The sequence below is a fragment of the Haliotis rubra genome, unplaced genomic scaffold (genome assembly GCF_003918875.1).
Source record: "Haliotis rubra isolate DU_JTF1 unplaced genomic scaffold, ASM391887v1 Scf170, whole genome shotgun sequence".
NCBI lineage: Eukaryota > Metazoa > Mollusca > Gastropoda > Lepetellida > Haliotidae > Haliotis > Haliotis rubra.
In genome coordinates this window covers 925,787-1,171,062 of record NW_025765670.1, presented here as the reverse complement: position 1 = coordinate 1,171,062, position 245,276 = coordinate 925,787, and the positions used below count along the sequence as shown (strand labels likewise).

Below are 245,276 nucleotides of genomic sequence, written 5' to 3'. Positions count from 1 at the left end.
GGTATTGACTTTTAACTCTCAAGTGTTGACTGCTACTATTTAATTTTAGATACGGATCTCTGGATTGGCGGCACTGATATACAAGAAGGGGAAGGTACTTGTGGGCAGAGAACTCTTCAATTCAAAGGGTTTTGGTAGGATACCAATCAACCTCGTGACGAAGTGGTACAAGACTGCCTCTTTATATACAGCACCGCTAGTCATTCTGTGAACAAATGGCACGATGGCGACTGTTCCTGGGCTATTAGTTATGTGTGTCAGCTGCCAGTTAGAGCCAACTCGATGCTGATTGTTTATACACAGAGGGATTCAGTTTAAGACTCTGTGCCTGGTGTACGAGTCACACCATGGTCAAGTTCCATCATACCTGCCCAGTCTGCTCCAACACTACAAACCAGCAAGATCACTTCGCTCACAAGTCAAGTGTCGTCTTACAGTTCAAATTTCAAGTTAGCAACATTTGGTGGAAAATCTTTCCCAAAATTGTGGAATGAACTGCCCTCTAACGTGACCCATCATTTGATTCATGAAGACCCATGTTTTCAGACTTATGATACTTAATTTGTATGGGCTTTGAGCGTGCACTTGGTGTATGGAATTTAGCACTATAGAAGTAAAAATCGTTATTACGATTATGTTTTACAGATTAAAGATAGTATGCAGTATTATTAAAAGAAGTATGACGTTTTGTGTTTTATTTATTATTATTATTCAGGTAGAAGTTGTACAGAACATTCACTGTATAAGGCTGTTACATCGTGTCATAAGTTATTGTTTCGAGAACTCTGTATCACCAGCTCAGTGGGGTAGGAACTCATTAAACCGATTCCAAAGGATAAAAGTAACGCCTCTGACCTATTTTAGTATAGATCTATATGCTTGTGTTTTAAATATGAGACTTAGAAAATGGTTTTAAAACTGAGCTCATTGCAGAGGAGGAGAACGGTTTCCGTGTGGATAGAAACTGTATTGATCACCTGTATACACTTTGTAATGTCATAAATAACAGGAAATCAACTTGTCTATTCAACCTTTGAATGTTTGTGGACATAAGAAAGGCATTTGACACCGTTGATCGTAATTGCCTGTGGTAGAAACTTATGACTATGGGAGTGTATGGTAAAGCACTGAAAGCAGTGCAGAAATTATATGACGATGTGAACTGTGCTGTTGTGTTAAATGACCACACCACGGACTATTTCCCAGTATCCCAAGGTATGAGACAAGGCTGGAAACTGTCCCCAACGCTGTTTTCTGTGTATATAAATGACTTGACAAATGAGATAAATAAACTGCAATGTGGTGTACCCACTGATGCTGAAATCTTATGTAGTCTATTGTATGCTGATGACATTGCCTTTATAGAGCCTGATGAACAGTTTCTCCACCGGATGCTACATATCTTAAATATTTGGTGTAAAAATGGCGCCTCACTGTAAATCATGAGAAAACTAAAATCATTCATTTTAAAAAAAAAACATCTGCTCTTAAATCATGTCTTGGTTTTACTTGTTGCGATAACACAATTGTTTATGATACATTTTACCGTTATTTGGGGACCGCCTCCGTGGTCGGCTCGGAGTCAGTATAATGTGTCTGAGTGGGGTATTCATGCTTCACTGCGGCATGGTATCACAGAGGGCTGGCACTATAAAACCAGCATAAGTCTGGGCTAGTACAAGCAGCCGCACATACACATACACACGCATGCACGTCGTCATATGAGCGAAATATTCTCGAGCACGACGTTAAACCCAATTCCACCACCACCACCACCGTTATTTGGGCTTGTGGATATGCAAATGGATATGCATCTTACTGTAAAGGAGTTGTGTATATCCGCCAGTAAATCTTTATTTGCATTGTACACTAAGTTTATTTACGCTGGGGGTATGTCTTATGATGTTTTTACAAAGTTTTATAATTCACTTGTTGAACCTTTACTGTTTGATGGTGCGAGTATTTGGGGTATAAATAAGTCTAAGGAAGTACAAGTAGTTCAAAACAAGGAATGTAGAATGTTTCTTGGCATTGGTAAGAATGCAGCAGTAAATGCAATAAGAGGGGTTATTGGTGGGTGCTCTGTAGATGTTTCACAAAAGGACGAATGTTTTCGTTATATTTTTGGACTTAAATCTATGCGTAGCAGACGCATAAAAAAAGGATACACTTATGGGCGATGCAAAAAACCGAATCTCATTAGATTTTAGAGTGTTTAAGTTGTTATCTCAATATAACTGTGAATGTTGAATTTATAATGACTGGGGTTCGAAACGTTGTATTAATTGTGTATGGGGAAAAGAATCTTTATGGAATGATGCTGGAAAAGTTAATGGTAATAAATTATGCACCTATCGTTTGTATAGACACACCCTCTGTTGAAAATTATGTTAAAAATTTTATGTTTAGAGATCATCGTCGTATCTCATCCTAATTTAGATGTGGTATTTTACGGTTGTTCATTGAAACAGGCACCACCATGCCAAGCCACCTGTTCCCCTTTACAAAGGCATTGTAAATATTGTTTAATAAATGATAATGATTTCCATGTACATATATTTAAAGATAAAATGTTATTGTGCGTGTGACACTTTAATCAAAATATAATACTACTACTGCATTCATACATATATTTATATATTAATTCACCTGTTCACCCACGTGTGTTATTTATCGGTTAAACGATTTTATATCATATATAGATTATTCTTTTCATTCTAAATATTCTCAAAAATATTAGAACTTACACATTTGCACTAGGGCGTAGCTGTTTATTAATTAGTGATGATAATTCATATATAATACATTAACTCGCCTATTCACACAAGTGCAAACGTTTTTATATCATCGATCAATCAGTTTTCTATATTATTATTTTCCTGTCTTGACCTTTTGAAATTCTGCGGTGTTACATTACTTACATAAAAACATGGTGGCTTTTGAATGTTTTACAAGTTCCAGTGTAGAGAAAATAAAGGTTTTGAAATCGTAATGTTCTTGTTTCTAGTTATTAACTTGTCCCTAGTGTATCTTTTTCACAATATTTAAACCATTATCTCTCGGAATCACCAGTTTCCAGTGGTTTCTCAGACACTATACGTGTTATATTTGATAAATAATGCGTCTATAACGACATGAAGTTGCGTCAGTTATCTAAAGTGGCAGAACTGGCAGATTTTTCCACTGATTTTCATACAAACGATGGAAAAACATGTGTTTTGGATCCTTTCACTCATAAAAAACGACACAATTATTGGAATCCATGTTTATTTTATGATGATAATTGTTCATCTAAACGACAAACTCTGATTTTCATACAAAATCATATCTGTACAAGTATGGCCCTGGAATGGTTAATGTTGAATTTATTGGTGAATGTGAACAATCAAAATGTCATTATGCGTGTCTTACACCATCCAAGGTCAATACCAAGACTTTAGTGTAACCTCCACGTGACTGTATGACAGTCAGCATACTCGTCATCATACCCCCTGTCAGCCTTCTGTCTACGCAATTCCTTGTGTAAAGCAGCTTCCATTTGTACATAAAATATTAATTACGAACGATTAGAAGAAAGTCTGCATCAGACAGGCAGATTCTACATATGCAAAATATTTATGTGTACCCAATGTCTTTACGAAAAATTATAAACAGAGGCAATTTCGATAATAATATTTTGAAGTCTAGATTCATCTCTCTCAGCAGAAACCAGTTAATAATTCGAGAAAAAAGAGAGGTGCGCCATGCAGTTGTTGGCTGCATCTGTCAACATAATCAGTGTTTATTGTGAAAAATTCGAGGCTGACAAACAGCCAGTAGTTCAGGAAGGTAAGCTACAGTCCTGATGTATTGATTAGATAATGGCTGAAGAACAATAAAAGTACATCACTTACTAACTGTTGGGATACCTGTTGAAATACAGTGGGCATGCATGCCCCAAATAACTTCTTATATGTCATAATTATACTAGATTTCAAACAGAATCCTTGGTATTCAAACTCTTGACAAAACATGTCTGTCTAGTATCTCATTTGCTGATTTCTGTTTCTCTGGTATTCACATTATTTCATTTATAAAATATTAACTCATTGTTATTGAGTGTACGTTTCTGGCCAGTGTCATCGCTGCACACCATTGAGTTCATGTAGTGCCTTACCTTCCATGCACCAACCAGATGTCTTGTAGAAACCCATACAGGAACAACTGATCCAGAAACAAGATATTGTAAACATTCGAGGCTGCCTTGATCTGGCTGACAAACAGCCAGTAGTTCAAGAACGTAAGCTGCAGTTCTCATATATTGATTAGATAATTGTTTAAAAGCAGTATAAGTTTATCACTGACTCACTATCCAAACGCTCTCCTTGGCATTCAAATCCTACAGAATGAACATGTGCAGTGTTTACTTCATTGCAAACATACTGACTTTAAAAACTTGCATGAAATATTAACTCACTGCAATTGAGTGCACGTTTCCCGTCAGTATTATCATTAGTTCATTTAGAGAGTGACTTTCTATGCATCAGTCAGACGTCATTTTGTATGATATGGAGAAACACATTTGTTTAGATATTTAGATATTTAGTTAGTTACTTCACTAACTTACCAGTTCTCATCAATGATATTTACAGGTTTACAGATTGTGTTGGCACTACAGGGTTATTTTAAATCCTCTCTACCACAAGGTTTAGTGGTTAAATCGCGAAATGAATGCATCACCAAGTGCTACATCAACGACACTTGTTACTCTGCATTTTATCGGACCTCCTCCAAGACGTGTTACCTGTCAGATGCAGTTTACACCGAGGATGGCCTCCAGGTTTCAGCTGACATGCAGTATCTTGTGTGGAAACGAGGTACCTTTTTCATTACTTTTTGTAAAAATTCTTTCCAAATAAGCTTGTACAGTTTGTAGCACGATGCTCCTGCAAATAATCGAATTCTGGCCATGGCAAACGATTCATATTGTTGGTTACGATGCTAAACATAAATGACTGATGATTCTGTAACGTTGTCAACGCCTTTCAACGTTTTCATTGAATGAGTTACACTGGGTTAACAGTATTCCACATATATCACAGCGTGTTTGCTTTCTGAGGGAAGAAAATCCAAATTGATTCAGGTTGAAGCTGAGATGTTACCCACTTTGGTGGAACCCACAAGCACGTGCATGATGCTGTGAAATCTACAAACACAATAAAACAAAGGAAGACGCTGGTTATTACTGGCATCTAAGCATTAAACCCTTATCGAATCGTGCTGATATATTTGCTAACAACAGACACGAGTGTGGTATTCTCGGTTCACAGAACTTTGTGAGAATTCTTAGCAGCGTTCGAAATTAACGTCGGTCCTCAGGCCCAAAGCCGACTGAAAACCACTGGGACCCACAGGTTTTGTTTTCTGCTTATGGCCAACAGCGATTTCATTCCCAATAGCTAAGAGAATTATTTTTTCAGCAAATATCATTCAGTAATTTCTAGTTTTCTAAATTAAACTCTTCAACTCGGTTTGTTAGTTGTCACAGTTTTTGTTTGCTGGGAATTACATATATTGTAGCTAAAATATAGGGCTTACACATTCTGATCAGGACCCACAACCTTTTATGGTTCTGGGTCCTTAGAATTCTGCAGATTTTCAGGGTTAAGGGCAAAACACTGGCTCTAAGATACATCATTGTTGACAAATGACCTAGCTCTATATGTATATATGTTCAGATGGCTGTGGCAATGGGTACAGCTGGAATCGGACACTTGATCTGTGCTATAAGGTCCACACAGACTCACCCAAGTCATGGACGGATGCAGAAAATGCATGTATTCAGGATGGCGGACATCTTCTTAAAGTTGACAACCTCGAAACAAATCTACTGATGAACCACTTTGCTTTGAAAAAGAATGAATTCTACCCATCAGAATCAGTCCATCTGACCAAATACCATATCTTTTGTGTGTTAAAGCTCGTTGAGGGATTGTCAGTCGTTCGTGTTAAAGTGTTATGGGTTTTCTCAAAAAGGTATTGATTTTTAACTCTCAAGTGTTGACTGCTACTATTTTATTTTTAGATACGCATCTCTGGATTGGCGGCACTGATATACAAGAAGAGGGAAGGTGGTTGTGGGCAGACAACTCTTCGATTCAAAGGTTTTGGTGGGGTACCAATGAACCTAGTCACAAGGTACAAGACTGTCTCCTTTATATACAACTTCGCTAGTCATTCTGTGAACAAGTGGCACGATGACGTCTGTTCCCTGGCTAGAAGTTATGTGTGTCAGCTGCCTGTGGAGCCAATTCGATGCTGATTGTTTATACACAGAGAGATTCAGTTTAAGACTCTGTGCCTGGTGTACGAGTCACACCATGGTGTCCTACCATGTTTGCAATGTTGTTAATGTGTGTAATTGCCTGTGGTAGAAACTTATGTCTATGGGAGTATATGGTTACCTACTGAAAGCAGTGCAGAAATTATATGACGATGTGAACTGTGCTGTTGTGTTAAATGACCACATTACTGGTTATTTCCAGTATCCCAGGGTGTGGGACAAGGCTGGAAACTGTCCCCAAAGCTGTTCTCTGTGTATATAAATGACTTGGCAAAGGAGATAAACAAGCTGCAATGTGGTGTACCCATTGATGCTGAAATCTTATATAGTCTATTGTATACTGATGACATTGACTTTATAACGCCTTATGAACAGTTTTTCAAATGTTTTAAATATTTGGTGTAAAAAAATTGCGTCTCACTTGGAACATGATAAAACTAAAAATGGCGTCTCACTGTAAACATGATCAAACTAAAATCATTCATTTTAGAAAAACATCTGTTGTTAAATCATGTCTTGGTTTTACTTGTGGTGATAACACAATTGTTTCTGATACATTTTACCGTTATTTGGGCTTGTGTTTGGACGAGCATATGGTTATGCATCTTACAGCAAAAGAGTTGTGTAAATCCGCCAGTAGAGGTTTATCTGCATTGTACACTAAGTTTATTTACACTGGGGTATGTCTTATGATGTTTTTACAAAGTTGTATAATTCACTTGTTGAACCTGTATTGTTTTATGGTGCGAGTATTTGGGGTATAAATAAGTCTAAGGAAGCACAAATAGTTCAAAACAAGGCATGTAGAATGTTTCTTGGCATTGGTAAGAATGCAGCAGTAAATGCAATAAGAGGGGATATGGGTTGGTGCTCTCTAGATGCTTCACAAAATGTCGAATGTTTTCCTTGTATTTTTGGACTTAAATCTATGCGTAGCAGCCGCATATAAAATGGATTCCCTTATGGGCAAAAAGAGAATCTCCTTAGATTTTAGAGTGTTTATGTTGTTATCTCAATATAACTGTGAATGTTTACTTTATAATGACTGGGGTTCTAAACGTTGTATTAATTATGTAAAGGAAAAAGACAGGATGTTGATTATTGGCATGAATCTTTATGGAATGATGCTGGAAAAGGTCATGGTAATAAATTGTGCAGCTATCGTTTGTATAAAGACACACCCTCTGCTGAAACTTATGTTAAAAATGTTATGTTTGGAGATCATCGTCGTATTCTATCCTAATTTAGATGTGGTATTTTACCCTTGTTCTTTGAAACCGGCAGATATGCCAAGCCACCTATTCCCCTTTACAAAGGCATTGTAAATATTGTTTAATAAATGATAATGATTCCCATGTACATATATTTAAAGATGACTTTCATTTTTAAATGAATTGTAATTTTTATGAGGATTTACGTTTTATCCTATTTGAAGCTGCTTTTAAATGTAGCCATCTATTGTATAACTTAAATGATACCGACAAGTTTATATTTCTTATCAAAGAAAACAAAATTGCAAAATATTTTAGCCTCTTCACTTCTAGCTATGTTTAAAAGACGGGAAATGTCATTGACATGATTTATGTACATTATATATTCATATCTATTACCGTATATATGTATTACCAGTTGTGGCTCGACGCACGGTATGTTGTTAGTGTCTCATAAGCCAGTTTGTGGCTCGACGCCGACGGTTTTCCCCACATGGGCACAATGTGTTACTGTTGAAAATATTGCTGGATATTGCTCTGTAAAATGTCAGTCAGTCAGACTTGTGCGTGTGACACTTTAATCAAAATATACTGCTACTGCTACATTCATATATATATATTCATATATTAATTCACCTGTTCACCCACGTGTGTTATTTATTGGCTAAACGATTTTATATCATCTATAGATTATTCTTTTCATTCTGAAATATTAGAACTTACACATTTGCACTAGAGCGAGTCTGTTTATTAATTAGTGATGATACTTCATATATAATACATTAACGCGCCTATTCACACACATGCAAACGTTTTTATATTATCAATCAATTTGTTTTCTATTGGCCTTTGGAAATTCTGCTGTTTAACATTGCTTACATCCATACATGGTAGCTGTTCAATGTTTTACAAATTCCAGTGTAGAGAAAATAAAGATATTGAATCGTCATGTTCTTGTTTCACGTTATATATGTTATATTATATAAATAATGCTTCTATAACGACCTAAAGTTATCTTTGTTGACAGTACACGTGTAGAATATTCGATATGTTCAGGTACTACCTTTCCTTGTTCAGATGCATACTTGCCCACAATCCTAAAGTGGCAGAAAAAAGAGTATGGGTATCCTCCTGCTGATAAGAGAGTTCATGTTGCCCAGGAACATATACACAAAGAACTTAATTAAGCACCCCCGTGTATTTTAGCAATGATAGGTTTTCAACACGTACATAAAACTTCTCGTGTTCACCACGATGGGAAAACATGAATGTTTCTGACCCTTATGATCCTTTGGCTCATAAAAAGTGACAAAATGATTGGAATCTATGTTCATTTTATGATGATAATTGCTCTTCTTTAAAACAAACACTGATTTTCATACAATTCGAGAAACAAGCGAAGTGTGAGATGCAGTTGTTGGATGCATCTGTCAACATAATCAGTGTTTATTGTGAAAGATTCGAGACTGTGTGTGGCTGACAAACAGCCAGTAGTTCAGGAACGTAAGCTGCAGTCCTGATGTATTAATTAGATAATGGTTGAAGAACAATAAAAGTTCATCACTTACTAACTGTTGGAATACCTGTTGAAGGAAAGTGGGCATGCACGCCTCAAGTAACTTCTTATTTGTCATAATTATATTAGATTTCAGTATCCTTGACATCCAAATTCTGAGGATTACTTGACAAAACAACTCTGCCTAGTATCTCATTTGCTGACAAACAGCCAGTAGTTCAGGAACGTAAGCTACAGTCCTCATGTATTGATTAGATAATGGTTGAAGGACAATAAAAGTTCATCACTTACTAACTGTTGGGATACCTGTTGAAATACAGTGGGCATGCATACCCCAAGTAACTTCTTATATCATAATTATATTAGATCTCAAACACTATCCTTGGCATTCTGTAGATTACTTGACAAACCATGTCTGCCTTGTGTCTCATTTAGTGATATCTGTTTGTCTGGTATTCATTTTAAAAGCGTTTATAAAATATTAACTCATTGTTATTGAGATTACGTATCTGTTCAGTTCATTGAGTTCATGTAGTGAGTGACCTTTCATGCACCAACCAGATTTAGAAGATAAAGCTACTCTGTTTTCAATTTTGCGGTCCTTTATCGTTGATTTAAGACCGCTAAATGTAATTTAAAAAACCGAACGCGTTAGAGTAGCTTTATCTTCATTCTAGCACGACTGATAAGCGTTTTAAGACCGAACTTTTTGGCGCGCAAGAAGACAAGGCGCGAAAGGGGCCTTTTTCCTGGAAATCACTTGGAATCGTCCCGTTGAGGGACAGGTTGTGTAATGAACAAAATACGACATTTTCAACAACATAAATGCTTTATTTCAGGATCCAGTATGCTTGTATTTGTAACAAGTAGCATACATAAATAAAAAGCAATACAGTTTATACAGTGAGCAAGTACAATTATTTGTTTTTTGTCAAGAGAATTATTGAGTAGGGGGGGGGCCTACTGTATGACAATCGACTCGTCCAAATTCAACCCGTGAACTCGCTAAGTTTAGTCGCCGCTAACTTTATTCACGGACATAATTGTTGATAACCACCCTACTATTCCCAATTTGAAAAAGACCTGACATGCCACGTTTTATGTGGGATACATGGACAGTGGAAGTGGAAAGACTGGGCATTATGGCCGGGACGGAAGCGGTCAGGTAAGGACGTGTGGGCCGACGTGTGTTGTCGACGTCAACACACGTAGATCTGCACCCGGTTTGAATATACTTTTGCGCTGCTGGCGGATTTTCCAGCTTCGTAGTTTCTTTACTGGGATTAGGGTAAAAAAATTCTTCTTCAAACCATTCGCTTTTTACTTCAAAAACACCAACGATGCTGCCGAGATAGAAATTGCCGATGTCCAACACGTTGTTTACAAACAATAGGGTCAACGAGTTCGTTGTATTCATACGCGGTGAATTGGTCACTTTAATTAGCGGTTTTGATGAGCTCTCAGCCAATCAGAATCGTGTATCACACAATGTCGTGCTAGAATTCTTGTTGAAACACATACAGAAATAACTGATCCAGAAACAGGATAAGTGGTTATTATGAAAAATTCGAGGCTGCATCTGGCTGACAAACGTAAGCTACAGTCCTGATATACTGAGTAGACAATTGTTGAAGAGCAATTAAAGTTCATCACTGTACAAACGCTCTCCTTGAAATTCAAATTCTACAGAATGACCTTGTCGTGGCGCACTTACCGACTTTAAAAGCTCGGATGAAATATTTACTCACTTTAATTGACTGCACGTTTCTCGTATTATCACTAGTTCCTTTAGAGAGTGACCTTCTATGCGTCAGTCAGATGTCCTATTGTAGGACATACAGTAACACATTTGTTGAGATACTTAGTTACTTCACTAACTTACCAGTTCTCATCAATGATGTTTACAGGTTTACAGATTGTGTTGGCACTACAGGGTTATTTTAAATCCTCTCTACCACAAGGTTTAGTGGTTAAATCGCGAAATGAATGCATCACCAAGTGCTACATCAACGACACTTGTTACTCTGCATTTTATCGGACCTCCTCCAAGACGTGTTACCTGTTAGATGCAGTTTGCACCGAGGATGGCCTCCAGGTTTCAGCTGACATGCAGTATCTTGTGTGGAAACGAGGTACCTTTTTCATTTCTTTTTGTAAAAAAATCTTTCCAAATAAGGTTGTACAGGTTTTTAACTCGATGTTCCTGTAAATGATCCAATTCTGGCAAACGATTGATGTCGCTGGTTATGATGCTAAACATAAATGACTGAATGGTTCTGTAATGAATTGTCATTGCCTCTGTTTTCATTGAATAAGTTACACTGGGTTAACAGTGGCGGTCCGATCGATGATTGGTAACAGTAACTAAACAACCAAGCAATTGATCATGTTTTCTCACAATCGAACACAAACAATTTTGGAACACTTATTTGCATTAACAATATTTTTCACAAGGTTGGTTTTGTCTGTCATTAAATTACATTTCCTAAGCACTACAAGTTCGTTCCTAGTGATGATTGAAGTTATCTTAAACGCTCTAGGAAAGATTTTATGTTCCTAACATACTAGTCATCCTTCAAAGATGTTAAATTTGCAAAGGCATTTTGTACAATTTGCAGAAAAACCAGAAGAACTACATATTTTCCTATTGTTTTTTTTTGTTTTGTTTTTGTGTGTGTGTGTGTGTGCGTGCGTGCGTGCGTGCATTAACAACCATAACAGGACCATTGGATAAATGACACTAACCAATTATTTTCGATGATTAATCGGTTGTAATGAAGCAATCATCAATTATGAGATTTTAACCAATTCCCAACACTAGTTAACAATATTTCATATATATCACAGTGCGTCTCCTTTCTGAGGGACGAAAGTCCAAATTGATTCAGGTTCAGAAGTTAAGATGATACCCACTTTGGTGGAACCCACAAACACTGGTATGATGCGAAGAAACCTAGACACACAATAAAACAAATATAAGACACTGGTTATTACTGGCATCTGAGCTTTAAGCCCTTATCGAATCATGCTGACACTTTGCCTAACAACAGATACGAGTGCTGTATTCTCTGTTCACAGTTGTGAGAATTCTTAGCACCGTTCGAAGGTAAGGTCGGTCCTTGGGCCCGAAGCCGACTGAAAATCCACTCAGACACATAGGTTTTCTTTTCTGTAGGTCCTTATGGCCGACATCGTTTTCATCCTCAATAACTAAGAGTATTATTTTTCAGCAAATATCAGTAATTTCTAGTTTCCTAAATTAAACTCTTCAACTCAGTTTGTTAGTTGTCACAGATTTGTTTGCTGGGAATTACTTATATTGTAGCTAAACATAGGGCCTACACATTCTGATCAGGACCCACAACCTTTTATGGTTCTCGGACCTAAGGGCCAGCAGCTTTTCAGGGTTAAGGGCAAACACTGGCTCTAAGATACATCATTGTTGATAAATGACCTAGCTCTATATGTATAAATTTTCAGATGGCTGTGGCAATGGGTACAGCTGGAATCGGACACTTGATCTGTGCTATAAGGTCTACACAGACTCACCCAAGTCATGGACGGATGCAGAAAACGCATGTATTCAAGATGGCGGACATCTTCTTAAAGTTGACAACCTCGAAACAAATCTACTGATGAACCACTTTGCTTTGAAAAAGAGTAAGTGCATTTTTATGTTTATAGTAAATGAAAGCAACAAAATCTTCCTCGTTCACAAGAATCCTCTGCTAAACCTTACGGTGCATATCAAAATGAGGAATTGCGTGGGTTAACGTTCTCGTCACTGAAGTGACAAATTAAGAAATGCCCTCCACATGTCTACAGGGGCGGTGGGGTAGCGTAGTGGGTAAAGCGTCTGCTCATCACGCCGAAGACCCGGGTCCGATTCCCACATGGGTACAATGTGTGAAGCCCCTTTATGGTGTCCTTCAACGTGGTATTGCTGGAATACTGCTAAAAGCGGCGTAAAAATAAACTTAATCACACTCACTCACCACATGTCTACCATAAAACCTTTTGAATGGTTTACTGAATCCTTGAATGCTGAAATCTTGATAAAATACAAGTGGTAAAATGCTTTTTAAAACCTTCCCAGAAAATGCAAGCTTGATTGTACTCAAAAGTTGACAACCGTAACGCAGCTCCCAAAATCTTCTTTCAAAGTGTCATTTACAAATCGCTTGTCAGTAACCTTAAAGCGAATAGTTTGTTGGTTGGTTTGTTGTTTAACGCCACACTTAACGCCAGCTATATGACGGCGGTCTGTAAATAAATGGATAGGACAATCCAGTCATCAACAGCATGAGCATTGTTCTACGTAATTGGGATGCAATAACATGTGTCAACCAAGTCAACGAGCCTTACGACAAGCATGGGGCACTAAAGATAAATCCCTACCTGGGTGGGAAATGTGTGCTACAATCTGATTATTTGAGAAACGACTGGAAGAAGTGAACTACTTTTTTGTGAGTCTCAAATTGTCAGTACGACTGTACTTCTGAAAATAAAAGATATGCCCTTATACGATTTACGTATATGGTCTGGAAGTATCCCAAAGCTGAGACTTACATCATTAAACCGGAAATTTATTTAACATTTGTATCACTTATAACAGTATTTGTGGCGGTGTGTGGTCCTGTGCGTAGTGTTCAGGCCACGAATCACTTGAAGTTAAGCAGCGTCGGGCTTGGAGAGTCCGTGGATGGGTGACCGTGTTTGGCAGCATGACTCCTGAGCATTTGTAGGACTTCAGCCCTGCCCCACAACGAAGCACCTGTGATGCATGTGGTCTCACCTTAGGAAAGTGAGTTTGTTCAAAATTGCCTCAGTTCACCCAGCAGAAAATGGGTACCTGGTTGGGTAAAGTCATGTAACCTTCTAGCGCCTAACAGGCAGCTTGGGCTATCCGGCGTCATAATAATGGTCATACTCTGATTACAGCGTCCAGTGAGCAACTAATCAGATGGATACTAGGCGCTATATAAATGTTTTACAGATTAAGATAAAAATGCAGCAGAGAGAGTTCGGATGATGCTGGCACAGTCAGGCTGGTAAGGCTCATTATCAGCTCAGGGCCCTTGCCCCTTCTACACGCAGCCCAGACAGCGAATGGGACTTCTCACAGGAAATGCTGCCTGGTCGAACCCACCAAGAACTTTGAGAGTCTGACGACTGTGTACTTGAGATGCAAGCGACACATTTCAAAGACGAGGTCCGCATATTGAGCATGCTTTTCCTGAATCTTGCCAGTCACGTTGCTGTCAAAAGGGTTAGAAAATTCAAAAACATTAATAAATTAATTGGATTTATGAAATAGGACAAGATCAGGTTTGTTGGCAGGAATTCTTCTGTATTTGGGCATATTCCAAAGAAGTTTGAATGCATCAGTTTCCATGACGCCCTGGACATGTACAGAATCAAAGCCACAGGCATGGCGAAGACAGTAGTGAAAACAACGAGCCTTGACATTATGTCTTTTACGATATGCTGTTTGTGCCAAAGAAGGGCATCCACTGACAAGGTGTTGGACAGTCTGTGTAAATTCATTGCAAAGTCGACATTTCATGTTGATATTTTCTTTAAGAATCAAGTTAAGGAGATTGCAAGTGGGAAGTGACTGGTCTTGGGAAGCCGTAAGTTTCACATTTGAGACAGCCCACTTCATCCAGGTGAAGGAGTCAGTTGGGTTGCTATTCTGTTGCACACACTGCATGTACACACAATGCAATGGCTTCTCAGAAAGCTTCTCCACAAATGACCAACTCTTTGCAGACTTGGTGAAGGACTTCACCTGGTTTACTCCCATCGCTGTACCGTCCAGCAGTACATCGCCATCAACAAAATCAACCTCAAATTTCAGATTTGAATTGATTGGCATATAGAAACGATTAAGACACGAACGAGGGTGGTGGGTTTTGTTACCAGACATGATTCTTCTGGTCAGGCGGTCAAGACTCTGGAGGTCTTGTTTCATCCAATCAGCTATTCCAAAGGAATAGGAAAGGACTGGCACAGCAAAAGTATTGGCGGCTTTGACCTTGTTTCAAACATTTAGCTCTGTGCTCTAGATTTTCTTTAAGCGAGCTTTATACTCGGCCCGAAGTTTTTCTTGAACCTGGGCATTCTGGAGCTTGTCTCGAACTTGCATTCCAAGATAGGTGTGGGCCTGATCTTCCACAAGATTCTCCATATTCAAATGAAGATTATTACATTTGTCAAGATTTTATATTGAGCATTCAAACGTGTGACAGAGCTGAAGTTTTGAGGATCAGTCAAGTCTCCTTTTTGGGGAAGGAGCATTGTGCAACCTTTGCAGAACCATGGAGGAACATCACCCGTGTCCACAAGAGAATTGAAATAGTGAAGTAATGGTGTTTGAACACGGGGAACAGCCGGTTTGGAATGCTATCAGGCCCTGGAGTTGTGTTAGATTTGGACCTTTTGATAACATTTTTCAAGCAATCTGGTGAGATTTAACAGACAAACAACCCAGTTATTTTCTCATGCATTGCATGATCGTAATCACGGACCCATGAAGCCTCTAGGTTACAGTCGCCGGGTACAGACCACAACTGTTTCCAAAACCTTTCATTGGCATCCATGGGAGACCATTTGTCATGTTCACCGCCACCGTTTGTTTTGAGTTGCCTGTAAAATATTTTTCATTATTTCGAAAGAGTTTATTTTGTTTTATAAATTTGTTCTTCTTTTCCCATCTTTTCTTCTTTTTTTCTGTCCGAACTTTTAATTTTGCTCTAAGGGAATCAACAATTTGGAGAAGTACCTTTTCTTTTGTTGTCTTGTATTGTAATTTAAATTTTCTCAAAATTGACTTTTGCCTTTTAGACATGGGGTTCCCTGACGATCTTATTTTAAGGCACATCTCTATCCAGGAAATGTTTCTTCTAGTTTCATAAAGTTTTACAAGAAAATGTTTTTTCTTTGTTCTTTTGTTATTATCGTTAGATGTTTTTTTCGAAACTGTGTGAAGTTCCTCCTAAGTTCGAGCGGCAGGATAGACACAACAATTCACTTCATGTAATGTACAGTCCGCAGAAAGGTTTCGAGAAATAGTTTTAAGATGTAAATCAATTTCATTGAAAAGACACGTTTAGTTCTTTAATTGGCCTCCGTTTCTCTAAAGGTAAATCGCAAATTTCCTGACAGGCTCCAGTTGTGGCTTCAGCTGTCTCACAGCACATGTGAATTTCAAGTTGCCGGAATTGGTCTCGCAGATTTTGCTCTGTCAGGTACGCATACATTGGCATGGCATTGTCCACATGCAGCTTAAGCGCCTTGCCATTGATGCGTCAATCTTCAGGCAATCCTGTCACTGTCGCACACTCAAGTAGTGTGGATTTTCGATAGTTTGACCAAGATAGTCTTTGTCGTGTTCTGTGCCTTCCCCTGGGGCAAGTCCCATCTCCAGTATGGTTGGTATTATTACCGGAATCATTTATTATGACAATGACCACCATCCAAACCTGTAGAAAGGATTCTACCCATCAGAATACCATATCTGTGTGTTATAGCTCGTTGAGGGCTTCTAAGTCTTGTGTGTACTCGAAAGGTATTGACTTTGAACTCTCAAGTGTTGATTGCTATTATTTAATTTTAGATAAGCATCTCTGGATCGGCGGCACTGATATACAAGAAGAGGGAAGGTACTTGCGGGCAGACAACTCTTCAATTCAAAGGTTTTGGTGGGATACAAGTCAACCTTATCACAAAGGGGGATCTACCTGCCTCCTTATACACAGCCTTGCTAGTCATTCTGTGAACAAATGGCACGACTGTTCCTGGGCTACGAGTTATGTGTGTCAGCTGCCAATGGAGCCAACACGATGCTGATTGTTTATACACAGAGGGATTCAGTTTAAGACTCTGTACCTGGTGTACGAGTCACACCATGGTCAAGCTCCATCATACCTGCCCAGTCTGCTCCAACACTACAAACCAGCAAGATCACTTCGCTCACAAGCCAAGTGTCGACTTGCAGTTCCAAATTTCAAGCTAGCAACATTTGGTGGAAAATCTTTCCCCAAATTGTGAAATGAACTGCCCTCTAACGTGACCCATCATTTGATTCATTAAGACCCATGTTTTCAGACTTATGATACTTAATTTGTGTGGGCTTTGAGCATGCACTTGGTGTATGGAATTTAGCGCTATAGAAGTACACATCGTTATTACTATTATGTTTTACAGATTTAAGATAGTATGCAGTATTATTAAAAGAAGTATGACGTTTTTGTGTTTTCATTTTTTATTGAAAATTGAAAGAAATCTTTATATTTTTTATTGATTATTGATATTACAATTGATGTGTGTATATGTATGTATATCGATAAATATATATTTAAAGCAGCAAAAGAAACGCCAGTTTGGAATTTTCCTTCGCAGAAACAGATAACGGATAAATGAATGTTATGATTGCATGTTTTTGACAACATCTCCAACTTTTTACTTTTTATTGATTATTGATATTACATTTGATTTATGTATATATATGGATGTACAGATTATATTATTACAAATTATTGCTGTTTAACCATCTCTCATTTCCGAAACAGTTTGTGTGAATATAGATTGGTTCTTTGACGACGAATAGAATTTGAAAGCACATGGTCCTACCATGTTTGAAATGAGGTAAATATGTGCAGAGAAAAACAAATATATTGATTTTCTCCGATCCAATCAACAGCCGTGTATCATGCGAACTTGTTTTAATTTTCAAAGGTCTGAAATTTTGTTATACTCTTGAAATCCAGGTAGAAGTATTCTTCAGGTGTTGGATAAGCACCAGTTTCGTTCACGTTTTGATCAAATCGGAAACTGTTCAGATGAAAATCAAATGCATGAAATCAGCTGAGTGGTTCATTCAGTTAAAATTATTAAAACGGAAACGGGTTTTCCAGTACTAGTTTATCTGTTCATAATCTGGTGGGTTGACCAGTTTTATTTATTGGCTAAACGATTTTGTATTATCTATAAATTTCATTATTGAACATTTTGAAGAATATTAGAACTTACACTGTTGCACCAGAGTGCAGCTGTTCTTTAATCTGTGATGATGATTCATATATAATACATTAACTCGCCTATTCACACACGTGCAAAAGTTTTACATTGTCAATTAATTACTTTTCTTTTTGAGGATCCACAAATTTAAGAAAGATGGTCAAGGTAACAATGTAATTGCTGACACTACTATTGATGGTATAAAAGTGACTGTAGCTAACGTTTATGGACTTAACAGGGATAAATCCACATTTTACTAAACCTGATTTGATAACATCGATGACTTCGAAAATGAATATCAGTAATAATACGTGGGGACTGAAACCTGGTTCTAAATCTTGAGAACTATAAATTCACCAATAACCCTAAAGCCCGTAAAGAAGTACTTGACAATATTGAGAATCATGACTTAGTGGACATTTGGAGAGAAGGTAACCGTTCTTCCAAGAAATTTACTTTGTGTAAGAAAAAACCCAGACAACAATCAACTATGAATTCTAGTTTCTATAGATATTGCAAACCTTACTGTATGCTCCAACATTCTTCCAGGATACAAATCTGACCATTCAGCTATTACCATTCAGAATTACCCTCGTATAACACTTATCATAAAAAGAATTCAAATATAGATACACAAGGACTTGACTCCAGAATTAAGGTAAAGGGGGACAATATAAGAAATATAAGGCACTTGGTGAAGAGCTTTTATCCTCTCTGTAAGCTTATAAACTAAACTTGGAAAGTATGAAAGAAACCCAGATTAAAGGGAAAAAAATTAGAACTAGGACCCAATGACATGAAGAAGGTGACAAATCAACAATGTACTTTTGCCATCTTGAGAATCGACACTATACCACTAAATTGATTAATGCGCTTATTAAAGACAATGGGGAAGAAACTATAGATGGCAGTGAAATACTTGTAGATCTGAAAACTTACTATAAAAACTTCTGGCGACTTAAATATCGAAAATAGAAAGACTCTGAACTCTTATATAGTTCCTACAATTGATAAGCAGTTTAATGAAGAACTGGAGAAACAATTTCACCTTTAAAAAATAGCCTTTGCATTTAAATCAATGAAAAACAATAAAAGCTCAGGCTTGGATGGATTTCCTATAGATTTTTTCAAGCTCTTTTAGAAAGAACTAAACATATGGGGTTTCAGATATATTAACGCTGTTTATGAAACAAAATTGCTACCCATAACAATGAACAGAGGTGTTATTACATGTATCCCCAAACCTAATAAAAATAGGAATTTCTTAAAAACTGGAGACCTATTTCTCTTCATTCGGTTTATAGAATAATCAGTACTTGTTTAACTATCAGAATAAAGAAGTCTCTCCCTCATCTTATTCACACGAATCAAACTGGTTTCATACCATGTAGATGTATCAGTGATAACATTAGATTGCTATATGATATTATGTTTGAACTAAAGGAGCTTAATAAATGTGGAATGTTACTCCTTATAGACTTTGAAAAAGCCTTTGACCCTGTCTCTAAGGACTTTATTATGCATGTTTTGGAAAAAATAGATTTGGGATCAAACTTTAGAAGATGGATCTCAATCTTGACCAACAATGCTAGTTCTTACATTGTACAGAATGGACATATGTCTTCATCTTTCATAAATGAACAAGGCTGCAGACAAGGTGATCAAATATCCCCCTATCTGTTTTTATTTGTGGCAGAAATTCTAGGCAACATGATCCGACAAAATAAAGACATTCTAGCACGACATTGTGTACAACAGCGAATGGAAACAATTAATAGAATTCTAGCTTCCTAGAAGCATAGACCATTAACCTTAATCGGAAAAGTAACCGTACTTAAGACATACCATAGTGCACATTTTTCCTCTCTTTTATTAAGGACCTAAACAGAACTTTTTACAAGTTTTTATGGAATGGAAAACCAGATAAGATAAAGAGAAATATATATGGTTAGAAAATATGCAGAGTATTTGCCCTTAAGGCTTTTATTCAAGCTCTGAAGTTATCACATTTAAGACGATGTACATGTATTCACAGTCCTAATTTCAAAAATCCATGTTATTTTCCTATAGAAGAAATATTCACTTTGGGTGCCAACATTGATGCTTATATTCACTGTAAGAACCTTTACTGGCAAAGTGTTTTGAAGGCTTGGGCAAATTATGTAAATAAAGAAAAAGAAATTCCCCTTAATATTAATGACAGTTTGTCCCAACCCCTCTGCTTCAATCATCATTTAAGAGATAAAACATTTTTTATTAAACATTGGCACAGTAAACGAATTCATTTTGTAACAGACATACGTGGCACAAATATTTTATTGACGTTTCGTGAACTGAAGAATATTTATGATATTTACAGTTGTCATAAAGTACTTGGTTGCATTCCCTCTAGTTGGAAACAATGTATTCATGAACAATTATGAATCGAGAATTCAAACATGGGGATTAGTAATAAGTTACTTGACATTCTTAAACCTGGTATGGGTTCTAGATACTACTATGATAACATTATTGCTTGTGATGAGTTTCCGCCTGTGTGTGATAAATGGGTTGAACACTTCAATTTGGTATTTCCAACCTGGAAAGATATTTTTCTTCAGTTTAGGTATTGCACAAAGGATGTAAACTACATGTATTAGAATTCCGTATAGTCTACACTAAGAAAGAACTAAAACATATGAAATAAGTGAATGAGGATATTTGCTCCTTCTCTAAAACTGACAAGGAAAGCATATGTCATGTTTACCTAGAATGTGAACTGAAAAGAATTCTGGTTGAATGTGGAATCATACCTGAATCTTCATGAAGAAATTAAAGTCGGCACTTGTGCTATTCTTTTTTTGTTTCCCAGCCAAATTTAAGTTAATTACCCATTTAATCTTGATTTGTAAAAGACGTGTATTCTTAAGTAGCCTTAAAAGGACAACTCTTTCAGTTCATATAGTGATTAAAATCTTCAAACAGATATATTTTATTGAAAGGTTTCCCGCAAGAACAATAAAGAGGCTATGTTTGAAAAAAATGGTCTCCACTGTCTGATGTTTTTAATAAGTCTCACGACTTCTCGCTTTTCATAATTAATATATCTATATTGTGCTTGGTGTTTATATGCACTGGGTGTCCATTCACTAACAATTTGTAACTTTATCTTGGCATGGTATGTCATTTACATTTCATGACTTCTGAGTCCATTACTTGAACATGCTGTAACATCAACTTTGCAGTATTAATTTCCATCTTTAATAGGGGAAGCTTCATCAATCCCAATCTGAGCCTGCTAGTCAGGCTTATTGTGTTAATACCAGATTTATAATTGTCTCTCAATCGAGAAGCATTGCTTATACTACCTGTAACCAATTTCTCATCTATGTCTACATCCACCTTCGCTTGGTATCCATGTAACCTGATTTTCCTGGAATAAAAAAAATAGTTTTCTATTTTATTATTTTCCTGACTTGCCCTTTTGAAATTCTGCGGTGTTACATTACTTACATCAATACATGGTGGCTTTTCAATGTTTTACAAATTTCAGTGTAGAGAAAATAAAGATATTGAAATCGTCATGTTCGTGCTTCACGTTATTAAGTGGCACTTCATGTATCCTATTCAAAACATTATGTCTCGGAATCAACAGTTTCCACTGGTTTCTCCGACATGGTACATGTTAGATTTCATAAATAATGCGTCTATAATGACATGAAGTTGCGTCAGTTATCTAAAGTGGCAGAAGTGACAGAGTTTTCCACTGATTTTCATACAAACGATGGAAAAACATGTGTTTTGGATCCTTTCACTCATAAAAAACGACAAAATTATTGGAATCAATATTTATTTTATGATGATAATTGCTCATCTAAAAAACAAACTCTGATTTTCATACAAAATCATATCTGTACACGTATGGCCCTGGAAAGTTTAATGTTGAATTTATTGGTGAATGTGAACATTCAAAATGTCATTATGCGTGTCTTTGTTGTCAGTACACGTGCATAATATCCGGTGAATTCTGGTACTAACTTCCCTGTACTGATGCATACTTGCCTGCCATCCTAAAGTGGCAGAAAACAGAGTATGGGTATCCTCCTGCTGATAAGAGAGTTCATGGTGCCCAGGAACATATACACAAAGAACTTAGTTAAGCACCCCCGTGTATTTTAGCAATGATAGGTTTTAAATACGTACATAAAACTTCTCGTGGTAAACACGATGGAAAAACATGAGTGTTTCTGACCCTTGTGATCCTTTGACTCATAAAAAACGGCAAAATTAATGGAATCCATGTTGATTTTATGATGATAATTGCTCATCTTAAATACAAACACTGGTATGTTTAATGTTGAATTTATTGGTGAATGTGAACAATCAAAATGTCCTTATGCGGTGTCTTACACGGTTCAAGGTCAATACTAAATGTAACCTCCATGTGACTGTATGACAGCCAGCCCTCCCTTCCTCATAACCCCTGTCAGCCTCCTGATCCTCTGAAGGGACAGTCTACGCAATTTTCAGTGATAATGTCTAATGACTGTTTCACTCAGTGGTTATGTCTAATTACTGAAATTTTCAGTAGACATAATCACTGAAATGAACCAGGGAAAATTATACTTATTTACTGGAAGCATATTCTTGGGTATAACTCCTTGTGTGTATATTGTAGAGTGAACCCTTATACGAAATAATACTGTAACACAGAAGAACCATGTTCATTAGAAACGTAAATAATGGTCAATTGCATATTAGGAGTCTTTGATGATCACAGACTGAGTCATTTGCGCAGAGAGACTGTTGAACAATACATATATCACTTTGGTCACGGAAACATTTTCCATTTACGACACATTGTTTTAAACAAAGCGACTTAAACTTGTTTCCAGAGGCTTTAACGCATTCGGGACACACCAAGGGTAGGGGACAATTCTGCCTCGTGTTAACTACGGTATATAGACGGACAGACAGATGTTTTTCATTAAAGTTTCACATGGCAGTTACAACAGGTATAGTCAAGGCATACAAACTAGTCATATAAAAAACTGTCATCCAGCGAGTACTGGCTTATGAGGCACTAAACATTTAAAACTTATGAAATATGAAAAAGCATATTAGAAAATAGCGTATTAAATTAACAATAGAAATAAAAACTTAGTTAGAATACACAACCACTGTGTTAAAAAGGTATAGCATATAAATTATATAAGAGCATTATGTACATAATATGATACATTAAATTGTGCTTAAAATATTTTAGAAAGTACATAAAAGTTTAAGTAGGCGCATGTAGATTGCGTCTTAAAAACATTTTTGTTATATTATTGACTAACATGTGTACAAAATAAATATTTTCAAAATCAGTTAATTTAATTAACAAAGTATTTTTATCATTTATAGCAATAGCATACCTGGGTGCCGTTGTACAAAGCGATCGTAGCGCTAAGATGATCGCAACTACCATGCCATAACATAGACTTACGACTGGCGTAGCACTAAGGTTGCTTTGTACAACGGCACCTGGCCTCCATTATATACAGACGTACACCAGGTTATTGCGAGTCATTCCCCCCAAAACAACGTAAATATTGTGCAAATTGGTTTGATGTTCGTTTCTAAGTCACAATCAAATTTTGTATTTTGTTTTGTTGTTTTAAAAAAAAACAACCTAGGCATAGGTTTACTTTGTTTTAAACGTCAGTTTAGTTTCAATGTCGCTGACTATGATGTGGAGCTACCTTCAATTACTCACATGCCCCGTCTGTTTATCAGACATATATACATGGAGCGACCGATCTCTGAGACACATTGCTGGCTAGAAACATCAGTGTAATTTTACACCGACCTATGATGTACAAACAACCCATGAATTCTTATATTCAAAACCCATTTTGGCAATCGAACCCAGGTCTGTGATACAAGCGGACACTTTAACCACTAGGCAACTTGGCATCCATCCTAGTTGACATACATACATCGGCATCTTGAGTGAGTGAGTGAGTTTAGCTATACGCCGCTTTTAGCAATATTCTAACAATACCATGGCGGGGGACACCAGAAATGGGCTTCACACATTGTACCCGTGTTGGGAATCGAACCCGGGTCTTCGGCGTGACGAGCGAACACATTAACCACTAGGCTACCCCACCGCCCACATCGACATCTGGAACATGCATTTCGCTTTCTGTAAAGGACGACGGAACGATATCAGCTGAGCCTTGGGCAGGCTTGGCAACAATACCTTTATGGCCTGGTTTCGTCATCCCAGCTGTGTTTTATAATCACTAATTACTTGTTTATACTCCAGTAGATGTTATTTCACTGCAGTTTGCCTGTGTGTTTTACTGTATATTGGCAATGTCTACAAAGCAGCTGGCAGATGAGGGCTTCAGTGTAAACACATTTATGTACAATCTGTCACGAAGATCGTGAATATGATCCCCAGTCTTTCTAGAACATGCCGCGGTCGTGTCGCCATTTGGAGGCATAGCATTATGTGTTCAAGGGCTGCCGAAAAGGTGGTAAATCTTCCAGTTCTGATCGATAATTACAGAAGTTATGATACGTTCAAACATTGCATAATTTATGAGTATAATTACACAATAATGACAAATATATATAGTTATGTTAAATTCGTATTAAAGCCCCAGTCACATGGCCACAACTCACGTGTGTATTCATACTTACATAAGTACATTTACTTACAGTGGTATGTGAACGCATGTGCTTACGTGAGTGAATATGCTCCTGGATTAAATGGACATAAGTAAAAGTATATTTGCCACACCTAAGGAGTTTAAGTAAAACATAATTATATAAGTATAAATCCTCCTGGAGCATATTGGTCATGTGAACAGGTTTTAAGTTTGCTTATGTAAGCACTTTTTATTCATGATACTAGAAAATCATTAGAGCAATTCTAAATGCACAAGACCATGCATTTCACGGAATATAGATAAGCACCGATTATAAACACATGAACAAAACTGCTTCAAAATTATGACATCTGCAAAAATATTCCTTTACACCCAAACAGCTCTCTCGTGAATTTGAGCTTCTTCATCAGTTGCAGTCTCCATGCTAGGCGAACTTTGCATATGTTATGCAGGGTGACGTAGGTAGTGATGGTGATAATGGAACATTCACCGTCAACATCCAGACGGTTTGGTAGACATCGATATCGTCCTTTCAAGCAAACAATGTATTCTCAGTGGTCAATCATGTGTGACTCAGTCTACAATTGAAGTGCTTGTGCCTCTGAACGGTTGGCATTGTTCATATATACCTAAAGAAGCCGTGGCTTCAAAGGGCATGCTACATCAAGCAAAATCACAAATGGCAGTCAGTGATGACGTACTAGTGTCACATGCTACTTGCAGAGTGAGTGAGTCATGTTTTACGCCGCCTTTAGCAATGTTTCTGCAATATCTCGGCTGGGGACACCAGAAATGGGCTTCACAAACTGTACCCATGTGGGGAATCGAACCAGCTGTATAGCGGCGGTCTGTAAATAATCGAGTCTGGACCAGACAATCCAGTTATCAACAGCATGACCATCGATCTACGCAACTGAGATAAGATGACATGTGTCAGCCAAGGCAGCGAGCCTGACCACCCGACCCCGTTAATCGCCTCTTACTACAAGCATGGGTTACTGAAGAACAATTCTAACCCGGATCTTCAGGTGTTGTAAAGGCACTTCCTGACATTGCCAACTTCTTATTATTTCTTCAAAACAAATTAAATACATAAATGAAGGTTTATAATTATGAAATTGGTGTGATAATCATATATATTGATAATCATTAGTGAATATACAAATTCATACCCTTGACACAGCATTATGACAAATACACCTCCCGAATATAATCGTTATACCCTACATCTATACAACAAATACATTATATCCATTGAAGAGATAAAATCAGTATGACAGACATGAAAGTGTAACATTTTGTTTGTGCACAAGTATTTGTAAATCGTTTTGAGCTCACCTTTAGAATAGATACATTAACCAACCCTTGTCATGTTAAACCTCTATCGATTGACGTCGACAATATTTAAGTTAAGACGTCGGTTCTAACGTAACGTCATTTCGACCCTAAGAGAGTCGAATGACATTAACAGTGCCGTCCCGATGACGAAAACATTATACATTATGGTTCTTTTGTTTGTTTGTTGTTCAAAGGGGGAGTGTACACGAATAAATCACGTTTATTCTTATGTGTGTGAGTGAGTGAGTTTAGTTTTACGTCGCACTCAGCAATATCCCAGCTATATGGCGGCGGTCTGTAAATAATCGAGTCTAGACCAGACAATCCAGCGATCAACAGCATGAGCATCGATCTGCGCAATGGGGAACCGATGACATGTGTCAACCAAGTCAGCGAAACTGACTCGATTCCGTTAGTCGGCTTTTACGACAAGCATAGTCGCCTTTTATGGCAAGCACATGGGTTGCTGAAGACCTATTCTACCCCGGATCTTCACGGGTATATTCTTATGTGAAACAAAATGACAGTTTGCAGTCAAGGGTAGCAGAACCCGGGGACGTTGAGCATGCAAGTGAGCTGCAGAGAAGCGATTCCTAATTGTCTGACCCGTAACTCGAACACCAGCAGACCGATACAGATTTGCTGCAATTTGATTGGCCTTTACAGCTCGATTTCTTCAAGCCTGGTTCCGAATGAAACGATACTGTACTCTTGTTGTTGACCTTGGAAGACCTGAACGAGGTCGATCGTCAACATATAGGGTTTGCTGATATCTGGTCCAAGGTCTGCTAATGGTCTGTGAAATGAGTGAGTGAGTTTAGTTTTACACCGCATTCAGCAATATTCCAGCTATATGGTGGCGGTCTGTAAATAATGGAGTCTGCACCAGACAATCCAGTGATCAACAGAATGAGCATCGATCTGCGCAATTGGGAACCGATGACATGTGTCAACCACGTCAGCGAGTCTGACCACCCGATCCCGTTAGTCGCCTCTTACAACAAGCATAGTCGCCTTTTATGGCTAGCATGAGTTCCTGAAGACCTATTCTACCCCGGATCTTCACGGGTCTCGAAACTTTGAAGATATTGGCCACTACACGCTGGGTAGTGTCTGTTTACAGCATGACAATTGCACGTAAACGTTCATCACGTTGAATACGCCGCACTGTAAATTCAAACAAGAAAATCCCCGACTAATGTCAAAATTAATGGTCTACACTGATTTATCAACCTTCTGGAAAGCCGTCAAAATCAACAATGACACACCATGCACGTGCTATGGGGCAAAATATTTATGTGAACTCAATGCCTTTACGAAATATTATACACAGAGGCTATTTCGATAATAATACTTCGAAGTTCAGATTCATCTCTCTCAGCAGAAACCCGTAAATAATTGGAAAAAAAGAGAAGCGTGACATGAAGTTGTTGGCTGCATCTGTCAACATAATCAGTGTTTTCTGTGAAACGTTCGAGACTGTGTCTGGCTGACAAACAGCCAGTAGTTCAGGAACGTAAGCTCCTGTCCTCATGTGTTGATTAGATAATGGTTGAAGAACAATAAAAGTTCATCACTTACTAACTGTTGGGATACCTGTTGAAATACAGTGGGCATGCATGCCCCAAGTAACTTCTCATATGTCATGAATATATTAGATTTCAAACAGAATCCTTGGCATTCAAATTCTGCAGATTACTTGACAAAACATGTCTGTCCTGTGTCTTAATTGCTGGTTTCTGTTTGCCTGGTATTCACTTTAAAAAGCATATATAAAATATTAACTCATTGTCATTGAGAGTACGTTTCTGGCCAGTGTCATCGCTGCACACCATTGAGTTCTTGGAAGTGCCTTACCTTCCGTGCACCAACCAGATGTCTTGTAGAAACCCATACAGAAACAACTGATCCAGAAACAAGATATTGTAAACATTCGAGGCTGCCTCGATCTGGCTGACAAACAGCCAGTAGTTCAAGAACGTAAGCTGCAGTTCTCATATATTGATTAGATAATTGTTTCAAAGCAGTATAAGTTCATTACTGACTCACTATCCAAACGCTCTCCTTGGCATTTGAGTGCACGTTTCCCGTCAGTATTATCACTAGTTCATTTAGAGAGTGACTTTCTATGCATCAGTCAGACGTCATTTTGTATGATATGGAGAAACACATTTGTTTAGATATTTAGATATTTAGTTAGTTACTTCACCAACTTACCAGTTCTCATCAATGATGTTTACAGGTTTACAGATCGTGTTGGCACTACAGGGTTATTTTAAATCCTCTCTACCACAAGGTTTAGTGATTAAATCGCGAAATGAATGCATCACCAAGTGCTACATCAACGACACTTGTTACTCTGCATTTTATCGGACCTCCTCCAAGACGTGTTACCTGTCAGATGCAGTTTACACCGAGGATGGCCTCCAGGTTTCAGCTGACATGCAGTATCTTGTGTGGAAACGAGGTACCTTTTTCATTTCATTTTGTAAAAATTCTTTCCAAATAAGCTTGTACAGTTTGTAGCACGATGCTCCTGCAAATAATCGAATTCTGGCCATGGCAAACGATTCATATTGTTGGTTACGATGCTAAACATAAATGACTGATGATTCTGTAACGTTGTCAACGCCTTTCAACGTTTTCATTGAATGAGTTACACTGGGTTAACAGTATTCCACATATATCACAGCGTGTTTGCTTTCTGAGGGAAGAAAATCCAAATTGATTCAGGTTGAAGCTGAGATGTTACCCACTTTGGTGGAACCCACAAGCACGTGCATGATGCTGTGAAATCTACAAACACAATAAAACAAAGGAAGACGCTGGTTATTTCTGGCATCTGAGCATTAAACCCTTATCGAATCGTGCTGATATATTTGCTAACAACAGACACGAGTGTGGTATTCTCTGTTCACAGAACTTTGTGAGAATTCTTAGCAGCGTTCGAAATTAACGTCGGTCCTCAGGCCCAAAGCCGACTGAAAATTCACTGGGACCCACAGGTTTTGTTTTCTGCTTATTGCCAACAGCGATTTCATTCCCAATAGCTAAGAGAATTATTTTTCAGCAAATATCATTCAGTAATTTCTAGTTTTCTAAATTAAACTCTTCAACTCGGTTTGTTAGTTGTCACAGTTTTTGTTTGCTGGGAATTACATATATTGTAGCTAAAATATGGGGCATACATTATTTTGATCAGGACCCACAACCTTTTATGGTTCTGGGTCCTTAGGGCCTGCAGATTTTCAGGGTTAAGGGCAAACACTGGCTCTAAGATACATCATTGTTGACAAATGACCTAGCTCTATATGTATATATGTTCAGATGGCTGTGGCAATGGGTACAGCTGGAATCGGACACTTGATCTGTGCTATAAGGTCCACGCAGACTCACCCAAGTCATGGACGGATGCAGAAAATGCATGTATTCAGGATGGCGGACATCTTCTTAAAGTTGACAACCTCGAAACAAATCTACTGATGAACCACTTTGCTTTGAAAAGAGTAAGTGCATTTTTATGTTTATAGTAAATGAAAGCAACAAAATCTTCCTCGATCACAAGAATCCTCTGCTAAACCATACGGTGCATATCAAAATGAGGAATTGCATGGGTTATCATTTTTGTCACTGAATCGACAAATTAAGAAATGCCCTCCACATGTCTACAGGGGCGGTGGGGTAGCGTAGTGGGTAAAGCGTCTGCTCATCACGCCGAAGACCCGGGTCCGATTCCCACATGGGTACAATGTGTGAAGCCCATTTCTGGTGTCCTCAACGTGATATTAATGGAATACTGCTGAAAGCGGCGTAAAAATAAACTCACACTCACCACATGTATACCACAAACTCTTTTGAAAGGTTTACTGAGATCTTGAATGTTGAAATTTTCATAAAACACGAGTGGTACAATGCTTCTTTAAAACCTTCCCAGAAAGTGCAAGCAACGATTGTACTCAAAAGTTGAGAACCGTAACGCAGCTCTCGAATCCGTTCTTACCAAGTGTCATTTACAAATCATTTGTCAGTAACCTTAAAGCGAATGGTTTGTTGGTTGGTTTGTTGTTTAACGCCACACTCAACAATATTCCAGCTATATGAACGCGGTCTGTAAATAAATGGACCGGAAAATCCAGTGAACAACAGTATGAGCATTGATCTACGTAATTGGGATGCGATGACATGTGTCAACCAAGTCAGCGAGCCTTACCATCCGATCCCGTTAGTCGCCTCTTACGACAAGCAGTGAGTGAAGACCAATTCTTACCGGGATCTTCATGGGTCTTAAAGCGAATGGCAAATGTGTGCTACAATCTGATTATTTGTGAAGCGCCCGTGACTAGTTAACCCCTTTTTGTCAATCCCATATTAAGGAAAAGCGGTCAGTTTCGGCTCCGCTGAATGGATAATACATAACTTAAATATTTATAAGAACAAAGAACATTCAGTTAAAATGGAAAAGATTAAAATATACCTCTCATGCAATATATCACGACGTGATGAAATTCCAGCTTGAGGTCAATGCACCCCCAGAATGACGTCATATCTGTCTCACAACCGTTACAGTTCACATAGAACGGCTGAAAATTAAAGATTTCCCCTTATGCGCTTTTTACATTCTCAGTTTGAAAGTATCCCAAAACACTTACATCATTTAATCAGAAATTTATTTAACATTTGTATCACGTTCGACAGTATTTCAGTGTACCGTCAGAGGCATCAAAACGTGATATTAACCGTTTGCTAGTGCACACATGACTTCCAAAAACCTTTAAATTCAATCTAAAAACATACATATTTAACACAGCCTTTCAAAAAAAATTCTTAATGGCATTATATTTTGAGCATGCTTAGGCATGGATATATGTGCGGTACAAATATGCTGTAATTATGTATTTTTAAAGAATAAGATGAAAATGCAGCAGAGAGGGTTCGGGTGACCCTGGCAAAGTCGGGCTGGTAAGGCTCATCATCACCTCAGGACCCTTGCCCCCTCTACACGCAGCCCAGACAGCGAATGGGACTTCTCCCAGGAAACGCTCCCTGGTCGAACCCACCAAGAACTTTCCGGAGAATATGTAGACACCCCAACACTGCAGCCTTCTGCATTACCCAGAGTGTCAGAAGGGCTGTACTCCCGGTGGAGAGCCCGGTCACTCTCCTGATCTGCGCTAAGAGATCAGGAGGTACCAAACCAAGGGCACCGAGAACAATGAGGAGCCTGACGACAGTGTACTTGGGATGCAAGCGAGACATTTCAAAGGCGAGGTCTGCATATTTAGCATTCTTTTCCTGAATCTTGCCAATCCCATTGCTGTCAAAAGGGACAGAAAATTCAATGATATAAATAAGTTCATTGGCTTTATCAAAAAGGGCAAGATCAGGTTTGGTCGCTGGAATTCTTCTCAAGCTGTATATGTGCATATTCCACAGAAACGTGAAAGCATCATTTTCCATGACGCCCTGGACATGTTCAGCGTCGTACCATGGTTGGACCTCAGAGTCAAAGCCACAGACATGGCGAAGACGGTAGCAAAAGCAACAACCATGCCATCATGTCGTTTAAGATATGGTGTTTGTGCCAAGGATGAGCATCCTCTGACAAGGTGTTGGACAGACTCTGAAATTCATTGCACAATCGACATTCATGCAAATAGTTTCTTTAAGAATCACATTTTGGTGATTGTGAGTGGGAAGTGACAGGTCTTGAGCAGCAAAATAAAGCCCTCAATTTCACATTTAAGACCAGCCGACTTCATCCAGATGAAGGAGTCGTTTGGATTACTGTTCTGTTCCACACACTGCAAGTGTATTGTTATAATGACCACCTTCCAACGCTATAGAATGAATTCTACCCATCAGAATCAGTCCATCTGACCAAATACCATATCTTTGTGTGTTAAAGCTCGTTGAGGGATTGTCAGTCGTTCGTGTTAAAGTGTTATGGGTTTTCTCAAAAGGTATTGATTTTTAACTCTCAAGTGTTGACTGCTACTATTTAATTTTAGATACGCATCTCTGGATTGGCGGCACTGATATACAAGAAGAGGGAAGGTGGTTGTGGGCAGACAACTCTTCGATTCAAAGGTTTTGGTGGGGTACCAATGAACCTAGTCACAAGGTACAAGACTGTCTCCTTATAAACAACTTCGCTAGTCATTCTGTGAACAAGTGGCACGATGACGACTGTTCCTTGGCTAGAAGTTATGTGTGTCAGCTGCCTCTGGAGCCAACTCGATGCTGATTGTTTATACACAGAGGGATTCAGTTTAAGACTCTGTGCCTGGTGTACGAGTCACACCATGGTGTCCTACCATGTTTGCAATGTTGTTAATGTGTGTAATTGCCTGTGGTAGAAACTTATGTCTATGGGAGTATATGGTTAACTACTGAAAGCAGTGCAGAAATTATATGACGATGTGAACTGTGCTGTTGTGTTAAATGACCACATTACTGGTTATTTCCCAGTATCCCAGGGTGTGGGACAAGGCTGGAAACTGTCCCCAAAGCTGTTCTCTGTGTATATAAATGACTTGGCAAAGGAGATAAACAAGCTGCAATGTGGTGTACCCATTGATGCTGAAATCTTATATAGTCTATTGTATACTGATGACATTGACTTTATAACGCCTTATGAACAGTTTTTCAAAGGATGCTACATGTTTTAAATATTTGGTGTAAAAAATTGCGTCTCACTTGGAACATGATAAAACTAAAATGGTGTCTCACTGTAAACATGATCAAACTAAAATCATTCATTTTAGAAAAACATCTGTTGTTAAATCATGTCTTGGTTTTACTTGTGGTGATAACACAATTGTTTCTGATACATTTTACCGTTATTTGGGCTTGTGTGTTTGGACGAGCATATGGTTATGCATCTTACAGCAAAAGAGTTGTGTAAATCCGCCAGTAGAGGTTTATCTGCATTGTACACTAAGTTTATTTACACTGGGGGTATGTCATATGATGTTTTACAAAGTTGTATAATTCACTTCTTGAACCTGTATTGTTTTATGGTGCGAGTATTTGGGGTATAAATAAGTCTAAGGAAGCACAAATAGTTCAAAACAAGGCATGTAGAATGTTTCTTGGCATTGGTAAGAATGCAGCAGTAAATGCAATAAGAGGGGGTATCGGTTGGTGCTCTCTAGATGCTTCACAAAATGTCGAATGTTTTCGTTGTATTTTTAGACTTAAATCTATGCGTAGCAGCCGCATATAAAATGGATTCCCTTATGGGCAAAAACGAGAATCTCCTTAGATTTTAGAGTGTTTATGTTGTTATCTCAATATAACTGTGAATGTTTACTTTATAATAACTGGGATTCTAAACGTAGTATTAATTATGTAAAGGAAAAAGACAGGATGTTGATTATTGGCATGAATCTTTATGGAATGATGCTGGAAAAGGTCATGGTAATAAATTGTGCAGCTATCGTTTGTATAAAGACACACCCTCTGCTGAAACTTATGTTAAAAATGTTATGTTTGGAGATCATCGTCGTATTCTATCCTAATTTAGATGGTGTATTTTACCCTTGTTCTTTGAAACCGGCAGATGTGCCAAGCCACCTGTTCCCTTTACAAAGGCATTGTAAATATTGTTAAATAAATGATAATGATTCCGATGTACATATATTTAAAGATGACTTTCATTTTTGAAATGAATTGGAATTTTATGAGGATTTACGTTTTATCCTATTTGAAGCTGCTTTTAAATGTAACCATCTATTGTATAACTTAAATGATACCGACAAGTTTATATTTCTTATGAAAGAAAACAAAATTGCAAAATATTTTAGCCTCTTCACTTCTAACTATGTTTAAAAGACGGAAATGTCATTGACATGATTTATGTACATTTTATATTCATATATCTATTACCGTATATATGTTGTTAGTGTCTCATAAGCAAGTTTGTTGCTCGACGCTCGTTTTTTACTATTGAATAATGTATTGTCTGTTCAATGTTCTTGTGCCTGTGACACTTTAATCACAATATATTACTACTATATTCATATATATTATATTACTTCACCTGTTCACCCACGTGGGTTATTTATTGGTTAAACAAAGTTATATTATCTATTATTTTTTCTGTTCATTCTAAAATATTCCTCAGAATATTAGAACTTACACATTTGCACTATAGCGTAGCTGTTATTAATTAGTGATGATACTTCACATCTAATACATTTACTCGCATATTCACACACGTGCAAACGTTTTTATATCATCAATCAATCAGTTTTCTATATTATTATTTTCCTGACTTGACCTTTGAAATTCTGCGGTGTTACACTACTTACATCAATACATGGTGGCTTTTAATGTTTTACAAATTTCAGTGTAGAGAAAATAAAGATATTGAAATCGTCATGTTCGTGCTTCACGTTATTAAGTGGCACTTCATGTATCCTATTCAAAAGATTATGTCTCGGAATCAACAGTTTCCACTTGTTTCTCCGACATTGTACATGCTAGATTTCATAAATAATGCGTCTATAATGACATGAAGTTGCGTCAGTTATCTAAAGTGGCAGACGTGACAGAGTTTTCCACTGATTTTCATACAAACGATGGAAAACATGTGTTTTGGATCCTTTCACTCATAAAAACGACACAATTATTGAATCAATATTTATTTTATGATGATAATTGCTCATCTAAAAAACAAACTCTGATTTTCATACAAAATCATATCTGTACACGTATGGCCCTGGAATGTTTAATGTTGAATTTATTGGTGAATGTGAACATTCAAAATGTCATTATGCGTGTCTTTGTTGTCAGTACACGTGCAGAATATCCGGTGAATTCTGGTACTAACTTCCCCTGTACTGATGCATACTTGCCTGCCATCCTAAAGTGGCAGAAAACAGAGTATGGGTATCCTCCTGCTGATAAGAGAGTTCATGGTGCCCAGGAACATATACACAAAGAACTTAATTAAGCACCCCCGTGTATTTTTGCAAAGATAGGTTTTAAATACGTACATAAAACTTCTCGTGGTAAACACGATGGAAAAACATGAGTGTTTCTGACCCTTGTGATCCTTTGACTCATACAAAACGGCAAAATTAATGGAATCCATGTTGATTTTATGATGATAATTGCTCATCTTAAATACAAACACTGGTATGTTTAATGTTGAATTTATTGGTGAATGTGAACATTCAAAATGTCCTTATGCGGTGTCTTACACGGTTCAAGGTCAATACTAAATGTAACCTCCATGTGACTGTATGACAGCCAGCCCTCCCCTCCCTTCCTCATAGCCCCTGTCAGCCTCCTGATCCTCTGAAGGGGCAGTCTACGCAATTCCCCGTATAAAGCAGCTCCAATTGGGCCAGGTTCTGTACAGGAGGATCCCTTTGTTGCACACGACGACCAATCATGTCCCAGATATGCTCCAAAGGGTTAAGATCGGGGCTCATTCAATTGTGAGATATGCCAGGGAGTGCAAAACTAAGTTCTTTGCGTATATATGTTACTGGAAGCAAGTATAATCAGTGGTTATGTATAATCACTGAAATTTTCAGTGATTATAATCTAATGCCTGTTTCACTCAGTGGTTATGTCTAATTACTGAAATTTTCAGTAGACATAATCACTGAAATGAACCAGGGAAAATTATACTTATTTACTGAAAGCATATTCTTGGGTATAACTCCTTGTGTGTATTTTGTAGAGTGAACCCTTTACGAAATAATACTGTAACACAGAAGAACCATGTAAATAATGGTCAATTGCATATTAAGAGTCTTTGATGATCACAGACTGAATCATTTGCTTAGAGAGACTGTTGAAATATACATAGATCATTTTGGTCACGGAAACATTTTCCATTTACGACACATTGTTTTAAACAAAGCGACTTAAACTTGTTTCCAGAGGCTTTAACGCATTCGGGAAACACCAAGGGTAGGGGACAATTCTGCCTCGTGTTAACTACGGTATATAGACGGACAGACAGATGTTTTTCATTAAAGTTTCACAGGGCAGTTACAACAGGTATAGTCAAGGCATACAAACTAGTCATATAAAACTGTCATCCAGCCAGTACTGGCTTATGAGGCACTAAAAACATTTAAAACTTATGAAATATGAAAAAGCATATTACAAAATAGCGTATTAAATTAACCATAGAAATAAAAACTTAGTTAGAATACACAACCACTGTGTTAAAAAGGTATAGCATATACATTATATACTAGCCACATAAAGAAACTGTGCACACAGAAAATGCCTTCATAATTGGAATACAACACAGCAAAGACGAAATGATGTAGACACGTTATAAGCTGAAGTATCTGACCACAAGAAAATGTCAAAAGAACATGAACAATATCATTAACGATGACGTCAGAAGTTCAAAATCGAGTAGGGGGTCACACGACGAAGTCACAAAGTCAATAACGGGTATGACCACCGTGTGCGTGAAGCACAGCAGTGCATCGAAGACGCATAGAGGCTAGCAAATGAGCATTGAAGGACTGGGGAATGGTCTGGGACGTGGTCACCGCTGTCTGGAACCTGTATCTGAGATGAGTCACCCGAATCCATCTGTCCTGTCTTGGCGTCGTTACGTCGGGAACGCCCAGAACGTGGGTGGTCGGCGACGTCATTATTGTTTCGATAACGCCTTACCCATGCAGATATCGTGTTACGATGGCATTGGAAATGTGCTGCCACCTGTTGTTGGCTCATTCCTGCTCGAACCATTTCAATGGCTTCATGGCGTTGAGCAGATGTTAATCTTGGCATGATGTGCATGTGACTTCTCATGTGAATTGGTGAACGTTTGAATGACCAAAGATCAAGCTTTCGACAGTGACAGCAATTTCAGAGTTTCACATGTTGTGTGCATCTGTACGGGCTGCACGTGCAGTAACACATTGCAAGGCCTTAGGCCACCGTCAATGACGTCACGTCGCCTGGCACGTGCATGAGCGTTTGATTGTCTCCAATACTTGCTATGTTCACAAATGTATTTATGTATAAATACGCTGTGTGCCTATATTTATATTTTCTGTGTGCACAGTTTCTTTTTATGTGGCCAGTATATAAGAGCATTACATAATATGATACATTAAATTGTGCTTAAAATATTTTAGAAAGTACATAAAGTTTAGGTAGGCGCATGTAGATTGCGTCTTAAAACATTGTTGTTATATTATTGACTAACATGTGTACAAAATAAATATTTTCAAAATTCGTTAATTTAATTAACAAAGTATTTTTATCATTTATAGCAATATCATACCTGGGTGCCGTTGTACAAAGCGATCGTAGCGCTAAGATTATCGCAACTACCATACCATAACATAGACTTACGACTGGCGTAGCACTAAGGTTGCTTTGTACAACGGCACCTGGCCTCCATTATATACAGACGTACACCAGGTTATTGCGAGTCATTCCCCCCAAAACAACGTAAATATTGTGCAAGTTGTTTGGATGTTCGTTTCTAAGTCACAATCAAATTTTTTTTTTTTTTGTTGTTTTTAAAAAACAACTAAGCATAGGTTTACTTTGTTTTAAACGTCAGTTTGGTTTCAATGTCGCTGACTATGATGTGGAGCTACCTTCAATTACTCACATGCCCCGTCTGTTTATCAGACATATATACATGGAGCGACCGATCTCTGAGACACATTGCTGGCTAGAAACATCAGTGTAATTTTACACCGACGTATGATGTACAAACAACCCATGAATTCTTATATTCAAAACCCATTTTGGCAATCGAACCCAGGTCTGTGATACAAGCGGACACTTTAACAACAAGGCAACTTGGCATCCATCCTAGTTGACATACATCGGCATCTTGAGTGAGTTTAGTTATACGCCGCTTTTAACAATATTCCAACAATACCAGGGCAGGGGACACCAGAAATGGGCTTCACACATTGTACCCGTGTTGGGAATCGAACCCGGGTCTTCGGCGTGACGAGCGAACACATTAACCACTAGGCTACCCCACCGCCCACATCGACATCTGGAACATGCATTTCGCTTTCTGTAAAGGACGACGGAACGATATCAAGTGAGCCTTGGGCGGGCTTGGCAACAATACCTTTCTGGCCTGGTTTCGTCATCCCAGCTGTGTTTTATAATCACTAATTACTTGTTGATATTCCAGTAGATGTTATTTCACTGCAGTTTGCCTGTGTGTTTTACTGTATATTGGCAATGTCTACAAAGGAGCTGGCAGATGAGGGCTTCAGTGTAAACACATTTATGTACAATCTGTCACGAAGATCGTGAATATGATCCCCAGTCTTTCTAGAACATGCCGCGGTCGTGTCGCAATTTGGAGGCATAGCATTATGTGTTCAAGGGCTGCCGAAAAGGTGGTAAATCTTCCAGTTCTGATCGATAATTACAGAAGTTATGATACGTTCAAACATTGCATAATTCATGAGTATAATTACACAATAATGACGAATATATATATAAGTATGTTAAATTCGTATTAAAGCCCCAGTCACATGGCCACAACTCACGTGTGTATTCATACTTACATAAGTACATTTACTTACAGTGGTATGTGAACGTGCTTACGTGAGTGAATATGCTCCTGGATTAAATGGACATAAGTAAAAGTATATTTGCCACACCTAAGGAGTTCAAGTAAAACATAATTATATAAGTATAAATGCTCCTGAAGCATATTGGTCATGTGAACAGGTTTTAAGTTTGCTTATGTAAGCACTTTTATTCATGATACTAGAAAATCATTAGAGCAATTCCAAATGCACAAGACAATGCATTTCACGGAATATAGATAAGCACCGATTATAAACACATGAACAAAACTGCTTCAAAATTATTTTCCAAAGATTATGACATCTGCAAAATATTCCTTTACACCCAAACAGCTCTCTCGTGAACTTGAGCTTCTTCATCAGTTGCAGTCTCCATGCTAGGCGAACTTTGCATATGTTATGCAGGGTGACGTAGGTAGTGATGGTGATAATGGAACATTCACCGTCAACATCCAGACGGTTTGGTAGACATCGATATCGTCCTTTCAAGCAAACAATGTATTCTCAGTGGTCAATCATGTGTGACTCAGTCTATAATTGAAGTGCTTGTGTGCCTCTGAACGGTTGGCACTGTTCATATATACCTAAAGAAGCCGTGGCTTCAAAGGGCATGCTACATCAAGCAAAATCACAAATGGCAGTCAGTGATGACGTACTAGTGTCACATGCTACTTGCAGAGTGAGTGAGTCAAGTTTTACACCGCTTTTAGCGATGTTTCTGCAATATCTCGGCTGGGGACACTAGAAATGGGCTTCACAAATTGTACCCATGTGGGGAATCGAACCAGCTATATGGCGGCGGTCTGTAAATAATCGAGTCTGGACCAGACAATCCAGTTATCAACAGCATGAACATCGATCTACGCAACTGTGATAAGATGACATGTGTCAACCAAGTCAGCGAGCCCGACCACCCGATCCCGTTAGTCGCCTCTTACTACAAGCATGGGTTACTGAAGAACAATTCTAACCCGGATCTTCAGGTGTTGTAAAGGCACTTCCTGACATTGCCAACTTCTTATCATTTTTTAAAAACAAATTACATACATAAATGAAGGTTTATAATTATGAAATTGGTGTGATAATCATATATATTGATAATCATTAATAAATATACAAATTCATACCCTTGACACAGCATTATGACAAATACACCCGAATATAATCGTTTTACCCTACATCTATACAACACATACATTATATCCATTGAAGGGAATCAGGAGAATGACAAGCACGTATATACACTCATAAAACTGCAGAAACTGGAATTACTGAATCAAAACGAATGTCAACCAAAACGAGGATAATAACTGATGAAAACGAAAGCCTCGTGTTACGTCTGAGCAACTACACCATCTGGTACATTCCCAACATGGACACGACATGCTTGTGGACATCTGTCAATATCTATGCGTATTTACCAGGAGGTATATCCGTATATAGGTCACATGCTATGTCAGTGAAATAGGTCATCAGCCTGAAGCTATGGAGGACGTGTTGATTGGATAAACAAAGTAATAAATATGAATAACAAGCACAAACCGAGGTCATATCCCATTACACGAACTTCATAACTGTTACTCAGTTTCTTTTTGGCTGGAAAAATTAAATTGTTTTTCCGGCACGTAGGCACCAGCAACAACAACAAAACCATCAAGGTCTGTCTCACAGTCCCTGAACCACTTTATTTTCCTTTTCACCAAGCCCTTACTGCAATTCTTAAGTCCTAAGGTACGCAGGTCTAGATTTCCTCGGGTTCTGGAATTAATCTCCCTTGTCACTTGGGCTGCTTTTCAATTTTAAAGGAATAATTTGATTGTATCAAAATTTTTCGTGTTTGTGTTTGTGTGTGTGCGTGCGCGTGTGTGTGCGCGCGCGTGTGTGTGCGCGCGCGCGTGCGTGCGTGTGCGTGCGTGCGCGTGTGTGTTTTCATACTAAACGTTAATCTAGGGTGATGTAAGTTTTGGGTTGGTTTTTATATGTATTTTTTATGGTTTTGTTTTTATAAATCTTTTTTATTTAATTTCAAGCCACAAATTCACCCTAAATGCATACTATGGGCGGTTTGATAGCCAAATGGTTAAAGCTTATCTCTGGTGACGCCGAGGACATATAGGCTCAACTCCCGACATGGATACAATTTGTGACGCCCATTTCTGTTTTCCAACCGCCGTAATATTGCTGGAATATTCCTAAAAGAGGCATAAAACCATATTCATTCCCTCATTTACACTAGCGTCTTAGGTCTGTACTCAGGACCAATCAATTAGGTTTAGTTATGCGCGGAGACATTTTGACGGCTTGAAATAATTGACAGTGTACAAATGCATTTCACCCAGAAAATACCGATTATTGTTGACAAACTCTAAATGTATGACAGGAGACGCAAAATAGGCTGACGTTGACTGGGAGAATGACGAATCAACGACAGTTTGTTTTTGCACCGCAGTAATAACATTTCGGGTATGCGGCTATAAAATACTCACACCATCGCGTGATCCAGACCTACACTTTACAGGTCTATCTGTTTACAAACGGCAAAGTTGAAGATATGTGATACGCGTAAAAATGTGCGTGAATAACAATTGACGTACCATTGCCCATTGTCATTCGTGAACTCTCGTATGGCGTGAGGATGACGTCACATCACGCGAGCACGTTTTATGGAAGAAACTTGTACCAGATTTCTGGGCAAATAAACGTACAGGGTGGTTAATTTCGTTTTATTTTGATTTGCTTGTACAGTGCTGCCTTGGAACTTGGCTCCTGAAGTCAACATGGAACAAACAGTCAGCATCCATGTTCTTATGTCAATAGTAATTTTAAAAAAGGGTTACTAAGTTAATATAGATTTAACGTCTCAATATAATTTGATGATATTAGATATTAGGTAATAATTTAGAATGTACCCTGTCAAAGAAAATCAGCTGCAACATCCACTGATAAACATGATGAAATGCTGACAAATAATGCCTTCTTATATGCATGTACAAATGTACAACTTGTGATATGTAGACTGTAGAGAGTGAGTTTAGTTTTACGCAGCACTCAGCAATATTCCAGCTATACGGCGGCGGTCTGTAAATAATCGAATTTGGACCAGACAATCCAGTGCTCAACAACATGAGCATCGATATGTAAATATAGAGTTTTTCAGTTCCAAATCAATAGCCCGATACCCGATCCTGTTAGTCGCCTCTTACGACAAGCATGGGTTACTGAAGATCAATATTCTAACCTGGACCTTCACGGGTAGTGATATGTAAATATAGAGTTTTTCAGTTCCAGCCCAATACGCAATACTGACTCTCTACTTCTACACCATCTCTCTCTCTCTCTCTCTCTCTTCTCACTCACTCCCACCACCCCACCTCCACACTCTCTTCACCTCAATATATATATGTACATAGGTGTATATGTTTTGTCCATTTACACATGCAGCTGTGTTTGATTACATCATGTTTGCCATACATACATACTGGTATGTACACAGGTGGAGGAGCCATCGGATAGCTGTGGTTTATCGCCTTACATGTCAGCATAAAAAAGTGTCGTTGTCTGTGAAGTTAATGTTGAAATACTGACACGGAAGCGAGTTCGAATCTACTCTGGGACTTCCGGGTTTTGTACATGACCCCATTATCGTACGAGCCACCTGAATAGTTCGTGTTGCGCGATATCTTGGCTTGTGTTGATGACATTGTATCACGAGCTGGAAGTTGATGACAATATCAGTCAGAGCGCGTTGATTACAATACTAGTCAGGGTGTGTTGATGACAATATCAGTCAGATTGTGTTCATGACAATATCGGTCAGATTGTGTTGATGCCAATATCTGTCAGATTGTGTTGATGACTATATCTGTCAGATTGTGTTGATGACAATATCTGTCAGATTGTGTTGGTGACAATATCAGTCGGATGGTGTTGATGACAATATCAGTCAGATTGTGTTGATGACAATATCTGTCAGGGCGCGTTGGTGACAATAGCTGTCAGATTGTGTAGATGACAATATCAGTCAGAATGTGCTGATGACAATATCAGTCAGGTTGTGTTCATGACAATATCTGTGAGATTGTGCTGATGACAATATCAGTCAGAGCATGTTGATGACAATATCAGTCAGGTTTAGGCTCGATTATTTACAAATCTCTTTTAGAACAGCAGAACTTTAATTTCGTGCGGCGTTAAACAACAAGCTGGCAAAATGTTTAATCGGCATTCTCGAAGTTAGTGATATCACGAAGCATACGACTTTATGGATAACAAATTCTTTTGTATTGCATATAACGACCTTTCGATACAAGAAGTCGTTATCCATAAATTCGTTAAAAACAAATTGTTTCAAAAATGTCCTTTGCGTTACTTTCCAAAAACAAATCACGCGCACGCACACACACAGACACACACACACGCACGCATGCACGCGCGCGCACACTGGGTGCAGTTATCAGTGTATTTGCTTATGACATATGCAAGTTCTCAAACAACGATATCTATCCACGGTATGCATAGATTTCGTTTATGTGTTTATGTTTACCCATTCGGACACAAACAGTTTACACATTACCAGTAAATGGTCTCTCTTCTGAACGGATAAATTATGCGGTTGAATGGGCAATGTATGGCATTGTATAGAACGGGTTGGCCCAGTCGACCATGACGACGTATAGTTGGTGCCAGGAGATTTGTGTACGGGCATCTGTACAAAGGAAGCATGTAATACACAAGTGTGTGGATATATTGTGTACGGGGTCCTGTGTACGCATGTCACAGTGTTCAGTAAACATTCTATTGTATCCAATTCAAAGATGGTATTTATAGAAATGAACACAAACTGGGTTTGTATTTTGTGTTTGATTTGGTACATTGGTCCTATGTATGTATACACTTTACCGCGCTCTAGGACCCATGGGGTAGCCTAGTGGTTAAAGCGTTCGCTCGTCACGCCGAAGACCCGGGTTTGATTCCCCACATAGGTACAATGTGTTAAGACTACCAGAAATCGGCTTTACACATTGTACCCATGTGGTGAATCAAACCCGGGTCTCCGGAGAATGCTTTAAACCACTGGGCTACCCCACAGCCTCGGGGGACACGGTTTTCTAAAAGAAGCTTTAAGAATCTGCTTCTCCCATATACTAAAAATCACTTCATAAAGTAAGGTGTAATAAAGAAAGTATTTTTGTGAGTGAATCCATGTTTTGCTTTTGTCAGAAATATCACCATGACATATTGTGGCCTTCGGAGGAACACAGCATTTCCTCACTCATTCAACAGAAACTAATAGAAGCGCCAGTATATACCTCAAGACCAGTGCTGAACAACCTGCTTGCCAACTCACCGTGGGCTTGACGCAGCTTATCGTCCACGCAGGTGTTTGACAAGTGATGGACAGGTGATATAGATTAGACCGGCTGAACTACACAACACGTGCAAGTGGAGCACGCCCGTTTAATCTATACCTGCATTAGACGAAACCGATATCACGAGTGCACCATATTATATCCACTGGGCTGTCAATCAAATGAGTTTGTGATGCTGTTCTCGTGTCCAAACATGACCGCTCTGTTTAGCGTGGGCAAAACGAAATTCATGTACATACTGTCATATATCGCCAGATATTCTCATCGATCCTCGGTAACGGACTTATCGTGTATTTTTTTGGGGTTTTTACGGTAACAGCATAAGGAATAATTGTGTGTCTGTGTGTTTCAACTGCAAGTCTTTATGAAGTCTATGAAAGGCATTTAGAAGTTGGACGAACATTAATACATAACACGTTTTATGGATAACAACTTATTTTCTTTATTCTTTACACGACGTTTCAGAGGTAATTCTTGCTCCTTCAATCACCTGATGAAGGAGCAAGACTTAGCTCTGAAACGTCGTGTAAAGAATACAAAAGAAGTTTTTATCCATAAAACCTGTCATGTATTCATGAAGGTCTTTAATTATTGCATCTAAATTTAGAGCCAATCCCCATAAAAAATATCTATAATGCACCATTAATATTAACAAAAATACGTCACACATATGCATTTACATATGAAATAATGCATGTTTACAAACTAAACAGATCATGTAAAGTCTCCTTAGCAGAAACTCAATATTAATTAACAAAGTTGCACACACCTATTAAAATACACTGTTTCCATGACAATGGATCTCTGACTAATACTTCAGCACTTTATCTACGTCACAACGTACGACTTTGTGTTTGTTATATGATCACCCAGTTCCACTAATCATTCTCAGCGCAAGTCTATGTTAAACCAAGGGAGTTGTGTTCACCTTAACGCTATGATCGCTTTGTAGAACGGTGCCAGTACATCAGGAAACCTGCAGCTTGCTCTTGTTCCATCGTTTCACTTGGCACCTTGGGATCCATCTTTATCAACACAGCACCTTTGCATTATTTCCAAAAGATGAGTGGATGTCCGGAATACTGAAAATATAGGAGCCGTACTTGAATTATTTCCAGGTGCACAGTAGCTATGTAACTATGTATATACTCAACAGTATTCCACCTGTATGAAGAGCGGTAGGGTAGCCTAGTGGTTAAGTTTTCGCTCGTCACGCTGAAGACTCGGGTTCGATTCCCCACATAGGTACAATGTGTGAAGTCCATTTCTTGTGTTCCCCGCCGTGATATTGTTGGAATATTCCTAAAAGCGGAGTAAAACTGAACTCACTCACTCACTCCACCTGTATGCCGGCGACATTTGGGCAACTGACAGTGGACCAGACATTCCAGTGATTGATATCGTGAACAACGATCAACGATGTTCAGGTAATATGACGCAACATCAACCTAGTCAGAGAGTCTGACCACTTGATCCATTATTCCCGTGTAGATCAGAGTTAGAACTGGTCTTCAGCAGCTCATGCTTGTCGTGAAAAGTGACAGTTTCAGTTCACATATACTATTTACTTCATAACTGTCGACAAACCATTAATATCTGACCCCTGCAGATCTGGGTCAGAATTGGTCTTCAGTAACCCATGCTTGTCGTAAGAGGCGGGTGGTCAGACTTGCTGACTTGGTTGACACATGTCATCGCTTCCCAATTATAGAGATCGATGCTCATTGTGTCAATCACTGGATTGTCTGGTCCAGACGCAATTATTTACAGACCGCCGCCATATAACTGGCACTGTGCCGCAAGCGTTGCACACACAACTTCCTAGAAATACGAACGGACAGAAAAGTCACGAAATTTCACTTGAATAACAGCTATAACGCTCAATGTGTTAATTTATAATTGTAATGCAAGAAAAACCACACGCACTTTCAGAAACAAATTAAGAAGTGCCAAACTTAATTTGAATTTGAACATCTGGTGCAGTGTTTCAAAATGACATGCACGAACACAGACTCTCTGTGGCTTGTCTCCACTTGTAAATGTGTGCATGTGTATCGATCTTTGTCTCCTCTAACTGCCATCCCAAACAGCATGCTCCAAGCGTGTTTTATTGAAAAAATAATAAGGACATATTTGAAATATCTTTACTGTACTCGACTTGTAATGTCACTTTAAAAACAAAAACTTAATTGTTCAAGTCAGCAAATAGGACCGAGTATACATATAGTATCAGAAATGGTATACGTCCTGATGAAAAGAACGAATTTTCAAACTAACATTTTATCTGACATAGTAAATAAGTGACACGTAAACGTATATACTGTCGAGACGGGTTATTTTGCATTTGAAATAAAGATGTTTAAAATTCCTACCTGGTTTAAATCTATTCATAAATTCCAAATCCTTTCTAATATTTTTTTTAACAGACAGGTGTGGCGAGTACTGAAGACATAGAATAACGGAGTCCTATTTTATATGACTACTCACTACAGGAAGTGTTTTATTTCTTTTCTACACTGACGTGTTAAAATGACCCGAATTTGAAAGCACGATGATTCACCCCATACCTTTGCTACCTGAGTGGTAGACTGACAGGTTCCCCTATTCTTACCTGCCTGCGATGCTACTTGTCGCACAACTAGCCAACATTTGTAATGGTCAATTGCAAATATCACCGTTGTAATGAAGGTATTAAACGTAAATTATCATTTTGGGATATACTATTACACAGTTGATGTATTACAAAATTAGTTATGCCTAAACCCACTAAGAGTATTTATTAGTTGAATGGGGGAATGGAACTAGTTTTAGGACAGTAGTGACAAAGTTTGTGTTGGACTTCCGGAGTGTTTACCCCAGCGTGTTTGGGACTAGGGATAATCAGATAAATAATTACAATTTTGTTGCATTGATTTGCCTCCTATTACAACTTGGTGCATGACTGCCACTCGCAGGAGGTATTATCAGCGTGCTTTTCTAGGGGTAAGCTGGCATAACAGCGGTTGATGCGCAAGTAGCGAGGAAGCGAGACAACGTGACCCCTGACCTAAGTTTGGCTGTCACATCGGCTGATCGGAAGATGGCTGACTTCGGGAACTACCTGTAATAAAGTGTCAATATGACTGAAAATTCGGAAGATACTGTCTGGGTAGGACCCAGGTCAATGGAGGAATTACAGGAATTGATTGCCGAAAAGGATAATATTATCAGTCATCAGTGTGGCAAGATAGAAAGTTTGCAAGCCGAACTGACTCAAGTGAAAGAAGAACGAGACCAATTGCTGAGAAAATTATCCGTAGTAAACAGCCCTGAGGATGCCACACCAGGGGAGGACGGGTAGGTTTTACTGTTAGATAACATTTCTTTTGATATTGACTCCATTGTGTGTCATAGGTTCAGGCGCCTGACCTGAATCTAAGTGTATTTGACTGTCAAGTGTTTGACAGACCACAGCTAATCGTGTATGTTCGTGTTAACGTCAGCTTGCTTTAGTATGAACCACGAATGACAACATTCTGATTGATCTCATGTGTGCGTAAATGCCAGTCCCAGTAACACCTAATGTCAACTTTGGTGAACAATTCCTTTGATACATGCACGTGTTTCATTTACTAAATGCCACAGTATTTAATTATACTTAATGGTTATTGTTTGGAAAACTCGCAGAGAAGGGACGCCTGGGTTTGTTTTGAAAACAAAAATGACCTCTTACTAGTCTAAGCTATCTAAAAAATATGCATCTAAAGTAACAACACTACCAGCATATCCATTTGTCTTCTCATATATTAATGCAAGCTATAACACTGGATGTTAGGTAACGTCAAAGATATCTCTGTGTTTTGCCATATAACAACTAAGATTGTTTTTAAGGTACATACTGTATTTCATTTACTTTCAGCAAACTTTATTGTCTAACTATTTAGTAAAAACAAATGATACAATGATATGTCTCGAGCTGAAATATGTGTATCATTTGCATATACTTCTGTAAACCAACCCAAGTTAATTTTGTTCACAATTATTAAATTTATATTATTAAAAACATCAGCTTGTTTTAAATCATAACATATTCTTTTGAGATTGTATCTATTGTGAACTGCTTTTGTTCTTTTGTTTGAATCCAGTTAACAAACATGACCGAGGTCTCTGTAAATTTGATTTTTCCAAGTTCAGTGCATTGTTCCAGAATCCAGACAAAAACAGTGTCTTGGACACACAAATAGAGACGATGTCAGCTGAGCAAAACAACTGGAATACACATTATGTGATAGTGAATCTCCCTTGTTGGTAGCTTATCTGGGTGTGTGTAGGAGATAATGAACTGTCCATTACCTGTCATAATAGCTGTGATAATCTAATTACTGCTGATTAGCATCACATGTTAATCACAGCGTAGACAAATACTCAAGTTTCCAATAACATGGCTGACTAGTCACAACAAATATTCTTTGTTTTTAATCTTACTGTTATCTGATAATGTTCTGAGTAATAGTTTTGAACGCTTCTTTTTGTGGTGGGCATCAGATGGGATGGAGAGGTTATGTAATGGAGTTATCATAAGACTTGACAGATTTGAGTAATTTGTGTTTCTTAAACAATATCGCTGTTGATGTACATTTTCTTTTTACATCAGGTTTATTAATGGCATTTAGAAGTGATACACTTAGAGAGAGAGTTTTTATGGATGTCAACTTCTTTATTATGAGGAACACATTTCTGAGTATTGCCTTACTCCTTCATCAGGTGAATGAATGGTATGAGGAAGAGAGCATATATATGTACATGTATTGTTTTAACAGTTTGAAGTTCACAAAATGGCTATTGATTTCCTGTCTTGGGATGAACTGCTACAAATATACTCAGGGTCGAAATAACTTGAATATTGCTAGTGTACTCCAGTACAGTGGCACATGTAAAATCACTTGCCCTAATCATTTTTCCACTATACTGGACGATTTTCTTGTTGATTTTTTAAATAAACAACATAATTGACATTGGAAAGTCAACTGGACACCGGTACAGTGTGATATACAAATTTGCTTGCCCAACAGAAAAAGACACTGGACTGGGGCATCGGGCAATGGGTTATTTCTACCCCTGATACCGTATCATCATCATAGTGGTTTTTAGTTTGGATTTACAACAAATTGATAACCTTCTTTTTAAATTAGGTTTGAGTGTATGATTTGATGCTTACAGACCTTTATAGTCAGAGTTGAACAATTTTTTAAAGAGATCAGATATATAGTTGTTGGCTGATGCGTCAGCTGGTGTTGACCCCTTTGTCCCAAAGTGTGAGTGGTCACTTTGTGGCTATGTTTGCTTGTTTATTCAGGGCACACTGTCCAGTGTTTGGTCAGCCTGTCTACTCTAAATTGACTTGTACAATAGTAAACATCGAAGGATGGCATCACTTTCTCGTGTACCTAAAGGCATTTAGGCATGCTCCATTTGTTTCGAAACAATTAGACTTGGCTATAAATAATGTGCCTGTTTAAATGTGACAGCTCTGTTTATAATTAGTTGTAAAAATAATCAAGCCTTGCTTTGAGGTGTTTGTTCAGCAGTTTTGGAGCAGTTACTGAAAAAGATGATTAAGCGGAACAAATTTTATGGATTGACAACTTCTTTAGTGCAGTAGATGCAAGGTTTTGGTGTTGACACTAACACTGTTATCAAGCAAATGATACACAACATATGCACAAGGAGACTATATTAGTGTTGGGAATTGGTTAAAATCTCATAATTGATGATTGCTTCATTACAACCGATCAATGATCAAAAATAATTGGTTAGCGTCATTTATGAATTTTTCCTACCAATTTTGTTAATGCACAAAAACATAAAGAAAAAGCATGTAGTTCTTTGGGGGTTTTTGGGGCAAATTTCACATCGTGAAAGGATGACTAGTATGTTAGGAACATAAATTCTTGGGGTCTTTGGGATAAATTCAATCAGGACTTGGAATGAGCTTGTAGTGCTCATGAAATGTAACTGACAAAACCAGCCTTGTGAAAAATATTGTTCCAGAATTGTTTGTGTTCGATTATGAGAAAACATGATCGATTGCTTGGTCGTTTAGTCACTGCGACCAATCTTCGATTATTTCAATTAATCGGACCACCACTAGACTATATACATGAAGGATATTTGAGTTTATACATTTGCAAAGATTGATGAACAATATGGTGACATTACTGATAAAAGTACAGATAATTGACTGTATTACTTCTAGAGACAGTATTATGCTGCTGTAGTTTCAGCTGAAACACGTTATTAAATACATGTATATGCTTGTCATGAATATATTCAAAATATTATCCTGAATTGTTTAAAAATATTATCAATATGACTGCTGTTTATGGAAATACATAATTTGACTGAATGATTTTAACCAGGTTTGTAACAGATGTTGAACAACTACTTGATCAATGCATCAAGAAATGTGCTGAAAATATGTTGTCAGGGAACAGTGTATGGGTATTCTAGTCGAGATTTCTGACAGTATTATAATGCCAGCCCACAGAGTTGGTGAGTGAGCGTGTGAATGAATGAGTTTAGTTTTATGCCGCTTTTAGCATTATTCCAGCAATATCACGGCAGGGGACACCAGAAATGTACATTGTACCCATGTGGGGATTCAAACCCAGGTCTTGGGCGTGACGGTGAACGCATTAACTACAAGGCTATACCATCCCCCTAGCCCACCAAGCTACCATGTATACTGATTTAGTGCTGAGCCAACCAGTCCTTGTTTTACAACATATATATTTTTAAAGCTGACCTCAGGGGTGGTGGGGTAGCCTAGTGGTTAAAGCATTTGCTCGTCATGCCATAGATCTGGGTTCAATTTCCAACATGTGATATTGCTCGAATTTTGCTAAAACTTCGTAAAACTAAACTCACTCACTCACTAATGCTCACCTCCATATTGTAAATTATTTTGGTATGAAAGGAGGGATCAACCTTCAACTCTCTGGACAAATGCTCTGTCCACTGCACCATTGAGTTTTCAGTTAAAGAAATAAGTTGGAGCCATTGTGGACACTGTACATTTGGTTTCATTTCCTTGTGTCAGTATCATTAAAATATTTGGCTTACCAAGAATGTAAGGGTTTTTTTTAAATCCAGCATGGCATTTGAACGTACCATTGTTCCACATGAATGTTGTATGACTTAGTCTGAAAATCATGTCAGATAACTGTTTCCATGCCAACCCATCTACATTCGGAAACAGCAATTTTTTATTTTTCAAGATTACCCTTTAACATGTTTACAAATGCAGAGGGAAAATAAACCTACACCGGGACTTACTCAGCAAGGGAAACTAACTACACCCAGATGCTCAATAATTAAATGATCTAATTTGGACTTTAAAAATATTGTGTTGTTGTGCGGGAGCTGCTAAGGAACTGGGAACCGAATCAATAGAATGTTCTAATGAACCAGTTTCAGCCATCGCTGTCGTACTGAAACAACACGATGACAGTTTGGGGCTGATGTACAACTAATGTGCATTATTTATCACATTGTATTTCTGAAGTAAACACGGCTGAAGTTGAAGTGTACAGGGGTGATCAATCTTGGCAGTTGTTGCAGGATACAGAGCCGATTGGTCTTTGGCACTGTGTTTCCATAGCCCGCTGGCTATGACCAAAGCGCCCAGCATCTGTGTCCACCTTTGGTCAGGTCAGCAAATTCCAGTGTTAGTGATCATGGCGAAAGGTCAAAGGGAGGACACTGCTTGTTGATGTCTGCATGGTTTGGAAATAGTTCATCTCAGTTTTGAAAGGTGGAAATCAAGAAATGTTTCTTCAAAGCTTCATGCAGATGGAGTTAATCCTTTTTAGGTTAGCATAAAGGGCTGAAGATGAAGATGAGATTTGTAGAAATAGTTCCTCACTGCAGAATATGCTTTGTCAGCATTTCATCATGTTTATCCGTGGATGTAGCAGCTGGTTTTCTTTGAAAGGGGTTATTCAAAATTTTACTTTATTTCCAAGCCGTTACGCATAAATTTAGAAGTGGAATCCTGTGAAAAATGCCTTGTTGCAAGGTTTTACAGGTATAACACGTTTATATTCCCAGCGTTAAACCCCAAGAATCTGAAAATGCGACGAAAATCAAATCTGAAGAGCTTTAGAGCTTGTAGGGGCAAATTTAAAAGCTTACCACAAACGTGCTATATTATAACTATATTATGAACAGATATACTGATAAATAGATATACGGATATACTGGTAAGAGTATTATCATGTTCATTGAAACTTGCTGCACTATCACTGCTAACACGGTAACATATTGGTAACTTGTTTCGACAAAATGAAAATAGATCTGACGTACATGTATGTTTGTTACACTCTGTAAACCAGGAAACAAAAAAAGCATGTGTCACTCTGTCAGTCAACTAAAATTATGAACTCACTTACTAGATATACCAACATTTGTTGCTTATACAGAGAGAGTATTTTATTTACATGTCACATGTCACTGAGTGAATCAGACATTATACATAATCACTGAAAATTTCAGGGATTATACGTCATACCTGGTTTTACATATTTATTGTAACATATATAAGAAGGCACTATTTGTAGGATGTCAATAACAGGTACAACCTATTTGACCTATGAGATACGGTACATTTAAAAAAATTCATTAAAACGACATATTTGCTAAGGTTAGAAACATATGACCTAGTTTGACTCCATGTTGCCACAAGTTAATTAATGCCTTTGCAGAGCATCCTCACATTCTGAACATAATTTATTTGTAAGGGATACTTCTCCAATACTTTCAAAATGAATTGATATCTTCCTGCTTTTAAAGTATACTTCTGAAAATGACAAAAATATTGCATTGCCTGCAGTATGTTTATCTGTAATTCCTTCAACTTGATTTTTTTTTATTACATTATACAAGCATATGAGTTGTTGGTTTGTTGTTTAACACCCGACTCAGCAATATTCCAGCCATGTGGCTGCAGTCTGTATATAATTGACTCTGGACCAGACAATCCAGTGATCAACAGCATGAACATCGATCTACGCAATGGGATATTCAGACAAGTGTGAACCAAGTCAGCGAGTCTGACCACCGGATACAGTTAGTTGCCTCTTACGACAAGCATGGGTTGCCAAATACCAATTCTAACCCAGATCTTCACGGGTCAAATATGAATGGTTTCTACACCATTAAGAAGTACATAGTATATGAAATGAAACTATAAGCGGACTGTTCGTTCTCTATCCCTGTTGCTAGGTAACACACACTGATGCTATTCTCGGTCACAATAGAAACATATAATACCTCTGCAGTGACAAATGATTATTAAGTGTCTACATTTGCCACAAAATCTGCTTATAATGGAAATATATCTGATGAGGGAATCTATTTGTAGGCTCTGCCGGACAGGTTGTTAGTGTTACGAAGACAAATGTACAAGGCTTGAGCATCCCCTGACCGTAATCTGTCAAAACCTCATTTGTCTCCTCAACTGAGCTTGTTTCTGCATGAGGACGTGCTCAAATTGACAATTTTGGTGTTAATTGCTGCTTGTTCATACAGTGTGCTTAATATGTTGTTAATGTGGACTTCATAAATCAGAATATTCAACAGAAATGCTAAATTGAATTTATGTTTCACTGAGTTTAATATGTGTAGGTCAGACATGTCTTTCGGGTTTCTTTTCTTATTCAGAATGTATTATTTTTAATGTAGAATTAATGATCAGGTATGCTATGCTTCTGAATGAAAGAATGTCATTACCATGTTTATTCTTTGACTAAATTGGACAAAATCTAAAACCCATTGTGCATATGTTCTCAAGTTTTACAATCAGGAACTGAATGACCTATTAAACAGGCAATTATTGTAAAGAAGAGGAACTTATTGAGGTGTATGATCTGATCACACAGACTTCTCCTCCAAACACCCATTCATCAAACCTTAACATCCTCAACAGACCTTCATCCTCTGTTTTGAAAGCTTGACACACTGTTGACAGAAGACAGGACATTATCTGCAGACATCACCCTTTGGTTTAAAAAGCTTCCATTTGATACTCTGGGTCTTTTTTACAACCCCTCACTATAACACACTAAATGGGAGACAAAGATTTGAATGTTGGACTTTTTATCGTTATATCTACATAAATGGGTGATGAGAGTACAGTTGTGATTATTAACAATTATTAGTTCAATAATAAGGTCAAAGGGTACAGAAGCGTGTTATAGAGAGGGGGTACTTGTTGATGTCTGTTCTCAGATAAGGATCAATAGGTTCTGTCTGGGTGTTGTAGGGTCACTGGTGTCTCTGCTCTGGTTCCCTAGTCAGGAGCAAACAGGGCCCCAGTGTTGATGTCCACACTGTGGGGACTGGCCACTCACACCAAGCTGTGGGTATCAGTTCGTTCCAAACATTGAAATCATAACACACAACGGATGCAAATGATCTCATGAGGTTGTATTTCAAGTGGCCATTCAGGAGTCCAGAGTTAACCTTTAACAATTGTTGGCTGGTCTAGCAATCAACCTTTAGAACTTTAACTTACACTGTATCCACTGCACACATTAATAATTGACCTTCTAACGCTACCCAGTGATAGACTGATGTTCAGTCTGAAAATATGCAATTTCAGTATATTCTGATATAAATTATTTATTTTTGTACATTTTAACAAAGGATGGCATCATCGCAATAAATAATACCTGTCACCATGTTTACAATTATGAACAGCACACCAAATTATGTAACATATGCATTCTTATAATTTGTTTCGTTAATCTTTAGAATATGCTCTAAATGTTACCTGTTTGTATGCATTTCTACCAAATTGCCTCTGTTCCGTAATGGAGTGGGTTGGGTTTTTAACATGTCTTATCTCTGATGAATCAATTACCTAATTTTGAAAAAAGGTTAAACCTGGAATTAGCTTGGACTAGCACAAGAAGACACTCAATCATATGTACATACACACGTGCACACACACATGCATCCATCTTTCATAACGGAAGATACTTTTTATGATTATGACAGAGCAGGTGGGTTGATTATGTTTGTTGTTTAACTGCGCTGAGAATTCCATCTATGTGATGGTGATCAGATAAATGGTTAAGTCTGGACCAGACACTCCAGTGACTGACATCATGCGCAACTATCTATGCAGCTGGGATAGAGTCACATCCAGCAACCAAGTCAGCGAGTCTGACCACCAGATCTAGACTATATATAAGTCTCTGAATATATATAATTTTGATAGTAACAAATAAACCCATTTAGATTGAAAAGGAGCCCCAGTGAGTTGGGAGTTTCAGACCTGAGGAAGGAAATCTAGACTTGCTTCAATTGGAGCTTTAGCATTGCAGAAAGGGCAGGCAGAAGGGAAAATAGTTCAATTCAGGGACCGTGAGACAGACTACACCAGATTCTGTTAGTAAGTTGTCCTGTGTGGGTCATGCTTTCAAACCGGAGCAGGAACTCCTGCATTATTTATTTGTACAGGGAAACTAACACTATCACTCATCAAACATTAGCTTAACCTGGTAACATATGACCCCCTCTAGGATAACCCTGCAGGGCCTGACTTACCCTAACGCTCAGTCTCTGAATGTATATAATTTTGATAGTCACATATAGTTCGATTTAAATTGAAAAGCAGCCACAGTGGGAATTCAGAAGCTCAGGAAATCTAGACTTGCTCCATTTAGAGGGCTTTAGCATTTGAAGGAAGGGTTGGGCAGAGGTGAAAATATTGATGTTCAGGGTCTGTTAGACATACTAGGCCTGTGCTCCTCAGAACCGATCGTGACCAGCTGTAATATTAATGATCTTGCTTACCCTCAGCGTGACAGAGATAACTACAAGATGGATCCACTGCATGGATCAATTATTAATCAACTATTGTTGTATTGATGGATCTGCTAATCACGCCAGCTGAACATCAATACAAATATATATGAAGAGTAGGGTTATTGTGTCACGTATATATGTTGTTTATGTCAATAACACCACTGTCTATTGGACTTATGCTTAGTCTCTGAATATATAATTTTGATTGTAACAAATAAATAGGGCTGCTCAATATGACCGGTTTACCGGTATTTACCGGTTCAGACATGAAAACGATACGTATTGCGATACGCTGATCGAAAACCAGAGCCCAAGGCAGACCAGAGACCCTGAACCTGGGGAAATCTAGACTTGCTTCATTTAGGGCTTTAGCATTGCAGGGAGGGCTAGGCTGCAGAAAAAATAATATGGTTCAGGGACTATGTACCTTGAGACAGCTTCTCCGTGACACTGATGCTGCCTGAAATCTTTAAGAACAATCTGTCTTAATATTTGTTGACAAAATGTCATTGAATGTGTGATAAAATTATGTCAGCTGAGTGATGTACATGTCTATCACAGATTACATTAGTCTGTCATACAGACCATAGAACAAATATTTAAAAAAGCCCATGCGAGTCTGTAATAATACAAGCTTTACACTGTTGCTGCACCATGGACATCCATCATCAGCACTACCATCAGATTTTCACTTGTCCTCAGTATAATTAGTAGCCTCAGGCTTGCAGACTAGCATTGACTTCAAAGGCTATTGGTCTATGTTAGTCATCCTAAAAAAAAAATTTGTACGGCTGGTGATTTGTCAGAGCATTTTACTGAATATTAAGACAATTTACAGGAATTACAATATTACCAATTATCCAATAAGCAAAGAATTAATGTGTTACGGTCTTCTTTCCCCACAATGGCTTGATTATTGGGCAGACATATCTCTCGGAAGAGATGCTTTGAATTTCTTTCAGAGTAAATTCAGCTGAACACTCAGCTGTCAAACAGTTGGTGATAACAGACGGAAGTGATGAGAAATGGTAGTCAATAAATAAGCAACTAACTGGGACATTGACGTGGGAATTATCACCTGTCTGCTAATGACGTACCTGTCAATGGTAGCATTGTTCTCATCCTGGTGTTGTCAATTATGTTTAATTGATGTGTTGTTGATTGGCTGATTACCTGGAGGTATTTCAGCTCTCAGATAATTATTGCTGGGATTTGCGATAACGAATGAACGTTGGAATGTCAGTTATTTCAAATATGCACTTCCTTATGTGTTGTGCTTTTGTAATATATGCAGGGCTACAGACAAGGGGTGTACAGGCGTAATGTACGCCTCAAAATCAATTAAGTACGACATAAAATAAGATTTCAAGCATATCGTGTATGCACATAAATACCTTTGTACGTCTAACATTTAATTTCCGTGCATACCGTGCAAATGGAAATCTATTTCGGATAAATACTTGTCAAGTTTCTTTTGCGAAACACGATTTGACACATGAGGAAACCCCGACAGTAGGAATCACTTGCGTTGCCATGCAATGATATGCGTCACTATTTTTCGATTGGCTAAAAACTACACTGTTCCTATTTATATCCAGTTCGATTCCCCACATGGATCCCCGCCCGTGACAATTTGCTAAAAGCGGCGTAAAACCAAACTCAGTCAGTCAGTATATCCAGTCGGACCTGACATTTCGTGCATCACACGGTCGCTCAGTTATTTCTCACGCGTCTTCAAATACAAATACATGGTTGGAAATAGTGATCGATGAATCGTCCAGACAAACCACATCACCAATTCACTCGCTCACACAAAAACATGTCAGTACTCCTTCAAAATTCTCAGTACACCTCCACTTGCAATATGATGTGTAAGTACACTCACACCCCCAAAAGTTATCTGGAGCCCTGATATGTATTGGATATATGTATTGTTGTCTGTCTGATACTAGGAGCAGTGGGAAAGCATCATAGTTAAAGCGTTTGCTTGTCACGCCTGGTGGCTGAAGCCGCGGTGGCTGAGCGGTCTAGGCGTCTGACTTTGTGTGCTGGCGATTAGGTGCCTGACTCTGAGGGTGTGGGTTCGAATCCCGGATGGGACTCAACCCAACAAAAGTACTAGAATCTGTACTTTACTAAGAAAGTGTAATCCCAAATATGACATATGTAACATTTGACCACTTTCTAAATGGCATTGTATATTTCATGCCTGGGTTTGATTCCCAAACATGGGTACAATTTGTGAAGCCCATTTCTGGTGTGCCCTGCATGATATTGATGGAATATTGCTAAAAGCAGCTTAAACCATGCTCACACACTCACTCACACCTGTGTCCCATAGGCAGTATGGCCTTATATTGTATACTGTTAAAGAATATTTAATTATTCATACTTGTGTTTTACACTTTGATGTATGATATTCTTTTCTAACTGATGATTAGGGATGGAAGCTTTCCTCTTTAGATAATGGGTTGATATAAAGAACAACCTTCAAGAAACATACATTTTGATTGTTTGAAGTACTGATTTAACTGTTTTGAACTGGAACATATTTCCACTAAGGGGACACAAAGAATGAGCTACATATTGTACCAACTTAGGAATCAAACTCTGTGGCATGATAAGCAGACACTTGACCTACAAGGCTAACCCACTGCTCCTGTTCATTCAAGTTTCAGTATTTATGACATGCTCTCTATTTACTTAGATATTTACTCAACATGGATGACTTGACAAAATTTCAATTTTATGCTGACTAATCAACTTTCAGTTACCTTGTTTGTGAATGGCTGACTAGACATTTTAGGCCAACTAGATTGACTTTCGTTTTTATGTCAATTTGAACAGTGTTTCAGTCATACCATAGTGTGTTAGATTTACTTTGGATGAAGTCATTAAGTACATACTTGCATCACATGGTGGTATATATAGACTAATATTCCTTAAGCTACTTTAATGGTGGCCAAGGTGAAGATGTACTCTTTGCTGTGTTAAGTTGCCTCCCTTGGGCCCACAAGGAACCAGGGATTTGGTTTCGAATTGTGGTGCATTGAATTACGTTTCTGGTTTGTCTGCACTGTTGTTAATGTTTGAGACCTTCATGACTTGGGGCTATCCTCCCACGTAATGCTGATATACCGCGATATAACTCGATACGTAAGAGGTGACTAATGGGATTGCGTAGTCAGGCTCACTGACTTGGTTGACATGTGTAATCGTATCCCAGTTGCGTAGGTCGATGCTCTTGCTCTTGATCACTGGATTGTCTGGTCCAGAGTCAATTATTTACAGTCATCATATAGCTGGAATATTATGGAGTGCAGCGTAAGAATCTCACTCACTCACTCACTCACTAACTGGAATACTGTTCAGAGTAGCCGCAAAAACCAACTAACTCTCTTCTCAACATTTCATTTTAAAATTATCATACACAGTTTTGGTTCACACCGGTGTTGACTAGGGTGTACCGAGTGTTGACGACCGCTCTTGAGGTATCTACTATTAATAGTACATTTTATAATCATTTGATAACCTCATGTTAATTTGGGGAAGTATGTTAATAATTTGATGTGTGGTGTTTTAATGGAAGTCCTTGTGTGCCTAGGAATGTTTTGGTTTCTGTCCGTAGAAGTAGAATCTAGGGACAACCTGACCCTTCTCCCACTATCATCAGCATGATTAGTGTGGCAAGAATCCTGAAGCTTTAATCATTTACATCAATGCCATATTCCAGTTGATTTTACAAGTAATAACCTTTCCTACTGTCAGTGAGTTGTAACCTCATACATTTTCTGTTTTCACTTTTGATGGTTTTGTCTTTGAAAATGGATGAACTTTGTCAAAGGTTTTGTGGTAATTATTTATTAAAATGGAAGAAAATAATTTCATGCTCTTAAATTACAGAAGTCCTTTGAAAAGACCCAGAGAGGTCAAGATGACATTAATCTGAGTATGTGACGGCACATCTTTTCTTTCGTTAATATTTCATTGATCATGTTGATATAATATCTATTGATTTTAGCTCAGAATGTATTAGCTCTCCTCTTTTCATCTTTTATGAGACTAAATTCTTAGAAGTCATTTAGTGCAACTAAGAAGGCAGAACTAAAGGATGATGCAATATTTCATAATCAATGAATTGATTATTTTTAGAATGTCATTCAGGAAAGAGGAAATACGTGACTCGCATGGTATGGGGCATGTTAGATATAGGAGAGTGATAACACCAAGTACATGACTTCCTGACTTTAGAATATCCCAACCTCTGATTTCTTTCAACAAGAAATTAACAATAACATTATAAATTTGATTCTGATTCCACAGTTTTTTCTGTTCTAAGGTTGCAAATTTTTACATAACCCATCCTTGTGACCAGCAATGAAAATGTGATTTTGAAAAAAAGTATTTTTGTTTACGATCTGTAAAATTGTGGCTTTAGGTTGAAGTTGTTGGCAAATCAAAATCAGTAGGTATAATGTAATTTGAACTCTCTACATTTAAAAAAGAATTAAAGCTATTACAAAAACTAAATATTCTAGTTATTTGTTCTTGTGTTCTCTATTGTGTATATTTGACTTTTTTACTTTCTGGTAAAAGAAGAGCTGTACACTTATGTCAGAAGTCCATATCTTGCCATGGTCTTGACATTGTAATTAAGGACCTTTGTATAGTTGAGACTCTGTGTGTGTTTAGCATAGCTGTTAAAACTGCTGGATTAAGACACATCATGAAATTTGAATTAGCAGACAAACAAAGTGGGTTTTCAAGTACTTGAAAGCTTGCAAGTGTTGTCATTTGGCTTGAGCTTCTCTAGGTAAATCTTTAGTTGAGATTTAGAGATGAAGAATCAAGGAAGATGGATCTGTTCATTAAAGGGTGGTGTCGTTAAGGATACCAAAGAATTGTGTTAAATACTACACATGGTAGCAGTGTGGGAAGACCATGCACTCTCACGGCAATTTCATTGAAATGAGATCTGATGGTCTGAGACAGTACCGAGGTGGTGCGGTAAATAACTTGTTAAAACATTTACATCAAAGATCTGGCTTCAATCCTCTTCTTCGGTTCTATGTGTGAAGCCGGTTTATGTAGTCCCTTGCCATGAGACTACTGGAAAACCACTCACTCACTCTCTTAACAACAGACCAAAATATTATCGTATTTAAAGATTTGATTTTAATTATATTGCTAGTTTTTTGGAATAGGGCTAAAACCCCATCACTCACCTCACTCAATCACCAGATTTGCTAAACGGCTTTACAGGGCTCAATTTAAGAGATGTTAACCTACTTGCACCAGGTGCAACCGAAGATAAAATCCTAGTTGCACCAGCCAAATTCCAGTTGTACTGCTTTTATTGCAATATGTAATGTAAGAAATATGCTATTGAATTATTTAGATATTTTATTCAGATGTTTTACTTAAAAATTGAGTTGCCCCTGGTTCAAGTTAGACTAATAACTAGGTTGAATTTCGTAATATTGGGTTGCACCAGTGCAAGTAACAAAGCACTAAATCAAGCCCTGCTTTACAACTGACCAAAAAAGTATAAAAAGGTCATTGACCCTATTTGTATGCATCTGATTGGTGAGAATATTTCCTGATTCCATTACATGATATAATAAATTAGGATTATGACAGGTCTTTGTGAGTCCCATGTTGAAGTGAATAAGATTGAAGTAAAGTGGATGTGTAATTTGGTTAGAATCTTTGTTAATGTCAGGGAATATTTTGAATGCATGAGCTTTTTGTTATGGTAATTTAAAGAATTAAGATTTCGATGCCCTGAGAGCCTGTGTCATTCATTCATTGTCATATGAACAATAGCATTGCAGGAAGCTAAGGACCTCGGGCAATGCAATTATGACAATGAAATGAAATATTTGTATTTAATTAAGACAATGATGGGCACTTTCGATAGAGTTTGACAGCAATTTATAAAAAGTGACAGCTTAAAAATAAATTGAAATGAAATTTGAAATGTTTCATTTCAGCATTTTATTGCATGTTTATTTTTCACAGAGACAATGTTTTTAAAATTTTGAATCATTTGGCAACATCAAAATTTTGAAAAATATTTTAGCGTTAAACATGTAAAAAGAATATTTGATAATTCTGTAATCTTGTGCCATTGGATAAAGTGAAATGCATCAAGATATATAAATAATACCTAAGGTATAAGTGCTATGGCACTTCAAGGGCACATTTGTTCGAATGTTTATTGCCACGCAGACTGTATGTAATCGAGTCCATTCAAGAGGTGTAAAATCACTACCAGTTTGGCATCATCGGAGATATGGCATATTACATAAAGAGTTCTCTCCCTTGGACTGGCCCAACCTGCTCAACCATGTATGATTGCGTATGACCTAAGTTTGACAACAGGGTTGTGACATTATGAATAATACAACCCCTAATTTGCAAATAAATGATTATTACAGAGGAACAAATTCAGCTGTTGCTTACTGCAAATTTTCAGTCTTGCACAGTTGAACAGCCAGATGTTGCTGTTGATCCTCTATGACTCAACCTAAGAAAAATAAATGAACATTAGATAGGCATTAAACTTTTGTTGCATTTCATTGTTACACATAACATCGGGTAACAAACATTTCAAGGACCTTTAGTGGTTGCATGTACCAGGAAATATGTTAGAGGTCAGTTGTTGAAGAAATAACCACTGCTGTGTTGATAGCCTATTTAAATTTTTTAATGCAATAATTATTTCATTGATTTAGGAGCTACACAGTGTAAGCCTCATTGTTGCCTCAAGCTTGTGTAATTGCATAAATTATGTAAAAGAAATTTCGGTTAAGGAATTTTTTAATGATGTTGTTCATATTCTGTGAATTCTCAAATCTATCTTGCCGTTGGTTTATGTATGGAAAATGTTCTGTTTATAAAGTCCACTTAGTTTTACCTTCAAAATGACAAGTGAAGCCTGTTTTACTCAGTCAAGTGTCAAGTAAATTTGCAATACGTCATCCTGGGACTTAGTGAAGCTTACACTGTCTTGAGTTAGCACCCAAGTTCATGTTGCCAGCATGTTAGAAGTAGAAAGGTTACATGACCCTCACTGAGGAAATTTTACTGGCAACACTGAGACAAGGATTGGCTGGTATTATGTGTGTGTTATGTGCATGCTGACATCTACACCAGTGTCATTCTCTTACCAGAGTTCAATGTGACTATCATCCTAACCTTAGTGCCTCTGCCACAGGCAGCTGCCATGCGACGATTCATCACATCACATCTTACACAGCCCTCAAGATATTGCATATTATTTCGGGGCAGTTGGGTAGCTTGTGGTTAAAGCGTTTGCTCATCACGCCGAGGACCCGGGTTCGATTCCCCACATGGGCACAATGTGTGAAGCCCATTTATGGTGTCCCCCTCTGTGATATTGCTGGAATATTGCTAGAAAGCAGCGTAAAACCCAACTCACTCACTCACATATTATTTCATCTGTTTCAATTCTGAGAATTCTCAACATCTAGATAATATATGTGAAAGAATTGGTTAACTTTTAAGTAACTAAGTTTGGCTAGACAGAAATGACGGTTCAGTGTTATTGACAGTGATGAAACTAATATTGTATAGTAATTTATTGTACAAAGATGCAATCACCTTGAAAAGAACACATATAATTGATATGATATTTGCATATTTTGTACACAGACATATAGCAGATATAACATGCAGATAATACTGTATAAACGACTAACATTGTATGGAAAATCTGAACAAAAATATATTAAAAAATAAAAATAAAATCCGCCCAGCATAACCATTTTAAAAAAAAATAAGTGATGAGAAACAAGATATTTATTTTATGTGGCCTTAGCACTGCTTCCTGACACTGCCATCTTGTGATACACCAACTGTTTAAATAATGATTGGAGTGGTGTGGGGGTAGATTTAGGGCTGGATAAAAAGATTGATAATCAGAAATATTGTCGATAGGAAAACATATTCATGATTATCGGTATGAAAACTGTGCGATGTGATGTCTCAGTGAATGATTGTCGGTATCTATCAAAAGCCAATCCTAGTTACATTAGACTTGACTTTTCATTACAGAAATATAGGTATGTTATATCAGATATTACATCTGCAAAATAGAACGTGAAGTCCAAACAGCTCAGGACAATATTTAATTTCGGAGTCTAGGCTTGCCGAATCATTCTGAAATGGAAATGGATTTGTGTTTTAATTTATACTCTTGGGGTCAAACGAGGGTTAAAGTAGTTAATACCCTGACAACTATAAGCAACTCAGGTAACTAAAACTGCTTCCTGGTGATAAACCTCATGTTAACATCATAACTGAAAGAGTTCCCAGGTTAAGATACTACAACAAAGACCCTTTAGTACCCGAGGACCCTTTTAATGACCAAACTTTGACTCATACAACAAAAGTAACACGTTCCAATTGAAAGTGGTTCTTAAAAGTCTATCATAATGACGAGGGGTGGTGTTTTTTCCCATCCAACTAACTGTCAACCTCTGAAGCTAGAGATGTAGGTGAAGAAGCATGTGGTGTTTCTTTGTCGTGGTAATTGTGGCAACTTGCCCTTAAGGAACGTTAAGGAAGATTTGTATCATATAACCAATAATTGGTATAAGTGTCAAGCCCTGAGCTGTGACATTTATGAGACAAATTACAGCTCACAGCAGACCCAAGGGCATGGGCAACACAGAGTTATGTCCCCTTACTGTGCCATTATTCTAAAAACATGAATTTGGTTTTTGGAAGAGCATTGAGACAAAGAAATATTTTCTTTTGATATTTTCTTCTCCATTTTAGAACATTAATCATTTTATTCTGAAAAAGACTGACCAATACTTGCAGACTTGACTATGATGACATCGTTTGTGGGCAAAACTAAACCAATATTCCCTGTCACGGTGTAGTGCTTTTGTGTCAGCTGCACGTATGTAGGATTCATCCATGCGTTATGTCTGCAACCTGCATTACTTCTGGCCTACATGATTGCAAGTCGTGATCAAGCTGTTGTATTGAATCCAGTCAAACCTTGTTAATCCAGATGGCCGTGAAACTGGACTACATCCAGGACTGACAAATAGTCATGGAATAAGTAAGGGGTGGTGGCGTGGCCAAGTAGTAAAAGTATTCTCTTGTCACGCCGAAGGCCCAGGTTCAATTCCTCACAATGTGTGAAGCCCATTTCCAGTGTACCCTGCCATGATATGGCTGGAATATTGCTAAAAGCGGCGAAAAACCCAACTCACTCACTGAATGGAATTTGTCATTTTATCGTGTTTCTACACAAGGAAACATCAGTTCCACTGACCTTCTATATTATTGACTTCTTTGTTTCACTGCAAAACTAATGTCACAGTGACATGTATGTGTGATAGTTAATTCATGGTTGGTGATACTGATGGATTTTGCATTAAAACAATCTCTGGTATTAAAACAGTACCATGTTTAAGAAATACAGTTCACTATATCACCATGTATAGTGTAATAAAGCATACTTTCGCCCTGAACTGTTATAGTTAAAGCACAAGGACGCTTGCGTCGGAGTGCTTTAACGTTATAATAGTTCAAGTTTCTTTTAACACAGTTGCATTGAGGCTATTCACTATTATTATAAATCCTTACTTGATGTAATGAAAGTAGTAATGTGAATTTTGAGAGTGAAAAATCTTCTTCTGAGATCACCAAATTATTATGTTTTTCAGGTGTAATAGTTTTAGTTCAACCATGTTAATTGCTACAATTCCATTCCAATGTATTTTTCTGTTTGTTTTGGACCAAACTGTATCTAGATTTATGGATTGATTTGTGTCTTTTTGTGGGTTGCTTTTCATATATGTATCTTGACACAAAGACAAAGGTGACTACTCAACACCCAGGAAGATAACTGCATATTGAGTTCATGCGAGTACATTATTATGTTTTGTGTGTGTGACTGTAGAGAAATATAATCATAATTGTTGAACTTAAATACCTCACACCCAAGCATGTTTAGAATAGAATGGCAATATGTTTTTCCTATTTATACATTTTGGGTCTCAAAAAGGTATTTAAAGAATAGATGGGTAAATATTTGGATGTAATTTTTTACGCATTAATTTTGACGTGAATAGTGAAACGTTTATGAGTTTCAACGCTGACACTTTTGGATGTTTACCTGCCAAACAGACTCTAAAATGACAAATTATTTTTGGTAATGGAGTAAGTTAATGGCCTGTTTGCCTAATATAGTCTAAATATGTTTGAATAGTTTCTCTCAGTGTTTGCCAATCATTTAGTGTGTGTGCCCACTTTAATTAAATGTTTGTGAGGCCTTTCAGGACATACAACAGTGAGGGGTGTGTCATTACACTGAGATAAAGAGGCCCTCTTGGGGAGCTGACGGACCAACAGGTTAAGGCAGCAATAATAGTTGCAAAGTTGTACTCAGCAATAATAGTTGCAAAGTTGTACTCAGCAATAATAGTTACAAAGTTGAAGGCAGCAATAATAGTTACAAAGTTGTAGTTAGACCTGTCTCTCAGTCCCTGAACCACACTATTTTCTCATCCACCCAGCCTATTCTGCAATGTTAAAGCCCTAAATGAAGCAAATCTAGATTTCTTCAGGTACGACAAGCATAGTCGCCTTTTGTGGCAAGCAGGGGTTGCTGAAGACCTATTCTACCCCGGATCTTCACGGGTCCTTGCCTCTTACATGGGCTTAGTATTCAGTACAGCCTTGGAGTGAGGCTAGGGTTAGTCACCACGAGAAAACAATATTGCTGTGCATTGTTTTGTGTGATATTGAAAGGGAAGTGATTTGGAGTTTGTTCGTGTGTGTCCAACAATTCAGAATAAGGTCACTGTTGTGTCCATGTCTCACCAATATTTGTATGGCTGTGTCATAGACAGATATACTGTGCGTCATCAGTTGTTGAGACAAGAACACACAGTAAAATGACTTAGGAATATAAGTGTTGTAGAGTTTTCTTTATTGGATCAGGTGGTCAGGCTCACTGACATGGTTGACACATGTCATCAGTTCCCAGTTGCGCAGGTCGATGCTCATACTGTTGATCACTGGATTGTCTGGTCCAGACTCGATTTTTTACAGACCGCCGCCATATAGCTGGAATATTGCTGAGTGCTGCGTAAAACTAAACTCACTCACATATATCTCGTCAGATCATATATTTTCGGATGGCAGTGCTTACCTGGGCTGTCAAGATAGGTGTTGCGTCACATAGATATTGCAAATTGTTTAATGATGGCTTGTGTTAGGGATAAAGTTATCTTTTATAAGTATAAGGGACATGTTTTCAATCGTTCAATTGACTATAAAGACAACAACACATGTTCTGATAAACTGAAGATATAATTCTTATTATATACAATTCATAGGAATAATGAATATTTTGTCCTTTTATGAAACAAGTGGATACAATATCTTTGAATAATGCTCATTTCAACTTGAACTTGTAATAAAGGCATACATGATTCAGTTCCCTTGCAATATCAGATACTACTTGTGTGACAACACATCCAAACTGTCAGTCTCTTTCAGCCGCATAATGTACATTATCCCTGTGAAAAGGTGAGTAGCATATATCATGGAATTATGACATCTCCACTGACCATGAAAACTTGTATTTTCAAGTGTTTTGTTTTCCAGCTCAATTACATTTTTTGAGAGAGTCAAAGAGGCAACAAAGAAAACTGTAATGGCTCAGTATTTGTTTTGGTGTGGAATAGATTTCATTATGCTTATGTGGAACACTAACAGGGATCAGGTGGTTAGTGTATGTAGTCATGCTAATGACAACCGGGATGGCCAGCTCAAATTTGTCTATTTACACGAATAACGTGTCAAAACAGGAAGTACCATGAAAAATGCTACATTTTGCAAATCACTGATATTATTGACTGGTCGACTGGTCCTAATTTGTATTTGACTTAGTGCACTACTTTCCAGAATTTTCTGTCAAAATAATGGATGAACTTCAAATTGAATTTGCCAAATTTCGACATTCTGTTTGAAGGATGAGGAAGCACTGCTGACGAAATTATCCAGAAGATGTCACACCGTAAGCGTAGTGCTGACCGTAATTAATTAAGTAGAAGTTCTCGTTTCTTGGTAGAGTTGATAGTACAGTGATTGATCAGCATCACTGGTGTCCGGGGGAGTTGAATCTGAGGGGACCAAGTCATTAGCTGCTGCTGTTAGTTTATACAGTAGTCAATACAATTGTCAGGCAGGACTCAATAAGGTGGCACTGTTGGTGAAGACAGTTTACCATGGTAAATATGGTCAAGGTGCTAAGAAAGGGAGGGAAGGTTGGTAAAGGTTGAATATAAGATTAAATTTACATGCTACATTCTGTTTCAATTCTTTTGAAATGTGATGTGGTCGATACGTCTTGCGCGATGAGGTGGAAATGATTACCGTATTCACTGCAATAAATGCCGTTTTCCCCTTGGAATTTGAAAATGGGGAGCTGGTTAAATAAACTCCCAGTGAGTTAAACTCCTTGTCAGATATACAGGACAGACTTAATTCAAGTGTCAAAGTAACTGAAGGTTTTTTGATGATAGTCACAATACACACCTTTTACGTAACAATGCTGTATTTTCTGTAAAATGATGTGTAATATACACAAACAGTTAAAATTAAATAGATTAAATAGGCTTACAAAACATTACTAACAGATTGGTATGGAAGTTGGTCAGGAGCCATTGATAAATGGAGGAAGACATTTATTGAAGTGAATACTGTATAACATGTAGATCCAAAAATAGAATTAGAAGAAATTGAGTCGCGTATATAATACAATTGTACGTGGTTCTTTAGTTTCTAGACTGTGAATCAGTTACTTCCACGTCACATCACGTTAAAATGGAAATCCAGGCCAATATGGACAAAACTGAACAGTATCTTTTCTGAAACCAGATCAAAGACTGAACTTGAAAATATGTAGCTAAGATATTATAAGGGCATCATGTTTTTTGTATGTGTTTGACGTAGCTACCAAATTCTGAACATGGGTCGGTCGGTCAGTCGGTCGGAGAAGAAAAAAAGCACAAAAAAAACAAAGACATGAAAATGCTGCCCTAATATGCATTATCAAGGAACTTAATTGCAAATAATACCTTTTGGTTTTAGGCAATTTGCATGTGGGCTGAGATGTTATATCCTAGTTGGTAAGGGTGATCAAGGCGTGGGACCATTGGGTGTCTATGCAAGTTGGATTCAAGTCATTCAAAGCCAGCTTTGTCTGCAGACTTAAGTTTTATGAAGTGTATCAGTCTCAACATTTATTGTGTGACCGTCTGGGATACTGAGCACAAATTACAATGTCTGGGTCTAGGATGAAAATGGCATCAGACTGGAAGAATCCAGTGACTATGTAAGTATTAACAGTACAATTTGAGTTAAAGTACAGGGTCCGTTCTCTGGCAGGTTGACCTGTGGTAATTGGTATTTTGATTTGTGTGGCTATAACACTGGAACAACTTGTTTATATAGTAACTAGTGGTGGTCCGATTAATTGAAATAATCGAAGATTGGTCGCAGTGACTAAACGACCAAGCAATCGATCATGTTTTCTCATAATCGAACACAAACAATTCTGGAGCACTTTTAGCATTAACAATATTTTTCACAAGGTTGGTTTTGTCAGTTACATTTCATGATTGAATTTATCTTAAGACATCAGGAAATTTATGTTCTTAACATACAATGTCATCCTTTCAAGATGTGAAAATTGCCCCCAATACCCCCAAAGAACTACATGCTTTTTTCTTTATGTTTTTGTGCATTAACAAAAATAACAAGGAAAATTTCATAAATGACGCTAACCAATTATTTTTGATGATTGATCAGTTGTAATGAAGCAATCATCAATTATGAGATTTTAACCAATTCCCAACACTAATAGTAAGGCATGAATGGTGAAGAACATTCCACTAGGACTTACTGTTTCTCGGTGTTGAATTGTAACCAAGAAGATCTGGTTTAGAATTGGCTTTCAGCAACCCATACTTGTCGTAAGAGGTTATACATGGGAATGTGTGGCCAGGTTGACACATGGCATCATATCCCAATTGCTTAGATCGATGTCCTGCTGTTAATCACTGGATTGTCTGGTCCAGACTTGATTATTTACAGACCGCTGTTAAAAAGCTGGAATATTGCTGAGTTTGGCTTCAAACAAACAACACTCTTGAATGACCCTATTTCGTTTTTATATTTATGTTTTGGTAATGAATTTTAAATATATGAATACCAGCCCACCACTCAGAATTGCAAATGTATGTCATTGTTCGCTTGAACAAAGCTATCTTAGCGCCATCCACAAAGCTATCTTACCGTTAAGACAATCATAACTGCCTTGTAATATTATTGACTCAGGACAGTTGTAGATCTAACATTGCTTTATTGAGAATTACTTATCTGTTTACCTCATAAATTCGTCATTTTCCCTTCCATCAAGCACCTATTCTCTGAACTTATACCCTTCAAAGTGTTACAGATTTGTCAAATGTTCTCTCAGACATTCCAGTGTTATATAACATGTGACATTTATGGCCATCTATACCAAATGACCATTATCTCTTAGTGGTACAGGGGCAATAAACTGGCAACACCTGATGTCACTGTTTACTGTCTTACTGTTATGACAACAAACATCATGGTTGAATAGCTGCCTAATCCACCATCTCATGTCTACATGAGAATTGGTGTACTTACTGGAGCAGTAGATTAAAATGTCAAAACCTACCAGCTTATCTTATTACTGATTTTCATTTGTTGTTTTAAACTTTTAATGTCTGCTTTGATCAAAGTATTATGTGATTTAGAACAAATAAAAAAAAATGTTGTGGTTCTGATTACACCTCTTTAAAATTTAGGGTAGGTAGGTAGGAATTTAATTTTTTTTCACATATTTTATTTTAGAAGGAAAGTACAAACTAATAACACATGTATCAATGTGTAATTATTTATTGAATCAAGCTTACGGCCAACATATCAACTTTCTCTATCAGAATGACAGATATCTGTCAGCACCGGGAAAAAACAATGGTATCTTAAAGCTTAATTTATTCAGTCCGCTTAGTAAAAATAGCGTCGGCACCAGAATTCAAGGGTTGGTCGGGTAATCAGAACCACAACCTTTTTTAGGCCCTATGCAAAAACCCCAGTCTCGTGATAATTTTTCTGTCATTTTACATGAATATATCATGGGATCCCAGTTCCATAGGTCGATGCTCATGATTTCAATCACTAGATTGTCTTTTCCAAACTACACTGTTTGTAGGCAGCCATCATACTATTGGAATAATCACAAGCACTCCTTTTAGCAGCAAACAATCATATATTTATGAATTCAATGATAAGCTCTAATTTTTCAATACTTTCGCATGTGCATGTTACCATGGTTACATTGAACAACATTTACCTTGAAGACTATGGCGCCATCGGTTTGTTAACATATTGCTACCACTTAGTCATAAATATTACATGTTAATGCATCTCAGTTGGGTTGACTTCCTTCTTGCTGTTCTCAGAATGTCACTTGGCACATATATAATTAAGGAAATAAACACCTTGAAACTTCACATTATGGATTAATTAATGATGTAAGTCATCCTGTAAGTTCCAAGGTCATGCATCGTTCATTCCAGAGTTGCAGAAAATCAATAATCCCTTGTTACACAATGATTATTCTTTGAATTATACATGTTTAAACTCAGTGGCTGAATTACAAGTTAACACCCAGCTGTGCGATATGGATGTCCCAAATCATCATCGTCGAGGGCATCCTTAACTATTACTATATATACATTATAGATGATCGTTACATCACACTGCCTCCACAGGTATCATAAGCTGATGGGGGGGCATCTCAAACATTTGGATTCGCTGAGACTGCTCGATACAATTATCACGACGTCTTATGTCGTGATAAAGAATGTTTATGAAAAATGATGTTTGGAAGTTAAATGCCATGGATGTTTAGTTTGGTTCAGACTTGAATATTTTTATATTAAATATGGTTGTTGAGATGTCCCCTTTTACAAGGACCACCTGTGTTCTATTCCCACCTAATCTGCTCAGGTGAAAAAAGATATTTTCACCTTTTCAGCTCAGGTGAATAGAGGAAGAATATTGTATGACAACCATCATCATGTGTTGTTCACAGGGGACCATCAGGAAACATCCATATTTTCAACTTTCTGAAATCTGGGATTTTCAACAAAACAATATTAATTTAAAATTTTCAGGAAGTTATAATTTTTGCAATAAAATTGTATTTTTTCTGTATTTATTACAGGAAGAAAATTTCGAAAAATGGTTTTGTGTACTTCACATTCAATCAGTGTTGAAATGTAACCCTTCTCATTAGCGACTTTTGAACCCATCGTTTAAAACTAATCATTTGAAACTAATGCTTTCATTTGTTTGAAGTCCTGAGTTCCTGTTATCTTTATTCTACTCAGTTAGTGTCCGTGGTAACAGTTTCCTCAATTATTTCCTTTCCCTTTTCAGATATTTATTGGATGAACAATGATATCAATTTTGTATTAAAAACAGTTTAGATTTCATTACATTTGCAATGCAGAATCAGTTTCGATAGAATAAACAAAATGGTTATAATAAATTGATGAGAGCACAAAAATGTCATGTGATTCGTCTGTCTACGTTTGTATCAGTAGCTCGTTTGGACCAGAGGAATGGAGACGTTAGCTTAGTATAGGTAAGTGAGTAATTTTTTAAGGTCTTCTTGGTACGAAATGTCATAGACGTTCCATTTATATTAACATACTACCTGTGAAGGTCCAGGTTAGAATATTGGCCTTCAGTAACCCATGCTTGTCGTAAGACTAAGAGGCGACTAACGGGATCGGGTGGTCAGGCTTGCTGACTGGGTTGACACATGTATCCCAATTGCGCAGATCGATGCTCATGTTGTTGATAACTGGATTGTCTGGTCCAGATTCGATTATTTACAGACCACCGCCATATAGCTGGAATATTGCTGAGTGCAGCGTAAAACTAAACTCACTCACTCACTCATATGAACATACAGGGGAATAGGGGTAGCCTAATGGTTGAAGCGTCCGCTGAAGACACGGGTTCGATTTTCCACATGGGTACAAAGTGTGAAGCCCATTTCTGGTGTCCCCTGCCATGATATTGCAGGAATATTGCTAAAAGCGGCCTAAAATCGTACTCATTTTGAACTATAATGAAGGTTTTGTGAGCAGAGATCCACTTCAGGAAGTGATCGTATCTCTATAACTGCCATACTTTTACAAGCAGTTATAATATTCATTGAGAATTATTGCTTGTGAAGGCCTCAGTGACAAGGACAAAATAAAAATGTATCAAACAATGTATATATGTACACCCTGAAAACATAGGAAGACTGAAACTGTATAAGCTGTTTCGCTGGTCAAACAAGGATCTTTAGACTGAATATATATAATTATAATGGAAACAATCACACTTTTAAATTGAAATGGAGCCTAGGTGAGCTCAGTGATGAAGCTGAGGAAATCTAGACTTGCTTCATGAAGAATTTTTGCATTGGAGAATGGGTTGGGTGGAAGGTAAAATAATGTGGTTCAAGCCAGCTTGTCTGACCACCTGATCCTGTTAGTTGCCAGTTATGACAAGCATGGTTTGAAAGCAATTTTTGATATTCCCAATCTGTGATTCCAATAAGAATAAGACCATAAAATATTTTATTTTGATAAGAACTTAAAATGCACTTACTCTTTTAATTCAGAGGGGCGGTGGGGTAGCCTAGTGGTTAAAGCGTTAAACTCGTCACGCCCGATGACCCGGTTCGATCCCCATGAGTACAATGTGTGAAGCCCATTTCCCTTGTCCCCGCCCGGATATTGCTGGAATATTGCTAAAAGCGGCGTAAAACCATACTCACTCACTCACTCACTTTTAATTCAGAAAGTATTGATGAGCAGCTATTGTATACACCTGATGCCATATGTTAACAAATTCCAAAAATTGATTCATAAATATTCTGCGGATAAATTTTCAAAGGCAGCAATATAGGACATTTAAGGTTGAAGTTCTGGATACCCTGCTGAGTTAAAGATGATACATCAGGAATTATTAATATATTGATTTGCAGATTGGTATGTATAGGCCTGAACTCCGTGAACTTCTAGCGTCTAATGTTCGTTCTCAGTTGACCCCAGCCTGCACTTGTGATGTTACACAGAGGATGGGATAGTATTGTATGGAAACAGATAACATGGTCATATGCTGTGCTTTCCCGATTGATTGCATGCCTGTTTGCTGGAAATCAATCGTGATATGTGATTGATTATTTTCTAAACGATTCTGAAAAATTACTTTGCAGGGTTTATACAGTATAGTGAGTGTGGAAGAATATGGTTATTGCTTTTAACAAATTTCGGGCCAAATCATGGTAGTTGGCACCAGAAATGGGCTTCATAAATTGTACCCATGGAGAGAATCAAACCTGGTCTTCTGTGTGATGATCAAGCGCTTTAACCACTAAGTTCCCCTATCACCCTATTATACAGTGGGGCAGTGGGGTAGCCTAGTGGTTAAAGCGTTCACTGATAATGCCAAAGACCTGGGTTTGATTCCCAACATGGGTACAATGTGTGGAGCCCATTTCTGGTGTCCCCCACCGTGATATTGCTGGAATATTGCTTAAAGTGGCGTAATACCATACTCACTCCCATTTTACAGTAATGGTAAAGTGTGACAAGATTTGTTTTGAAGAGTGATGCTCTGCAATTTGTCAGAAAAGTAAAAAAAACACTTTAAAAACAGTATCAAGTAGATGGTTTAATATGACAGATAACTATTATTCAAAAGTTTAATTATTTCATTAATGACTTATATCAGGATCAGTACACAGAAATACATTTTTGGAAGTTATTTTTTGTTCTCATTCATGATCAGTAATTAAACATTGTTAAAGAGTATTAATCTAATTTTCAAACTTTTCAAACTGAAGATCTGTCTTGAACTAAACCAATTCCTAACACATGTAATACGAGAGAATTCAAAATAAAGTATGAGTTATGTGAAACATTCTGAGAGTGACATACCTCCCACAATGATATGGAATGATGTTACAAATACCTAGCTGTTGGTAGTCTTTGTGATGGCTAGTTCATATTGTCGGACAAGGTATTTTGTAAACAAGTAGGTGCCAGTGGTATGTGTGATTGTGAAGACCCTGTACAGTCAATATCCCATACCTTTGATTAGCTGTCTGTGTGCATGGAGAGTTCACTCACTGACAATTGTCCACTTCATGTGATTTGTAGGTCCACCACCTCCATTGTTACACTATTAGATTCCTAAAGGGATTAAATCAAACTCGTGTATCGTGGCCTTTTATCTTTTATTTTGGCAAATATCTTATCAAAGTCCAGTATATATACAATCACCGTGGCAACATGCTACGGCATGTCGGGCTTGTCATTGTGTGGTAATGCTGTTTGTCGCCACTTTGGATCCCCGTTGACCATTTAAACACCTGCCCCCGTCCTTTATGAGCCTTGGACTACAAATCTTTTGTGACAGAGCACGGGCCTTCAAAAGGACAGATACCTGTAATTATGTTTACTACAGTTCCAATGAAGCATCTACCCTATGAATGATATTGAATATCTCACAGCTGAACAACAAACAGTGTTGCCTGTACTGGTTAACGGTCACAGTGGTTGAGTTTGATATTAACTGTATATCAAATAAACGATCACAACCCTTGTTTGTAAATCTACATTTCTTTGGGCAGTTTCATTAAATATTCCATTCCTTCACCCCACAGATTGGCTCGTGCCATAAGATACCTCCCATCGCTCCCAGTATTAATGAGCAGTCCATTATGAATCCAGGGGGAGCAGGTTGTAAAACCTTGCCTGGATTAAAACTTTAAAAAATAGACACTAATTACAAATGGCAATTAATCCTGATAAGGCTAATTGCTGGCTGAGAATGCAAATATGGTCGTATATCCTTTACGCTAATGAGAGATTATTGAAAGGGGGGATGGAAGCAGTGAAGCAGGTCATCCAAGCTGGTTCATTGTGTTTATGTATGTACGACTGTGTAGCGTAACACATCTGCCCCTATAGTTGGCTCTGGTGGCCAGACGGACAGACCCTCTGGACCTTGGTGGACGGTGCATCACTTTCCCGCTCTAACACAATTGGATTATTTGGTTGACAACTGTAGAATATGTGCCTGGTGTTCTCGTGAACAGCCGTGGGATTTTTCTTGGGATTGACAAAGATGTACATCTGTATTATTGGGTAAGTAGTGTTTGTTATCGTGTTGCAGCACCTCGAGGCTGAACCACATGTTCCCAGGTAGAGATGGGGATAGCAGAGAGGGTGCCCTTGTGTACCCACCCTTGTATAGGGAATGTCATCGCGTTTTAATGTATGTTAATATTTCGTCACATGAATCGTTGTTGTCACATCATGGTCGTCATGTTGTGTTTCAGATAGAAACAACAGTGGTATTGATTTTGGGCCGCATAGATATTTTGTTCGAAACAATTGCATATAAGAGTTGTATGTCAGGAGATACAGGCTTTTTGTGCACACAGATGTATGTTTCATCGGAGACCATGGTTTCACTTTATTGTACTAAACAATTAAAAATTTCTTTTTATAGAATGTCTATTGTGGTACGCTTAATTAAAAATCTGTGTTGTCCGTACCTTACTGAAATGAGAAAAAAAGGTTTTTTAATGGTATATATTCTAACGGGTTCTACCCAGTATATAAAATAGTTCGCATATGTTTGAAACCTGTATAATTTTATGATGATGATGATGATGATGATGATGGTATTTGAAATTTTAATGATAGAGCTATGCCTTTCATTCTATTTGTCAAACACTGAGGGTACTTACTATACTATTTGTCATCATCATCATCATCATCATCATCATCAAGGAATTTAAAATGTCATACATTAAGGTAAAGGTATTTAAAGGGTATAGGTGCTAGTCCGACCATCAAATTGATATCATGTGAGGCTATTAAGGAACATGGCATTTATCTTGAACCATCTCTGCCGGTAGCAGTTCCTGGAGTAGGACTAATCCAGCTTGATATGGCTACAGTTAATGGTAGTTAGCACAGGGCGGGCTACCTGCTTGGCACTAGCTGATAGTGCAGTAAGTGTCAGGATGAGAGATGGGGCAAGTTACGGGATGTTAATTGCTGTCAAGTGGAACAGTTGATGGCAGGCACATTCAGGCGGCCTCACTCCAGAAATTGACATATGTCGACTTAAGATTTTAAATTTAGAAGTGCATTAGGTAGGCCACTAATTCAATAAGTACCAGTATTCCAGGACTGGTTGGGACCTAATTAAGTTACTGTAGATTATTTTAGAATGGCTGTTTCGTACGACTAGATATATTCAGAAAGTAATTATAAAAAAAAATCAATAAAATGTTTCCAAATTCTATTATTGTTCAATATTCTTGAAAAGATTATTGAAATTACTTTTAAGAAAAAAAAGAAAGAAGTTCTTCTGCCTGATGCGAATAGAATTTAATATTATGAGCTTGTAATAAAATGGAGGTATTTTCTACTGAAGTGTAACCCAATGGACGTGTGAAGGAAAAAAAAGTAATGAATTGTCAACGGGGAGTGTATTTTATGTTTTTGAATTTGTTGAATGTTGGTTAATTCCCTTGAGAAGGAGTTGTTTTTTGACGGAATGGAACAAGTGAGTGACACTTACTTGGATGTGTGGAGCACGTGGAAGCATGTAATTACTGCATGTTGTCCCAGAGATGAAGACACAAGACAAGGGTGGCAGTTACAGCAGATTCTCGACAACTAAAATTGGAACTGACTTCATTGCTACCCAAGTAGCATCAGTTGTGTACAAGGCAAAGCTAACCTATTACCCATCCCTGTATCCATCAATGATGCCTTGTTCGCCTTTCTTGTCCAACATTAAAGGAATTAATGTTGTTTCAGCATCCTTTGAACATTGCATTAAGAAATAACTAATAACTGCCAGATGCTTTGTCATTTGGCTCAAGTACATGAAATAAGAATTTTTTAAATGAATTATTCTTGAAAGTGTTTTCGCCATGATAACTAATATCTGCAAGCTGCTTTGCGATTTGGTTCATGTACATGAAATAAGAATTTTTAAATGGATTATTCTTGAGAGTGTTTTCGCCATGATACAAACACAATTTATGAAAGTGTGTTTTACAGTATGGGTTTGCTGATATTGGTTTGAGGTTGATCGTGGTCTGAGTTATAGCTGGGCATCTGGTTCATGTTATGTTATTGCTGGGATTGCCAATCCACACAGTGTCAAGCAGATCACAGGGGAATTCAGCATGTGATCTGTGACAAACTTACATAGTTTGGGCCTTTACAGCATATTGGATATTCTGTTGATTTATCACTCGAAGTCAACCTGGAATTGTTCGGTACTGTGTAATCTGGGATCAATAGTTCTTGATACAGAAACTTGCAAGATGGATGATCTTTTATTCATATTACTGGATGAAAAAATCTGAGTGATTGAAACGATACCAAGCCTTGCTCATTTAGTTTTACACGAAGCAAGCGTCTGGTTTGGATCTGTTTCAGTTCATTCTCAGCTTCATGATGGGTTTGGGTGGTTGTTGTGTTGGTGAACTTTCTCAGTTCTACTTTAAAATGCAACGTCATTATTTGAGATCACCTGTATATATTGGTGGCAAAACATTCACAGAAATTCTGTACACCACTAACTTGAATTGATGCTTGAGTCTTGCGCATACCTTCATGGCTTCTTATATGAACAGGGGTAGTGGTTATCCTAGTGGTTAAAGCATTCGCTCATCACGCCGAAGACCCAGGTTCGATTCCCCACATGGGTACAATGTGTGAAGCCCATTTCTGGTGTCCTCCGCCGTGATACTGCTGGAATATTGCTAAAATATTGCTAAAAGTGGCATAAAACCAAATTCTTCTCACTGACTTCTCTTATATGAACAAATGTAAACAGACAAGCATTAAGGAAGTCATACAAGCATCATTAATTAAGGTGAGGTGAAATTGGGTTTTACGTCGTGCTTGAGATTTCGCTCATATGACGACTTGCATGCATGTGTATGTGTATGTGCAGCTGCTTGTACTAGCCCAGACTTAAGCTGGTTTTATAGTGCTAGCCCACTGAGATACCATGCCGCAGTGAAGCGTGAATACCCCACTCAGACACATTATACTGACTCCGAGCCAACCAGTCCTTGTTGTACCCATTTATGCCGAGCGCCAGGCAGGGACCAACAAGTACCATATTTTAACGTCTTTTGGTATGACGCGGTTGGGGATCAAACCCGCGACCCTCCGCTCTCCGGGCGGACGCTCTAACCACTACACCACGGAGGCGGTCTCATTAATTAAGTCTTTGGGTGATGTGATAATTGTATGGATCATACATACTGTTGTGTCATTTTGTGGCAGATACAAACCTGATGAAGATGGAAGGAAACAATGCAACAGTGTACATAAAGTTGTCATACAACAAATCATTGACCTTCAAAGAGTTACATCGATCCCACACCCAACAGCTTCAAACAATATTTCATGTTATATTCATACCATGTACCAAACAAGATTTAAAATCATCTATCCATTATTAAGTCCTTATAGAATATAAGTTTATCTTGTTTAATGTTAGAAATTGAGAGCAACTGTTAGGGTTTGCACAATAGTATTTGAATATACAGATTCTTAAAGTTTTTACGTAGCGCTATGCCAACAGCACCTTGGCTTTCATTCAATATTTCAAACACTGAGCATACTTTTCTGTATTTTTTGTATTATATTTACGACCTCTGATGTAATTATAAAGTTGTGCTTGGTCCTGAGGGTGTTGTGGTACAAGAAGCTTCTATCCCTGGACACAAAGAAGTGATTCTCAATGGTTGGTGTCCACATGGCCTACAGCAGGTGCTTGTGTTGACATCAGCTGTCAGTACTGGATTCCTATCTCTTCAACATCACCACACCTGCCCAGCCCGGCACATCAACTAAACATCAGCCACAAGGATCTCCAGCCCCTTGACCAGAAAGAAGATTTGATGTGACCACACACTATGACCAGATAAAAAATCAAGGGATTAGACCTAAGTTGTCTCTCATACAGACCCTGAACTATCATCCAAAAGGATCTCCAGCCCCTTGACCAGAAGATTTGATGTGACCACACACTATGACCAGATAAAAAAATCAAGGGATTAGACCTAAGTTGTCTCTCATACAGACCCTCAAACAAAAATATAAAAGAACACCCAGGCAAATCTATAGTTCTTACACATGCTAGATTTATTCATTTCTGAAAATGAAGCGATTCTCATTTCCATTATATATTAACCAGCACCTGAACCAAAATAATTTCAGAAACTAGATGTAGTCAGGACCAAAGTTTGTTTGCTGCCATCCAGAAGGGTAAGATGGTAATGACGTTTGCAAAGTATGGGGACACAGTCAGTGTAGAGGCTAAATCAGAAACCACGTACCAGTATTCGGACTCTGGACAAATATATGTCTTAGCTTTCTTGTCACTTCTGCCCACCAGTCTAGAGTACATGGAAAGGACCAATATTGTCTGAAACCTAAATTTTTTTTAGATTTAGATTCTCGGCAGAATGAAGACTTTGAATCCATGGTTTCCCAGTCCATTTACACTCAACTCTGAATAAATGTCTGAACTCTGAAAAGATGTCTGAACTCTGAATATATGTCTGAACTCTGAAAAAATGTCTGAACTCTGAAAAGGTGTCTAAGAACATGGTAGGACTGATAAGAAATCACAGCAGAATGAACATTCTGAATCCATGGATTCCGAACCCATCCCCAATGAACTCTGTAAAGATGTCCGAGCACAAGGTCAGACTGATAAGACATGCCTGCCTGACCAGCTCGTTGACCATCTCCGGACATACCTTCCCATCATTAATATGTCATCAACACTGTTAGACACAGACTAACATTGAGACTGTAGATTCCACAGCATTTGACATGTTAGAACAACAAGAAGACCCAAGCCCAGCTGTTGGTAATGGATGAATTATGGTTTTTCTGGCATGTTAGTACGTTTACAGATACATCACTGGATGGTGCAATAACAGATGCCAGTAGAATGCTACTGGGAAATGAATTACTGATCGATAGGCCAGTTACAAACTAGTTAATTAGGAAATTCGACTTTAGTGGATAAACATTAGTCACCTTTGTTGTAATGTTTTGACACTGTTTGGATCAGTAATAAGCCCCTTGAGCTTTACAGGTATTATCTACTTAATTAGTACCATATGCAGTCTGTGAGATGAGCCACTGGTCCCTTGATAGTCCCTGAACCATTTTATTTTCCCTTGTGCCTAGCCCTTCCTGCAATGCTAAAGCCCTAAAGATAAGATATTTATTGCATAGCGTTCCATGAGGGAACAGTGGCAATATTCTATAAATTACAAATATAAACATAGCAGATACAAAGATATAGAAATACAGATACATTTCACATATAAATAATAATAATAATGTACATTATAACAATTTCACAAACCATATATAGTATATTATGACATGGAAACAATATGAGGTACTCCTCTAATACACAAAATGGTAATGCTATCATAAATGAAGCAATATTTCTTCAAGTTTAGGATCTCTCATCTCACAGGGGCTCCTTTTCAATTTAAAATGAATTGCTTCTGAAAACATATATATATTCTGTCTGGTCCCCAGCCCGTGTCCAGTTGAAGTCTGTTTGGTCTAATAAGCTCAGCTAACAACAGTCCGTAGAGTAACTGAACAATCTACTGACAATGAATGGAAGAGACATTTTCAGGCTGGTAGTGTCAGATGTTTTTGGCACGGATGCACATGCCAAGTTGTTTCTCGTTAATTTGAGTTGTTTTTTTTCTATTTTCTCAAATTTGATTTGTGTCCGGACACAGCCTGCATGAAATTCTTGACAGGTATTCAACATGGGAAACTTTGATTAAAATGTCATCAGTTAAAGTTTAACATTTTGTTTAATTTTTCAATCATTCAAATAGATTTTCCCCTTTCAAAAAAGACCATTTCTGATAATTTGATTGCAATGTGTCAGGTGTTTCCTTTGAAGTTCAGCATCCTTCAGCCATGAAAAACTTTCAAAACCCCTTTAGATTTATCTTTGTTTCCATTCATGTGACATTTCCTTTTAGGGAGGTATTATTGTAATTTGAAGACTGGTTTAAACGAGGAACTTGTTATCCCTACACATCACCAAGTGTTTAAGAAAAGAATTCTTGTCAATCCCATAATAGGCCTAAAGCTGAGGAGATTTTAAGCAGGAGGACCTTTCCATTCGTAGCTATTGTCAACTGGTCTCTTGGCTTGACAGAAAAATTAGGATTATCTGAAAAGGTCCTCAAACGCTTTGATTGTTGTCGTTCAAGAATGTCATGTCAACATTTGGGCCTCTGTGTTTCAGCTACCTTTTCAGCAAGTACAACCACAACTCTCTACCCTTTTGTAGACAGTTTTTCTTTTGCTTTTGTAAACTGTCAATCAAAGTTCAAAGATGGTTAAACTGAATTATTTTTAAAAAGTAATCTATTATTTAGTTGTAATTCAAAACAACCAATATATTTTAAATACAAACCCCAACACTAACTCCAGCAGTATGACCAGTCAGTCAGTTTGAGGAGAGCTTGAATGATGATTGCTGTTTAATGCAGCGTTCAGCAATTTTCTGGCCATATGATGGTGGTCTGTAAATGAGTCTGGACTAGACAATCCAGTAATTGACATTATGAACATTGAACTAATCAGTCGGATACAATGAAATACATCAACCAAATCAGCGAGTCTAACCACCCAATCCACAATTCTAACTCAGATCAGCGAGTCTAACCACCCAATCCAGTTAGTCAGCTTACGAAATGAGTGTTGGTGAAGACCAATTCTGACCCAGATCATCACAGGTTGCTTAAATGGTGGTAGACTAAAGCTTAGTCTCTGAATATATATAATTTTGATAGTAACAAATAAACCCATTTAAATTGAAAAGGAGCGCCAGTCAAATGGGAAGTTCAGAACCTGAGGGAATCTAGACTTGCTTCATTTAGGGCTTTAGAATTCCAGAGAGGTCAAGGCAGTAGGGAAAATAATGTGGTTCAGGGACTGTGAGACAGACTAAGATGGTGGCTTAAAGTGACAAAACAAATGATTTTGAAGCAACTTTTCTTGTCTAACTTGAAATGTTCAGCCTACTTTGACAAGTGTTTCCTGTCATGAGCAGTGTCCATCAGTGACAAGGGATCTGTCCATGTGACATGTGTCCACTGTGGCCAGAGCTTGACCATGTGGGAAGATCCCCCTTTCAGAATACACATGGTCTGGATTACTGCCACTTAAAATATCAACCTGTACGGACAGGTGTCTGAGAAACACAGACCTACACATGGTATATATATCAGGAAACTTAGATACACATTATAGATGACAACTTGTTTATTATTCTGTAGGTTTCATGCATGGGATGGTTTGTGAGACAGAATGGGCACCATGGTTGTTGTAAACAAGGGGGACCTGACATTTAGAATAGCATACAGCCTATGAAATCTTTGATTACTTGGCCAACAAGACACACTTCTCTGTGTAGAAAGAAAGAACACATAGATTTTTTCAGTGACGTCAAACCTGTGTTTTATTACATCTAAAGTATGTACCGTCAGTCACTGACCAACACTATCGGGATGATTCTGTGTTTTGATTGCTCATGACATCAACCACTGGTTTGCTTGGACATAGGCACCAAGGACACTCATGTACGTACACATACTTACACACAACCACCCATCCACACTCACAACCATGCACCCAACACCTCACTTCACTCCACCCTTTACTTCAGCATCAAGGAGAAATGTATTTTTTTTAAACTTATGACAATCAAATCAATTAAATCAAATATTTATTGTGCAAACGTTCCATACAGAAACAGTGACAATATTCTATAAACTACATAAACAAGATATATAATGAATCACATATATATGATGAGCAACAAAACATATTATAATACAAATGTGTATAATAATAATAATAATGGCCTAGGACAATCATAATATATTTAATCCATGGTTATGTTTGTCCCACAGAGAGCAACGTCCCTTTAAATCCAGCAGCCAAGATCCTGATATTTCTTCGTAAGGTGACCCAACAATGGCTCACTAACCTGTAGACAGAGTAGCCTTAGAAACGGATGCAACATCCATTAGGTCTGCAATATGATTCCCTTTCCATCAACTTCTAAGATACCAATATGAAATGCTATATATTCTATTCCAACGAGGTTCTAGGCTGTAATTTGATGGTCATACATATTATATCCTATTAACAGTGTAGTAACTTCAGAAAGTTCTCAGTCAAAATGACGTATTGTTGTCACTTTGAAAACAATCTGAAAAAGTTGGCAGAATTAATGAGTGAATATTGTTTTATGCCACTTTTCAATATCATGTTGGGGTACACAAGAAATGGGCTTCACACATTGGTTGGTGAATCAAACCCAGGACTTCGGCATGATGAGAGAACACTTTAACCACCAGGCTACACCACCGTCCAAGCATGAAGAATGATTTTGGATGATAAATATGATCTAACCCTTTCTCTCTTTTTCCTTGCAAGTTGTCATAAATTAGCAACGTCACAGCACCTTACGACAAGCACTCTTCTACCTACAAATTAATAATGTGCTGTCAGATGTACTTACAGGCGTACAAAGAAACCCTTTTAGTGGAAGTAATAATATATTTAACTCTTCGATCATTTGTCCATGGGTTATGGCAAAAAGACATATGGCTTTCATAAACCTTTGCCATCCTTTAGAAACGTTCCATAAGCTGAAGCTAATGAGATTAGGGTCAAGTTCTTAAAATGGAGTTAACCTTCTTATAGGTTGGGTTAAATTTGGCTATATATGGACATTGTATGTGATACTTTGATAAACAATTGTTCATTCCTGCAAAACATTCACCAACCATTGCTTGTAAGATGTGATAATCGCAATCTGGTGGCCAGACTCGCTGACTTGGTTCACACATGTCATCGCGTATCCCAGTTGCATAGGTTGATGCAAAAATGCAGCCATGTTAACTTCTAGAATCAACGCTTTTGTACAAATTCTGGTCGACATGTCACAACCTGTTCAACGACTGATTCATTTTGTATTGTCATTGTTACATGCTCTAAAAAAACTAAACTACACTTGTAACATATGTTATATTTGGGATTACACTTTCTTAGTAAAGTACAGATTCTAGTACTTTTTGGGTTGAGTCCCATCTGGGATTCGAACCCACACCCTCAGAGTCAGGCACCTAATCGCCAGCACACGAAGTCAGACGCCTAGACCGCTCAGCCACCGCGGCTTCCACAAAATGGAAGTCGGACAACTGGTAGTCTAGACTGTGGACTTTGTGTACCCCCCTAAACTTCACTTGTTCTCTACCCCGCATGTTGGAGCCTATGTGTAATTGTAAAAATAGTTAAAATGTATAAACAAATTATGCTGATCACTGAATTGTATGGTCCAGACTTGATTATTTACTTTTATTTGACCGCCATAAAATGATTATTTAACTGCCATATAACTGGAATATTGCTAAATGCGACATTAAACAACAAAGAAACCTTCAAAACATATGTTTCTACCACTTTTAGATATATATTCAGTGTTGAGCAAAAAGGCTCTACTAATACAACATGTTGGATAGATTGATCGTGTGACCAATGTTCTGTCCTGAAATGTCATGTGCTATATGTAGGCGTTTGTACAGGATCCAAGTAGGCCACCAATCAGTATTGTGAAATCTTCCTTTCAACACAAACCAACAAACACACCTTGACATTTGGGATGTCTGGTAATGAATGTTGTATACCAGTTCCAGTTATTATCTATACTCACCTGCCAGTTTTTCATTGATTCAAAATGCACCGTGTCACTGAAAGCATTTCTCTGTAGGGGATAATGGCTTTTGGGATAAGTCCCAGAAAAGTCTCCGATAATTCCCCAATTAATTTGCCAGTGATCAGCAGTGTGCTCTTTCCACAGGTGGCACTTTGATCAATGCTTTAGAATGTCTACATATCTGTATCGAATATGAAATGAATAAAAAATCCCCATTATCTAATAAATTTACAGGAGTATAAGAATATGTATAAGTTTCAGTAACCATACTGTGTAAAAGCCTTGTGTTTTGCTGAATTTTACATTTTATATATATATATATATATATACACATACTCTGCAGCAGTCATTGAATAATGCTTATGAGATGAGAAAATTTTAGTATGTAATAAATTCCTTAAAAAGAGGGGCTGTGGGGTAGCCTAGTGGTTAAAGTGTTGGCTCGTCACGCCGAAGACCCGGGTTCGAATCCCTACATGGGTACAATGTGTGAAGCCCATTTCTGGTGTTCCCCGCCGTGATGTTGCTGGAATATTGCTAAAAGCGGTGTAAAACCAAACTCAGTCAGTCAGTCCTTAAAAAGAAATGCATATTTGTTTATAAAAGAAAACAACCCAGTAGACTGTAAGTAATGGCTTGAGAAACAAATGGATAACTCAAATTGAAATACTTGATGAGAATGATTTCTTGACACAAACAATTATCTGGTGCAGCACTGTGGAATGGCTTATCTCTCATGGAAGTCTTGAATGCTTAATGTCATTGAAGTGTCACTGGTAATATCTCAACCCCGATTACCTATCTCGTATGTCCATCAGCAGAGATAAGACACCTTCATGGCAACAAGCTATGCAAGAGTTTAAATCACAGTCAGAGCATATGCCAACCACCTAAAGCCTGGTATTTAAGAGAAAATGTCCCAATATTTCAGCAGGTGGTTGTGCAACAACTGAAGTGCTTGTGTGTTAGTAGATTCAGTCTGTTCCCAGCAGTAATTAGCTGTGAAGCTCCAAGGTGGCATCTGCTGTGGAAGCCATGGCGTGGATATTGCATTAACCAAGCTCAAAGTGGTAATCGCCTATTGGTTATCATCAAGGGACTTCTTGGCAAAACAGGTGCTGGGCTTGAGCTGAGATTTCAAATTGACCAAAAATGTTAAACATCAGCTTTCAAATTGACCGTTTAACCTTTGATGTGGTGTGTCTGGGTGGATTTGGAGATTAAAAAACAGGACTGCTGGAACCGACTCAAAGGAAAAGAAAAATATTCAGTGTCATGCTACCAGTGTTTTTCCAGTGAATCGGAAGACTCCGGGAATTCATTTGGGGGTTATATGATGGCTGGCACTGTCTGTAAATATCTCCTGAACTCGCGAGACTGGGAATGGTAGAAAGATCGGTCAACACACAGAGATAGCATTCCAATTTTTTGGCCAAATTGCCTGTCAGTCGAGACGGGTGATGTCCTTTTGCTCTATTGGTCTGTCCGTGTCTCTTGGGATTTTGTTCTCGCACTAAAAGTGGTAGTCATAATATTATTTCACCAGGAACGCATGGGGACGTTAAGTGTGGTAGTCTATTGGAATGTGATTGCTCAAGTTAAAGAAAAAAAATGTTTTTGACATTGTTTTTTTTTCACATGTCAGGATATTTTTACAGAGGTGAAAAATTGAGGAGGCAGAGGTTAAAAATGTAACACAAATAATATTCTCAATCTAAAATAAAATTGTTTTAACACCTATCATATATCTCATTAAGAGTAATACCCGTGAAGGTCTGGGTTAGAATGTGCCTTCAGAAACCCATGCTTGTCGTAAGAGGCGACTAATGGGATCGGGTGGTCAGGTTTGCTGACCTGGTTGACATATGTCATCGTTTCCCCATTACGCAGATTGATGCTCATGCTGTTGATCACTGAATTGTCTGGTCCAGACTCGATTATTTACAGACCGCCGCCATATAGCTAGAATATTGCTGAGTGCAGCGTATAACTAAACTCACTCACTCATTAAGAGTGAAATATTTTTAAAAATACCAACCCCTTGCAATGATAAAAAATTAAGCATGAAAACCTAAGGTTCTTTGTAATATATATACGTTAATAAGCAGTTTCCCCTAGATTTAAATGCTGTCAGAACCAACCTCAAAGATCCCAGGACACCCTTAAGTTCTAATGCTGCTGTAGGATAGAAATTGATGCAATTTTACCAATTCCATTGAACCAGCCAGACATTTGGTCCTTGACCCTTCCTCAAGTTGAAGCTGAAAACAGACCATTAGACTTTGAAGATTCAAGTAAATAAACTGGTGCCTTCTTGTAAATAACTGTGCAAAAGCCACAGTTCAGAAAAGCTCATTTCGTTTAGCTTTGTCTATAGCTGATCTGTATGCATGGGCAACACTACATGGGTAGAAAGAGAATTTAAGACATATATTCGGCCTATCCTTGTCAGTAGACCGGTTGACTTGTCTGCCCAGACAGGGCTGATAGAGATTTATTTATTATGTTAACCCTGAGAGAGACTTCAAACATTCACATCATTGCCAGACAATTGCTTTCATCAGTGTGTAGGGAAACAGTATAGGCTAAAATGAAAGTGTATGATCAGGAACGATTAAGGTAGGATGTCGGAAGAATTAGGAAGGAATTTTGTCACATGCCTTCTTTGTGTTGCTGATGTTTTACTTTTAGAACCTTATTTGGTGTCATCCTGACTTGGAAAAAAACATCTGAATAAATTAAGTCCCTTTGTATTTCCAATGTTTTAATTTCAAAACCTTGTTTCGTGTAATGTTGACTTGGCAAAAACATTTAAGTGAAATAAGTCCCTTCTTTGTGTTTCTGATGTTTTAATTTCAAAACCTTATTTCATGTCATCCTGACTTGGAAAAACATTAAATGACATGAGTCGTTGTCAAAGGTTCATTGTCTGTTCTGGACATTTGTTTGGTAATCAGGAATGTTATTGTTGAGAACAACCTCAGTGGGCTGAGCACAAACAAGCTACATTGGGAGGAATTTGTCTTGATAGGACAAACTATGAATATTAATATTATACACTACATTCATCCTATATTAAATGACTGAAGATTTCAGCCGTAACACTTTGTTCGGCTTAATGGTTTTCTAAAGAACATTCAAGGACGTTTATACATTTGTGTATCCTATGTTAAATGATTCTGAAGACTGTTGTTCAGCCTTAACACTGTGTTGGACTTAATGACTGTACAAAACACATTCAAGAACATTTATCAAGAACAATAAGCTAGTAAAGTCAGAACAGGAGAACAGGTGGCAAGGCAGGCCTATGCTTGAAACCTGTCATCTTGGGACTGTTGTGTCTTCCAGTGTCACTAAAGACATGCTTGAGAAAAGATAGGCAGTTAGCAGTAGAATGAGATTATATGTTTTATAAGGGTCAGTGATTGCGAACAGTTCATTGATCATATAAAGCCTAACTGATATTTTGATAACAATCTGAGATATATATTGCAGATGTATATTTAGATAATTATTGTCAGAAAGCATCCAGAATGCTGTTATCTGAGAAAAGTGGTTCTCTTTCAAGCAAAGAAATAGGACTATATTGAAAAGACAGCTTACAATCTTCGAGAACAGTTTGAAGAAATGTTCTCTTGTTGCACTTGAAGCAATACATTCAGCCAAAAAATATTTAAAGCTGTGAAAAATATCAGTCGAAGATCAGTCTTCGGTGATTAGAACTGATTCATAGTTTATTTCGCTCTTCAAAATAGAAATTAAATTATTTTTTGTTAAGTTCTAGCTTTGTAATTGAGTGTTTTGCCAAGTCCTATCAATTGTTCAGTGATTTCACTGTTTCAAGGCCACTAATAGGACACTAGCAACCAGAGCCTAGGTTAAAGACTAAATTGGATTGCAGCATCGAGTGCTTCTTTGATACGGCAAATATGTTTCTTTCCTTAATGAAATGTTTGAATTAAATGCCTGTGGATTTCATTATTTACACAATTGCCAGCTTTATCGGCCATTGTTGATCAGCGACACCCAAACCGGTCATTACGCAACGGTAGTGGGAGTCAGATCCTAAAATAACCTCTTTCAGATGGGATACATTTAATTCATCCCATCCTCCTTCAGATGCCCAAATTACGGGATAGTGGCTTTAAGAAACCCATTCCCAGCCACTTATTACAAACCCTTTACCTAAGTGACAGTTTTTAATCCAAGTGGGGTCATGGTCCTTTGATCCAACAGTAATTTCTTGTTGATGAAGCTGGAGTAGATTGAGGACCACTTGTTCTGTAATTACTATATTTGAAAATCTGGAATTAACTGTGACAAAACTTCATTCTTTACTCTTACCTTTTCATAAAATTGTCAGTTGGTTTCCGTAGGAGCTTTCTAAATTAGAAAGATCATTTACTTTTCATTCTTTCCAAAGCCGTATCAAATCCCTACCAAGGATCTGTCAATGGTCATCTATTTGGCTGAATACATTTAATGATCTTTTTATCTTGTATGACCCTTTGGGTGACCACTGATCCTTTCTATTGGTATCTTTGGATTGTTGGATGAGACAAGTCTCATCACACAAGTGATGGGGAACATGGAGCTGTCAAGTCTGACACCTTTTGAAAGGCCAGGATATCCTGGGTGGACATCATTAGGAGATGGACAGGGGTCTGGTGCTGACCACTGTCCTTCTCAGGACTACTGCGACATTGATATAGAAATCCATCTAGCTTGGGTCATCGTTTCTAATTAGGATCTGTATGGTCTTTTGTTTGTTAAGGGAAGAGGCTAAGCTTCTTTGTGCTTGGATTTTGTAAATTGACTCCATTAGTGATTTGGGTATTGACAGGTCTGGTTTGCTTCAGGGTGGAGAGTTTTGGGGAGAATGGGTGGACATGTTGTAGAAAGGGTGCATTGTTACAGTAGTGTAGTGGCAATGAGGTAGCTTAGTGGTTAAAGTGTTTGCCTGTCACACCAAAGACCTGGGTTCGATTCCCACATGGGTGCAGTGTGTGAAGCCCATTTCTGGTGTCTCCTGCAGTGATATTGCTGGAATATTGCTAAAAGTGGCGTAAAACTAAACTCCCTCACTACAGTAGTGTGTCAGACCAATGAAAGACAGGCAGTGAAGAGAATAGAGAAGAGGAGTTAGATATTGTTGCATCTGTTTGCTAATGGAGGAGGGTACCTTCATTTTGTGAATTGTTGTATCTGAAGGGTTCCTGAACAAACCTGTAATTGTGACGTCTTTGATAACATGCTCAACAATAGTTGCATGCAACATGGAATGTTTTCAGGAATATAAAAATTGCCAGAAGCTGTGATTTATTAAACTGTGCATGGTAATCAGGGAAACGTTATTCTTTATCTCGCTCAGGATTTGAATTAAGGACAGTTTGAATAATGACAGTCAAATGGGCAGTGAACATTAATAATTGACAATCTTCCAGCAGGACATATCATTTTCCCATGAATTATGTCCCTTGAGGTCATACAATCTGTTTAAGGATTTCCGTTTTTTATGCCCAGTACTCGTGCTTTCAGCAAAATACCCTTCAGCAATATTGGCATTTTGAGGCCACTCCTCTGAAAAGAGTAATAGAAATATAGAGGTCAAGCAAATTCAAAATGAGAAAAAAGTATGATTTCCAGAAATGTTGAAATTTCTCTTTGAAAGTAACAAGCACCATGCTGAGGTGAGAGAACTTCAAAGCATCCCCTTCCAGCCATCTCAATTGATGCGAAAAACCTTTATCAGATTCGATTACGGAGACTGGCTAATTGCATTCAATATATGCTTTGATGTGATGTTGACAATAGTGTGGTAACATCAGACCTGGGGGTCAAGCCGACATGCTGATTTACTTCCAGTCACAACATGTGTAATTGGGATAAACTAGATATTAATATTGCATATGTCATAGGTGAGACCGGTGAATGTTAGATAAGCATTCAGTGGTTGAGGGTTTCTCTTGGGATGCCCATGTTTTTGTTAAGTTTTCAACTAGTTCGAGATAATTTGTGTTACTGTTTTTGTGGGTTGTTGATGACCAAAATAAGAAATGTTTGCTTGTTGATTGGTGAAAGAGTTTTTGTTTGATCGCCATTCTAATAATAAATAATAAATAAGTCCATTTGTATAGCGCCCTATATCCAATCACCAAGTGGTTGCTCATGGCGCTAGAAAACAGTGTAAGAATCTACACCGAAATGCCGCTCTATGCAATCAACAAGAAGTTGTTATCCATAAAGTTGTAAGCTTTAATAGTGAAAGATTTTGTCATGTGTGTTAAACTGGAAGAGTTAAGCAAGTATTTGAAGTTAATGCTTTGTCCAAAAATCTTGCAAGTGTGGTCTGTTTTAAAAAAAGGCTTGTTAATGTATATTAACTGTTAATTCTAAAATATTTTGGGTATATCGAACCAATTATTCTTTAAGTACTGTTTGATTTAAAAGACTTGAGCAAACATTGTTCAATCTGCATAGTTTTAAAACCTTGGTTGTCCATGATTTGAATTTTTTTTAAATATGAACATGGATCCTTTCCAAATATTCTAATTTAATAGTTTCATGTTCAAAGAATCTTTTGCTTTTTATAATATAAGATATAAGAATAATCAGTTTTGAAGACATTACGCCTCTCCAGTCTCCTATGCGTAACCTTCCTATGACATTTGATTCCCCTTCAGACCTTGTTGAAACATTATAAGCATGATATGAAGACATCTTTGCATAGCAATGAATTTTATTTTCATTTTGTCTTCAAGAACTCATTATGACTGGAACTGCTGAATATTAATAAAATCATCAAAGATTCTCAAACTTTTATGATATGCTTTATTCGTGAGAAAGGTCTTCTTCAAAGTTTACAGCTTGTGAGAATATGAGCGGAAGTTTTGATAATGACTGCTTTGATGTGAGTATATGTCGTGCCTTGTGCATCAGCGAGGCTCACCTTTGTCGTATATGACAATATATCAATGATAGAGCATGGTGTCCATTCTGTGAAGGTCATTACTGAACATTGTCAGACAAGCTCCCACAAACTACAACCCTTCATGCCTAATTTCACTTGTTGAGTATGATTGGCTGTTTGACTTTCTCATGGCTAATACGCTGTTGTGATGAGCCTAGATTTGGGAAACTGTTGGTCCGGATAATTAGACAGAGTGGACTCTCACATTTAGTGGCCATGGGGATTTGGGTTGATATTTATATTGTTTGTTTGGTGGTACATATTATTAAGCTTGGCATTCCACGGACATTGAGGGCTCAGGATTTCAGGCTTTATGTTGTGTTGGATGAGGGATAATAATTTGGTGGTACTATTCATAAAATCTTTCATCCAATAGTGTCTTTCACAGGAGATGTCAACTTGGGTTTGATCAAATGATGTCTCTTAGGCGATATAGCGTCACAAATTGTGTCATCATTCTTTTGCAGACCATTGTAACGTCATCGATTACCGTGATCTCTTGCTTTGCAGACCATTGTAACGTCATCGGTTGTCGTGATCTCTTGCTTTGCAGAACATTGTAACGTCATTGGTTACCGTGATCTCTTGCTTTGCAGAACATTGTAACGTCATCGTTTACCGTGATCTCTTGCATTGCAGAACATTGTAACGTCATCTGTTACCAGTGATCTCTTGCTTTGCAGAACATTGTAACGTCATCGGTTACCCGTGATCTCTTGCTTTGCAGAACATTGTAACGTCATTGGTTACCGTGATCTCTTGCTTTGCAGAACATTGTAACGTCATTGGTTACCGTGATCTCTTGCTTTGCAGACCATTGTAACGTCATCGGTTGTCGTGATCTCTTGCTTTGCAGACCATTGTAACGTCATCGTTGCATCTCTTTGCAGACCATTGGAACGTCATTAGTTACCATGACGTCTGATTCAAACAAAATGTTACAATTATTGCTGTGGCTGAAATTGGTTTGAAACCTTTTAAACTCTAGACATTGTTTACCTACTAAAGACAGTGGGAAGAGTGATTTTGGGTGACAGAATAACTTTGATATCATGTATTTTAGTGCAATATGTCTTTTGGATAACATGAGTGAGTTTTGGGATGGTTTTGTCTCTATTTGAGTTCAATCAATGTGCAGAACACAAGAATGAGCATAACGTGTAGCAATATGAAGATTTGAACACTGTAATTCAGTGCAACTAACCAGCACTGTCACCACTGGACTACTTCAGCCACACTGACTGTCATTATATAGTCTTGCTAAAATTATTTGCACACTTAAATCCACATGATTTCCACAAATCTTCATTAATTATTCTTTCACAATGGTATAGGTGCCCCAGTAACAGAAACCACCGCAATTGTCTGTGCAGTGTTGCATCTCTTGGGCATCCCAGTGACCTTGAAAAACGTGTCGATCTTTAATCTGTAAAATTTGACAGGAAAAGTTGTGATAACATTATAAGTTCTGTTGATATTATTTACGTGTTAAAAAAAAAGTCATCAGAAGCACCACAGTTTAAGTGCGGAGTTGTGTCCCTTAGGCACGCCAAAAACTTTGAAATTATGTGGACTGTAATCTTTGGATTTGGCAAGAAACCTTTGCGATACTGTTACTTGTTTTGTTGATGCTTACTTAGATCATTCCAAACGTCAGCTCCATGTATTTTCTCAATAAATTTAATCAAGCAACTATATTTTTGAAAATCGAAAAATTGTGCCCTGATTATCTATTTCTGACATGCTATCTACATCAGCGTTCTTGATGACCCGTAAGACTAGACAAAAGATGGTATGTTTCAATGGTCAGTGACCCAGTCTGTTTGATGATATGTTTGATGTATGTCTTTCCTCTGGGAATATCTACATCCAGTTGTTGCCATGTATGTCAAGTGACAGGGAGTCACTGGTTCCACAGTCAATACCACAGCTCAGTGTTACACCTGCAGTAACACTGGTGTTTGTAAAGACTGGTCTGGGTCAATATTGTACAGGGATGTCAAGTGTGGGTGGGGTGTATGGTGGAGATGCTGTCTTGAGAATAGTTTACTGTGGGAATTACTTTTTGCGTTTTTGGTTGGCAGTCGGGTAGCGTAGTGGTTAAAGCATTTGCTTATCATGCCGAGGATCCGGGTTTGATTCCCCACATGGGTACGTGTGAAGCCCATTTCTGGTGTCCCTAGCTGTGATATTGCTGGAATATAGATTAAATGGCATAAAACAAAACTGATTCACTCATTCTTGCATGTTAGTATGTAAAGGTTTGTTTGGTACAGGTTTTATTATTTACAGTTTGCTGTGATGTGCAGGGATGAGAAATTTCCGCGGTTCTGCGGAATTCTGGGAATTTCATAAGGCCAAGGATCATTTTTGTGAATCGTCTAAATCCGATAGATGCTAAACCCCGGCTAGTTTTCAGAGTTTTTCTCAAAACTTCATTCTCATCCCTGGATGTGACTGGAATATTGCAAACTAGGGGAGGTAGGGTAGCCTTGTGGTTAAAGTGTTTACTCATCACAAAGAAAACACTGATTCCCCACAAAATGTATGAAACCGTTTTCTGGTGTTCCATTGCTGGAATACTGGTGGAATATTGCTGAGAGCAGTATTTAACAACACTCACTCCATAAGCTGAGAGCTTCAAGAATTGAGTTCAACGAGTTGAGTCAGTGCAGTTTATTGGTAAACATCAATTTGTTGTGATTTCTGGTTGACAATTAGTTCTTAGCAGCCTTTAGGAAGACTAAACCAATGCTTGTCATATGAGATGACTAATGGGAGACCCAAAATGAAACATACAACTTTATCGATGAGAACTTCTTATTCATTGCATTGAACGACATTTCGAATGCCGATCAAGCAATTAATGGGAGACCATAGTAAGAAATAGGGTCATGGGGCATTGCATGTCATGACATCCAGATGGCGTATACCGCTAATATTTTCAGTCACTAGTTTTGTCTGGTTTCGGCTCAATGACGTACAGGTCGCTATCGTATAGCTGCATTAAATAACCGACACACACACTGAAACTGATCATTGTACTTTCCTAACAACAACTCTCATTGTCCTGACTTGAAGTACATGTGTACTAATGTTGTAATGAAGGCTTGTTGACATACTACACTGCTATTTACACTTGTGAGGTAACACTAGCAACAGGCTTCGTTGTCACATGGAGCCACTACGCTGCTCTGGGTTAACTTGCCCTCGACTCACTGTGGAATGTTTCTGATGCTTTCACTGTAATACTTTGTGTTTTTTTAATCCAATAACAACATTAGTTGTCCACAAGTAGGTTTCTGTGTACAGATGATTTGAATCTGGAGACTAGTTATGTTTGTTGATCAGTCTGGATGACTTTACAATTTTCTTTGTGGGTTTGTGATTGAAACAAAAATTAAAAATCCAGGTCTCAAATTTTTCATATTTGTTCTGAATTTGTGACTCAAATGCAAAAATACTATTTCTTCCTTAATTACTATGAATAATGTGCCAATGTATGAAAAAAATCACAAGGACTAAATTTTCTAAGATCCTGGTAAAGAGGGGTTTATATTATAGGCTGACACAGTCTGATACGTAGTGTAAACTTGTCTAGTTTATTGTCTGGTATGAAGTCTGTAGAGCTGCATCTGTCCAATCAAGAGCCCCAGTTCGTAGTCTTGGTAGGTGTGGAAATAGGATATCGAGCGATAAAATCCAGGCCTAAAGTGTCCCAGCCAGAAAACTGTAACATAATACTAATTGTAATTTAGTGTCTCGACCAGAAAATTCTGACAAAATGCTTGATTTAGGAAAGTTGCGACTCTGCATGTCTTTGAACAGCCGACATAGTTATGATCAATAATAGCTGAAGAGTAGATGTGAAATTTGGAACATATGGAGGATATTTTAGAGTCTTGGTATTTTCATGTTCTGAATTTCAAACTTTTACGTTTAGCCTGTTTGGTGTCTTCATGGTGAAGACCTGAGTAGAATTGGTCATCATAACCCATGCTTGCCATAAGAGATGACTTACTAGATCGGGTGGTAAGACTCGCTGATTTAGTTGACCCATGTCATCGTATCCCAGTTGTGTAGATTGATGATCATCGTGTCAGTCACTAGATTGTCTGATCCAGACTTGATTGTTTACAGACTGCTGTGGTATGGCTGCAGTATTTATGAGGGTGGCGTTAAGCACATTCCTGGATTCATATAGAGGTAGAAACATATTATTGGACAGCAGGCTTTGCTTTCAATTGTAATGGTAGTGTTCAACTTTCGATCCGTGGCTGAGTTGCTATAGATAATGGGGCCCTAATGTTTGTGTATCTCAAACCAAGGTCAAAAGGGCAGACAGGATTAATGATGTGATTAAATTGTCTCGTGGAACGAAAAAAATATTGACTTTTTATGATTGCAGTGTCTGTTTCTTCGCTGGAACAGTTCACTTAATGAACATAAAACACGCATTGATGGCTACGGATTCGGAGCAGACGGACAAACTTAATGACGTCAATAATATTCTCTAAAGACCCTCGTTAGTAAAGACTGGTGATTAGTTTGGAGGTTCCATCTTTTGATATGGATGTAATAATGGCATGATCTCATTCCTATATACAAATAGTTTGCCTTTCCAAGAAGATTGTTTGCCATGAGATCAGCCCTCTCCCTTGATAGGCAGACAGATTTTTCTTTTCCAACAAGATCAAGTATTTATCTCCCATCAAGTTTCAACTTGTGAATACTGATGTATGGAGAATCTCTTGTCTGCCAGTTCAATCAGCCATTTGTAAATTTGTCCATTTTCTATGCATTCCAGAGATGTAACATTATAGCTTTGTAGTCTGTAATTACAATGCATTTTGTCAAATATGACTCATATCGATCTGGTTTCAAGATACTCTTCAGTTTCATGGCTCTGATGGTGATAAAATTGTTGTAAAAAAAAGTTAAGTTTGCAGAAAGTACTAAAAGGGCATACTAGAGTATTATCTTTGAGAAAATCAATAGAACAATAAACTTGGAGTACCAGTTGTATTGATATACATGATATGATAAGGCATGTTTACTTGAAATGTGATGAAGTGGAGTTGCTGCATTTTCAGAGATGTGATGCATTACACTTTACTAGGGCTAGGACGGGTACTCGAATCCGGATCGGGTACAGCTGGAATCGAGTCCTGTTTCTAGGACCGCCGTGATGTTGCTGGAATATTGCTAAAAGCGGCTTAAAACCAAAGTCAGTCAGTGTTTCTAGGAATCGAATACCCGGAAAAGGGAGAGAAATCTGTAATGACAAGGGCAGACAATAACTTGACTGTTTCATTATTGACGTAGCACACATTTGCATCATTGGCATTGTCCGATAAATGCAGATTATTATTAACGATTGTATATATCTGAGCATGAGCAGTGAGGAGTCGAGTTACAGTAACAGCGGCAATGGTGTTACTCTCTATATTGGTTAAACAGACGTAAAATAAATAGCCTATGTTCAGTTTCAGTGTCTTATTGACATCATTTCAAGTTTTTCTATAAAAATTTCTGTCAACTAGTGATTGGCTATTCAGAAAGTTGACAGAAGCGCGTTATTCCTTACATTTCCGTGTACTCGATTCCGATTCGGGTAAGTACATGCGGGTACTCGATTCCATTTTTTCCTACCCGTCCCAGCCCTATAGTTTACCTCTCTATGGGGAATCTGAAATAGTCCAAGACTATAAATTAGTTTCTGAAATGAACGTATTTCACAGAAAAAAATTGTTAAATTAAAATGAAATACAATAAAAAGGAGCCCAGAGACTTTCTCCAATTTCAGAAACTGTGTTAATCTATACTTGCCACACATTCTAGACTTGCATGGGTATATTTGTTTCAGGGTCTGTATGACAGACTGGATAGGTCCCTGTGGTGGTCTTAGAGGTGACTTAATGGATCAGAGGATAAGACTTGAGGGCTTGTGTGTCTTTTTGCCTTGACTGTGTGGAATATCCGGGGTAGAAAAGGTCTTCAGCAACCCATGCTTGCCACAAAAGGCGACTATGCTTGTTGTTATAGGCGACTAACGGGATCGGGTGGTCAGGCTCGCTGACTTGATGTTATTGTATCCCAAATGCGCAGTACTATGCTCATGCTGTTGATCACTGGATTGTCTGGTCCAGACTTGATTATTTACAGACCGCCGCCATATAGCTTGAATATTGCTGAGTGCAGCGTAAAACTAAACTCACTCACTCACTCATAATATCAGTCACTGATTTGTTTCATGCAGTCTCGATTATTCAGAGAACGTCACTATATAAGTTAATGTGATGGCAGTACTCATCCATAGTAAAGATCTATGAGTGAACTTGAACATTTAATGCCACAACCTATATTGCATGCCATTTCACCTCACCTCATTTCGCCCTCATGGGTTGGGGAAGGGGTGTCCAAATCATCTTAGCTGCCACAATTTGCTATGCAGAGTTGTGTCCCTTTAATAATGCTGGAAACTTTTGATCATGTGTTTGAATCCTAGTTCACTAAGATTATGTTTCTAGGAGTATAAACAAAAGTCTGAAACTGTCAACATCCCTGTGTCTGTAAGCTGATTATACTGTGAGCTGGAATACTGTTCAAAGTGGCAACTCACTCACTCACTCACTCTATCCTGTACTAAATCAGCCTTGAGCATGTTGCTGGTAGGAATACCAATGTGGCTATACCCAGTGTTGTCATGTGTTGTACTTAATGTCTCCTGGCAGGCGTCCCACAACCACCTCAACATGAGGTCATCAGATGATGGTCAGATATATTTGTGATCTTCTCTTGGCCTTTCAACACTTCTTTAGACCGCTGGTCAGCCCATACACAGAGTTTACCTACCAATGTACCTCTAATCCAGTCAGCACGGACAAGAGTGACCAGTGTAAACTGTCACTACCAGCTTGTCCGCCATTTTTGTTGACATGAACTGAAATTGTATTCGCCATCCACTGTGACCAAAAACAGTTCATAGAACAAACATCGCACTTGCGTTTAGACATGTCCGAAGAAAAATGTGTCAATTCGTTGTTAATCTACCAACCGAGCCAGGAGTCAGGTGTCGCAAGCCCGGATCTTCCAGTACCTGTAATGATGGGACGGAGGTAACGAGTCTCACCTGTCGGATACCTGCCTGGGCATAATTTCGAAGGATCGACTCAACAGGTGGAGTTGGATTTCCGTGTGAGACGGTCGTCTTATTGTCTATCATCACAATACACTATCAGCTGTGTCGGTCGGGATAGATATATGTTTTGTGTGAATCCCCATATGTCCGGAGTGATTCCTACCTGTACGTTACACTGACAGTTTTAATACTTGAAGGTCTAGTTCCATGCCAGCTGCAACGTGAGCTGAAATTTAATCTGTTGGTGTGTCGGGCAGTGTCACACAGGATTTGATACAGGCAGCTCACATTTTGTGAATTTGAGAATTTTCTCGACTTCTGGTTCTGACACCAGTGATTTATGTGGATATTGTTGTACATAATTACTGGTGACGATGTGTGGTTAATTAATCATGGGCTGCTGTGAAGTATTCATGAGTTTGTTCCGTTTTCTGTGGATGTCTGGAGACCATAAACATCCATGTGCGCAGACATTCTACCCACCGAGATGTCAGGCTATATGGTAAGCATTACCCACAACACAGCATCTTCCCTGTGTCTAGTCACTGTGCTCACATGACGTAGTCAAGATCATATTCCATTCTGATATGATATGACAGTCTGATCCTCAAGGATTTGCATGAAAGGAAGTTTATGTATTGCTGTGGATGTTATGAATTTTTTCTTCAAATTAAATGGGCACAGAAAGCAATGTTATTTTGGGGATAAAACTTTAAACACTAACACTACATATTCTAGTACTAAATGGGGTTTTGCATGGAGCCTCATCTAGGATTGGGGCCCACATTTACTAAGTCAACCAACTCGGCTGCACGGCTTCCACTTTCTTTGGTGGTGAAAGTGTGGTTTAAATCTTGGATGGCACCAAACCCCGAAACAGCTAAAATATTATATTTTTGTAAAGAAACTGTTATTTAACATTTGTCACGTATGACCGCTTTCTTCAAGGCATTGTGTATTCACATATAACAAAATGTGGAATATAACCGATTTCAAAGCCCCAGCGTTGTTATGCTCATGATGACTGCCTGTTGGAATCAAATAATACATAAAATGTGTAAATTAATCGCAACACAGTATCCCATTTATTATTATGAAGTTGCCATACATGGTTGTTCCTGGTCCCATGATGTCGGCATGCCCTACTGAGCCACCCACAGCTTCTGCAGTCCAATCTCTGTGGTTTGTGAGATTAACTGTCCGCAATCATAGAATCATTCACATATCTAGCTCATTCACAGTTTGATGGGGTGAAATTGATGGAAAAAAAGTGTAGAAGGAAGTATTGTAAAGCCATTTTGCAGGGGTTTTTTTCTTCAACAAATTGAATGTTTTTCAGTACTGTTGACAAACCTTTGGTCATAGAGACATATTTTATCAACTCCGATAGCAAAGTGGTTAAGTGATGAACATGTAAAAGATGCCAGTTCAATTACCCACATGGGTACTATGTGAGAAGCCCTTTCTTATGATATTAACTGAGTGATATTCATGTAGTTCTATTGCAAATATGCCAACAATGTCTCTGCATTAATTCTGTTAAAGCACATATTCCGAGAATACAATACATTGAAGTAAGCAAGACGAGGAGGCTGACTTCTAATTTTTCCTCTAAGTATTTGAGGGGTGGTGGGGTAGCCTAATGGTTAAAACGTCCGCTCATCCCATTGAAAACACGGGTTCAATTCCCCACATGGGTACAATGTGTGAAGCCCAGTTCTGGTGTCCCCCACCATGATATTGCTGGAATGTTGCTAAAAGTGGTATAAAACCATGCTCGCTTGCTCACTCACTCACTCATAGCCCAGTTCTGGTGTCCCCCACCGTGATATTGCTGGAATATTGCTAAAAGTGGTATAAAACCATGCGCGGTCTCTCACTCACTCACTGACTCATTCACTCACTTACTCAACTCAAAGTATTTGAATTGCCTTGGTTGTAGAAAACTTGTGGCTGGTGTTGACTTTTGTTTGTCAATATTTTATCAACCTCAATTTAATTGCATTGTAATCAGACAATGATCTGTTTGGAAAGAAATCATAATGTTTTGTCCACTCAGATCATTTGCATGATGTTAGATTTGGAAGTGATTTGATAATCATTTGATGATTATATATTGCAAATAGTCTGCAGGTGTGTTTATTTCAGTGCGACCAGGAGTTCTAGATTGATTCAGTGTATGTTCAGGGCGACTTACATCACAGAGGCTTGTGTTTACAACCAGAAAGGCCTGTATGACGACTGTGTCCACAAGAGAGGGTCTTTGATCCTCTATGATACATCCTGGTCGTGCTTACTGTACTCAAATGTTACATCAACCTTCTTGTCATCACAGGGATGGTGAGGTAGCCAAGTTGTTAAAGCGTTCGCTTGTCACACTGAAAACCTGGGTTCTGCTCCCTTCATGGGTACAATGTGTGAAGCCCTTTTCTTGCGTCCCTCGCCATGATATCGCGAGAATACACACTTGAAACCTTGGTTCTGCTCCCTTCATGGGTACTATGTGTGAAGCCCTTTTCTTGCATCCCTCGCCATGATATCGCTGGAACACACACTTGAAACCTTGGTTCTGCTCCCTTCATGGGTACTATGTGTGAAGCCCTTTTCTTGCGTCCCTCGCCATGATATCGCTGGAATACACACTTGAAACCTTGGTTCTGCTCCCTTCATGGGTACTATGTGTGAAGCCCTTTTCTTGCGTCCCTCGCCATGATATCGCTGGAATATTGTTAAAAGTGGTTTAAAATCCCACTTACTTCTCTGATCTGATCACAACAGGTCCTGTGTCAAGAATAGAAGTAGCTGTTCAAAGGCGCCTTAACGACCCAAATCACTGCCTCATTCACTCATGCATATATTTTAGTTTTAAGCATCATTTGTTATGGAGATGGTTCAAACTGACCCTTTCTGAGATTTTCATACATCCAAAACATGTACCTTTATCTTCAATCAGATTGGAGGGTTTTGGAGCAAATACTGCGGGATGACTCCTGGGTTTTTTTTCATTTTATCTCTTTCTGTAAATTAATTGTCAATACAGTGGATACCATCCAATTTAAATATTTGTGGAAAAGTCCTTAAATGGATGATGTTGATTAGTGGCAGGGGACAGGGGTGTCAACTGAATGGCCACCAATGTTCCCCTTGGGAAAGGCAGATCTGGCTGACGTCATGGATTGCAATGCCTGATAGGTACACTGGCATGATCACTGAAGCTTGGATCCATGTCTTGTCTGTTCTGTGTTCTAATTAAAGGGGTCCTTAGAGTTTGCTGTGGTGTTTGAGCTTTAAGATCCCTTATATCTAAACCTTTCAGCATTCGCAATGATAAGGACACCATCACTATCATTCTTAATTTGGAACACTGAACTGATATGCTCATTTGAGGATTCCGATAGTGGGGATGAAATGCTAATTGTTGACATGACTATTCATCCTTCTTTTGGTAGTTTTGGCTGCTGGGAGACAAACACATTTGAAGCTCATTGCAAAAATATTCCTTTTTAGTTGTTTACTTTCTTCTTTTACTAGAAAAACTTTGTGGGGTTTGGGGTTAGAATTGACCTTCAACAACCACAATTAGTTGTGGTCTGGTGGTCAGTGACTTGGTGATAGAGTGTCATCACATCCTGGAGCTGTGGCTCATTGTTCATGATATCGATCACTCACCAGGATTGTCTTGTCCAGACTGTATTTACAGGTCACAGTCATACAGCTAATATATTGTTGAGTGCAGTGTTAAACATGCTAACATGCTCACAGACTTTATGTAATTTATTTGGTAGACTACTTTTGTAATATGTGTATTATATGCATGAAATCCTCAGTGTAAGTTATTAATATTTGTATGTGTCATAATGAAAAATATGTTTCAGACCAAATCAGATCGATAAATTCAAGAACCAAATTTTCAAATATTATGAAAGTGAATTTTTACCAGTTGGTCTGTCCAACCTTGTTATTGGACACAGGTGGCCCAGCTGTTATTAATTTTCCGCTAAATCGTTTGTTGCATCTTGTGGCAGGATTCTTCGATCGTTGCGATGATGCTTGGTTTATCAGCACTGAACATGTTTTCATTTGTTGGCATGACGATATGACTGAAAACCTGAAATCAGCTAAACCACAACCTCAGGGCTGCTCTGAGAAACGAACCTAACAGGATATATATTCTTACTCCAGTACGTTAACATAGACTAGCCAGGCTTGTTAAATGAACATTGATTTGCTTAACAGGGCCTGAACGAGTATGTTCAAAAGGAACACAACTTTGGTCTTGTGATGTACAGTCACACGTCTTCATAGGCTCACACATGCGCACCAAAAGAGTCCCTTTCTTTGTAGTGTTGCATCCTGGGTAATACCACTGTCCCTGAGGTCATCTCAACTTGACCAGTTAGAACCACAGGACCAAACCAATGACTGTTCCCCAGATGGTTTCCCCTGGAAGGGTGTAAGAGATAGCGCTGATCCAGGTGTTAACGCCATGTTTTGTCAGCGTATATCCTTGATCTCACTGCGGCAGGTGTGCTGGTTCTGGTGTTCCAGGAATTAACCAACTCGTGGCAGACGACATTGGGATTACATGCGTCTGTTGTGTCACGGACCACATTTGTTGCTTGTGACCAGACAGTTGAATTGTCTAAGTGACATTTGATCTTTGTCAGTCAATTTATGATGCATTTGTATAACTGTTGCTTGTGTGTTCGATCATTTCTGATCCGTAAAACTCTCAAGGCATTGTTAGGTTTACTTATGAAATATAAAGATGTGGTGGTAACGTATTTGGTGAAACATCAGTCTTTCATTGTATATATATACAATGTGTGAAGCCCATTTCTGGTGTCCCCCGCCGTGATGTTGCTGGAATATTGCTAAAAGCGGCGTAAAACCAAACTCGGTCATTATATATAGTTTTGATAGAAATAAATTTCTTTTAAATTGAAAATGAGTTCCAGTGAGATGGGAGATACAGAACATGAGGAATTCTAGACTTACACCATTTATGGCTTTAGCATTCCAGAGAGGGCTGTGTGGAAATGGAAAAAAGGCGGTTCAAGGACTGTGAGGCTTACTACAGAAACATGAGTCCAAGTTTTCACTTGGGTACATTACATGAAGTCCAATTTTTATCATATGTTGCACACTGTGATAATATGGGAAATCACTCCCCTCAGTCTGTCTCAGACCTTTGAGAATAAAGTATTAATGGGATCATACATAAGTCTCAAATGATTGGGCAAGTCTAGACTGACTCAACCTAAATTAAGAATTGGTGTTGGCTTCTTTTGGATTTTTTCAAATGTTATTTTTGATAAAATAGTATTATTTCTGGGATTAAATGTCAGACTAATCTCACTCATAAGAACACAATGAAGACATAGATGATGGTGTCTCTCTGTTTGACCTGTTTGTTGGACAAACATATCAATATTTAACTCTTTTTAACAAATACTTAAACTATATTAATAGTATATATGTAGTTTTATAATTATGGAAATATTTTTTCAGTACATAACTTTTCTGCATCTTTTATGCAAATTGTAACCAAACAAAACGTAAGTCGAGTTAACATTATCTGCCCACACTACAGCCTATTTTCTGACAAAAAGTAATGATCAACAAGGAAAACAAAATCCCACCATTCCCCAAGCATTAGGTGAAATTAGAAATAGTACTTGTGACATTTGGCATTAAGTTTCCTAAGAACCTTTGTTCAAGGAGAACGGGACATTGCGTAACACAACCATCTTGTAATATGATACTGCTGAAACGCATCATCATTTGTCCTTGCCCAAGTGTAATTTAATAGTTATGTTTTCTAAAGGTCAGTAGAAGGAAGATAGCATATGCTGGGAATATTTTATATCCTGTCTTAATCACCTTTTTATGTTTTTCTTGGTGAAGGTGACTTTGGATGGGAAGTTTCAGTTTATTGCTGTCTCGAGCTTGTCATGAATACGGAAACTTTGTGATATATATTTTAGGTGAACGTTGTGGTTCTTCACGTCACTCCATATTGCCATGATGTCTTAGAAACTGACGTGTGGCTCTGAATATTCGGATGTATATAGCTGTCGTTACAACTACAAAAAATAAAAAGAATTGTTAGTGTTAAGTGTATATTTGATAATGTATACTGTTTTCTTGGTGTGAATGCCTGTTTGTTTCCTGGTATGTGAATACTCTTATTGTTGTACAATGATGCTCATTATGTCAATCACTGCTGGGACTGCTGGGATCTGTTAAGATCCGGGTTAGAATTGGTCTTCAATAATCCATGCTTGTCGTAATAGACGACCAACGAGACTGGATGGTCTGGCTTGCTGACTTGGTTGACACATGTCATTGTATCCCAATCATGTAGATTGATGCTCATGATGTTGATCATTGGATTGTCTGGTCCAGACTTGATTATTTACAGATCCCTGCCATATAGCTGGAATATTGCTGAGTGTGGCATTAAACAAGCAAACAAACAAACATGTGAATCCCTGTTTTAAAGTTTCATGCTGACATGTGTGAATTTTGGTGGATAATAAGCTAAATATTTTCCAGGTGTAAATGGTCCGTAAGAGAAATGAAGATTTTTATAGAACTGTTCTGTTGTTATGTTTAGTCTCCCGATTGTGGTATTAAGTTTTAGGATTCCAGTTTTATCTTCTGATTGTATATAGTGTTCAGATTTGAGAATATAGGTAGAAAGGTTCATTGTTGGCTCGTCTGTATTCAGAATGTCACTGTTTGAGTTTAATGATATTGGACACGACAGTTTTATGAGCATGGTGTGAGTGTGTGGAATGAAGGACTGCTCAGCTGTTCCTGATCAGGTCACAGAGTCACAGCTTATCACAGCTTATCACAGCTTCATCTAAGGAAGGATATATGCAACAAATGCAGGAAAGGAAGGTTAAGTGACGATCAAGGTTTTGTCAATTAAACCAAGCTGACACTTGGTGATTTGTCCTTGTGGGTGATAGGTGAAAAACATGTCAGCTTATATCATAAGCTGGATATTTCAGTGCGATGACTCAGATAGATAATATGACGCATTGTCTACTCTTACTGATATTGTCTGAGTTAGTGAGTTACAGTTGTAATATTGCATTGGTGTTATTTTGGACATATAACCGTGAGACCAAGTTTATACATGTTCAATACAATGTTTTATTTCAGAGCAAATTGTTATACATCTTCTAGTAACATTTTATACAACTGCTTAAAACATGGGTAAAAAGCCACCAGCTACCAAAGCTAGGCCACGTTGGAGGGATCATGGGGACTTGTATACGACAATACGCAAAAAAACAAAACAATTAAAAAAGATTTTTTAAAATTTCCTTTAAAATATTAGTGTTTGATTTTGCCTATAAACTTTTTGAACATATTTATGAATCTTTTATGAAAATGCGACATGATTTTAGATACCTGTCCGATATCTTTATTGCTCTACAATGAGAACCACCCGTGAATGTCCGGGTTAGAATATTGATCTTCAGCAACCCATGCTTGTCGTAAGAGGCGACTAACGGGATCGGGTGGTCAGGCTCGCTGACTTGGTTGACACACGTTATCAATTACCAATTGTGCAGATCGATGCTCATGCTGTTGATCACTGGATTGTCTGGTCCAGACTCGATTATTTACAGACCACCGCCATATGGCTGGAATATTGCTGAGTGCGGCGTACAACTAAACTCACTCACTCACTAAACTCACTCACTCACAATGAGAACTTCAAATTTTGCCGTGTGATAGTGACACATGTTGAGGACTGAGATGTTGTTGATTCTCCAGACAGGTACATGGTTCCCAAATGGAAATGTAGAGTGGGCCGATGCATATCAGGTTTTATCAGTGACAAGGATTAATGTCATGTTGACACATTTTGAAAGTAAGTGGTGAGGAAGGTACCATCTTGCTGTTAAATGATGTTCCGCTGTTAAACCTAATCCCATCCCTCCCCTTGCTGGTCTTCTTTCCCAAATGATATAAATCTTATATCGCCTACCTTGGAGAAGACATAATGTTAATCTTCACTTGATAAGGAAATCTTATAATGGATGACATAGTCCCGACAGAGTTATCTACCTTGATACCTCCAGCAATGGATTTAGAAGTGATGTTTACTTTCTGTTGTAATAGGTGAATGTGATGTCATTGCATACCTACAAATCATACAAAAGTGTGTGTTAGGTTCACTGGGGAATCAGTAGGAGGCCTGAGTAATGACACAATTATCTCCCTTGAGAACTCTTCTGGAGCCAGACTGGGTAGCAGGGAACGTTAATTGTGTCTCGTATCTTGAAACTGAAGAAATATGTTATCAAGGAGATATTGTATGCTCTTATAGCACATGTGCATCTGATGCCTAGAGCTCTAAGTTGTTAGGAATACAATCCAGTTTCATTATACAATGAAGTCTTCAGAAAAAGATTCTGGAAACTTTCCAGGATTGACTTTTTTCAAGTCACAGTAGAAGACATCTTTACGTGACTGAACAGTTGTCTGTCACTTCGGTAAATCACGTGATCTCAACTCCATCATTAAGATGTTTCTTGTTAAAGATACTGAATTCTGATAAAGTACGGTACTTCCTCATCTAGCGTTAAGAGAAATTTGAGCGACACAGGATTAACTTTTTCCGGCATTAAAATGTTATTAAAATCCTTATCCTTTTTAACTGTCTTAGCAAAAGATGAGCCAGAAAAATAGAAGATTGTTACAGGCATTGATTTATTGATGACATAACTCCCAGCTATATATGGTATTCCTGCGAATGTTTTATTGAGCGGATGACGCAATTAACATGTTCTCCCTCCCTTCAGCAATCATGCCTTTTTCTAGGTTGTAACTCAAAATCAATTTAATATTTCAGCATATTTCACTCATGTTGACCTAGTGCTGATTTGGTGCCGTCAGCTGAAAGCTGTTAATTCTTATTTTTATTTTTGTTATTTCCATGGAAACAAGTAGATCTGAGAAGCAATTGAAATTGAGTTTGTTTTTCAAGTTTATCTCAAGCATGTTCAGCCTGTTTATTGGACATGGAACCAGGAAGATGTATCATCTCTTGATTTTGCTCTTGTTAATTTTACAAAAGTTTTTGAAGGTTCTTTTGATAGTTTTTTCAATTTTTTTGACAAACAAATTGAACTAAATGTTTTAAGAGAGCAATATGAAAGTATGGATTGTGTTTTTGAGACAGTTTCAGCTCTGTGTTTGAAAATGAAGAGAAGAAAATATAATTACCTCTCATTTTGGGGATAATCTGAGGTTTCTGCCTCAAGGAACCATAGAAAGCTCTCAGGAAAATAGTACACGAAAGACAGCCATACACAGATATTGATTGGTTGTGGAGAGAAATTGATGATATTTCAGCAACAAAAAATAAACCTGCTGACATTTCCAAACTAGAAAAATATTTGAGTCTAAAGTTGGTGGAAATGGGTATTCCTGGGAGGGAATATTGACACTTTTCTCATCGGGTGTCGGTGGATTACGCCATTACACAAGCTGGCACGAACAGTAATCTGCTCTTATACACATATTGAATAAAACTAATGTTTGGAGAAAAGGTTGTTCCATGCAAAAAGAGATTTAACAGTGTGGAATAAATCAAATATTCACATCAGTAATATTACATGCACTGGCATAAACCCTGGATGGTGAAAGGCTAGAAACGGTAGGAGAGCTATTACAGGATTTCATGACTGAAATCGGAGGATGTTGCTCGGGGCGGTCTATTTTGGTGTAACAAGTCAATATTGAAAGCTGGGCTCAGAGTAATTCAGCCACCAGGCGGTGAGCTTATGAAAGTTACGTATTCTTAGATGCGCAGAAAGTTTGATGGACCTTTTAATGTCTATTGGAAATTGATTGAACTCTCCTAAATATGTTATTGTAATCAAGGTTATGTAAGCTTAAGAGAAATGGTAATGGCTTCGTTTGCTTGGGTACTCTTATCAAACTTTTTGTATTTTGATTTCCACACTGGATGGGCCATTGAAATATTTCCCCTGTTTAAACTAGAATAATATGCTTACTTTTTTAAAGTTCTTTATATCATATTCTTATATTGTTATGCTTATATGCTGATCGATTCGAAGCTGTTGCTGTCAAATCAATATATTATGAAATTCCAATAAACAGTCAGTTTAATATTTCTGATGTTGATTATTCACAGAGGTCAATACTTTTGTTGGTTTCATTAAAGTGGATTGAACAGCTTAGACTTGTTTCACTTACATACATCATGAGCAATGTAGTGGGTAGCCAAGTGGGATACATTAGTGTTTTCTCGTCATGCTAAAGATAAAGGTTCAATTCCCCACATGGGTACAATATATTGCTAAAATTTATGTAAAAAATTATTTACTTTCTCATTTACATGAACAATAAATGTACACACATGACGTGTTGGATCTGTTGTTTTTTGCCAACTAATTACAGAATTGAACAATATTGCAGTTTGGGGGTGCTCAACTGAAACACTACCTTAGCCCGATGGTTGTTGACTTGGTGAGCTAAATAAGAACAAGCTTCATGGTATGACTGAGAAACCCATAAGTCTTCCTTCTTATAGCTAGCAGTGGGGTAGCCTCAGTCAGTGGTTAAAGCGAACAAGCTTCTTGGTCACTGAGAAACCCAAGGACCTTCTTATAGCGTTCGATTCCCCACATGGGTACAATGTGTGAAACCCATTTCTGGTGTCCCCGCCCAGTGATATTGCTGGAATATTGCTAAACTCACTCGCTCTCACTCTTCCTACTATATTCAGATTCTTCTCATGGTGACTTCAAGTGCTGTCATATTCTAAGATGACACTGGTAATTGCACTTAAAATAAGTGGTGGGATTATTTGAGCCACTTTGTTGAGGAGATGCCAAGAATGGACTTCAAACATTGCCCACATACAGAATCGGGGTGGCGGGGTAGCCTTGTGGTTAAAACCTTCACTTGTCATGCCAAATATCTGGGTTCTTGTCTCCCCTGCTGTGATGTTGCTGGAATGATGCTAAAAGCAGTATAAAACAAAATTCAATCACTTAATTTAGTTTCTGTGAAGAGGTTGCACTGGCTACAATTGCAGTAAAGGCAGTGTGTCACTTTAGCTATTTATCCAAAGCACACTAAATTCTGTGCTGGTTTGTTCAGGTTGATATAATACAACTAAAATCATTGATATAATACAACTAGAATCTACTAGAAATCACGTCGGGTGACAGCTTAGAACAAGCTGAATCAGAATTTTGATTGACTGTCAGGATAATGATAACAGAAGTACAACTGAATACAGCAGGAGATTAACCCGGGTTGTAGAAGATGTGAATCTGGGTGACTCCCAGGGTATCGGCTGTCCAGTAAGAGGTTCCATCATTATAGGGTCATACCGACAGTTTACCTAGGGTAATGCTGGCACACACAGCCTGTAACCTACCCTTCTGACAGACACAGCTTATACCATTAGCCCTGTAGACAAGACATGGATACTTGTATGGGCAATAATAGGGGTGGATTCTTGCTGTGTTGGCATTTCTTAAACAACAGGATTCATGTCCGTGAGCTGCTTGCTTAGGGTTCCAGCAGTGGTAAGCTGACATGTATCTTGTCAAAATATGGTTTAAGTGTGGTGGAGTTGTCTCCCTTAGACTACAGGCAACATGCTTCCAGCTTGCAAGATGTTAAGTAAGCACTGCCTTGCATTCTTGTCAATATGATGTTTGTATGAATTTCAGTGGTTCAAGAAGCTTTTGTTACTCTACGTTATCAGTTTGTGGACAAATGTCATGAGTTGTTGACCGTATGAATCTATTTCTTGCAGGATCTTACAGATTTGTGGGTCACTGACTATGTCAGGTTTTGTTGTCAGAGAATAATATATGATTGGAAAATAGTGTGCAAATTTATGGTACATATTTGTGACTTTTACATTTGAAATTGACTTTGTGAGGACATATAGGTTGCTGATGGTCTGTATGTAAAGGGAAATAACTCTGTCTTTCAAGTCAATTCTAAACTTCAGTTCTCCAATCAAAGAATATAACTCAAACTGAAAATCCTGTGATATGTTTAGGATTACCTTGACAAATACTGGTTTATTGAATAAATTAATCATGTTTCTCATATTATTTTAACTTGATTATGTTAAAGGTGATATTTTATTTTATTTTGGGTCAATAATTCTTACAATTAGTGACAAATTTTATGGATATTTTATAATATGTGCAATGTTTCAATACAGATTCTTGTACTATTGTCAAATACAGTAAAGGAAGTTATTATCCATACAATTTTCGTAATTGTACTTTTCAACTTCCAAAATGCCACTCAAAAATCCCTCAGTTATTAATTCATTATTTTCTTTTTCAACACTGCATGCAGCAGTGTTCTTGTTAGTTGATGATTTCCTGTAACTAATCCAGTTTGGACCAGACAATGCAGTGATTGGTATTGTAAACAGGGATTGATCCCTTGGGTCATGAGTAGGACTGTAATGATGGATTGCACTTGTTGAGTATCCAATAGCAATTAATTGATGGTAGAAGCAAAAAATATCGATGCATCGATAGTATGTGTGACTATCGATAGTTTAGTAATTGACTTCCGTTGATAAAGCGCAGCGCAAAATACAGGATGTTTGGGTACAGACTTGCAGCCTCATTGAGTTTGGACTGTTTACTTGATCTGGGTTTCATGTTTCTTGTCAGTTATTAAAAGAGACTGAAACTACTTATACTTGTTTTAATTTCATATAAACTGTACATTCATTAGGAAAATGACTTCAAATGAGACAATTCAAGGAGAAAAACATGATTGCAATAGTATTGAAATAGTTGGTCACAACAGTATGTTGCAATAGACTGTTGCTATGGCAATAGTTGTTTCCCCCCTTGATAGTCACCCATGGTTACGAGTAGGCACAGTGAACAGGAGACTGACCAGTGGACAAATTGTGTTGCCCTAACAACCAGGATAGGTCACTGGGACAAATTGAAACCTGACACCCCACAGCATTTATTTTATTCTTTACATAGATTACTGGCTGTAAATGTACCTGAAAGTTTTGTTTTTAATTGCCAAATTTGTCTTATACCAGAATCATATCTTTTAGGATAAAGACACTTTGTCATTAAAATCGTTCTTCCTGTTTATGTATCAGGTTCTTAGTACTGAGGAATATCTCAAGCACTTTGGCCGCCATATAGCTGGAATATTGCTGAGTGCGGCGTAAAACTAAATTCACTCACTCAAGCACCATGGAATTTTAAATGAAATTCAGTTTCAGTTTAGGTGAGCCCTTTGTATGATTTATGAATAATGATGCGAATTGTGTTTCGGTTTTTCAAAAGGAAAAGGAAACAGGCGGAATAGCTTTAGCCAAGGTTAACTAAAGGACACAGCTGTAAGAACTATGAGGACGAGGAAGTACCAATGTCTGCACAACTAGTTTACCATGTTCAGGACGTAGAAACATGACACATAGTCACTGGCCGGTCGTTATGGGATTGTCCCATCGTTCTATCTTCAGGGGGGGCGGTGGGGTAGCCTAGTGGTTAAAGCGTTGGCTCGTCACGCCGAAGACCCGGGTTCGATTCCCCACATGGGCACAATGTGTTAAGCCCATTTCTGGTGTCCCCCGCCGTGATATTGCTGGAATATTGCTAAAAGCGGCGTAAAACTAAACTCAGTCAGTCAGTCAGTCTATCTTCAGGGGCTGTGGGGTAGCCTAGTGGTTGTTATAGAGATTGCTGGTCACACTGGAGTCCCGAGTTTGATTCCCACATTTCTAATGTCCCATGCTGTGATATTAGTGGAATATTGGTGGAAGTGGTGTAATCAGTCAGTTCTATACCCGTGAAGGTCCGGGTTAGAATATTGATCTTCATTAACCCATGTTTGTCGTAAGAGGCGACTAACACGATCGGGTGGTCAGGCTCGCTGACTTGGTTGACACATGTCATTGGTTCCCAATTGCGCAGATCGATGCTCATGCTGCTGATCACTGGATTGTCTTGTCCAGACTCGATTATTTACAGACCGCCACCATATATCTGGAATATTGCTGAGTGCAGCGTAAAACTAAACTCACTCACTCACTCAGTTCTATGTATAGGGCTGATTACTGCTCCACAGTGACATAAGGCCTGTAGATCAATATGCATACTGTGATAACATGGAGAGTCTATTAAGCTGATGCAGGGGGTTGTCACTGAGCACTGTTGTCATCTCAAACACCCTGCTTTCATCAGCCTTGTTAGCACTATTCGCAAATGAGGGTGTCCTGAGGTATTTGGGGGAACCTACTAATCTGTATTGTTTTAACTTTACGGCTATGACATGGCTTCTTTGACATTAAAACACCACTAAGCATGTTTTTTCTTTTTGTTTAACAACACACTGAACAATATGGCGGCAATTTGTAAATAATTGAGTATGCACCAGATAATCCAGTGATTGACGTCATGAGCATCAATATATGAAGTTGGGATACATTGACGTGTGAATGAAGTCAGCGGGCCTGCCCACCCGATCCTGTTAATCGACCCTTACGAGAAGCATGGATTGCTGAAGACCCATTCTAACCAGATCGTCATGGGTGCTAAGCATGTAATTATTGCTTGAAATATACTTTTGGTAAATTAGTTCAATATACTTTACATAAAAAAAGACCAAGCCTATTAATTTCGCTACTATGCTTAGTAGTGGTATTGATTTGAAAGTGTAATTGTATTTCAGAAAGCAATTACCTTCGGTGAATTTTCAAAACAATTTTTTCGTGATATTTTCCACAAAAGCAGTGAAAGGAACTAATTTCAGATAAGGTATCACACTTGATAACAGTTTTGATTTGAATGAAATTATACTTGTTTTTTTTGTTAAGTATTTAAAAAAATATAATTCCAGTATCAAGTTAAGCAGGTATGACAATTAAGCAGTCAGCTGGTGACCTCCCACCCTGTCCTAACTGATAAAGGGAGACCGATTAGAACGGAGAGATAAAAACAGAGAGAACATGAACAAGTTCACGATCCTGCTCGCTCGCTACAATCAGTAGGTGTCACTCATGAATACGTCATATTGCACAGGGACACCGATGAGGTGCATTCACTAGCTGTAACCCATAAAACTATCCTCCGAGTCCAGCAGCTTGTTGTGGAAACCTAGACAAAGCCTACTGCCAGGGTGGGGTCCACTCCGTCCTATTACGTCTTTGTCTCAGTGGACTTGGACCCTTATCATAGACAAGAAAGGATACTGGTTGAGTTACAACTATGGCAGATTTATTCTGGAGTCCCGGACTGCTGGGAAAAAGGTAGGACGGAAATATCAAAGTTGGAAAAGGAATGATCACATAATTAGTGGTTTGGGTGGCAAGATTGATGTGTTGCCATGGTTACCTGCCTTCAATAAAAGCCTGTCAAGGTATAAGATTGAAGAGATTAATTGATTGGTAATTTCGTCCTTGTCTAATTTTGAGATCAGTTAAAACGTAACTGTTAATGGTAGTGAACAGGGTCTGTAAATATTGTTTTAAATATGTTTCATGTTCTACAGATTGGAAATGGCTGAAATATCACATTCATACAAAATGGAAAGGATGACTCATAATTTCATTAATGTTATGTTCTGTCAGACTTGAAAAGAAATGACACAGCAATATTCTTTGTGTGTGAAACCTGGAGCCTAGTTTTGTTTTATTTTTCCAAAACATCTAATATTTATAATGTAAACATATATAACTGGATGAAATATGAATGATTAATTTTAATGCTTCATACATGTGTTTGCTTGTCGGAGTTTTACAAGTCTTTATACATTCTGATTGCTAATCACAACACATTTATACGGAGTCAGAATTAAGTGGCAAAGTCAGAGAGAACAGGGTCATGATAACCTGAAGGTTTAGCTGAAAGATTTATAGGACCATCTCAGAAGTTTGTCGTTGGATACTGGGGCGATTTTAGGGGTCGGGTAGTGGATGGGTTTAATGGTCATACGAGTTGCCACCTATCAAAATCAACTGGAGAGTATTCAAATATTAAAAAAACTAATCTGACAATATCTTCATTTGTATTCTCTTGCCAAATTTCCTCTAGTTGGGGTGTTAGTGTATCACTAGTGTTTAGTCTGTCCTGTGCAGTCTGTTTATTTATATGTACATGGGGATATATATATATAGAGAGAGACAGAGAGAGTGTTGGGTACAAACATAAAACATAAACATGCACGAATTGTGAGAATGACTCATAGACAGAGAGAGAGAAAGAGAGAGAGGAAGTGGTGCAGTCCGCATGCATATACAAAGAGAGAAAAAAAAAGAGAGGAGAGAGCTGTGCAGGCCTCATATATATATATATCGAGAGAGAGAGAGAGAGAGAGAAGGTGATGTTCAAATATCTGTACTACACTATGCAGGTGTCCTCTACGGTATATACTACAAGTACCCATGTTCTATATCTGTACACAGTAAGCCTGTACAGTGTCTTGGGTCTGTACTATGTTACTAACCCAGCTGATAAGTTTATCACAGTGTGGCCTGTGGAACATATGGTGCGGCAGCCACATCACAAGGGTAAACAGTACATATCAGGGCCATAAATTACATGTGTCAACTCTTATAAGAATGAATGGGCTGGTGATTTCAACGGTATTCAACATGAAAAACATCTTCTGTGCCATTCAGATAGGAAACTAAATTTTGTTTTCTTAGGAAAGGATTTTGAACAAAAGGCTCTACAGCTTGGTTGGATTTAAATGACAAATTACCTTCTTTAGCTTTTCATGGACAAGTTTATTACATAAAGATTTTTAAAAATCATTTTAACTGCCTATCCTTAATAATTATATACCCAACACATGTATGGTAATGCTGAGTGGGCTTGTCAACTTCAAAGTGACGACACATGAAATGTATAGTCTTATATTGAAATCAGGATGTTTGAGGCTTACTGAGGTTTTTATAAAGAATTTGTAAAAGATTACTTCTTGCTGAAGAATAATGGCGGGCATAATTCAGTTTGATTTTCGTGATGGCCGGTAGGAAGGAGCTGCCATGTTGTGTGTGGTCAGCCACAGTGATAGAATAACATGGACCTCCATTAAACAGGGAGCGTGACAGTTCAGATACCAGATGATAAATCTTGGAAGTGAAGAGATAATTCCTGAAATAGACAAGCTGAATGAGCAGCTTCCTTGATATCATCTTCAGGTCAATAGTAGTAAAACTTTTCCAATGTCCCTACTTCATGCTTGCCAGCTGTTCCTAATGGACGCCCTACGTGACCTGCAGACGTCACCTTATGTCAGGTCAGGTCAGGTCGGGTCGGATCGGGTCAAAGGAGACCGTTACTGTGGTGTAGTAGATAAATCGGCTGCCAGGAGAATAGAGTCATCGGTTCAATTCCCTAGCTGGGTCATACCAAAAGAGGTTAAGAGATGGTACTTATTGTTTACCTGCCTGCCTGATGCTCAGCATTAAAGGGGTTAAATGATGATGATAGTGGTTGTTGTCTGTGAGTGGGTTAGCTGTGTCTGCCAGGGGTATCCATGTACCAGAAGGGTACAAACAACCACACACACACCATGGTTAGACATGGCTACCAACCCTTTAGTCTGAAACTGATGAAAATCTAAACTAACTGTAATCTAGACTTGCCACAAACTATAGACTTGCATGGGCTGAATTGAGTATATTTGTTTCAGGGTCTGCATGACTGACTAGTTTAAACCTTTCTGTTTGTTTTATCCCCAAATGTACTTTTTTTTACATAAACCACTGATCAAAAAGTGCTGCTGTCAGTATTGTATGAACAAAGGTTCTGGCACATTGCTCTATGAGTAAATTATCTTGAACGCGACATGAGACCAGTGGTCACCTCAGATCAAAAGTCACAGGCGATGGTGGACGGTTATCTCTCTATTACAACATGTGGGTGACCTCACTGACCTGCTGAGAAATCAGGTGAAATAGGATGTAAGTTTCCTGTATTAATATATGACAAAAATATTTATTTACTACATACAAATATGTATTAATAATTTCTTTAATAATTTAGATTGGCAATTTCTCATGTTTTGTTGGTATTATGGGTAGAAGTCTGTGAGAAGATTGATTGATTGATTGATTGATTGATTGATTGATTGATAGCATTATCTTAGGAGATTATTCAAGATCTAGATTCTATGTCAGTGAAGGTTCCAATCAAGTCCCGGAGAACAGAAGGTCGCGGGTTCGATCCCCAGCTGCGTCATACCAATAGACTTTAAAATATGGTACTTGTTGGTCCCTGCCTGGTGCTCGGCATTAATGGGTACAATAAGGACTGGTCGGCTCGGAGTCAGTATAATGTGTCTGAGTGGGGTATTCATGCTTAACTGCGGCATGGTATCTCAGTGGGCTAGCACTATAAAACCAGCTTAAGTCTGGGCTAGTACAAGCAGCCACACAAACGCATACACACACATGCACGTCGTCATATGAGCGAAATATTCTCAAGTACGACGTTAAACCCCATTTCACCTCACGTCACCCAATCAAGCCAGTTGATGGGTAAGAAGATTCCAGATCATTGCACCTATATAGTGAAGTACATGCATGTGTGACACTTTGTTTCTGAAAAGTTATAATTTTGATTGCGACAAACAACTACCCTTAAATCGAAGAGGCGCTCCAGTGCAAGACAGTGGAAGATACAGAGCCAGTGGAAAATCTGTGTGTTAACATCTTTTGGTTTGTTACAACCAGAAAATTAAACCACTCACCATGTCCTGACTCTCTGAAAATGGTTGTGTAACCCTGTACTTAGCAATATTCCAGCTATGTGATGCTGGTATGTACATAATCGAGTCTGGACCAGACAATCCACTGACATGTGCATCCAATACTGGATTGGGATATGATTACATGGATGAACTAAGTCAGCGAGCCTGACCATCTGATCCTGTTCGTTGTCTTTTACGACAAGCATGAAGACCGACTCTAACCCGAATCTTCACGGTCAAATTTATCTGAGTCTTCTACTTGAATACCCATAGTGATTAAAGAGGTGAAATCCCGAGAGTCACAGGAGCTATGACTTCATTTGACCTATGGCATGAAACCCGAGTCTCCTAATTACCAAACGTTTGCATTTGCATTTCCAAGGATGCATAATTGTCATAATCTTTGGCGGTAATTGTGAATTATGAATACAACTGGTCCTAATCATATTCATCGTCAGTGATGAGTCGAGGATGTCTCTCGTCAGCTGATCCTGCACGGAAATGAAGTCGGCACTTACATGTTTGCTTGCCGATGTTAGACTGCAGGGCAGGGGTTAGTCACAACTCACTGCTCAATATGGGAGGTTTTATGAAATGATGGTGTGTTGAGAGCCAGATTATGCCTCTCCTTATTGTACAGGTTGAACCTTGCTTCAATGAAATGTTTTAGATTTGGAAAAATATGTGAAAGGGGTTCAATAAAGTCTTTTAATTGCTTGATGGCATTTGGAATGAAATATGGCTCTGGGCATTCATCTTCAGCTTGATTTCCAGTCAATGTCTCAAACCTGGATCATTTTGGGTATTCATCCCACATGAAGCTGGCATGTTGTGATAGAATTGGAATACTGTTAAAAACTGTGATGAGCACAGGGGGCGGTGGGGTAGCCTAGTGGGTAAAGCGTTTGCTTGTCACTGCAAAGACCCGGGTTCGATTCCTCAAATGAGTACAATGTGTGATGCCATTTCTGGTGTCCCCTGATGTGATATTGCTGGAATAATGCTAAAAGCGGCGTTAAACCAAACTCACTCGCTCACTCACTGTGATGAGAACAACTAAAGTTAACTATGTTTTAGTTTGTATTCTTCTGACGAAATATTGTTAGTTTTATGCTTCATAAAGTTTTACTGTTTTATCCCATTATAATGTTGTGATCAGCTGATTATGGGTTCAAATCCATGATTTATCTTGATTTTTATCCTTAGTTTGTTAAAAAGTGTGACTTATTTTTTTCAAAGTGGATTCAGTTCCATGTAAAGATAAATATGAAAACTAGATACACAAAATATATATGAAGAAGGATAAATAATTATGTAGAAGTATAGTGCAAAAATCAACAATGCTAATATTGGTAAATAATAAATCAGTAAGAGCAGAATCCTTTAATGCTAAGCTGATGCTGGTGTCTTTTTCGGTCATAGTCTAGTCCTTGCTTGAAAGTGAGATGTTTTTTCATAATTACGCTAAACCATTATTAGTAGACTGGTCAAGATAACACTTCCTGTTTATTAAACGTGGTAAATGTGTGAATAGCCTTACTGAAACCAGCTAAGGCGGCATTGTTTGGGACCTAGTGCCTCTTCCAAGTGAAATGCCCATCTGTAATGAGGGTATAAAAAGTCACTTGACATTGAGCCTATCTTCCTTGTCAAACAGACTGTTACTGACGTCACATTGCATCATAAACCCTCCTTTAAGAGGGTTCAAGCGCTCCTCATTGTCACGTGCATCAGTGGTGGTGATCTGCTTGTTTCAGTGTCCTCCTTCCTGTACATCATTAAGGCTGTGATTTCACATCATCACGTTACTCTCACTGATTAAACTGATATAGAAACCACAATTTTAACATATGAAACACGCAGGTGACCTGAAGAAACAGTGAGTGAGCAAGTTTAGTTTTCCAGCTATATGGTGCCTGTCTGTAAATAATCAAGTGTGGACCTTACAATCCAGTGATCAACAGCATGAGCATCGATCTACTCAATTGGGATCCTGTTAGTTGCCTCTTATGACAAGCATGGCTTACTGAATATCAATTCTAACCCAGATCTTCACAGGTATCCTGATAGAACAGGATATCATATTTTGTAATATATTTCGCAAAATAATCATGAAATGAATAAACAAGGTGTGGAATGGGGAGATAATTAGAAAAATTGCTGATCTGTGATAAGATTCTGTGTACTATATTTACTGAAAACATTTTATTCTTTCATGACAACAGTAATAAATCGTCGTACTTGTTTTAACGTAATTACATTTGCTATATGTTTGTGTATTAAGCAAAGTGTGTAGATTGAGAAGTAATTACACAGAGTAGGCAGGCCATCAAACATTGATAAAACATATACTTTCGCTAATCAAGTTATGACAAAGTTAGTGTTGGAACAAGCTGCATTAAGTGAAGGACTAGAACTAGCAGCTGCTAGTTATGAAGCACTTGGAGGAACACAATGTTAGATTGGATGGTTGTCAATAGGAGCTTTATTGCTGCCAGTGTCTTGATGGAATAGATGGTGAGAATTTTAGTCTTCTTTCTGATGGGCATTATATATGTGGATCTGTCTCTGGGTCCAAATTGGATTATTGTGGTATGTTCGTGTGTGTTGTTAAAACAACATTAGAAAGCATTAGCTCTTGAAGAAATAGATTGAGCAGACGGGCAAAAGATGTGGTATATCATGGCTGACTGAGTGCCACACAAAATGTCCTGAAGATAGTTTTTAAATTTTGGTGATGGCTTAAACAAATGGCCTATCGAAATTTTCATTGAACATGATGAAAATATCTTTATGGCATTTGTCCCCAGCCATAAGGACTTACTTTCATTGCTTAATATTTAAACCATCATTCAGTGATTGCTACTCTTTTAATGAAACCTTTATTTATTTAAGTTCAAACCATGACATTGAATTCTTTTGAAATCTTGAAATGTTTTCTGTGTTTATTGGAGATTTGTATGTCATGTGTATGTCATGAAAGATGGGGTAGCCCAGTGGATAAAGTGTTTGCTTGTCACACCGAAGGCCAGGGTTTGATTCCCCACATGGGTACAATGAAGCCCACTTCTGGTGTTCCCTCTGTGATAATGCTATAATATTGCTAAAAGCAGTGTAAAACCAAACTCACTCCCTCATGAAAACAGAAATTGGGACAGTGTAATTTTCCATTGATGAGGGTAATAAGATGAGGTCACTGATGGTCACTGTACAGAAATGTGAATCATGAAGGTATCTGTTGATGTTGATCTGACCTGGAATTACCGGCCATTGTTTACCTGCAATCCAACGTAATACGATAAACCAGATCGTATCCGACACCATATAACACAGGTAGAAGGTAAAGACAAAAGGCAGGAGTGTCCGAGGGTCAACACCATTGGTCATCTCAGGACAGCCAGGTGACATTTTAATGTACTTGCCCTGAATAGTGGATGTTGCTTTTGAGGCTCTTCCTTGTGGAGGGCTGGTGTTGAAGTGTTCAGGCTTATCAGGTAGGTGTGATGGGAGGGTTTGAAGGGATGGGAAGGAGGGTTTGAGGGCATGGGTAGGGGGAGCAGGGTGCAGTGAACGAGTGCATACCTATTGTATTCCGGTGTCTCTCATCGCAGCCACATGTTCAAACAAACAGCTTGTTACTTGAGGATAAATCTTTAACTTTGTAATAGAGTGGAATATATTATGGGATTGAAGTGAGCCACTCGGTTTGTTTGCCGGTCATTGAGTGCATTTCCCTTGAGTAGACTTTCGCTTTCAACATATGTGCATTGATTTTCAATATTGGTATTGTTACTGTGTGAATAAGAATTGGGATTAAGTTCAATATGGTTCCAGAAACGTGATAGTTTGATGATGTGCTTGATGAGCGGGAGAGAGAGTTACGTCTGCTTTGTATTCCAGTTACAACTCAGCGCCGTCTGCTTAATGTGGGAGGAAAGCCCAAAGTATCCAGGTCTCAGATGTTTTCAAATTGATGAAATGTATTGATTATGCGGTTCAAGCGTTTGCTCGTCACACCGAAAATCCGGGTTCGATTCCCCATATGGTACAATGTGTGAAGCCTACTTCTGGTGTCCCTGTCATATTTCTGGAATATTGCTAAAGCGGTTTAAAACCATACTCACTTATACAGAAGAAACACTAGCATGACATCGTCTGATTTCATTCACTTCAAGCAATGATCCTGTCGTAACAGGCATATTTCAAGACTTACATAAGTTCTGTCAAGACTTTGCCAATAACAATCCATTACATGGTCCTGTTGTTAAAAACAAAAAGACAAAGCCTGTCTGTCCTCTGTGATCCACTGTTAACTGGGGTAGTCTGAAAGACTCCAGGAAATGTCTACAGAAGCTTTGAAGTCTTTGTTTGTGACACAGTATATACATAAAATGTTTGTCGTAGTTTTACAGCTTGTTGTTTGTGATGCACGTCAGCTGGGTGGGATGGTACGTCAATATGTCCGTCTGCATCCAGTCAGCTGTTTCCACAGAGCAGACGTCAATGCTTCTTTTCATTGTGGTAATTACAAGCGAACATGTGATATGCACCATAACATTCATGTGGTTTTGATTTCTCTTAGGTTTCAGTTTTCTCTTATGAGTTATATATGTCAGTTTGGAAGAAACATTTTCATTTTCCTGTGTTGTTGAGACTGCAGAAATACGAAGATGCTTGAGATTTGTCTGATGTTTCGGCAGTAATTCCATTGATGTGTCATTACAATGGGTCGGATTGTTTTGAGACGAGAAACTCAGATTTGACAATAGATTAATCCCAAGTAAGAAATCAACAGGAGAGGAGAGGCACTGTTGTTGCGTGGCACGTTGTGAGGGTAGCGGCCTCAGGTGCGGAGCGTTGTACCTGTCTGAGGGGAATACTGACGACCCCTGCACCCTTTGATCTCACCTGTTTACATGAGAATGTAAGTTGCTGGTCAGTTCTTTCCTTTGAAGTGTGGTCAAGAGCTTGTGGCCAGTAGAGTAGCTGAGACCTTTTTGACACATCCTGAGAAGTTCAGTGACAGAAGTGTTTGCTGAGTCTTTTGTCCAGAACTTAGATAAGGTTATGAAACTTAGATGATGTTTTAGTTCTGAGCTAGGGCTTTTGAGATTACACAGGGTTTAATATTAAGCATGAAAATCATACTGTTCTCGTCAAAATCCTTATCTTGAGAGTTAAAGATTTAGGTGGTCCCTAGGTTCAAATAGTGTAGATGTAAATCTCAGTACTTTGACCTACACTTAATTTTGAACACTTCAAACTTAAATTTTGTTTATTATATCCTTTTAAGATATTTTTTTATATGATATCGTTTTAAGATAACGGGGATGGTTTTGTTTTTTTGTTGTTTTTGACTAAACGTTGATCAGATCCCATCAATGTTTTTTTGTTCTCTGTGCACACTTGTGTTTGTTTGTTGTTTAACACCACAGTCAGCTATCTGATGGCAGTCTGTAGATCCCAGTCAATCTGTCAATCAGTTGACCACCCAATAGCATCAATGTCTCCTGTTTGGTGCAGTAAATACACAAGCCTGCCCATCCAAGACTAGTGAAAAGTATATACCACAGAAGTATAATCCACTTATACCACAAGTTCAAAATGAATCAGGGACTTTGACTGTGTGATGTTTAACATCACATCGGCAGTATTTGAGCTAAACTGTCATCCTGCAAATATCACAGACCGGACCAGACAAACCAGTGATTGATTTTACTTGCAGCATCCCATTTTGTTGAGCATGATGTTACTCTACTCTCAGTGTTTTCTAGAGATGATTAAGAGAGATGAAATACTGTCAGATAGTATCATATTCTTTTTGAGGTCTTCGACAAATACCTTGGGTATTTTTTTAATGTTTTTTCGTATAATACAGTGGTCAAGTAGTGAGTGAGTGAGTTCAGTTTTACACAGCTTCTAGCAATATTCCAGCAATATCACAGCGGGTTACACCAGAAATGGGCTTCACATATTGTACCCATGTGGGGAATCGAACCCGAGTCTTCCAAGAGACAAGCGAACGCTTTAACCACTAGGCTACCCCACCGCCCCCCCAGGCCAAGTAGACAAGTAGCAGCTGTTTTGTTGTTGGTCCACCACACAGTCAGACATTCATGAGCTTGTTTAACCCCCCAATCATGATTGACATGTTGGCCTACAATCCCTTGTAGAATCTGAATGTCACATGTAATGTAAAAATTGCAGCACATTAGGTTTCCATCGTCACTTAGATGCCTCTGGAAAGTTTGTTTGGAAGTTTTAAAATGTCTATATATGGACGAAACATTTTGAATTATTTCCATGTAGTGAGTCATCGGTTAAATGTACACGTGACATTGTTGTATGTCAATCTGTCATCTATAAGTGACATGGTTGTCATTTTCGGCTTATCAGCCGATGTTAGCCAGGTCACTAAACCATATTTACTCTATAAAGAAACGGCATTATTAATAAAAAATATGTTATAACCTTATAGCAGCTTTATATAATTCCACACTTTAACTGAATCGGCATTAAACCGTTGGTGATTTTTGTTGTTGTGTTATTCTGCGCTCAGCATTATTCCAGCTATATGGCGGCGGTCTGACCATTGTTTAGTCAGTATGTCTCATATTAAAGTTTTAGTGGTGTGCATTAGTGAGTTACTTTTTAAACTTGGCAAATGCATAATTCTCTTCAAAAGATTAATCTTTCATATAGTCCTTTATTTGCTTGTTAAATTGAAAATATTTAGAGAATTTTCTCAAAAAGGAAACTCTTATTTATTCATGAGTCCCTATAACAGTGTTAATCAAACAGGAATTTTTCCAAATCCAAGGTGAGAAAAAGTTGTTTGAACGCTACCTGCAATATTTGCATATTCCTGCTTGGCACTGTTTCGTCAGAGTGTTGTGGAGAGTTTGTGGTTCACTCTTTAATGAAGATATCTGTCAGTCAACACAGTAAAAACATTTGACGTGGTGAAGGCGTTCGCTCATCACGCCAAAGATCCGGGTTTGATTCCCCACATGGGTACAATGTGTGAAGCCCATTTCTGGTGACCCCTGATATTGCTGGAATATTGCTAAAAGCGGCATAAAACTAAACTCACTCACTCATCACAGTATCAATCACTAGATAGTGTGGTCCAGATGTGATTATGTACAGGCACATGTCATGTGCCTGAAATATTGCTTAGTGCAATGTTAAATATGAAAGTTTGTAACCCTTACATTGACAGTGATCTAACCGAAATACCAATAAAGTAACATTGGACGGTTGTCCCGAATTGTAAAGCTGATAGTTACAACTGTAAATATGAACAAGCGTGTTTTGATCCGTGACATGGTTTACAGAACCAGTTCTTGTTTCATCAGCTCTAGAGATCAAATAGCGCCCACATGTTGATCAACAACTTGCAGTTTCTAAATTATGTTCCATAAATGTTAACTTCTTTTAGATTCTTTGATCCAGTTACATAAACACCAGGTCGTGAAGTCCTCCTACTTGTAGTTCACAAAAGCAACATAAAATCTTTCAGCTCATATTGATTTCACTGGAGACAGCCAGACTGTTTAGAACAGAGACAAATTGTTGCACTTTAGAAAACCTTATTTTAATACAAAGTCGAACAATATTACGTTAATAATGATAATCGATATCTGAAGTTCTATTATTGACAGATGTTGCCGATACCTTGAATGTATATGCCTCTGTATAACGCGCATATGACATTTGGAATTTAGGTCATTGTTTTATTAAAACCTGATGTGTCGTCATATTATTTTTCATTTTAAATGATTTCTTGTTCATGGCAATTGTTCCTTAGGAAATGGCTCTCTGTTATGTGGATTCGCTGAAGTCGCAGTATAATGAAGTTTTGGACATGTCTTAGAAAAATCGTGCTGATTCAATGTGGGCAGTGTATGTGGGTGATGCAAGTGGGAAAATACGTCTTCAAGTCTCCTACACTGGGCTCACATATTGAAAACAGGCGTAATAGAATGCTTTGGAAACGGTGGAGAAAAATTTGAAGGACTTTGGACTCGTAACGTTTTGAACTACAATTGTGTTTTTAAGACAAAACTATTTCAGACAAATGCCACCATCTGTCTGTGGATATTTGCTTATTGGCAGTTTTGCTGACACAGGTTGTTTAAGTGTGACTCTGGATTCGAGGTACTGCGAGTGATATGACTTAAACCTCTGATCTGTTAATGAACCAAGCTGTTTTTGCATCTACATCTGAAGATTGTTGCAGTCTACTATTCTTCAAAATAGCAAGGTTTAAGAAACGGTAAGAATTTTTTTCTTTTAATTACATTCAAACTTTAACACAATCAGTGTCAAATTAAAAAGTATTTTTTTTCTGAAATGTTGCACCTTCCGTGAAAATTTTACAAAAAGAATTCTCCATAATTCTTTTTTAGGCAGTTGGGCGTTAATATCCATATGTTCCCATATTTCCCACCTTAAATTTCCTTTCTTAAATTTCCTTGCCTTATAACTTGCGTTTTAATTGGTCAATACTGCAAAAGTTAAAAATGTGCGTGGGTTAGGACATTGAGTATTGAGAAAGTGGCATGGCGCTTGTTAAGAGAGTTCCTGTTGTTTTGCGATGGAGCTATTACGTGGCCCAACTCATGCCCTCTCAGCTTGCCCCAACTCCACAGCAAACAGCACCTCGATGATATCATAGGAAGTGACTGGCAGTTACCGCCAAATGTTCAAAAATGCCATTATTTCAAATAGTTGGAAGCTCTTGTTGAGCGTAGGTACAAACTCATGTTCTGGAGAGATAGACATTGCACTGATGTTGTGTGTTTGATGTGTTGATTGTAAGGGATGAATTGTCACTGAACTGGATGGTTAAGGTGAGAGTTACTACATATATCAGGCAGTAGGTCAGTAAGATGAACAGCCTATATAGGCCCGTTACTTAATAGGTATGTGTTTCAAATCTGTAACAGGCTACAGTGTTAAGCAGGTACTAAGGGTTTTAATCTGTTTTAATATAATGTCACCTTATATAATATTAGTTTTTAATGCAATATTATTTATGATTTTTATTTATTTTAGAAGTAGAAGGATTTTTATTTTTCAGTTAATTTACGAATGTTTTGTTTCTAACCAAATGCTTGTCTTCCTACACATCAACATATATGTGATGAAATGGCAGGACTTCATAATGGGAACCTCTTTCTATGCTTGTGAGGTAATGGATGATTATCTCCAGGGTAAATGACTCCAGACTGACTGGGTAAATGTGTCATTGTGTTTCTGCATTGATTCTGACTGGGTTCGAACCCGATGCAGCAAATCAAGGTGGTTTACTTGCACCAACTCTTCTTTGCCACTTGTGGGGATGCAGGGGTAGAATTGGTCCACAAAGCTCGATAATGGATTGGAAGGTCTAGCTGTGTGACTTGGTTGATTGCATGTCTTAGTTCCCTGATGGCTCGATCCTCTCAGTATCATTCACTGGATTGCCTGGTCCAAACTTGATTATATACAAGCTGCTGTCTTATAGATTGTTTTTGGTAAACATTATTTTCTGTATTACGCAAGCTGATACAGGTAGAGTTTTGCAGAGTTCGGTTTATGTATGTTTTGTTCAGGTACCATGGTCAGGGCCAGTAACTACAACTGATGGGCCCTCATGATGGATATGTATACAACAACTGTAGGGGACCAGCTTTAGGGGTATTGTAATGAAGTCCCTGTGTGACATAAGTTATCCATTTCCATTCTCCTTCTTACAACACACAGAATTGTTTTGTCTGTGATGTCCCTCTTCATTTACTTGTCTTCTTAATAACATTTCATTGATTATATCGAATAAGTCAACAGCGAGTCGACAGGGACCTAAATGTAAACGTGTAACCAGTGATGGTGATGGTTTGTCGGTTGTCAGTCTCTCACATACCAGGTCAAGGTCACTTCAGTGGATTAGCTTAATCCATTTGTTGTGTCAATATTCCACTCACTATGTATCTTTGTTGGCTTGGATGTGGAGGATCGGCCTTTCTGATGCCATGACGCTGTTAGTGTTGGTCAGTAGGTCCCTGGGCTGACCGTTGTGGGGAGCAGTTGTCAGGTGATCTGGATGTATTGACACTTCACCATTCTATGTAAGTAATGTTACGCAAACATTCCGGAACATTAGTCGATGACTGTTTATGAAACTGACTGTTGAGGACAAACTCTTTTATTGATGAAATCACTTCTTGCTTACACACTCACTTGTCTGTCTCACAGTCCTGAACCTTATAGTTTCCCGTCTGCCCAGCACTGCCGTAAATGAAGATGCTGTAAATGAAGCAAGTCTATAGTTTCCACAGGGTCTGACTTCAGCTCCTATCTAGAGTTATTTGCTTCTCTTGGAGTTTAGAGACAAAACATCTAACATTCATTGAAATTGTTCACCTTTGCTGTTTGGCTTGTTTATCATGACATCTGAGGATGGTTTACTTTTGGGTTTTTGTGTGTGATAGATCACGGCAAATGTCTTTGCTGATCGTAAATGGTGAACAATTGGATCACAGAGCTCCAGATAAGAGTTAGCTCATGTGGGTACTGTACCCACTTTATTTTTTTGGAGTGGGTATTATGAATGTTGAGTGGGTATTTCATTTTCAGTTACCCACTGCTTTCAAATATGTACGTATTTCAGTCATTTTACTCACCTAAGTATTATGTCATTGGGTAAATTTACTAAGCAGGTATGTTCTGCCTTATGTCATACCTAATCAAAACCAACTTAAATATAATGGAAATGATTTCATAAAAAATCACTTTTCCTATACTGACAGTACAACACTTGTCCTATACTAACAGTACAACTTGATAGCAATCAATGTCTTTTTCATTATGCAAGCGATTTTTATAAATATATTCCATACGCATTTGTTTTAAACTTTTTGCGTATCTAACATTTTAAATGCGTAATTGGTACGCAACAATTAATTTTCAATGCGTTATTGGAAATTTTCTATGCATATTTTACCCGGATACGCAGCTTATCTGGGCCTCTGGGATCAGACTTGTTGCCTTGTTTTTGATAGTGTCAGTGTATACCGATGGGATGGATCAATGCTCACAATATCAGTCACAAAACTGATCATTTATTTAATCATTTCTGAAGAGGGGCATTTGGATATCATGGTAGCCAAATGCTTCTATTCCCACAAAGGTAGAGTTTGCCCAATTTTAGTATCTCCAAAACAAAATGGCTTTATGCTGATGGTCTTGTTGTACATGTTGATGGATCATATAAGTCAACAAAATGGTTTTATATTTTCAAAAGTGATGTCAAACCCTACTCCCATGGAAAAGATCACAGAACCAGATCCATAAGAAAGAAGTTGAGAGATTTTATGACATTTAGTCAGTGATATTTTTAACCGACCTTTCAGTGACGAATGTCATTATTATTTGAAAACAGGATTAAAACCCAGTTGATGGACATCCTGTTTTATGACATTGTTTATGTAACAGTGCATGTAGATCCTGGTTCTGTTGCTGGTGTGTCATGTAGATATCGGCGAGATAAAGACAGGAGTGACGGGACCATGACGCAAGTGCACTGTGCACGTGTTCCACTGAAGTAATCTCGCCTTACTCCGGGGCCAGCTGGTAGTTAAGAGAGAGCTGATTAGTATATTCTTGAGATCATTGATCTCCTTCAACTCTACTTTCTTGGATTTCTTACTTCAAAGTGACTTCTCACAATGCTTATGTGATGTGGCTGGAGTAGTTTTTCCCAGAATTCATGTTCAGGATTGATGACCAAGATTTGCAATGTTCTCGTGATTCTAGTAGATTTCCATGTGTCATATCTATAGCTGATTGTTCTAGAGGAAATGATGAATATTAAATTTGGACATTGCACCATTTCTTAAATCAGTACTTACCCATCAACCTTGTAAAATCATTCAGAAATAGTCATTACGACATTTTCATGTGACCAAAATTATGTAAGAAGTTTCAAATATTTAAAATTCTCTTATTAATTCTTGAAGTTGTTTTTTTACTTTTAAAGTCATAAGAAAAAGAAAATGATAAATTCACTTTCTGTTTCATGAAGTCATATGTAAATGATAGCGTTAATGCACATGACATGATACCCTTATGTTTTGTGATTATGATAAATGAGCATGTCAAATGATATCAGAGTTAGATAATGATGATGTTAAGTTTTTGTAGGCACTTTGGGCAAGACATTTTGTCACTCGTCAACAGCAGCTATTAATACAATGTCAAGATAACCTCCAACTAAATTGTTTCCGACGTAGTTTTACAAGAGTGTCACTTTATCTTTAGCTGGCCCGTGTCAGTGTTAACACTGCCGAGGAAGGAAGTTTGGGGCGAATTAGGAATAATGTAACAAACTTGTAACTGAGCAATAGTGAAGTGAAACTGGTCCACATGTATAGACTGACATAGAAGTGTACCGCCTGGTGTAGTGGTTAGAGCATCCGCCCGGAGAGTTCATATGAACATCTGCACAATTGCAGAGTAAGTAAGTCATTTATAACTCACCCATCTAACAAATACAGGTAAATGCGAGACAAATCAACATGAAATCAACCTATCATCATCATCATCATCATCATCATCATCGACCGCCTCCGTGGTGTAGTGGTTAGAGCGTCCGACCGGAGAGTGAAAGGTTGCAGGTTCGATCCCCAGCTGCGTCATACCAAAAGACGTTAAAATATGGTACTTGTTGGTCCCTGCCTGGCGCTCGGCACTAATGGGTACAAGGACTGGTCGGGTCGGAGTCAGTGTAATGTGTCTGAGTGGGGCATTCATGCTTCACTGCGGCATGGTATCTAAGTGAGCTAACACAATAAAACCAGCTTAAGTCTGGGCTAGTACAAGCAGCCGCACATACCCACGCATGCACAGCATATGAGTGAAATAATTTAAATTATGACGTTAAACCCCATTTCACTTCACATGGAAGTGTAGACTTGCACAAGTTTCAAAGGTAATAATTAATATTTTAAATGATGATTTCTAAATATTAATTAAAGAACACATTGCCCCTCTAACAGACTGACGTCCTTAGATGTCCTGTCTGCTTATCTAGATTTGCCTCTTTAAAGGATAGAATTACTATACATCCATGGGCTTATCATTCTGTACAGCCTTGGAGCAAGGCTAGAAGTGTTACGTGGGGATCAAGGTTAGTAGAAGTGTTACGTGGGGATCAAGGCTAGTAGAAGTGTTACGTGGGGATCAAAGCTAGTAGAAGTGTTACGTGGGGATCAAGGCTAGTAGAAGTGTTACGGGGGGGATCAAGACTAAGTGAGTAGAAGTGTTAGAGTGTTAGTTCAAGGTTAGTAGCATGCAGGACATAAGAGTGAGTGAGTTTAGTTTTTACGCCACACTCAGCAATATTCCAGCTATATGGCGGCAGTCTGTAAATAATCGAGTCTGGACCAGACATTCCAGTGATCAACATCCTGAGCATCGATGTACACAATTGGGATATGGTGACATGTGTCAACCAAGTCAGTGAGCCTGACCACCCGATCCCGTTAGTCACCTCTTATGACAAGCAAGAGACTTGTTTTTATGTACATGGTTATGTTGTTTTTGGGGTGCCTGTTTCATTTTCCCTAAGAAACTGATGTTTCATTTGAATATGAAATGCTTGTTGTGTTAACTTCAATATTTCTGTGAAACATAACGTCAATATTTCTGTGAAACATTCGCAACATTTGCCGTGCAGTATTACAAAATGCAGTGGGTTCAAAGGCCTGGTTTGACATGGTAAGTCCTATGCTTTGTTGTTTTTGGTGTTAGGCATTTGCTTGTCACACGGAAGACCTGGGTTAGATTCCCCACATGGGTACACTGTGTGAAGCCCATTTCTGGTGTCCCCCGCCGGGATATTGCTGGAATATTGCTAAAAGTGGCGTAAAACACAACTCACTCCTCACTCACTCTATTAAATCTAGAATTCTCGCTCACTTACTCACTCCACTCACACATGCAGTCACTCACTACTCATTCCACTCACACATGCAGTCACTCACTCACACATGCAGTCACTCACTACTCATTCCACTCACACTTGCAGTCACTCACACATGCAGTCACTCACTCACACATATAGTCATTCATTCACTCTTCATACCACTCACTCACTCATTAAGGTTTAAAATATTGCGTGTTTATCACCATGTTCACATGGGTGATACGTGTAAGAACTACTTTACCATAAACACACTGTAATACAATCACAATCAAGTGTTCAACTGGTTCATGGTGTTTCAAGTAGGAAACAATCAAGACAAGCATGTGGCCATTCACCAGACTGGCACGCTGGGGACCAGTGTATCTGTGGTGGAGAGATATGGGATACTATGTAGTTTGGCTGGGTTAATTGGTCTCAGTAGTGCAGATAGAAACAGGAATACTGTATTTGACGTAATAAATGCCCATGTCGAAATGGAATCATTGAAATATTTGAATTTATCAGAGTCAATACAATCATATGGTAGTTTGAGTTATAATTGTTGTCAAATCATCAGAAAGGGTAGTGGAATATTTTAGACCTGCTTTGAAGAATGTTTTACATTTGTTAAAGGACCCGTGAAGGTCCGGGTCTATTAGAATAGCCCTTCAGCAACCCATGCTTGCTATAAAAGGCGACTATGCTTGTCGTAAAAGGCGACTAACAGGATCGGGTGGTCAGGCTCGCTGACTTGGTTGACACATGTCATCGGTTCCCCATTGCGCAGATCGATGCTCATGCTGTTGATCACTTGGTTGTCTGGTCCAGACTCGATTATTTACAGACCGCCGCCATATAGCTGGAATATTGCTGAGTGCGGCGTAAAACTCAACTCACTCACTCACTCACATTTGTTAAAGAACAAACAAACTTTTGTTTTTTGTACTCTTTTAACCATTACATATGAATAGTTGTGGTTAGTCTTAAGTGGAATGCCAAATTCATGCTTAAAAAACTAGTGGTTAATTAATACCGAGCGATTAAAAGTTGCCCAAAAGTCTTCGCTTCACTCTAGCCTGCCAAGGAAACCCCAGACAGGTTACGTAACTGTCAAAATGAGTAGTTTTGATGACGGGTTTCATTTATAACGATGCCAATAAATGATTTATGTATTTGTACCCCCTAGAGTATATGTGATCTTTAACAGACTCAGTAAGAAGAAAGCAGGTAATTTGTCAAAATCTGAATTCACCATTCCATTGAAAAATCTTTATGTTTGCGGATTTCATAGAAACGCCTCCTCACATATCAGGTTTTTTTCCTGCGCCAGAAATATAAATGTAGAGAGTGTACAGATAATGTTTCATATACATCTCACGGCAAGATACGATGTTTATCATCTGACAGGTGTGTAACCTTGAAAGTTGCAACAGGGCTTCAGGAGACAACATTCATGAAAATGATTTAAAAGTGTAGTAATTTCCTGTCAGCGTCTTTTCATAGGTCAAAATTTGAATGTGTTGAAGCGGTAAACCTTGGTATCCTCGTTTTTCTTGACTGAAGGGTTATTGGGTTTAGTTAGATTGATGCCTGTCATGGATGGGAATAACTATGTGCCAAGGGAGGTAACTCTGGGAGGCTAGCTGTTGATTGCCAGTTGTGATGCAGGAATCTGTATTGATTGTCTGGTGAAAGTTTTTAAATAGTCCAATGCTGGCTGGGCATGAGAGCCACCCTTTCTGTGGGATATCATCTAGCGTGGGCAGCACAGGGTTGAACCATTGATTCCTTGCAGCATTTCGGAACATTCATGATTCAAACAGGCTTGCTTTTGATATAGTCCAAATTGTACAAGGAATACTTATTTAAGTAGAATTCTTATTATGGAAATTTTTGGCCATTATTCTACAAAGCAAATGATGTTGTCTTATTTTTTAGGACTTTTTTCTAGTGTTTCATTTTGCTTGTAAGATGGCCACTTTGCTACACCTGTTCTACTGATATAAAAAAAACGTTTGAGACTACTGGTCCAATCTTGGCAATCTGCTTCATTTTCAGTAGAATTTACTATCACATTGTGGACTATTTTCAGCTGAGCTTACAAGACCAACATGGAATATTTACAAACTCGGTGTTTATTTTAATTAAAGTCTAAAGTCACAGACTGTGATAAGAGTTTTGACTTATTATTGTTGCCTTGCAGCGTTCAGTCTTGTCACTGGTAGGATGGTATGCCAGTGCAAGTGTTGTCTAGGGGATAATGGTATCCTTTGCAGACCCCACCCTCATCATGAACTAATTGCTTTTTGTTTCCCTCATAATCCAACAGTTTCACTGGCTCAACAACTGACTGTTCAACAAATTGGTGTGGGAATGTTAAAATTAGCACTTGCAGAAGTAATCTGAAAAAAGGTTGGACAGATCTCATAATTAGATTCCCTGGTGAAATTAGAAAGGAAGCTGTTTGTTCTTCCAGTGTGGTCTTTATTGGTCAGTCAAGTCTGTGAGTCATGCATGTTCATAGTGTCCTCACTTGGACGCTCGTCACATGATCATCTACCAACACATGCATGTGTCACAGTCCCATGTGTCCGTTGACATTCCACCCTGGCCATTGTCCACAGACCCTCCTCGTGTCAAAAATCAATCTCTGGATTTCTTAAGCTGTCCATGATTCCCTCATCTCAGATATCTCTTGAATATCATTAAAAGACATTTCTATAAATTTGGAGGACCTTGTCACCAGTATTTTATCTGGTGATTGTGTAGAAGCAGCAGGTTGGCTCTGGTGCTGTTGCTATTGCTGCTGCTCCTGCTGCTGCTGCTGCTGCAAGTCTTCAGGCTCACCAGAGGTAGGTCCATTCAGAGAATCAAAGAAAAACCATACAATTCAATTAGGACCAAGAGAGGAATTGAAGGAAAAATCTTTTTTTTATGATTTTGTATTGATTACTGAACTACTTTGTTCAATTCCCATTTAAGATGTGTGGAATTAGGGAATTTGGCACAATACTTAAACTTGAAATTTTTATTTCTACATCTCACACTTAAAACTTGGTCACAAGTCCATTACAGAGAGAGAAAAGTTAAAATCTGGAAGAATAACCTTTTAACAAACAATCATCTTGCATGTAAAAGCAGTTCTTGCTATTGAGGCTAGATTGTTGGGAAGAGCTGCTTAAAACCAAACTCATTCTCTACTAAAAGCTGCATTTGTTACAAAAGATGCTAGTCAAGAATGAGATGCATGAAAACTGGGAATCGTAATCCTTTCTTTTCCTTTTGACACAGTTTCCTGACTTTTTGTCACCTTTGTCACAAAGTGATGGCACCGAAAGAAAATGAGAAAAAGTTTTGCAAAATGTCATTCAACTAAGCGCAACAAAACTTGGCGCCCAATGACTGATTTAATTTTGTTTTAATTTGTGCGGGACTTCTCTCTTGGTGTTTGGTGGCAGCGACAGATGACTGATGAGTCATCTGTGTCCATGGTCTCCTGTGGTCAGATCTGACACTTGTCGATGCATCGGTAGTCTGCTCACTCATCCCCTCAACTGCAGGTCGTCTTGTAGCTCACCTATCAAGGAGAGAGTGAGTGAGTTTAGTTCTACACCGCTTTTAGCAATATTCCAGCAATACCTCGGCAGGGACACCAGAATTGGCTTCACACATTGTACCCATGTAGAGAATCAAACCGGGTCTTCAGTGTAACGAGCGAACGCTTTAACCATTAGGCTACCCCACCGTCCACCTATCAAGAAGACAGTTTGTGTCTTTATCCACTGGGGCGTTGGGATAGCCTAGTGGTTAAATTGTCTCCTCATTACGGCCTGATTCGATTCACCACGTCGGTACGAAGTGTGAAACCCATTTCTCCGGGTGTCCTCTGCACATGCTATCGCTGCTATGATATCGCTGAAATATTGCTTAAAGCGGTGTAAAATTAACTCACTCACTTTCACATAAGGCTGTAACGATTCACTCTCATATTCGGTGAATCGAACCGTGGCCCTTCATGAATTCAATTCGTTATTCGTGGTCACCAGAACCGAATATTAACGAATATTTACGTTTTTTTAAGGGAGCATGTTTTACTTGAACCCTTGTGTACTTTCTGAAAGTGAGATATGCAGTAATGGAATATGAACTAGCCTTGCAGTAGCCTTAGTCATGTTGGCCACACATGGTACTGTCAATTATAACTATTACATATCAAATTTGAGTGTCATGAGATGACTGGTTATTGCTGTGACAAATCAAAACTGTCAACATGGGCGTTCCATATTGAACATCAATCACTTACCTACAATATTGTATTCGTGAATAATTATTCGTATTCGTTACCCAATATTCATGATACGTATCATATTCGCCACATAGTGTATTCGTTGCAGCCCTACGTTCACATATTTTCAAAATTTCGAAATCATACGGAAGTAATTCCAATGAAACACCTTGTCATGTTGAGTGATTCTGAGATGGCACTGCTGCACTAACCTGACTGATAACATTCTCAAGGTGTGTAAAAACTGGCAGGAAAACTATACTTGAGTGTTATCTCATTCTATATAAAGCCTGGGGGTTTATCAGAATCCAGCAAGTACATGCAAGAAGGTAAAGGAGAGCCACTTCCACCGTATCAGGCTCCTATTATGCTTGTAGTGCTGTAGAGAGCTGCTTCAAGAAGCTTCGTCTCCAAGGTGGAGACGGGGATGCATGGTGAGAGAGGAGAAGCGTATGTTGAAGATGAGGGAGGGAATAAATCAATGATATACACCAGGACAGTGGGGAGACTGGGTGATAAGATGTGTAATGAAGGGATGAAGAAGTTTTACCTACCTTGAGGATGCTGATGTTTGAAGTTAATGCTTTATGCTAAGTGAGTTGTTTTAAGTCTTCTTGAAAGATGAATGTGATTGTGGGGTATTTATTGCTTGTGCTCTGTATCAACGTGATGAAAATGTTTTGTGATGAATATTGTTTTATGCCACTTTCGAACTGCTCGCTCGCTCACTCACTCACTCACTCACTCACTCATGTTCCAGACGAGAGATAAATTCACAGATTGTTTATCGCAAAGATGTTTAGGTGAAGGACACATTTCCGAAATGTCTATGATGTATTCTTCTTTATGCTTGCGTCCACATGCTCCTTTGATTACTCCTGAGTTTCCGTATCCTCCGTGTTTAAAATTATGGCGGTACTAGGCTTCTTGACGTTTGCTCCTCTCCTTTAACATTTGAATCTGGTGTGCCTTAAATATTTAACTTCAACCATTGCATTGACTTTCGGGATTATTTTCAAACAGAAATCTGAAATTTATTGTAATCCACTTATTGATCTGGATCCAATTCAACAAAGTGATCTTCGCGAAAAGGTGATCGTAAATATGATACTTTAGACTTACGATAATCGTGTAACTATGATAGCTTTGTGGAACAAGAGGCCTGTTGAAGAAAATCTGTGTTGACTTGTCAAATTATTTCTGTCTCTACATGAATATAATGGTGACATGATTACAGCAGAGGAATCGTGTATCAGTCGTGTTGAGACTGATCTGTAATAGGATGTCGAACATCCATCCTCGCATGATGGTCAGGATTGGGTATATAGGTCAGGTAAACATCAACTCCCGTGGAATCAAAGCAGAATCGGTTTCTTTGCTACGTCAGTAGGATCTGTCTAGATAAATATCTTCAGGTAATTGCAGAATCAATGTAGAGATGGTAGGTGGCAGCACCATGTTGGCTATCGCAACTGATAAGAAGGTAAACGGTGAAGTAAAAGTTGGAAGTGGACCAACTTTGTGCAGAACATTTGCTGGATTGCGGAATCGTGATTTTGTGGATTGAACTTCTCCAGAGAAGCTGTAGGCTTGTTTGGATGTCATTAGGTCACAGCAGCAGTCTATTGGCCCAGAGTGTTCTGGATAAGGGAGAGATAGCTCGGGTAATAAATCACTTTAATTGCAATTCTTATTCAGCTTGTTCTTTTTTCTGGTAATATTCACTGGGGTTTTATTCTTGTAAACATTATTGCCTTTTCACCACTGTGACCACTAATGGAATAGATATCTATAAAATCTGGTGCTGTGTTTTACCGAATTTTTTGAATTTATGAGACGATTATGTCAAGGGAGAAATGTGCAACCACAAAGTTTAAAATACATAAAAAATGACAATTTCTTTTCTTTTTGGTGCAGTTGCTCAAATTTAATGTGCTTCTGACAAACAACGTTTGTAATGTGTTGAGTTTTTATGATGAATATGCACTGATGCTTGTGATGTTCCGAGGGACTTGGTTGAAAGATTTGTTTCTCTGCACATGTTAAGATTATGAAAGCTCCTTTGCCATTTTGGTGGAATATTTCTCACATCCATCCACAAAAACCATCAATACGCTCGCCAGTCTGGAGATTTATGTTAAGTCAAGCTGAAAAAACAATTAAAGGCGCGTGTCAGACATCATGCAGGAGATAGCATTTTGCTCAACTTTCATGCACACTTTGTTAGTTCAGTGGCCTTGTAAATAAAGAGGGTCTCACGCTGGCTTGATTTATCTCCCTTTGAATAAATGGAGGATGTGTTTGTTGTCTTCGAAAAGACATGTCCTATTCATGAAAATATATTAAAAGTCCATATTTAAGTTTAATTACATACAAAGAGGTGTCTGATCAGCCACGGATGTGATGTTGTTTTCTTAAACGTTGTGCTTTTAAAGACTTGAGATAATGGTGGATGTTACGAATTCATCGCAAGAAGATCTTTCAGGTAAACTTTGATCTTTTGCTCCAATAGACGGCTGATATTTATTGGCGATGAAAGGTCCTGAATGTGAAAATCAGATGGGTGTATCAATAGTTCTAAAATAGACCGTGTCATTTACAGATAAGCCTTGGAAAAGTAAATAGCAATTACTCAGTAATTATTTTTACCATGTTGAATGTATTTGAAGAAGATGCTGTGAAACACATTTGGCTTGTTGCCGTCTTAGAACAACAGTTGTACAAATATTTTGGTGAGATTTTTGTTTCTCTAGTATTTGAGATATGGAACCATCACCTTCTTATGGTGGCCATCTGTTTTATTAATGGCCAGATGGGTCATTTAGTTTGAAAAAGACGTTTTTGATTTGAAACTTTCACGGCAAAGACGTATGTGCGTTGTTGGATGTTCAAATTACAAAAATGTAGTTGTCCTTATCAAAGCTGTTACATTTTGAACTAAGACGGTAGTCAGGAATAGGTTTTTTTATGATTTGTCTACTGTGTTTTCACTGTTAAAAAATCACATGAAATATTCATGATCCCTAAATGTTTTTTTCAGTATATAATGTTTTGTGATGAGGTGAGAAAAAGGGAAAATAAATATCTTGTTAGATTATTTACTTTGATTTCATTTTCTGTGAAAATTCTTCTTTCAATGACAATTTAGGTTCTGACGTTAATGTTCAACATTCTGAGCCAAACCGACATTGACCAGTGGAATGCCATTAAGTTGTTCCTGCGACAATTCGGAAGTCGTACATTGAACTACGGATTTGTTTTGAAAGAATGTTTATTCTTAACCAACCATTTTGATTATTTTGGAGAAAGAAGTAATTTTTTAGTACAAATTTTTTGCTAGGTGATATTTATTTAATGCAGTGACATTACCCTGATGCATTAGCTAAATTACCCATGCTCTTTCGTGGCTAAATAGACTTGATTGCTGTCATAGAAAAAATTCTGTTCAAACAAAACAGAGGAAATTAAAACATTTTGAGATCAGCTCACCGCTAACAGCTGTGTGTTTAGGATGTTGGCTATCACTGGACAGCTTCCCCATAAGGATTCCATCCAGGGGAATCCGAGATTAAACTAATTCAAGATTATGGCAACGTTCGATAAACTCTAGTCAGAGCAACAGGATTCGTCTGAAATGTCCCAATTCCAGCACCAGTGAAGTTAATAATTTTTATAGAAATTGGTCGTTACCATTATTCCATTAATGAGATGAATCATATGGGGAGAATGTGTGAAATAATTTGTTTGATGAATTCTTTAGGGGAAAAATGGAAAATGACAGGCTGTGGAAGAGGAATGCCATGGTGTGGGGTTTTGTTGAGACCATGTTGTCTGTGGTAGCTGTTTGAGTGGGATAATGACAGTAGTCTCGGGATGTTGGTTCGCGGCTTAGCAGCGTCCTTTAAACTTGTCAAGAATGTACAAGTGGATCCAGCTTCAGACCAATCAACCAGTTTTGCCCATCAGCAGTGAAACACCTGGATCCTTCAGCAGAGGGTGACGGTCCCCATACACTCTATCTGCCCCCCAAGCTTACACGGCTACCTGCCGCTCGCCTCGACCAGGGAGGAGAAGTTTGCTTAAGTAACAAGTAATCTTTCAGTTAAATTTGGACAAGCTTGGATACCTGCCTGCACTTCCCTCAATAATTTGCCAAACCGTGTAGCCCTCAGCTGCAGTGTGACATGTTTTTGATAAGACGGTGTAGATATCAGCATTATGAATGTAGAGAGATAGTGATGTACTACGTAGCCTGAGACTGCTGCTGCTGCTGCCGTTGCTGCATAGTACATGCTTCCTATAGGATATTGGAGGTAGTTGTGTTGTCCTGTTGAGGAAATCAAGGGGAGAGCCGGGTCTCAGCCACCGTTTCGCGCCTGCATCGGTCTCATTCGACAGTAGCGCAAGGAGGTGGAAACACCTCTCCAGGCCAGGAGTAGGATAACTCGCAACAAGTGCCCAGTTGCAGGTCGGCAAACTTTTTCATATTGCATTTTTGTCAGTTAAATCTGATTATTCGAAACTCTGTGTATTTTATGTTAATCTTCAGGTCTTGTGATTATCTTTTTTCCTTTATCAATAAGGTTTATGGAGGATGGTTTTAACTTGGTTTACACTCCACTGATCATTAATGTTACTTATGTTTGAGAGTCCTCATTGTATTTAAGGTTTTTATAGCTTTGAAAAATGTTTTTTCTTGTTCAGTTCCCCCAGTTTTTTAAGCAAGAAGTTCTTTGTATTTCTAAGAGTCTTAATGTCAAAATATCACTTGTAATATATTTTCTGAAAATCTGAATGTCAAAGTGTGATGGGTTTTTTTTAACTGTGGGCGAATGTTATTTCTAAGTGGATCTGATTTTGTGGTGAAAAAAAAAAAAATCTGCGGAAGCAGCCCCCATTCTGTGACTAAAATACAATATGGTTCTTGAGCTGTGATCTTGATAAGCCGGTGTATTTATTTTCCCACTTGCTCCCCATGTTTCTAATTAGCAGTAAGTAGATTTTGTGGTTCATTGTATACAGCATGGAGCAAGGTGATACGTGTTCTGTCTGTGGCAAGTACTTCAGTAATTACATCATGACTTGTGGGTGGTTGCTTCATCAGTAGTATATAAATGTTGTTAGGAAGACAGTTTTTGTCTGTCGCCTCTATACGGGTCATGACCATGCATGAAATGGAAGTAAATAAATAACCATGATGACAGACCTTCATTCATTCATCAGCGTGTACCGCTGATTTGAATTTACGTCAAACAGTTCAAGCAACTTGTCGTGGCATTCATAAGGTTCTGTCAACATCCAAGGGAAGAAATTTTATGCTCTTCTTTTATCATCCTTGATTTCAATGTTAAATTCATTTATCGTTAAGATTTGGACACAATATTTGCCGATACAGCATTTTCTTCGAGAAGGTTTTATTCAAACACTACAGCTATTTAGATTGTCGAATATGACCTTCAAGGTTATACCAACATTGCATATCAAACGTGTTTATGATTTCTCTGTCAACGTTTTTATCTTGAATGTATATGGTAATATATTTTCGTGTTAAGTATTTCAAGTCTTGTCGGGTGCAGAAGGCCATTCATATAAAGCACTACATTCACTGCAGAGAAACCTGGGATTGTGTATTTGAATCCTCCTTCACTTTGATTGTGTTTCTTGAGTTGTCAGCGACCTGTGCTCATGGGTTTAACTCACTCACTCACTCACTCACTCACTCACTCACTCACTCACTCACTTAAAATATCAAAAACTTGAATTGTGTCCAAAAAATAGGGGCGGTGGGGTAGCCAAGTCATCAAAGCATCGTCATGCTGTGTTCGATTCCCCACATGGGTACAAGATGTGAAGCCCATTTCTAGTGTCCCCTGCCATAATATTGTTGTAATATTGCTAAAAGTGGCGTAAAAGTGAACTCACTCACTCACTCCAAAGCATTGTTTAACCCAATTCGCCCATGCATGCATCCACTCACTCACTCACTCAAAATTTGAAAAACTTGAATTGTGTCCAAAGCACTCACTCACTCACTCACTCACTCACTCTCTCTCACTGTGAAAATGTGATTAGTGTGTCTAAGGTCCATTAAAGCTCTGTTATACGTTGTGTGGGTACACCGTGCTTGTCTCAGTTGAGCTAGTTCCAGTGCTATTCTGTCAAGTGTTAAACTTTAACGATGTCCTAGTGCAGTCAGGTTTGAAGAATGGGTGTGTTTTCAAATACGGAATAGTGCAGAGCAAATCCGACTAAATGGCTTTCATTGAATTAGTCGAGATATCTGTGTCAAGTTTCAGGTGTTCTTTTGGGTTTGGTGAAGGAGTGGTGATTGTTTTCTTGAACAAACATTCTTCATTGAGGGTGACCGAATTGTTCAAACAGTGTTATATACAAAAGCTTTGCAATTTTTGCAATGATAAAGAAGACCTTTTGACATAATTAGAAATAGGGGAAAATATAGTCAGACAGTTTTTAGTATCATCATCAGTGGAGGAGAGTTTCTCGGTGACAACTTTTAAAAGATGTAAGTAGTGCAAAGTTTTCTATATTCCAATGGAAGTCGTGCAAAGTCGTACTGAAGCATTAGAATGGATGATTACAGATTATTTGCCCCATTGTTGATACATCATGGATTTGTTTTGGACAACTGATTTGAAATTAAGGGGTATTGAGGTCCTTCAGGCTTCTTTTATGGTATGGCTGCATCTTCCCGAGTTCTGTAACTTCTGTTATAGGGAGCCCTTGACTTTCATGCTCAACTTCAAGAGTACACGTTCGATTCCCCACATGGGCACAATGTGTGAAGCCCATTTCTGGTGTCCCCCACCATGATATTGCTGGAATATTGCTAAAAGCCCCGCAAAACCCAACTCACTCACTCGAAGAGTTCACGCTGTTTTCATTGATGATAGATCGATGCTCATGATGTCAAGCAATGGATAGTCAGCTCCAGACTATATTAATTACACCAGAGGGAATATTTCTATGAGCAGCGTTGGGTAAACAACAAACGAAATTGACTGAGGTCTTACGTCTAATTCAAATACCGATCCCAACTGACGAAACTCCAATGGTTTTCTGTTGCATTTATAACCATGCACCAACTGTAATACGGCTGATATTTAGCAGCATAAATCATTAATTATCCCTGAACCAGCTTGTTATCAACATATACCCTCTCATGAGGAACATCAGTGTTATCTATGCAAGGATGCATTCAGTTCCTTGTACCTCCCTTTCATCATTTGCAACCTGACGCCATGTCACGATAATGATGGGTTTTATGTTTTCCTGCAGTTACTTTTTGCTTTCTTTGTCCTTGAAGTTGTTTCCTTCATTAAGCCCCAGAAAGCTGGTATATTATGTAGACGACATAAGCTGGTAAGTTTACCACATAATCGCCTGTAATGACCTTATGTTATCAAGGTGTGTTGTGGACTGACAGTGTGATTTATTATTGAGCTGCCCATGGGCTTCTGGCAAACTGACCCGAACTTCCAGAATATTACCCAGGGCTATCAACACACCAACTTGGAGTGTATGTTCGAGTTTCTGAACAACTTCTCAAGGAGCTGGTTGGTTTAAAATTGAATCACACAGAACACAGATGGAGAATTTGTGACATTGTGGTTAGGAATCTGACTTTCTGGGAGGACTTCTTTATGAAAGACTGAGAATTTGTACAGATGTTCACAGAATTGACCTGACAATTTGTGACTGGAAGAAGCGTGATATAAAGGAGTATATGTACTGCTTGGTGTGTATTGGATTTTATGCCCGGCAATGGCGTGTGTACCGATTCTGATCCAGCTCTGCTGTAGAAGACAGATTCTGTGGTGAGTTCTTGAGCCTTTGCTGAAACTATACCAAAAACATTTGATCCCAAATTTTGTTATATGTATTATTTTCGTTCGGTTTTGTGATATGGGCTTTTATTAGCTGAACAAACTTATCCAAACTTTAAGACCAGGCTTTGGGCTAGTGGATTATGTAGTAGAGTGAAGTATCATTGTTAATTAAGGATTTCATTTCATATGATTTATATACGGTATGTTTGTTAGGGAATAAATGAGTGAGAGAAGGTAGATGGACTGTTAATGTCCATTAGTGAGTGAGTGAGTTAAGGTTTGAAGTCTCAACCGCACTATGTAGCTAACATTTGCTGTTGTTTGAAATAAGATATTGACAATACAGAAGTTATAGTGTCGAACTGGAAGCAGTTGCGATGCTTCTTAAAGAATGTTATGTTTTTGCACTGGTTGACTGTGTATGGAAGCCTGGCACTGAGGCTATTGTCATGGGTGAAGCCAAACTGGATTATTACATTGCAAATGTCAGGAAGTCAGCCCTAGGCTTCATGTGTCTGTGTGCGATAACCCCAGGTTTTCAGGAAATTCTTCAGGAAAGTCACTTTCATTTCCTTTTCTGAAACCAGCAATAAGAAAACCTTTAAGTCGCTTATAATATTACTCAAGGTTTGGGATCCCAAGTAGGGTAAGTCATGGGAAATGAAATTATGTCTTTAGATTGCTCTTGCATTCATTTTACAATTCATCCGCCATGTACACAAGTAATGATGAATTATGGGTAATTGAAATATGTAAAACCTTTGCATGTGGGAGAAGGCGACTAAATGGATCATATGATCGAGCTTGGGCCCAGATAGCATTCAGACGTTGGCCCAACGTTGGCAATGGTTTTGCCAACTTTTCCAACGTTGGGCCAACGTCCGAATGCTATCTGGGGGTACTTGGTTTATTGAATATCATTGAATGCTCATTGCCCACATCATCAATCACTGGTCTGTCTGGTCCAGTGTTTGTATTTTAAGCAAGCTGCTGTCACATTGACACTTTAATTATGAGAAAATATGACTCGCCTTTACTTTTTTCATTTCTCATACCTATTGAAGATCCTTTCGTTATATTTATTTATGGTCCAGCCATGTGTTCAATCTACTCGGTGTGTTACCTGTAGGTTGTGTTTTCTGTGTAAGCTAGCTGAAACACCAGGTGTAAATAGACTCCACTTGATTCCCCCACTTTGATGTGGCTGAGACACTCAGGCCCAGGTAGAGGAAGTATGCCCACCGAACGATAAAGGTGTCGGGGAATCTCAATAAACAAAACGGTTTCACTTTCAACCCAAGCTGTTACCATTCTTGTATGGAGCTGCACTTGTCTTACCTCTCTGGATCTGGAGTAAGGTGGCACTCAAATCTTTAAGGTACGGTTAAATATATGTCAGTATCTGTTTGACCCGTGAAGATCCGGGTTAGAATTGGTCTTCAGCAACCCATGCTTGTTGTAAAAGGTGACTAACGGGACTGGATGGTCAGGTTCGCGGACTTGTTTGACTCATCATATCCCAATTGCGTAGATCGATGCTCATGATGTTGATCAGTGGATTGTGTGGTCCAGACTCGATTATTTACAGACTGATGCCATATAGCTTGAATATTGCTGAGTGCAGCGTTAAACAACAAACCAACCAACCAGTATCTGTTTGTATATCATTTTCTCCAGAACAACCACCATGACGTTGTTTACCAAATCTCCAATTCCGAACATTGTGTGAATGGACATGTGATGTCCTACAGAAACAATGGTAATATATAGCTCTGTCGGTGCGGCGAGGTCTATCTTCCTTCCCAGTTGCATCCATAGCATGAAAGCACATTTCCACCTGTGGAACTGCATGCTGACTAGCTCTCCTCCTGAGCTATGGCAGTCCTCCTCTTCTGCTGCTTCAGTGTATCAGAGGTACCGATGATGTATTTTGTTACCACACGCTTTGTAGGTGTAGTATTTTTGTCGAGCAGGAACTGTATTCTACTTTGGAGGTTACAGGGATGTTTTTGATGTATTCCTACTCCTGCCAATATGTTAGACAAATGTTGCCATGCTAAGTGTAAGCTGTTTACCTTCCCACTGCAGGATGTGGTGTTCTCCATTGTGAAAAGTGCCGGTAACCTACACCTTTTGCTTAAATTGATTATGGGAGGAGATAAAGTCATCTACTGACTTAAGGAAAGGAAAATCTGTGAATCCTATCTTTTGTGTGTTTTGGTTAGCAGTGAGAAAGAAAGTTGGTTGGCCCCTTCTGGTTTGTATTTGTGATGGGAATCTGAAGTTTATCTACTTACCAGTCAGGAATCAGTGTCTGTTTTTTATCAGAAGAAGCCAATTTTTCTGATTTTTTGACATGCTGAAGTGGGATATGCTGGTATTGTTAGATTTAAGAATGGTAAAAATGTGAAGCACTTTTGCTTTATCAAAAACAGTCAAGATCGAGTTTTAGATTATCCATTTATGGTTCAAGACTGAGGCCAGAATGTCAGAATTTGAGACCATCTATTCATTGAAATGTGAGTTCAATCAGGTGAGGAGTTAGAATGTGGGTCATGTCCGATAGAGTTTCTGCAGGTGTGTCGGCACTAAGGAACCCTCCTCCACCCAGACCCTTTCATCTGCCACCCATGTCACATTCTACACAGGTCATTCATCTAATGTTACTTATCCACCTTGGTGTTCCACTACATACACTTTGTGCCCTATCCATTTATAAACTATCATGTCATTGTCATCCAAGATCATCCCATTGTTCGTAGATTTCTCCAATATCTTAATGACAGTGTATACTCTTCGTATTGGCCAACAGAGCGTTTGAAGGGGGTGTTTTTCGCATCAGCGAGTCAACACATGTCACGTTTGTATGTAGACTGTATTGAATACGGATTATATCTGTGTAGGTACTTGTGCAGATGATTGGCCTTATTCCATGGCTTGTGACCATGGTTTGGGTGGGGTCCAGCTATTATCCGTCTGGCTGACGACTTGATGCCTGATTAGTTAGTTCTGGCCAGATGTGTGGTCAGCTCAATAATGTGCCATTTGACTCGGTCAGCCCCCTCCAAGTAATCCGCTTCTGTCACTCGTGCTGCTTCATGTGATGTGTAAAGAGGCTCTTGACTCAGATCAGTTGGCAGTCCATGCATGCTTGATTCAGGCCCTTCAGACAATTCTCGCAAACCCATATCTTTTAATAATGTGTAAAAAATTTAACTAATTACTCAGACAAAATGTCTTATTAAGACTTGGGCACTGAGATAGTAAGTGTTCACTGGCTCCTTACCATAGTCCTCCTTTGAGACTGGTGGCATGGACTCAGTAATAGAACGTAACTACTAATATTAGACCCACAATGGGAATTCCATGTGAAAATTTGGTTCCTCAGCAACCTGTGCTGTCAGAAGAGATGACTGAGTAGATAGGGTGGTCGGTTCAACGACTTGAACAGCATTTCATTGTACCCTACTTCGAGTGGATCAATACTCTTGAGGCTTCTGTATTGGTTCTGGAGACATTTGAGTTACTGTAACATCACCAAATGTTTTTAGAAGGATGAGTGACAATACTAGAGTGAGTTACGTTTTATGACGCTGTTAGCAATATTCCAGCAATAACACAATGGGGGACAACAGAAATGGGCTTCAAACATTGTACCTATGTGGGGAATTGAACCGGGGCCATTGGCATGATAAGCGACCGCTTTGACCACAAGGCTACCCCACCACCCCCTTAGAAGGATGAAAGGAAACAGTGATGGTGTTAGTCTTTGTCAGGACATGTTGTTCTTTTTATGCCATTTTTCTTGATAAGAAAGTGTAGAAAAGTGTTGTAGTTTATTGGAAATGTCCCTTTAAGAGTTGTATGAGAACAGAGAACTACCTATACTGAATCAACTTGTTAGTTACTGCCATGGCTTCATTGCAGCTGCTGTGTTTACTGCTTGAAAATGTCATCTTCACTCTCAACCGAGGACCATAAACTGACTTTTAACTCTAGTCGAACATCACTCTATGTATGTTACATGACGGCATAGTTGCACTGGCAAAGACTTATTTCTGAGTGTGATCTTTGACATAAAGAAGTGCCTATCTGACAAAAACAGCAATTTAACAATATTTTTTGGCGTGAGTGTGAAACTTACATGCGTCAGTTCATACCGAGATGTGTTGTAAACTACCTGCTTGAGTCAGATTGGAAAGTGTTTTTCACACATCCACTCATCTGACTGTTTTACTCCATACACTGAGGTAAAGCTGGGGCCAACTGTCAGTCCTTTGACAGACATTTTGAAATGTGTCTCCAGGCTCAAACTGCCATGAAGATTTAGTAGATTTCCAAGAGGGTCAACTCTTTCCTAAATGTTGTACTAAGGAGCCTCTTGGACTGGTAACATTGCTCTACTTTATGTGATTATGTAAGTGTTTTCATTAGAGTTCAAACTTATTGTAAATTCATGGTTTTGATGAGAGCCACAAAAACCCTTTCCTTAATGATGAAAAATCTCTGTAAAAAAATACATTCACACATACCATTCTGATATTACTATTGAATTAAACATAAAATAATCCTTTAAAAATATTTTTTTCCGTTTGTCTTATTTGTGATCTTACAAAAGCATGTGAATTATGTATAGGAAAGTGTTGTAGATTATGGAAACGCCATGTTTAGATCACATTTAATCTAAATATGTCTCAATAGATGTGAACTTTAAGAAATATGAGAAATCATCTTTGAAATTATGATGTCTTGTTTTGTATGTAAGGATCTAAGATATATGTTTCTGCCATTACACCTGTCAGGTCGTTAGCAGACTGTCAGGTATTTGGTGTATCAGCAGTGTCTGCAAGATGGGAAGCAATGACAAGTTGCTATAGCCATCTATACTGCTGCAGGGGTGGAAATAACCCATTGCCCGACGCCCGAGTCCAGTGTTTTTTTCTGTCGGGCAAGCAAATTTGTATATCACACTGTACTGGTGTCCAGTTGATATTCCAATGTTAATTATGTTGTTTATTTAAAAAAATCAACAAGAAAATGGCCGGTATAGTTGAAAAATTATCAGAGCAAGTGATTTTACATGTGCCACTGTACTGGAGTACACTAGCAATTTTAAAGTTATTTCCACCCCTGTGCTGCAATCAGTTGCAGGAAGATTATGAAAAAGATGGCATGGTGCTCCACTAAGCCTTGACAGACTTTGGTGAAAATGTAGAGGAAATGTTTGTATCTAAGGTTCAACTTATTCAGTTTTGTCCAGCTTGCCATTATGTTTTGTCTGCCTTTCCATTTTGGTTTTGTTCAGTTAATCAGCTTTCCTGTTACTCGGCACAGGATTTGGTTTGGTGGAGTCCTCCTTTTGGGTTATGTTCAGCTTTAAATATTGATGAGGTCTAATAGCCAAATTTGTCATGACCTTCCTGCAAGGTCAGCAAGAAGTATCAGGTCATCCATCTTGAAGAAGACAAGCTCAATAAAATATCTTCACTGAGAGAAGAGTAAAATCTTCTCAGATAGATGAAAATGTGATTTGCCGCTCTTATCTGAGAATATTGACAGCTGTCTGTTCCACAATCCTAACAGAACCCTCAAATCCAGTACGGCTGACATTCAGACGTGTTCTGAATGATAGGGCTGCACCTGCAGTTCCTGTTGTAACATGTTGCCAGGAATGTATCATATTCAGACACCCTGTTGTTCCACCATTGAGATCTAGCCATGACTGTAGAGAACAGATACCATCAGACGGCCATGTTTTCTACCTGTCTTGTTGTCAGATACAATTAAGTTTAACGCTTCTGTGTCTTTTTCTTTATCCCAATTTCTTCTCTTTTGTAAAGGAGGACTTCTCAAGCTGCTGATGAATATCTACCTTTTGTATTGACACCCTGTTGGCTTATCCAAGACTTGATGCTGATCCTGAGCTTAGAATTACCTCAGACAAATGTGGTCATGTCCATTAAGTAGTGGACAGACCAGATGCTATCTCAGCAGCATGAATGTGTGATCCTTCCAGTGTATGTCATTGTAAATTATGTATTGAATGTCTATCCTATAATTGAGAGCCAGGTCATGCCTAGTGGTGCTTGGTGGTCCCAATGTGAAGTAATTCATGGATTTTATAGCTTTTGGAGGTCAGTAGACTTGCACAAGTCTCTAAGGTAATAATTATAGTTAATAGTTATAGTTAATGGAGATGTCCAAAAATATATCAATGACAGACTGTGTCCATACTGCCCACTTATAGACTTGCCTCTTAAAAGGATAGAATTACTATACATGGGCTTAGCATTCAGTACAGCCTTGGAACAAGGCTAGGAGGTCAGTTTTAACCCTTGAACCAACAGATCTGTAACTTTGTGGAGTCAACCTTCCCATTGCATGTTGGTAATCCTTACACAAAACTCCCTCCACCACCCCCTCACTCGACAGCCCTTCCCTAGAGGACAATCCCAGTATAGTCCTAACCTGTACCCCTATGCCGTGTCCTCACAGACCCTATATTGTCAGCAGCTAATCCCACAGGACCAACATGCTCATCTAATTACAAGGCCAAGTGCAAAAGTTCATCTTCAGTATGTATTACAGACGTCTGCCTGTCACAAGTGGCCATAATAGAGGCTGAATGGAGTATCTTCTGTAGGAAAGGCTGTGGGTAGCTTCAGTTCATATTCAAAACCCAGGCTGTTAAGTAATCAGGTTGCCTCTTATCCAGAACGTGTTAGTGTGAATGGGTCCCTATTGGTATGCAACGGTGTATTTTCAAGAGGGGTCCCTGTGGGGGTGTCTGTTAATCCTGTTTGTTATGACATCTTCTTGTTGATGTATCTGTAATTTGTCATGGTATCTTCCAGAACTAATTCTGGGCTGTAGTTTGTATTGTTTGTTTGTCATTTTACCAGTATCTGTTCGGTGATAAATGTAATTTATTACTGTATTGTGCCACAGTTTCTCCTGTGGTTCAGGGGCGGTGGGGTAGCCTAATGGTTAAAGTGTTCGCTCGTCACGCCGAAGACCCGGGTTCGATTCCCCACATGGGTACAATGTGTGAAGCCCATTTCTGATATTGCTGGAATATTGCTAAAAGCAGCGTATAATGAAACTCAGTCAGTCCTGTGGTTCAGGAAGGGAAGATCTAAGGCAGTCATGTCATCATTGTGTTCACTAAGTGTACATTGGGGCTAAACTAGTGGTTGAAGCATTTGTTAAGCCGAACATCAAGGTTTGACTCCCCACATGGATTAAATATGTGAATCTTAATTCAAGTGTTCTGTACCATGATTGTGCTAGAATATTGATACCACCGCCATAAAGCTGGAATACTGCTGAGTGTGGCGTATGAGTTTGATCTTTCCTGTTGGTTGTGTTATCTTTTATTCCCTAATGTTGTTGTCTTGAACTTTAGACACCTGTCAAAAATTTGTAACAGTCTTCCGTATTGTATAACATTAATTCCATTGGACTACACAATCTCTTAGCTTCTTCAGAGAATGGGGCGGTGGGGTAGCCTAGTGGTTAAAGCGTTGGCTCGTCACGCCGAAGACCCGGGTTCGAATCCCCACATGGGTACATTGTGTGAAGCCCATTTCTGATGTCCCCCGCCGTGATATTGCTGGAATATTGCTAAAAGCGGCGTAAAACCAAACTAAGTCTGTCAGTCTTCAGAGAATCTTTTCATTATAGTGGATAAGGCGTGTTTAAAATATTGACACTTCCTCGATGTATTTAGACTTTTCTTGCACTCTGTCTTAAATTTAACTTCCTGTTTCGCAGACAGTTAAACAACTACGTCAACACCCAAAACATCAGCAGCCATAGACATATTGATTGGGTTGTGGAACCAAAACTGGAAAGTTATCAAGTTTTATTTTGGGAGGAAATTGGGAGTTTTATAAGTCACTTAAGCCAGTTCTGACAAGGTAGGAACATTAATGGAGGATTATATTTCACTGGCCCTTGAAGTTCGCCAAGAATAACTTGACTCATTTGTGTTGATATGAAGCAAAGTTTTACTATCTTCCTGATGTGAATGGTGTAAGTAAAGGTCGATGAGGTCAGCATATAATGGCAAACACATGGCACCCTCTAACGGCAACGTGATTATATTTTCCTACATAATAATTAAGATCAAAAGTGACTGATCCGAGTTTCTCTCCATCAATTCCATCAATCGTGCACATGAAAGTATGTGCTATTTTTTGAAGAAGCAAGCACATGAATGTTAATAGGGTGTCTGATACAAGGATGGAGGACATGGTTGATAACACAGTATGACATGGTTGATAACACAGTATGACATGGTTGATAACACAGTACGACATGGTTGATAACAAAGTATGACCCATGCTGTGGTTACCGCTGCTGATTGGTTCCTTATAGTCTGTGACTGTTGGCCTGGTGAGAGGTGGAAGTGTGGCCGGTTTGTTCTGTTGACAAACTACTGTTCTCTACACAGCTGTAAGATCTCCTCAAGGGAAATGACCTGAACTTATTACTTGCCCTGAAATCTGATGACACGCCTCACAAAGACTCACTTGTTTGTTTTGGTCCGGGTTCATTTTCTCACTGAGCTATCTTCCTCGTTAGGTTGCCAATACCGAAGTTTAAGTAAATGTTTGCGTTTTAAGTTTGTGTAACGCTGCTGCCAGGTGTTAGATTTGAAAGTAGTAAGCATTTTGGTACTGGAGTTCAGTTTTCATGTCTTCTGAGGTCTCGTTTTCTTTGGTTATTTCTGATTTGGGTTCCAAAGTTTTCTTTCGTGATGTTTTGTTTTGTAATGGTGGCAGGATAGAAAAGCGTTCATTGAACAGCTCATCTTCGACATCTGGATCAAGTTGTCGATGCCAGTGGTATCTGCACATCTTCGTTTTGGCAGTCTGGTTACTTTAATAATGAAGGCATACCAAGTGCTGTGATTGTTCACAAGAATATCGGAGTGAATGTATATTTATGTCAGGAAGCAATATTCCAGCTGCAAAATAGTCCGATATCCGGGTAAGTCTGGTATGTTTCAATATATGCAATCAACCTGGCCATGAATTTTAACCACCCAATTGTGATTTATGTTGGTCCTGTAAATGATATCGTACTTGAGGATAGACTTAGCTCTTAGCCTAGCAAAAAGCTCCTGGGCCTAGATTTTCGAAGCTCTCTTAGCAATAACATTAACTTACAACTATCTTACCACTAAGAGAGCTTTGAAAATCTAGGCCCAGGACTTTACTGTTATATTATCAGATGTTGCAAAAAGCTGAGAATGTTACTGTTAGATTAACAGATGTTGCAAAAAGCCCAGAAATTTACTGTTAGATCAACTGAAGTTGCAAAAAGTCCAGTACATGACCACAGCTTTCTTTCATGCAATGAGATACAAAACAATTGAGATAAGGTAGACCCAAAGAAGGAGATCTCTTGAAGTGATGGCCAATAAAGATTCATTTCCCGTTCTTCTCCAAGGTGGTCTCACCTTTCTGTATGATATGCACTGGACACATGACACCCACAGATAGGTCTGAATGTGTGATGGTTCTGTGATTAAAACGTGAGATTCTGATATGAAAGTGAGAGTTTGGTGGTGGAAGGTGTGATAGGGACAGATACCATCAACAGCACACAGGTCACATGGGGGTTACAGACAGGCTCAAGGCAGGACTACAAGTTGATGATAGTCTGTACTGGAGAGTCATCTGTCGAACTGTTAATGCCAGTCTGAAAAATGGAAGAGGTTATTTTGCTTGTTGTTTGGGAAGGAAATATATGTGTTGGAGGCAGATCTCAGCATGGAATGAAGTCAGATGGACAGATGTGATTGTGCAATGTTCTGACAGTAATATCTTGACACATCTTAGACACGTACAGTTCTGGCCGACAACATCTCAGACAAACAGATGCAGACATCAGCAGGTCGACTTTAATGTTTGCACACAGACACAGAGAAGCCTGTGTTGTTTTGAGGTGAGTCTGCTCTTCATTAATCAAGTCGGTACGGTTCCCTGTTCAGATACACAACCTGAAACCTATGCTTGTTCCCTGCTGTGCTGAGTTCAGGATACAGCAATAGCTGTAAATGAAGCTACTCAGTCCAGCTCTAAGGAGATATCACAGATGCTAAGTCTTGTGTTTTCATTAGACAGAGGTGAACAGAAAACATGTTCCAGCTTTCATATGATGTCCTACCCACAGCATGTAATTATTGTGTTACAGTTCTTGTCACTCTGTCCTCCATCGCCTGTCATAATGGTAAACTTACACTTACTGTTACGATAATCTTTATCACGTGTTATATTCAGTATCAACTTTTCATATCAACATATACTGAAAGAAAGAAAAAAGGTATCACATGAAAGTAAAAGTGTTAAGCTATCCTTAGTCTGTGATACAGACGCTGAAACAAACATATCCTAGAAAGCCTATGCAAGTCTAGATTATGTTGCAAGTGTAGATTTCCACAGAAATTGGAGAAAGTCTCAGGGTTCCTTTTCATTATATTTAATTTATTTTATTATGAAAAAAAAAATTCTGTAAAATATTTTAGAGACTAGTTGTTAGTCTCTTCTATCCTATTCCAAGTTTCTTCCAAGCTTTGTATTGTTAGTCTCTTCTATCCTATTCCTAGTTTCTTCCAAGCTTTGTATTGCACTGAGTGAAATTCTGAGAACAAGTAAAGGAACACTGGTGTTCCCTAATTTGTTTCCCACAGTATACCACGTTCGGTACGTTTTCAAAAGCTGGTCATGTTCATGCAAGTCTATATTAACCAGTCCAGGTGGGGTGTATGCTTAATTAACACTGGCCAGCTGTCAAGGTCTTTATCACCTTATTAATAGGGTGCCTGGCTGGGCATACATGTATGTAACTGACCACAGGTGAACTATCTAAAGCCATAGTGGACATTAGCATTGACTTGGGGCTGTAGTTGAACATCAATACTGACCGTGGGCATAGAATCCGACATGGTCACCAACTGGCAGTAGAGGCCACACGATACAAAGTTAAACATCTTTGACACAGGAATATATATAAATGTTAAATGGAATATCAGGGATTATGATTAAAATGTAAAAGACGTGTATATATATGTATGTATTAACTATTTAGCCCTACTTATTAATCATTTGATAAAGAGGCAAGAAATAGCTCTAGAATGTCTTTGCAAAGATTACTAAATTGCAAAAGTTTATATCATTACAATTGTATAATGTTCTTTCAAGTTCTAAATGCCTGTAAAAGACTTTTAAAAATATTAAAATTTCCATATTTGTTTCAGACAGTAGTAAATGAATTCAGTTAATGATAGGATCTTATACAAATGGTACTTACAATCATTGTTTGTGAAATATTGGTATTTTCCTAACATGACCTAATCTTCTCATTGTAATTGTCTGAATTGATCATGTCTCAGTCAATGGTACTGTCATTGTGACATTTCTATCAATAAATGGAGTTATATTGAACAGTGCCATTAATATCGCAAACATACTCAACACCTCCTTAATTTATATCGGAGATTATGTATTAACTAATTAATTATTCAAAAATATTTTCCTTTTTTACAAAAAAATGTTTCTTTGCAATCTCTTGGGATTGCTTAATTTGATAACAAAATACTTTTTTTTGGAATTCTCTATTTAATAAATAAACGAGGAAGTTAATAAACTTTGAAAATTGTAAAATATTCTTCATTTCTAGTTCTCAAAAGCTTAATGATTCATGTCAGTAATTTTCTTTTGAGATTTATATGAAACTAAACAATTTGCATTTATTATACATAAACACTAAAAGTCCAATGAGTTGAAAGTGATACCACACTTATGTAAAATAAGCTTCAAGTTCCTTTTCCTTGTTAGAAGTGTAAGTTGAGCATCATCATTACAAAATCCAAAGGATCACAGACCCATCCAGTCATGTGTACAACTGCTTGGCTTGAATAATTTATTGATCCAAAATTTTCTTTCCATTGTGTTTGGTAGCCGGTGTATTCCTGCATGTTAATTCTAAAAGGCGTAGTTCATTGTATCCCAGCTGAGTGCTGGTGACAGGACAGTGTGAGTCGGCAAGGAGCTGCGCTGTGTCCTTCATTGTCTGTCTCTAATTATGGCCACATCTGCCCACTGATAATGGCTGGACAGTTTACGTTATTCCGTCACCGAGGTAAATCTGGATATTGATTCTGTTAGCTCATTTTGAATGTGTGACATCCTCTAACTCATGTTTGTGCGTGTTGGACAGATGTACATCAACATAGTAAAATGTTATGTCATATACCAGGACTGCAGTGAATGAAAGAGCCGCAGTGAATGGGACCAATCTGACTGATTGGTTGTTAAATGGCATCTGCTGTGCTAGGAACTCAGCTGTGGGGCTGCTACAATATTCATACCCTCGAATATTGATCCCGATATCCAAGGTTTCTCTACGGAAACAGTCGAACACGGCGGCGATCGCACTAACTGCAAATTATTACTACTTGCTTATTAGCAATGCAGTCGACTGCGGCTGCTTGTCGTGAGAGAACAGAAAATCGCTGACTGAAATGTAGAGTTGCCTTCCACTATTGGATTTGGTCAGTTTCCAATCAACATAATGTAGGAAGGAAAAATGGAGGACAGTGCTTTCCGCTTCGGATACGACTTTGAGGAGACAACATGGCTAGGGCAGGTTTGGATGTAGGAAAGGACATGGAAAACTGATTGTTTCGAGTGGACAGGTGAAGCACAGCAGTGATGATGCAGCATATTGTACGTCTTCGCATTCAGCAGTTGGAGATGGAGAAAAGGTAGAACAAGTCATTATAACCATCAGTCCTTGCTTACAGCTCTGTGTTGTTACGAGACAACGGTGCTGGTTTATATAGGATGCTGATTTCATCATTTTATTAGATCAGATTTGATAACAGGTCAACATACCCCGCTAATATTATCTAAAATTTATGCATGTTTACCACATAAGACCAAAATTATCATTTTATACATATTAATGTATATATCCCTTTGACAGTTCATGATTGGTATTTCTTGTCAATTTTTATTTTGATGATGTTTGGTGCGAATGTATGCTATTCTGGTCTTATTATGCTAAATTGGGCATATTTTATGAGCCTTAATATATATGGTTCTATTGCTATTGTTATAGCTCATTGAGAAGTTAGTTGCGTGGTTGGGTCTATATTAGGATGGAGTGTATTGACTTTCTGTCGACGGGGGAAACATGGTCTGGGTGTCAATCTTGATTAATAGAGCTCGTTGACATCGTGAAGCAAAACATGAAAAAGCTATATACCTTGCAAATAATTGCTTAGCTTAGAAATACTATGACTTTAATAAATTATTGGAAAAGTAAGATATATTTAGCCTAGTTTCTAAGGTCATGAAGGACACATATTATCTATAGTCTTTTCAGATTTTATATCTAGCTGCTCGAACGTTTTGGATATAATATTTGAATGTTTCTGTATGTTCAATTTACTATATATGTATATGTTCCAACATTATGAATTCATGTAAATTATCCTGCCGTACGTCACATTGACTGAAAATCTAGTCAATAAAAATGTTTGATTACTCGGTGATGGAATATAATTGATTGATTATGCTAATTCGCTAATCTGAAAAAATGTAACCTAACCTTGGGTAATAATGTCTATTATACACCAGTAGTACATATGTTCCGTATCGCCTGATGTGAGACAGTCTTGTCCTGAAATGTTTGTCCAGCTGTGCTCAACTGGCTGACAGCTGGAATGGAACGGGATGTTCATCATGAGTCTGTTAATACATGGCTTCCTTACATTGAGGTAGTCGCTGTACCCCAGTTGTCCTTTTCATCACGATTTGTATATTGAACTGCATGTTTCAATCTATTTTGTTAAAACTAATTAGGCCAGATTCATATATACTGAACAAGAAAAGTTAGGGTACATTGATATTTTCAGGGATGTGTTTTTAATTTTATAGTGAAAACTGAGATATTCTACTTGTGTATGGTATATGAAAATGTTTCATATGCTCGGACATTTTTTCGTTCATGATATATCAATTGACATTTGCTACATAGGTGTTGATATGAATCATATCTGAGTAATACAGTTTGATAATGAGAGATTATATTTTACAACTGTCTTAGTTGTTTCTTGGTGTGTGAAAGTCTATGCATGTTTTCTACTTGTTTTCAGTGTGTATTAATTGACATTGCTCCATAAGTGTTGATATGAATGACGTCCAAGTTGATAATGAAAGATTTTGTTATACTGAAGTCACAGTAGTTTATTTGTGTGTGAAAGTTTATGTGTGTTTTGTAGTTATTTTCAGTGTGTACGTCAGTTAAGGTTAGGGGCGCTGGGGTAGTCTAGTGGTTAAAGCGTTGGCTCGTCACCCCAAAGACCCGGGTTCGAATCCCCACATGGGTACAATGAGTGAAGCCCATTTCTGGTGTCCCCCACCGTGGTATTGCTGGAATATTGCTAAAAGCGGGGTAAAACCAAACTCAGTCAGTCAGTTAAGGTTAGAGATATGTTCATGTTTATCCAACAGCCACATGGCCTTTCTAAAGGACAAGGCTTTCCTGTGTTTGTAATATTAGGATTACTAATAAGCTATTTTCTCTCAACACTTCCTGTATTGTTGGAAAACAAAATGTCACCTCGCTGTCACCCACAGATGTATGACATGGCCAGTGACTTGTAAGGCCTGGCCGAAATGTCATCACCTTTTGCCTTTCGTAGCTCTTCGAGTCATGTCCTCGATACTGGTTGATACGTTTTAGGATATTGTAGAAACAGATTAATGTCGCACCCACCCACCTGCCTCAAATTATATGATAAAATCACACAATGGAATGTTGCAGTTTGTAAGATGTATTGAAAAGTAAAGTGTGGAATGTATACAGCCAAAATACTGTTGAGATTCGTAAAGATGGTATCTCACTGATTTCTTTTGGATAATTAATTAGCTTTCTTTTAAAGGTCAGCCATTCTGTATTTATACTGTTAACTTTTTCAAAGATATGTATTTCGGCAATTTTTGTTATTGAATCTGACTTTCCAAATAAGATTCATCGACAATCTGTGGATGACTTGATGTACCAAGGTTAAGATATAGTGATGTCATAGTTTATAGAACATTACAGGAATATCAGCAATTCAGGATCTGGCATAAAATGGGACCAAGCTGACTCTCTATATGGTATACTGTATCTTATGTTTGATGATTTGTGATTCAAATAAGACTTTAACTGACTTTTGATACACAATAGTCTGAGCTGTGCTGTGAACACAACACCATCAATTATCCTTACGGTACATTTGGATGTTACAAGTATACACTCTGTACAAGAGGACAAGAATATTAACCAAAGCTGTCTACTAATGTTCTTATTACAAGGTGTGAAGACTGTAGCTGTAATCATGATATACCAGCTGTGGTGAGATGGTGCACATACTCTTGCTTCATATTCTTGGAGAACTGAATCCAAGCTTGTACCTCTGATGACACTTTTGGGTGTATCAGCTCCTGACAGGGGCTTAAATATTTATGATACTCCTTCCATGTGACATTTTCTATCAGGGCACATACGCATGGCATAATATCATTGTATATACATGCAGCAGCGCAACTGCTGACAGTACCCTCCTTGATCAGATCTCCATGCAGAAAGAAATGTTGGGATAATAACGTTTAGTTTTATGGCAATAATCTGTGACAGAATGTGCAGTCGGTGTCAACGTGTTGTTCAAAGAAGTGATTTATCTCCGATTCCTTTCCAAACTCCGACCGTCTGCTTGGCCAGATCTTATTTTTTTTGCACGGAGCTGAAATTTTATCTGCCTTCCATGTGGCAAACAGGATGTGGTGTGGCATCCATCACACTAGATGTATTGTTTTGCTTTATACAGGGTTTATGAGCTGCAGTCTGAAGTGAAGGTCAGACTCACCAGAACCCGGGAGATAAATGACCAGTAGCTGTCATATTAATCATATTCGGCCATCACCAGGGGTATGGCGCCGGCATGTTCAAGGACATGTTCAAGGACACAGTGTTTCCTGATCTGGAAGCCCATTTGGGTGTAACACCTCGGACTGTATGAGGGTGGTAATCACTTCTAATATGTCCCATGGTCACCATCTGATGCATCTCTGTGTGATGACTAGTAACCATTGCATGCAGGATGAATCAGCATTCTCCTGTGGATTCTAGGGCTGAATAGGTCCACCTGTGTGGATTCTAGGGCAGGATAGGTTTTTCTTGTGTGAATTGTAAGGCAGAATAGGTCGACCCTGTGTGGATTCCAAGGCAAAATAGGTTTTCCTGTGTGAATTGTAAGGCAGAATAGGTCAACCCTGTGTTGATTGTAAGGTAGAATAGGTCCTTCTTGTATGGATTCTAAGGCAAAATAATGGGATAGCTTAGTGGTTAAAGCATTCGCTCATCATGCCGAAGACTCAGGTTCGATTCCTGACATGAGTACAAAAACTACAATGTGTGAAGCCCATTTCTGATGTCCCCCACCGTGATATTGCTGGAATATTGCTGAAAACTTCACTCACTTACTCACTCACTCACTCACTCACTCACTCACTCACTCACTCACTCACTCACTCACTCACTCACTCACTCACTCACTCACTCACTCACTCACTCACTCACTCACTCACTCACTCACTCACTCACTCACTCACTCTTGCTTGTTATGATGCTCCTGAATGATGTCTGTTTGGTTCAAACATGCGACCCAGCAGGACTGTTCATATTATTGCATGGCCCATTTGTTCCCCATCAACGTCTGGTTAGTTTCGCCAAGACTTTTTCTTTTTGATCCACATGCTGCTTCATACAGCCAGAATAGTGCTGACTCGTAAATATTCACACTGACATCAGAATAAATTTATTCATCTCCAGATGACTCCCATCAAATGTTCCCGCTCACTGCGATTCTGCTTCCATTCAGTTCATCTGATGGCAAGTTCTTGGTAATCACCTCATCCATGATGATCTGACCTTGTTGGTTTGTATATTGAGTGACACCCTGACTTTACCACGACATAAATGTCCTGTGACAATAAACGTCGTAATTTATGTTATCATATGCCTTTTAAGCCCACTTTATATTCATTGGCTCCTTCATGTTCATTCAATAGGACTGTTGCTTGGGCCACATCAGCTAAATATCAAAGGCCAGCTCACATAATGATGTTTAATGGATTTGGATCACAATATTTACACAGAGTAGGGACTCTGCCGATCATATAATTGATGCCCAAATTTTCTCATTCATACATGATTACAGAACTGACAAGCAAATTGCATCGTGAGTAATTAAATGTGAAGGCGAAACGTTTCCATGTGACATGACAATGCAGGAAGGATTTGTTATCTTTTTGGGATCATTGGGTAACGATCGTAGACATACCTGGAGGCTTGTGACGATCACATCTGATGACTGGGGGCCCTCTCAAGGTACCTCCCTCCATCAAAACAGCCATGGTTCAGTTGTCCCTCACAGTTGTGTACGACCCTGTGTGATTCTGGATGGGTTATCTATACGTCCCACAGGTGACACCACGGACTGGCTGTGGTTACATCTCTTTGTCTTATTTCTGCTTGGAGGGTTGTGTTAGAGTAATCGAACAGAGGTACTTCTCTTATGTTTGTGCAGTCTTCCTTGTGTTTGTTTGAGTTGGACAAGCATTTTAGTGAATCTGGATGTACTCAGGATGTATGTGGAACAGGCTTTGGATATTCGATGATGGTAAGCCATGATTTAATCAGTTCAGATGATGGGTACAGATGCATGTTGGAATATTTTTGCGCCTAACAGACATGGGAATAGTTTCAGTTTCTGGTACAATATTTGGATAATGTTCGCTCAAGTTTACTCCTTCTGACATTTTGGTGATTTAATGTCTGAAATTCTTCCTTCTCTTGGTCATAAATTTCAAAATCATAATTTTTTTATTTACTGTTGTGCTTGTGTTATGTTGATGAACTTCCCTATAAACTAGTGCATGCAATCTATTTAAACAGTTCATTAAACCAGGCTTTTGTTTGATTATGTGTGACTCATTAACTCAAGACTTGGATGAAATAGATATAAAAATAACCAGACAATGCAGTAATCATATCTTACATAAGCATGTTAAATGTAGCTGTTGGTGTCTAGCTTTGAATTGCTGTTTAATGTTCTGGACCTAAGTGCTTGCTGGACAATAAAGTATCTTGCCTGCTGTTTTATGTGTTGGGTCAAAAGATCTGCCTCACACCAGAACTTGGCAATGTTCACTGCTTGCTAGCACCCAGGTTAGAAAGGACAAGCATACAGGCAAACCACACCGACACCGTGACCGGCCAGTTTTGTTGTCTAATTCAGGTAATGGTTGTGAAAATCCTACAGTGGAGGCAGGCTCAACTGACCCTGGGTCACAGGGTAATGTGTACAGGTGTTCAGGTGGTCAGTCCAAGTAGCAGATGTGTGAAGCAGACGTCAACTTAGGTTTGCTGTGACTGGAGATATAACTTGGGTTTTGCTGAGATATGTCTGGATGGTGTAGCGTGTATGTGCAAAACATCATGAAGTGGTTTTAAACCATACGTGAATTCTGACAGTTTCTGGATGTGAGGAAGAAGGAAGGTTTTGTAATTGGACTACTTTCCATAAGGATCGCTCAGGATTTCTATGCAAGTGAAACTGGTAAGGGATTTTATAACGGAAAATGAATCTAGATTTTCATAGGTTGTCTGTCATAGCAGTCCCTTCCTCCATAGACCATTTTCAACAAAAAAGTGAAAACACATGGGGTAATTGCAAGATCAAATTTAGAAAATATAGAAACAAACACTGTTAACCCTTCGTCTTTGATGGCCAAAAATAATTAAGTGTGAGGAAGTGCAACCTGTTAGAGTGGGGTCTCAGAAAGCTGGACGACTCCTCCACGCGCGCTCACTTCCCTTGGGTATAAGTTTCAGGGTCATTGTGTAACTGGCTGAGGCAAGCTAGGAAACGTTACATGACCACGGATTGTAATTACCACTGCGGAGTCGGACCACATCTTACAACATTGCATTAGATTGAAGTTCAAGTGGTAAGCACATGGTCGCAGAACCATGACATTATGTCAGAAGCTTGTGTGATTACTTCCTATGTGGTGACAGTCGTTATGAGAATCTAATTGGACTTTTATTGCTGGGATTCACCAATTGAAATAATATTTATGAGTTATTACATATTTGTGCTCAACTGGGTTTGTTCAAACCTGCAGCTGGAAGGACAGTGGGGTAAGTGAACTTGATATTTCCTTGGGTTTGATCAACTGAGGCGATGGTTAGGTAGAGATTATATTTGTGGTCAGTTTTCAATCTTGGCTGGCAGACCTAAAGGATAGTTACTATTTAGACAGATGTAAATTCACAGACGAGTGAGTCCTTATGAGACGTATTATGTCACTGTGAAGAGTTGTAACAAGCTCTGAGGAAACTCTACGCTTCTGTGATCTCCCCAGCCAGACGGTTATACTTACAGACGTACCGATAGCCACTGATCCTGGGTAATCAGTATCGTGCAACTGTCAGCTTGGTTTACCTGGGAACTTCACAATCTCAATGTGAATCTTGCTTCATGTAAGCATTGCATGGATGATCGAGTGTAGTGGGATCTGTTTTGGAGTTTTCGTGAACACAGGCAAGTTAAGAACATTTCTTTTCTTAACATTCAGGCTTGTTTTGACCCTAAACAACTGTTATTGAAGACTGAAAATAGTGGTAAATGCTTGAAATAGTGAATACGGTGTGTGTATAGTTTTGGATTGTACAAAATGGGAACTGGTTCGAAGATCTCGACAGTGAACACATACAAGTTTGTTTGATCAGGTCATTGTTGCCATTGTAGGTTGGTTTGACATTTATAAAACTTTAATGAGATCTGAAAATAGCTTGTAAATGTGTGAAGCAGTAAATATGATGTAAGTATTCTGTATGAGCTGGTGATGCATAATAGGCAAACGTTTTCAAAATATACAGACATTAAATCCTTTGAAGAGTCATGAATACGGAAATGACCAAAAACAAATTCTGTCGCTCTCCAGAAGTTTGAAAACTGACGTTTATTTAAAATATTCCATGTATGTCTACTGAGTACGAAAAAGGTTACGTCAGAGCTCGACTTTTGCTTATGAGCATGGTCATGAAGGTAAATATCCCCTCATTATCATTCTCGGTCAACAATCGCGAGTGCTCGGTGTGCAGTGGATGTGGTATAGGGAGGATGGAGATGTGCTAGGCATGTGACCGTGGTTACGTGTCGTCAGCTGAGACACTGGGGACTTGTTACAGCACTGGGACGTTTAGTGCTGAGCCGAAAATAATGTGACCGGTGCTTTCTGCTTGCTTAATTAATACCTGTTAATATCCTACAGGTTATTTTGGATTTTACCTTGTGGAACGGCTGGTGGTAAGGAGGTGAGATTGTTGGTGAAGTTGTTGAAGGCTAATTGTTTGTGATGACTAGAGGCGGTGATTTGAAAGATGAAGTGGTAGGTATTCTCTTGTTTACATGATGGCTATTGATGTTTGTTTTGTTGGAGTTGGTTTGTTTTCTTTCTGATGAATAGTCATCTGTCATAGCTAATGCATGCAAGGAGTGAAATCAGTGTGTTGTTGGTAGTGGTTGAGATGGTTGTTTAGGATATGGATTATTACGAATGCTTGAAACAGAGGTATAGAGTTTCATCCTTTTGGAATCTGGGGGAATTTCTGGACAGAATAATGAGTGAGGTGTTTTTTGCGTTGCTTTTAGCAATAGTCAACCAATATCATGGTAGGTGACTCTTGTACTCTTGGGGAATCAAACCCAGGCTTTCGTGTAACGAGCGAATGCTTTAATCACTAGGCTACCCCGTTACCACCCTTCTGGTCCGAATAGGTCAGTGGAACATTGTGCTTGTCTTATGAACCGACAGAATATGATAGCAGTAAAGTTGAGTGAAGTTATTTTATGTCATTGTACACCAAGGTTGTACAGCTACGATGATTGCAAGCATATTCTAAAGTATGGGTTATGATCACTCCGTACAAAAACACACTGGATCGGGAGTATTGTTGCTCATGCTTTCCGGCACTGGTTTGCTTGATTTAGACACTATTTACTCTCGTCTATGATATGGGTTGACTAATACTGATAACCTTTTTAACCAAAGTTCGCTGGCACATCATCGATCTGGGCACATCATCGATCAGGACACCTGCTTCAAAAACATTACATAGATTAAAAAGATATTCAAATTCTTCAAAGGTCATTCAACCGAGGATCTTAATGGCAGTTAGAGCTTCATCCTTGTTGCACAATGATTCACTAATTGTGAAATCAAACCCTGACAAGCACATTAACAGAATTTAATGTTAAATGCCTGATCATGAATGCTTTACACAAAGGTGATAAAATATTCACCATCATACAAAATTGATGCAGTCGAACAGGTCCACACACTTGAAGTGTGGAATACTGTAGGTTTCCTAATGGTGACTAATCCTGCTATGTGATCTGTGGTAGTGTTTATGAAGGGTTTAACACACTGATTATTGTAATCTACTTGACACTTCAAGTGCAGTTACCCTTTAGTCAGATGTGCCCCGACCAGGTGGGAACCAGGAACTCGAGGTGGAGGATAGATCAGAAGCATTTGTTACTGTAAGCAGATTAAACACATTCTTAGAAGATTTTAGTACCTTTTTAACTTAGTTCCCACTTCTTGTGACAGAAGTATTGTAGTTGGTGGTAGGATTTGCCCTTTGAAGTTTAATCACCAACTATTAGTTTCAACAGAAGTGTTACTGTTTAAAACATAGTCTTAGGTCAATTGGTCCTTGCAATAATCCTAATCTTTAAGCCTAGAGATGTGGAGTTCCAAAGGTTTGAATTATAGAAAACATCAAAGATCCCCATCCCACCACAAGAATCTGAAACTGTTATATACTTCAAATTACATAATGTCTGTGAGAAAGTTAGGGTATTTCAGTTTGTGCATCATCTAGATTGTGCAGCAGACGTCCATCTTGTGGGCCTTGTTATGGCTACACTGGATTCAGACGTGATTAATGTAAGAAGAGATTTTGGTTGGACTATGGATGTTGAGTTTGGGGAATGAGCACTTTGAGGAAATGGAGTGTGTGTTAACTAGAACATTACCATCTCCTAGTCTCAGCTTGCTGTATTTACTTATTTTGTATCTTTACACAGACAATTTTAGGCATCGACTGTGGCCCATAATTGTCAACCAAACTTACTTGTGAATTTACTTTTTTCAACCATTCAGATCAATTTGTCATTAAATTTCCTTTTAAACAAGTACCCACATTGGGTACATCGGCCATATTGGTAAAAAAACTGTTTCAAAAAGAGAGAAAACATTTGACATTTATTGTGTAGAGGGTGTGACGTGTTGTATTGGGTTAATCAGAACACTGACAGGTATATGACCGATGTAAGTGGGTATACTTATAACAGGTAGATTCACAGTTCTATTTCGGGGTAAACCAACACCTGATTATATATATGGGACCACACCACTGGGTGAAGTAGTCATCCATAGAAAACAGCTACAATGCTCACAATGACTGACCTGGGTCCTATTGGTATATACCACACATGTTCAACTGGGGAGATGTGTGGTTACAGTATTTGTCACACCTGGCAGTACAGTCTGAGACGGGGTCGTTACAATCAGGTGGTAATTAAGCTGTTTACCTTGCTCCATTGTTTGTATTGAAGACAGGCATACATTTTAATTACTATCTTCGCTGTTGACTTTGTCAATGGAACGTTATCAGACAAGAATTTTAGGGATAAGATGAATGTTTGTTTGGCTACCAATCTTTATTTATGTCTGGATACGTTATGATTTAATCTTTTTTTTTCAGATTGTTTAAATGGATTTGTTGTTGTTTAAGATTTTTAGCATCACTGGTATTTAACAACCTGTCTGTGATTTATACAATGGATGCAACAGTGAATTGTTTGATGAAGACTTTGAAGTAGGATCTGGTCTGAATTACGTAGAACAATGTTGGGAGAGTTAAGGAAAAATATTGAGTAAGACTGTTGATTTATCTATTGTGAATATCAGATATGTGCCTGGGGTGTTTTGTAAACTACCTTGATCCATACAGAAACATTACAGTGATTTGTTTCCTGTTTTGACTGAGGATTTTAACCCAAGGGCAGGCTCAGTGTTTCTTTTTGAAGAATTTGATGATGATGATGATGATGATGATGATGATGATGATGATGATAGGTTGATTTCATGCTGATTTTTCACACATTTACCTGTATGTGCTAGCTGGGTCAGTTATAAATGACTTACTTACTCTGCAATTGTGCAGATGTTCATATACATTTATTGATATTGTCAGCTTTTTGTGTAAAAAATGTCTCAAATATTTTAGTTACCATCAATTAGAATCATTAGTGTCAGAAATTAAACCAAATGCAATCTGGTTCGTATTAGACCAAAGCTTGTTCCACACCACAAGCCCTAGGCATCAATGTATAGAAAAGCTCCCCCATTGTTTTCATGTTGTAATCCAGGCCATACACCTGGGGTGCTGTCACACTTAGCTAATTAACAGTTACCTATACCCCGAGTTCCCCACCCACAGCTGGAGCTCTCCATGATAAGAACTAGGTCACACCACCCAGGGGCTAGGGGTGGGGCCAGCAGGAAGGATTAAGCGAGCAGCCCGAGTGTTTACTGGGAGAGGATGTAGCTTGTGTGGAGACTGACTGCATGGGATGGCTAGTGTTGATGTTGATGTTGATAGCGATTGGATGCTGAGGAGATCTGTGTTTCAACTGGACTTGATGTTCACTAGGACTGGTGTTCTTCGAGGATATGTTTTTGTTGTATGTGAACAGTGATTTATCGTGACGTGGTGTTCAGTTTGGATATTTGAAGGATTTGTGACAACATTTGATTTGGTTTGCTCTGGATTACTAAAGTCAAGGTATGTTTGTGTCTTTCAACAGCATTTAGAGGTGATACACATTAAGGAGAGAAGATATGGATGTCAACTTCTTTATTTTGAGGAGCAAAATATTTCAGAAATGTATTTATTCTTGCCTTTAAGGTAATACACATAAAGGAGAGAAGTTATGGATGTCAACTTCTTTTATTTGAGGAGCAAAATATTTCAGAAATTTATTTATTTTTGCCTTTAAGGTATGTTTGTGTTCTTAAAATATACTGGTTCTTTCTTGGCGCTTTTTCACAAGTATATGCAATTTTGATGAACAGGGAATAATTGTTTCAACTTCATACACATGTAATGTTCTTTTAAGGATTTTCTGAATATTGCTTGATTTAGTTTTGGAAAAAATCTCGTGACCTCCTGTCCTGGATTCATGCCATACTGAACTTTGCTACAAATATATGTACTCTGAAAATAAACTTGCTAAGTAGCCATGTGTGTTCATACACACTGTATATGGCCCTCCAACTGTCAGAATTATACCAGTCCTAGCTCTCTTTCAATATCGAGCCTTCACATATCCTTTACAATTTACTGACCATATGTCTTACCTGTAACGACCTAACCCACCTGTCATCTGTAGGTAATCTATATTACCAGTAAGATGCTCATAAAATGACTTGCAAATCAGCAAGGGAAAGTACTTCACATTGTTTTCAGTTTGTTGCTGATGGAGGGTAGTTTTCCCTGGAGGTCCTAGTTTTTCATCCTGTAAGTGATTATTTTATTGATAGAGATTGGCCTGTTGCAGCTTGCGTGCCTTAGTGCATTCTGTGTGTTCACCAACATTGTCATGTTAATGTTAAGTCAGATTTATCGTAAGGACATGTCAGGCTCTGAGTCAACATTGACCTGGGGGAGTGAGGTAATAATTCAATCACAACAGCCAGTTGGTAATCAATGTGTACTAGCATCATTGGGTAATCTATAAGTTACACTTTAACAGGTTCTTATTCTTAATAAATTATCCATGATCAGAAATAATGAATCAATAATCCATTATAAGAAATTCTAGAAAGCTGACAAGGACAATGGCATCTCACAGTCCCTGAATCACATTATCTTCCCTACTGCCTAGCCCTTTCTACAATGCTAAAGTCCTAAATGAGTGAGTGAGCGAGTATGGTTTTACACCTCTTTTAGGAATATTCCAGGGGTCACCAGAAATGGGCTACACACATTGTACCCATGTGGAGAATCGAACCTGGGTCTTCAGCGTGACGAGCAGATGCTTTAACCATTAGGCTACACAACCCCCACCCCGCCCTAAATGAAGCAAATCAAGATTTTCACAGGTTCAGGTTCTGAGGCTCTCGTCTCATTGGATCTCCTTTTTCAGTTTAAAATGAATTTATTTGTTACTGTCAAAATGACATATATTCAGATTAAGAGTTAGTCTACAGTGGCATCTCAGTGAGGCCTATCAGGTTTGCTCCTAGTTAGTTCCTTCTTAAGTTTCAAAACAAGCTCTCACATTGACTAAGCAAATCTATCCTGCCCTAGAAAAGGTGAACTATAATTGCAGCTTTTCCCATGGTAACTGTGTGATGCATGATGTAAGCCTGGGATTGTGATTACCCAATCTTCAGTTCCATGTTTCTGTTTAGCTTTAATTACTGTTTCATGAAAGAGATTCCAGGTCTTAGAAGACATTTCCTATGGACGATTCGCAAAGGTTGGGATGGTACCAGATATTTTGACTTTTAATTGATGACTTGTTCATGTGCATTAGGAAGTGACTTGAAAATCTGTCTTGAATTCTTCCCGAAGGTGTCTCTTTGTGACTGGTGCGGATTGAATGTCATCTGTTCTTTGATGATTAGAATTTCCATTTGACTGAAATCCTGCCTTTGAAATGCGCCTGAACAATAGAAGCATCTTTTCCCAATAAAAACCAGAATTAATCTTCATTCAGTCACATATTTCAAAACATCGGCTCTTGCTAAACTCGTGAATGTTGCATCCGTTTGATTTAAAAATCATAAAAAGTCGGTAGCTGCATCAGCCCTGAGAACATGCAGGGTTAGTAATTCCAATGTTGCCGACTTCTATAAGCCTGTTGGCTTTCCACTTGAGTTTCCTTGTAAATGATTGCACCCAAGTCAAGATCCAAGTTTGGACTTTAAGTGAAGCACCATTAGCCCACCTCAAATTATCCATTATGTAGGAAACATGGCATGTTTTCAGATCATCCTTATTCCATTTTACAGCAACAGTTGGAAAATGGACCAATATTTTGAAAAGCAAACCACATTACCCTGTTGAATGAATCCTAAGGTCAAGATCTGACACCAGCTTCTTCATCAAGGGACCTTTGTGATCGGAGCTTGCTCCAACAAATTTCAATATTTTTATTATTGAATTTACTTTGCACTGAAAGGACTGTTGCCATCCCCTTAGGGTGCAGAATAATCTGATCAAATTTGCTCACATCATTTCTATGGGGAAAAGAATTGTGAATCACTAAGTCGATGTCTGTGGTCTCAAATTTCATCTACTTTCATTGCTTAATATGGCAGACTATCATTTCACTAGTACGCCACTCTTATAAATTACAATATCCAACAAACCAACCAAACCAACTACAGTCTACATCCAGGACCCCGACAACTGTGACCGAATCAACCCAACCCAAAGATTTATGTCTACAGAGCTCTGTCACTTGTAGTCTGTTGCTGCTTCAACTCCTAGTAAATCCTCAGCAGAAGACAGAAGCTTCATCCCTCTGTCTAGACTACTAAATGATCTCAGAACTGAAAATATTGGAACAAAAACATGGTAAAATTATCTTTTCATGTTGCCAGTCACTCAAGATCGATATTATGATGATGCCTGCTGCGAAACCATACTCTGAAACCCTGCTGTGAAACCAGACTCTGAAACTACTGTGAAACCATACTGTGAAACTCTACTGTGAAACCCTGCTGTTCATTGTAGCCATTATCACATTCGATGTGCACACTGAACTTTAATATTTCCAGAGAAATTAGAGTAGAACTCTGAAAAAGGAAGATTAAAAACTGTATATAGAATATAGAAAGGCTCGCAGAACGGGAATAGAATATTAACAGAAATCTGAAACAGTGTAGCCTTGCTTAACTATCATTAATGTGCATTGATACCTGCAAATAATTTTATAAATGGTAAATATAAAAAAATTAAAAAATAATGTGCATTGGGTATTTTGATAATTGTGTTTCTTTATCCTGATCCACAAAGTGTTCCTAACATTATGATGTGTCATAACCATATGGTTTATCATAGTCTTAAGAATACATACTGCTAAGAACCGTCTCTGGATCAGGCACCAGGTTCTGTACAACAAACTACCCTATCCAACCAGCCAGCTGAACCTTACCCAACCCCCAAATGATGAGACTTTCTCCCTCACTGTCCTACATGTGATCACACCTCTGTGATCACATCTCCGTGATCACTCCTACCCATTCTAAGTTGGTTTCCCAGCAGTTGAGTTCAAGTGACGTCGTTAGCCAGGAAACTCAGCACTGGTCATAATTAGAACATTAACAACTCTAATTGCTTTTGTCCATGCAGTCTGTTGCTTCACGAATATGGATTACTTGAAAAATGTAATAAGGTAGCTGAACATTTTCTAGCTTCACGCATCAATATTTGATTTTCCCCATGTTCAGATGCATATAACAATGATAATGAGCTGCTTGAAGACACAGAATTCCTTCAAACTCGGCCACAATATCCCGGCGAGTATTGGATATTATTCACGCTCACACCATTATCAGCAAGTAATGAACAGGCAGATATTGAGTTAATGAAACCTTCTTTGCAGGCAATTAGCACTGCCATGATGATTGTAAAAATCAAGGTTTTGCTACTTAAATAGAATTATGTGGTTTACCAGGAGTTAAGAGATCCAACAGATAATTGAAAATGCTAAATTTGATTGATGCATTATTCCTAATAATTACCATAAAAACAAATCCAAGATTGCAAGAACGAAAAAAATGGCCATGTTTGAAATGAAAGACAATTTCTTCGCGTTTCCATTCTCAAATCAAGATTACTCCGAAATGCAGTATTGAAGTGTTTGTCGGAGGTAGATTACAATCTGCTGTTTACCTGTGGCTGTGTTAAGTGATAGGGAAAAGGAAGCAAGCAAGCTGTTATCGGAGGTAATACGATCCTGCCTGTTATCTCATGCCTGTTTCTTCCTATACTCCTGTACCAGTCTACCTGCCATCTCTCCAGATGGTTCCCCCACGTGAGGTGGGTTGCCATGGCAACGAGGTTGACTTGTAATCAGATTGATCCAATTATGATGCAAGGTAAATTTCAATTCAAAAGGTTACTTACTTATTTGACATGATGCAATTAATGGATTTTCACGATAGACAGGTGTGTCAGATTGCTTAGAGAGACCAAATGTATGTTATCGCCTATAAAGAAAGATTAAGGTGAAGTAAAATGGGATTTTCTGTGGAGCTCAAGGTTATTGCTGTTGTGTTTGTTGTTGTCTTTGTCCTGTAGGAAGTTTGGGATGCAATAAATATCTTAGGCAGTAGTACTTGTACTAGTCGAAACTGTTATAACTTTTATACTATGCCACACCAATGCCTGTTTTTTGCAGTGCCAAATATGTCCCTTAGGTTGCAGTACTTGTGCATTAAACTGCCGAAATTGATATGACTCGTGGGTAACTCTGCACTAATGCTTTCTGATATCTCCTGCTGTGATATTGCTGGAATATTGCTAAAAGCGACGTTAAACCAAACGCACTCACTAATGCTATTTTTTTGTGTGTGTCAGCCAGCCCTCTGATATTTCTGATTTATCCCATAATGATAAATACCAGGTAGGATAACAATAAGTACCATCATTTCACATCATGTTATAATGGGTCAGGAATCAAACAGGACCTTTCCCAGGCTAACTCTCTATCCACTAGACCATGGAGATGGTTAAAGATTCACATACAGTGGTGATCAGTATTATGTGTCGATGACAAAACCAAAAACATTTCTTGTCCAATAAATGCTTCACATTCACAAGCCTATAGGTTTAAAATTTGAAATTGGAAGTTGGTGTATATTTGTGTTTGTTTCATAGTGTCAAAAATGTGTCCCATTGTATAGGCTGTAGCTGGATGAATGTTAGACTAACTCTTAGTCTCTGAATAGATATAATTTTGATAGTAACAAATAAACCCATTTAAATTGAAAAGGAACCCCAGGGAGACCAGAGATTCAGAACCTGGGAAAATCTAGACTTGCTTCATTCACGGCTTTAGCATTGCAGAGAGGGCTAGGCACTAGGGAATATAATGTGGTTCAGGGACTGTGAGACAGACTGGATGAATGTGAACCTCGCCTCTGTTGAAGTCGCGTGGCAGGCCAGTCAACCAGAAACCTGACACCATGCCTGTACTATCAATCATCCACACTGTGCACAACATAATGTAACACAATGCCGTCTCAAATTATTTCAATATGTCTCACATACAATCCGTGACTTTTTTCTGTCCCAGTAGAAGCCAATGAACCCGTCCAAGAGGCTTTGATACCATCTAGGGTTTACACTTCATTGCCCAATGACAGACCTTCAAACTTTAGCTTTAACATTCTGTGGGCGTTAATATATCCAGTTCAGAGAAAAATATTGTTGTTTTGCAGTTTTTGCATGCACAGATGGTTAGAAGTTGAAAGTCGTGCATTTTATTTTTACTTGCACGAGCAGTGTGTTTGGCGGCAAGCGGTGTGAGCATGTGAGTCAGAGGGTATATTTAGTATGGAGGTATTCATTTTCAGGGGTTCCTGTACACAGTGTATCTTGTGCAGAGACACAGCACAGTACCTTTGTCATGAAGTCTGTCTCAGCAGGCGTCTCATGCTCGCTCTTCTCAGTGTGTTTGACACAGCCATTTCTGTACGTTGACATTTAAGTACCATGACGTCATACTGTTAGGTTCTGGTTGCAATTGGAATATGGGACTCATGAAGTGTGTTATGTTGTGTCGATTTGACATATTGCTGGCATGGTTAAGAACTTTCTATCGTTTTCAGATGGGAAGTTAAGCTGTAATGTTTCCGTTCCAGGAATGAATGTTTGTTGCTGATGTTTGTTGAACATGAATTTATATCCTGATCTTTGTTCTTGCAGCGTTGGCGGGTCGAAAGTTGGAGACCGCAAGCAGTCCGTGGGATCTCCACTTGAGTCACCGCGGAGCTCAAAACTTGTCAATCAGGGGAGTATCAGCTGTAGCCGAATCCAGAGACAACGTTCCTTCAAGAGTTCCAACGATGACGTGATCAAGCGTTCTCGGACACAGTCCGTGTCGTATGAATTGTCTCAGGACCTACATGACAAGCAAGTTGAAATGCTAGAGCGCAAATACGGAGGTTCCATCAGATCCCGCCGAGCAGCTAAGACCATTCAGAGAGCTTTCAGACAGTATTGCATGACCAAGAACTTCCAGAAACTCAGACATTCTGTTGGGGAACGAAGACTATCAAAGCGTTTGTCAGAACTAGGACGCAGCAACACAATCTGGACCGATCGTTTCATCACCGATGGGAAGTTTGAAGCTTCGGATGTAGGTTCGGATAGTTCTTTTGGAAGTGATGTCAGAAAGATGGTTGCGGAATTCGAATCTGGCCGTGACCACAGCAAACTTTATCACCAAATGTCATTTGACCATGGAGTCAAAATGGATTCTCAAAAGGCACGGTTCTCTAGACGTGGAAAGAAATTGGAAAGATCAGTTGAGATAGATATATCAGACATTCCATGTGAGAAGGAGAAGAAAGGCAAGCCTGGGGCAGGCCTGATCGAAGAAACAAATAATAATCGTAATTCCTACCCAGAAATGAATGACAGTAGTGCCAGTGACTCTCCACAACCAACACCTTTAGAAAGTGCAGTAGATCCTCATAGCTTGGACTTCGAGACCTTACTGGAAAGCAAAGAGACTGACATCCTCACAGATAGTTTTCATAGTGATAGTATACATAGCGAAAGTAGTCAGGAGGCGAGCACGCTGACGTTAAGTCATCGCCCATCCGCATCATCGCTTGGGTCTGACTTCAGTGTCAATACAACTGCTGACAGTGCTCGAGGTTCGTCAGCATCATTTGACAGTTTCCGCAACCTGAACTCCGAGTCATGTGAAAATGTCTCAGTGGCTAGTGATGTGCAAATTAAGGTGGACTTGGCTTCTCCAGAGGATACGAGACTCATTGAACAAAATCAAACATCGTCGCCAAAGGATGGCGTGAAATACTACATGAACTCACAGGTGAAACTACGATCTCGAAAACCTGGCGAGGAGAAGGTAAAGCCAGCGCCCCCTGCTCGTGCACCGGATACATCTCCGATCTGGAAAAGAAAGGGCAATGGCGGGACGGTCAATGGTAATAATATTGCCCCGGTGAATGCCGTGAAAGCTGAAGCGAAACGTATGAGCAATATTTCTGAAACGAGTGAACCAGATAGTATTGACGGTCAGTGCTCTAGCTCCCCAAGTTCCGAGAACATCAGCACGGAGAACATTAGTATTTGTAGTGAGAACAGCATTAGTTATCAGAGGAGACTACGGTTAAGTGTCACGCCCGACCAACAGACCATGCCAAGAACTAATGACAAGCAACGCAAGAGGGCATACCGAATTGGACTCAACCTTTTCAACAAGTAAGTACCTGTTACGTATTGGGCAACAGCTGTCAGAGTATTGTTACACTAACAAATCTGATCACTTAACCTTACCTCTATGTTGGGTTAGGGGGTGGTAGGTAGCCTAGTTACGCCGAAGAACTGGGTTTAATTCCCAACAATAGTACAGGTGTAAAGGCCATTTCTGGTGTCCTGTGCAGTGATATTGCAGAAAAGCCACGCAAAACCTGACTCACTGTTAGATTAACAGCTTTGCATAGATGCTCATGATGTCAGTCACTAGGCTGTCAGACCCAGACTCAATGCTTTCCATACTGTTTGCAGAGATAGAAGTCATTATGGCAGCTTACATTCCAAAAAGTACAAGAACACGTTCTTAACATTTAGCATTCCTTCAAGGCCCAATTCTGTAATCTGATCTTAGCACTAAAGGGACTTTATGTGTTAGTAATACAAGACAAGACAAAGTTTTTATTAGGTCAAAGACCAATACAATATAAATATACTGAATATTTGCCTGTGCATATGTCGAGGTACGTATATAGAGAGCAATCATATTGTTATTATCATTATTGCCCAAGAGTGAGGATATGTGTGAACTATTTACAAAAATTCAATTTTGTTTCTTTCATTTAAGATATAATAAATACACTTTGCAGCTTTCAATATTTCAGAACTGTTTTCACATTTTAACAATTTGATAAACTCAAACATACTTATATTTTCCAATAAAGTATTACTTAAATGCTGTTTACGTATTTCTCGATATTTTTTGACAAATCAAGAGTATGTGTTACTCATATTCTGTTTCGTTAGTACAAAAGGGACATAATCTATCAGCAAGTGGGATTTTAGGCACACAACAGTAGTCTTAATACTAAGATGGCTTGAAAGAACAGCCTGGATACCTTTAACATTAGATTAAGGTAATCATGCTTCAAGGCTTCAGTTCCTTTGCGAACCAGGATGGACCTTACTTTCATGGAATAGCCTTAATGTTGGAAGTCAGGGAACTGTTCAACAAAGCAATCTTAACCCTAAGGTGATCGTAACTCACATACTATAACATTGTGTTACGACAATTGTAGGGCTAAGATCGCGTTGGAGAACGGAACCCAGAGCTATGTTTCTAGGCTGCCTTCTGTTCCTTCCAAGATGATGTAGAACCTGAGCAGCTGAACAATCATCAATATTCCACAGAGGAATGTCCTACTGTGTTTGCTCTACATGCAAGATTTATTTGTACCTCCCCAAATCAATATAGTTAGTCACCCCGTGTGTCGATTCATTCACAAAGTTATGTGTTCAAGCAGCACAAATCTGTTTGACTGAGTCAATGGCTGTTTGTCTGGGCTCTTTATCAGAATAATTTTTCATGGTAAAAAAAACAAAACAAGGAAGCTCTTTCGTTTGTATCATGTGTGTTATGGTTAGCGCTATGTAGAAATCTAAGTCTGACGAAGCATAGAAATAGCATCAGTTTCATGTTCAGGAACAAATTGTAAAATGACCCTGATTTCAGTCTCAACAAAAACATTGTGAAGAGAGATTTTGATATCTGTAAATTTTCAAAAATACCTTGCAAAAAATTATGATCGTCTGACAAGATGGATGTGTTATACCTTTGACGTCATCTCTCTCTTGTGAACATTTTATTTCAAAAGTTTTTTATTAACTTGGATAAGATCAGATGTTCATTTATATGAGCAGTTTAAAAAGATATTTGAAGATAACTGTGCATGGTCTGATGACCTGGTTTGAGTTATAGGAATGTGTCAATAAGAACAACGTTCTTACGTCACTACTGCGTGGTGCTATAGATAAATAGATAGCTGTCTCGCTATATCGCTCACGCTCTAGTGACCTTTAGTGCCAGTCTACAATCCTTAGGGTTTGGTTTAGGGTTCAGGGTTATGGAAAGGAAGGGGCTGTTGTTATAGATTAAAATCAAGATCAAAATTATGGGTTCCATGATAGTTGTACAAACACTAAAACAACAAACCCTCAAATTGCTATTTGCTTTCTGGTCATCAGATTTGATTTTTTAACAAATGCATGCATTGATATAAATAGGCATATTCGTAAGAAAGTGACGTGGGCCTTTAAATGTCTTGGGATAAAAACAAAGGAGGAGAAGCAGAATGAAATGGTTTCCTGGAGAACACGTGCATCACTCATAACGTGACAGACGTAAGAGTGTGAGTGTTGAACAGACATGTTTCCCCTTGTCTGTTAGCAGCAATCAGCCATCTTGTTTCCAGGGAGTAAAACAGTATTTCAGTTTAGTTGTGTCAGTTCTGATAGGGACATAGCATCCTTCAATAGCTCAGTGTTCTTTATTACTGCCCTGTCAGTGATCATCAGCTCGGACATGTTTCCTTCTTCACAAGAAAATGGAGCAAATTATCTCGTTTGAGACACCATCATTCTTGATCAAAGGGAAAATGTGCTCACAAAATTTGTTATATTATTTCGCTGTCATTCTCTTCCAAAAATGTCTCAACCTCATTTAAGGCACACATTAAGATGTTATTTTGTCCAAAGGTCATGTTCTTTCAAAAATATTTTCAAAAATGTCTTGCCAGTTTGCAGCAGACGTCATGTGTGGCTGGTTAGTGGGATATTTGTTAAGTAAGTAGTACAACTCTCCTAAAATGGCCTTATAATTACCAAACAGGCAGCAAGATGGCTTCTGCCATTCAGTTCCTGTTCTGCTCAATTCTCTTTGGATCTGTTTATTTTCATTGGCCTCAGCTGTAAACCCACAGGTCAAAACATTTTGCTTTTTGCATCTCCGAAAATGAATGCATTAGACAGATGAGGCCAATCTTAGGTTGGGTAATATTAAACCGTCCCTTATTTGCATCCTCAATTTGTTCCATAATTCAGCCATCATAAGGGAATTCCTAATAGCACACAGATTATCTATATCTGCGATATTCTTTTGCGTAATAATGAGCCATAATGCGAAACATATTTCTGAAACCTTAATGAGGCCTCGTGAATTCACCATATGTCTGCATGGCCTGAGATATTACCTATGTTATTTAAGATTTAGGCTAAGTGTATATCCTAAATAGGATATGCATGCCATTAAAGACATTTCAGATCAATATATTATTAATGGAAGAAAGTAGGAAATGTTTACAGGGAAAGATTTGATTACCTATATTTGGTGAAGAAAAAGACCACAGTCAATGTTATTGTAAAAACTGTTGAAAATCACTGACATGCAGATCGCACTCACACTATCAGTTCATGAGTGGGATCATGTTTCAAGTATTATCACTTCAGGATAAACAAAGAAATGCCATTTTTTGTTTGGAAAATGAGGTTGAAAGGCTGAGATTGAACTAAAAAATATTGCAAATGAATATGTGTTTATCAGATGCTGGAAGATTTGAAATGGTTTTAATCATGTCACGAGGGACAGTCAGTTAACAGTAATACCTCGTCTCCAACCCCTGATAATATCACCGCTTCCGGGGATAGCATTATAAACCTCACCACCAAGACAATATGGTCTGTCCGTTAGACACCCACAGCTCACAGGCATCAGAATTGCCAGCCATATATTTATCAATTTTTTGGCGAGATTTTCTGCTTGGTTGGGTGCACACCAAGAGTGCACGAGTCAGCGCCAGTGAGGCGGGAGCAGCAGATGAAAGATACCATACAAGCGTGTTAGCGACTTTGTAACAGTATCATCAAGAGATTTCCTTTGAACAATGAAGGCAGTTAGCTTTTGACAAGACTCACAGTATTAGTTTTATTGTAGGGAGGTTTGCATTTCTTTGAGTTTAATCTGGACAGAACTTTCTGCAATCAAACTTGTACAAATTATTGATCAGAGAATAGTGAAAAAACTGAGTGAGAGAATATTGTGTGGCACTAGTCGGAAACAGATTAAACTGAATTAATCAAACTATACGACGGTGGCAAATATTTAAAAGATTTAAGAGTAAGAAAATTATGCTTTCTTGGAAACAGGAGTAATTGAAATGTCAGGAACAACTCCTCTTTTTGTCAAAGATGGGTTGGGTGAGTGAGTGAGTTTAGTGTACGAAGACCTGGGTTTGATTCCCCACATGGGTACAATGTGCGAAGCCCATTTCTAGTTTCCCGCACCATGATGTTGCTGGAATATTGCTAAAAGCGGTGTAAAACCATACTCACTCACTCTCGAGGCTGGACTAACTGATGGGTAATGATGTGCTGTGTTCTTTCAGGAAACCAGACAAAGGGTTGAACTTCCTACTGGACCATGGATTTTTAGAGGGCTCCCCACGAAGTGTGGCAAAGTTCTTCATCCTACGGAAAGGTCTGAGCAAGCAGATGATAGGAGAATATCTGGGCAACTTGCAGCAACAGTTCAACATGGAAGTCCTACAGTGAGTATTGGTCATGAATTGTTATAAACAACCAAACACGTTTTGTACAATCTGCCAGATGGCTTTTCTGGAAGGTATTCTCCACGGGAAGAGAAATGGTCAAAGGCGTTGCACTTTGCTTTGCAGAGATGCATTGCTGCCTTGAGCCTGGATCTGCTCATGATGAATTCAATCCCAGATTAGCAATTTGGATAACAGTTTAAAAAAAGCCAAAATACTTTAGCGTCTACCGGGATAACCTTCTAAATATTATTGGTCACAGATGGCCACATGGGTATTTCAGTAAGCTCTGGAGAGATGCATAGGTCGGTCATGATTACATCTGCTCATCATGAGTTCAGATCCCATGTTGGCAATGGGGATAGCACAACATAGCATTACTCGAGATACATAATGCCCTGTAAATAATGAAATCTGGATCACACAATCCAGTGATGGATACCTTGAGCAGCACTCTGTGTCATGGGAGTGCAATGAGATGTGGTCACCAAGTCACTGAGCCTTACCACCCAGCCAGCAGAGGGTGCTGGGACTAATTCTAACATGGAACCAACACAGGGACCAGACTTGTCATCATCATGTAATGCCTATAATCTGCATAATTTTTCTTTAGTCTGTTATACCATATGAAGTTGATACACTCGGTTAGACCTGAAACTTTAGCGTTCAGCACAACTCTTGGTTGTTTTAAACCCTGGCCCATTTCTGGTGTCCCCCGCCATGATATTGCTGGAATATTGCTAAAACCGGCGTAAAACTAAACTCACTCACTCACTATTAAACCCTGCATGCTGCCTTCTTTTGTCTGATGATGCAATTATGATTTTTCATTCTGAGGCACATATTCTTCGACTTATTGTACTATTGTTCATGTGAGTGCAACAGAGACTGTTTTAAATAACCCGAAGGGCAACGGTGTCAAGCTGAGAGCATTTTTAAAGTGCCCCTTGCATGTGAGAAGGTGATAAAATAATAACGATCATTTAATGACTGATGTTGAGTTGAGCAAAGATGACAAATACTTCACGATGCCAGTCTCAAGTATCCACAAGTTGTCTTTTAGCTGCAATTATCCCGAGGGCAGGTTCCAAGGCATTTGTCACTTCTAGGCCACCTAGCGGGACTCGCGCCAGTGGTGAGAAGACTCTTCGTAATTGTGCCGGGATTTATCCAGTTAGGCTTTTTTTCCTTGTCCATTTTGAATTGATCAATATTTTATAATTTATGGCATCAAGCCTTCTGAAGTATCACATTAGGAAATTCAACCATTAGTCCTCCAAGACCTCTATTCTTCACTTTTGGGATCATCACAAAGTGTTATTGGAATTGCTCTTGCAAATTTTCCTTAAGGTCTTTGGCTAAATCTTTTATTTTGGGCAAATTAATGATGAAGTCGTGCTGGGTTTTAAGGCAATGGAGGAGTGAAGAAAGATACTAAGCTGGCGTGGGGGATCCAAAGCAACCACAGAGGCACATGATGGTCGCCATCAATACCACTAATGATAAAATAGGACCTTGATGGCTCCCTCTCACAGAATCACTCCAGAGTCAAAATAATTCACTCTGATTTTGTATCTCTCTAAAAATGGATGATAATGGCAATGCAAGATGCCATGAAATATTGACAAGGACCCTTGACCAGACAATGTCCATGGCAGTGTTGACTGATGGGAGTTGAACAAAAGCTGCGGAGAGGATTTGGATGATCTGTTCTGGGTGTGCGGATCCATGCGGAGAACAGATGGCGTAATCTCAGGAGACAAGAGGCCAACACCCTTGCTCTCACCACCTAAATCAGTAGAGGAATCTCACTTGATGATAATTGTCCCTCCATTCCTTCAAGTCCTGGATCAATGAACAGGCACAAGATTGTATCTAAATGCTTGTTTCAATGGTCATTGTTTGAGAACAGATGGAGCTGGCTGCTTAATATTTCATATTTGGGGTGTCATGATCGGGAGTAATAACCTGTTAGTGGGAGATTATAGTCTGCTGAGCCGTCTTCAAACATGGATCATTGGTTCAGTCACTTCAAAAACTTGTCACTTGTCTGTTAATTATGACTCAACTGTCAAACAACTTAAAATTTCTGTTGGATTTATTTGTAAATTCTGTTTAATCTATAAACACAGAGTGACAAAATCATTTCAAAGTGATAATTCTCAGCTGAAAGCCTAGTCCATTGTTTTATTCAAACTGTATCATGAGCATATGTTTAGAATCACGGTCAAATTTAGATGATACCTGTGTTCGCAAGATGAGTGTATTCTGCCACGCAGATAAACCCCTCTTTACATGTCCTGATCGTGACATTCTAGGTGAATTTTTGCTATGTAAAAAATCTCAGTTAGCATGTCATGTTGATGGGTGTTTTGTAAAGTTCAGCATTGTTTGGCCCTGAGAGTGTTTTCAGGAATAGTACAAGCTACTGAAAGCATAGCCTTACTCTCGGACTGTACTGAATAATATGTCTAGATGCCAATGAATTCTGACCAATAAGAGGCAAGTCTAGAGAGGCAGACGGACGGCAAATCTCTTATAGGGACGACTTGTTCTTATTCATAAAATTGAGACCTTCTGATTTATATTGGTACTTTGATTGGTGGGGTAGCCTAGTGGTTAAAGCGTTTGCTCATCCTGAAGACCCAGGTTTGATTCTCCACATGGGTACAAAGTGTGAAGCATATTTCTGCTGTTCTCTACCGTGATATTGCTGGAATATTGCTAAGAGCTCGTAAAACTACTCACTGACTAAACTGCTACTTATTACCATGTAGACTTGTGCAAGTCTACTGAAACTGGGCCACATTCTCCAGGAGTCGGGGAGGGGTTGTTATGTGGTTGTAAGTAAGGGGATGGCTTGTCCTGGTCGTGCACAGATTGCGCACATTTTCCTTCACACTTGAATGTCGCTGCATGCAAATACTACTGGAGAGTGACAGCTTAGTCGTCTTGCTTTCGAGAACGACCTTTCCCTGACTGAACTTAGCTTTTGGTGTGAACACAGACTCTCGATGTGATATTAGTTTGTGGTTGGGGTCATCTAGTCCATGTTGAATCAGTTGGGTCATATTTTGGTAGAATGAAATAATGATCATTTTGTTGTAGTATGTGTGGCACATTTATTGATTGCTCTGGCACTGCAGGTGGCACCACAGTCAGAGATGCCAACCCTTACAATTTTATCATTCTCTACATGGGTACAATATGTGAAGCCCATTTCTGGTGTCCTCCCGCCATGATATTGCTGGAATACTGCTAAAATTAGCGTAAAACCAAAAACTCACCACTTTGACCTAAATATATATTCATAACTTACTACTAATAAAATATGTGATATAACTGAAATACTTTTCACTGACTCACTCACTCACCCAACTCACTCACATCGATGTCATGTTGGATGAACTGAAGTGTACTTTGACCTAAATATAAATTCATAACTTGAGAAAATATTGATAACATCATGACCTTCTGGGCTGATAGAAGCCTATTCAACGTGGGAGGCACTGCAAACCGTATTCCATACAAAGTGGATATTTGTTCTTGGACTATGGGCTATTGTTGAAACATGTAGAAATTTTCGAGGCAGTACCTACATAAACAGCCTGATATACATACAGCTGATGTATTCATCCTGTGGGCTGAGTGGCCTGATTGTCTGGTCATTGGCAACACATGGGGGACGGAATCGCTTGACCTCATTAGTCGCAAGTAATGACATTATATTATGGAGAAATCTATAGTTGTTTGTGTACAATAAAAATTGTTTGTGTTGGTGCACAGCTGTTTGTATGTCAGGCTGTTTATATAGGTAGTGCCTTTACAATTTCTATATGGCGGCGGTCTGTGAATAAACGAGTCTGGACCAAACAGTCTAATGATCAACATGAGCATCGATCTACGCAGTTAGGATACGATGACATGTGTCAACCAAGTCAGCGAGCACTCATCAATACTGCAGCTATATGGCAGCAGTCTGAAATAGTCGAGACCAGACAATCCAGTGACAGACATGATGAGCAGAAATCGACTTAATTTAGACACAATGACATTCATCAACCAAGTCAGTGACCCTGACCACCCGATTCCGTTAGTCGCCTCTTACAACAAGCATGGGTTGCTGAAAACCAATTCTAACCCCGATCTTCACAGGTATTACCTTCTGGAATACTTCACAAGTCAGTCACAGATGAATGGCAGGTTTATTTGACAGCAGCACTGTACATGGTGGAGCAGTGGGCCAGGAACATGGTCGGTCAACACAGGCTAGGTGTGAATGTATCTGACAGGCCATGGAGAGCAAGCTGTCACAGCACCGACACAAGACCTCAACCAGCCCCAGAACACATCACCCCTATGTGGTCTTGTGCACCTACAGCGACTACCTTCCCTGGCCTTGTTTGTGTTCGTGCTTGGGCCATTTTGTGCACATTTCTTCCTGATGATGGGTGTCAGGTGTTGGCCTGGAGAGACATGTTGGTCATGTACAACCTGGTTGAGGCCATGATGGAGGATGGTTCAAGAAAGTAGCAAGATGGTGCGGAACACGGACATTTGCAGACTCAAAATTCATGTCTGATGTTCTTGTATAAAAATTGTCCCGGTTCGGTTCTCTGAATCGTTTTCACATAACCATGACCATATCATTGATTGATATGCACATTGAAGTAAAAACATGTACTGTTGGAAATTCAGATTGTTTATTGCATCCTGAGGCTGTTTATGATAGTATTTTAATCTACAGACCATCAGAATGTCTCGTTTATCCCAAATTGCTGGTGAACTTATTTAAAGAGTGGAAATTACAGAGGAAAAACATGGCCTTGTCATTCATAGGAATATAACTGCAGATCTCAGCCAATGGTTACCAGTGTTATTTGATACACCAAAACATCTTCGAAAACAGATGGTAAGGATATTTATTAAAAAAACAACACTGTCTCCATGGTTGCTGGAAGATGTTAGAACATCTCATATTAGAATCTGTTAGATTCAGAGATAGCAATAACTCACACTTACAGACAGATCACAGAACTTCATCAGGTGGAAAAGAAATGACACTGTAAATATAAATGCAAGCAAAATCATGACTCATAGGTGCAAACAGTATAAGGTACTGCCGAGGCAGTGGTAGTTATCAGTGTTTGGTGGTCTATGTTCGGTGCAGGTGATGATAACGGCCTCGAAATGGGTCCGGGTCCAGGCACCTGGGATGCTGCAACCAATTTCAAAGTATAGATCCAGATATAACAGTGTGATGCACTTGGAAATTGTGTTTTTATATGAAAATTAATCACACCTACATCTTGTGACGCAAATAGCTTGGAAAGAGCAACATCAATCATGTTCCATAGAAGTCAGATTTCATACTTCTGAGTAGATATGAAAGTATTTTTGTTTTATCTTTTTCAAAGTTAGCATGGATGCTGCATGAAAGGGAATGATTCTTTTAGTTTATGTTGCGTCAGTTTAGCTGAAACTGACTCGTAAAATAGTGAATTATAAATCTGTAATGATGTAGGAACGCATTATCAGGGAAAGCTAAGGGGATAATGTTTTTATTTAAGAAACTTGAATTTATTGCCTTTGTTAAGGACGTGAGATTAATGATAACGAAGGTGAGTAGCCAGGTAATTTGGGAGAAGTCAGGAAGGTGAGATGTTGTTGGAATGGTTTTGTGTGGCCCTTGACAGCTTGGCAAACAAATCCTGGAAATGGATGCTGTAATCTTCCTTTGTGTTGCAGCCAGTATTACGCTGCTGAAGTGGAGGTGAAACCATAGCAACTATCAATATTATTACTGTCGTTTCGTACACTTAACGTGGAAAAGGTGCCTCTCAATTTCTACCAATTATTTCAATGGTTTGTCAAAATTGACCAACTTATCGGAGATTTTTCCATCGCAGGCTCAATGTTGTGCTTGACGTCTGCTTAGCAGCGTCTTGCCGTGTGTGTGGTTAAGATTGGATGGAAATGGTGGATATTTGCTGAAATAATATTTCTGATAGCATTATTTGCCCAGTCAATACAAGGGCTGAGATTGTCATGGACGCAGAGTCTTTTGTTACTGTGACAATCTCAGGCGATTAGTGATGGCGATTCGTGGAAAAATATGACAGCTTGATGGGCCCACTGAATGAAAATTTTAACAGTTGGAGATATTGCAGAACCCCTGTCCTTCGCCCCATGTCAATCATTAGATTTGAAAAGTATCATTCCTAATATGTGACATTGCAGATTCTGTAACTGAAATCTTAACCTTTTATGCAAACTGTGAGAGCAACTGGTGCAGCAAGACATGCTTACCCTTTTTGTCATCAGTGATTTTCAGTGATCCATTTACATAATTCTCAGCAGTCCAATCCCTTCTACACAAAAAAGACTTGTGAAGATCTGGGTTAGAATTGATCTTCAGTAACCCATGCTTGTTGTAAGAGGCGACTAATGGGATCGGGTGGTCTGGCTCACTGACTGAGTTGACACATGTCATTGTATCCCAGTTGTGTAGATCAATGCTCATGCTGTCGATCACTGAATTGTTTGGGCCAGACTTGATTATTTACAGACCTCCGCCATATGGCTGGAATATTGCTGAGTGTGGCGTAAAACTAAACTCACTAACTCACTCACACTAATAAAAAACAACAATCTCTTTTATCAGATTCTTGTACAAATTATCCACTGGCATTGACGTGTTATTATCAATAACTTGTTGTTTTAAAATTATGAAAAATATTCATATCTTTTATCTACATGGGAACAAGATGAAGTGTCTTATTGTTTATGGTTTGAGTCAGTTTCAAATCAGAGCAAATCTATATCACTGACACCGCGCCAAGACAAACATGATTATCACAACACAGTGTTGAGGGACGTTCATCTTCTATTGACCCAATGTTCAGCTTCACTTTAAGCAAATACGCAATCACCCTTTCATGTTGTAGATAATTGTACTAGCTCTCTGACAAATATCGGTGAGTGAGTTATATTGCCAATGTGTCTGACATAGCCGGTCATGCATGCCGATTCTGGAAGATTCTTTGGCCAAATCCTAGGTTGTATGACGTACAACCAGTCAACTGTTCACGTTGTTTGGCATCATAGACACCCTGAAGCTGTAAGCCCCTTATGACGATATTTAGCAGATCTGCTGGAGTAGGTCGTCTCTGATTTTCATCCCGAATCACGCAAATTGCCTGTTAGTTGTCAATCACGTGCATATGGCTGCGGGGACGCCAGCATGATCTGGTATTCTTCTTAGTGAAGCTGTACTGTGTTTGAAACGTGTCCTTGTTGGATTAATTGTTAAACATCAATATTGTGAAGTGAAAAGAATATTGTTTACGAATTGTCTTTGGTGTTCACATTCACTTGAAACAAGATGAACCTTCTTAGCCCCTTCCAGTGTGGAGAACTTAGCACAAGGACTATTGGAACTTTTTTGCTGAAGTATAGGAGTTAGAACTGTCTTAGCGCTAAGATCACTCTGTGGAACAAGTCCCTTGGACAGATTAATAGACAATGTTTCTTTGCCAGAGAGAAAGCTAAAGCTTCGAATACGAATGTTCAGTTTCCCCAAAAAATATTTTACGGATTCTGAAATTTAAAAGGGTGTTTGTTCTCTCAAAGGCAAACTACAAAATACATGTAATCCATTTTCTTTCACTGTTCTTTTCAAACAATCACTAGCACTAGAAGTTAAGTGGACAGGTTAAAATGTGCGATGTTCTTCACCGAGGTCCTTCCATTGTATTTGTAGTCAGAGAGTGGCAGTATTGATTGCCGGCTTAAGACAGACACAGTTCTGGTAATTGAGAACACTGTTGCAGCAACCTAAATGGGAGATGTTTCACTAAAGTCTCATTTACAGGCTTTGATGTTATTAATTGAGGTCAGTCCCAAATCAAAAAATGAAATTACATCACTCTTGTTGATTTATCATTTTAAATATTTCAGCTGGACTTGTTGCCCCTTCTCTGATTGTTATAACCGATTGCTTGTTCTCACCCAGTGTCAGTTGAACTGGATTTGGTTTCATTGGCTTTAATCGTCATGTTAGCTGTTTTTGTATCGTCAACACTGGATCTGAAGATCTCTACGGAAGTTACAAGCGTTCATAGTTCATACCAACAATGATGTTGATTAGAATCGTAATAGTAACTGGTTTTTACTTCCTTCTGAATGTCATGCATGTTAAGGAAGTGTTACGGTTGCTTGAAGTGTTCTTTTAAAACCGAATCTGATCATATTCAAATTTTCATTTTTTCTCTACATCAGATGAGGAAATTGTTAACTTTCAGCACGCTTTTACAATTATCATTTGTCATGATAATGAAATATTATGATATTATTTTAACATGATGTTTAAAAGATATTTTCGGAAACATTATGGACCTGATTATAATGCAACATACTGTTATATTAATATTTATTTGAACCCATTTCATCATCTCGTATGTTGTCATTCCATTATTTGCTATAACTTGTCACATGTATCCCTCCAAATTATTTCGTGTCAAATATGGCCACCATCTTTGTGTAACTCTAAACCCCACGGCAATCATTAATATTCATGAACTCTATGATTTATTAACTCGTCCTACAGTCATTTAGTCAGTACCAAAGTAATCACCCACTTGGAAATGCTTGACAACTTGTTAAGACCTTTGATAAAAACCTCATCCCATGTTTGTAATATGCCCTTTTGCCTCAGTGGGCTTTCTCATAGCCCGAAGGTTGCATCTTTGTTGGAACCAGAAGCTGGGATATTGGATTCACAATCGGAAATATTGTTTTCGTCTTCTGTTGAAGTGTTTTTTCTGGCACATAAGAGGGTTTTCCAAGCCAATATTACACTGGATAAGGATTAGAGACAGAATTACGTCAAGAGACAAATGAAAATGTATTCTGATTTGAGTATAAATTTGGGTCTCTGTATTGACAGCTTTATGATCATGTTCGCGTATTTTATGTGAAGATGATCTGTAAATTTTCGCGGTAAACTGACAGTTTTGGAACATGTGACAACTATCTGGGTTTTGTTGACAAGCGATTAGGCAGAATTATGATGCACCGAGGGACCTCTGATACGATAATGTTTGGCTCCCAGGTGAAAATTGATCCTAATTGTAACAGAAAGACAATTAAGCTGGTAGTATTCAGAGATATGAATATACACCTTTATTATTAATGATGACAAAATGCCATGTGAATGGATGTCTTTGTCCGTGACGTGATGTCCAGTGAAATGCACAAACTGAAACTGACAACACAAAGCAGTGATATTGACATGATTTGGCAGATGACAGTTGCTGTTTGGTCTTTGTCAGGAACACCTCCGCTATATTCCAGTGTTCATGTTCTTAATGAAGAAATCAATACGTTAAAGGATTGTCATTTTGAAATATTGGATTTGCGCAATGGTTAGAATTATGTTTTTGATTAATGACCCCCTAAATGTGACAAGATTTGGCATTTAAAACATGACTTAAATCATTTGACAAAAATGATGTGATTCTTTTGTCAGCAACCACAGTTAATACTGAACATTTCAGAAAGGGATAATTCACTCAAAATTTTACAGTTTTATGACTCTGGGAAGTTCATTGGGTGGGGGCAGATTTAGTGCAATGTAATTGAGGGTTGAGATTGGAAATCTGACCGGATTTTTGTCAAGGGTTGACTATGATGTCCTGGGGAACCGACGTGATGCATTGCAGGTGTGTTCGAAAGTCTTACCCTGTCCAACAAATGTTACAAGATTGGTTCCTGCATAAGAAGACAGACAGTTCTGTATTAGCAAAAATGATTAGCAGCTGAACGTTTTTGTATTTTTGCTTTCTTTAATCTCCTTGAAAAAAGTGTAATATCATTACGGTAGCAGTGGAAGTTGGCTTAATCTTAATTAAGCTGGAGTCAGTGTATCATGTTTTTTTTTATGAGATTAGGTAATGGTGTAATCAAATTGAAACGTTGGGAAGTGGTAAGGCCTCGTCCAGGAGTGATTGCTGCTGGACTGGCCAATCAGGGGTGTGGGTCAGATCGGATCACTGCCACAATGCAGGGTCTTCGTTACGATTGTCACTGGCTCGTCTCCTCTGTCTTTGTCCTCCTGTGTGCGAACAAATCTAAACACCAGCGCCTGAGCTGACAGCGTTGAAAAATAGGGTTCAGTTTTCTTAATAACCTCCCCAGATAATTATCTTTGTTCAAAATCTTTAGCAAATATCCTCATAAGATCGCAGAACGAAATCAACTCTGGCCATGTTTGAAAAGAATTAAGTTCAGGATCACAGATCTTATTGTCAAATGGTTTCATTTGGTTTGAGAGGATTTAATTTTGTGGGAAACAATGTGGATTAAAATGATGATCTTGTTAAACCTTGGTGCTAAGTCTTGACCGAGAGAACCCCAACGGAAAACAAGGCCTTGGCTCAGCCTCTTCAATAAAACCAGAACTGGCAAGGCAGAAACGGTTATTTTCTGCAAACTTTCCTCACAAATTGGTGGTAATTATTAAATTAAACTGTGGAATAATGATTCTAGGGTATTCTTTAAATTAATAAATTGTACATGGGCAGGATTAGTTACATGTTACAACTCTTTAGATATTAAGCTGTTTCCTTTTGCGAAAAATGTCGCCAAAGGTGACCTGTTCCATAAGTGAAATGTGTTCCATGATGGTTGGAGGGGTGAAGGTCAACTTCAAAGAGAGGCGAGACTTCAAAGACAAGCATTTCGAAACATGTTATGCATATTCTAATTCTCAGTTTTAAGGCAGATGGTTGACTTTATTGCTGCTAGTTTGCTTGTGAGAAGCCTGAAGGAGAGATCCTTGTGAGAGAATAATTGAAACATGTAGGTGTAAGTACCTTCAAACATTGCCCACGACCATGCAAGTTTTCTCATAACAACTTTCCGAAAGGTTTTGATTGTGAAAGAAATGTTAGGGGCAAATTGTAGTTGTAGGATCTGTTTGAATGTTGTCAAGTTTTATCAAAGTGTTTTGAACAATTTCTTTCATCTGCTGATCATGCTTCTAAGCCTTGGAAACTCATCTAATTTGAATTTTGTCAGTTTATGTATGTGACAAAGATCAAAACTTCAATTTGATATCCATCTGTTAAGACTAGGGATTAGATTCTCATTGAATCCTTTACAAATAGTTTAGTCAGTTGTAATAAATGAGATTTTGGTAGTGCCAAGCAGAATGGGAATTCGGTTATTCTCTGCATAGAAGAATGTGTTTCTTCCCATAGTGCTGCGTTTGTTATCACAATGTCATTATTTGGAGTGAGAATTATTCTGGTGTTGAATGAAAATTCAATTCAAATACACCAAACTTTGCGAATCTTCACCGGCATCTGAGAAATGAATTGACAATGTACGTGATTGTGAAAGATTCCCGGTCAGACTTACAGTGAGAGACCCGGTAAGGAGGGCGTTGAAGTATTGACCAGTGTTTCGGCCAAGGAGGACCATTGTCCGTGCCAATCTATAGCCATCGTCCCTTGATATGGTGACTCCATCGTGTTTCATCCTTTTCTGGTGCTGTCTAAATATTGACGTCCATTATTCTTGTTTCAGCTACTTCACAGAAGAAATTGACCTAGCTGGACTGCAGGTGGACGTTGCGCTACGAAAATACCAATCCTACTTCAGAATGCCGGTCAGTTGAAATTTGTCGTGTTTTTCTGCAATAACACTTTTCTAGCTATTTTATGGTAGTTTTTTGGTGCTGAGCAGTAATGATTTGTTATATAATTCTGATAACTACAGTCCATCGTTTCTCTGGTCGATTGGCTGATACTACCTCAATATAAATATCAGATTACACTGAATGAGTATGAGATACCTGATTGGTGGAATTTTGCATAGCTTTCCGTTTACATGTCCATCAGCTGATATGGAGTGACAATATGTACATCGCATCGCATCGCAACACAACACGCCATACATATGATGCTATTAGATCGATGCTCATGCTGTTGATCACTGGATTGTCTGGTCAAGACTCCGATTTTTACAGACTGCCGCCATACAGCTGGAATATTGCTGAGTGCGGCGTAAAACTAAACTCACTCACTCACTCATGTGATGCTGAAGGACCGGGTACGATTCCCAACATGGGTACAAGTCCAAAGCCCATCTCTGGTGTACCCGCTGTGATTTTGCTGGAATATTGCTAAAAGCAGCATAAACCATACTCACTCTCTCCCTTGAATAAGGAACTCGCATGTTGCACAAAGAGCTGTTGAAAAAGTGAAATTGACAGAACACATAGCCATGACAAGGTGTTGATCTTCTGATTAAATCTGTTTGTTCCCAGGGTGAAGCCCAGAAGATCGAGAGATTGATGGAGGTAATGAAACATTTATTGAAGTCCTCATCCCCATGGCACCACTGTCCATTCCGGTTCTTACGCTTCATGGAAATTGCCAAAAGCAGATGAAATGGTCATCCTCATAACTTATTCAACATGTCGATAAAAAAATCCTAATTATTTACACATGATCATTTCCGGTGCATTAGCACAGGAGTCAAGGTTCCTTCCTTGCACAACTTGATAATGAACATCTTCTGATCCGCTCAGTGAATATGTTGTTGATTCATAATGTTACAGTTGATTAACCACGATATATAATATTAAAATATTTGTATAAGTGATTCCCTTTCGATTTGATTCCCACTTTTGTACAATGTGTGAAGCCCATTTCTAGTGTCCTCCATATTGCTAGAACATTGCTCACAATGTTACAGTGGATTAACCATGTATAATCTCGATACATAGATAATCTCGATACAAAAATTATCTCAATTTCCTTGGTTGTGTGTATACATGTTATTTATTTAATTAATTTTAAATACTTCCTTGTTCCATGATTAAGGCTGTGCTAAGTTTTTAAGACAGCTTAAAAAATAAAGTATCTGAAAATATAAAAACAAGATTTTTTCATGACTTGAGAAAAAGTCTTTATAATAGGTTTACTTACTTACACAACACTTCCCAGTGTTTTTTTAAAGATCTTAAAAAAAATCTTTGTAATGGGTTTTACGTTATTTAGGCAATACTTCCTAGTTTACAATGCAAAACATCTCAATGTTATGTTAGGAAGGAAATATGTCTCAGAAATGCTCCTTGGTGGTCTGTGAAATCTTTCCTGAACAGGTGCTTTGTTTCACTCCCTGGTTTAGTGATAGCAAACATGCAAGAGAGAATGTTTCTTCTTTCAAGACCTGCAAAAAGCATTTCTTTGTCAGGGAGTAAGGGCCACCATTTTTTTGTATGAAAAGGGGGCACCTTTGAACTCCGGTGGCCAGATAGGCTGACCCAGCTGTTGTTTTTATTATCTCAGAACAACAAAAATATGAGGCCAAAATCCTGGGAATGTCTCTTGTAAGAAGACTCAGATCTTTGGGTGGTGTGTTTAAGAAATGAGAAATAGGTTTCGGGCTGGGTTATCTGTGGTTTGAGATGGGTAATTATATAGAGAGACCGAATGGAATGCTTTTTGTAGGGGAAAAACTTGCTGTTGATCGTTTGTGAGGAGCACAGGCGTGTTTTGAAATAGTCTGAATTCTAGGACTTGTGACTAGAACAGCTAGACAATTCCCAAACTCTGGACCACAGGAATATGCAGCTATGCCAAAAAAAAAAATATTGACCCATGTCTCCTATGTCTGAAATGCAAAGCTGAAAAAGAACAACATTGAACCTTGTGTCCTACGAGGCCAAAAATATATTTTATATGATATTTTTATACGTCTATGTATTACTGAGTCTAGACAAGCGAGCAATGTTGCTTTTGTGTAGAGATGTTTGAATAAGTGCAAAGATTCATGTTATGTTATGGCTTTAGGAAAATTGTAAATATTTATCATCATGATATTTGTTTGACAAAAAGGACAGGCAGGTATAAGGGAATGAGAATGTTAGTGGTACATGGAAAGTGAAGATATCATCCTCCCAAAAGTTTGAAGTTAGCACAGCTAGTTTGTTTATGATAACAGAACACAAATGTTTTTAAGTTAAATATCATTGTCCAATGTTTTTTCATGGATTTTTCCCAAACCACCCCTAGCATTTTGATGGTAGCTGAAAATATCATCGCCCCAAAAGTTTGATGTCAGCAGAGCTTGTTTGTTTATGATAACAGAACAAAAATGTTTTTAATGTTAAATATGAATTGCCATTTGTCTTTAAATGCATTTTTACCTAACCACCCCTAGCATTTTGAAGGTAACAATTCCATTCAGCCATCACTCTGGAACTGTACTTTGTTGTCTTGCAGGCATTTGCTGACCGATACTGTGTGTGTAACCCTGACCAAATAAAGAACTTCAAGAACACGGACACTATCTTCCTCCTGGCCTTCGCCATCATCATGCTCAACACTGACCTCCACAATTCCAACATTAAACATGACCGCAAAATGAAACTGGAAGACTTCATAAAGAACCTCAGAGGTATGTTGCTTCTTGTCATTCTTTAACATCAACACGAGTAAGAAGTGGTGTCACTGCTTGCAGACATCCCTACCCACCCAATTCTCTGTGTGAGAGGGGTCGGTGAGGTAGCCAAGTGGTTAAAGTGTCCACTCGTCACGCTGAATACCTGGGTTCAATTTTCCACATGGGCACAATGTGTGAAGCCCATTTCTGCTGTTCCCCACCGTGATATTGCTGGAATATTGTTAAAAGCGAGATAAAATCGTACTCATTCACTCACTGACTGTTCGTGAGGGTGTGCTGATGTGCTGCCTTGGGCTGTACGATATAGAATCAAGGCTGTCACTACCCACAAACAGCCCACTCCCAACTGTGTCTGTAGCTGCCTTGAGCTGTATAATGTAAGCACAGGCTGTCACTACCTACATGTAACAGGGTGTGGAGTCATCCCACAGATGACATCCTTACCTTGTCAGCTTGCTGACAGGGTTAACCACTTTGGTCATGTGGACAAGGCGTCCGACATAGGATCAGAAGGTCCGTGGTTCGAATCCCAGCACATGACTCGGAAATTGTATGGCCGCTGCATACAGACTACCCATCCCCGACCCTGTGCATGGATGATGCCCCCAACACTGTGTGTGAAGATGCCTTGAGCTGCACAATGTAGAGTCCAGGCTGTGACTTCATGTGAGTGGGTGAGAAGTGGCATAATTACTCGTCCATTGATGCCTGATGACGCATAACACAACACTGCCATCAACTCTCCATGACAGAATAAAATAAGCAAAAACACCCAAATATTTAATTCCATTTTACAATTTCTTTACATCCGAGTAGGCGTAGTGATATAACCTCTCAGCCCACGGTTTGTTTATGAAATGCTGGCAATGAATGCCCTTCAGTTGAGAATTAGGATTAGACGTGTCAGAAGTGCCTATCAGAGTATATAGTTTACATAGTTTTTGATAGCTGATAGTGTTAAAATTGCAGTCTCACGTGAACCTGTTGAGAACAGCTCTGATAGGAGCACGGAAATGTTGAAAAAGGTGGATATTTGATACTGAAATCATGTCAGCAGTTCAGTTACTGTTTAAATAACTTAAATATCACTTAATTTAAAAAAATGGAGTCTCACTGTTAGCAAAATCACAAGGTTAGTCGCAGGTTAAGTAAGTAGAAGCAAGTGGCAAATGCTTGTACGAGGCTGCATTGTAAGGGGGTTTCCATGGGTTCTAAATACTTTAATCAATGATCTCTGAAAATGTTACTGTTTTACATTAGGGCGATGATAAGGACTCTTTGACTCTCATGGTTAATTGCAAACTGGCTTGTGTACATACAAGTAACATGCTTGAATATGCTTAAGACAGCAGATGTTTCCTTCCCAGGAAATCCCTCCTCCTGTTGGGTGGGTCTGTGTATCAGTCCCAGGTCATGTTGCTGTGACCTTTGAGGGGTCACCATTGATATTGTTGTCATCATGTCGTGCTATGAACAGGCTGGTTCCTCTATCTGCCCATTTCCTGAAAGTTTCATACAGTTTGATATTGACAATCTTGAGCAGACGTGACTTTAACAGATTCGACTTTTCTTACCTTTATGTTACGTCTGCTCGTACAATGCGTAAAGAAAATAAATATAGTCTAGGCTATCTTATGCAGATGACATTTATTCTCTAAATGATTTTGTTAAAATTCCAGTGAATTCTTATCCAATTTTGCCAGCCAAGTGAAAAGATTTACATTAATTGGATACCGATTGGCTCAGTTCAAATCAGTTCCTGAGATAAGGCTCTCTGGCTGACTTGTAAAGTGTCTGTGATTTAATAAAGGTTTAATGGAAGTGTTAGTGTAGATGACCAGTGCATCAAGTGTATGTCAAACTGAAGGAATCTCTTACGTAATCCCTGTCTCCTGTTCTGATAAAACTGTCTGGCTCACCTTTCCAGCATTATCAGTTAAACTGAATACAGGTTCAGGGCTTGTATGGTTTTAATGGCATTCTGTTACAACATAAATATCTATCTGAGGGGCAGATAGGAACATATTTTGTTTTGGGAGCAAATATGAAGAACGGTCTAATAATGGTAGTGCATTGTTCACCTTTAATCTTGCCCTTAAACATATACATCCATGTTCAGGGCTTATAATCTTGTAAGTATGGCCCTCAACTATGATGTTTATGTTGAGATAACATTGCTGTGTTTATAAATGCTTGCTGGCTGTTTACACTGGAGATGACTCCTTGTGCATTTTTACGAGAAGAATGCATTGATCAGAACTAACTCACACAGTGTAATTAGGAAACCGACAAAACGAGTCCAGGCCATTTCGTCAGATTATGTGTTCAGGTGGTCAAAAGATTACTTGTTACATAAAAGTAGCATTTTGTGTCAGGCTGATAATTAGGGTTTTTAAATTAAATGTTTCTGTTTTTTACCTGTTTTTTAACATGAGACAAGATGTTGAGCTTAGTTGGTTTTAAATTGGTCAACATTTTCAAAAAGAAAATAGAAAACATTATGTATATAGAAATGTTTTTATATACTATATTCCTAATTCCTCCAAGCACAAACTTAATTCTTCCTCAACAAAAACTTGTTTGTACAATAGTTATATCTTCACAACCAACCAGAAACTCTCATCAAACTTGACTCACATGGAGATATTTTCACATAACATTTTGAAAAACAATAAAATCTGAACTCATTCTTTTAATATGTCTCTTTCACCATCATCCAGGTTAGATTTTTTACAATCATAATATGTTTTTTCGCCTTATCAGTTTGTTAACTCGTCTACATTTGAACAAAATGTTCTTGTAAGAATTAGGACCTTCAATGACACACATTTTAGAAGTAAAAAAGGAAAAGAAAATCCACAACAAAAACTTGTTCGTACAATAGTTTAACTTCACGACCGACCAGACACTCTCATCAAACTCTACACAGATGGTAATATCGTCAGATAACATTTTGAAAAACAATAAAATCTGAACACATTTTTGTTTAAGTCTCTTTCACCATCATCCAGTTTCGATTTTTTACAATCATAATATGTTTTTTCGCCTTATAAGTTTGTTAACTCGTCTACATTTGAACAAAATGTTCTTGTAAGAATTAGGACCTTCAATGACACGCATTTTAGAAGTAAAAAAATATTTTTTTCATTGTTATTGACTCCACTCTATAACCTATTGAAGATAACAGTTTGCATACCTCTTTTTGTTTTGTTATTACGAATATACATACACAACAGCTCCTGTCAAGCATTTCCTTCTAAATCACTTCCTTGTCTCAAGAATATAATTCATTTGCATATTTGAGATTACGGTTTTAGGTGATTGAAGTGTGTTTTGTTTAATCATAGGTACTGTAGACAGGGATATGTGTATTTAAAGAGGGTGGACTTGGCGCGGGCGACTGCTAGCTTCCGGATAACAACAGGCTGGAGACAGCAGGGAAATGCCTTGTATTTTTTCGAGGGCTTGAATTTTTTAGGGAAGAAGGCGTAATTGATTTGCCAGACCTTGTGCCTAATGAAGTGTAATTCTATCAGGACTGGCATCATGTTTTTCCTAACGCATATGTCGTTGGTTGTAGCTACAAATATACTTCCAGCTTGCCCATTGGTAGCCTTGCCTCAAGTCTCTACTGAGTGATAAGTAAATGGGTGTTTAGAAATTCTGTCTGTATTATCTGCAAGACTAGATTCTTTTATAGGATGGTTTGTTCCATTTTATATAATATAGGAAGTTTGATAAAAACTGATAATTTGTTTGGGATGATGGGGTAGCCTAGTGGTTAAGCTTTTGCCTGGCACGCCGAAGACCCAGGTTTGATTCCACACATGGGTACAATGTGTGAAGCCAATTTCTGGTGTCTCCTTTCTCCTCTCCCCTTACCCCCAACCCCCATCGCGATATTGCTGGAATATTCCTAAAAGTGGCGTAAAAACTAAACTCATTCACTGATAATTTGCTAAGAAATTGGGTAAGTCTTGCCAAATAGTAGAGGAATCTTTCGTGGAAATTGCATGTATGTTAAGCATGGAAATTGACAGGAGATTTAGTAGATGCTAATGAACTGGGGTCAGGATCAGTTGACCTGTGGCCAGTACATGTGTCCACATCATCTTAATGCTCACGATGTGGATGTTAAGGCACCATTAGCTTTGTTGGCTACGTGATACTGAATATATGCTGGGACATGTGCGTCTTCCTGACATCTGCTGTGTGGAGATTTGCCATTCTGTATGGTATGACCTGATCCCTACCGTCACCAGTACAGACTTGCACAAGTCTCTTAGGTAATAAGTATTGGTTTTAATGATTATTTCTGGATTCTATCAATACAAAGAACAAGTCTCCACAAAAGACTGATGTCCTTATTGCTTGACTAACGCTTAGTCTCTGAATATTTATAATTTTGATAGCAACAAATATTCACATTTAAATTGAAAAGGAGCCCCAGGGAGACCAGAGATCCTGAACCTGAGGAAATATAGACTTTCTTCATTTAGGGTTTTTGGATTGCAGGGAGGGCTAGGCGGCAGGGAAAATATTGTGGTTCAGGGACTGTGAGACAGACTTTTCTTTAATTGGCTTGGCATTCAGTACAGACTTGGAGCAAGGCTATATCCAGTTGTACTCGAGGTGTTTCACTGTTACAGATGCATCTGGGAAATACAGTTGACATTTTTGACATTTGAAATTTTGTACTCACATCAACCTTTCATTTGCTTTTGCAGTGTGATTAGAATTGCATGATGGATTAGAGCAAGCTTTTCATACATCAGTAATTTGTTTTATCTGAAATTTACTCTCTGGGTTTGTGGTGTTTTTATATTTGTTTAAACATGCCACATGGGTATTTGTTAAAAAGAGCAGAAAAATTGCTTCCGTTTGAATGGTAACATTATGGATTTCATTTGACAGAACAGACTTTAAAGTATCTAAATTAATGGCTATCTCCGAGGAACTCAGCTGAGGAATGAGAGGAATCAATAACCGCATATCATTGCTAAGCAATCACCTCATCCCTCAGCACTGTGCCAGAAACTGGTTAAAAGTACATCAAGGTCACTTATATTATTCAGAAAGTAAGTTTTACCGCCCACATTGGTTAATGGCAGTGTTGATTAACACATATAGAATGTTGGGTTGGAGAATTCAAGGACATGGAGTCCTTGGCGATTCCTGATAGTCTGACCAGTGTTGATTTGTCTGGTCACAATGCCTGCAAGTCTGTGCTAGACTGTATCTGGGTCCCGCTGGTCTTGTTCTATGTCAGTTTGTCCAATCGATCCAAGTCTGATGCTCAATGGTGGCAGCGATGGCGATGTTTCCACGTCAGTGCCTGTGGTAATTGCTTGTCTTCCTCCATGTGTTCCTGTGTGATCTGTGATGGTCCCACCATGCCGTTCTGACAGACGCACCACTATTTTGGGGACATTTGGCAAGCATGAATATATGCATGTAGAGCTTCCCGACTTCAGTTCAACAAAACTAGTAAATTTCCGTCCAAATTGCCAACATGAATGCTGGTTAGCACTTCAGGACGTCATGAATTGTCATGAAGAACAAGATTTGTCCAAACTGGAAATGGAAAAGCTTGTGATGAAACACCTTATGAAATATTTATATGTTTTATCTTGAACAGGTTATTTCCTCAGCCCAATCTGTACATGTGTATTGGCAAGGCTGAGTAGATAAGTAATTTGCTTGCGTCAGATGTCCCCATGGTTGGGAATAAATCACTTCAGTCCTGTTGTACGTCAGATTCTATCATCTCATGATGAGTACGTCTATGGCTGATACGGTTCCTGTTATCTGTAATTCCAGCTTGCTTCTAACAGTGGATCACTTCTCCATATTTTGCAATGATTTTGCTGAATTCATTCATCCTAATAGTCAGGCTACCTATCATCTCATAAAACAGTTAACAGTTGAGAAATATTATCATCAAAACTTATTCATTGCTTAATATTCTTGAAAATATTTATTTTACTGTTTGTGGGATTTGACTTTTAGAACTAATATCTTTTGTCAGTAGAATCAAGGGTTTCATTGTACGAAAAGACTGCTTCGGAATGGTTAAAAAACCAGAACATTTATTACAGTGATGAACATGGCAAATGGTTATGCTTTACATAAATGTAGGAAAACGTGAAGAAAGCTACAAAACCCCATCTTTTATGACTGAACATATGAACTAAGTCATAAACTAGACATCTTGTCTTATCTGATTTCATCGGCAAGAACTGATCAGAAATAGATAATGGCTGAAGAAATTCAAAGCGTTCAAATGTGTCACCCACTCAGCAGCCAAACATGGCTTGAGGGGATGCATCACAACTGCTGGTTTAACTGGAAGTGATCATCAAGTTCACCTGATTGAACGCTTCACACTTGACTTTTATGCCAACTTCAATTTAGCTTGTAGCTAGTTGTTAAGCCCAGCTCAATAGTAGTGAAATCATTTCTTGAAATAACGCTAAATGATTTTCCTGCTCATGCATTGTCATCAATGAGTGAAAAAGGAAAGATTTTTTCTGAAAACAAGAATTACTTAGATATTCCTGTGGCAAGATTCTGATTTAGCTGTGTAGAGAGTAGAGGTGAGTCTGTTATAGATCTTATCAGTTCTAATGACTATATTCTGGTGAAGTATGTTTACTTTCACAAGAAATCAGTCGGTTCACAACTGCATAATTTGTGTACCATTGTGCGAGTTACTAAAATTTGTATGTCACATTCTTGATATACAGTATGAGCTACTGGTGGGGATGTCAGGACGGTTTAATCTTTAGCAGTTCACTCCACTGAGTTACATCCCTTTGTGATGACAGGATCACATCTATGAAGGTTTGGATCCCAGATTTGATTATGGTACTTGGTGTATCAGAATCATAATTAGATGTCAGCTCTATACTTGTTAGTCAGTTTCACAAAGTAGTACTGAACAAGCTGAATCACTGCATTTTCCTCCATGCAAAGATGTTGTGATGAAATTGAAATACTTTTCAAAATGACAAAACTTTACTCACTCAATTCTGGTCTGATGCGACCAGACATCATTCCCTCTACCAGGTTAGTGAAATGGTTGTCATTAAAGGAGTTAGCAGGGTTGCATGAAAGGACTTCAAGTTCCAATCTACAATCCCATTTAATCTTGGACAGGAACATTCAGCCTATTGATTTTGTAGAAGCAGCACTTCTTTTGAAGCTTGGAGTATGTAGAATTCCTCAAGGGGGCTGTAATGCTTCTAACAGATAGGTCAGTAGATAGTTATTCCAAGAAAACTGATGCCAGGGAGATGTCAGTCAAGGATGGTCATTAAAACCTCTTCAAGAAGCTTTTTACAATTAGGTTGGGACTGACGGACAAGATATTGCTCACCTTAGGTTGGCCATTTCCTTGGTGTGGTATAAATAGTGAGATTTTTCCTGTGGGTAAATTCTGAGAAGGTTCTTAGTAACAAGACATATTCCTAATATGAAATGGTGGAAGCCTACAAGAATTGTGCTGAACATAAATGGTCTCATTGCGGTTTGATTTATGAGTCAGGAATAACAGCTTATCACCCAGGCTGGCGTGTGATATGGAGAATCATCATGTGTGTCATGAATAAATGGAAAATGGTAGATGTGTAGGAAGATCAGGGATTACATGTCGCACTGGATCCTATTCAGGCCATTTCAGTCAGACTTATGTGTTGTATACTGCCGCTCTGGGAAATATTTGAGCTTTATGAAGGCGGGCGGTAAATCATCTAGCCTCTACCATGCAATCCAGTGATTGACATTATGACTGACTGAATTTGGTTTTATGCTGCTTACACAATATTCCATCAATGTCATGGCGGGGGACACCAGAAATGGGCTTCACACACTGTACCCATGTGGGGAATCGAACCCGGGTCTTTAGGGTGATGAGCGAACTGCTTTAACCACTAGGCTACCCCACCGCCCTTGACATTATGAAATATGCCCCACAAACATGCGATGACATGCCTTTAGTGAAGCAACTAAACCTGACAGCCTGGTCCATTTAGTCTTCCAAGATGTGCCACAAGATGTGTCCATCTCAGCTGTGGGTACTCGGCTGACATTTATCCCATAATCCAGTTTACATCCCACCAGCTGAGGAAGATGGCCGAGATTAGTCCGAGGCATGTCTGTTGTATTTATCTACTTGGATGTAGGTATGAAACATGTACAACCTTTCGTGACATTTCACTGACCTCCCACAACATCAGGGATGGTTGTTCTGATTCTGGGGTCAGTTTGTGCTAGCACTGATTCTGTCATCTCATGTGGTCTGTTGTCTGTGGAAGGGAACCTGGAGCTACCATGGTCTTCTCATCATTGTATCACGTTAGACAGGTACTGATTAGCCGTGGCTGATGGAAAATAAGTGGACTGGTGCATAGCTTGTCTTCAGACACTACCCAGAACAACCAGAACCCATATTTGTAGCCCAGGATCAAAGTCTTCTGTTCATTAGCAATGGGATAGCCTAGTGTTTAAAGCGTTTGCTCGTCACGCCAAAGATCTAGGTTCAATTCCCTGCATGGGTACAATGTGTGAAACCCATTTCTGGTGTCCCCCACTGTGATATTGCTGCAATATTGCTAGAAGCATAACAAAACAATACTCACTCACACACTCACTCGTTCCATGTGAACCACGTCGTCATATGAGCGAAATATTCTCAAGCATGACGTAAAACCCAATTTCACCTCACCTCCATGTGAACCTGTAGTTGGGGGTGGAAATTATTTGTATATGTCAAACACCTTGGCAGCAGATCCAGTTTAGAATTATTTCTGTCATAAACAATTATTTTCCATCCTAAATTCTGCTTGTATGTCCAACCATTCCACTAACTACAACTTCTGGTAATAATCTTGACAGTGCCATGGCTGTCTTTTATGTTTTATAACAAACCGAATCTATATTGTTATCAGCTGAACATAAAACAATAAAAAATTGTTGTTTGTTTGCCCACTTTTTGTAACTCAAAGCATATGAACCCATGATTCAAGTGCACACAGGCTGGCCTTGCAAGGAAAGTCACCTTCAGTATCAGATGTACTTACCTGTGACTTTTATTGAGAACCCCAGCATGAGTTACAGCGCTTAGATTACTCGAAGGGTCCTAAAGAAAACATGGTAAGGTATAGAGCTGCACTGGATGCTCGTATCCCTAGAGGGTTCTTCAGACAGGGTAATGTGTAGGAACATTTAATGCTGCTCAAAAACATTACCGGCATCAACAAGACAACACCATCGTGGCCAACCAGGCTGCAGCATCACTGTGGAGTTAGATCACGTTGCCTTAAAAACATGCTCGGGACCCTAGGGAGTTCATAGATAGGTTTCCTAGTCTGAACTCCTGTACTGATTTGGGTATCTGAATGTTGATTTGGTGTAAGGAAGTGTGAGGATGTTTTTGTGCAGTGCTTTTCTCCCGTTACCTGTACAACTGTTCCTTGGATTGTACCGTGTTCTCCTGCCTGGGCTACTGATCGTGTTGTGTTCTGCCTGGGCTACTGATCATGTTCCTCGCAGCTCGTGCAAAGGCTGCCTTGCATGAAGCCCAGTTGAATAGTTCAACAGATGTGTTCCCATCTTCCCTTGTTTAAGCCGTACAGTATATACCTGATACTACTCAGTGCATTGTAACTGTCTTGGCTGCATTCATCCTTGTCCTTCTTTCTCTCTCTGAAGGAATAACATCCATTAAGTCTGAACAGCCTTGATTTCATTGATATGTCAGGTTTAAAAACTGATCGCCAAGAAGAACAATTGATCTCATAGATTAATCTCTGGACAATTTGCAATCATTTTAATAGGTTTTCTTGTTGAACAAGACCAATGAATTATTGACTGTCCTAATAAAATGTTGAAAAGGAACATTGTTGAACTCGTGGGGCAGAACCATATTTCCTGTAATGGATGTCAGGTCTTAAACCGAAGCAGAATAATAGATTCATGATTGAATAAAACATGTCAATTATCCCTTGTTGGAAACTACAAAATGAGTTGTCTTAACTTCAATCTTAGCGCTAAGACTACCTTAAGTCTGTGTTAAGGTATGGGAGTTACAGTCACCTTAGCTAAGATCACTTTGTACAACAGCACCCAGGGTCCTGTGCTACAGAGCGATCACTCTGAGCGCCATCACTGACATAAATCTGTTAAAGACAGGAAGGTGTGATGGTCTTAAGCGCTAAGGTCATTTTGTGTAATGAGGTGCAGGATCCTGTTCCACAAAACAATCTTTGTGGAACAGGGTGCAAGACCAATAAATATGGTCATAATACTACAATGCAGTATTTTACATACATGCTAGGGGTGTTATTAGAGGGAACACAGTAATGCAATGCATTATTCAATATTCTCACTTAGGATGTTACTATGTTCACCTTGGTGCTAAGCAACTTATTGAATGGATGCAAGACAACATCATACACAGTCATAATAACACAATGCAATATTCAAAATACATATTAGGAGGTGTTATTAGAGCGAACATGGTAATGCAATGCATTATTCAATATACACTCAGAGGTGTTAGGGCGGTGGGGTAGCCTAGTGGTTATAGCGTTGGCTCGTCACGCCGAAGACCCGGGTTCGAATCCCCACATGGGTGCAATGTGTGAAGCCCATTTCTGGTGTCCCACGCCGTGATGTTGCTGGAATATTGCTAAAAGCGGCGTAAAACCAAAACTCATTGAGTCAGAGGTGTTATTACGCTGACCTTAGTGCTGAGATCACTGAGCCACGGGTGCAGGACTCCAGTAAGTCATAATAACACAATGCAATAGTCAACATACATACTAGGGGTTGTTATGAGAGCGAACACGGTACCCTTCAACACCTGGATCCCTGCAGCTGGTGGAAGGTATCCTCCTTCACCTGGGTGCACAGCTGGACGGCAAGTAGCTGCAGGCACCAATAGGGTGGTCAACACAAATAAACACGGATATTGACTTGCGATGGACATCGAGATAAACAGCATTCTGTTCCTGATTGGTTGCCATGTGTTAGAGTACGGCTGGGTGTTGCTCAAAGGTGATGGGTCATTGCATGTGGGACGGGGATGGGGACAGAGAAGGGTGCTTCTGATTGGAATGGGTGAGATTGTGATTGATGCAGTAGCCAGTCTGAATCCATACCTTGTGTGTTGGTAGTGATGAATTGATTGATCATTAAAGGGTCATTATGAGCTGGAGTGGGAGCATCGATTGAATCATTTCGCGCCTCACATTGAATCTTTCACAGTTAAAGGGTCGTTTAATGAAGTTTCCTTGAAGGAGAATTCATTTGCATTTTTTCAGGAGTATTTTTAAAAAAACAAGAATACCATTTTATAGAATTCTTTTTTGTGTCACAGGTTCATCGTTAAAAACGCTATCCTCGTAATGAGATTAACACCTCTTAGGTGAGGAATTCAAAATCCGACTAAGCAGTCAGCTCGTATTCAAATTTCCCAGAGTTATTTTCATCGTGATGAAAGACTTCACAGTGCTGTTTCACTTATTTGATGTTTAAAAGAAATGGAAAATTCTTTAACAGAAAATAACGAAGACCAAGTGTTTGTGATCCTTTTGCTCAGTATAACCAAGAAGGTGGGTGGGAGTTGGCGGCCCACATCACTCTAATAATAGCAGGCAGAGAATGCCAGTATTGATTGAACAAATAGCGTAACATATCTACCACATCAAAGTTGGGAGGGCGTTATTGACAAACTATTCTCCATTAAGTGTACTCGCTCGCCTCGGACTGGGAAAGGCTTACTTGACACTTGCTAATGGCATCAAAGGTGTATGATAGTGGGGTAAATATTGTTTCAGTATGTAGGAAACAGCTAATAACGGACTGTGGTGGAGTGAGAGAGAAAGCCTGGAGAATCAGCAGGGTGGCGATACAGAATTCTGCAGCTGCGTAGTCCCTACGAAACACAACGTGAGATACTACAAAAACATGCTCGTCCAAGGATTGGCAGGACAAATAGGCTAGATCTCATTTCCTACCTACCTGTGTCTCCAAAGAAAGAAGACAGCTGGTTTAATTTGTTAAACGTGACAGTTTAATGTTGGAAGGAACACGTGTGGACATCATTGTTTTCATGTGCTTTGGATGCATAAACCACATGCTTCCCGAGCATCACTCAAAAACAATGGCAAATGAAAAAAATAAACTAACTTTTCCTTGAGATCAGTGTTGAAAAATATCGCTGTAAGTCTATGTGTAAAGGCTGTAAACATGGTTTATGGTAATCCTTAATCTATTTACCTCCCAACATATAATCCATCCCCCAAATATTGTGTTGATTTGCCACACACAAACTGGACAAAAAAAAAGTCTGAAAGAATATGAATGTATTATTGCAATTCTCTTTACGAGATGATACATCTCTCTGCAATACCAGTCCTCTCCTTTATCGGCCCTCAAGCCAAAATATTGATATACGTGTTTGCTGTCTGCCTCCTTCAAAGAAAACCTGAAATACAAAAAGCATAAATGTAGGTATATGTACCATGAGAGGCTTTGAACGCACATTGTTTTATTGCAAACGCAGACAGGCCTTGAAGGTTTTTCCTCTGATCCTGGTAATGAATAACCAAAAGCGGGAACCCCCAGCCCAAATGGTGGCCTGAGATGAACTGGTGTATTGTGTCTGTTGTGAAGTATAAGGATAAGCTTGCATGTACACATCCTGTGATGTGGAACAGTGTAAGCATCTTAGTAGATGCTGAAGCTCATCACAAGATTTATGATTTGTTTAGGTCCGATGGTAAACAGTGGATGGTCGGTTTCTGTACCGAGATAAGCGTAGATGGGTATTTGCTGACCATCTGGGGACAGTGTGGTGATGGGGTGTTTATTTTTGTGTGATGTTTTGCAAGTTGTAGCCACATGTCTGATCTGGAAAGGAAAGATGGATTAGTTTGGTCGTTTGCTGGTTTCTGTCTTCGTCTGTCATCATCCTTTGTCTGATAAACTGGATGAAGAATGAAGAGTTTATTTGCCTTTCATCAAATGACATTGCTGATTGGTTTTCATTGGTTTATACACATGCCTCTCAGTTTGTTGGTTGCTGTAAAGCTGACGTCTGCTGTTATAATGGTAATGGAAGATAGACTGTACGTCTGACAACAGATCAAGGTAGATCACATGAGCTATTGGGCTGGCTAGTGATGGGGTAATTTTGGAGCTAGCAGTCTGGATGAATCAGAATTACCCCCATTCTCTGGTAGGGAAACATTAACTTGATTAAGTTCAGAAGTGTTTCATCAACATCAGCTGGCTTGCCTCAGGCAGTATGTCTGTAGTGTAATGATGTCCAGCCATTGTTTAGTGGTCAAAGTGTCAATTTGTTCTCTGTTTGCTCCTTGTTCCTTTCACAAACTGGGTCATCAGTTTGAAGATTTCTGGTAAGGTGCTTGTGGTCCTCTTAATGTCCCTGAATAAGGTCTTCTGTTCACCATTTAGGGGGCGGTGGGGTAGCCTAGTGGTTAAAGTGTTTGCTCGTCATGCTGAAGACCCGGGTTCGATTCTCCACATGGGTACAATGTGAGAAGCCCATGCCTGGTGTCGTTGCCCCGTGCCAACACCCCCACCCCCAAAACCCACCCGTGTGATATTGCTGGAATATTGCTAAAAGCAGCGTAAAACTAAACTCACTCGCTCAAAATTGTGGTCTCTTGTTATGGTCCCAGTTATGGTCCCCTGTCAGAATTGAGGGATGATGGTAAAGCGTGATGGTTAAAGCATTGGTACCTGAAGCCAATTATTGTATCCCCAGCAGGACTATTACTTAAAGTGGCATACAACAACTAACAGAATCACAACACTCACGCCCACATCAAGCAGATCAGTGCTCCTTTTCATTTTACACGACCTTGACTGCGTTGATACGTTACATCTGTCCATCCCATCCCCCACATTCACATGTGTTTGGGGACTTAACCCACGCACAGCTTCCTGATTGTCTCACCTGGTGTGAGGTGAACCAGAGAAGGGGGATTATGTTTGCTCCAGACCTAATCATAACAGCACCTGGAGAAGGACCAGGCCTGCACCGTGGCCATCTTGCCTCTTCCTCCACTCCTTGTGTGGGATGATGTTATGTATCTGCAGGTCCTTGATATTTAAAGAGAGAAAAGCATCAAATATCAACCTTGGATTCTTTCTGAAGGGGTGTAGATGTGAAGTAGCAAAATGCGTGTTATTCACCTGAATAAATAGATATCACTTTCTTATTATGCATGTTTCTGGAATGGATGATGATTAAATGGTGGGTTGGAATGGAGGAGATATTGATCCTAGTTGTGAATCTAAAGCATCGCAGTCGCTGTGGGAATGCAAAATGTTTTTCTATTGTGATGAATGAAGTCGCAGCTCGATTTGTACTCGGAGTCTCTATATTTCCTCCAGAGAAACAATGACTGGCATGGTCTTGAGTCAAAATATTTGAGATCAATATGACCGGTGTGGCAACTTCACAACCAGATACAGTTGCAGCTGGGCAAACACTTCACTGATACATTAGTATTTGTTCCCTGGAGCCACACAGATTTTTAGTCTCAATCAAAGAAACTCTTTTATGTCATGTTTTTAGGTGACTTTCTCCAATGAGGCAGTGATTTTCTTGCACGGTATCATTTGTTCTTGGGAATGTTCAATCTTCATTAAGAACATTTTGATTAATGAGATATCTATGTCTAATCAAAATATTTATTCCTGACACTTACATGGTTTCTGAATACATTTGGGGCAGTAGTGTAGCCTTGTGGCTGAGGCGTTTACTCATGCCAAAGATCTGGGTTAATTTTTCCTAATGGTTACTGTGTGTGAAGCCATCATCTGGTGTCCTCTACTGGAATAATACTAAAAGCAGCATAAAATCTAGGCTGACATTTAGTCCCAGAAATAAAGTTATCTGATTTAAAAATATATATATTTTCAAAAGCATCCACGAGGCCAGAACAATGCTTTTAATTTCCATCCTTAAATTCCAGCCTTGCAAAATCATTTTAGACTAGAGTTGGACTCCTTTTTAATTTACTTTGTAGGGTCTTGGAGACAGACAACATACAAGCATGTTCACACACTGTTGTTCAAGTCCCGTGATGGTTAAAATTTCTAAGGTCCAAGTTGTGATATTAATAGAATAATCCTGATAGCAACTTAAAACCAGACTGCCTCACTAACCACACTGGAATATCCAGGTGAATGTGATTGTTGTGGGAAAACAATAAGTGTACAGGTGTTTTCTGTGTCTGGCAATACATCATGTGTTGCTGCCGACCAATCACTCCTCGTCACGTCTCACCTGTAGCTCAGGTGAAATATTGCTGAGTGGTAGTGGATAGTCTTTCCACAGTAGTTAGAAGCTCATCACAGAGTGTAACATACCAGGATATCCGCTGGCGTTCCATGCATGCGAAACATTGTTATACCGCTATCTTCCTTTTTGTGTAAAAACCCGGCTGTTTTCTGATAGATGACAGTGGGAGATATGTAAGGGCAGTTGAAGACTACCGTAAACCATGTTTAGCATCGAAGAGAATGTCAAGTATTTTTGCTGAATGATCTCTTAATGTAGATGTCAGTTCACACACGGGTTAATGCACTATATTGTTTGTTGATATCATACGAAACCTAGTTTGATGTTCACATGCTGATTTGTAGAGTCATCTGACAGTGGTTCAAAGGGGCGGTCTGGTAGCCCATTGGTTAAGGCGTTTGCTTGTCATGCCAAAGGTCTTGGTTCAATTGCCCACATGGGTACATTGTGTGAAACCCATTTCTGGTGTCCCCCACCGTGATATTGCTGGAATATTGCTAAAAGTGGCCTAAAACGCAACTCACAGTGTTGCAGAAATCATCTGTTCTCACCTGTGATATAAAGAAGAAGAAGTTTATTCAGTATTTGAGGCCACATGGCCAAGAGTACAAACATATAAGAACAATATTGTGCGGATGGACAGAAAAAAACAATGTAATTAGTTCATTTTCATACAGGCAAGTTACGCTTTAGAAATAATGCTATGGACTTCAATAAATGTGCATTTGTTGTTGTTAAAAGTTGTTTAAATTTTAATCTTGATGGGAACGTATGGTAATAACTAGGTAAGTAAAGCCTATCTTTAATAGTTGACGTTGCTGGAAGCTTAACTGTATTTCAACATCTTTTTGTTTTGCTAAGAATCCTATTTACCTTCAGCAAGCTACTCCTGTCTTCTCCTACAGAGTTACAGGTGAACTGAGAAAACAGGAACCACAATAAAAACAATCCCAGTGTATCACTAACTTCCTGTTGACTACAACTCAAGTGTTTTTGTACCGTGCAATCCTCCCTTTTTCTTCTGAATACAGTGGTTACATATGTCCCTCTTGATTTCCTCCACATCCAAAAAAACCCATGCTATTTTCTTTGTAAGAATATCATTATCACATTTGGCTATTTCACCCCTGGTGTTTGTTTGGTTAACCAAATAACCTTTCTGGGTACTCAGCGGAGACCAGAACCTACCACAGTAGCAGGCAGGGGTCACCATTGTCCCTGGCATCCTCTCACCCTGTACAATGCATTAGAACATAAGTCAGGGGGAGGAGAATAGGGATGACTCCTGTTCTGGGGTTAAACAGGTAGACACAGATGGTTCGTGTTAATTCTAATGGAAAAAGATACAAGTTGTTTTAACTAAACAGTTTTTCTTCTTTTTTTCAAGTGATATGAGCTCGAGTGTTTCAAAGGTGTTCGACAGATGTGGTAGGCTAACATTTAATCCCACAAATATACTTGTGTTATTTGAAACATTAAAACGTATATTTATCTTCAAAACAAATATGAACAGTCCAGGACAATCTGTATTCTCTGAGCTGAGGCAATCTAGACTTGCCAAATAATTCTAGACTTTAGTAGGACTCCTAATAGTATATTCTCTAGGGTCTTGAAGACTACATGGGTATGTGGAATTTCGTGTTTGTTGGTTTGTTGTTTAACGCTGCACTCAGCAATATGACGGCGGTCTGTAAATAATTGAATCTGGACCAGACAGTTCGTTGATCGACAGCATGAGCTTCGATCTACACAATTGGGATACGATGACATGTGACCAAGTCCACAAGTCTGACCACCCGATCCCGTTAGTCGCCTCTTACGACAAACATGGGTTGCTGAAGACCAATTCTAACCCGGATCTTCATGGGTTTCTCTAGGGTCTTAGGGACAGACTACTTGGGTATATGGAATTTATTGACATTGGAGGACGTTATTGTGATATTATTACATTTTCATCTTTTTGTTCTAAATGGTAAAGGTGTGGTTAATTGTTAACCGATTTCATCAGTAACTTTTTAAAATAATTCCATATAGAGCCTGACTGGGGAGACCCCACAATGTGCTAGGGGCCAGTGACACCCGAAGGTCAGATAGGTCAGAGGGCAGACTTTGGGACCCATAATGTCGCCTGGGGTAGGGTGTTCCTGACAACTACAAATGTCTCAATTTAATCCCCGACCCCACATGTTGACTTGACCTTTACGAGTGTACATATCTACCACAAGGTGTACGCTGCTGCACATTGAGTACATCGTGCAGGTTTCGGGTTGCTGTGGTTTGGGGAAACACGTGTTATGTCAGCGTTAATGGCAATGATTTCATCAAGATTGACAACCTCAGATGGTTGTGGTGTGGTTTATAAGATCATCATCATCAAAGTCGTCATGACTGTTAGCAATAAACTTGAACATGTAAGCCAGTACAAGTGGTTTATATGTAGATTTAAGAGAGTGGAAATGGTGTGGGGTCGACTGTACTGGGACTTTGTAAATATGGATGCCATGTTTTCATATTTTCTGTGTACATCAAGGATGTTTTGATCAAGCTTCAGGGAACTTGAAATATGGTTTCAATATGGTTGCAGATATTAATGCAAGTCTGCAGCAGGCAGTCATCCCAAATATTAAACTATTGTGTACAATAAAAGGCGTGTCTGATATACAGTTGTAAGGTTCTCCTGTACTGTCGTAAAGGTCTTAACATATCACCAGTATTGAAGGATTATTTGTTTTAGTTGGTATATTATTTGTTATTATTGACGGAATTAATAGTACATGTATTTCTACATCAAACAACTCAGGAATTCAGAGGGAATTAGGTCCCTTCAGCCATATGCTCAACATTATGCAATGAGCCCTTTCCCTCAAAGCAATCGTACTGCTTCTACCGTGATATGTTGAAGTATGGGAGTTACGAACACCTTGGTGTTACCATCTCTTTGTGAAAAGGGATCCTGGTTAATGTGGATGAATGTTATTGGGTAGTCAGTGAAATTATGTATAATCATGGTAGTCCGCCAGTAACTGGATCTGGGCAAGATAAACCAGTGCAATTTGACAGTCTATCAAGTGACAGTAACTGTCCTAGCCAATACACATACTGTAACCTCCCAATCCTCAAAACCACGTGATCCTGATATTCAACCTATCCCCCTAAGCACCACATGATTACCTAGTGATTAAAGTGTTCACTTGTCAATTGTTGTTCAATTCACCACATGGGTACAATGTGAAGCCCATTTCTGGTTACCCCTGCTGTGATGTTGAAGGAATAAATGCAGAATAAAACATCACTCACTCACTCACTCAAACATCACTCACTCACTCACTCACTCACTCACTCACTCCACTCACACTGTAGCACTCACACTCACCCACCAACACACTCACTCACCCACTCACTCACTCACTAAATGGTTATTGTAGCCAGCCATTAGCTGGAACAGTACATCTGTTTCCATGGATCTGTGACTATATACTCACGCACCTTGTCATCATGACACTGGTTATTTCTGTTCCCATGGATCTGTAACTATTACTCGCGCACCTTGTCATCATGACAATGGTTGCTGATGAATGATTGATGCTGATTGCAGGTATTGATGATGGTGGGGACGTGGACCGGGACCTGCTTGCTGGTATCTACGCTCGAGTCAGAGAACAAGAGTTTCGCTCTGGTGTGGATCACGTGTCACAAGTCGCCAAGGTGGAACAGACAATAGTTGGAAAGAAACCGGTACGAAACTTTAATGTTTTTTTGCTTTTCGTAAGTCAGACAGAATATGTAAACCAAAAAAAGAATATTGTACATAAATATTAAAAATATCTGTCCAATCTATAGATCTTGGCAGACGTCATCTAGTGTCTTAAATAAACATATTTTACAAAAACAAAATGCAACAAAAAAACTCTCCTTAAACTATCATAATAAAATATAATAAAAAAGAACCCAGACACATCAACCCTTGCCACATATAGACATGCATAGATATTCGATATATTTGTTTCAGCGTCTGCATGACAGACAAAGATAATAGCTTATCTGATATTTGACTTTTAAGTAGATCCTTTTCCATCTATTACAACCTTATTCCAGGGTTTTATACTCAATTAACTTTTGATATATAGAGAGCTTAAAATTCTTATTAAATATATTTCTAAAAAATAATGCTTAAAAAGACGCTATAAATCAAGATAGTTAGGTTCATAATATGTACTCAGAATGAAAACATACTCAATGTAACAGTTGGTTAGAATGAACAATCTTCTTGGTAATATTCAGAATTAATTAAAGGAGGTGACTGCACTGGGTTGAAACTGATTAGTTTGCTGTGTTTGTCAATCAGCCGACTCTTGAGAAACTTGTGTGAAAGTAGACCAGTTTCTTTGTGTCGTTCCCACCCCCACAGCTGAGCTTCTGCAATAAACTACATGCCTCCACTGCATGTTCATGCTCAAATAAGCTTGGAACACAAAAAACCCAAAAGTTTGACCTGATTTGATGAATCTAAACCATATGTGCATCACAATGAAAACAACATGTCTCAGAAGAGGTATTACCGCAGGACTACTGGTCGTGTAATCCAGGGTAGCACACTGACTGTACGACCATCACAGAATCTAGGCGTTGTTCATTCTTGTCCCACACGAGACCACAACCCTGCCTGATGACAAGCTGGCTGTTGTTGCTGCCCCTGTTGGTTTGCCGTTGTCTGCAGCTGATAATTGGAACATGGCCAAAACAAATGTGACTTGCTCAACAGCGGCATTGTTCAGCTGCTAATTTTTTTACAATGTTTGGAATGATATCCCTGCCATGTGTATGTATGCAAAAGGAGGATCATATTCCGCAGTGTGAATATTTCACGAAAAGAGAACTGTTTATTAAAACTGGACTCTTTTAAAGGGCACTGTTGTTGTGTTTTACAATACAGTCTTAATGTATTAAATTAGTTATTTTTATTCAGACGGTTTACATTTTAAGAAACATCCAAGGTGGTATTGTAACTGTGAAGGTAGTTGTGAAGAAAATGTTCTTGTTGAGTTCAGAGAATGTAACAGCAACTGTAAATCAAACTTCAGATGTCTTTAGAGCTCTGACCCCCCACGTGTACATAATGTAGCCTATCAGTGTGCCAGAGTTTTCTCCCTTGCAGTCTTTTGTCCACCAGGGACTGCGTCTGCTACCACAAAGCTGCTGCTGGTCCTAATGCACAAAGAACATTAAACTGTCATCAAGCCAGCCAACACTTAAATCTTATGTGGCATTTGAAAATTTGAAGAAAAAAACATTAAAAAGATATATTCTTGAAATTTTAAAGGAGTAAAACTTGCTGATAAGTAGTTTAATGCTCCATTACAAAGCTTAATGGAAAAATACCAACAGGGGACCTAAAAAAAATATTCTTAATTGTTTTTTGTTATCCCCCCCCAAAATGGTTGATAAAAAAAATTATATGACCTGTTTATCCTTGTGTATGTATCATGTAGTACTGAAGAATTTGGATGGAAATTATCTTCCATATTTTTCTTTTGAAAAGGTTGTTTTGTTTGTGAAAATGAACTTTAGTTTGATGCTTGCATTGTTCTTGCAGGCTCTTACCCTACCCTGGCGACGTCTGGTGTGCTACTGTCGACTCTATGAGGTCCACGACCCAAACAAAAAGGAAAAAATCGGTCTCCATCAGAGAGAAGTGTTTCTGTTTAACGACATGATCCTCGTAAGTGTTGAGATAAAGCCGCTGAAGTAGACTTCAGATTCAGTGTTTGAATGAAGGCAAATCAGAAAAGGATAAAATATTCTTGTGTAGTTTTAGTTGATAACTATAATTTTTCCTTATCCTGACTCATGCTCTTTTTGCTTGTCTTCTTCTTCTTGCGAACATAGTGGAACACTTGTATCTCCCTAATTGAAGCTCCCTTCAATTTAAAATCACTAATTAGTATTCACCACGAGTTACCTCCTTTCCACAAGCTCGGGAACGAGGGCGCCACCTCTACCCATGTGCCTCACTCTCTCCTTCTTCGCCCAGTGAGCTGGACGTGAGAGCGCCTGTGTCTCCCGACACACTATATCCTTTGAAATATATTTAGTTAGTTACCTCGTATAGACATCTATAGAGGTTTAGCTAGTATCCTTCAACGATTATATATTGATATTTAGTCGCTTTTTCTACAGTTTATTCAATGGACCGTGTTTGTTTCAGTGGATTACGCTTGATGAAAATTCTGTACTATTGCAGATTACGCTTTTATGCTGCTGCTGATCCGCCTTTAATATGATGTACGGCGCATGTTTATTATATTCACATTGCAGTTAGCGGTACTAATTTATCCAATTCTACCTTTTTATTAATATTTACTTTATGCTTGGCACGCACAGCAGATAGGTCGCTATGCAGACTCTAGTATGACTGATACACGGAACCCTCGCCAGTCTACTGCTGTTGGCCGACTCCTCCCGCAGGTGGTGTTCGCTAGAGTGGTGGAGAGGTGTGGACGAGGTCCGCCATCTCCAAGAAGCATCCTGCTTCCCAGACATCCCATCGCCGCAGCAGAAGACTAGAGGGTTTTTCTACCACATCTCTACAGCCGGTGACCGCTCCCCATCGCAGTTTGGGCCTGTTTGATGATCAGCCGGTCATCATACCAGATGTACATCAAAGATTGACCGATGTCGGCTCAGATCAGCATGCAGCCTGATGTACCAACGCAGATATGCTGGCGATCGTCCCTGAGGGTCCCATCATTACCAACACTCAACGCAGACGCCGCGACACCCAGGGCAGCGCCGACCTCTGAGGGAAAATCAACGAAGTCTACTAGGACTTTCTCAACCGAGATTGTTCCAGCCGATGACCTGGACCTCACGATGATCAGCTGATCATCATCCCCGACGACGCCACAAGAAACGACCGGTGATTGCTACAACGACATCAGCAGAGATCACCATGCAGCCTGATGCCTCTACACTGATGTCGGACGATTTTCCGTGGACCCCTCCATTAACACCGCAGATAAAGCACCGGACGACCTCGCCGCAGACCATCCCAGAAGACATGATGCGACAAATTATGAACATCATGGAGGACCACTATATCTGCGGTAGCAGGGTCCGAGCAAGTTTCAGCGAAGGCTCCAACGTGACAGCACCCCAGAGGCACCCGCCAACAACGAGCAGCCAGGACGATGTCACCTTTCGCTGGCGAAGTCACGGACCACCTTGACGGCGGACCTAGATGTACAGCTCTTCGAAGGCCTTCGCTCGGCGAAAGGACCTAGATGTACAGCCTTCGCTGCGCGGAAAGAACCTAGATGTACAGCCTTCAAGGCAGGATAGATCATCACCTTATGCGGTTTCATCCCTAGATGTGGACTCGGACCATCAGACATCACGGAAGCCTTCGCTGAAGGTCATATCGTCGCCTCCGACCGACGACGAGGAAGCTTCGCTGCATGCGCCAAGGACACCTGAATCCAGATCATCATCATCTAGAAGGACATCGAGGGACTATACAAGAGCTTCACAAAACTATCAACGCTCCTCACAAGTCTCCCCAGAAGATCAACCCATAGACAAGTTGATCATCGATATCAAGTATAAGAACTACAATCGTGATATTGGTTCTGTTGAACCCATGACGAGACGTATGTTCGCTGGCCTAAATAGATCTAGAACGATCAATTAGACACTTATCACCAGACTTCGTAACACGACTTCTGAATATGATAAGATGATCCATGCGGACCCTATTTTAGGCAAGCGCCGATCCCACATCCTGTTAAACACAGAGGCTGTTCACTCAAGCAAGCCATATATATATTTATATATATATATATATACTAATCGGCTTTTGATTCGACACCTTCGTAGCGATGGTCGCTGAAGGCTAAGTGGCTCCAAGTCTACTTCACCCAGAAGATCTAGAAGGGATACTTGAGAACTTCGCTGAAGTCTCCGCGTTCACCGAGGAAGTCTCCTCCAAGGTTTCCATATACTAGCCACTCGTCATATATAGCTACTGCGTCAGTCCGTTCAAGACATCGCGATAAGTTGATTATCAACTGTATGCCAGATGCCGTCTATAAGCCTCCACGCGAAGATAATTGCTCAGGCTATTTACAACACAGAACGTCGCTGTATTATTAGTCAACGACATTTCATAGATCTTCACAGAAATCAACTATTCAGTATAAATTGCTAATATACAATCCCGGACGACGATACGATTATCTACATGCGTGACCATTACGCATATCTGCAGACAATTCAATATCGAAATTGAACAGCAGCCTTGTTACAGCGAGTATAACTCTTAATCGTCAAAGTTTCTGAGAAGAAATATGTACAACAAGTTCAACGTTAATTCTACAATTATGACGATACATTCATGTATACAGTCTACAAGCTCACAACTTGCAAGTTGTTTATACCCTTATATATAAGGTAGTCGGAATTATATTCAAAACTGAAATTACTTTCATCGACAAATAACCAGGAAAATAACCTACCCAGCATAAAATTACAGAGCGAGATATTTCAAGGCCGGAGGTTTTAGCGATTACCATTAACCCTCAAACACGCGTGGTCACTTTCGGATAACTTCGAAGCTACGGTGAAGACCGGCGTTTATGCTAATATCAACGGCGACAAGAATTTATTCAAGGTGGGTTTTTCCGCTACACCGGTGACATCACAGCGCTGGTATTATACAGAATCAAAATGCCTTGTTCTGATTGGACCGCGAGGACAACGACCTACACAGAGGTCGATCTCAATTCACAGTTCAAGACTTACGTCACAAGTGACAACTATATATCAGTGAACGAAAGCAAGCCTCATTACAGTCCAGTTAACCTGAACATTCATGATTAGACTGCCTTTCTTTCAAGTTAGAGACCTCCCCTGTCAAGTTAAGACGAGGGATCGGGCAGTCAAGCGATTTTACATAAAGTTCAACGAGGACAGACACACCTGGTTGTGCACCTACATCGTCAAGGACTTCGCAGCTTAATTACCTAGACGAAGATACAAGTGGATCTAAATCCACAGCGTTTCAGACTACAGCTGAATTTCATCAAGCGACTAACACAACTAGATGGTTAGTAAACCTACTAAACTTCTGTTTGGAGAATAAAACGGAAATTTCACGCCCAACCTGGGGATATGAATATAGTGCTCCAACACCTCACAAGTGAGGTTTATGAACACGCCTGGATGACATACTTGGACCCCATGATACGATGATTCTATCAAGTTGGCCAGCAAGAGCACTGTAAATTTATCTCCACCAAACCAAACAGGAGGAAAAAATGCAACAGATTATTTCCTCTATCATCAACTTTCATGAGTGAAGTCTCATGTACTATATCTCCATTTGGATCAGAACTGTCATACTACACGGGCATATGCGGATGGACCTATTCCGACCCTCCATGAGCTTAATACTCATGATATTATAGCTTAACTTCTACAATTGTTCTACACAAATGTGATTGAAATAATGGAGGGTTATTTCTGGAACTCGATATGGTGGTTGCAAACCATTATCTGAGAGATATCACCACCGAGGACGTCTCAGGTATACACCAATTACGATCCCATGGTCCTCGCGACAACAGCTGACAGTTCCTCGGAGAAGATAAGTCAATCTAACAGATTTTTACTTATCTTATAACAATACTAAATAGCTTCATGCTATGTATAATTTACTTAAGTTCCTTTTATCATCACAGTACTATGATTATTACATCATACAATATATAAGTTAACAACTCTACAGAGTTTGTTATTATATATATTTACCTTAAGTTATTCATATCTTAAGAGTAATACTATGGTTACATGATAAATGCATTAGCTAACAAACTCTACAGAGTTTTGGCTTATTTTATACATAGCTTAAGTTAATTAAGCTAACAAACTCTCTACGGAGTTTTACTATTATATAGGTAACTTAAGCTAATTATACCTTAAGCATAGTACTATACCTCATATTATTAAAATATATTGGCTAACAAACTCTAAGGAGTTTTGCTATTATATAGGTAGCTTAAGCTTATTCATATCTTAAGCTTAGTACTATGTTTATATCATATAAGTAGATTAGCTAACAAACTCTAAAGAGTTTTTGCTATAAGTATCATTATATTTCTAAGCAATATGGTTATAATATAACATGTATTAGCTAACAAACTCTACAGAGTTTTAGCTATTATATATGTAACCAAAGCTTATTCATATCTTAAAGCGCTTTAGTACTATGTTTATATCATATAGGTATATTAGCTATCAAAACTCTAAAAGAGGGTTTTGCTATTATATATTTAAGCTTAAGTTTCATCATATTTTAAGCTTTATGGTTACATTATAACATGTATTAGCTAACAAACTCTACTGAGTTCTTGCTATTATATATGTAGCTTAAGTTTTCCTTCATAAGCTCAATACTAGGTTTATATCATAGCTAACAAACTCTAAAGGGTTGTTTTCATTTATACAATTAGCTTAAGTTTCATCATATCTTAAGCAGTATGTTTACATTATAAAGGTATTAGCTAACAAAACTCCGTGAGTTTTTGTTATTATATATATATATAGCTTAAGTTTCATCATAACTTAAGCTCAGTAATTATGTTTTAACATAAAAAGTATATTAGTTAATAAACTCTAAGGAGTTTATTTTTTGCTATATACTTTTAGCTTAAGTCTAATCTTATCTTAAGCTTAGTACTATGGTTACACTATAAACATATTAGCTAATAAACTCTACAGAGTTTTTTGGCTATTATATATGTAGCTTAAGTTAATAATATCTTAAGCACAATACTATACTCATATTGTAAAATATATTAGCTAACAAACTCTACGGAGTTTTGCTATTATATATGTAGCTTAAGTTCATTATATCTTAAGCACACTACTATACTCATATTGTAAAATATATTAGCTAACAAACTCTACGGAGTTTTGCTATTATATATGTAGCTTAAGTTAATTATATCTTAAGCACACTACTATACTCATATTGTAAAAATATATTAGCTAACAAAACCCTACAGAGTTTTGCTATATATATGTAGCTTAAGTTAATTATATCTTAAGCTCAGTACTATACTAATATTATAAATATATATTAGCTAACAAATATATTAGCTAACAAACTCTACAGAGTTTGGCTATTATATATGTAGCTTAAGTTAATTATAGCTTAAGCACAGTACTATACTCATATTATAAAAATATATTAGCTAACAAACTCTACAGAGTTTTTGCTATTATATATGTAGCTAAAGCTTATTCATATCTTAAGCTCAGCATTATATCTATATCATATAAGTATATTAACTAACAAACTCTAAAGAGTTTGCTATTATATAATTAGCTTAAGTTTAATCATATCTTAAGCTTAGTACTATGTTATATCTTAAAGTATTTTAGCTAACAAACTCTAAGGAGTTTATACTAGCATATTAACAAGCTTAAGTCTATTAGTCTTAAGCATTGTATTAATGTTATATATACTTTATCATAATAAGTACATGGTAATAACCTTTATATGGCAGCTGATAAGTTAGCAGCAGAATTCATCAGTTCAGTGCCTTTATGAAGTTCCCATAGGGTTATTACAATCATCACAGTTCAAATCACTAATTATTAAAAATCCAAAGTATTAGATATTCCCACCTCCTCGTTCAAGGGATGCTACAAGTTAAAGAGCATTTTAATCAGTTCAATGCATAGTATCTTGTTTGCATTCCAAATTCAAATTTGTTGCTAATGAGAGCTAAATTGGGTTTGGGTAGTTAGAAGCAGAGGTAATTAATTACACACAATGCTTTACCTGGGTCTTGTTCCATAGTGTTTTACCTGGGGTTTGTTCCATTTTACAAAATGTTTTACCTTCAATGGGTCTTGTTTGCACAGTGTTTTGCCTGGGGTCTGTAGTCCACAGTGTTTTACACACAATGGGGTCTTGTTCCACAGTGTTTTACCTGGGGTCTGTTCCACAGTGTTTTACCTGGGGTCTGTCCCACAGTGTTTTACCTGGGGTCTTTCCACAGTGTTTTACCTGGGATCTTTTCCACAATGTTTTACCTGGGGTCTGTCCCACAGTGTTTTACCTGGGGTCTGTCCCACAGTGTTTTACCTGGGCTCTTTTCCACAATGCTTTACCTAGGTTCTGTTCCATAAGCTATCTCAGCACTAAGATAATGATCTCTCCCATGCTTTAACATAGAGTTAAGCCAGTCAAAGCACTGGGATGGTTTTGTTTGATTTAATTTTAGGACATGGCTACAGAAAAGAGCTATTACTTCAGTGAGATATGTACGTTTTAGTTTGGCAACGATTGAGAAGTATATGTAATGATTATATATAATTTTGTCTTTATTCTTCAGGTGACAAAAATCTTCAGCAAGAAGAAGACTGGAATAACATATGCTTTAAAGAACTCCGCATCTCTCTGTGGAATGCAGGTTTTCCTATTTGAAACTTCAAGTAAGTAATACAATGTTATCTCAACTTGGCTTTGATTTTCCACTTAAGCCCTAACCTTTCACGTTCCTTCTGTGACACTTTGTCCATATATTTGTACATCTCAATAAAGTATATGAATCAATACGCTCTCAGTATGTGCGTGTTCGTTGTACCATGCCAACAGTATTGATTTATTAATATTTCCATTTGTAACAAACCAGTACGTCTAATTATGTAGGATTGACTTATGAGTGCGTTTAGACAAACCTGTTAGTTTATTTGAACTATTGATTTCTTTTTCAGATTATCAATTTGGCATTCAGCTGAATAACACTTTAGACGGCAAAGTTATACTAACTTTCAACGCCAGAAACGACCATGACAGGCAGAAGTTTGTAGAAGATCTCAAAGAAGCCATTATGGAAGTTAGTGGACAAGACGTTATTCAGCAATATTCTTTCACATCTTGTAACATTTGCGCGATAATTTCTCCATTAAATTGTTATTATCAAATCAGGTTACCGACAATGCATTTGAATCGATTCTTTTTCAACCATTATGCCTTTTAAACATTTTAAAGATTTCCATTTTGAAAACATGAAATTTGAATATTGATCAAATTCAAGAGAATCAGCTGTCAGCTTCCACAAAAGAATTCCTGCATGACAGACTGTTTCTGTTCTTCCATAAATACAAAACAATGGTAGCTCTAATGTTCGCAAAAATAATAACAGCCATCATAATATTTCAAAAGAGACGGCCAGAAAACTTAATTTCATCTTGATATTAAATCACTGAGTCAGACATCTCAGAAACCAATAGAGTCGTTGGTATTCGATTTCACCACTAGTCAGAAGCCTGATGATGGGTCTGGTATGCTTAGATAATCATAGCCCATATATGCTGACCAAAAAAGGTTAAGGATCATGAATATTTGGCGGGATACCTTTTTTTAAATTGTCTGATAAGTCTTCACAACAAAAAGATCTGCCCCCAAAATATTCATGAACTCGATTTTATTGTTCAGTATAAAGACAATTTCAATCTGCTGAAAGTGATATGGAGAGACAATGTTTGTCTAACAGATTAAGAAGTCTTTCTCAAGAATTGGATAGTTGGATAGTTTTTATGTATTGCTCATTGACACGTACAATGTTCACAGACCAACGGCATGGAACAGCTGGGCGCATAGAAGAGGAACTACATCGACATCGGACCAACCACAACACGATAGAGAAGCACTATGCAAATGACGACTCAGCGGGTACTAATGTATATCGATCACATGAAGCCCTCAGACCCTGCCGTAAATAGACTGTCCAGCCTGAGTGCGGAGGCTTGAAGAAACACACTCTCTCCAACTCCCTCACTGACTTGTGTGAAGGTATGCATGGGCATGCTGCATGGATGGTTATTTTGTTCGCAAAGTTTCAGCCTCTTTTGTTAATGAAGGAAGACTCACCCAATCACATCACACCATCTTGATATCTAAAATATAACGAGAACAAATATATTTTGTCACTTAAGGATGGGTCGACCTTTAAGGTCATGATAAAGGAAGTGTTGATTTCTTTTCCGTGTTTTGTCTGTTTGGGTTTTTGACCCAACTGACTGATTAATCCTATTTGGTAAAGACGTGAAAGATAATAAATGTCATACTCAGTTCCTTTATCATGACAATATTTTACAAGAAGTAAACATGTATGGTATAGACTTTCGTCTCAGATAAACTTTTATGGACATATCAACCTGCAAGGAAGTTTATAAATAAAGTCACATATATAGCTAATTTATCCAACCTTTGTAATTTATCAAAATATATCCTTTCTAAATTTTGAACAAAGGGTTGTTACTTGTGTCAGCTGTTTGCAATTTTGAAATGAAAATGAAAAAATTAAAACTTAGTCATTCTTGTTATATAAATGAAGACCACTGATAAATGTTTAGCACCAGTCAGGGAATGGCTAGATGGAAAATGATAAGAATTCAAGCTGTTTACATCATTTTCTCCTCTGTGTAATTATTTTATTTGAGAATTTAAAAAAAAAAAAATCTTCAAACAGAGATAAGACTGCCATATCCTGATCTGATGCTGTGAGACGAGAACCTATAATGGATGTTTGCTTCCTCATTAAAAGTGAACATTGATAAATGTCTGTACCTCAGATCATGTCATCTTGTTTGTAATGGGCATCTCATGTTCCTGAATAAATCTGGCTATTTTTAGCAGCTTTAGTGCAGCTCTGGTTTTAAGGTTGTCGTCAGGTAGGCTGTTCCGGTACTGTGTCCACTCCCCCTGAAACCAGTTGTGCTTTTTCTCATGTGCTTTTGCAACGTGTTTGACTTGGCTGAAGATAACACAGCAAGTTCTACCCAGTCTCTTGTTGATGTGACGGTTTGATCCAGTGAAAATAATGTTTGACTTTTGTGTAACCTGACATGCAAGATGGACCCTTCCAATGCAGCTTTTCACTGTTTGAATGAACACTCCTGTTTCACTAATGGATATTCTGTGTTTACTTTTCAAGTTTGGAGTTCTACAAAAACATAAAATAAATGCTTTTTCTGACGATGTGCCATATCAAACATTTATTTATATCAATTCAACTCTTTGATCAAATTTAAGAATTCAAAAATTTAGTCGCAATTTCTAACCCCAAGCTTATATTCTAGAATGACAATCCACCACCAAAATGGCCTAAAATAACATTACCAACCTGTTGGTGTTGTCAGCATCCCTTTCATGGAAATGAATAAAATGTAAGATTACAGATTCACTTCAGGAGAAGATAAGAATTATATAAATGATTGATACCCAGTTACCATAACCACAGTTAACGGGGCTAAGGGGTGGCCAAGTGGCCAAAGTGTTCGCTCGTCTCCACGAAGACCCAAAGTTTGATTCCCCACAATGGTACAATGTCTGAAGCCAAATTTTTGGTGTCCCCTTCAGTGATATTGCTGGAATATTACTAAAATGGTTGCTTCTTGTACACGTGGATGCACAAGTGGACCTTACCGTTCCACTCACAGGTGACAGTGTTTCTTTTTGTAGATAGTGATATTGGTGTCCCTGTCTTCTGCTTATTGATTGTGTTGTTTGCGAGCAGCAGTGTTTAGTTTTACTTGCTGCAGGCTATCGTTGTTTGGAAACACTCACTGGTTTCTGCATGGAGCAGCACCGCTTCCTGATCAGTTCCGTGCAACCAGCGAGTTCCTGCAGGCGTTGAACACCAGTGTTAGGAGAAAACCCTTGCTTGATGTTATGGCTGACGTTAACACAAGCTCGTCATCACGATGTTATGTTCCACAGCTTGTTATCTTACCTGTTCATTTTAACGCCACATCATTCATTTCATGTCATACATGATCAGTTGTCGTCATCTGTTTTGAGTTTATTTTGAGTTGAATCGGATTTCTGTCTTCTGTGTTGTAAAGTTTTTTATTTTATTTTTATTTTGCCAATATATCACGTCGCATATCACCGTGGAAACAGCTTCAGCTGGCTGTTGTTTCACTAGTTGGTAGATGGTGTTGTTCTTTGTTGTTTCCAGTGTCGAGTTCAAGCCTCTCTCTGGGTGTCGGACAGTAATCAGTAATCAGTATGAAATCATATTTGTTATTTGCAGTTTAACATTCATTACTTCTGGGTAAGTTCATTGTTGTCGTTGATTTCTGAAGGTTTGTTCAAGGACAGTTAAGACTTGATGGTTTGTTGTTTCTAAGGACAGGTTCGTTTAGTTAACAGGTCTGCTTAATTAGCATTTCCATTTGAATTATTATAAAGTTATCTGTAGGAAATTTCGGACATTTATTTCATGATCAAAACTTTCATTGCTGTGATGTAATTTAAGCAAGGTATATTGTACATGAAACAAAAATGTTGTTTTTTAAGTGAGATGATTATTTTATAGTTTTATATGTCTGATTTTGATGTTGGAATTAAATTCCTGTTATAATTATGTTTTATCATCATCATCATCATCATCAGATTCATTATTCATATTCAAATTCATTCATCTCACTAACAGATCATTCACATCAATTACGAAAAGTTGCGACGTGTTTGTAGTGTTAACTGGCAATGTTAGAATTAAATGAATTTCAGATTTAATGTGACATAGCAATTTTTTTGCTATGAACTCATGAGTCATTATTACTATAAAAAAGACTAGTGAAATGTGTAAAACAGAATCACCAGTTACATATCTTAGTTAACAGTCCTTGGAGCTTGATATCTACACGTAGTATTAAAGGACTTTCACAGAAATTGAAATAATACAAAATTCTTCAGGATCTGATAGACCAAACGTCAGAAAGATTCATCGTATGTGTCCTTCTAACTTGATAGGGGCGGTGGGGTAGCCTAGTGGTTAGTGCATACTCTCGTCACACTGAAGTCCCGGGTTCGATTCCCCACATGGGTACAATGTGTGATGCCCATTTCTGGTGTCCCCAGCCGTGATATTGCTGGAATATTGCTACAAGTGGCATAAAACCAAACTCACTCACTCACTCTAACTTGATATCTACAAGTAATATAAAAGGACTTTCACAAAAATTAGAATAATGTAAATTCTTCATGATCTTATAAACCAAACATCTGCGAAATTCGCCGTATGGTTTTAGTGCATCACAGCCATTTTGTCTCCTATTCGAAATGTAATGCAGTTAACATTACAGTCACATCAGATTGGGTTTAACTGTTAGTCTACTGCAGAGCTGTACGTGTCACTGTGTTAAGTCGGTGTTTTGTGTTTACAGCTCCAGGGATGAAAAGAGGTAGTAGTGGTGCTTCGCTGGATAGCGGGGTGGTGAGTACATTTACTACAGCGTTGACGTAAACTGTAGCAGCAGTGAAGACAAGGCTCGCATCTTTGTGCGCAGTATTGGACAGTGATTGTTTTGAGTGGTATCATCTCTCTACCTCTGAGAAAGTTTTTATGCTTCTTTTAGCAATAATTCAGCAGTATCATGGCCAGGGAAACCACAAATGGGCTTCAAACATTGTACCAATGTAGGTATCGAACCCAAGAGGAGCGAATACTTTCACCACTGGGTTACCCCACCACTCCCAGGGTTTCACAACATGTCATAAAGTTCAAGGCCATGCCTCCCTTGATTTCAAACACTGGGTAACTTATTTGAGTTGATGTTATGAAGCTCTCGGCTGGATGGTACTTTCTTTGTAAATAACACCTATTAAATTAAGCATGGCCTGACAGCTATATGTTTGTTTTGAAGATACAGGTTTGCTGACTAAGCTGTTTCACACAATATTGGTAAATGTTGCTTTTCAACACTGTTGTAGACATTTGGCACAATTGCATCCTAAGACAACAAAAACTGACAAAGATAAGGAGTTAAGGAGGTAAACAAGATGTTACATAATTCATATTGCATATGGAGTCATCTCAGGCTGAAACAAGTCAATGGTTTTCCAGTTGGAGCTCTCTGAAGGTTTTGTTATCAGAGGCGACCGAGAGGAGCCACGGGATAGTCTTGTGTTTGTGGTAGCCATGGATCAACCGTCACTCTGATGGCTATAGCAGGTCTCCATGTGATAATGAACTATCAGAGATGGATCATGTTCAGACAATCAAAACATAGAATCCTCGATGTATTTTTGCCTGGTCTTGAGTCTTGTTTTGATGGATGTCTGTCATTTGGGGAAAAAACAAAGTCAATTTTTCTTGCAGTTATTTCTAATGCAGTGTGTATATTGTTGGAATACGATGTTAAAAGTTATCCTTGTGAGTGAAGAAATGGGCCCTGAAGATGCATATAGACTTCATTTCCAGTGATTCTCATGTCTGTCTTGTAAGATGTAAGGCCTCACAACTCAACTAGAACTCCCACTGTTAAAACATCAAAGTCAGAGCTCTCTTGTCTTGTGTATGTTATGGATTTTGTAGATAGGGCTACATATACTAAGTACCTGTTGTAAGGGCTTATGAAAATGACGACTGAATGGTTATGTGCCTTTTGTTTGATTGAAACAAATGGTATAATGATGTATGTTTTCCTGTCCCAATTTAGGTTGTCATGACAATGAGATATGGCTGTAATATTGTTGTCTGCAGCATACAATGTTCTCAAATCATTCCTTCCCCGTGATGTCCTTAGTTTCCACAGACTGACATAGAGCTGGAATATTGTGGAGTGTGGCGTTAAACAACAAACTAGTTTCCACAGTGATGTTGGGAGTCAGTGAAATTATGCTGCATAATCAGCATATTTTTGTTCCACCCGATTTTGACTTATCAAATATGGCTGATGTTATAATTTCTTCACATATTTGATGCTGCATATGTTTTATGATGTCCATTTTGGACACTGTTCATGCTTGACCGACTCTTTCCATGTTTGGCACTCTTCATGTTTGACTGATTCTGTCCATGTTTGACTGACACTGTGCATGTTTGTGATTGCAGGTATCTGGTAGTGTCGGGAGTGCCAGCAGCCGAGAGGAAGCCCCCCTGAGCCCTGGAGCCTCCCACCTACACAACCTGTCCTCGGGGTCACAGGGGGGTGTCACAAAGGGACAAGGACGACGTAACAAGCTCTCACAGGTCCAACTGAAGGCTGGGCTTCCGGAGGGGACAGAGGTGTGATCAGGCAGCGCTAACTTAGGGCACTTCTCATGGAAACTTTGGATGTCTCGACATGGGTTGCAGGCTAGGGAATCTGGTTTCTGAACCTTCGGACTTCACATTTTGGTCTCTCTGACCCAAGGCCTAATGATTCTTCGTTGGCCTCTAGATGTTAAAGGTCTTATACAGCATTGCTCTGGCTGGGTTATATTCTGACCAGAGATTTGACCTTCACATATTTAGATCCTAGAATTTACGTAGGATTTTGTTGCCGAGGCTTTTTGTCCACCATTAGGGCCTCATTTACTTCATTTGTGAATAGACTCCACCGATCTGTGGGCACTTTGCTAGCAACAGACTTTGCTTCTGAGTTATAGTAATGGAAGAGGATTACAAAAGATACCGAATGTTTATGTGATGGAGCTGAAATTAAGTCAGGAAGCTGTGGCAGGTATTCTGGCTTTTGTGGACCATATTGTTACCGCAGTTGAATCCTGGACACTTGCTCGGTCAGGAACCTGTGGAGGTCAAGGTCAAGGTCAAGGTCACTCTCTGGGACCATACTGCGACCTCGATTGAGGCCAAACTCCCTCTCAGTAGTAGTAAGACAGTAGATGAGTCAGAAACCTGTGCTGCAACACTTTGGGACCATATTGTTACCTCAGCTGAGACTGAACTCCACCCTTCCCCAGACACTGCTAGATTCTAGAAGAGTGCCGTTGTCTTTCAGTTCACAGTAGGCACAGCAGGAGGTTCAGTCAACACAGTCTAGATTCATCACTTGTGAGACAATGGTTATGGACATTGATAGACTTTACATGGATGGTGTAAGATCCACTCTTTAAGTGCTGTGATTGTATACGAAGTAGCTATGCACGGACGTTAAGCCTGACAGAGTTGTCTGCCCTTAGGACGGACTCAGGCTGTTGGATTAATCTGGGAACTTTTGTCAGTCAAGACAGATGAGTGCTTGTAGGGAACTACGAAACGATGCCAGTGAAGTCTTCACCTAGATAAAGGCTCCTGCGTGTAGATGAGTGTCGTTAACATCAGTCCTACATGGCCGACATATCAGTCTGTCTGTGTGTCTCTTTCTGTCGTAGAGGAACCTCACTTCCGAGTTCTATATAAGTAGTCTAGATTGGTCTGAAGTGACGAGAGTGTAAGATTGACACTAAGTGTGAAAGCTGCGAATGAGAACAAACTATCTGCAGAAGTGACAGCCATTTTCTTTTTCTTTGTTCCATTGATGAAATGTATATACAAATAATTGTTAGTAATTATTTAGAGCCAAAGTTGTATTTGGCAGAATGTTATGTTAAAATGGTTAATTTATTACAAAATTCCTATACCAAACTATCTTTGTTACTATTTAATGCATGAGTATACAACCTCTGACTATTTATGCACGTCATAATATCTCTTCCTGATGTCAGCGTCAAGCATGGTCAGAATTATTGTTAAAATTTCTCAAGTTCTGCTTTACGGCCAGACCAATTTTATTTCTTGTTTTGCGGATTTTTGTCCTCAGAAAACCAAAAGGCAGGAGTCCTCAGAAAACCAAAAGGCAGGAGGGGGAAAAAAACTAGAAAGAAATCACCAGTCAAAGTAATATTCCTTTTAAGTACTTAAAGTATTTTACTTTTGGCCATTTATGAAGCGTATATGAGACAAGAAACAATCTAAAAAACCTTTTTGTAAGTTTACATTTTTCGCCAATAAAAACATTAGGATTTTATTTTTTGAACAGGGAAAATTAGTTGGGGTTTTTTCTTCTTCTTGAAAAAATACAACCGGCGGTTCTGTAAAACAAGAATTAAATTGGTCTGGCCCAAGCTTGTATTCAAACAATTCTCCATTTTAATTATGCCATCTGATTTTAAGTCGTAGTGATAACGTCAGTATTATTGTTAACCTTGAGGACATGTTCATGGAAGTCTAACTCAACTGTTCTGGAACTATTTAGTATTTGATTTGATTGTACATAAAATGAAGTATTCTATACACTTGTTAATCAGATTTTGTTGTCAGGTAAGCTTTTTTTCTACATTTGTATATTTTCCCTAGTGTCTTCTCACCGTTTCTCCTGCAACTGTTTGTCATCATGTCAGTTTTACATATTCAGAACAAAGTTGTCAATTTTAAAAATTGAATATTTATTGTCACTGTAGAACAAAGTGTTAGCTAGAGTGCATGGGAGGAACGCATGAAGGAGAGATTGGTTAGACATTGTACAGTTGTAAATACCAGTGTGAAGAGATCTGTAGACACGCTGTGTCCCAACCCTCACTGACTGTATCTTTAGAGGTAGCTTATTTATGCATCCTAGACAACTCCTGTACATACACGAGCTGTACTCGAGCTCCTAACACCGGTCACTGCAGCCTCTGATTGGCTAGTTCTGTACATAGTTTGTGTAAGAAACTCTAGGGGAGGTAACTCTCTGGTAGGGGAGATAACCTAACCCACTACTCGGGTGTTGTTTTCTCAATGCCAAAAATAAATCAGAAACAAATGTTACTTTTTTGTTGTTTATTTTAGTATTCGTTGTATCTGATTGCTTTATTTTAGAAGTTGTTTCGTTATTTTTCTTTTTAAAGAAACCAGCCCTATCTGATTGGCTAGTTGCTGAGTTCTACACATATGCGGTTGTAGATGTCATGACATCAGAATGTTTAAAGTGACATCATTTGCTGTCATATTACAACTGACCCTGTTAGCCTTTTAACTGATGGCTGCCACCATATAAATCTCATTGTCACCCAGAAATGTTTCAATGAAAATCAGTCTTGTAGCTTGTGAATGCAAGTCATGTGACTGGTGTGATGTGCATGATTATGAGAATTAAGCTGCACCCCACAACCTTTACTCTCATAGAGTAAATCAGCTCTTAAAATCCTGGTCAACCAGCATATGACACATGTGGCAATGAATTTGTATCTGTCATGGTTTTGGGAAACGCTGACTGTTACCAGTGCCATGTGAGGATAAGTCGCATCTCTTCAGTGAAACCCTAACAATCTTGGTTAGAACTGATCTTCAGCCACAAATGCTAAACGTAAAAGGGAATAAAAGGGAACTTACAGGATCAGGTGATTTTTCTCGCTGACTTGGTTCATACTTGTTGTATCCCAATTGTTAAGGGGGTGCTGGGGTAGCCTAGTGGTGAAAGTGTTGGCTCGTCATGCCGAAGGCCCGGGTTCGATTCCCCACATGGGTCCAATGTGTGAAGCCCATTTCCTGTGTCCCCAGCCATATTGCTGGAATATTGCTAAAAGCGGCATAAAACCATACTCCCCCACTTGCTCACCCCAATTGTTTAGCTGGATGATATCAATCGGGATTGTCTGGTACAGATTCAATTATTTACAGTTTGCAGTCACATAGCTAGATTGCAGAGTGCAGCGTTAAACAACAAACAGCAAAGTAAAATACTTGGTGAGACAGTTCATATTTCATCCAGCACACTTTCGACATGTTTGGGATAGATGACTGACTGACTGAGTTTGGTTTTATGCCACTTTTAGCAATATTCCAGCAACATCACAGCGGGGGACACCAGAAATGGGCTTCACACATTGTACCCATGTGGGGATTCAAACCCGGGTCTTCGGCGTGACGAGCCAACGCTTTAACCATTAGGCTACCCTTCCGCCCCCCTGGGATAGATGAAGAGTCAAGTGATTAAAGCAATAACTTCGACTTCTCACATATTAACGTGTGTGAGATTGCTCTTCAGTACCTATCACAATATGGCAGGAATAATTCTAAAAGTGGCAAGAAATCCCACCTGAACATAAACATAGTGTCACATGTCAAAGAGGGTCATCACTTTTTGAGGTCCCCCCTCATGTGTGCCCATGTGGGGAATCGAACCCGGGTCTTCGGTGTGACGAGCGAACACTTTAACCACTGCGCCCACACTGCAGAACAGGAGACGAGATAACATGACAAGAATTAGTGAAGCCTGTGCAGTGCAGAGATCTGCTGAATATCTTCACATATATAGAAAGTCAAACAAGATGTCTGTTCATAACCGTCACATACCCATACTAAAACAACAGATCTGCCAAATTAAATCACAGCAATAGCCAAGCAAGATGTCTGTTGAATATCTTCACATATCTACACTCAAGCAAGAAAGTCAAACAAGATGTCTGTTCATAACCGTCACATACCCATACTAAAACAACAGATCTGCCAACGTAAATCGCCGCAATAGCCAAGCAAGATGTCTGTTGAATATCTTCACATATCTACACTCAAGCAAGAGATCTGTCACAAATCTTCATATGAGCGTGAATTTTGTTATGAGCCTCACATAGAATAGCTCAATATTGAAACTTTTAGTTGCAAACATTGCTGATGTCAGGGTAGCCTAGTGGTTAAAGTGTTTGCTTGTCACGCCGAAGACCTGGTTCTATTCCACACCACTTAGAAATTGCTAAAAGCTTGGTAAAACCATACTCAATTACTCACTGATGTCATTTTAGATATATCCACAAAAATATAATTGAGCAAATTGTCTTGTGACAAGTCAGTAGAACATGCTCAGGTCTGTTATCCCTGGAAAATAGACAAACTAAAAGTGGTCAGGTATTGAAGGCCACCCATATAATACTAGGGAAGGATGTCCCTATCTGACAAGGAACCGATGACATGTGTCAACAATGTCAGTGAGCCTGACCACCCGATCCTGTTAGTCGCCTCTTACGACAAGCAAGGGTTACTGAAGGCCAATTCTAACCCAAACCTTCACAGGTCAGAGCCGATCAGCCCTTGTTCTGAATGTGTTTTGGTCTGATCAAAGTACCAACTCTTCCCCGCTAGACCATGCAGGCAGTCCAGCTAAGCATGGAGTAAGTTACACCCTGTATCCTGGCTGACTGCAGATGATGAACATCTGTTGCCTGACATGTTTAATGTTCAAACCATCAGGACATACATGTAGCTTGAACAGTGGCAACTGCTGTGTCATACTCACATTTACTCACTCATGCGCTGAGATTCCAATTTATAGTTTAAAGGTCACATGCAACCAAAAAATCAAGCATAATTAAAACACAATTATCACTTATTCATGACATATAATATACATTGCTGGTTATGAAAAAACATATAAACAAAATTATAAGCGTACAATCGCAAATCAAAAGTGCAATATTGTGTACTTGGGTTTACTTCCCAAGAATCGAAGCAGCCGGGATACCGAACCCAGTCAGAGCCAGTGGGTGTGCACTCAAGTGTAACGGCTGGTTCATTTGCAGATGCCCTCACGGCTCATTGTGTGTGTATATATAGAGATGTTGGGTTTTGTAAATACATGCTCATTTTTTGTGTATAACATTTTGCAATCAACAGACATCATAACATGTCATGTGTTCAAGTATCACACCTGCCTGTCTGTGTAATTACATAATGTGACAAAGAGACCGAACTCGGGCCATAAATCAATGCATTTTGTTTATGGTGTATAGCCTGATTGGTGTTTAGTTCAAATTGCATGTGGTCAGTGATAGCAGCTGTGTATTGAATATTGTCATTAGCAGACAGGCAGGCAGACACACAGGTGTCAATAAAACAAGACATTGAGTTTTGTCTGTGACAACGACATGTCTATATCACAGTTAAACATTCTGTCAACGCTAAATAATGACATTGCTTTCAAGTATCGAACTGAGAAAGTGACTCGGTAAGAAGAACGTGCGGTGAAATAGACAAATGAAATTATATAAACAGTTAATTTACTGTCATAACATATAAAAAGCTCGCGCCTGTGAGATATCAACAAAACATTAGAAAAATAGCTCACACCAAAGCCTTCACTGAGTATTCACCGGACAACCCGCTTCCAAGCTGCGCGAACCTATTTCACTGCGCACGTGCTATGAGCGCAGCCCAGCTGTTGAAACCAGTTTTCCCCCGAAAAGTCAGTGGAAAATTAGTGAATCGTTTGAACTCCGATTTCGCGGGGGTTTTTTCATCGCGTTATTTCTCAACTTTTTAAGTTGAATTTGCATTTTTTATGATTTGTTTCGGTAAGTCCATACCGAAAGGTATCAGAATCTGCAAAGTTGTGTTTTACGTTGCATGTGACCTTTAATCCAAAACACAGGAAACAGGCCTGTCTGAATATAAGTGAGTGAGTGAGTTCAGTTTTACGCTGCACTCAGCAATATTCCAGCTATATGGCGGCGCTCTGTAAATAATCAAGTCTAGGCCAGACAATCCAGTGATCAACAGCATGAGCATCGATCTGCGTAATTGGGAACCGATGACATGTGTCAACCAAGTCAGCAAGTCTGACCACTCGATCCAGTTAGTCGCTTCTTACGACAAGAATGAGTTACTGAAGATCGATATTCTAACCGGGACCTTCACGGGTCTCTGAAGTGTGAAGCCCATTTCTGGTGTTCCCCGCCGTGATATCACTGGGATATTGCTAAAAATGGCGTAAAACCCATACTCACTAACTCTGAATATATATAAATTTGATAGTAACAAACTCATTTAAATTGAAAAGGAGACCCAATGAGACAAAGAGATGATTCATTTAAGGCTTTAGCATTGCAGGGAGGGCTTGGCAGTAGGGGAAATAATGTGGTTCAGGGACTGTGAGACCAAAGACAGTTCTCTTTCCACTTTGAAAATGAAATCTCCCTTGTCTATGGGAGACAACTCTAGCAGAAACTAAATATAAAACCCAAACAGTGTGCCAACTGGAGTGGGTAAGGTTTTACACCACTTTCAGCAATATCAAGGCGGGGGACACCAGGGATTGGGCTTCACACATGACGAATGGAGTAAATGTTTTAACATCACTTTGAACTGCATATCACATCTATATTGTGGTATGCCAGCAGTAGTAATCCAGCATTCACACAAGGTATCCGTAATATTGAACGACAACTCTGTGGATGGGGTCTACAGAGTAGGTTGTGTACAGGGCGGTGCGTTCCCTGGTTGTCAGGCTATAATCGACTAACGTATCCATGAGATGTTGTAACCGATCGGTGCCCATGAGACCTAAACTATCGTACAAGCTGGTGAATTTCCCTCGACTTATGACTCGATGCAGGGCGGTGTCAATATCGAGGCCACTGACGTCCACCCTGACACGTCTGAACAACCATTTCTTGATCAATCTCCACATGTTGATAATGACATACATAAGACGAATCTTCAATACTGTGTCGTGAGGGACAACTTGTAATTCCTCTTGGACGTATCCCCTACCCGGATTCAGTTCGTCATCTTTGATGTCCACTCAGTCGACGTGGTTTGTTTTCATGGACCATACGGGGTCTGTGGTGCGATGTTTATCCCCTCCTTCGAGTTCACCGGGCTGGTACAGATACCTCACAACGACCCGGTCCGGTAGTCTTTTCTCTTGGCCGTGACGCGATGACGCAGCCGATTTGGTTGTCACGGATTTCATTCGAATGGCTTCGACGGGTCTTTTATCGAGGAGACGAGTGACTTCCTTGTTGATCGTCAACACCACTTGCGGTAAGCGTACCACCCATTCTGTCAATCGTTTTTCTGTGTTGACCATCTCTTGGGCATACTGATGTCCGAACAAACGCTCGGCTAAAGTCCTGTTGAATCTTTCGACGATGGCTTGGCTTCGGTGAGCTCCAGCCACGCCTCGTCTCACCTGGGCTTTATGCTTCGATAACAGCTGCGACAAGGCTCCCATGAACTCCGTGCCGGGATCGATTTGCAATACGGTAGGCTAGGTCAAGTGACTGCGTTTGTAGATACGTTCTAAGGCCTTAGTGACTTGACTCAAATCTTTGGTTGTAAACGGCTCCGCTTCCTTGTAGCGACTGGCAACGTCCACGACGGTCAGGGCATACTTGTACGTTTTGTTTCTCACCCTGTCGTGTGGGAGAAAAAGGAGTTCGGCTTGATGGGTACAATTGGGTATGGAAATGTCAAACTTTCTTCTCAGGATGTATCAGGGAGCCGGCAGGTACACTTGCCAGATGGCTTTTGCGCCAAGCTTTGGCGGTATCCTCGGAGACACGAGCGGCTTTGGCTAGCTTCGGGATGGCGCTCACACCTTTCCAGTAACCCCAAGGGCTGTAGTAAACCTTCTCCATGATGTATACACGTTATTGTTCATTCAATTGTCTCGGCGCATTGAGTGGAGTTTCCTTTATTGGGGGTCTCGGAAACTCCCAGGTCTACTGTTGGTACCCATAGCTATAAGTGTGGATGCCATCATTCGCAATCCATCGTTTGGTATCCATGGGCAACAGCGACGTCTTGTTGAGAGTGATGCCGTAGATGTTGTGTTTGTCGATTCTCAACACGTTCCTGGGGTGTTTGAACGTGCGTTTATCGAAGAGAGCCTGTTTGAAGAGGGTGTGTTGGATGTGTTGTTTCACCATGTATTTCTTGACCCCTTTCGCCTTTCGGATTTCGTCGTGATCGGCTTTTTGAATCAAATACATTTTAGGTCTTAACCCGATGTATTCCGCGATTGGTGTCCCTGCGCATTCGTCCTTCGTCTTGCCGAGGACCTATTTATTGGTCGTGCTGTGCAGGGCGTGGTCTTGGGGGTAATCGCTGGTGTCGTACAGGTGCATGTGCTTCGCCATGTCCTCGTACACGTCCTCGGTACGAATTTCCATGAGCAGTGAATCCGTGTCCGTGTACAGCACTTCACATCGATCGCCGTATTGATTTTTTAACTCGTTGTAGTAGAAATCGTACGAGATGTTTGGAGAGGTCAAGAATGCTCATCCCCACGTAGATGGGTCGGTTGAGCTTGATGTGGCTTTTGTTCATGTGCAGCGCCGCCAAGTCATTATCAAACAGTTTACTTCGATTGAAGGACGGGCTGGCTATCAATTTCTTTTCCTCCTCGTAAGATCGCACGAGTTTGACCGCCACTCATCTTCGAAGTTTGACCGTCACTAATCTTCTTAAATTTTCCATGGTTTTGCCAAACACCGAATTGTTCATGAGTTTGCAAAGGTTTTTCTCAGCTTCATGCCCAGCGACAAGTACAGTTGCAGATTCCGATAGGGCACCACGTACTTGGTCTTGTGCATCAAGTTCGGAATGAGTTTTTCCACATTGGCCAGCTTATTTTTCCCAAGCAACGTTAGTTGATAGTCCGGCATCCAGTCTCTGTTGACCGTCAACCGTTCGGGAGCCAGCGGATAGCTGTTGCGAGCAGCGTGGAGTTCCGCGGGATAGTCCAAGTCCACTTCGAGGAAGTAGCCTTTGTCCTAATCCGGCGTGATGCTCATAATATCGATCTCGTCGTTGTCCAACCATTCGAACCCCCCAGTGGGTAGAGACTGACTCATAGCCCAGCTGTACAGGTTGTTGGCATCGAGATACAGGAGGTGGTTGGTGGGCTTGCTCGAGTCGTAGCTTTCTACGTATTTGTTTTTGGCTTTCGCGTACCGTTTGGAGACCATGGAAATCCCACCGCGCATGCCTTTCTCGACGAACAGGTGCAAATTGTAATCCTTGAGCAATTCCAGTTTAACAGGTTTTCTTCATGAGCGCATCCCACGAGAGACCGGGGCTGGTGTAGTACCAGGCAGGGTCGAGTTGATACTGTTACAAACACGTCGTTCTGAAGGTCTCGAACACGTCGGCCAGCAGCAGGATGTCCGTTTTCAAGTAGAGGTCGTGGTAATCGCCCAAATGTCGACAGCCCAGTTTCTCCCACACGTTCTGGGCGTGGTCGTAATCGTCCAGTGAGATGGTCGAGTCCGTTAAGCCACTGTAAAAGCGGTCAATGGGGGGTAGTTGGGTCTCGTCGAACTTGGGCCAATCGTCCATGTACTCGTACGGGTACACACCCTTTTGTAGCAGCAGAGGTCGAGTCGCCACGCGTCGGTGTATCAATCGATGGTGGGGAAGGTATCGTTGGCTTGGACCAAACTGTCGAGCGATGACAGGAGGAACTGAGCACTATCGATAAATCTCAGACCGTTGAGAGAGAAGGAGATGTATTTCTCCATGTTGTTGGGGATGCACTTGATCGCCATCGATGTTCGAGATGGCCTGCATGATCAAGTGAGCATCGTACCCTCTCAAATTATGGAACGCCACGGGGATGGGGATTTTTGGGGATCGATTCTAAGCTGGAGGTTGCATGTGTTGTGGGCAGCACCTCGGTATCGACCGGTGATGTGGCAATGATCTCTCACGACATCCCCGTTCAGGGGTTGGTCGCACAGTGGCATTGCTGAGCCTTTTCGTGTGCAAGTTTATCCTCCGGCGTCATATCCATGGGGGCAGGGTCTGACAAAGCTTCCCTGATGTTTGTTTCTTCGCGTTGTAAGAATGTGAGAAACGTTTCAGTCGTGTCGGGACCTCGGTAGATCACGGGAGTCTCCGTTTCACCGTCGCATCGGACGACCACGCACCTGAACCCGAACCCGCAGGCTCGGTGTTCTTGCGTTTTGTACATGAAACTGTGATTCATGTCAGGCGGCATGTCGTGGTCGACCCGTTTGATGAGCGCTTCAAAGTCGGCGTAAATGAAGTAAGGCACGGGCATTTGATGTTTGCGATTGATGAACGTTAAGATGTTTTGATGTTCTTGAGGCATGTCGATTCGGACGTCCGTCTCCCCCACGCCTCGGTAATCCGCCCGATGCGCTTCCAGCAGGTTGGCTCGCGTGAAGCCGTGCAGACATTGTTTGCAGAAGTGTTTCTTTTCTCTATGCGTCGATTGATCGTACAACAGTCCGTAAGACTTTCAATATGTGTATAGTGATACATACCCTCTTTTTCAGTCATAAATAAACTGATTCTGCGCACATCATCAGGCATGGAGCTGATTCGGTGTACGATGGTTGGCTAAATGGTTTAGTTTTTCAAATCGGGTCCAGTAGGAAATGGGTGTGGGTTTAACTAAGCCATCCCAGTTAAGCCCGTCGTCTTCGGGATAGCTCAAAGGTCTATCCTTATTAATAGCTACTGGAAATAAGCCAGCTCTCACCGAATATACTGCACAAGAATCGTCTTTATTTTTAATGTTATTAACGGCTTTTTTATTTCTGTAGTAAGGTGGCAAGTCTAGGAACGTTCCCCCTCTGAACGGTACGTAGTTCACTGTATCCAAATAGATGGTGTTGATACTTCCCACCACCCACCCGGAGCCCCTGTGCGTCCATCGTTCCAACGATTCTTGTATTTTTTGTAGCGAGGTATCGAGGGTCGAAGGGATCGAGTTGGATTGAAGTATGACTTCCTGCTTGCCTCTGAAGTAAGGCTTGATGGACTCGGTACTGCCATCCGTCTGCTGTTTGTTGAGCGACATGTGGATGGTATTTGATACTTTTTAAATCATCCAACACTTCTTCGACTTTGTCGGCGATCAGAGGTTTGACCTCAGACTGCACAGTCATTTTCCAGCCTCTCAGATACTTACAAACTGCGTGGTCTGTCGGCACGAATCTCAACTCGACCGGCTCGGTGTCTTCCAGCAAGGTGGCCAGTTGGGCTTTCCTCATGTGAGAATAACCCTTCAACCCCGTTCCTTAGCTCGAAGTTTGAGGTCTTGTACGGTAGGGGGCTTGACATACTTCATGTCGAGCAAGGTGAGCAGTTGGGGTTTCCTCATGCGAGAATAACCCACCAATCCACGTTTTTCGCCATCGCTTTGAGTTCCCCGACGGTTGCTATATCAATGTGCGAAAACTTTAAAAAATATATATATATATATATATTCAAGTGCGAAGTCAAATGTCTAATAGGTTGTTCAATCAAGGGAGGCAACTCCGTCAGCCTTCTCTCTGAAATGAAGCGCACGTAAAATCTTTTTTTAAAATTTTTATTCTGAAGAATCGTTTACGTTCGTTGAGATAATCTCTTTTCGTCAAGTATATGAGATGACCTCGGACCACGTCCGCTCCGTGGGCTTTGCAACGACAATAATGACATTTCACGCCAATCCCGCACACTTCACACGTGTAGTTGACGAAACCCTTTCTGATGGACATCATGTGGATGCAACAGTCGGTGATGCATTTCCTGCCGCAGGTTTCGTTTTTTCCGAGAAGCATGTACTGACACTGAAACGGTGCACGTTGTCCCATCTTTATACACATGTAAATATATTTTATACACATAAATAAATATTTTAGTCTAATTGTTTGGCGATCCATACGGTGGCGGCTAATCCTAAGGCCACAAAAATCAGCTCCCAGGTCTTGCTGTGCCTTGGGAGGGGTGTAATACTGGGAGAGGGTGGGTTCGTCACCGAGAGGTTCCAATCGTTAGGCAGGTAGTATTGTTGCATGGCGTCGTCGACGTTTGAAAGTTCGAAGGGCGTGGTTTTCGCGTTGGAGTTGGGCGTTGATGAAATCGATTCTTTCCATGCGTTTTTTCGCGTACTCGGCTGGCGCGGCCTGCAGTTTCTCCACGGCCAAATTGTGACGTTTCCGTTCCGCTTTGACGTGCCTAATTGGGAAAAAAGGTAATTGCTCCCCGAAAAGGCTAGAGCATTGACTTAAGCCCCGCAGAGCATGATCGCGACCATGGCCAAATTTATATGTACGTTATTACTTTTTATTTCAATATGTTTTCCGGAATGATGCCTTGCTTGACGAGCATCGCTTTGGTGGCCATCGCCAGTCCCAAGTCAAACACGAGTATGCCCATGTCTTTCAGGTTGAAATAGAGTTTGGGTGCCGGTTGTTTGGTGATCATTTTGCTCAATCAAGCCAAGCCTATGGCCAGTCCGCTGATCACAGCAGCGTGATACGCGTCGTTGAGGAACGTTTTTCCGTCGGGGTTAGACATGGTGTGTATATATATATTAAAAAAAAATACAAATAACAAAAATTATAAAATGATATGAGGATTTATTTCTAATTGAGGTGCTGCCGGTGTTGCTGCTGCCGGTTTGAATTTGTACAGCCATGCAGTCATGACAGTGATGCATGCCGCCTCTACGGCGTACGGGACCCATTCACGTTTTTTATTCTGTTTCGCCACTACTTTTTGGTCTTAATCGGTTCCTCCTCCGTCATTGGTGGTTGTTCTAGGACAGGTTCCGTCGGTTGTTGTTCCTCCATCTTGTATAGTATGGTTTATATTTTGTTCTTTAAAATTGGCAATGCTTTGCCGTGATGATGGCTGCGGTCAGAGGAGCCAGCAGCATCCCATATTGATGAAACATTTCGCAGCTGACGGTGCTCAAAGCGTGGTCGATGAACAGATCTTTCTCGAGGTCTTCCCACATGTACGGGCGATGTTCGGGTGGAATGGGAAGGAAATACGACGCGATGCCTACGTAGATTTGCGTCATGGACGATCCTATGGTTTTCGTCATTTCGGCACCGAGTCGGGCTTCGTACAACTTGTCGATGTCTTCAGCGAACATTTTTGTAATTTTGCAGGGAGTGAGGTCCCCGCCGAAGTATTGCTTGGCTTTGCCACCGACCGCCAGCGCCACCGGTCTCTCCCGCTTGGTGTCGTGTTTATTCTCCATCATTTGCTCGAGCAGTTCGTTGCACTCCATCTTATAATATAGCAAACTATTTTTAAATCTAATAAAATAAAATCCCACGCACGCAAAGCACAGCGATAGGAAAGTCAAATGACACGCCACAAAAATTTCGAACATGCGAGCTATAATGTGGCTTAATTTTTTTTTGCTAGAATTTTGCTTAAGTTTGCTAGAATGTTGCTTCAGTTTGCTTAAGCTAGCAAATTTTATATGCTACGGGTTGGTCTGTTTTCAATAAGAGTTTGGCGTGTTTCGTTTCGGCAAGCTGTTTTGTCACGCGGTAGCAATCGTGTCCTTGCAGTGAAACAGGGCGGTAGTGAGGCCAGGTACGACAGCATGTCTCGTTTTTTACCATGTCCTTGTTGGCGCTGCAGTCGTCCAGGAGGAACAGCGTCGACTCCCCTTTCAATTTACCGTGAAAAGCGGTCAACCAGTCCTGCAGACGCGTTCCAGGATCCACCCTGTGCACGTCCGGGTCTGTCATCACCCACCCTCTCTCCGTGTACGTCTTGTTCACCCGCAACGTCGGGCAGAGAATGACGATGTGATCGAACGCGTCCAGATAGTATCCTTCCAGCAGGTCCAGCACGAAAGCTGTTTTACCGCACCCCGTCTGACCGCACACGATGGCGCAATGCGGATCCAGGGGCAGTTCGATATCAATAGATGGCTTACACGCCTGCTGCCGTGCAACCGATCGTTGTCCGTGGATCGCATGTCCAGGTCTATTCAGGGCAGCACACAGCTATACATAACTCTATTGTTATATGCTCCAGCAGACTGGCTGTATAGGTGACTGTGCATTCAAGCTATATATATGTGAGAGAACGAGTAGTAATAAGATTGGGGTACGGGCCACTGGCACATCACAGGATGCCTCTTGATAGACCATCGCCGTTTTTAGGGGGACTGGAAGGCTTAATTCCCACAAATAAGCCTCTAAGCCGCATGTGATGCAAAAACCCCACTCTTATACTACTCCAGCTGAAGGCATTACGAAAACTGAGTTGTCATGACAAAATTTGTGGGTTTATTTCATGTTGCCATTAAGGTAAAGATCATCGTCTTTATGTATTCCTGGCTTGATTTGCTGGTTGTTTGAGCTTGAATATTGCTGATGGATTAACATTCACTCACCATCCAGGCAATGCAAAGGGATGTAACTCTCACCATATTAGAAATGTTATTGGCCCACGTCGCCCTAAAACTATAAAACCAAACCAAACCAACCGAAATGTTTGGATGAGGAAAATGAAAATTGAACAATGTGTTCTAAAGAAAGAAAACAAATCCAAGAATATGTTATACAATATTTATTCAATACATACAGCAAAGGCTAAACATAAAACTGTGTTCATAATTTCAGCCTGAACTCTAATACTATGTACAAATATTCCATACTAATTATAAACAAAACCTCCTCTTGGCTGGAAGATCTGTTCTATATGGCATCGACTCTATCACCGCTGACATGACAAAGTAATGTTGGTAAGGAACATCATCTGAAATGTCAGAATTTCTAAACCTACAGATAACTTTGTCCCAAAACAGTTTCAAAACTGTTGTCCATTAAAATGTCGAAACTGTTTCCTACCAATTCTTTCAGTAGTATTCCACTTTACAATCAGCTGACACATTGCCATGTAAGATGTGGCACATGACAAAAAGTGTCATGTTCAACACATGTTGTCAAGAAGTAATGCCTCATTGACACTTAGGGATCAGGTCATGAACAGTTGACTTCGATCACTGGTAGGGGATTTCAACCAACCTGGTTCAAACTCACCACTCGTTCGGCTAATTGGAGTATTGTTATATTTCACTGTTTGACAAATGGTGTTCATGACAGTATGGCATCATTCCAGACATCAAACTAGAGAACATGCTACCATACAAGAAAGAATTAGGATGATTTGTTCTTGGTTCAAGTAATCAAATCGACCAAATGTTGCTGCTCGTTTTCACCTTGACCATGCTCATAGGGGCTGATATTTTTAAACAAAACATGATCAAACTTTGTATGTAAGGTATGAACACCAGATATTTGGGAAATTCAACATCTGTAAATTACCTACAAAAGATGCTTTCAAAT

At 38.9% G+C, this 245,276-nt stretch overlaps 1 protein-coding gene across 1 annotated transcript; it reads left to right on the top strand.

Moving 5' to 3' along the window:
- The first annotated feature begins 46,809 nt into the window (after nucleotides 1-46,809).
- On the top strand, nucleotides 46,810-232,211 carry LOC124272530 (IQ motif and SEC7 domain-containing protein 1-like). The gene is given in 16 exon segments (XM_046707740.1): nucleotides 46,810-47,308; nucleotides 174,911-176,437; nucleotides 180,649-180,810; nucleotides 192,400-192,481; nucleotides 193,142-193,174; nucleotides 195,105-195,279; nucleotides 214,221-214,360; nucleotides 216,219-216,344; nucleotides 223,024-223,123; nucleotides 223,406-223,527; nucleotides 224,265-224,285; nucleotides 224,288-224,362; nucleotides 224,364-224,421; nucleotides 224,424-224,486; nucleotides 227,867-227,916; nucleotides 229,537-232,211. Coding segments are annotated over 16 exon segments (3,132 nt in total). The 5' UTR covers nucleotides 46,810-47,090; the 3' UTR covers nucleotides 229,717-232,211.
- The last annotated feature ends 13,065 nt before the right edge of the window (nucleotides 232,212-245,276 follow it).